General features: G+C 44.7%; 2 protein-coding genes and 1 long non-coding RNA gene across 5 annotated transcripts; 1 reads left to right on the forward strand and 2 right to left on the reverse strand.

Moving 5' to 3' along the window:
- Positions 1 to 22,266: 22,266 nt before the first annotated feature.
- EIF1B (eukaryotic translation initiation factor 1B) lies at positions 22,267 to 25,875 on the reverse strand. The gene is made up of 4 exons (XM_070391049.1): positions 25,618 to 25,875; positions 24,345 to 24,508; positions 23,834 to 23,935; positions 22,267 to 23,569 (listed from the first exon to the last, which is right to left on the reverse strand). The coding sequence occupies exons 1-4, from the start codon at positions 25,646 to 25,648 to the stop codon at positions 23,525 to 23,527; spliced, it is 342 nt and encodes a 113-aa protein (XP_070247150.1). The 5' UTR covers positions 25,649 to 25,875; the 3' UTR covers positions 22,267 to 23,524.
- A 168-nt stretch (positions 25,876 to 26,043) lies between these two features.
- LOC138992325 (uncharacterized) lies at positions 26,044 to 34,687 on the forward strand. 2 transcript variants are annotated; one of them, XR_011468091.1, is made up of 3 exons: positions 26,044 to 26,157; positions 33,085 to 33,217; positions 33,551 to 34,687. It is a non-coding gene; the product is annotated as an uncharacterized lncRNA (long non-coding RNA). The 2 variants fall into 2 exon arrangements; XR_011468090.1 differs by lacking the exon at positions 26,044 to 26,157 and adding an exon at positions 32,380 to 32,528.
- A 1,145-nt stretch (positions 34,688 to 35,832) lies between these two features.
- On the reverse strand, positions 35,833 to 197,876 carry MYRIP (myosin VIIA and Rab interacting protein). Of its 2 annotated transcripts, XM_070391555.1 has the most exons (18): positions 197,693 to 197,876; positions 184,165 to 184,308; positions 172,421 to 172,564; positions 135,550 to 135,771; positions 93,100 to 93,236; positions 89,663 to 89,743; positions 89,034 to 89,131; positions 88,790 to 88,870; positions 84,542 to 84,664; positions 75,924 to 76,077; positions 71,615 to 72,255; positions 67,029 to 67,268; positions 52,450 to 52,644; positions 46,659 to 46,820; positions 43,645 to 43,749; positions 43,491 to 43,551; positions 41,837 to 41,943; positions 35,833 to 37,948 (listed from the first exon to the last, which is right to left on the reverse strand). In XM_070391555.1, the coding sequence occupies exons 3-18, from the start codon at positions 172,528 to 172,530 to the stop codon at positions 37,916 to 37,918; spliced, it is 2,550 nt and encodes an 849-aa protein (XP_070247656.1). In that variant the 5' UTR covers positions 172,531 to 172,564; positions 184,165 to 184,308; positions 197,693 to 197,876; the 3' UTR covers positions 35,833 to 37,915. The 2 variants fall into 2 exon arrangements, with proteins under 2 accessions (XP_070247656.1, XP_070247658.1); XM_070391557.1 differs by lacking the exon at positions 184,165 to 184,308.
- Between the last annotated feature and the right edge of the window lie 68,458 nt (positions 197,877 to 266,334).

Raw genomic sequence — 266,334 nt, forward strand, 5'->3', positions numbered from 1 at the left:
TGCCTGCCTCCCCGGTCCCTCTGTCAAGGCCAAGAACCGTTTTGTTTCTCTTCTAGTTTCCTCCACCTTCCCCCCAAGCCTAAGTGAGGGGGCAGCGGGGGCAGAGCAGAGCAGAGACGGGACACTCCGTGGGCGCGCCCAGGTGGGCCCTGTGCTCCAACCTGCCGTGGAGTGGAGGCCAGCCAACACCTGCGAAGTTGGGGAGGCGGAGAGGAGGCAGACAGGTTTCTAGGTCACCTGGGCCGAAAGCACCAATGAATGCAGAGACATATTTCTCAAATACAGGAGTGGGCAAAAGTACTTCAAATTACCAGCCATCGTTACCTAAAAACACGAATCATAAGTAAGGATATGGAATAATAAGAAGAAGACAAATAATACAAATAAGCAATTAATGAATAAATAAGACAAGAATAAACTTCCAGCCCTGACCGGTTTGGCTCAGTGGATAGAGCGTCGGCCTGCGGACTGAGGGGTCCCGGGTTCGATTCCGGTCAAGGGCATGTACCTTGGTTGCGGGCACATCCCCAGTGGGGGCTGTGCAGGAGACAGCTGATTGATGTTTCTCTCTCATCGATGTTTCAAACTCTCTATCCCTCTCCCTTCCTCTCTGTAAAAAAATCAATAAAATATATTAAAAAAAAAACAAAACTTCCATGTACCCACAAGTGTCAACCTACTTTTGCCCACCCCGTACCTTAGCAGATCTGCCCCGGCCGGCCGTGCCCAGGGACCTTCTCACTGGTCACTGAGCAATGCTCTCCCCTCCCCCGTTTTATATGGGTGTCATTAGGCCAACAGTTAAGACAAGCACTGCCTGGGAGAGGCCAAGGGGGAAATGACAGAAGTGCAGCATGGGGGCTGCAGAGACTCCAGTCCCCAGAGTCTGTGGTTCAGGCAGCAGCAGGCAGCCTCCTGACCCCTGAGTGACCCCAGGGCTCCTTGCAATGATCCCAGCAAGAGGCCCCTCCTGTGGCTCCTGATTGTCTGGAGGAAAGAGCCGAGGCCTCTGCTATATCCTGGGCTGCCTGCCCTCTGCTAGAGTGTGTGTGTGTGTGTGTGTGTGTGCATTTTAAAAATGTTTTAAAAATCAAATCTGTGGTGTAATATATATGTGCGTCTTTATGAAGCCATTAAGTGATGAGATCCAGCAGCAGATCGTATGCTATGATGAGTGTAGGGATATTTTAAAACATTTACCATAACTGTAAGGTGATATGAAATATCTGTGATTACTATCGGTGACAGTCACAGCTCCTGCCAATACCATTGAGCTTTGTTGACTCCATTCATAAGGGAAATGTTCCATTTCCTGAAAATAAAGGTAAATTTTTCCCCATGCAAGGATACAAGCCCCCTGCACTGTGTGTGTGGACCCAAGGTAAGGACCGCTAGACGGATCTTCATAGCAGAGGTGTGGGGTTCCTGCTCAAAATCTTTTGACGACTCATTCAATGAGCTGCCTACTGAAATAGGCCCAAATTTAGCCTTGCATCAAAGACCCACTTTACCAATTAGTATCTTCTGCCTTAAAAATGGACATGAATGGTATTTTATTTTCTATCCTTTTGCCACTTGCCTTTTTCATTCAAAGGGGTTCTTCCCCCGCCCCCAAATTTGTTGTTAACATGTAGTTATCTGCCCTAGCCGGTTTGGCTAGGTGGATAGAGCATCAACCTGCGGACTGAAGGGTCCCAAGTTCGATTCCGGTCAAGGGCACATGCCCGGGTTGTGTTGCGGGCTTGATCCCCAGTGGGGGGTGTGCAGGAGGCAGCCAATCAATGATTCTCTCTCATCATTGATGTTTCTATCTCTCTCTCCCTCTTCCTACCTCTCTGAAATCCAATAAAAATATATTACAAGAAAACAAAAACCAACATGTAGTTATCTATAGATTCAGTAAAAAATAAGCTGCATCATATTTTATTGTATAAATAAACCAAGTACACTGGGCTTTTCGATATTTGTGGATATTTGGATTGTTCTCATTTTTTGGTAAACAATGTATTGGATTTATTCTTGTTATTTTTAAATAACTACAGTATTTTTTAAATTTTAGTTTTAATTTTTAATGCATTCATTATTGAGAGCTACAACCCATGAAAATAAAAGCTCTCTGGGATCCTCAGAACTTCTGATCTAGGCCAATTCTACCTGAGTCACATGGTAAGCCTTTTCTTAGAATTGGGCCCTGTCTATGCCAGGGGCCGGGCAGCCACCGGCTCGCCCAACCCAATCCTTTTGCAAGTGCCTCACATGTTCCCTGGGCACCAATTTCGATTGTAATCTCTTTCCATCTTTTATCACCTGATTTGGGGAAATGAAATTCTGCACTCTTAGCTGGAATATGCCTAATTTCCTTCTCCACTTGGCTGGCTTCAATTTATCTTTTTCTTCCCTGCCTGATTGGTTTCTGCATTCTTTTCATAGTTTTCTTGTCTGTCAGCCACAATTCTGTTGTCATTTTATGAACCGTCCTCTCTCCACAGTGTGCCTTTGTTGGCCATTACAGCTAATTTTGTTCTTACTTTTATTTCCTTCTTCCACTTTTTATATGCTCACTGTTCTTTTTCTAACTTCTTGAGCAAAATCGTTAGCTTATGACCTCATTTAACCTTAACTGCCTCCCTACAAGCCCTATCTCAAATACAGTCACATTGAGGGTCAGAGCTTCAGTTTTGGGGGATACAATGTAGTCCATAACCTCTACACGTGTATCTCCTTCTCTGAGTCCTTCCGTCTCTGTCTCTGCCTTTCTTTCGTGGGCACTTTAAAAAAATCACTCTGCAGCCCTAGCCACTTTGGCTCAGGGGACAGAGCGTGGGCCTGCAGACTGAGAGGTCCCGGGTTTGATTTTCGGCAAAGGGCACATTCCCAGGCTGTGGGCTCAATCCCCAGTAGGGGGCGTGCAAGAGGCAGCCAATCAATGATTCTCTCTCATCATTGATGTTTCTCTTTCTCTCTCCTTCTCCCTTCCTCTCTGAAATCAATAAAAATATATTTTAAAAAAACAACCTGCCTGCACTCAGGTTTATTCATTAATATATTATATAGTAAAATGATAATAAAGTGTCTTTTCATCTTAAAAAAATTATGCCTGATACCCACCCCAGTGGTTTTGATTTAAGTCAGTATTGCTATTACTTTATAACTTTGTGTTTTTTACTTCTTCAGAAGTTATTAATATTTTTAGTAAACTTTTTACTTTAGAAGTTTTAGTTTTACAGGAAAGTTGCCACCATATCAGAGTTTCTGCAAACTTCTTACCTAATTTTCCCTTGCAACGTTACTCTTCTTTCCTCCTTCTCCATTCTGTACTTTTAAGAAGGAAGTCCCTCTTAGCACCGTACACTTAAGGGGTGGGGAGTTATGTTCCATCTCCTTGAGGGCAGAGGAGCTACATAAATTATTTAGGAATTTTCTGTACATGAGATTTAGTGATTCCTTTTTACATTCAATTATTACATTTACCAATTTCCTTGCTTTCCATTCATTGCTTCTTTTAAAAAAATTTTATTATGGCCGTGGCCATTGTGGCTCAGTTGGTTGGAACATTGCCCTAGGCACTGAAGGGTTGTGGGTTTGATTCCTGGTCAGGGCACATACCCAGGTTATGGGTTCAATCTCTGGTCAGGGTGGATGCAGGAGGCAACAAATCAATGTTTCACTCTCACATCGATGTTTCTCTCTCCCTTTCTCTCTCTAAACTCAATAAAGAAATTAAAAAATAAATACATACATAAAATAATTTTTATTATGTAAACTTCATTAATATATAAAATAAAGAAAATAGTGTAGTGAACTCTAGTTTCAATAATTAACACTTTGTCAATCTTGATTCTTCTACATTCTCCCAGTCAACATTTTTTTCCTGCAGTATTTTGAAGCAAATATCAGATATGTCAATTCCCTGGCAAACTGGCAGAAACATAAAAAAAACTCCCATTCCTTTCCACATAACTGAGTTAACAGTAACAATATCATCTAACAGGTGCCTTTTATGGGTTATTTGAATCAGGATCTAAATAATGTCCATACATTGGATTTAATTGCTTTATCTCCCAAGTCTTATCATTATATTATTGTCCACACTCCCTGCCTCCCTCCCTCTCCCCCCCCCCCCCGCCACCCCCCCCCCCCCCCCGCCATGTCATTGATTTACTGGACAAACTGGGCCATTGGACAAGACTTTCCCATATTTTGGATTTGGCTGATTGGTTTCGTGTAGTGTCATTTATCGGTAAACCGATAGTTAGATGTAGAAGCTTTATTGGGTTCAGATTCAATTTATTTTGACAAGAATAGGTGGTTAGATGCACTAACTACTTATTAGACCATATCATGCGGTGTATAATGTCTCTTTTGATGGTGTTAAAGGTTGGGCATGGGCTCAAGGTCTCAGCAATATGTTTCTTTGCTTTTGTTCTCAGGCTGGTGGGTGTAATGTTTCAAGGGCCTTTATCAAGTACATGGCAGTTCTCAGAGGATCTGAGTTTTGTGCAGGGGGCTCATCCAGCTAGTTTGTCATCACATTTTTTTTTGGAATTTTAGCCTCCAGCCTCTGAGGTCTATATTTGGGTCTGACATTCTCTTGGTCTAGAGTAATTTTTAGCTGATACAGATTCCTCTGGCCTCAGATTCTCTCTTTGTTTATGGCAGCATTTCCTTACTTGTTTTGACTTCATCTATGTATTAAAAATTCATTTGTATCATAGTTGTGCTAGATATCAAAGCTCCCAATCAGCCAGTTAGAGGTTTATCAGTATGAACAGTAACACTACTGCTATCAGCAGATATGATGGGTGGGGCCACTAACATGGCTCAGCTCAAAGGTTCCCACCTCCCCAAGTACAATCGCAGGGTCTCACACCTTCCCCATTGGAACTAAGTTTTCCTGGGACATTCCCGGGTGGAATTGATTGGAGCAGGGCACTCAGACAGGGATGGAACCAAGTCCCACTGTGGTGGGTTTTGCTCCTGTGAGAAATCACCAGGTGGAGGGCTGATGCAGCCAAGGTGAGATTCTGCCCTGAGAGGTTCTCCTGGAGCTGGTGGGACCTTCAGCAGATGAGACCTCAGCCTTCCGATGGTGTCCCTCACAGTGGTCCTGCAAACACAGCTTCAGGGGCGCCATTCCCGTGGACCACCGCCCTGGAGTTGAGCAGCGTGCAATCCACACAGCCGAACACAGTGGCCTGAGCCTGGCTCGGTGCACAGGCCTCCCAGAGCTGCAGGGTTCTCCTCACTCCCCACTTCTTGCCTTTTTGTCTCGGTAACTTCTACAGGATCCACTTCCAAGCTTGGAGTTTCAGGTGTGCACCTCCTGAGCCCCTCCTCACGCATCTCTGGGACCGTGTCAAGATGAGGTTCTTCCTTTAGGGACTGTGAACCAGTTGTTGGATGCAATTGATTCTGTCTCCAGTACTGATGGGCCATCAAGGTTATTCAGATAGATAGATATAGATATAGATATATAGATATAGATATAGATATAGATATAGATATAGATATAGATGATATAGATACAGGTATAGGCACAGGCATAGGTATAGATATAGAGATATAGATATATAGAGAGATATAGAGAGAAATAGATATATAGAGAGATAGAGATATATGAATTCATAAATATAACATAGCTTTTTGTGTCTGGGGTTAGGGGTGTGTGGGTAGGAACGTCTAAAGGTAGGCACAGTGATTAGCTCCTTTTTAAGGATGTGGAAGTTGGAGCTTAGAGAGAGTAGGTGATTTAGCCAAGATCACCAGCTAATGTGTGTAAAGGCGACTCCTGGCTTGCTGACCCCCCTATGGCGGAATGGTGTACTATCTGGTTAGTGATTTCTAGTGAGGGAGTACAGTACATTTATGAGGTAAACTTTATACATAAAGTGCACAAATCTTAGGTACTTAGGTTGGTGAATTTTAATGTGGAAACACCACCTAATTCAGGATAGAGAACATTTCCTTCACTCTGGAATGTTCCCTGGTACCTCTTCCCAGGATTAATCATTAGTCTGACGTCTGTTACCATAAATATGCTTGCCTGTTCTTGAACTTGATATAAATGGAATGGCTCAGGCCGGCTCTCGGGGGGTGCCTTCTTACTCTAGGGAATGAGTGTGTGCGTGCTCATGCATGCCGTGTCCAGCCGAGTCTTGTTTATCCTCGGTGACACACCGAGAGAAACCCAGACATAAAGGACACGCACCGTGAAAGCGTGTGCTGAGTCATGGGTGTCTTCTAGACCTCTAATGGCCAGGTGTGGGATAAGGCCCCATCTCAAGTGAACTGGCTGCATTTATATTTGCTTTGGGCATGATAATGAGAATCATTACCTTGGTGAACTTTCTCTGTTTAATCGCTTCCATTCCTTAATCGCATTAGATGTGCAAGTGGAAACAAAATGAACTCCACTGGGACAGCCCTAGCGAGTCAGGATTTCATCCCATTGGATCGGAAGGCAGGCCACGGTGGGTACTGAAATGCTAAGCTTTTGAAGGATGAGGGCACCGCCTGTTTCTCCTGTCTCTTTATAGCATTGTGCTGGGTGGAAGCACACCCATAGGAAAACAAGAACTGCTTGCCACTGGTCTTGAATTGGGCAGGAGGAGTCCTGCTTTTCCCCTTTCTTTTCTCTCCTCTTTCATTATTGTTACCGTAAGTGTTGGTTCAGGCATAAAAGAGAAGTACTGCATGTTTCCCGGGCTGCCTTATCCCTCGTGTTTTAAAGGCAGTGTAACTAGGAGATACAAACCAGGCACTGCCAGTCACTGGTTGTGTGACTCGCCCTTTCTGTGCCTCCACTTCCTCAGCTGCAGGATGGGGACAGGAATCATAGCTCTGTTACAGGGTTGCTGTGAAGGAGCTGCACATTTAGGTACACATATAGAAGTTCCTATAAGGTGCTTGGCTTTTAACATGCTATCAGTAGATATAAATATTAAATAAGTTTTGTGGAAGGGACATTTACAGCTCATGAACAGCCCTGGGCTCGCTGCATTTCCTTACTCCCTTGCAGGTAGGTGGGGCCTTGCGGTTGGATTGGGCCATTGGGGATGACTGGGAGTGGCCTCTGTCCCTTCTAATATGGGGCATTTTAGAGCCAGTGTGTGACTCTCCAACTTACTCCTTCCCAGTTTTGGAGACTGACCAAGTCATGTGTTCTCACTGGTGCAACTTCAAGGTGGCGATGCTTTCTGAAGTCTTGGTTCCCACATGACCACGTAGAGCATAGCGCCTCCAACCTCACTGGACAGGTAGTGAGTCAGAAATAAACTTGTGTTATGTTAAGCCACTGAGATTTTAGAGATTGTTATCTCAGCAGAGTCTAACCCAACCTGACTAATACAAGTGCCTACTTAATGTAACATGCCAACCATTCAATTGTACTCAACCTAACCTGACTCTTCTTTAGTTGTATATAAATTATATTGAACTAAGTCTCCACAATAGAGACCTTAATTTTGTTCACTAATGTATGCCAAGTTTCTAGGACAACGTAAATATTCAATAAATGATTATGATACAGATTTATTATAAAGGATTTGATAAGACTATAGGTGGGGCTTTCAATAGTGTGACTGGTCAGGACATACCAAGGTCTTCAAATAGCTCAGATGGGTTGGATACAATCAGGAATGCTGGTTATGATACATGTTGATGAGACAGAACTCTGATAGACTCAGAAGTCCAGCTCATGCCATGAAGGAGAGAAAATTCAGAGGTGGATGAACCACATTTCATCCTCCAGGCCTTTCTCATGTGCTTCCATTTTTAAGTTCCTCTGTCTCCTCTTGTTCTTTGTAGAGAAGAGGAGATAACTGCAGTGCCTTGAGTAATATAATTTAAAAATTATTCCAGAGCTAAGTCAGAAGATGCGATGTGTAGCCTTCTGGCCTACCCTTTTAACTTTTAAAATTTTAATTTTAACTGTGAGGGATTATGTTGTTTTTAAATATAGAAATGTCAAGCTCTAAAACCTTCACAGTTAATATGACTTTGGTAATTATACTGACAGCACAGATATTAGCAAGAACTCAGTACCAAAATAAATCAAACCATGGATAATGGGAATCAAAGAAGACAGTCAGTAAGACTAAAGAACTGAATATATTTGGGCTCTTCTTTCTTTGAGCTCATTTTTATTTTGAAATTGTAAACCTAACTTGTTCATCTGATCTACGAAAAAATTATGATGGGCCAAAGGAAATACATTAGTGGGCTCTAGAAAAACCAATGAAAATATGAAATCTGGGGAAATTAAAAATTTTCCATCCTTTATTCTTACAACAAATAGAATGATGTAACCATATCCAAACATTGAAAGTAATTTTTACTGTGTTTTTATGTTTTATTGCCAGTTGCTGTTTTTTGTTTGTTTGGTGAACTGGGAGTACATATCATTTACTCATGTTTTTCTATTGGGTTGCTCATCTTTTAAATATATTTCTTTGAAAGATAAAATATTAAAATTAAATTTTGTATCCCCCTCTACCTACTGGGGTCTTTAGAGGACTTGACAATCCTATGTTATTTGTTGCAGGATTCAGGGATAGAGCACAGAAAATGGAGAGGGAGAGATTAAGAAGTAATATAAGAAAAATCCCCAGATTTGGAGCAAAGTAATGTCCAGATCGAAAGTGCTAAGTTGAGTACACAGCACAAGGGATGAAAAAGGAGGCAAACGAGACACTTCATTGTGAATTTTCAAAATATTGATATTGGAGAGAGAGGGAGAGAAAGAGTGAACAGTTCACTTACAAAGGCATGGAAATCAGATTGGTATCAGACTTGTTGATAGTAACATTGAATACTAGAAGATGGTGAAATTGTGCATTAAGGTTCTCTTCCACGACCAAATAAAATGGTGATGATGGTAAAAAATAATCATCCCAATACACAAACAATAGCTAATATTTATTGACTGCTTACCATGTGTCAGGAAGTAGGCTAAATTCTTCCCATTGATCTTACTTAATGCTCACAACAAATTTAATAGAAAACTTTTATTATTATTTCCATTTTACAAATGAAGAAACTGAAGCATAACAAGACTAACAAACTTGTTAATGGTTATGCAGATAGAAAACTGTGGAAGCACAATGAGTTTTCCCCCAAAATTACAAAAATACCTGGATTAGTAAAATGTTAATGTTTTATCTGGCACAGAATAAAGAGACAGAAGAAAAGAACAAAAAGAAGAATATTGAACAAAGTCTATTACACTCAAGGAGTGAAAAAATGTCAGTCAGAGGTGGAAAGGGGAAAACAGTCCTGTTCTCCCTACGCTGGACCAGCCTGATTGAGGAGTCCTTGATGTCAGGGAATGTGTCTGATACTTTGCATCCACCGTGATCCTAGGCACATAAACCAATCCCTGTCTGCGGATCAGGCAGACAGTGCTGGTTACGTTGCAATGTGTTCTGGTATGAGTGAAATGTACAGACACCTCGAGCCTCACTTACCTAAGAAGCTGGAGAGGGAGTCTCAGGTAGGAACATTCAGGATGTGTTGGCAGCCTCTGGAGAGGTGGGCATGTCCCTTGAGGAAACAGAATTTCATTTACCTTTTTCCAAGTAGGACTGTGTTGGTAACAGAGTCTCGGTGAAAAGTGAGTGTGAACAAAAAAGGCTCTGAGGAAGGGAGTGGATCCCCTTGGATGCCATGGCTGATAGCCAGCACTGGTCATCTCAGGAGAGACAGAAGAAAACACCGATATGGGGGAACACCGATGTTTTGGGTCATTTGGAAAAATTGCCCTTAGGCATGTGACAGATCTATTGGATCACTTGAAAAAATATGACAGAAAATTAAGTAAATAAAAACTTAATCATAAGTTTTCATAGGAAAAATAGAAAATCGTAAGAGGAAGAAGCAAATCATAGAACTACTTGGCTCACCAGTGAATAATACTTACATTGGCTATTTTTTAAGCCAAACAAAACAAAACAAAACACAACTATGATATAACCCATATTGTGAGGTTGAAGAAGGGGAAGCAGATGGTAATGGGATGTAAGAGAACTACAATCTCACGAATACCATAATTAAAAATCAACAGACACTCTCTAAAACAGATAAATCTAGAAGTAGCAATAAGAACACTCCACTTAAAAAAAGTGAGAATAAGTACAAGAAAAAGCAGCCCAAAGAGTTGAAAGTGATGCTTCTGAAGGACAAGGTGGGGAGAAGGGCAGAGACTGTCTCTTATTACTATTAATTTTAAAATGATGTGCCTGTGTTATCTTCTTATTCATTTTTATAACAGAAAGTATTTTCATATGCTTCAAAATTCAAATAATACAGTAAAAAGTCTGCCTTCTTTTCTGCCCTTTCCTATCTACTTCTCCTCTGCCAAGGCAACCAACATTTTTTTTCTTGCATAGTGTTCCAAAGATCATTTGTTTCTATTTTTTTTTATTAAGATGAATATTAGTGTAAAAGAAGGTAAGGCAAAAAGGAAGTCTGAAGAGGTATGCCGTTCTCATGGTCCAATAAAATAAACTAATCTCAATGCAATAGAATCTATATATATAAAAGCCAAAGTGTCTGTCTGACCATCCAACCAGTAGTTATGATGTGCACTGACCACCAGGGGGCAGATGCTCAACACAGGAGCTTCCATGACCTGCATTGGCCCTTTAAAAATAAACAGCACCGTGGACCTGGCACCGACAAACCAACACTCCCCCAAGTGGGATACAGGCCCTGCCACCACCCTGGAGCGACACCCCACCAAATTGCAGCCAATGCTGCCAAGACCCCATGGTACAAAATAGGACCCACAACCCAGTCCAGCCCGGAAATGGTGACTGTGGGCGCCGGATAATGATGTCACATAGCAATGCCCAGCTTCCTCTCCCTAGCAACTAGCCTCCTTGGAGTTTCTTCAACCCAGGAACCCAACTTGCTTTATAGCCAGGAGCAAACATTTTACAGTTTAACCAAATGTTTGTTAAGCTTTTCCTGTGCCTCATCTCATTTGATCCTCACAGAAGTCCTGGAGTAGGTAGGTAGGAGACTCGGTAGAATCCTATTTTCTTTTCATTAGCAAGATGAGAATAGCGATATTAAAATATTTCTTCTAATTAATTTCCTTTCAATGTGCATGAATCCATGCACTGGGACACTAGTTAATTTAATTCCTTGACATCATCAATAGTACTTTAATAACAGTTTTTCTGGGAGGAAATATTCATGCTGTTAAATGAAAACCCAACACATTTACAATAACTACCACTTTTGATCCCTTGTCACTGCCATGGGCCTTAGATTTTAACTTTCTTACATTTGCTGCCACTTTGAGAATTGGAGGAATGCTGACTTCAAGCTAAATGTTCTGTCCTTAAACTTGACAATAGATCTCTCTCCCGGAGCTAATGATAAGTTTGGCTGCTGGTTTACCGAAAAGTCAATTACAGATATTGGTAAAGACAAGATGCAATTTGGGAGCAGCATAACTTGTTATTAAGCACAGTGTTTCATCTAGGGCTGGTTAAGCACTTTCCCCCAGGGCTCTAAGGGCTCGTTCCCAGGCATGATATCCAGCAGGTGGTGGGGACTGAGGTGGGGGAAGGGCAGGGAACAGGAGTAAGTTCTCAAAGGCTGTCCTGTTTAACTGTAGAAGAGGTGAGAGAAGCTAGTCCTTACAACTCTGCGACCGGCTTGTCATTTGCCACATCCAGGACCAAAGAGGTTCCAGGTAGTCTGTTAAAATTCTCAATGAATTCATTCATTCATTCATTCATTCAAACATTTTTGACTGCCTGTCATATTCAATGCCAGGCTACGTTCAGAAACTATAGAAAGGAGGAGCGAGGCTGGCAGGATGCATTGGCAAGATGCTCTCTATGCTTTGTGATGCCAACTAAGCAGAGGACTTGGTGGAATGATCAATTCTGGAGCTGGAGACTCCCTTAGAAGTTATCTTTGCAGCTGGGGCCCAGTGACATGAAGCATCTGGCCTAGGCTCTCACTGGTATTTACAGAACTGAGGTGAAAACCAGTTTCCAATCTGGCCGGGTCCATGCAATGAATTACTAGAAGTGTAAAAGAGCTGTTGAAGACGAGGTTCTGCAACGCTTTTCATAGGAAGTTTCTGGAAATGTGCTCCTGGACTTTTCACAGGCTGAACAACTCATTGAGCAGCTCTGACAAGGAGAAGGGAACTGTCCCCAAGGGTCAGGAGCCTCCCTGACTCTCCAGGCCAACCACGTGGTTTGTGGGAGTGGGCATGCTGGGGGGACCATGGCAGTAAGAGCCTCAAGAGAGGTGAGGGATGGACAGCAGAAACCGTGGGGGGAGAACTCAGGAAGTCATTTTAGGGAGTCATTCCCGGGCAGGAGGCTCCCGGCATGGCAGTTATACAACCAGGACAATGCAACAGTGAAGTCCTGCTAACAACGCAGCCGGTGAGCTCTGCACGTGTGGAAGGGAGCATGGCGTGTGTTCATTTCAGTTCCTCAACACGAAGCCCAGCTGTGCCATTCCTCATTTCACTGGGGGCAGGCCTCCGACCCCAGCCCTGACTGCAGGGTGACCCTGGGCTCCCAAGGCTTCCTGTTTTAAAGTTCAACATCTCCTTAATGCCGGCAACGGTTCTGCAGCCAGTGAAGCTGCCATTCCTAAGGAGCAGTCATTGTAAATGGAAGAAGGCAGAAGATACTGCTCACTGTTTATCTGCAATGGATGTCTCTATAGATAGAATGTTTTGTCCATTACTGACAAATTAGATTTGGGGTTTTCAACTCCCATTACAAGCATTCAGTTACAAATGAGTCGTGGCTGTAACTGTCCTGGCTTTATCAGGCAGCGCTTCCATTTTTAGGAAGCAAAGATTTCCTGGTAGACATGGCACTCTCCGGCTGCCAAGCAGACTTCACATCATTCAACCTCAAGCCCTTAAATTCCCTCAACACCCTGGGCATTGCTGACAAAGACTCAGCTTACAATGTGGCCTTAATTGTATGACTGTATTTTTTTTCCTAAGAGAATCACCAAGGTCCTAGGAAAGGCTTAAAGAGAGTTTTATTTCATCTCCTTTTATTATTATTTCTATTATTCTGCTCACTGGTCATATCATTTAAGTAATTGAATAACCAACTGAAGAAAAGCTGCTGTCCACCTCCCTCATTTCTTAGAAAAATAATTAGGGCGCAGAGAAAACTATTCAATACTTTTAACTGGGGCTGATAAACTGGCTTTTCCATCCACTGCCAAGCTGACTCAATGACTCAGAGAAGTCACTGGAAGATCAGAAAAGCACCTGCCGTGGCCTCATCACACACTGGCTGGGCAAGGCCAGGGCACCTCTAGCCAGTCTCCTCGCCTGTGAAATGGGGGTTAGTCTCCTGCCCCACCTCCCCTGGTGGCTCAAGTGAGGTAATGCTGCCCTGAAGTGGAATTCTAGGAAAGTCTGATATTAAGTCTTGATATGACAGCGATAAAGTGTCTGGCACAATAACATGATATCTCGTGATCCTACTGACTCCTCCCTTACCTCCCCCACTCCCCCTGAAGTAGCAGCCCCAGGCAAGGATAGGTGTGCGGGGTCAAGCAGGAAGGCCTAGGCCCTGCCTTTCGGAAGCCCACAGGCCCCTTGGATGGAATCCTGGAGGCCTGGCCCAGCCTGGCCCCGTCCCTCCAAGGCAAGAGGCGTGTGGGGCTGTCTGGTGACTGGCACCCCCACTTTCTTCCTCCTCCCTCCTTCACTAGAGGGTTGGGCTGTCTCTCCAGGCTGCCTTTGACCCCATCTTTATGAAAGCTAACGGGGAAATGCTGCCGTTTCAAGCAGATGGAGGGCCCTTTCCCCGCATTTCCAGAATGGAGGCAGGTCCTTCCATATTTTTATATTCTGTACGCCAGTGTTTCACACTGGCTTGGTCTCAAGAATCCAGCTGAGCGCTTATTAAAAACATAAGCCCCACCCTTCCAGAGATTCTAGATTCGGGGATATGATGGGTCTCAAGAGTTGGTGAATTTTCACTGTGTTCCAGGTGATTCTACGGATCAGGTGGGTTTGAAAGTGGTTCCATATGTTGTCTCCATGACAAACTAGAAGAGTTTCAGGGCTCAGGGTATACCAGTGTTCACATTGCCAGCTAGCCTCACATTTCTTAAAAGCTCAACAGCTCCTTCATGGCAAAGTATTGAGTTCAAAGTCATACTCCCATCACTTCATTTCACCCTGACAGTGGACACTGTGTCACTAAGCAAAATATCCCAAGTTGCTGCTGAGGAAACCGAGGCTCTGAGAGTTAGCTGGCTTGACCTGGTCACACAGCTGGGAAATGGCGGAGCCTGGATTCGAATGCAGGACTTCTCTGAAGCCACCACACGGACTCCTGTTATTATGCCCCGCACTATGAACCTTTGCAACTCACCCGCATCACATCACCAGCACCCAAGCAAATAGCAATTAGATTACAGGTGGAAAGGTTAAGGACCAGCGGTAACTAGGTCAACAGCATCACCTATTGGTCATATGTGGGACCTGCATCTACTATTTTTTTTTAATTTAGTAAAATAACAAAATACACCTGGGGATTTGTGGTTAGAGCAAAGATATCCCTGCCACATTGTAAGCAAGAGAAACAACCAAGATAATGATATCTCCAAATACAATATTTGAAGACAGCTAGCCACAAGCCGTGAAAATGAACTGAATTAGGAGGAAGCTGAGAGCAGGTGTGTAGCTCCTGCAGATTTGAGCAGAGTGGGTAGCCCACAGAGGTCCCCAAGGAGTGGAGAACACCAAATGTGACGGGAACTAAAGCATGTTTCTCAGCGAATGATAATGAAAATACCACCGAAACCCGAGTGTGAGCGGCACAGGGGAAATTTACATCCTTGAATGCTGACAGCGGAAACAAGGAGAAGTTAGTAAGCTAAGTGTCTTACCTTAGAAGCTATAACAAGGATAGAACAGAGAAAGTGGAAGGAGGACAGTGTTGAAGATAAGGGCAGGAATTAATAAGACAGAAAATAAACATATAATTGGGAGGGTCAAGAAAGCCAAAGAAGTTTTTTTTAAATGAAAAACTGATAAGCCTCTGGCAACACTGATCAAGAAAAAAAGAGAAAAAGATACAAATAAGAATAAAAGAGGAGCCATGACTACAGTGCTCCAGAGATTAAGCAGCTCAAGGTCAAAGCTCACTCTTTTGTTCTCTGAAGGCTGCTGTGCCCTGCCACCAACTTAGAATGTTTATTTAGTCCCCAGGATTCTGCAGGCCTGGCTTGTAAAGAGATGATTAAAATTCCACTTAAGCTCTTACTCTTATATGTTCACAACATGTACTTACTCCACTGACTTCCATAAAGTTACCATGACCAATGTTCTCTCCTTTGATAGGTAATAATAACATGTATTGCATGCTTATTACATGCCAAGTACTGTGCAAGTAATCCCCACAATGAGTCTCTGAGGTTATCATCATCTCCACTTTATGGATAAGGAAACTGAGGTTTGGGACCTCAGCTACCATGCCTCCCACCACACAGTCAGAATGAGGTTGTGCACAGATTCTGCCAAGCAGTTGGGGTTTGGAGCTTCTCTCGATCACAGAGCAGGCTGACAGCAGAATCCAGGCCCTTTGACAAAAAGTCCCAGTGACACAGCACTGTCTGTGCCAAAAAGGCAACTCTGATCGCTGGTTTTGTCCCTCCCTCTCCAAACTGAGTGGGATGTGCTTTGTGACTCCAGATGAACCCATGGATGCAACTTTGGCCTTGGATGTAGGTCCTAGCATGGCCCCGACTACCTGTGGGCAGGTCCCTAAGGCCTTGGAGGCCAAGTGGCCTGTCCCTCAGGTCCCCCTCCCCGCCTGTCTTGGAAATGCCTCTTTGCTTAGGCTTTCATCTACTGTTGCTGGGCGACCACGGTTTACATTTAGGGGCTTCGGGTAAAAACCCGCAGCAACTGTGGTTCTGCAAATACCATTTTAGTGGGAATGAGCTGCTAACCAGTTTCTCAGTTCAACGTGTGACTTATTTAAGCACCACGATTCCCATGTCGCATTAAATTAGCATCTGTGAACTATGGATCTTGGGCCAAATCTGGCCTGTCACTTGATTTTCTATGGCCAGTTAGCTAAAAAGAATGGATTTTCTATTTTTGAACAGTTGAGGATAACATCAAAAGAATGGCATGTTGTGACATGAGAAAATCTATCTTATAAAAAAAGAAAAGTGGAAGGACTCACACTGTCTGATTTCAGAGCTCACTACAAAGCTACAGTAATTAAGACAATGTGGGTTTGGCATAAGAATACACAGATCAATGGAAGCGTTGAGAGACTAGAAATACACTCTCATTTGTGGCCAACTGACTTTCAACAAGGGTGCCAAGACCATTCAATGGGGGAGACTAATCTTTTCAACAAATGATGCTGGGACAACTGGATATCCACATGAAAAGGAATGAATTTATATCCCTAATTTACACCGATACACAGAACTTAATTAAAAATGGACCAAAGACTTAAATGTAAGAGCCAAAACGATACACGCCCACAGGAGAACATACGCATGGGGAGTGACTGACTGCTAATGGGCATGAGGTTTCTTTTGTGGGCAAGGAGATGTTCTGAACTTGTGGTGATGGTCGCACAAGTTTGTGATTATAGTATAACACAGAGGACTCTATACTTTAAATGGTTGAATTTTATGGTATGTGAATTCTATCTCAGTAAAACTTAAAGAAGACAATGTGACAAGGGCCTGGGTGAAGGTGGGTTTGACGGGCCAGGAGCAGCCTGTGAGGCATGGCAGCTGGGGGAGGAGTTTCTGTAGGGTAGGAATCTGGGGTCTGGGTTGGAATCCTGGAACCCTGGTCTTTCCAAGTCCCTGGTAGAATATGTCTTTGCCAGGCATTCTGCCAACTTTCTTTCTCCTGGAACTGCATTCCTATCCTCTTCCCCCACTCCAGGGAGTTCACATGGAAGGAGGGAGTGAGGAGATGGCGTGCCAGAAATGATTTTGTTCGAAGAATCCTATGACAATAATCTTAGCCATTTCCAACTTCAGGGACACACAGGATCCAAATGCCTTCAAAGCTGAGACTGATCCACAGCTATGCTATAGGATAATCAGACCGGAATTTCCCAAGGGGTGCGTGGAAGTCAGAGGACGGGAGATTTAGTCATTGGTTCAACAAATATTGAGCACCTACTGTGTTCCAGACCCTGTTCTAAGCACTAGGGGTGAGACATAGAGGTGCCTTAGAGGGTTCCATACTTCTACCAATTTGGGAGGTGATCTCTGAAAGCACTGGTAGAAGTATGGAGAAACGAGACGGGAAAGGGTGTTTTATGGAAGGTCACCATGGTGGATAGCTGAGGCCCGGTCTTGCTGGAGAATTTTGGAGCCAGGATAGAAGATGCTTCCAAGTTTTCCCACCAGAGTCTGAGGGAGCTGGGATACTTCTATAGGAACTCCCATCAGTCCTTGATGGAGGGCTGCTCAAGCAGGGGTGGGGGCAGGTGTCAACCCCTGGTCTTCCATCCTACCTGTGTAGGCCCAGGTGCTCCTGGGGCCAGAGAAACCCTTGAGCGAAGGTCACAGATGCCTGCGGTTGAGCACCTGGTGTACAGCAAGGGAATGGTGAGCACCAAGGGGACATGAGTGAGGTACCGACAGCACCTCCTACAGGCGTCTCTGTGTACCTTACATATTAGTGGGGTTGGGAGAGATGGAAAGTCAACTAGCAAAAACAAGATAGGCTCATTTGTTAGCCATGGATGGGGCGGGGTAATTACGATGGAAAGCCAGGGAATGAAAGTCTGGGTCACGAAGTCTGAGAATCACACAGGCTGACACAGGCAGAGCACTCAGTGCTCCAGGTTACAAGTGTTCAAAAGAGGTTAGCCATTTTCACCTCATTGCAAGGGAGTGAGAAATGAGGGGCAGTGATGGGGAGAAATGTGGACAGGGTCGAAGAATCTGTTGTTAGAGAGCAAATTTTCTGAAGAAACGCCTCTCAGTTGATCTTAGCCATTTCCCACTTCAGGGATGCACAGGGTCCAAATGTGACCATCTCGGGATGCTAACATTGACTCAGGTGGAATCAAATCCCTCAAGGACAATTTCTGGGTTACCCTGGACTCTCAGGAGGCCTCCCCTGCTTATAAAGGTGAGATCTGCTGGAGGCTCTCCAGATGAGTGTGTTATAATGAACCAGCCTTCTGAGCCCCATTCTGGGTTCCTTAGAACTAACGGAAAGGCTTCATGTACAGACACGCCTGTGCTTCGCAGACATTGTGTTTTTTATAAATTGAAGGCAAGACTTTTCACTAGCAAAAAGATCGTGACTTGCTCTAGCCGATTTGGCTCAGTGGATAGTGTTGGCCTGCAGACTGAAAAGTCCCAGGTTCAATTCCGGTAGAGGGCACATGCTTGGGTTGCGGGCTCGATCCCTCATGGGGGTTGTGCAGGAGGCAGCCAGCCGATCAGTGATTCTCTCTCATCATTGATGTTTCAATCTCTCTCTCTCTCTCTCTCTCTCTACCTCTCCCTTCCTCTCTGAAATCTATCTATCTATATATATAAAAGCCTAAGCGATGGCTTGACCATTCAACTGATAACTATGACACGCACTGACCACCAGGGGGCACATGTTCAACACACAGGCTTGGAAACATGGAACAGACTGATGAATCTCAGAGGAAAGGGGGAAGTGGGAGGGCAGGAAGAGATTAACCAAAGATCTTATATGCATACTAGAGGCCTAGTGCATGGATTTGTGCATGGGTGGGGTCCCTTGGCCTGGCCTGTGGGGATTCGGCTGAAACTGGCAGTCCAACATCCCCCAAGGGGTCCCAGATTGCGAAAGGGTGCAGGCCAGGCCAAGGGACCCCACCGGTGCATGAATCCGTGCACTGGGCCTCTAGTAAAGATATCTATATCTATATCTATATAAATATATAGATATAGATATAGACATATACCATTACTCGCTTCACTGTGCTAGTCTAGAAACAATATCTCTGAGGTGTGCCTGGACTGTAGACATTGGATCTTTAAAGGAGTTTAGTTACTACTTTTCCCAAAGAGAAGCTGCTAATCTTCAAGTGACCCTCTCAGTGGGTGTGTCCCCAGCAGGCAAAAAGGCTCGCTGTTTACTGGTCTAAGACGGAGGTTTAGATTGAGAACATCACACCATATACTTAGTAATTCCAGATTGTGTTCCTCAACTTGTGACAATTTAGGAGGAGCCCTGATTGTTTCCTAGCTTAATCACCTAGTCTCTGGAGGCCATAAACAGATGCCTGTGTTTACATTTCGATTAAATTCCTCCTAACAACATTGTGGTAGATAGCAGGGGAAGTGGTGTTATACATCCCCAGGGTAAGACTCTTAAAGCATTTTTTGGTCTCTCTCAGGTAAAAGAAATTGAGATAGATTTTTATGGATTTCAAGAATAAAGGCTTGGCTTGATCAATTTCTGCATAACATGTGAGGGATAACAAAATTAAACCTGTCAGCAGGTGCTTTAATTGCCTGTAACAATTTAAACCTCCCATAATTCACCCTGAACTGCCAGGAGCTAGCTAGTTTTTCAAATGGCCACAAGAGGGGGTGAAAGGACTACATACTTGCCTAAGCACCCACTGCCCCCTTTTAACTCCCTACTTAATATATCATTTCTTGGGTACCCGATGCTGTTTCATTTCAACAAACTTGGTGTATCAAGTAAGTTGCGAGTAGTTCCCATGGTCTAATCTAACAAGTCCGTGGCAATAAGCACTCAGAGTGGACTTGTGGATGTCTCCCCCACAGAACTTGTCATGGCTGACATGGGTTAAAGTACTGTCTGATTCTCTCTCTGCTCTCCAGACTGCACGCTGTTCCTTGCTCAACGGACCGAGGAATGGGGTCTTGGGGTCCTGATAAGAGTGGGTGAGGGACACATGGAGCCGAACCCCAGGTTTACAGCCAGCCTTTGTAGGCCCAGAGGCCCTTTGAGACCTTCCAGGCTGCAGCAGAGGGCAGCAGCGGCAGCAGGTGGGGGCCTAGGTCACTTAGATTCCCTGTAGGGGAGTTTGGCTTTGAACCTTGTGCCTTGAATGAATGGGGCCTATCTCTTAGCAATTGCTGTTTGCATGAGAAAAAGTCTGTAGGTTGTGCATGAAGTTTGAGATGAAGGTACCACGGAGATTCAGATAAGGCCCTCAGTTTTTTGGGAAAACAGCCATAGACACAGCAGATGCACTGTTCCTCCTGCTCTGTTCAAAACCAGACTGAAGAGCTAACAGGTGAGACACCAGACCCACACTGACACCACATGGCCAATGCAGAGGTTAAGTTGCCACTTAACTCCTCCATACAGGTCAGAGAATCCCCACGGGCCACGTCACCCAGCACAGCAATGCCCAGTTTGGCATCCCCTCCTCTACTGGCACTAACTCCACTCTGAATGGTGTTCCAGGAGTGAAGAAATACAACCATTCCTCCAATATATGACTTCTTTTTCCGAGCTTCCGTTATCCAGATAAAAAGGGAGTTAAAAGCTGGCATGGCTGTGTGAAAGGAGCTGTCAGTGTGGAGGGCCCGACATGGTTTTGCTCCTGAATTCTGATTCACTTGGTCCCAGACAAGCACAATGTGGCCTGGCTAGCGCCTGCATGTCAGGTGAGGGCAGCCGGGTGCAGTCCACTGCAAGTGAGGAGTCCCTTGGTTTTAGCCACAGCAGAGCCACGCCTCCCTCATTCCTTCCCACAAGGAAGCCTGGTTTGGCACAGGAAATCCTCCCAGGACCAATGAAACAGGTCTGTGTGGGCGACCTAATGAGGTTGGGTTTTCCTGAGGTGTAACTACCCATTTCTTTATCTGGAGCCCAGCTGGTGACAGGCGGCAGAGATGTGTTACCATTCTGCTTTTCTCCCAGTCATTTTGGTTAACTCCCCTCCTGATGGGGACTAGAACTATTCCTGCCACATGATCACATCCAGCCCATTTCTAGGACGGTTGAGAACAGCATCTCCTGAGTAGAGCAGGCTGCTGCCCCAGGCTTTCCTGGGCAGAAGGGGGCAGGGGAGGGAGAGGGGCAGGATTGAGGAGCACAGGACATCCTTGCTAGTAGCACTTTATACTAGGCTGTGCCTCAATCAAACACCAATTTCCTAATGGCTTTGCCAAGACTTCTGCCAAGACTATAATTTCAGGGACAAGTCTTCTTGTCCTCCACGTGGCATTTTTCGTTTTGCACCTGAATGTACAGATCCCTAAAGGAACTGCAGATCAAAAGCTCCCCACCCTGCAGGCACAGGGAGATACCCAATCTGGGTAGTTATTTTTGCTGCATTGGTTAAGTCTGTTTCCCCTCCCATTGCACAATGCTGCCTAGCCCTTTGCCCCTGGAGCCAAGAACAGTCAGCCCTGCTGCCATGCTTAGGTACCTCTGACGCTCCCAGTCAGCTTTCCCACACAAGGGGAACATTCCAACTTTATCCTTTGACTTGTTTCAGTGGAAATGCAGAAACCTGTATTCTTAACTACATCCTGTTTTCACTGCACTGCATAAAGTCAGGAAAGGAAAGGGCACATACCCAGTTCTTGCTCTAAGGACTGGGACTGCCCTACAGGTGATAAGTCCAATTGGGTGTCTGGGCTCACAGGCTGGAAGATCAGGAGTGGCACTCCTCACAAAACCCAGCTTTGCGCAGGCTCGGATCCATCCAAGGTGGTGGGCTGGCATAGGAAGACCAAGAACTTACGTATGGGGGCCAAGATGAAGGGTCCTATCCTTCCCACCCGCTTTGTTCAACACTCATCTTAGCAGACAATTCAGTGTGGGTTAAAGTTCTCTCCAGACTGCACGCTGTTCCTTGCACAGCACTCTAATTTCATGTTAGTGTACGTTTCTGCCATATCATTTTCATAAACTATTTCTATAGCACCTCTATAACTGAAATCATTACAAAATGGTGCAGGCAGCAAAGTGAGGATTTCTCAATCATTCTCCCAAATCTCTTGATCTTTTTAGTCAAATTATATTGATGTTTATCAGAAAGGAACTTATCAAATTCAGCACTCTACTTTGGTGTACTCAATAGTCTGTCTCTCTTGATTGGAGGTAAGATGGGATAGAAAATAACAAGACCTACTTCCTTAAGTGTCTGTAAAACAACCCCCCCCCCCCCCCCCCCCCGCCAAAGCAGAATCATCAAATTAGGGGCAAGGGTTCAGCTGGTAGAGAATGTGATAGGCATTCTTTCCACCATCATCATTCCACTGCATAAAGCTAAAAAGTATACACTTGTGGATGCATTTGTCTTCACTAAGTGGTTTTAATGACTGAGCAAATAATTACTACTCAACGAGAAGAAGTTTGAAATTCACAATAAGCTGCAGAAATCTCACAATCAAGAACTGCAAATCATATTATTTCTTGCACCACACCAGCTCCCAGGTAATCACATGTGGCTTTCACTTCCTTTGGTGAAACACACCAAAACCATGATGCAGTGAAATACGGCTTTTCTGGCTGGAAGCCCTGGGCTGGCATCCCAACGCTGGCCCTTAAGGGAAGTTAACCTGAACTCAGTGTCTTCCAGCTCTAAGGTGGTGTCACTATCACCCACTTGCAGGGCAGTGCCTATGACTACATTTACTTATGTCATAAGCCTACTATATTACCTGGCACTTGGGGATACTTACAGTGGCAGTGCGGTAACAGAACCATAAAAAACATCTCAAGAATTCCATGTGCTAATACCTTCATCTAAATTAGACTTCACATATTGTTTTTCTTATTCCTCACCCAAGGATATGTTTTTACAGAGAGGAGAGAGAAAAACATCAATGGGTTGCCTCCGGTACATAACCTAGGTATGTGCCCTAACCTCCAACCCACAACTTTTTGGGACGATGCTTCAATCAACTGAGCCACCCGGCCCAGGGCTACTTCACATTAGTTTTCAAGATTTAACACTATATTGTGGCAGATTCTTTCCCCTGGCTGAGTTTATTCCTTGTTTCTATTCTTATTTTTAAGTCAGCAAATGAAGAACACAAGGTACATGTAACAAATGTTATCTTCTCGCTTGGGTTTTAACAGAAGCTGAAGCTAATTAGAAAGAATACTTACAGAATGAGAACACCAATTATGAAAGACAAAATATATGTGCATCTCGTTTAGATTTGAGACCCTAACTGCTCACAGAAGAATTCATAGATTTTATTGTTAAGCTGCAACATACATGGTTTAATACAACAAAAAACATTTAATCAAGTGAAAAGTAATAAACTGAACAATAAACAAATAAACACTCAAAACAAAATATTTTCCATTGGAAACATGTTAAGATGAATACGGGGTTTCGTTACCATCTTACTGCAATTTTCTTATGTGTTACTAGCCTACATACCCCATGTTTTCTGTAATCATGCAGATGATGTGAATGGAAGTTTGAATGATTAAATAAATGAAAAGTCCGTTTACTGCAGAGAATCATTTCACAAGGCAGCCAAACTGGATTTAGAGAATAAAATTATTCAAGAAATTCTCCATGTATTTAGGTTCATTTTAGAATCCATGAACCTTAAGCTGTTCCTCCTTGACAATGCCAACCTGCAAAATAAAACTTAATTTAGCAGAATCACGCTAAGGACTATATAAATTCACCCCTAAGAAAACATGGAGCAGCCATTAAGAAGCAGCATTGCTAAAAGCTTATCACATTTTTTTTTTTGGTGGCACCAACTGTTAACAACAAACAGTTCCAGTCACATATGAGTACCCTGACATGCCACAAAACACCGTGGAGAAGCAGGGATGATGCAGCCATTCCAATGACAAAGCCATCGCAAGGGTGTACACAAAGCACCCACTCACCTCCAAGAGGAACTGGCAAATGTTTTTCCTCTGGTCCCCTTGAAGCTGAATAACCTCTCCGTACTCGGGGTGCTCAATCACAGTACCATTGCAGGCAAATTTCTGGAGAAGAATATACATGTCCAACAGAACTGAGTCAAACTCTGAGGTTTTACTTTCGCTGTAAGACTAAAATCAGCTACTCCGTAACATTGACTATGTTCATGAAACAAGTTTGTCTCCTCTAACCCCCAACCCCCAACACTCCCAAGGTAATCTGAAATGAACCAGCAGGTCACATAATAAAGGCAATGATGTTACTTGGACCATCAAGAACTACATTATGTCGCCTGTTGCTAGAAGGCCACGTCAATCTTAGGTTAAGACGGGAGACCAGACATAAACACCTGAGTGTTAAGTGGGAGAATGAACACCGCTCTCCTGGACCCGCACTGCTAAGCTGTGACCATCATCCAATGCAGAGGTGCGCATCCGTGACCCCACTTTAACCTCTCCTCCCTAACACCTGTACCTTTTTGAAAGCTTTCACAAGTTTCTTTTTGTCATAATCATCTGCAATGCCCTGGACAGTGGTCAGCGTCTTCCTGCCGTTCCGTTGCTGGATTCTTATATGAATGTAATCCTCAGTCCCTGCCGGGAGTAAGTCGTCACCCTTAGTTGCATCAGCAAAGGGGTCTGCAAAAGAGAAACAACAGTCAAAAGCAGGAAATACCGTTCAGTCGTTAGTTTTCCAGGTCTAGGGTAGGCTGCAGTCTAGACAGCCAGCAGAGAAGGTTCTAGTGTCCCCCCTCTTTCCGCGGATGGGAATGGGGGTGTGGGGGGCGGGGCATAAATAAAACCTCCCAGGTGCTCCCGCAAAAGGAGAACGCTTTGCATGGGCACGGCCATGGCTATCCCGGCAGAAAGATGTTCTAGGGAGACAGCGTCACCGCTGAGCACGGCCCGCTAACGAGACAAGAAATGTTAAGCCCTTATTTTATAGCCGCCATAAATAATGTGCTTTGCCCTGACCACCTTGGCTCAGAGGATGGAGCATCGGCCCGCGGACTCAAGGGTCCCAGGTTCGATTCCGGTCAAGGGCATGTACCTGGGTTGCGGGCACATCCCCAGTAGGGGGCGCGCAGGAGGCAGCTGATCCATGTTTCTCTCCCATGGATGTTTCTAACTCTATCCCTCTCCCTTCCTCTCTGTAAAAAAAATAAATAAAAATAAATCAATAAAACATTTTTTTAAAAAAATGTGCGTCACGCGATGACATTCTGCTGACAACAGAAACATTCAAGTCCCCCAATCATGTCACCGTGAAGGTGCCGTGCAAAAAGGAACAACAAAAAAACGTACCCATATACACACGTGTGTGTGTGTGTGTGTGTGTGTGTGCGCAGAGATCGAGGGGCGTCATCTGACAAACGACTCTCCCAGCGGAGGAAAGGGGGGCCCCTCGGAGGCCCGTCTCCGCATCTTTCACTAAGTGTCCCCGACACCTGCTCCCCGGCAGCTCCGCCCGCGAAGGGACGCCGACCCCCGAGCCCGGCATCGCCCCAGCGAGCGGCTGGGCAGGCGAGGGGCCGCGGGGATGGCAGGGGCCGCGCCGGGAGCCGGGGAGCGGGGCCGGGGGCCGGTCGGCTCGGGGAGGGGTCGTGGGGGACCAGTCGCCATTTTCTGGGCGCCGAGACAAAGCCCCACTCGGGGTCCCGGAGGGCGGGGAGGGGGCCCGGGCAGGGGCGGCGGGGCGGCCGAGGGCGCGCGGGGGCCAGCAGGGGACGGCGGCCAGCGGGTCTTACCGAAAGATTGGAGGTTCTGGATAGTGGACATGCGATACTAATGTGAGGCCGGTGAGGGGATAAAATTCCTGCGGGGCCCGCCCGGATCACCGTGTCAAGAGGCTGCAGGGGCGAGAAAACGGAAATCAAGAGATGCTTCGCCCCGGGGCTGGGATTCGGCGGGAGCGGCAGCGGCGGCGGCGGCGGCGGAAGCCGGGAGGAGGCGGAGGAAGAGGCGGCGGCGAGGGAGGCGAGGACGCGACAGAAGAGGCGGCGCTGCGGCTTCCCCGACAAAATGGCCGGTGGAGACTATTTAGCCGAGCCCGCCGCCCCGCCCACGTGCTCGCCCGCGCCAGGAATTATGGGACTTGTAGTTTCCCAGAGGCAGCAGCGCTCGGAAAGCCTGGGGCCGGTGGGCTTCCGGAACCGCAATTCCCAGCAGGGAGTTCGCGGCCCAGCGCTGGCCCGCAGGACAAGGACGGTCCGGGTGGGTGCAGCGGTCCCCGCGAGAGCCCGCAGGTCGGGGCCGTCCTCTCCGCGCGCTCGCAGGCTCTCCTCACGGTACAGCGGCGGCACCGGGGGGTCAGAACTGGGGGATAACCTCCATCGGTCACCCTGGAGGCCGGGGTAATGTAATGGCACCTCCTTTGGACTCGATGGCCGCCCCTCAGCATCTCCCGCATCGAAATTCCAGCCTCTCCTCCCCCCGCGTTGCTGAGGTTCGAGGTGGGAGCTGCCCTCCCTCCCTCCCCGCGGGGTTGGGCCGCCTCCCGGTTCCCTCGCGCGGTGGTTTTCAGACTCCTGCGTGCACCTCCTGGAAGGATGGATAAAACACAGTGAGAGACCCAGAGTTCGGGTTTCAGGAGGTCCGGGGTGTGACCCGAGAACTGGCGAATCTAGCGAGCTCCTGGGGTCAGGACGGGCCGGGCGCACACACCGGAAAGCCAGCCCGTGGGTGTGAACACAGAGCCGTGAACCGGACAGGTGCCTGATCGGGACTGAAGGGCGCTCCCCCGAGAGGCTCCCTGGTGCAGAGTCAGGTCCCAGAGGCTGTCAAGTTGCGCACAGAAAACACACCCGGGACGTCGGGAATGGGCTCACCCCAGCGGGCCTCCCTGGGGCTCAGTGGTTGGCTTTCTGGAAGCGAGGAGATAGACTACAAATTAGGGGTCCTTAACCATTTTTTTAAAAATCCCATGACAGTCTTGTGAAGCCTCTGCACCCCCTTCTCAGAATATGCTTTCAGTGCATGAAATAAAACATCTATTCTAGGGTTACAAAGGAAACCAATTATAGTGAACTTAAAAGCGATACATGGCTAACATAATGTTTCTTTATCATTGCATTAACAAGATCTAGCAGTAGGTCTGACTACTAGAATTTCAAAAGGTGATAACAGATATTTTGAGATATCTGCAACAGCAGAAATAGGAATATACCTGTGACCTCTATTGGGGCACAGTGACAGGTCCTTCTAATATTACTGTGATGTCCCCAGCATTCCTAATGAAGGAAATACTACACTTTGCTTAGAAGTTAGTGAAAATGGAGGTGTAATCCCTTTTTTCCTGTCCAGTTTTAGGAATTCTCCCCCTTTTCCCCGACCCCCACAATTTATCCATGGACAAGTATCTGCAGACCCCAGGTTTAGACTATCTGGATTTAATAATATTTTGTAATTAAAGCTGGTGATAGGTACCATCTAGTGCTTACTACATGCCTGTTGTAAGGTTTATATACAATATTATTAATCCAGAGCCATTCTATGATGTAGTTATTACTCTCTTTAACAGATGCAGAAATGGGGGCTTTTGTAGGTTACATAATTTGCCTTAAAAAAATCAAATTCTTAACTCTGAGGAATCCAACTACATTTTTGGTCCTCTAGGCCTGATTTAAAATGAATAACACATTTATATCCAAACTACAGTGTGAAGTTTTAGAGCTGGTTCCAAAACAAGGGGAATTAGAAGACTTAAAACCTCGTATTTTTAGTTCTGAATGGTACCAGTCTAGTTTAAGGTGATGATATTCGGCCTTATTCCAGAAGAAAGTTTAGATCACTAGCAGAGCACAGTGGTATGGACTAAAGGAATCAGGGAAGATTTTTTTAAAAAGTAGAATAGTTGAAAAATAAAAGCTCCCAATGCTAGAGATAGACCCCCCCAAACTGGCTTTTACCATCTTAAAGGCTAAGAGAGAGAGACACAGAGAGAAATGAGCTAGAAAGTCCCTGTGTCTGCAGGGTGAGAACATACCAGTTGTGCAGGAGGAGTGACTCTGCCCGGCCCTGAGCCACAGGAGATATTTTTCTGGGGCCCTCATAAAGGGGACACTGTGATGTATTGCACAGCATCCCAGCAGTTTGCCTACATGAGGACAATGGTGGGTTTTGTGTAGCTGTTTCTGGTACCTGCTAGTCATGAGGACATGCTATCCGGTGAGGGCCTTGGGTTCTCCTTCATCCATAGTTTGCCGTCTTTCCCCCCTACCCCAGACATACTAAATGGGAAGAGGCTCTAGGGCAGCGGTTCTCAACCTGTGGGTCCTGACCCCTTTGGGGGTCGAACGACCCTTTCACAGGGGTCGCCTAAGACCATCGGAAAAACACATATATAATTACATACTGTTTTTGTGATGAATCACTATGCTTTAATTATGTTCAATTTGTAGCAATGAAATTGGGGGTCACCACAACATGAGGAACTGTATTAAAGGATCTCGGCATTAGGAAGGTGGAGAACCACTGCTCTAGGGTCTTTTTACTGCCTCAGTGAGATTCACAGAGCTTATTAGTTACATTGATTTGTTACGTTTTCAAATAATATACTGTAGTGGTATTTTTTTCAGCCTCCAGAAAACTTTTCAGGTGAAATACCTGTAAATTGAAAGCAATAGGTCCAATCTGTTTTTATTCTGAAAAAGTACAATAAGTACACTATATTTCTAGACCTTTTAGACACTCTGTAGTGTTCAGGTCCGTTAGAAGTCAGTGAAAATCTTGAATTATCATGCTTGGTTGTTATATTAGCAATGTGTAACATAAATGCTTGAAACATTACGTATATGATAAGAAGGGTTTAATTCCTTTTCTTATCATTGAACGTAGAATTCTGTTAGAGCAAAACTCATTATCTATATTCACATAGGTCAAAAGTAAAATCATGTCCCTGGAAACCTCCGTAACTACAGAGAATTGTTCACCAGCCAGGAACTGAGGAACCCTCCACACCCAAGGTCCTTAACACATCAAAGTAACAGGCCTTTAAAACAGAAATATAAGCAAGACCGCGCCTGGGAGTTGCCTTTTAGTCGGCAAGGTCAAAAGGGAAATGGAGACTTGGTGATCTTGAGTAGAGGAGGCGGAGACCTGGCATCTCTCAGATGGAGGCGATGAGCCCCCTGGACAGCATGGGAAAGAAGGGAATCAAGAGTCATGAGCCAGCTAACTTCCAGAAAGCTCTTCGAAAAGGCATACGTATTGTGTATACCTTTGGGAAGCCATATATAGTATTATTTTATTGAGGTTTTGCCGGGAGCCGGTCCATCCTTGCTGCTTGACACAGTCGCTGCAGGAAAGAAACATCTGCACAGCATATGTTTCAAGGGACCTGGCATATATAGCATATTGTTCTTAATATGTTTGCTCTCTTTAGCGCCATGTGTTTTAACCAAGGTCACCTCTCCGAGAAAGGTTGTTTCCCCAGGTGGGGATCTTTCCCTGAGGTTAGGGAGGGGATACAACCCCTTAATTAAGTGCCAGGCGGGTAGTTAAGCTACATAATCTTTACTCCCTGGAATGGAGATAAGAAACGCCCTAACCTTTGTAATAGAAATTGACAGGATTAAAATCGACTGGTATAAATATGGATGTAACAAGACAATAAACATCAGATCCTCATCAGTTCCTAACCAGAACTCCAACCAGAACTTTGGCTGGAGATCCTGGCTATAGGTCCTGACTAGGCTGCTGATCAACTGAAGGCTGTCTTCGTGTCATTCCTTCATCGCCGACTCCGTCCACACCTTTGGGGACCCCTGGACCTGCTGGGGTTGGACCCCAACAAGGTTTAACTTCTAGTTACAGACAGGATACTCTACCACATTGTGAAGAGATGGTCCCCCCTTCCCTAATATATCGACACATTAAAGGACATAAGCTCTATGGTCATCTCAATAAGATGAAAAAAAAATTGATTTTGATCACCTGATTCTATGCTCCAAGAATACCCCTCCCCCCTTTTTTCCCAGTGAGGGAAGGGCAGAAGACCACAGTGTGGGGGTGAAAGCTGCGTGTTATTTGATTTCCTAGAACTTTCTGGAAGGTGGGGTGATACAGGAGAGTGTTGCTTCTTATTTCAAGGGTAGACCATTGACCTTTCCGAGTCTCAAATTTTTATGCTGATATTTTCAATGTAATAATAGCTTCCCTGAATTCTTTTCTTAGCTCACTTTAATATAAAAGCTACTTAATCGATTCTATTACTCTTTGAAATGAGCCACCAGCTATTGTATAGGTTGAGTATAACCGTGTCACAGTCCACCCACCACTGTACATCATCCCAAGCCAACCAACGCATGACCTTACATTACAGGGCTGCCCAGAGCTCTGGGAACAGCCACATCCAGATGCAGATCAATGGCACCGCATCTTCATAAAATCCCACTAATTGCTATCCTCCTCTTCGTGTTCTGTCAGTTTCTTAGGCCACAGGCTCTACATTTTCACGACTTAAGTTTCATCGTACTTTATTGTAAACATGGTCTGTATTGAATGGATTTATAACGTTCGTAAAACAACCTCACCCAAGATCTTGTGTCTTGTTTGACAGGAGTGTATCTCATATAAGCAAACAATGGAGAAATATTCACGGGGGAGAAGAGTAACAGCTCGTACAGAGAGCATGCCGAGTACCGGGTCAGGGCTCCGTTTCCATGCACTGACCCTGTGTTCTTCAGCCAGCCTCGTCCTAAACTCGGGAACACGGATCTCAGACGAGCAGTCAGCTCCGTACTGCCCTGCCTCCGGGGTTGTTCTCTCTACGCTGGTGATTTCATACATTTCCTCTCTTCTCAAATCCCAGTTCCTTCCCCTGTGTTCATCCTCAGCTGATGACCTTGCTCACACTGAATGAGAACATTGAAGTGATCAGGTGGGACAGACCTCACCCAGACACCAAATTCCAGACCTCCCTCCATTTGTGTCACTGTCCTTTGCCTTGTTGTTAAAATAGATGAATTATCCCAGTTTTCTTCTGCTGCTCTCTCAAGGAAGTTGCATTTATAATCTCTCTCTCTCTCTCTCTCTCTCTCTCTCGGCATTAAATCCACCAGGATGCAACTATTTTCTAGAATCTTCCATCTTAAAAGGACAAAAACCAAAGCTTCCCTTGGTCTTATATCCTTTCCTTGCTAGGACCCATTCCTCCCCAGCCCTCCAAGCAAGCCTCTGTCTCCCTGCTATGCCGAGGCCATTCATGTCAAGTTTCCTTGACCTCTCTCTTGCCAATCCAGTGCCACTCACTGTTCTTATCTTACTAGACCCCCTACGCAGCACCTCACGAAGTGAACTACTCCCTTCTTCTCTTGGCTTCGATGACATCACACTCTCTTGGCCTTTTTCCATGTCATTGATCACACTATTTCCAATTCTTTTGCTGGCTCTTTGTCTACTCACACTGTGCCAATGCAATGTTTTAAATAGGAGGAAAATCGGGGGACAGTGGTGGCCTGGAAGCCAAGGGAAGGAAGTAGGCACTCCAGGGGCTGGGTTAGCAGTGGTTGGTAGATAGCAGCAGGGGATAGTTCTGTTCAGAGTTGCACTCAGTGGCATCATGGTATCAGCATGAGGGGACAGAGCTGAAACAGAGGGGACAGTTTTCAAACATTCATGAGATCAGGGAGGGTCTCAGCTCATTTCTACTGGGGTTACATGGTTGCAATAAGCTATGAGCAAAAGGAAATGCATTAGAATTTCTCCTTAAGCTAAAACAAACAAAAAACAGAGGAAGTTATTCTTCACCAAAAGCATCTTTGAGATATGGGTAGGACAAAGAGACTGTAAGAAAACCAATTTAAAATATGTTTTCAATTACAGTTGACATACAATATTAGTGTTCTAGGTGTACAACACAGTAATAAAACATTAAATAAAATTCTAAAAAGTCTACTCTTGAATTCAGCTCACCTTAATTCCCTTTGAGGACTAGGCCTCTTTAATAATAATAATGCTCCTTAATCAAAACATCTGAGAATTTGCAGAGCTGTCAGTAACAGAACAGAATTTGGAGGGCCATGTCGTTGCTTCTTGGAGTAAAATTCCACAATTAAAAATAAAGGACCCCATGCGATACAACAGGCAATATCCACAATAGCATTTTTCATGGTAACTTCAGAAAGGGATTTCATGTGGTGTGTTGTTGTTTTTTAAAAAAAATAGATGATAAAGAGTGAAGACCTTCCCCCTCTTAGAAACAGTTGTGTATTTGTTAAAACATCCCAGTCACAAAAACCAAATCTGGCTTTTCAGAGTAAACACATTATTTTCGATGTAATTGCTGTAATTAGCCTGTGGGAACATCACTGGCCATTAGCAGAAAAAACAGATGGAATGAGGTTTGTCTTCATGCATGAGCTAGGATGTCATGCAAACACCAATTGTTAGCTATAACGCAGTCACCCTGTTGTTCGGCTGGGATGCTGAGTTACAAATAATGGTGGAAATGTACAGCCAGACCCTGAATGACCTCTTTTCGTTACTCAGAATGAACATTTTCGGTGTCGTCCAGGGTAGCTCATTAAAACGTGTGGAGATTGCAAAACCAGTTCAAACAAAAATCTGAGCCAACTTCAGAGCAAAAACAAGAACTACTATTTCCCATATTGATCCCACTGTTTCAGCTAATGGAGCTGCCACTGCCCCAGCAGCCCTGGTGAGAAACCTGGGGGTCTTTTCACCCTCTCCTTCCCCCCTTCCCTTTCTGCTTGGCCTCAGTCTGCCGCCTACTGATGAGCACCTACCTGCAGCCTCACTATTGCCTTGGGCCTGGGTCGGGTTCTGGTTAGGAAGCAGGATAGTGTGAACTCTTAGGGGTTGGGAAGGGGAACGGGGCTGACGTGCGTTCTTAAAAAGCACCCGGGGGGTTCTGATGTCCCCTCCCTCCCATATGGTATAATAGAGCCTCAAGGTATAATACAGATTCTCAAGATCGAAGGGAATACAGTAACTTTCATAGCAGGGAGATTTTTCAAACCCCAAGTGAATCATCCCAGCAACATAAAGGAACAAAAAGGCACTTGAAGGAGACATGAGACAACATGAAAGGCAGCAGGACAAGCCAGAGATGTGGATTTGAGATCTTCAATACAGACCTTTGACCGCCACCTCCGCCTGTCTCTGGGCAATACGACTCTGCCCAGGTCTGACCGTGTATCCTTCTCTGAAGGTGATGCCAACATGATTAATTCTGTGTCTTGTCTCCCTCCTAGACTGGCTTGACATAACCACAGCCTAGAGCCTGACCGCCATGGCCTTCCAGGTGAACCAACTTCGTTTTAAGCACCTGCTCAGTTCCAGGCTCTGTGTGGGACATATGGAACTCTGTCTTCAGGGAGCTTTCAGGTCAGTGTGGGAGGACATGCGACACGCGAGTGCACAGCAGGGGACGGCTCAGCAGGGGTCTCCCCAGAGCAGACTGTGGGTTTGCACTGTGGGTAACCGGGGCTCAGTCCTGCAGGGGACTGTCAGAGGGACCGCACTGAACCTCTCTGCTCACAGTGTGGCCAGCAGCACTGGCATCAGCCGGGAGCTTGTCAGAAATGCTGCATCCTGGGCCCCATCCCAGCCCTGCTGAATCAGAATTTGCCCATTAAAGTTTGAGAGGCATGACCTTAAATCTTTCATCTTGATCAAACGTGATAGCTTTGATACAAAACAAATTTTTCTATATTTTAGGACTTGATTCCAACAAACTGGTTCCATCTGGATAACTTCTTTGAGGTTTCCAGTGTTTGAAGTGGGCGTTAAAGTCTTCCAGTCCTTAGAAAGCTCTTTAAAATGCAACTCTACTTACCTGCATTTTATCATCATTATAACTCGGTTGCAGAGACAGAAGGCTCACGCAACCAACTGTTCTGTCAAATGCAAATTTTGTATGGGAAATACTTCTGGGAGAAAATAGAGCGGCCGTCATGCGAGAAGTTATTTTTAAAGGACTATACCAAATGGCTCCTGTGCTTGAAAGTTTTATCAAAAATTTCAATGAATAGAGGAACCTTTGTGGAAGATCAACACAAGCACACATTGAAATAGATAGATGCCCTCCTCAAAATGTAACCAAAGTTTCATATGTAAATTATGAAACATCAAAAATAAGTAGCTCAATGTTTGTTTATATGCACCCTTGATACTGACACGTGGGTTTACTTTGGATACTCATCTGCACTTCATCTCTAACACAAGAACTAAACTAAGGCGGTGAAACTAACTTTTCAGGTAGTATTGCTGCATAACAAACCATCCCAAATTTGGATGGTTTCATAAAGCAGTGATTTATTCTCGCTCGTGTCTACAGGTTGGCCGAGGTGGCTCTGCCATCTCAGCTGGGCTCTCTGAGCTTGACTGCAAGCTGCATCTTGAGCCTGGGTCTGCTCCTTGGACCCGTGGGCTCCCTATGGCATGTTCTCATGGTGAAGGGCAACATGTAAGTGGACAAACCCAACTCCATCAACGTATTTCAAGCCCCTTATGTCCCTCTTCTAACATCTCATTAGCTAAAGCAAGTCACATGGCCAAGTCCAAACCAAGGGTTGGAGAATACTATGGTCTGAAGGTTTGTGTCCCTCCATAATTCATATGTTGAAACCTAATCCCTAAGGTGATGATACTGGGAGGTGAGGCCTTTGGGGGGTACTAGGTCGTGAGGGCTCCTCCCTCGTGCTTGGGGTAAGTGTCCTATTAAAAGAGGCCCCAGAGGGATCCCTTGAGGTCTTCCACCATGTGAGGAAACGGGGTAGGTCCGAAGTCTGCGACAGGTTTTACCGGATTCCAACCAGCACCCTAATCTTGGACTTAAGAACTGGGAGAAATAAATTTCTGTTGTTTATAAACTGCCCAGTCTCTGGTATTTGTTACAGCAGCCTGAACGGACTAAGACAAAGAAGTATGCTCTACCAAGCATAAAGGCAAGTGGCACGGTCAAGCCCAACTTTCGTGGGGCGGGGTAGTGCACTCCTCCCAGAATTAGGGGATTAGAGGGAGTGAATATTGGAAGAACAATAATCTTGTCTACTAACAATAGAAAAATTGAGGCACAGCAATTTGCATCATAAGTCCTGGTGCTGACACTTCAGTGATTTTCTTATCCTAAGAGAAAAGGAGGACACAAGCGTCGAGTATCTGTAGTTACCAAACATTCTGCTGGGGGTTTCTCATGTGCTATTTCATTCAACCTTTCACAACACCGTGAGGAAGGGATCTGTGACCCCACTGAGCCAAATCGGTCAGGGCTCTGTGGCCTGCTTTAACCCCCAGGCAGAGAAGGCTCTTGGCTTTTATAGTGTTTTCATTCACATGTTCATTTCAGGTTAGTGGAGGGTTCCTATTCCTACGTGGGAATGGCAGGGGACAGTGTCTGGCTTCAGCGTTCGGGACGGGCCAGACACAGAGGAGCAACAACTGCCCTGAGCCTGTGCAGGACTCCAGGGGAGTTCCTGACCTGCTTCCCGCTCAGCTTCAGAGTCCCTGCAGAGACTGGCAGGGGCTTCTCCACGGATGCCCAGGCTTACCGCCAGGGTCTAACCCAAGTTCTCAGCCTTAGTACTCCTGACATTTTGAGTTGGATGATCTTTGTTGTGGGGGACTGTCCTGTGCGTTGTAGGATGTTTAGGAGCCTCCCTGGCCACTAGCCACTGTATGACCACTCCATGATATGGCGATCAAAAATGTCCCCTAAGAGGCAAAATCACACTACCACGCCTATCCTCTCACTCCGATCCCCTGCTTGGAGAATTGCTGGTCTTACCTGGGTGTCACTCAGTAGAGGTGATTGCTGGGAATTCTGTTCTCAGGAGAACAAGCATGGAGAGGTGACTGGCAGGACTGGGGTACCAGGCAACCGTGACTTGGAATGTTGGCCCCTCTGGTGACTGACCACTGACTTCTGTCCCTAGCCCCTCTTCTCTCCCAGCCTTTCCTAACCAAAAAACAAACCAACAAAAATCACATTCCTACCAACATTATTTTCATAAATGACTTTTACTTCTTTATCATTTCTCCTGACAGTAATTCTCAGCAATGTGCATATAACATGAAGGCAAGCATAACTTTCAGAGGCCATCACAGAAATGGTCCTGTCTTCATTTTCTCAAACCATTAAAATATTTTCATTTATAAAAATTAATCTAAATATAAATATTGACACTGAAGATCAAAATCACTTGATGACAAAATAATTCTTCTGGAACTATAACATATACTTATGGTTTTTAATAGTAAATTAAATCTTTGCACTTTTTTTGGCACAAGGAAACCTTTATAAAAATTCAAATGCCATAGAGCAGGCTTCTTCTTCTTCTTTTTTTTTTTTTTTTTTTTGCAAGGCTCACACAGTACACATTTTCGTCAAGGAAAACGGAATATTTTAACACTGTAACACAACAATAGCTGCTTTTCATGCCTCCTGAAGAAAATGTTCTATTTGGAACCAGATCCTTTCTGTTGTGTTTTTCAAATTTGAATTTGTTTGCTTTGAACCATACCAACAGAGCAAAAGACCAAAGATTGACTTTATTTCCAAGGCATTATTTCTGTCGGAGAAGACATACACAGCATCAGCAAGAATAATTATTGGAAGATAGATAGACCCCCATCAGGAATGCACCACAGCACACATTTCAGCAGTAAGTCAGGTCTGGGAATGTGCCGACCAGCAAAAGAGCGTAGCCGTTGGAAACAACACAGAGACGGAGGGAGGCTCTTTGGGCGCGAGGCATTCTAACTATACTTAGCTTCCAGGTGTGACGTTGCAAATTAATGTCTATGGCCCTCAGTCTCCGGATATAAAAAAAATGGCCATACCTTTTGAATAGGGTTGCTCTAAGGATTAAAACGAGAAGGATAATAAACATCAGTCATACTATTCCCTTGCCTCCCATCTTTGCCTTCTTCCTTAGATTCAGAATATGTTAGCAGAATGATCGATTGAGTGAAATTCCAGTTCCATTTGCTTTTATAAACACAGTCTACATAGTCATGCATTTGAGACCTGAAACAGAGTTAGTTAGTATCAACTCTGTGTCCATTAAATTCACAGTTTGTCCTGAAAGTTTTCTGGCTATTCCTTAACTATTTTTGTCTTTATGGTCATTTTACTACTTTGGCTGAATATTTATTGGGAAGTAAATTTTGGAGGACAACATTTTCTCATGTGGCTATAGTCTGCGACAATGCATTGAGTGACACCTCATTTAGAGGCGGTCATCGCTGACCCACGTCACGTTGGTTCTGGACAGTGCCCTAAAGTTAAGCCAGTGATGGGCTTTCTCAAGCCCCTCTCCACTCCAGAGTGGGGAAAGTCTCAGGAAGTCCAAGGAAGAACCTAAATTCCCAATGAGCCATAGTTTCAAATGGGCCTGGGCGTGGCAATGGGTGAGGCAGAGCTTTCTATTCTGTGGCTGATGATCGCAAAGCAATGAGAATGACGGGTGGTGCGGTGGGCTGGGGGCCTAGCAGGAAGGAAGTGGCTAAAGGAAGACCTGCATCCTTGATGGGTGAGCACTCTCCAACTGTGACAGTCCCTAGTGCTCACACGGGCATTTTCATCTTTTCCCTTAGCATTTGCAAGATAAGATGCTTGTGAGAGATTAGTAAGAACTGATGATGAATTAAATGAAAATACCCATCTCCCTTCCCTCCACCCCCACCCCCACCCCCACCCAACCACTCTTCTTTGGACAAATTGTTGATATGTCATTTTAGTTGAAGCAAAAGGATTTAAAAAAAAAGATCACAAAGACAACATACAGTAGCAAAGCAGACAGGGACACGATGCATTTTGGACGTGGAACTCTACTGTTGGAAGCCAGCATCTCGGTTTTCTGTTCTGGCTTCTCCTGGGAGCCTAAGGCAGAAAGCGGGCGAGACCGCCATGCCGATGCCTGGGGCCGCTCTCTGGGTGAGGTATCAGGACAGCCCTGTGCACCGTGACTCCCCAGGCCCTCTCCTCAGGTGGAGATCCATATAGTATTCAATGGCTGTTGGGTCAAGGCACTGTCGTGTACGCCGGAGGCAGTGGGTCACTGGCAGTGGAGCTCCGTGGGGCTAATACATCACAGCGGATTCCAGGGTGGGCTCCTGAGGCGAGACAGTGAGCACACGGTCAGCCACGTGGCAGAAGGGAGGAGAGGCCTGGGAAACGGCTGCTGCTTTTTTATGTCATAGAAGGTATTCACGCTCATTGACCAGTTACATTGTTCATAATATTTAAAAAGTGATGCATGTTTACCACGTGCATTTTAATCCACCTGAAATTTATTTGGGTATATGGACTACTAAGGCAAGTTGGTGCCCTTCGCACTACCACCCCCTTGGCCAATCTCCCAAGCACATTAAAAAAAGAAAATCTATACTTTCCCTCCTAGTTCCTAATGCTTTAAAAAATTCACATAACATATTTTCTATGTGCCTGCACTGTATCTGAGCTTTCTCATTTATTCCATTCATCACTAATTCCTCTATAGAAGCAATTTTCTACCATTATGCAGCAAGGATTTTTAAAACATGCAATGCCTGAATATTTAGTCAGGGGCACTGACCTCCCTTCCCTTAGATTGTCAAATAAAAAAAATGATAACAGCCAACATAACAATAGCCATCCAGTGTGAATGAATCAAAATTATACCTATTTTTTGGTCTGATTGGCAAAAAATATGTAATTTTGGTGTGCCGCAGAATTTGAGTAATTAGTGTATGTGTGCCCAGAGATGAAAAAGGTTGAAAATCGCTGCTTTACAGCTTTTAATTTGTTTGAAAATCTGGCAGGAAAATCACTTTAACTTTGCAAAATGCTTTTGTCTATTTTTTCTGATTTATTCCTACATAAACCTTAAAAAAGTCCCACTGAGATTTTTATGAGAACTGGGTTAAACTATAAATTAATAGGAGAAATGACTTTTCTTATTGAATTATTGATGTGACTTAGCAGTATCTCAATATTTAAGGTATCCTTGCATTCCTGTAAAATTATCTGGTAATTTATTATTTAATGTTCTTCTGTGTCTAATTTGTTAATATTTACTTAGTATGCATCATTTCTCTGAAGAAATACAATTAGTGTGTGGTTTGTGTATATCTCTGTATAAAAGTCTATGTGAATGTGTGTGTGTGTGTGTGTGTATGTGAACATGGAGCATGTGTACACACTTACCAGCCATGTTAGGCTTTGGTACTCGAGGTTATAGTAGCTTCACAACATATCTTTTAGTTTCTAATTTTTTTTGCTTTGAAACATTTTATATTGCATGGGAATTAACTGTTCCTTCAAAATTTATCAGCTAAATCACTTAGCCAAAGAATCTCTTTCTGAAGGTTTAATCAATTAAAAAATTTTATTTCTTTAATTATTTTTCATGAATATTCTGATATTATTAGAATTATGACTTTAAAACTTATTAGCATCAATTTATATCACATTTATATATTTAAATTTAAAAATTTACATCTCTTTTATAGTCTTATATTTTTATTTTATTTATTTTTTTCTTGATTTAGTTTACAAAGAAATTCTATTTTATATTTTTCTAAAGCACAAACTCTTCAATTATCATAAATTTCTATAGTTCTCTGGTTTTAATTAATTGGTTTTTGCATTTATCGCATTTATCTTTGATGTCTAGAATTCAATGTCTATTTCATTAGTTTTGCTTCTTTAATAACAAAAAAACATTTAATATTATAAATATGACTAGTATAGTTTTATACAGACCCCATTTGTTTCAATATATGTAATGTTTTCATATTCTAAGTGCTCTGTGGATTTACTTTTCTCTTTAGTTCATAGTTCCTTGGAAATGTGTGTGTCAGAGTGTGCACATGTGCATGTTTGTATAAATGTACAGTTGTGTATGCTGTATAAATCAGAATAGGGTTTTTGTTTACTTTTACTTTTGTTCTAATTTTCTAGATTTGCTCTGTCCAATATGGTAGCCACTAGCTACTTGTGGCTGTTTACATTTAGGTTAAAATTAAATGAAAATGTAAAGATCAGTCCTTCCAAGGCAGTGGCCATATTTTAAGTGCTCAGTAGCCACATGTGGCTACCACATGTGGCCTTTCCATTATTTTAGAAAGTTCTATTCAACAGTGTACTGTTCTAGGTTATTTTTATCATCAGTGTCACAGAAGGTAGTTTTATACTGTCTACTTTTTGGAATTTATTGAGATTTTCTTTGTAGCTGGTATAAAATCAGTTTTTATAAATGGCCCATCGATGGTTGGAAAGAAAGTGAACCTTCTGTAAAGTACACAGTTAAATAAATATCTTAATTACGGGAATTTTAAAGTCACCAACCATGGCATAATTAATTGTTTTGCTCTATTGTTTGCCAAAGCAAGGAAGGCTCATGAGTTATCGACTTTATTTCACCAAAATTAAAACACCTTCCCTCTTTGTTTTTTCTCTGCAGATGCTTCTTGTCTTGAATTCTACTTTGCTTGAAAGTAGTATTTCCATTTTTGTTTGCATTTCTTTAGTAAATATTGTCCATGTTTTCATTTTAATCTCTCTGTTATTTAAAGGTAATTTATTTAAAAAAAATAATTTATTGCCTTGACCGGTTTGGCTCAGTGGATAGAGCGTCGGCCTGCGGACTCAAGGGTCCCAGGTTCAATTCCGGTCAAGGGCATATACCTTGGTTGCGGGCACATCCCCAGTAGTGCGGGAGGCAGCTAATCGGTGTTTTACTCTCTCATTGATGTTTCTAACCCTCTATCCCTGTCCCTTCCTCTCTGTAAAAAAATCAATAAAATATATTTTAAATAAATAAATAAATAAATAAATTATTAAGGTGAAATTCACATAAAATTAACCCTTTGGGAATGAACAAATCAGTGGCGTTTAGTATGTTCACAGTGTGTGCCGCCACCACCTCTGTGTGGTTTCAAAAGCTTCCCCTCGCTGTAAAGTAAAACCTCTCACCTCCTGAGCAATTGCTTCCTATTCCCTGTCCCCGCAGCCCCTGGCAACCACCGATCTATGTTCTAGCTCCACGAAAGGTAATTTATTTTTAACCACCTGATTTATAACAGGTTCCTTCCCCAGCCCTAGTGGTCTGCCCTTTCAGTGTAATAATGAATCTTTTAGCTCTTCGAAGAAATGGCCAGGAGCAAGGTAATTGGACTTTGAAAGGTCAGGGGTAATGGCTGGCCACGGAAGGAAAGGCAATGAATGGCCTGCCCCGGCCACGTGGTGCCTCATAGGTGCAGTGGTTGTAATTCTAAACAGCACGGCCAGCATCGCGCTGTTACCGTTACCAGTGCACTCAGGAGACAGGAGATGAGGAAGAGGACGGGGAAGGGCGTGACTGGTGATGCATAAAAGGCCAAAGGTTATACTTGTCCTTGCTTTGGTCTTGTCACTCCAGACAATGTCTGCCCGCAGCATAATGGTACCACTGAGGCAGTCTAGCTGGGTCGTCACATCCCTTATAAGTAGCATCGAGCATTTGCCAAAATTCCGAAGCAAATGTGGGTGTTTAGGCAAATAATCTATGATTCCCCGACCTCTATATGACCTCCAGGGTTTGTGCAAATTATCTTCTGTCCCTTTCTTTGCCTCATTTAGGGACAGTTGCTGCCTTTTTTCAGGACCACAGGTGGCTAATGGGAAATTTAAGGAAGAGTGAGTATGGTTCAAAAACAGCATAAAAACTCCTGCACTGCACCTCAACCCGACCTTACATTCATGTGTCCACATTTTCATTTCTCTTCTATCAAAATTGGTTCCTACAAGGAGGTGGTTATGCAGTTGAGGGGCTGTGTCCATATATCAAAGAGGTTGGCAATGCCCGGCAGGGTGTTCGTCGCCTCTCTTAGCTCCCCATCACCCCCACCGACAGGCCAGGAGACCATGCAGCAAGGAGGGGTCTTGGGGCTCAAGCAGGGAAGCCACAGACAGAAGGGCTACAGAATGGAGGTGCCACCTCCAGTGAGAGAGACGGGCGTTAGGACAGAGACAACATTTACCATCAGGTCCTTGGCGGTGCTTTTCCTGTTTGTCGAGGAGCCTTGGAGAATGAAGTTGCGGTTGAATGTTTTTGTGTTGGTCACTGAAGATACCGCCATTTTTTCAGCTGAAAGGAAACAAATGGGAATGTCACCCAGAGCTGGACCGACTGTTAAGGAAGAAAGACCAGGTGTCTGGATTGCCCAGGCTTGTGTTCTGGACCTGGAATCTCATTCTGGTCCTCGGGTCTGACTGTGGCTTTACCAAATAGGGTACCATTAGTAGCTTTCTGGGAAAAGGTAGCTTAGAGATCATCTAATATAGTTCATAAATTCTTATTTGCCATTTGGAAATATAAAATGCTCTAAAAAGTGCATGTATTTATAACTTTGGAGCCAAAGTTGTCTGATGGCAAAATGTAACTTGAATGGCCATGTGCCCTTTAGAGTCCTTGTCCACCCCATTGAGTGTGAACATTCTCACGCCTTCTTGCCAGGATATTAATGACACCATGGCTGGGGTGTGGGGGTGGGAAGGCTGTTATAAATTATACAGTATATATATCATATTACCTTTTTTCCAATTACAGTTTACACTCAATATTATTCTGTATTAGTTTCAGATGTACAGCATGGTAGATAGAAATTCATGTACTTTATAGAGTTCCCCCAATGCTGCAAGTACCCTCCTGGCCCCACACATAGTTATCACGATATTATTGACTATATTCCCTAGGCTGTGGTCTATATCTCTGTGACCACTCTGTACCTATTAATTTGAATTGCTTAATGCCTTTACCTTCTCCATCCTGCCTTCCAAACCCCTCTCCCCTAATGTCCAAGAAATTCTGAAACACATATTGACCTAAGGCTTTCAAACAAGGTGTCATGGATCTATAATAAATTTTAATTGTAGAAGTTTTGGTGGACCATAAAGTAGGCATTCAATAACCATCTAACAATGAATGGTGGAACCAAGACTTCAACATATATCTGCTGACTTCCTGCTGTTCTAATTTGTAGAACTAGGATTTCTGCTTTGGCATCATCATGGTCATGTGGCTCCTGAATCCAGAGAACTTGTTGAAAATGTCCAGGATAAGGGTGATACACCTGGCATCGCTAGATTCCCTTCCAGGTTAGATGCTTTGGGTGCCCTGCCCACGTCTCCCTGACAGTCATATTCCAGCACCTTCTGACACATCCTATGCAAGCGCTGCCACTCTCCATTGCCCATGCACGAGGCAGGTCAGAAGTACCAGAAAGCTATTGACCTGCAGGAGTACCCTTCAGCCAGTGATAGGTGGGAGTTGAAATACCTCGTCTTCATACCCTTTGGGCAAGAAACTCTGAGGTGCAGTCAGCACCATCCCCCAGAAGTTCCCAGCAGTATTTAGTGCCTTGTGTGGGCTTTCTTCTCCGAGTCATTTCTCTCTTCCCCTACTAGTGCGTACTGCAGTCACCTCCCAGATAAACCACTTGCACTCATATCCTTGTCCCAGGGTCTGCTTCTTAGGGATCCAAGCTGAGAAAGCCCCTCCACAAGAGCAACTCCAGGTGAGAACCTGCCGTTGGATCGTTGGAGTTGGATCCGTTGGATCCGTTGGATCCGCTCCTCAAAGTGAGAGAGTCGCGCTTAACCCTTCGGTTGCTTTGTGGTTCTCATTGAGCTCACCTCTCACTGGTGGGGCAGGCAGTTTCCTCCTCTGCTGTCTTGATGTGTCTATTGTTTGCACCTACAAAGAGAACACAGCAGTCAACACACCTTCTCAAAGCCCGAAAACGTTATCTTCCACGTTTTCCACAGAACGAGTGCGGGACAAACGCACCTGGTTCCTTTGCTTCTGCTCCCGCTTCCTGGTGAGGTGCACACACGGCGCTATGTTGAGTCCGGCGATGGTCAGGGCTGAGATACGGCTCTCGATATCAGAAATCTGAATGTGGCAGAAAGACAGAATCAGTAGGAAGAAAGCACAGGTGGGGAGACTCTTCGTTAAAAGTGTTATACATCGATAAAGAATAAATCGGCTTTGCTCTGGCCGGTGTGGCTCAGTTGATTGAGCGTCAGCCCATGCACCGAGAGGTCGCCAGTTCAATCCCCAGTCAGGGCACATGTCCGGGCTGCAGGTTTGATCCCCAGTAGGGGGTGTGCAGGAGGCAGCCAATTGTTGTTTCTCTCCATCTCACCCCCCTTTCTCTCTCTACATAAAAACATTTGATATATGCTCATTTATTCATTCAACTTCTACATCTGCTATAGTGAGAAAATAAAACACAGGCTATTCTTTGTAAGTTTAAAGTTCTAGTTGGTGGCTCGAGAGCAGGGGTCCTCAAACTACGGCCCGCGGGCCACATGCAAATACAAATATTGTATTTGTTCCCGTTTTGTTTTTTTACTTCAAAATAAGATCTGTGCAGTGTGCATAGGAATTTGTTCATAGTTTTTTTTTAAACTATAGTCCGGCCCTCCAACGGTCTGAGGGACAGTGAACTGGCCCCCTGTTTAAAAAGTTTGAGGACCCCTGATCTAGAGCATGTCAGCCATGTCAGAGTACCCCTAGGGATAAATGGAAGCCCATGGCACTTGGGGACGCCTGGCCCAGGGCCATCTGGGGTGGGTGGTCAGGGGAGGCTTCCGTGGGAGGTAACACTTGATGTGGGCTTTGAAAGTCCGGCTTCATTTTTCCATGGCATCACGAATCCAAAACCACAGCTCTGAGCTCTAGAAGGGGTCCCCAGCAACTCCCGGCTCAAGTCCACCTTTCCTATTGAGAAACTCCGTCCTCTCTCTGGGCATCCGTTTCCTTGACTATAACATCGAAGGTAGGAAGGAGCTCGGATTTCCTCCCAACAGTGTCTTAAGGCAAAGAGAGAGCATGAGCCCACTCAGTGCCAGAAAGAACCTGGCCCATCCCTGTCCCCGGGATAAAGAAGACACAGTCCCTACTCTTAGAAAATGGCATTATTATGTGCTGTCACATCATTATACTAAGTGTGCCTCATTCATGAACTCATTCATAATCCGGTGACATGGGAAACCGTTCCTTGGTTGTACAGATGAGGAAACCGTGGTTCAGAGGGATAAGTAATACACCCACCACCTCACAGCTGGTCTGGGGCAGACACTGGAATTGATGCCAGTGTTCCTGCTCTTGCCACATGCTCAGAGGCCTTGCCAAGGCTGGCATGGGAGGCAGTGGGAGGGGCAGGAGAAGACTGGCAGAGTTGAGGGAGGAGGTGGGGATCACGGTTGACCTGCTGACATGGCGCAGACTGAGTGGTGCTGGGGCATGAAATAAGTAACCTGAACGTAGGCCCAGCAGCCATGTGTGTGCTCCACCTCGAGGTCCCCATTGCCTTCCCCATCCCTCAACTTGTTTGTGCTGCTCAAGACAAACTCTAATTCTACTGTCATTTCCTGAGGGCTTCTTTGGACAAAGCCTCCTGGGACAAGTGCTATAAGAAGTGCAGAGAGAAGGACTGAAAAGTCAGCAAATTCGGGAGATGCTTCCTCTAGCCCCGAGGAGGGCCTGCCTTGGTCAGAAAAAGAAGAGGAGGCAGGTGAAGGCCAAGCCTGTGGCAGCTGGTGAAAGAATGCAAGTATAGCTGTCCTGCAGCCCCCACCAGAGGGGCCGCGGTGCAGCCCCTGCCCCTCTCGGGCTCCCAGAGGCCTTCCTGTCTGACTCCTCAAGTTTCAGTGAGAGCTGCATTGCTTTGGTTTATAGCCCAATAAGTTGCACAAGCCTCTGAGAAAGGTTGCAGGCTAAACCTTTATCAGTCATTTGCAACTGGTGTGGATTAGATGCCCACCATCTTGTCTGGAAGTTGTGATAGAGGGCCTTGCTCAGACGGCCCTGGGAGACAGCTCAATGGGAGAGCAAACTGCTGGCCTCCTGTTTGCTCACTACCAGGTTCTGGATAAGAAGGGGTTAATTTTTCAAGTTTTAGTCCATAGGGCAAGTGACAAAGAGAGAGGAGACTACTGAGGGTTGATTTTTGCCTATGTCTTGTCTATCTGTCTATCTATCCATCCATCCACTATCCATCTATCCTCCTATCCATCCATCCATCCATCCATCCATCCATCCATCCACTCATCCATTCATCCATCCATCTAGTTATAGTCTACTTTATGCCCAAGACTGCATGCCCAATAACCCTTAAACTTGGTAGAAGAGGAGTTTCCTGCTCTGAGTTTCCTGGGAGCCAAAGCAAAGAGATCAGTGTAGGCGTCTATGTCCACAAGATAAAGACCAAGCACTCAGGAGAATCGCTTTTCCTGACACTAAGAGTTAAGAGAGACTTTCCCCAGGAACGCCCACATGGTGACCCTGTATAATGCAGTGGACAGCATCCTTAATACAACCCTTGGCACAGAGTAAGGCAGACTGGACATTAGCTATTAATAACAACATTGTAAAATTCAGACATGAATAACAAATTAATAGGCACTTTCAAACATAGGATATTTTGGATTCCAGGATTTCCTGCCATAAAATTTGGCCCCAATAATTTAAGCCTAGGAAAATTTGGAAGCAGGAGTAACTAATTATTACAACAAAACCTTCCCAAACATCCATAAATAATATTTCTTCCTGCTAGACCCTAACCCTAAGTGGCATAGGTTTTAAAGAGAAGTCTGATATATTATCAAGGCTAGAATTTGGGCAAAGGAAGGCTGAACTTTAAAAGGAATCCACCCTGAAGGATCATATCCATGCAACTGAGCTGGAAATGCAGGAACTGAGAGATAAAAGGACTTGGAAATGATTCTTGTGGAAGATAGGGTGCTCTCTCGTTTTGCTCGGCGATCTCCCATCTGGGCAGAGAGGAGCGTCCTTACCTGGAGCTCAGCATGGTGGACCTGGGCTGCAGCCGTGGCCACCTGGTCCTCCAGATCTGCCAGCTCGGTCTCATCAGTGCCACTGTGGATGCAGCGGGCGGCATCCTCCAGCTCGTTCAGCTGGCCTTCCAGTCCGTACACAGTGCCTGCCGCCAGGTACACCTGTGGAGGAGGCACAGCCTTGAGCTCAGCTCTGCAGACCCAAGACAAAGCAAAAGGCCAGAAGGTTCATCTTTTGCTCTGTGTCCCTGCTCTCCTGGCACCAGGAGAGATTCTGTGGGTTGGCACAGACACCGGCTAGACAGGCACTCACCGCTAAGGTGGTGGTGCCGGCAGGACAATGATAGTGATGATGTCAACGACACATGCTTATTGAGCCAAGTGCCGAACCAAGGGCTTTGTGTGACTTATTTAATGCTCATGGCATAAACCCTTGAGGGAGGTACCAGTACCATCATTGTATTAGAGGTGAGAACATTGTGTCCTAGAAGTTCAGGGACTTCTCCAGGTCTCCTAGCTGTGAAGTGGTGGAGCCTGGTTTTGAGCTCTGGCGGGCTGATGCCAGACCCCATGCCTTAATCCACCCTGCCCTGTGAGGCTACGGTAATCTTGTTTGGAATGTTATGACTTTTACATGTCAAACTTTGACATACAGGTACTAGAATTAATGTGGTGCAGCGGTTCTCAACCTGTGGGTCCTGACCCCTTTGGGGGTCGAACGACCCTTTCACAGGGGTCGCCTAAGACCATCAGAAAACACATATATAATTACATATTGTTTTTGTGATTAATCACTATGCTTTAATTATGTTCAATTTGTAGCAATGAAATTGGGGGTCACCACAACATGAGGAACTGTATTAAAGGGTCGTGGCATTAGGAAGGTTGAGAACCACTGGGTTAGAGGATGACATGACATTGGTTCTGAAATGCAGGGCTGAAATAACAACATTTAGCACGTTATATAATGAAAATGTTATTCTAACCTTAAAAAATAACCCACTGAAAAACATTAACCCGGAATTGCTTGCTTAATACAGGCCCATTTTTGGTGAAAACTATGGTTACCATGTCTGAGTAGTCTGTCCTCTCCATACCCTAGTCACTGATGAGAATGACCCCACTGACTGGTCCTGGTTCAGCAAGTCTTTCTCAAAATGGTTCAAGGGAGGAGAACAGATGTTTCATTAAAAAAGGACTTTGTGGTCATAAAGAGAATTAAGCAGATTTCTTTCCTGTAGGATGTCTCGGTCTTTCATGTACTAACATATAGGTTTCTCAAACTTATTTGATCTTAGAGCATATTATTGGGTTTGGCTTCCAGGAAACCCACTTTAGGGGACAGTCTTTCTTTCCTTGCTCTCGGAGGTCAGAGAACCATCTGAGAAGCACAGTTCTAGTGCCGCATGCTCTCCTGTGCTGTGGGGTTTACGAGAGCCTTGAGGAAGAGGAGGACCAACATCTTTGTCTGGTCCTGGATTCTGGGGCAGAGCTGGGTCCTGGTGGGGCAGCTGCCACTGGTTGCAGAATACATGGCTAACATATTTGGTGTTGCTGAGAGTTACAGAATAGAGCTAAGAGAGAAGTTTGGATGGTCCCTCCATGGCCTCTGTGGCTGGGAATTAGGGGTACCTCAGGCTGTCTCTGTCATTTAGCAAAGATAAGAATAAGAACGGTGCTCAGATGGGGATGGGAGGGTGAGGGAGCCGACTGGTCCTTCCCACTCACAAGATGGCCCTTGTTGGTCCCTAGTGTTTACACCACAGGCCCAAGAATGGTCATGCTAAGTGGTTCCCTATTGATCCCTAGATACATTTTCCATCCTTCTCTGCCCTGCTTTGTTTTATATAGGGCTGGTCTACATGAACTTCATCACCAAGGCTCCCTTGCTGACTGGGATGGGTTTGGTCAAGAGGAGACACCAGCAAAATATCAAAGGCAGGAGAAGACAGAAGTTAGAGCCTTCCTGGGCTCTCTCCTTGCCTGAGCCCCAGGCTGACAGCTTCCACTAGGGGGCGCTCTTCCAGAATCCAGTTCTCCCTGGGCTACACTGCTTAGGGCTGGTGTCGGCTTCCTCCTATGGCTGCTCTCTGGATGCTACAGCAACCCTTAACCCTGAGCACACCCCAGTTACTCATCCTTTCCTGAAACTCTCCTCTTCCAGCCAGACCCCAACCGGCACAATAGAGCCCTATACTTCCCAGCTCTCAGCAAGAGCACTGAGAGACCCAGGCATTCAGCCCAAGAAACCGAAGCCCCACTGTGTGTGCAGGGGAGGCTGGGGTTGGCCCAGGTTCCTGCTGCCTTTTGGGAAGAAAGAGCCGATTTCACAGGGCTGGCTCCAACAGCCGGTGAGACGTGTCAAAGCCGAGAGACGAAGGGGATTCTGAAATCCCCATGCCTCCCTCTCATTAAATGGATGAACGAGGCAGTTTATGAAAACAGGAGATTCGGCATCAGAATGTGACATTTTTATCTTAGGCAGCTCTGAAGCCTTCAGAGGTATTTTTAAAGGCGAAACATTCTTAAGCCAACGATCTCTTTCATCTAGGAGTCCTGGTCTGTGGTAGCCGACGTTCAGAAGGCGAGAGTAAGTGTCACCGTTTCTATTTCTGATGGTCCCCCGGGTTTCTCGCACAAAGGGGAAGGCTCGGAGGACCGAGGGGTGCTCTTTAGAAGAGCCAGACAAAAGCTCGGCTTAATGCAATCGGCTGCACCCAGAGGCCAGCCTGAGAAGCAGCCCTGCCCTCTCCCGCCGCCGCTCGCTCGATGAATTCCATCTGGAACCCGCAGAGCCAAGCAGCCTGTTCTGGCGCTGTGATCAGTGAACTAAAGAGGTAAAGAAAAGCCATCCCTTCTTGGACTCAAACCCCCTCAAATTCAAAGGAACTAGACAGAGTTCCTTCTGAGGTGAAACTGGCAGCTGGAGGGGGAAAGGGGAGGAGGAGGAGGAGGAAGGCAGTTAACTCTTTGGGGACAGGAGAGGCAGCTGGGGCGGGGGAGGGACTGGGCAGGGGAGCGGTACTTTACAAACCCTGGCCTGTGAGCTTCCGTCCTGTCCCTGCGGGGATCGTCCTGTCCCTGCGGGGATCGGTGACATCCTGGATCGGGGGTAAGAGGATGCCTTTCACACCGAAAGTGTTAACAAACCCAAGGAGAGAAACATAAGGCACCATGAGAAGATCTTACAAAAAGTCCGACAAGGACATTCTTCAACATGCTCCTTGCGGAAGAGAAAGGCGTGCTGAGCTCTCTTTGCATTAAGTGTGCCACGGGACTGACCATTATCATTTAAATCCCGATTACTTCACACGTTGTGTTTTTTATACCATACTTTGTAAAAAAAAAAAAAAAAAAAAGCAACCCTTTCCCAGGGAAACATAGCTTCACTTTAACCCAGGGGTTCTCAACCTGTCGGTCGCGACCCCTTTGGTGGTCGAACGACCCTTTCACAGGGGTCGCCTAAGACCATCCTGCATAGCAGATATTTACATGACGATTCGTAACAGTAGCGCCATTACAGTTATGAAGTAGCAACGAAAATAATTTTATGGTTGGGTCACAACATGAGGAACTGTATTTAAAGGGCCAGAAGGTTGAGAACCACTGCTTTAACCTTTTCAGTGCAGTGTGTCCGGGGTCAGGGCCATTTTGGGACGGTCAGCACTGAAAGAACTGAATGACAGACACAGTGAAGGAATGGAGGCCTTGCAAGTTAGGCATAATCATTTCTTCACAAAGGACTCCATTCATCAGATGAAATCCTACTTCAGATGAGCATTCTCTGGGCCCCTCCAGTGTGAGCCAGGCTGTGGCCGAGGGCTAGAGCTACAGATGGAGCCAGCAGGCCCCGTGTACAGGAATGCACAAGTCTGGTTCCCAACCTGCGGGTGATTGTGCTCCCCGCCTCCCCACATGGCCCCTTCTAACATTTGACAATGTCTGGAGACATTTTTTTAAAAACATTTTTTTATTGATTTCAGAGAGGAAGGGAGAGGGAGCGAGAGACAGAAACATCAATGATGAGAGAGAATCATTAATCAGCTGCCTTCTGCATGCCCCCTATTGGGGATCGAGCTCACAACCTGGGCATGTGCCCTGACCAGGAACCAAATAGTGACCTCCTGGTTCATAGGTCAATGCTCCACCACTGAGCAATAGCAGCTGGGCTGGAGACATTTTTGATTGTCAGAACTAGTAGGGTACTATGCTGGTTTGGCTCAGTGGGTACAGTGTCAGCCTGTGGACTGAAGGGTCCCACGTTCAATTCTGGTCATGGCCACATGCCCAGGTTGCAGGCTCGATCCCCAGTAGGGACCATGCAGGAGGCAGCTGATCAGAAATTCTCTCTCAGCATTGATGTTTCTCTCTCTCCCCCTCTCCCTTCCTCTTTGAAATCAATGAAAACATATTAAAAAAAAACAAAACTAGGAGGGGCCTGGCAGGAGGCAGCTGATTGATGATGTTCCTCTCATCGATGTTTCCATTTCTCTATCCCTCCCCATTTCCCTCTCTCTCTAAAAATCAATAAAAAAACCAAAAACAACTAGGAGGGTGCTGCTCCTGGCATCTAACGGAGAGGGACTAGGGATGCTACTAAATATCCTACAATGTGTAGGACAGCCCCTTCTGACAAAGAATTACTAACCAAAAAGTGTCAATGATGCCGATCGAAGGGAAGACAAATGGGTGACAAAAAGTCCAGCAGAGTGAGGCAAGCGCTTTGATCGATACACGCTTTGGTTTCAGGGGAATCCAAAGGGAGAAAATCTTCAATTTTTAAAGTGAAACAAAGATTGGCTTTTTTTTGGGGGGGGTAAAACTTTGAGGTATTTTGATTTGTTGTTTCAACTTTTAGCAAAAATTCCCTCTAAGAACAGTTTCTGATTTCTGTGCACAGCACTCATTAGCGCACCCCCACACCAGGGTTCAGTCGGCTGGGTCTGCAAAGATGGAATCAGCTGACTTGGTTTGATACCCGTTTCGTGGGCAGGACTATGCCAGCTGGTGATGGGGACTCTGTGTCGCCCCTGGTCTGTGTTGCTGGAAAATTCTCATTGGACCTTTATGGAAATGCTCAGCAATGATTGTGGATATTTACACGTAAGAATCTATGACATTCTTTCTGTCCTCACAAGTTGGAAGGATAGAAAACTCTATTCCCAGCAGACTTATCTGGTAGCAGGGCAGACCAGTTGTCGTAACCTGAATTCTGAGGGCAACTACTCTCATCTCCTACAATGGCGCTGGCCACGCTCTACCTGGATCCCCACACATCCCTTTTATAGTCTCTGCATAGCCCCATCCATGCCCACTCCTCACCCCCAAGCTTCAGTGTGCTTTTGTTCCCAATAGCTCAAATCTACACACAAGACTGTCCTTGGCTACTGTAGACACCTTGCTGCATATACAAAGAGAATGGAGAGCCTGCTGGCTGTAGGAAGGGCCCGTTCCTTTGTCGTAGGTCAGACAACTCTGAGAGGCAACTTAAATCCCCGAGCTCCCTGCAGGAGCAGATTGAAGCTACTCTTTGTCTAAGATCATACCTTCACCTGGCTTCTTCCCTCTCCCTTTCTTTCCTCCCTCCCTTCCTAGCCTATCCTGGGAGCACTTCCCTAACAAATCACTTGTAGGCAGGACCCCAGCCCAAGACCCTTCCTGAGAATGTATTTGCTCTGGTGGTGGGGGTGTGTATGTGTGTGTCCTTGCACTCTTTGTGACGAGCTATAACTCCATCAGCTGCTGCTTCACATGTGCTTGCCCCAGACAAGGCACATCCACACCATCTTACGTTTTCTTCCAGGGAGGTCAGCTGCTCATCCAGTCTCACTTGGTCTGTCCCAAGAGGAAATGTCCCCTTCTCTCTGTCAGGAGGGCCAGGTGGGAACTCCCAGGGCCCTGTCGACTCTGCTATCAACTCCTCCGTGGCATTGATGACTTTCAGGACTTCTGTGGAGATGTTGCAGAGAGAAACAGCAGAATACTTCTGTTTGGTCCAATAACAGAAGGAGACAGAAGACAAGAACAGCACATTAACAACGATGTGGAAATTCTACATTATCATGGCGCTCGTCATGAGATTGCTTCCATTATAACAGACACAAACGTTAATGTGCCAAAGGAACGAGAAGCTAAGCAATCTACACAGCAGCGGGGGACTCAGGAGGCCTGATTTGACTTGGCCTGGCTTTTGGGACTCACGCTGAATTATCTCAGCATCTTCGGGAGGGAGGAAGGAAAGCTCAAGAGGAAGCTACCATGTCTTCTGCCCACTGCTGAGAGCTTTATATCCATCACCTCACTTTCTGGATGACATCCTACTTCCTCCACAGAGCTTCAGTCACAGACTCTGTCAAATGCAACCACAGCGTGGTCCAGTGGGCAGCTTTCTGGACAGGAAGTTAGGAGACCTGGGCTCTACATCTGGCTCTAACTTCATCTTGTTACAGGATCTTGGGCAAGTTATATCCCATTTCTGAAACTCAGTTTGGTCATCTGTACAATGAGCGTATAGGAAAAGAGTTCCTCTGCAGGGTCTTGCTAGCCACTGTGTGTTAACTTGCACACACCTGGCCCATTCGCTGGCCCATTCTTCCTGGCTCTCCTCCAGCATAGAGGCTGAACAGAAAAATACTCCATTTCTCAGCCTCCCTTGCAGCTAGGGGCAGTCATGTGACATAGTTTTGACCAATGGGCCTGAAGGGAAAGCCTACAGAGGAGGTTTCTAGAAAAGCTGCTTTTTTCTAACAGGTGAATAGATGCAGCTGATGCTCCTCTTCCCTACTTCTTTCTACTTGATCACAGATGTACAGTTATGAGAAAGGTGAGGATAAATACGAAAATGCTGAGTAAGGTGGATCAGAAAGGCTGAAGCCCAGGTAGCATTATCCTCTACTACCTGCTCCTGAACATCTTTGTTATAGGAAAAAAATAATTTCCTATCTGTTGAAGTCACTCTTGGCCAAATTTTCTGTTATTTATGGCTGAACATATTCCTAACAAACACAGTTGCTTCTAGCTTTTACATTCATTCATGGCTCCAGATCTGGACCAAGGTCATGAATGGAGCAGAAGTACTTCAACCCCAAAGAATTGTCTGCATCTTTGAGTTCATCTGAATATATGACATCAAGCAATAAGCTGGATTTCAATGTTGTTTGGCAGTAATGAATTCCATCTATAATCAATTTTTAACCCCATCACAGGGCTTATAAATTGGAAGTTGAATATTGCCCATAGGCATTTTGTTGTTGTTTTGCTTTTTGACCAGTAAAATGTTTCAAGAAAACCTGGAATTTTAATGCCTTTGGTACTTTCTAAGGCAGTGATGGTGAACGTATGACACGCGTGTCAGAGGTGACATGCGAACTCATTTTTTTGGTTGATTTTTCTTTGTTAAATAGCATTTAAATATATAAAATAAATATCAAAAATATAAGTCTTTGTTTTACTATGGTTGCAAACATCAAAAAATTTCTATTCGTGACACAGCACCAGAGTTAACTTAGGGTTTTTCAAAATGCTGACACGCCGAGCTCAAAAGGTTCGCCATCACTGTTCTAAGGTAACTACCCCATTTATCCTGGCTGAAATATTAATGATGGTTATGGCTTGATTTTGTAAACTTTTTCCTTAAAGTAGATTATACTACAGGTTTTGTCTAAGGAATCAAAGTGTCTAAGGGACAGGTTCGTGGCCAAATCCACAGTTTAGAAGCTGGCTCTGGGGTACTTGCTGGGGCACATGGTCTCTTACCTGACACGTCATCCTAAGGAGAGGGCATATTCGCTCAGTGGGCCCCTTCCCAGCCTGTCTGTGCTGCTGGACTGACTCAACAGCCAAACTTCAAGGAACTTTGTTACAAACAAACAAACAAAGTCTTGGGCGTCAGGAGAAGGGGATGAAGGGAGGGTGACCCAGAACCATCAGAATAAAGGCAGTACCCACGGGAGCAGCCAGGGCCAACTCTTCACGTTAGGACAAACCAGGGCCCTGTATCTTGATGCGGCAGAACTTGGAGATGAATTGGGCTCAAAAGGATTTTGGCATGAAACAGTTGCTGCTGTTTGCTCAAGTCCATTTTAGAAAAGGCAACGTTGCAGGTGTGCAAGAAGATTTGATACCCTTCTCTTAATAAATAAAGCAGGAATTTAGAAAACGTGCCCCTTAGGTGGTAGAAGAGGTGCCCTTGCACATCCTTCGAAAAGAAAGACATGTGACTAAGAGATGCAGGGAGGAAGCAAGCGAGACCACAGCATGATGGAAGGAAAAGAGTGGACATGTAAACCAGTCTCCAATGAGTCCAGGGTCATTAACAACCAAGGTTATTAACGGGAAGGACTTAAAAGGTGCTTAAACCAAAAGAGTGATCTCCCTCCTTATTCCAGTGGAACATATGATATCAAAGCAGTAAGTTGGTCATCAGTGTTGCCTGAGAGGCATGGTTCCATTCCATCCATAAACAGCCTTGTTTATTCAATCCTAAACGTGGCCCAGAGGCATGTGTTTCTGATAAGGATGCCATCTGCGAGTTACACACTTGCAGTTTGTCTGCAGTCCCCGCTGTTCATCCTACATGCTTTCTTGGGGGCTCACTGGGATGCAGGCTCTGTTCTAGGTGCCGGGACAAGCAGTGGACACTGGATAGAGTCCCTGCCCTCATGACATGCCCTTAGCCTTACCCTAGCCACTTGACCAGATGACATCCTTTCGCTATTGACTCGAGTGAGGACTGGAAGGCCTGTGGTCTGGTTAAAGGGGAAGTGACTGAAAAATAAGTCACTGGAAACTGGACAAGATCGATCTGTGCGGCGAGTGTGCCAGTCTTGCTCTCTACTGGGAAACACAACCTGGAATCCACAAGCGCTTGTGGGGAATCACGTGCTTCTGTCTGTTGCCCAGGAGCGGGCTGCTTGCTGGGATGTGGGGTGGGCCCGGAAGCATAGATCACTGGGACTCTGTTAGCTCCCTGACAGGAGCAGGGCGCCCAACCCCCTGTTCCTTAGCAGACTCTGGCCCCGTAACAAAGATGGGAAGATCCACTACAGGGCTGACGCTGACTTGTTATGTCAATGTCCTGCCCCCTGCCCAGGCCCGAGTTAAAAGGAGACAGCACCATCCACAGTTCTGTTAAGTAAAGCTGCATGAGGCACTGGACAGCATTTGTTCAGATAAAATGCTGGTGGGGACTCAGGGTGCCGGCAGGGAGCCCTGTGTGGGGGAGAAGGAAACACTAAGGACCCTTTCTTCCCTGTTGCTCACAGCCCCGAGACACGGAGGGAATGGCAAAAACAAGCACAGTCTGAGAGCGAGAGTGAGCTTTCTATCACAGCAGCTGACATTCCTTCAGATATTAATTATCGGAGGGGTCTGATGTGAGTGTCATGGCACCTAATAAGGCAGAGGGGGGAGTGTGGGGAAACCAGCGAAGGAAAAGGGGCTACCGCAGACCAGGAAAGTTGGCCAAAGGCCTCTGTGGCCAAGGGCCCCACAGACAGTGGAATGAGACTAGCCGTGAACCCTGGCAGTAACCAGATTCAAGTGATCAAAGAAATGCAAATTAAACAACCAATCTTATTAAGGGCTGGACACACGTGCAGTTCCCTCTGAAAAGGCCTGGGCTCTGGGATCCCTTCTTTATTTGCCTGGCCGCAGATACAGGTACTAGGCTCACTCAGTCTTACAGATGAGGAACTGAGGCTTAGAGCAGTGATGGCGTTTGTCGGGGGAAGGAGCCAGGATTTGCACCCAGGCCCGCCTGATTTCAAAGCCCAGGTCTCAACACGCCGGCCTGAGGAGCCTGCCCCTTAGAAAGCTGGTTCTGACTGTCAGAGAAAAGCACAGAAAATGATTACGGCAGCTTGAGTCAAAGGTCAGAAGGGCGCAGGTGGGGCGGCCGCAGTGGGGATGGAAGGATGAGAGCACGCTATTCTGGAAAGGGAACAACGGTGCTGGGGCTGCAGGGGGAAGAGCGACCTGGAAGAAAGGAAGAAAGGAGGCTTAAATGCCAGGAGAGAAAGAACGGTCATTAGGCTTTTGAAATAAGGAAAAATGTAATATTTCAAAGTTCCTTTCTTACAACCCAAGAGACAGAACGGTGACCAAATGCCAAAACGGGGCAGTCTCTAGTCATCTGTGTAGTCTCTCCCTTGCATCCATTATTTCTGATGTCAAGTTTCCCGAGTGGGTTCAGGGGGCACAATCTTCATAGTTGGCTTTAGTAAAAACAAGGAAATGTGGGGCCCTCCGGTCTTCCTTTCAGCCTGGTGATGCATGGATGTTCCTTCGGGGGCGAGTAGGGGGCGGTGGGCATCCCAAGCTGGCCCTTTGGGGGGAACTCCATGCAGAGGGGAAAAGCCCTTTAGCCATTAAAGTTACATAAATACATTCGGGGCCACGTCCTCTCCCTGCAGAAGGCTGCTCCTGCGACCCTTGGAGGGGAAGAGGAGAGGAGAGAAGGAAGCCAGCTTGGAGTTAATGCGGCTCCCTCCTGCGCCCAGTGTGACAGGCTCCTCATCATTTCATTTAACCCTCACAACAGCCTCACGCGGTGGGTGCTTTCATCCTCTCTTCGGAGGTGGAGAGACCCTGGCTCAGTGAGGAAGATACCGTGCTGGGGTTTGAGCCCAGAGACGTTGGTCTCTGAAATCCACACTCCTCCCCACCTGTCATATCCCGCCTCCACGTGCCTAATTCCCGGGGCCCGATGTACTGTAGAAAGTGATGATGGAATAGAACTGAACTGAGTAATCGGACCAGAGAACAGCAGGTCAGCAAGAGAAGGGCCCTCGGGTGGTTCTGCAGCCTCCACCACGGGACATGGCTCAGAATGAGCTCGATGGTCTGGCAATGACCAACCGCACCACGGAGCCTGAGGTCTACCCATGACAGGCTCCTGCGCCGAGCCCTTCGGAGCCCATCCGGGCCTGGGCCGCCAAGGACACGCAGAGTGAAGACGGATGAGGTCTCTGAGAAATTCCGCTCTGAGTGTGACACCATCACTTTCTGCCCCAGCCCACAGGCGCTGTCCCGGCTCTAGCAAAGGCTGCTACCAGACGTCAGAGCAGGCAAGGACACGTGTCCAAATGCCCTGATCTCGTGTATTTTCTCCCTTTTTCAAGGGTGAGAAAAGAAACCCCGTATGTCCTCCTAAATAGCTGACAGAAATCTGCTAGAAAAATTCAATGCAAATATGTTGCAATATTCTCATGAAACAGAAGGCGCTCCGGCGACGCCTCTACAGCCCGTCAAAACACGCTCTCCAGCAACAGACTCCTGTCCCGAAGAGGGACTTGACGGAGAGAGGGGATGAAAGTGGAGCACGAACCTACTAAGTTAGCATGTGTAATTAACCGAAACAAAGCGTAAGGGAGGTTAGACAGCAGGCCCCTCGGGTGGCTTCTTAACTCATCCTCATTTTGATGGTCAAGCCACTTATGAAAGAAATAAACCATTTTAAGACGGTAATTCTAGAAATGCATTTTCTAAAACGTGCCATCTGCAGTCTAGCTCTAGAAGGAAAGCCACTGGTCTGTGCATGGCCCTGCCCTTCCTGGGTAGACTCCCTGTTGTTGATGTGGGCCACCCGAGCAAGGCCACTGCAGGACTTGGTGCAGATGAGAGAGGAGGGGCCTCTGGGGCCATGACCTTCGACCAGACCTTGCCTGGCAGGTGTAGAGCAGGTGGGGCTTCCTGTCCTGGCTGAGGAGGTGACTGTGGACATCAATGTATTTTGCTTTTGTATGTTGGCTATTCCTCAGAAAAAAATGGTTCCCGATACCGACTGGAAACATTTTCCCACTGCTGGCGGTAACCAGGGTGCCCCCGGGGCACGCACGCAGCTCTGAAGAAGCCCAACAAGACATGAAACCACTTTCCATGATCACCGGGAAAGGAGGTGGCACATGGCAGCCAGGGTGACTTGATATGTGTAAGGTCCCCCTTGTCACTCCTCCACTGAAACCTTTCCAGGTGCTTCCCCAGAAGAGAGCGAAATTCTTTGCGTGGCCCTGCCTGCTCTGGCCCCTGCCCACTCTCACGTCCCCATCACTCTCCTCTTGGCCCCCTCGCTCCAGCCACCCTGGTCTTTAACCTGTTCCTTGAAGGTGTCAAGGTCATTTTCACGTCAAGGCCTTGCATGTGTTCCTCCCCCTAATAAGCCTGTCCTTTAGGTCTTCGCTTGATTTTTTCCTCCTTGTCCTCCAGGTCTCGGTCTCAGAGACACCTGGTCACACCATCCAGGACTCAGCCTCCTTCCAACTCACCGCCGTCATGGCCTCTGGTTAGTCTTCTTCTTAGCCCTTGTCATCACCTGACATCTTCCCCCGGATGTATGTCCATGTTCCTCTGCTGTTTCCTCCAATGGGAGGTAAACTCCATGAGAGCGGGGAACTTTCCTCCCTTATTCTTGCTATAGTGCAGCTCTTCCTTCAACAAAATTATTTGTTGACTAAATAGTGAATGAACAAGGATTCAAATTCCATTCTCTCCTCCCCAAAGGAAGAAGTGAGCCTTTTACTAAGAAGTGATTTTTTCACAATCAGAGGGGAGAGGTGGGTGCAAATCATAAAACGAATAGTTTAATTTTAATATATTCTAGGATATACTCTGGACTATTTCATTGTATCTTGTATCAATATTCACAAATTTAATTACTGTGCCTTTAAGACATAATGTAATATCTTAACAGATAGGCCCTCTTCATTCCTCTTATTTTTTTCTAAACATTCTGAAATTATTCTTTTTTTAAAAAATATATTTTATTGATTTTTTACAGAGAGGAAGGGAGAGAGATAGTTAGAAACATCGATGAGAGAGAAACATCGATCAGCTGCCTCCTGCACATCTCCCAGTGGGGATGTGCCCGCAACCCAGGTACATGCCCCTGACCGGAACCGAACCCGGGACCCCTCAGTCCGCAGGCCGATGCTCCATCCACTGAGCCAAACCGGTTTCGGCATGTGAAATTATTCTTGATTTTATTTTATCAGATGATTTTAAAAATCCTTTATGGCCCTGACTGGTTTGGCTCAGTGGATAGAGCGTCGGCCTGCAGACTGAAGGGTCCCAGGTTTAATTCCGGTCAAAGGCATGTACCTTGGTTGCAGGTACATCCCCAGTAGGGAGTGTGCAGGAAGCAGCTGAATTGACGTTTCTCTCTCATCGATGTTTCTAACTCTCTATCCCTCTCCTCCCTTCCTCTCTGTAAAAAATGAATCAAATATATATTTAAAAATCATTTATGAAAGTTAATAAGTACCCAGTTTGGATTTTTATTTGAATTACATTAAATTTCTACCTTAACTCTGGAGGAATTCATCTTTACACTATCTTTCCTACTAGCAAACTGCTAGATCTCTTGGAGATCTGTAGTTTCTTGCTAAGTCTTCATTTCACATTCTTTGCTTCTATTATGGGTATTAATTTCCATTTTATCCCTCCACCTCCCCCCATCAGGTTTGAGATTCATCTGCAAATTTAGTTTATGGCAAATTAATGGCTAAACTAAAAACTCCTGACATAGGGAGTTCTAGCGTGAATCCCAGAACCATTTGAGCTGTATTGTGTAATTATGCTGAGTGATGTGGATCTATGAGCAGAGCGGCTACTAACCAACCTTCTCTTAGAATAGAATGGATTTTAATTTTGCATTTATTTGCAAGATTGCTGAATTCTCTTACAAATTCTATGTCTCAGGTAAATGTTCGTGATCTCTGACTTTACCCAGGTCTCTAATGCTGCCTGCGGATCCTTTCTATTCACATTCTTTTCTCTTCCATTCTATGCGATAGCTATTTCAAACCCTCTCCACAATCCTGAAACTCCAATGCCCTTATCCCCTCACTTCCAGAAGAAAAACCTGCCTTCTAGTCAGAGAGCTAGAGAGAGGAGGGGGGAAAAACCCCACACAGACTATAAAAGAAAACCTCTTCAACTTCTTGACATCAAATCTACCCACTTGCTGGTATGTGGACCAATCTGTCTTTGCTATTCCAATGTTTCTGGACCTCATCCCCTCCTTTTCTGCAAGATCCCCTTATTGCTGGACCATTAGGGTGTGTCAATCTTTTCCTACAGTACAAATACAATGCTTGATGAACTGCACTTCGATACCTGGGCTGCTTATCCATGGTTCTCCTTTAGGATAAATGAACGAAAGTACGATTGCTGGACCAAAGGGTATGTAGACTTTGATGGCTTTGAGTTACCAAGCTACCAAAGATTTCTTCTTTGACCCATTGTTTGTTCAGGAATGTGCTGTTTAACTTCCACATATTTGTGACTATCCCAGTTTTCCTCCTGTTATTAATTTCTCCTTTCATAACATAATGTGTGGAAAAGATATTTGGTATGACATCAATCTTCTTAAATTTGGTAAGAACTGTTTTGTAACCTAACAGACGATCTCTCTTGAAGAATGTTTGGTGTGTGCTGGAGAAGGAAGTATACTCTGCTGCTGTTGCATGGAATGTTCTGTATGTGCCTGTTTGATTCATTTGATATATACTTTAAGTCCAACATTTCCTTAGTGCTTTCCTGTCTGGATGATCTACTGAAAGTACTGAAGTCCTCTACTATTATTGTATTGTTGTCTATTTCTCCCTTTAGATCATTTAGTGTTTGCTTAGTATCTTTAGGTGCTCTGACGTTGGGTATACTAGTATATATATTTATGATTGTTATGATTGATGAACTGACTCCCTTTATCATTATATAATCACATTTCTAGTAAGCTTTTGAGCTAAAATCTATTTTGTCTGATGTTAAGTATAGCTACCCATGTTCTCTTTTGATTTTCACTTGCATGGAATATCTTTTTCCATCCCTTCACTTTGAGCCTATGTGTGTCCTTAAAGCTGAAATGAATCTCTTGTAGGCATATAATTGGGTCTTCTTCTTTTTTTAATATCCATTCAACTACTCAGTATCTTTTGATTGGAGAATTTAATCCATTTACTTTTAGAGTGATTATTGATAGGTAAGGACTTTATAAAGCCATCTTATTGTTTTCTGGATGTTTTGTTGTTCTCTTGTTCTTTTCTTCCTCTCTTGTTGTCTTTGTGAACTGCTGATTTTCCATCATCAATGCTATTCTGGAACTTCTCCACTGGACTCCTGGACTCCCACAAAAGCTCTCTTGTCCATTGGTAATTATTTAATTTCATGTTCTCCAGGGGTTACTGGGCCATGGCCAAGAGGAACTAGAGTTGGTTCACAGGCCACTCCAAGGTCCACAGCCATGACCAAGGTCTGTATGCCTCCTATCTGGTGCAGGAGTGGGTGAGACTCCTCCTGGGAGTATATATGGGTCATTGTCATTCTTTGCATGTTTATGGAGAGAGGAGTCATAGCTTTTATGAAATACCTAAAGAGATCTGCAATCCTCAAAAAGTTAAAAGCCATTGCTGTTGAGTTTTTAATCTTTCTATTTTATCAGAAATGGTTGCTTAACTTTATCAGCTATTGCTTAGAATTCATTCTTCATTCAACATTTATGAATTTTCTACTTTATGTCCAACAGCAATCAAGGAATTTAACAACATAATCATGTTTTCCCCCTTTTTCTTATAAATATAATGGAAAATATTAATGTTTCATAAAATTGATATTATTGCTATTCCTAGACTAAATCCTACATGGCCATTGTAAATTATTATTTTATTATGTAGTTGAAAACCATTTGCTAACATATTGAGGGTTTTTGAATCTTTATTAACCAGTGAGTTAGTATGTAAATTTTTGGTGGCATCTGACTTTTGGGTCAGATTCAGACCAAGATTTTAAATAAATAAAATGAACTTGATACTTTCAATTTTTTAATGCTAAAGAACAGTTTAAATAGTATGGAAGTGACTAGTACTATGAACATTTGATGAGTTTTATCGGCAGAGACTTTTGGCCCCAGCTTCTTCCTGAGGAATAACTCTTTGACAACTTTCCCAATTTCTTCCATGGTCTGTTCAGATTTTATGATACTCAGAGCCAGTTTTGCTTATTTACTTCTTGGAAACAATCACTATTTAAAGAAGTTACTACAAATATCAAATCATTCACCTATAATTTTAAAAAATCTTAAAGCCATGTATACTTATTATTTTTCAAACATATGTATATACTATTTTGATGGACAAAATACACATTTATGTAAAAGTGTTTACATTCATAACTTTGTCAGGTATTTATTTGATCAATAGTAAAATATGATGTTCAAGATGTTCTTGATATTTACAACGAGTTCTCATTCAGGAAAAACTCTAGGGTTTCACTGTATTGCTTTGAGATGGATATTCTTAATCATAATTATCTGTTTCATTGACAGTTTTTTAATGGAATATGTGTTAAATGTTTCCAAGGACCATTTTGGCATCAGTTGAGATTATGATGTGCTTTCAAAAAACAGCACTTACTAAATGATTTCTTATAACAATGAGGTTTCCTGCCATTAACTTCATTTTTGCATGTTCAGAATAAATATATTAGCGGTGGCTTGTGATTCTCTTAATATTGCAAAATTTAGTTTGCTAGTATTGTATTTGAAATTTTGGTATTTGTGTTTGTAGGTAAGGCTCCTCCTCCCCTCCCCTCCCCTCCCCTCCTCTTGTTTTTATATTCTCTCTATTCAGAATGTTTTCCAAGAGCACAGTCCTGTTTATTCTGCAGAGCTTCAGACCCTTTTGCCTTCTCTCCCCTCTTACCTCCCATGATCCCATCTCCCCAGGGCATCTTACTTTTGGGCTTTAGTGGGGCCAGAGCTTTGTTTTTGAGACCTTTCTACTTCTAGAGCTACTCTGCCTTTCCCCCTTCAAACCACATCTGTCCAAAGTCCCACTCTACCGCTGTGGCTGAGGTAAGCTAGGTTTTTGCCTGACCCTTCAGGTGACACCTGCACGTTACAGAGGCTTTAAGGGCTCTTTGCATTGGAGTTCTGGCCAGTCAGTTCACCCTTTGCCCAGAGAGGAAGGTGTTCCGCCGAAGTCCCGTCATCCAGGGGAGACCCTGGAGCTCTGTTTTCCCAGCCAGGCAGGCCCTCCCCACTGTCTCCGCACAAGGACAGGCTGTGGGAAGGGGTGAACCAGTGACAGACAACATGGGCAAATGAAGCCTCCTCACCTGTTTAAGCACTGTGGACAAGAGCTGTAGTTCTCTTTTAAAAAAATTTAAATATATTTTTATTGATTTTAGAGAGGAAGGGAGAGGGAGAGAGAGATAGAAACATCAGTGATGAAGGAGAATTATTGATAGAGCCTGCAAACAGGGCACGTACCCTTGACAGGAATTAAACCTGGGACCCTTCAGTCCACAGGCCAAAGCTCTATTCACTAAGCCAAACCAGTTAGGATATCTAAGTGGATAGCTAATGCCTCTGTTTCCCTAGGGCCGTGGTCGGCAAACTGTGGCTCCCGAGCCACATGCGGCTCTTTGGCCCCTTGAGTGTGGCTCTTCCTAAGCCTTAGGAGTACCCTAATTAAGTTAATAACAATGTACCTACCTATATAGTTTAAGTTTAAAAAATCTGGCTCTCAAAAGAAATTTCAATCGTTGTACTGTTGATATTTGGCTGTGTTGACTAATGAGTTTGCCGACCACGGCCCTAGGGGGCACACACGTACAGTGCGATTGAAACTTCATGGCCCATGCGCAGAAGTCGGTATTTTGTGGAAGAGCCAGTATTTTGTGGAAGAGCCACGCTCAAGGGGCCAAAGAGCCGCATGTGGCTCGCGAGCCGCAGTTTGCCAACCACTGTCCTAGGGCAACAGTTAAATAGAGAGTTAGAAAAGAGACGTGACTTCCTCCACAGGCACACGGCCTGCGGAGGTCAGCGGAGTCTGTAGGCTACAAGTTAGTATCTAACACCATATTCACTTCAGCACCAACTAAAGATCAAGACGCTCTTCTGAAATGAAAAGCTACCCGAGAGGAAGGACAGCCAGTCCGCCTGTGGATGGCGAGTTATTTCACAAGGGTGAGCTACACGCGGACAGTACTTGGTTTTATGTCAACACTGTGATGTCGACAAAACTGGTCACAAGCACACGAAGCTTCAGAAGCCCAAGGCTCTGCGTTTTCTCAGCATCAATAAGCCTGTCTCCCTGACCACTGCACTGTGTTTCTATGGGACTTGATGTTAGTAAGTGGGGAGCAGCCATGAGAAGGTGCACAGTGACATTGGTTAGTTCAGAGAAGTCTCAGTACCTTGGTGAGAATTACTCCCTGAAACTATAAACATGGGAGACGTTAGCTAGTCTGTGACTCCCTTGTGAAAATAAAGCACAGTGGCTCAGCCAGCTGTGATAAGAACTGGCAAACAAAGACACCTTCAATAGAAATGTTTTCAGGACACTGGATGTAAAAAGTTGACGATAATGCAAAAATTTAGTAATGTGAACCCTCAACAAACATTCATGTTCTAAAGATTTGACACACAGGACGTCATCTGCCATAAACAGTGTCACTAATGATACTTACGTCAGAAAACAGAAACCTACTTAACCCACTACATGGGATTTTGAAGCCAGAAGGGCACCTGGGGATCGCTGTTCCAAGCCTAGGAAGACTGGGGGGTTTGTGGGAGATTCAGCCCCTGAATGTGGTCTCCGAGCTCAGGCGGGGAGTACTTGGCCCACCTCTGCGCCCCTCTTTCAGGAACACAGCACCTGCATACTTAGAGGCAAATGGTTCTAAGAACCAATGCAGCCAGGACTCGGTTACAGAACCACTGGCAGGGCCACCTGCCTGGCAGTAGAGGAGAAGCAAGAGCTTACTTCTGGGCTCCGAGGACCCGCTGGTTTGGAAGGCTGACTCCTGAGGCTCCGTGGAACCAAGCTAGCTTCAAGAAAGAACATGATCCCTTGGGAACCCAGTTCTCAGGAGGCTCCTGGACGGGCCCCAAGCCCCAGAAGCTCCTTCTTCAGCTACTTAAAATGCAGACATCAGGGACCATCCTTGAATCATCACTGGGCTCCCCAACAGCCAGCCAGAGGGGGCTGACTCCAGGGCCCAGTCTGCTCACAGCCAAGGGCTGAGTCCAATCAAGAGAAAATGCGTTTATGAAATGGCTCTGCTGCTGCTGGACAGGAACCTGAAGCCCTAATTCCTAGGCGGGTTTTCACCAAGAACCCTGAACTGTCAACTGTGTCTGTGGGAATGTGCATATCCCTCTGCTTAGCTTTCAGAGAGCAGGTCAGGGTGGAGGCAGAGGAACAGTGGCATCTGGATAAAGCTCTCTCTACAGAAGCTTGGCCTGGCTTCTCCCTGGTACCTCAACTTGACTGCTGAGCAGGCGAAGGGGGCTCACTCACGCATGCACGTGGGTGACCAGTAACTTGTTGGTGTAGATGGCATATTCTCAAAACAGGAAAAGACTGATCATACATGCAAGGAAATCTAAAAGTTTCCAGACAAGAGCTTCTCTCGAGTTACAGACGAGGCAGCTTGCTGTGAAGGAAGGAGCCGGTTATTTGAGGCCAAGCAGGTGCGTGGTGCAGTCCCAGCTCTGAAACCTGCTAGATGTGGGTGGGGGGATGTTCCTTCCTGAGTATCTACTTCGTAGGGTTTTTACTAAAGGAAGTAAACAGAGGACACAGTCAAGTGTCAGCCTCTTCCCCTCCACTGGAGGTATCAGGGGTTTTCCTGACGCTGACGTGGCCAAGTTCAGCCTGAAAGTACATGGAGAAACTGCCGAGGGAACCCAGGCACACCGAGGAGGAGGGGGCAGAGCACTGGCCAGAGGCAGGGCGTCTGGGATCCCTTTCTTCAAGGGTTGGGTCTACCTCTTGTGGTTATCAAACAATGTTGCTTGGACCTCTGGCTGACAGGTGGGGGTGGGGGAGTGGGAGGAGGTGTTTGGGGCTCTGGGAGCCCTGGGAGTGGAAGGGTTTTTAACCTGTTTAAAACTCCGGAATTTCACATACGGATTCTGAGGCTAAGGCAAACACACACAGATCTGAAAAGTGCAGGGATAAACGGTCCAGCAGGCCACCTCCACACGAAGACCACGCATGGAGCGTCATCACTGCCTGAAGGAGGGATGGGTACATGATCCCAACCCGCAGGCAGAACCCCCCGGGGCGAGGTGGGATAGCCCTGCTCCTCACCAATGAGAGAGATCAGAGCACGAAACTACAGACGTGAGCCCGAAGGGCTGTGTCGACGAAGGAGAGTTCGTGAGAGCCGAGAGGTCTTGGAAGCCTTCCATACAACACAACGCCAGGTCCCGAATGTGCCACTCAGAGCTCATCACGAAGGGCTCCCCGGGGTTCTCCCAAGCGCATGGGGAGGGCCATTTTAGAGGGAGCTCTTTGGGGATCCCATCCATCTCTGTGCAAATACAGAACCTTTCCCCAGACCCGGCTGCAGAAAGAGGGCCCTTACCTTCTTCAGCTCTTCCTGGATGCTCTGGCTGTTGTCTTCAGAGGACAGACTTTCTTTCTGATTCTCGGACTCTGTCTTGGGCTCGGACTCCTGATCCTCCCCCGAAGACGTCTCCTTCTCACTCATCTTCATCGCCAACTCGAACAACTTGTTTCTCACTTTCTCCTCCGTGGTGTCGACACGGGTCCGGGGGTGCCGAGTCTCATTGCCGCGGTCGGTCTCTGGTAAGTCACCCAACACCTGAGTGAAAACCAGAATGGTGAGCTGAGGACGCCTCTCCTACAGTCATGTGGTTCGTCCCCAGTGGCACCCAGGGAGGATCGTCCAGGAAAGTGACAGCTCTCTGACCTGGTCTGGAGAAACACAGATGGGCTTTTACTTTTCACTTTTATTTCCTCAAACACATGCATCTTAACACTTTGTTAAAGGGTTCGGACAGGTGAGCATCTGCACTCAGAGACACGTTGGAATTCATCAGGAGTTTTTAGTCACAAAATACTTGCTGAGCGCCCAGCCTGAGCGGCACCGTGCTGGTGCTGATAAGGCAAGGCTGAGCAAATCCGGCCCAGCCTAGAGGAGGCACAGTAAAACCTTCCATACTAGCCGCCATGATGGCGCGTGCAGAGAAGGGGGTGGGGTGGGAGGGATGCTCTGATAGCCACTAAGGGGCACTTGCTGGGAGACGCTGGGGATTAGGCAAAAGCCTTCCTTGTGGAATCAATGTCTGAGTTGAGCATCAAAGTATAGCAGCTACTCAGCTCAAAGGCAGAGAGGGAAGAACAGGATTCCAGGCAAAGGTTTTGAGACGCAGCAAGGTCCTTGCACATCTGTAGGGAATACTGTGGTATTCCCTTGGTAATTATGGTTCTAGCTTAGTGATGACACTGACAGCTCCTACTCTCCACTTGGTGAACATCTCCTAAGCTCCCCCTGTGAGCAAGTCCCTGACCAGGCCTGGGGAACTCCAGGAGCACCTGGAGGCTGTGACTCTCACTTATTCTTGGCCTTGACGTGGACAGATGTATATGGAATGTTAAGATAACCTCAGCATACCATCAGGGTCTACTAGACCCAATTTTAGTGTTTGAGTTTCCTCATTGAGTTAGTTGTTCAATCTATTTATAAGGCTTGATATCTCATAACTTTTATTACTTTGTGAATGGCTTCCAAAGAATAGAAAATGTACTTATATTTTAAATAAAATAAAACATTCTATCTTGCATTTACCACAGGGGTTCACTGGGCCCTTTTGTAACTCTAAGGTACACGATGGGATCTTCGTGATCTAATTCTTCCCATCTTTTGAAATATTTTGCTGTTTCATCACCCTGGGAGATATTTTTCATGATTACTCATCAGTTATTCCCAATTATGCTAGGAGACTAAGATAATAATACGGAAGAAAAGAATTGCCTAGAAGAATGATTCAATAGTGAAATAAATCATCACCGTTTTGAGTCTGCTTTTAGCTCACTGCATACAGTTGAGAATTCAAAATTTCATAATGACAAAGAGAAGAAATGGACAGAGAACAATGCTTCACAATTATTAGGTGACTCAGAAGATGAATTGGCAGAGGAGCACAGCTCTCCAGACTCTAACAATGATGGTGAAGTTGACTGTATGAGTAAAATCTCAGACCAAGACTCTTCAGGTGATAACATCCTAGGTGACTTATCTTAAACTCAAGAATCCATGAGCACACAATGTATTCCTAAGGACAAGAAAGTATGATATTTTCATTTAGTTAGTCACTCGACAGGAAGAGCTTCATCACGCACATTTGCAACCAGAATCTGGACCATCCTGTTTTGCTAAAAAGATGTGTGACAGTTCTGGCCCGGTGGCTCAGTTGGTTAGAACAAAAGGTTAAGGGTTCGCCCGGTTGGTGTGGCTCAATGGTTGAGAGTTGACCTATGAACCAGGAGATCACAGTTCGATTTCCAGTCAGAGCACAATCCTGGGGTTGTGGGCTCTATCTTCTGTGGTAGGTGTGCAGGAGGCAGCTAATGGAAGATTCTCTCTCATCATTGATGTTTCTATCTCTCTCTTCCTCTCTCTGAAAATCAATAAAAACATTTAAAAAAGAGAGAGAGACAACTTTGACAACCTGCTATTTAAAATAATAATAATAATTTTTAAAAAGGTTGCAGGTTGGATTCTCAGCCAGGGCGCATACCTAGATTGCGGGTTTGGTCCCCAGTCAGGATGCATATGGGAGGCAACTGATTCATGGTTCTTTCTCACATTGATATTTCTCTTTCTCTCAAATCAATGAAAACATACCCCTGGGTGAGGATGAATAAATAAATAAAGTGTCTTTTAAAAAGCTTTCTTAAACAAGGTACAAAATAAAAAAATAAAGGAAATAACTGATAAATTATTATTAAGAAAAACGAATGACAAATTATTAGCAACAAAAACTTTTGCATGTAAAATGAAGTTAAGGCAAAAGTGATAAACAAGGGGAGAATATTTTCAATGTGTAACCATCAAAAAATTAAAATCTACAACATAATTACAAAATAAAACTGATTCGGAAAAACCAATAAGAAAAAGGCAAGTGGTCCAATAAAATAATAGAAGGCGATAAATGTGTCTTACACAGAAGAAAAAAATGCAAATAGCTTTAAATATCGGGAAAAATGCGCAACCTCAGTTGTAACTATGAAAATGTTAACTGGAAAGAAATGCATTTCTCCCCTCACTTAAGGTGGTGACAGTTTCACAGGCTGAGGGCACTTGGTACTGTGGACAACAGGGGAAACACTCAAACAGTGCTTGGCCGCGTGAACTGCTATGAGGCTTTGGGAGCTTGATCTGGCCAGTACTCATTAGAATGAAAGATCCACGTACCTCGAGTCAGCAATTCTACTTCCTGTACTTGTGTAAAGAGACCTGCACAGCGATATTCTCCGCAGTGTTGTTTATAACCTCAGCCTCTGGAAAGTCTTTAATGTCCATCTTTCTGGGAACTGTGGGTGGTGGTCCCTCCCCACCATGGAGAGTGGAAAGCCCAGGGGGCTGGGTGGACGCTGGCAGCAGCCTGCCCCCGTGGGGAAGTCTTCCATCACTAGCATCACTTAGACTTTTCCGTGCATGGTTCAGAGTGATAAGAAAGAGACTGACTTCTGTTAGATTTAGTTTTGTTTAAGAACTCCCTACAGGCAAGGCACCCTCACTGCTTGCACCCCGGATGGATTGCTCCCGCTCCCACTCTCGGGGACCACGCGATGCAGGTACGATGAGCAGTTCTGTGTGTGCTGACATCCCTATGACTTATTGTTAAGAGAAAGAGGAAGAAGAATATGGATAGAAAGACGCTGGTTTTGCTAAAACACAGATACATTTACAGAACTATATTTCTAAATGTACTATATGCGTATAAATGCACAAATACAACTGTGGTCATTTGGGGGAAGATAACAGGGATTTAGGGTTGTGGTCAAGGGGGATGATATCTGTGTTTTGAAATTTATAATTTAAAAGCATACAGGTAAACTATAATATATATTTTTTTCTTTTTGAGAAGAGAACTGCTCTAGTAAACTAAAGAGAAGGGAGGATCGGGAGGCCAGAGTTTCGAAGTCCCTGGAAGTGCAACGCCATCGCCACCTAGTGGAGAGGAGAGGACACTGCCAGGGGAGGTGGACACAACACTGGTCCAAGCCATCATCACCTTTCTCTCGGCGCTTGCCTTCTCTTTATTGACGCCTTGCAAAGATGAATACCAAAAGATAACTTGCAAGCCACTTCAGAATAAACAGAAAGCTTCAGGCACCTACTTATGCTGCATATATGGCATTTTATACCTGCAAGTGTGCAGACGACCCTCAAGAATATTCCGGAGGGAAGTTACTCACGGTTTCGGGAAAGCAGACTGCACCTGAGCTAGGTGATAATGATTCCCAGTTGCACAGAACTTTATATTTTCTCTATCGCCACAACAATCCTGAGATCACTTTTAATGATCTTGTTTTACAGAGAAAATGAGAGCTTAGCCCAAATGAGGGCCTTTTCTAGGCACGATATGCACAGGTCAGGTAGGACTGACGCCAAATTCTGTGACATTCACTCCCCTCAACCCTTCTTCGAAGTGGGTTCCACGAGTATCTCCATTTACAGACGAGGAAGCTGAGACCTAGAGAGATGCTTTGCCCAGGTCACATAGCTGGACTTGAACCAGGAAGGCTGACTCTAGGCCCCAGGCCCTTCCCCTGGTGCCAGTGGCCCTCACACTTGCATGCACAGGATTATCAGGAGAGTTCACTACCACAGAGATGGCTGGATCCAGCAGGACTGGGGTGGGGCCTGCGAATCTGCATTTCCAGCATGTTCCCTGATGCTGCTGGTCCGGGGCCACACCTTGCAAAGCTACTTTGAACCCTAAGCTCTCATTTCTGAGGGGCCGTGGAACGCCAGAGTTGATGTGACCTGTCTGTGTCGCTCAGCTACCTAGCAGCAAACATCATGATGAGAATCTGGGTCTGAAGTCTTAACCCCGGACTCTCTATGCCAACCGTGTTTGAAGGAGTGCACATCCTCCCGGAAAGTGTGCGCGCGCTTGCACGCACCTATTTTATTACCTGGTGGGTGTTCAGCTCCTGGGAATGGGCATTGGGGGAAGATAGCTCCTTGCTTGGATCCTCTGAGCCCACGCGGGCCCTTCTCCACCTCCGGGCCCGCCGGTCTGGCACGTGGGGGGCCTCCTCAGGCTCGCTGCTGTCCGAGGTCTCCCTGCTGGCTGCCTGGGGATTGAAGTTCACGTCCAGCTCCCCCTGGAGGTGCATCTTTTCGGCAACAGGGGTCCTAGGAGCCTTCCTCTGCAGCCAGGACAGTCTGGCCCGATGGTGCCCTGTTTCCCGGGAGGAGCCCGTGGAGGACGTCTCTGAGTCAGAGCACGTGGCCTCGAGGTGGGGGGAAAGCCTGGAGGGAGCAGAGGTGGCGGAGGGGACTTGGTCCAAGCCTTGGGCCTGCGTGGGCTGAGGCTGGGGGTTCCTGGGCAGATCCTGGGGCCGTGGGCATAGCGTGCTCAAGGCCTCACTCCAGTCAAAGTCCTCCTCGCTGTCGGAGCCCATCTCGTCGTAGGCGGAGGCCACGCTGGAGGCAGCCTCCAGGGCCTGGAATGCGCCACTCTTAGGTTTGGCCAGCATGCGGGCGGGGGGCAGAGCGCCATCCTTCAGCGCCACCCAGTTCCCATCGGGGCTCTGCAAAACGGGGGCCCGGTCTGTAGGTGGGAGGGAGAGAGAAACCAGATGGCCGTTATCAGCTTAGAGCAGGTGGGGTTGCCACCTGCCACTGCCCCATGACTGGCTCCTGGGGTCTTGGGGAGCAGCTGCTCTAGGAAGTCCATAGGGGCACACCTAACTGGGGACAAGTTTAAAGGTCCCCAGGAAGTCCCTCGAGGCCTCCGAGGGCCCCAGTGCTGCACAGATGAAGAGAAACTCAGAGATCTGACTCCTATCTAATGCCACCCAGGTAGATGGTCCCCTCCATCTCCGAGAGTCGCCCCACTCCTGTCCTCGGCTGGCCTGGCCTGGGCAGCGAAGGGGAGAGGGGAAGCCTGCTGCTGGCAGCCTCAGGTCCTGGCCCTTTGACTTTGGCCATGGTTTTGTCTCTTAGATCCTCCTTTTCCTCACTGGATGGGAGAAGACCCCATCACCTGATTCCATCACCTGCCTGGCCCACCTCACAGGTTAGCACACCCTGCCCTCAGCAACTGTACAGACCTCACTCACAACAGCCTTGACAGATGGCGTGGGAGTCGGCCCGGTGCCGCCTCCTCTCCTCCCCTGCCTTTGGCAATCCCAGGTTGCCATGTTCCCCTGGGGAAGCTAGAAGTTGGCCAACTTCTTTCTCGGCAAGAGCACAGACGTCTCCACGAACACTCAGCCCTATGAAAACCTTGGTTGTCGAGCTGCATCATGGGAACTGCTCAACGTCGCATCTGGGCTCCAAGACCACATTCTCTTTGTCCACTGGGGGCATCCTCTGGGACCCTGCTCCTCTCCATCCCCTCCCCTGTCCAAATTCTCACCCTTTCCTGGTTGTGCAGACAGTAGTCAGCGAGCAACTGGGGGCAGGGACCGTCCCCTGATCTTCACGTCCCAGCTGTGCGCACAGGAGATGTTCGGTCAAGGTCTCTAAGTGAGTGTGTGTTTGGGGGGACCCGCGAGCTGCTGTGAGCGCTGTCAGGACTGAGGCAGAGTTGCTACGGCTCACTCAGCCCGCAGTGCCCCCGGCGCTGACCCCAGCTGTGGACCGACAGGCTCCAGAACCAACCCTCCCCCTGATGCAGAAACAGAACTGCTGACAACAGCCCAGTGGACATTAACCTTCTACGGTGACCTCCATCTCCAGGCCTCCTCTGTTCTGCATCTCTGCTCCGCTAAGGCTGGGCCATGCCCCCGGGAGTGATCTGCCTCCTGCTGTACATATCGGACAGCGGTCAGGACCTCTGGGGTTGGCCTGGATATTTCAGCACGTCAGGGGCCCAGCATTCCTCAGGAAAACCAGCGGTTTCCTACACAAGCGCTTTATTTATTATTTATTTTTCATTCTCCATCTTCCTCCTGAGGGATGCATGGATGTTTGGACCGAGTGTGAAATGTGTGTGTGTGTGATGTTGTTGAACTAAGTTTTCTGCGTACACAGAACTGATGAATTACACGCGGGTGCCTTGTTTTACGGAATATTATGCACGCAATTGTGTTTTGAAAAGCAGAGCCCTCTGCAAATGTATGCGGAGTGCTCGTAATTCAGCGGGGAACTGTTTTGTGGAGTGGAGTGTCTTTTAGAAGGTTTATCATAGCCTTTAAGTGTACCAGTGTGTACGTTTGAATTCTGAAATGCTGTTCTTGTCACTGCTGCCTGTTTGTTTTTCAGGTGGGGGGACTCTCACTGTCAATTTGAAAAAGCTGTGATCGGAGCCACGGTGTGTGCGTGTGAGGGCCAGGGTGCTCCCAGCTGTGGGGTCCCGGGCAAGCCACTCACGCTCACTGTCCCTCAAGGCTTTCACCTGGCACGCAGGATAATGGCAGTGCTTGGGAACGCCGTGGGAGGAATAAACAAAATAGGGCCCGCAGGCGGCCGCTGTCCCTTGTAAAGCAAGTCTTAAAAGCTAGTTATTTATTATTCTTTAGTGAAGATCTATTATGCGATGTTCTCAGAGGTCCTGTGGAATCTAAGAGTTCCTTCTCTGTGATAATTTTCCATCCAGGTGAGAGAGAAAGAAAAAAAAACATGAATGAACGAATGAATGAATGTGGGTCTGTCGGGCAACAGCAGGGGGAAGAAAACATCTAGAAAGGGAAAATGCACTTAAGGAAACCCAAAACCATACGCATACATAAGGAAAACTTCATGTGCTCACAGAATCTCCACAATTTCTACTGACAGGTCCTAAAAGGTTCACATGGAAAGATTTCTTCTGGAAGGTCTTTAGAATAACTGTTAAAAAATACTTCATGTTTTTTATTCTTTGCACTGTGATAACAACAGGATTGGCTTATATGGCTGTTAGTTAAGTCTTTGCCCTGACAGAGCAGAAGTGATAGCACAATCCTTGAAAGCATTGTGGGTATTTTGCTGCTAATTTATTGTTACGGTTGCTGAGGAAAGGGGTCGAGATTTGGGGGGATACTATGGGTGGAAGTGCTCTCTATGGCTCCCTCTTGTGGGGACAACATTCCTAGCTTCCATCACAGGTATACGTATTTAGGTGAGGAAGGAACCGACCTGTGTGGGGTGGGGTGAGCATCTTTATCCCAGTTATGGGGCCCAGGAGACCTCCCTGGCCTGGGCACAGGGGCTTCCCGGCCCTCGGCTGCTCCCCAGGTGATTCCAAGCATCTGGCAGCCTTCTGATGTGTGTGTGACTCTGGGAAAGGGACTCAGCTAGTTTGGGCCCCTTAGGTTGGGAGGGATCACATGACTTGACAGCTTAATAAAGGCCTGTGTGTGATAGATGTTGAGGAGTTTCTGCAGAGGGAAGTCCAATTGCCCTGTACAGAGGTGAGGCATTCCAGAAGGAGGAGCAGGAAGAGGGAACAGCAATGCCCTCCTCCTGTGTGGCAGAGGAAAAAAAAATCATGTGTCATCCACCCCCACTTCCACAGCAGAGCCAGGCTCCTGGGATGCATTTTCCCAGCCAGGACTACATTTCCCAGGATCCCCTGCTTCAAGGTGGGGCCATGTGACTAGTTCTTGCTCCTGGGATGGGAGTGAAGGTGGTGCAGGTGTCATTTCCCTGCTGAGGTGGTTAGACAGCAGGTGCACCGACTTCTCCATTCTCTCTTCCTCCACCTGCTGGCCGGACGAGAATGACCAGCAGAACACTCGGAGGCCCTAGGGGCCGGCAGAGCCACAGGGTCGAGGAGCCTCTGAAAGCCTCCTGCAGCCAGGACACGGCACTGCACGGCTGCCTGATGAGAACTAAAACTATGGCATTAACCCACCTAAAGGTGTGGTTCACTTGGCATAGCAAGTGTCACCCTAACAAACATGTCGGGCTTCAGAAGGGACACTCTTATAACCAGACACTGGGACCCAAATCCCTTTGAACGCTGACCTGTCTGCTGGGTTGGATTAGCGTTCCCGGCCTGTATGAGACATCCTCCCCCGTCCACGGACCAGGGGATAGTCCTCGTCTCCACCCACTCTACAGGCAGCTGCCGTGGGCTGTGCAGCCATGTGAGTTGCACACACACGTCCAGGAGTCCTCCCCCCCCTCCCCCCACTGTCCCACGGGTCTCACAGGAACACTGCCCAGGCTGCCCACAATGGGCACACGCTGCTCAGATGACAGGAGAAGAGCTGAGCGGCCACGTGGCAGCCAGAAGCCTCCAAACAGCACAGTTAACCCACAGGCCAACCAGATGCTGCTTAAAACACTCACCTGTCTGGTCCGGACTGTCCAGGCTCCTCCAGCTGGGCCACGCCGACTCCTCCCTGGGCTGCTGGGCCAGGCTCCCCGGCTGCCTCGACGCAGCCTCCAGCAAACAGGTCTGCAGGGCATCTTCTCCGATGGGTGAGAACTCGGACGGGGACCGCTGTGGGCAGAAAGGAGGGGAAAGGGCGAACTCAGGGGTGCAGGCCCCGGGAGGAAGGCCTTCAGCTTTGTGGCCGACACTGCACAGCTTGGAGGAGACTGACAGTGTGGCCTTTTCTCGTGTTCTGGTTAAAAGCTGCAAATCAGTACAGAGGGCCATACAATGGCAGAAACGGTTCCTGCTCATTCCACCGCCAGCAGGCCAGCCTGCACTAATGGAACAGACAGAGCCAGTTCTCACGGGGCTCCGTATCCAGCCAACCCCCAGCTAGTACTTCTCAGGGCCGATTACATGTAATAAAAGTAAAAGCATCGTTTCCTCGAAGACTCCGAACCTGAGTTTCAGCAGGGTGGACAGTAAGCCACAACGTAAGTGCTGCAACAGATAGACAAGTGAGCCAGAGTGGTCAGTCCACAACCCAGAACTCTCGCAACACAGTCCGACGTGGCGCCTGAATGAAAGAAAGGGAAATACACTCCGATCCAAGGAGAAGTGGGAGAAGTGGGATTTCCAATGACTGACAGGAACCTTGTTTAAACTGTATCATAAATATGTTATAAATATTATCTATAGAGAATCTGAAGCTCAAATGTTATAAATAAGGAATTTCATCCAACAGAGACCCATGTTCCCCTTGTCACTTAATGAAGGAATCCTCTTTTACTGGTGACCTAGTTTTCTCTTTTTATATCGACAAACCCAGGAGGGAAAGGGCAGGGAAGAGGCAAGGCCCCCCCCCCCCCCCGCTCCCCCCCCCCCCCCCCCCGCAGCCCGCCCCCCGCAGCGTCTAGGACAGCAACGTGAAACCAAGGACTGTCTCTAATGCTCATCCAACCAAGCAGTCTGTCTCCACCTGCTGGCATGTGATAGAAGTGAAAGCACCTTTTCCTCGAAGACTCCAAACTTAAGTGTCAGCAGGGCTGCCATAGACAAGTGAGCCAAGAATGGTCAGTCCACAAGCCCTGGGCCTGGTCAATGCAACAGCCCAACGCCTCCTCTCCCACCACAGGTGCTAAGAAGATAAAAGGAGGTGCAAGGAGACAAAGGAGAGTGCTTCTGGGGAGCTGTAGGCAGGCCCTGGGTGGTTGGGGGTGGACCCAGGAGGGGAGGTGATGGCAGGGCCTGGGTGGTTGGGGTGGACCCAGGAGGGGAGCTGTGGGCAGGCCCTGGGTGGTTGGGGTGGACCCAGGAGGGCAGCTGTGGGCAGGCCCTGGGTGGTTGGGCGTGGACTCAGGAGGGCAGCTGTGGGCAGGCCCTGGGTGGTTGGGGTGGACCCAGGAGGGCAGCTGTGGGCAGGGCCTGGATGGTTGGGATGGACCCAGGAGGGCACTGTGGGCAGGGCCTGGGTGGGTGGGACGGACCCAGGAGGGGAGCTGTGGACAGGGCCTGGGTGGGTGGGACGGACCCAGGAGGGCAGCTGTGGGCAGGGCCTGGGTGGGTGGGATGGATCCAGGAGGGGAGCTGTGGGCAGGGCCTGGGTGGTTGGGGTGGACCCAGGAGGGGAGCTGTGGGCAGGGCCTGGGTGGGTGGGATGGACCCAGGAGGGCAGCTGTGGGCAGGGCCTGGGTGGTTGGGGGTGGACCCAGGGGGGCAGCTGTGGGCAGGCCCTGGGTGGCTGGGGTTGGACTCAGGAGTCAACTGGACCTGGGCCTTTGCTGTAATACCTTGGCCAACTGACTGAATTACTTTTCAAAAAATATTTTTTTCCCATCACAATTGACATTCAATTATATTAGGCTCATGTGCACAACATAGTGATTAGACATTTATGTAACGTATGAAGTGGTCCCCCTGATAAATCCAGTACCCATGCAACACCATGCAACTGCTCTTCCACAGACTGTGAGCTCCCTGAAGGCCAGGAGAGACTTTTTAGGGGGGGTCCTCAGTCCCATGTTTGTGACTGAATGTGTGGGACTCAGGTCTGGCCTGGAGGAGCTGACAGCCTATTGCCAGGTGCCGTGTTACTGTAAGCTCACAGGAGATACTTCCTATTCCCCTCTCCAAGCTCCTCACTGTAAATCACGCAGAGCATATGTTCAAAAAAGGGGAAAGTAGCCAGGCCAGCATGGCTCAGTGCTTGAGCATCGACCTATGAACCGGGAGGTCACGGTTCGATCCTGGTCAGGGCACATGCCCGGGTTGCAGGCTCAATCTCCGGCAGAGGTCATGCAGGAGGCAGACAATCAATGATTCTCTCTCATCACTGATGTTTCTCTCTCTCTCTCTCCCTTTCTCTCTGAAATCAATAAAAATGTATATTTAAAAAAAGGGGGGGAATAATATTTAATGTTTCATTTTATAGTGGCTCAAATAGTAATTGATGCATCTACATGTGTGTCTGCAGGAGGCGGGTGGGATCATTTTTATGAGACAAAAATGTCCCCCAAGATACAAAAGCCAAGGCCAAAAAATAGAAAGTCCCTCGCTGGTCCCAACAGGGGAGATGGGATATATGTTCTTCATGAGAAAGCTGGGGGTGCCAGGCTTTTATAATCTACGTCAGACAAGCATTGTTTCCCACTAGAAAATGCTCTTTCCTGATATTCACAAAAGGCTCCAAAGAACTGTCTGTAACCAGTCACAGGACACTGCTGGCCCGGCCTCCAGCCAGGGCAGAAAAGCCCACTCAGAGACCCAGACCTGGTTTCACCACAAATGTGTTGCAATAAACACATTGAGCAGTAGATGGCGCCACAACAATGCTTTTATGGACCAGTTAGTTCAAGCTCTGTGGCTCCTGGGAAGTGATGGGATTACCTGAGTAATTTATTTGCTCATAACCTTGGGCCGGGCCGCTTGTGCCCTTGCTTTCCCACCCACAGACTCTACCTTTCTCCCCTTCCTCTAACCTACCCGAAGGCTCGTGGAAGAAGCAGGGCTGGTGATGTCTGGGAGGGTGGTCTGAGTTAGAGTCTGCACTTGTACGCAGGGAGGGCTGGGAACGCTGGTGGAGCCCGTGGTCCAGGAATGCCAGCATGGCATGCCAGCAGAGCCTTGCAACGAGGGACTTGAGAATTCGAGCTTTCAAACAGGCTGCGCCTCTTAACTCTGCAGGCACTGACTATGGGTGGTGTGTTAGGTCAAGTCCAGCTTCTCCTCTTGCTATGTGGGCTCTTGGGGGAAACTTCAACCACGCTAAGCCTCAGTTTCCTCATGCAAAGGGATCAGTGTCAGGTCAGGCACATGGAACACACTCAATAAACAGCAGCTAAAATAAGAGCAGTTATTAAGGCCTATCACTGAGCCAGGCACCTTATCCATCCTCTCACTCAGTCTGATTGGGTGTGCATGAGTAAACTGAGGCAGGCATTGAGCTCAGGTCTGCTTGGCTCCAAGCCCATGCTCTTCCATGCCCTCTGGAAGCTGTGCCTGAGCCTTTGCTGGAAGCCTGGGAGCAAAGCACTCCTGGTTACCGTGCAGAACCTGCCACGGAGCTCTCCGGCCCTGCAGCTCTGGGTGAGACACCCAGTGTGATCATCAGTTACCTCTGGGATCAGTAACCCTTGAACAATGTGGGGTTTAGGGACGCTGACCCCCATGAAGTGGAAAATCCACGTATAACTTTTGACCCCCCCTCAAAACTTTACCAATAGCCTATAGTTGACCGGAAGCCTTACTGATAATACAAACAGTTGATTAACATATTTTGTATTATATCCATACTAGTGGCCTGGTGCACGAACTTGTGCACATTGAAAGGAAATTAATTAGAAGAAATTTTTTAATATTGCTATTCACCCTTTCTCTATAATAGAAGTATCAACCAAATTCACGATCAACAATGACAGATGGAAACATACGCATGCAATTGGTGTAGCGAGAGCTTTATATGTATTGCGCATGCGGGAGTCAACTTAGCCTTTTATAGACATAGAATAAACTTGCTTAATTAGACCTGCTTTCTGATTTAGCTAAACTTTTTCCAGCCCAGTGAAGCATCCCAACTTCTCTCTCAGGTAATTGTCAGCAACACAGCAGTAAATATCTACATGAAGCAGATTATTATTGTAGATCATGCAGGGAGAACAAAGGGTAAAATATTTAACTGCAGCAGTGTTTGACTATATTCTGCACAGTGAAAAAACCTGAAGTCACTTTCAAGGTCCACCATTCCTTACTTCTTTTCGATTGGGTCAAGTTTCTAAGCTTTCTAAATCTCTGTTTTCTGGCTAATGAAAAGAAAATAGGATTCCAACAAGTCTCCTATCTACCTACTCCAGGACTTCTGTAAGGATCAAATGAGATGAGGCCCTGGAAAACACAGACATTCACAGACATTTGGTTACAGTGTAAAATGTTTCCACCTGGCTATAAAGCAAGTCATGTTCCTAGGCTAAAGAAACTCCAAGGAGGCTAGTTGCTAGGGAGAGGAAGCTGGGTGTTGCTATGTGACATCATTACCAGGATGGACACTTAGCATATTAGCCTTTATATAGAGAGATTATATACTGTCTTCCATTTTTTAAACAAATTAAAGAAACTGATTTCAGAGAGAGGAAGGGAGAGGGAGAAAGAGATAGAAACATCAATGATGAGAGAAAATCATTGATTGGTTGCCTCCTGCATGCCCCACTGGGGACCAAGCCCATAACCCAGGCATGTGCCTTGACCAGGAATCCAAGCAGGACCTCCTGGTTCATGGGCTGATGTTCAACCACTGAACCACACTGGCCAGGCTGTATATTGTTTTCTTATAATAAAGTAAGCTAGAGAAAAGAAAATATTAAGAAAATCATAAGGAAGAGAAAATACAGTATTTGTTGGAAAAAAGTCCACACAGAAGTGGACCTGTGCAGTTCAAGCCCCGTTTTTCAAGGGCCAACTGCCCCTTCCTTTACAGTCGCTGTGTCCTGAGTGGGCAGCAGCAGAGCATTCTACCTACACCTTTCGGAAGGGCGCTATGATTGCTCTAATTGTCGTCATGGCCAACAGGGCAGGATCCCCGAGGCACTAATCACTATCAGAACAGTCTTCGTGGTCAAGGAGCTCACAGCATAAAACAGGGACAGAACGTTTTTAGCATCGAGGGCTGGGGAGCAAAGGGACCGGTAATAATGGTCAGATGACTCAACAATTGAGACAGCTTTGCTTTGTATTGGTAGGGTCAGTCGTAGCCATTGAATTCAATCCAATAATTATAACAATAATAAAAAATGACTTCAGGTCTGTGCGACAGCCAGTCAAAGGACAGAGCAACTATGAGGGAGAAAATAGCAGTGATTCAGTGAAACGGGGGAGGGAAATAGAAAAGAAAAGAGCAGAGACAGAGAGTCAGGGCCGGGCTTAGTCACTGGCATATCCCGAGTGCCTGGCCCCTGCTGCCATCATCATGATATCAAGAGGATCATCGTATTATTATTACAGAGACACATTTTTATATACAGGCACCCAAAGGCACAGGCACAGAATGGAATGAATTATAACCCTGGGCTAGACCTTTTAGGATATTGCATCATAAGGCTTTGAAAGGCGGGTGGTGCTGATCCCCTACAGGCAGAGAGCCACACAATAACGGAGGAAATTAAAAAGAGAACAATCATGCTGAACTTTTTTTCGTGAGAACAGATGAGAAATCCTGGCTGAATGGGAATGAATTAGGTTTGGGATTTGCAGTTAAGTCCAGGGAGCCTGCAGCGCTCCGAACTCAGCACAGTTACTCCCCGAGCCGTACAGAGGAAGACGCTAGATCAGTGGTTCTCAACCTGTGGGTCTCGACCCCTTTGGGGGTTGAACGACCCTTTCACAGGGGTCGCCTAAAACCATCGGAAAACACATATATAATTACATGTTGTTTTTGTGATTAATCACTATGCTTTAATTATGTTCAATTTGTAACAATGAAAATACATCCTGCATATCAGATATTTACATTACGATTCATAACAGTAGCAAAATTACAGTTATGAAGTAGCAACGAAAATAATTTGATGGTTGGGGGTCACCACAACATGAAGGTCGAGGCATGAAGGTTGAGAACCACTTCGCTAGATCAAGGGCATTGGAGCAGGAAAAGGGTATTCAATGCCTGGCCCCACCAACCAGCACATGGGTGACCTTAAGTAAGTTGTGTGAAAGCTTTAGCTTCCATTTCCCCACCTGTAAAATGGGTCTAATGATACCTGCATCCCCATCTTGTGATGGGCAGACAGAGTGCCTGCTCCTTACCCAGCGATGGTTCCTGTCCCCTCCCACTGGGGCCTCATCAGCATCTGTGGCCATTGTGCTGGGGCTGCCACTCATATTGTATTCCAGATGAATGGGGCTCCCACAGTCAGGCAATGTGGTGGCCTTGACCAGGCTCAGTCCCTCTCAGGTCCCAATTCCCAAATGTGGTCCCAGCACAGGCTCCTTCATCACAGGGGGTCTAGGGCCTGGAGTGGGCCAGGCGGGGCAGGGGTGCGGGGGGGGGGGGGGGCTGCTGGGGGGGTGGGGAGGGGGGACGGGGAGGAGAAAGAGGGGCAGCATTGGCTCCGCCCATGCGGGTGGGCAGTGTGCCCAGATGCACTGCATGGAACCCGTGAGGAAGCTGACCCTTGTCCACTGGATGTGCCCCCACCTCGAGGACGCCAGGCTGGCCCTGCTATGGTGCTGGTTAGAGGGGAAGGGCTAGGGGTCCTGGCCAAGGGAAGTTAGGCCTGTGACCACTGGCAATCAGGCTGCTCAGAGGGGCCAACTGTGCCCGGGGCCGAGCTGGATGCGGGATTTTTCTTTATTCCCCGAGTCAGGCGGCTCTGTGTGGGGCGGTTCCCCTGAGCACAGTGCGGCTCCTGATTAGCGCTTAGGTGAAAACACGCTGTTTCCGTGTACAAATCACGGCGCAGGGAGAACTCAGAGGAGGGGCCAGGAGGAGACTCCTTGATGAAACATCCAAGTTCAGGATGAAGGTTGCAGTGATCTCGTCCCTGTGGTACAGTGCCCACACCCCTGCCAGGCCACACAACCTGGGGTTAAAGTGTTAACCAGAAGGAGTGCTTACCCAAGGGGGTGCACCAATGTCCTTTATGGGCTTTTATTTCAAACCACAAATTTGAGGTTCTATCTCCCGATACCCCCTGTGACGCCCTGCCCGCTCCCCACCCCCGACCCCAAAAGTGGACTGATCCTGGGGAGTGGACATAACTTACAAAGAGATTCAAAAGATGCTTTAGAGTCAGAGAGGGACTTCCACTGGGCCCTATTCTATCCCAGCATCGGGAAATAAACCATATTCTGCTCTTTGCCCAGGAAAAAAGGAAGAAATGAGTCAGCTCTGTCTACCTCGGTGTCGAAGCCAGAGTGAAGACCGCGCTGCGTGGGAGGCAGGCGTCTGGCAAGACAGGTCTCCTGACAAGAAGAGAAAACCCCGGAGGTATTAGTGTAGAACCCAAGTGGGAACCCTGTGCTAAAAGGCTCCCTTAGTGAAGGCGGCAGCGAAATACGCCGACAGCATGTTGACAAAGGAAGGTCCTGCCAATCAGCCAATGAAGTTCAATCTCTGATAAAGCCATAAGGATGCTTCCTGTCAGCCCCATGCACCTGGCGGCTGGTGAATCCTGGGCAGAGTCTATGCAGGCGAGGCTGCTGACCATCCCTTCTGGGATGGCGTGTCTGCCATGTGGCTGCTCTGCACACCCTTCTTTCACTCTGTTCAGAAAGGGGGTGCTTGCCCCTAACCCCCAGGAGGAATGGGGTAAGCACTAGGCATTGCTCCCCCACTCATGTGACTTTCCGGTTTTAAGCTGTACCTGTGTGTTGCCCTGGCCTCATGCTCTGCCTGCTGGCACCTGGAGCTGTGGAACCCACGCCCAAAGAGCCAGTCCTCCTCCTGCTGAGCCTCCCCAGGCTCAGCCTCTGCTTCTCCCACGCTCTGCGTGTCCTCCGCTGGGGCCCCTTACACAGAGAGCCTGGATTTCACAGGCCGGGTGCCGCTACTGCAGACATGAGCAGGCCCAGACCTGGGTCACAGGAAGGGCACTGTGCTTCGAGATTGTGCCCCTGGCTTAGTCTCAGGGTGACAGACAGGAAGGCTGAGCCACACCACGACTTCCCGATTATGTCTCCATGTGGCCATTTTGGTGACTCAGATGGCAGTGGCCATTCTCTTGCTGTCCCTTTCCGGTTTTGGAAAAGCAAGTGGTCTTCCTGATACAGCTTTTTATTTTCCTCAAGGGACTTAGTACAGCTCTTTCCGGGATGAATGAAAAAGTGCCTACTGACATCTTGATTTTCCCTGGATTGGTCTCTGTGGAGAAACCTACCTCTGTGTTCTTCACAGTCCCTTTGTATCTATTCTTTCTTTCTCCTCCCTCACCCCTCCTACCCGGACTCTCACACACACTTTCTCAGTTTCTCCCCCTGCCCACCACCCTATTCCTTTATGCCAGCCGGTGGGCACACGAGTTAATTCCAGATGGTTCCGTGTGCTGACCCCGTTTCCCGGGGAGAGCGTGTAGGACGCCTGCGTTACTGCCTGGAGACTCACCCAGCGGATGCTGGCGGCTGCGGTCCCCTCATCGGCCGCCTTCGCACTGCAGCTCTGGGGCTGTGACCACTCTGGCTCTTCTTCCATTTGCTGCTCACCTTTGCTCTTCTGTTTTCTTATGATCTGGGGAGGAGGTGGGGTGACAAAGGGGGAGAGTTATGGAGAGGCCTCGGAGTCTAGGTGGCGTGACCGGGACCATCTTTGGGATTTTTCTTTCAGCCACGCGAGAGCTTGGTTTCAACAGAAGGCCAGCCTCCTTCAGATCTGTCTTATGACAAAACAGTACAACTATGGCCTTGAACATTCCACAGCACTTTACAGTTTACAAATAATCGTTTTATGATGGCAACGACTTCTTCTCTTTACCAAGTGCCTATCATGTGCCAGACGCTGGGCCAGGCACCAGAGATCCTTTATCTCATTTAATCCTCAAAACACTGCTAAGAGCTACAGACTGTAACTACACCTGCTGTACAGATGAGGAAACAGGCTCAGAGAGGTTAAGTTACCAGTTAAGGATGCACAGCTCACAAAGAGTGGAGCTGGATCTCAAACCAGAGTCTCCGGCTGTAGATCTTGATTTTAGGAAGCATCGGGAAGGCCTGTGCAGGGGGCAGACAGCAGGAGTCATCAGGGTTGGCTTTGGCTTGCTCGCTCTGCTTGCTGTGTTGGGCACAGCCATGGGGACTGAATGAGTCCATTCATACAATGGTCTCTGGGCTCCCAACTTCCTACAGGCAGGAAGTAGCTGAGAAAATGGCTGAGCCACCAAGATGAACATATCCTCCAATGCCTTTTTGGACCAGACAAGATGATGAAGAGGAAGGCTGAGAGCCAAGGAAAGCAATGAACTACAGGGCATTCCCAGGGACAGACCTGGCCTAATCAAGGCCCACCCCTGACCTTCAGAGTGGGGACCTGGCACGTGCACCTAGCAGGATTTCAGAATTGCTATGGACTGGTCACCTCTCACCTTTGCAGGTGGGTGGGGTAGTGTTGCTGTCCTATTCCGGCATTGTGTGTTGGTAGGTGGGGACAGGTGACTTGTTTGCTTAGTTCATAGGTCTCCATCTTAAAAGGAACTGACTCTGAATCACATGTACAATGGCTTTGATCTGTTATTGACTGAGGCATTTGGGGGTCGTTAGGTGGGAAGAGTGTCATGTGGAAGAGACATGACTTACTGTGACTAAAAGGAAGACTGAATTTCTCCAATGCTCCCTTTGTTGTGTGAGTCTGTGCTTCTCCCAGGACAGGGAGAATATACAGGTGACCGTTTAATAACACAGGTATGAACTCCATGGGTCTACTTAAATGCAGATTTTTAAAAATCCACATATATGTGAATCCATGCAGTTCTAACCTGTGTGGTTCAAGGGTCAACTGTATTTTTCTTTTTTAAAAATATATTTTTATTGCCGAAACCGGTTTGGCTCAGTGGATAGAGCGTCGGCCTGTGGACTGAAAGGTCCCAGGTTCGATTCCGGTCAAGGGCATGTACCTGGGTTGCGGGCACATCCCCAGTAGGGGGTGTGCAGGAGGCAGCTGATTGATGTTTCTCTCTCATCGATGTTTCTAACTCTCTATCTCTCTCCCTTCATCTCTGTATAAAAAAGCAATAAAATATTTTTAAAAATATATATTTTTATTGATTTCAGAGAGGAAGGGAGAGGGAGAGATAGAAACATCAATGATGAGAGAGAACTATTGATCGACTGCCTCTTGCATGCCCCCTATTGGGGACCCAGCCTGCAACTTGGGCAAGTGCCCTGACCAGGAATTGAATAAACTGTGACCTTCTGGTTCATGGGTCGACACTCAACCACTGAGCCACACCAGCCGGGCTTACCTGTATTTTTCTTACTGCAGTTGAGAATCTGCATAAGCAGAAAGCTGACTTACTTTATACATGGATTTTCAACTGCACAGGTGGTTGCACCCCTAACCCCCACATTCTTCAAGGATCAAGTGTACCTCCCACCTTTGGCTTTGTGTTGACTGTGTGCTTGGCTTTGGCCAATGACATGTGAGGAGGGAGTGGGCTACAGGGAATTATGGCTGAGCCTAGGCCTTGATAGACATCACTGGCTTCCTCTGGCTGCCTTGTGCTTGGTCATGGTCATGAGTAGCTGATGTGCCCTTATTAGGGCCCCAGAGTGAACACATTTGATCCCAACCCACTGCTTTAGATGGAGCCAGTGCAGATGCATGAGCGAGAAGGAAACTGTGGTACAATAAAAAATATATTTGCTGTTAGACTGATTCCAGGTACAGAGCTTCAAAAATCCTTGGAATATTCTGAGTGACAAGAGTGTCTTTGTTGCCGAAGCCGGTTTGGCTCAGTGGATAGAGCATCGGCCTGCGGATTGAAGGGTCCCGGTTCGATTCCGGTCAAGGGCATGTGCCTGGGTTGCGGGCACATCCCCAGTGGGAGGTGTGCAGGAGGCAGCTGATCGATGTTTCTCTCTCATCGATGTTTCTGGCTCTCTATCTCTCTCCCTTCCTCTCTGTAATAAATCAATAAAATATATTTTTAAAAAAAAGAGTGTCTTTGTTATGCTAATGAGGCGACTCATGGCCAGGGCCACTAGATAGGAGGAGGCTGGTGGCTAAAAAAACAACCAACCAGAGAAAGACAAATACCATACTATTTCACTTACATGTAGAATCTTAAAAACAAAATAAAGGACAAACCAAACAGAAACATATTCATAGATATAGAGAGCAAATGGATAGTTGCCAGATTGGACAGGATTGGCTGATGGGTGAAAAAGGTGAGGGATGAAGAAGTACAAATTGGTAGTCACAGAATAGTCATGGGATGTAAAGTACAGCATAGGGAATATACTCAGTAATTCTGTAATAACTATGTATGGTATCAGGTGGGTATTAAACTTATCAGGGTGACCATTTCATAAATGTCTAACCATTAAGTTATAACCTGAAACTAATATAATATTGTATGTCAACTGTAATTGAAAAGCAATTAAAACCCCAATTCTGTAAACCAAGGAACTTTAAGCTCTACCCCAACCTCTGGGGAGGGGACAGGGACTAAAGATTGAGTTCATGCAGGTGGTCAATGACTTAAGCCAGCGGTGCTCAACCTGTGGGTCGAGACCCCTTTGGCGGTCGAACGACCCTTTCACAGGGGTTGCCTAAGACCATCCTGCGTATCAGGTATTTACATTATGATTCATAACAGTAGCAACATTACAGTTATGAAGTAGCAATGAAAATAATTTTATGGTTGGGTCACAACATGAGGAACTGTATTTAAAGGGCCAGAAGGTTGAGAACCACTGACTTAAGCAATTATGCTTACTTAATGAAGCCTCTATTAAAAACTCTGAAACACTGAGGCTTGGGGAGTTTCCTAGCTGGTACAGGCACAGAGAGGGCATGGACAGTTTGTACACCCATTCCACTGATCTTGTGGTCCCATCATCTCTTCCACTGGCTGTTCATTTGTATCTTTTATAATAATAAAGAGGTCATTGTAACTATAGCACTTTCCTGCATTCTATCGGTTGTTCTAGCAAATTATCCAAATTGAGGGAGGGTTATCGGAAGCCGTGAATTTGTAGAGGGCTGGGCAGATGTGGGTGACGCGGGGATTCCTGAGACTTGCACTGGCATCTTGTGGGACTGAGCCCTTCATGTGTGGAGTCTGTGCTAACTGCCTCGTGTCAGAACTGAATGGAATTCTCGGGGTTGGCGTACTGGCTGTGAAACACAGAAATAAGCCTGTTTAAAGCCACAGAGTTTTTGGGGTGGGTGGTTTCTAAGTTGTCATTACTGATAGACCTGGCAAAGGACAGTTTAGGCAACGTAGGTTGCAGGGGGTGACTGCAAGCTTTTTCTGCAAAAGACTGTTTGAGAAGTGTAAGAAGAGGATACCCACACATGCACACACGCACACACATGTACACAGGCATGCACACACACACACACACAGAGCTCAGGAAACAGGAAGCCAGTGAGTAACCTGCTCAGTGCTGAATTCCTGGCTCCCCACCCACCAGCTCCATCCCTAAAGGCAAACACACTCCATCCTTTGTCTTAGATTTTGCAGTGCAATCCCTCTGCATTAGCCTCCAGAGCACAGAGGACAAAACGACAAGGCACAGAAATGGTGCCCAAGACAACAACCACACCAGTGGTTGCTCTACAGCTCTCAGGGGGCCCTGCTCTGGGCCAGGGTGCTAAGTTGCCGTCATCGGATGGCCGGATGGCCGGGCCACCTACCTTCTGCAAGATAGTCGTGGCCAGCTCCTCAGTCAGCTCCTCCTTGTGGTCCCGCAAGTAACTGGCCTCATTCTGCTTGTCCTGCAGAGGGAGGGAAGAGAATGGCCGATTGCTGGGCAGGTTTGGGGTACAATCACTTTCGTGGGAGTGAGAGGTTGACACTGGTTTCCTGACAACCAGCACTTTTCTCTGGCAGCCAGGATCCCAACCCACACCGCCCCAGAGAGGAGAAGGGGTTCCATACCAGGCTGTCCCCATAGGCTTCTGCTTTGGAAATTGCCTCCTCGATGGCCTCTTCGGCCACACGTAAGGCAACGGCCAATGTGTCCATCATGCTGTGTCCTAGGAAACAGAACAGAGGTCACTTTCTGAAAGGGAATGACAGGTAAAATGACGGCTCCACTGGAAGCTCTTCTGCTCAGACCTCTGGGGAAGGAGCTGAAGTGTCAGAAAAGGCTTTATTTCAAACTAGAAATTTGTTTTTGCTTTTAACCTCTGCTCTGAGGGGACTATTACATTGGTATAAAAAAGTAGAAGTAATTTAGTAAGTGGTACATTCTTTATAAGAATACTTTAATATGAAGTGCCCAGGTATGTTGATTTTTATATTCCAACTCCAAACACTCACTAGTTGATCACCAAGTATCTGGCAGTTGGGTAGCAAATGCACTTCTCTAGGCCACACCTTGGATTTACTCATCTATTTTGATGACAGATCCATACAAATGGCAACCCCTAGAGACTCCCACACAGCAATACATAGTTGTATTAAGTGTTCACAATGCAACTGGGAGATCTGGACATAATCTCCCAGGAGAAGGTGCTTCTATTCTTCCAACCTTCCATTAGCTGTAAATTCTTAAGCAAGTTTACCTTCTGATTGCCTATAAAATGTTGAATCACTGCCTGAAACACTTCCTTCATTCTCCAGGTTTGTCTCAAAAAAGTTTCCTCCTGGGAGAGGGGGAAGAAAGGAGAGAGAAATCATGACTATTAAAGGTCTTCAGGGAGCACAGATGCACCAAATTGGCAAACCACCATTACCCACTTGAAGTTAGCCCTGCTGACAGGTTAGCGAATCACTGGGTTACACAACCATGCTACACTTTGGGATCAATCACATTTTTCTTCTCACATTGATGATTCCTGGTGTAGCATTGCTACCACCCCGACTTTCTTTTAGTATCTTCTTTGGAGGCAATGTGGAATCCAAGACAGGAAAATGGATTGAATTCAGAGAAATGTGAGGTCAACTCCTGGACCTGCAAGTTATTAGTCATGTGACCTTGAGCAAGCACCCTTAGATGAATTGAAGATGGAACCATTTATTCAGAATTCTCCTGAACAAATTATAGAGAAATTGGCTGTGCCTGAGGACTACCCAGAGAGCTTTAAACAATATCTGTACGGAGTCCCCTCCAGAGATTCAGAAGTAATTGACTGGGCATTGGAAGATGATCTAGGCATTGGGTTGTTGTTTTTTTTTAAACACCCTAGGTCCCAGTACCAATATTGCATCCTCTAGCCCATGGTCGGCAAACTGCGGCTCGAGAGCCACATGTGGCTCTTTGGCCCCTTGAGCGTGGCTCTTCCACAAAATACCACGTCCGGGCGCACACGTACAGTGCGATTGAAACTTCGTGGCTCATGCGCAGAAGTCGGTATTTTGTGGAAGAGCCACACTCAAGGGGCCAAAGAGCCGCATGTGGCTCGCAAGCCGCGGTTTGCCGAGCTGCAGTTTGCCGAGCACTGCCCTAGGTGATTCTAATGGGTAGTCAGGATTGAGGATGGCAGATGACAACCATACAAGGGTGTTGGGTTGTAGCTAGAAGACAATGGTAATGACTCCCCACTCATCTCACATAACCAGGAGGGCATGTAAGCACTTGAGGTGGGGCTAAATTTTCTAGGTGGCGTGCAGAATAAATCTCATAGTTTTGTGATCATGGCTTTACAGGCTTGAGTACCATCTCATAAAGTGTCTCTCGTCAGCTTGTTTTCATGTGTATCAAGAGCAAATCGTAATTAAAATGGAGATACCAATCATATTAAAGCAACCAATTCTAGTATGTCTATGAAGTGTCTTGGTACCTACAAAATGCTTTAAGACTGAACTAGCTAGTGCAATATGGAGATCATAATATATGCTGGGCATTGAGCCTTGCTTTGAGAAAAGAGACAAAGGAGCTGTTGTCTCCACATGGCCCAGCAGGAGCGAAGCTTAGTCAACCATCACCAGATGCAATGTGCTAAGTGCTGTGACTGAGCGCCAGGTGAGAGAAGTGGTGAATCGCAGAGGGCCCGGGACCTACATCTGTTCCAATCACGGCAGACAGTTATTCCCAGCAAACGATCATCCTTTGACAATGACACTGGAGGATTTCAAAGCCCTGAGCTGGCCCACTTGGGATTCGTGTCAGCCTGCTCCACCGGTGGGGCCACTGGGAGAAATGGAATGAGATCAGAATTGTGTTCTGTGCTCTGAGAGTCTCTACACAGGTTTGTTTCCTTTCCATTTGCATTAAGCCCTAGAGAACGCCGATGAGATTCGAATTTGGGGACACGTGAAGGGGTCCCTAAAGCAGACCGGAGGATGTACAAGAGGAAAGAAAAGACGGCATGCAAACGAGTGAGTCCATTCTATTCTGAAACTTTCTTGAGAAATATTTTTGGGTTGAAAAACTACTGTGACCACCTTTACTTTAAATTTCTCTTTTCTGCCTCCATTTCTAGAAACATATTTTTAGAAAACCCTACAAAGAGAAGATTAAAAATAATAGGTGGCAACCTTGGGCACTGCTCTCTTCGCCATAGGCAGAAAGACAGAGATTCTAACAACTACCACAAAAGGCGCTAATGACTCCACGATTAATGCTTCCATCATGTTTTGGAGAATACAACACAATGATGGTGAAAACGCTCTAAATGAGATGGAGGAGATTCGCCCTCACCTCTTTCTTGTGCATAAAAAGCATTCACCCGTGTCAGCAAAGTAATAGGGGGAAAAACCTCCCTCTAGACAGGAAAAAACCGCCTTTCTTTGGAAGAGGTGCTTTTTATATTCTGAAAATAATTTCTCTGTACTGGCTGGTCTACTAGAACTATAGCATATACCAGTGATGGCGAACCTTTTGAGCTCCGAGTGTCAGCATTTTGAAAAACCCTAACTTAACTCTGGTGCCGTGTCACATATAGAAATTATTTGATATTTGCAACCATAGTAAAACAAAGACTTATATTTTTGATATTTATTTTATATATTTAAATGCCATTTAACAAAGAAAAATCAACCAAAAAATGAGTTCGCGTGTCATAGGTTCGCCATCACTGGCATATACACTGAGTGGCCAGATTATTATGACCACCTGACCTTTGTAGGCAAATTAGCTATAATTTCTCGCTAAAGTTGCTAGAGGGCCAGAGCATTATAAATAGGGAAGCGGGTTGTTTACCATGACAGTAGAAGTGATTTTTTTCTGAAGATATGGGTAAACAACGCGATTTAACAGCCTTTGAACGTGGGAGATATATATACTACTTCCTCATTCTGGTTTACCTACATTGGCTGTTTGAACTGAATAAAACAGCGCATGCAGGCGTCACCCTTCAAGCTTTCTGGAGGAAGCTGACATTTTTCTCACTCTCCCTTCCCCTCACATCTGGGGCCTGGTATAGAGGCCATTTTGGAGTAGGAGGAAAGGGAAGTGGAGGCCATATTCTCCGAGTGCGCACCGAGTCTACACAATCGACCCAAGATGACTTCCTGATGCTGTAATCATTAGGGAAAGATGATTAAGAATCTTTTATTTCTAAGGATCCAGAATTAGAATGTCCACAATTTGCAGCAATACTTCGGTCCTCCTAGCTCAGCCGTGGGCAAACTACGGCCCACGGGCCAGATCCGGCCCGTTTGAAATGAATAAAACTAAAAAAAAAAAGACCGTACCCTTTTATGTGATGTTTACTTGGAATTTATATTAGTTCACACAAACACTCCATCCATGCTTTTGTTCCGGCCCTCCAGTCCAGTTTAAGAACCCATTGTGGCCCTTGAGTCAAAAAGTTTGCCCACCCCTGTCCTAGCTCCTAATATACCCAGCCCACTGGGGCTGCTGGAACCAAAAGACTCAGAACTTAACAGAAGCTTTGATTTATGTCCTGTTTTGGCTCCTCACTAGAAGGGGGATATTTAAGGAGCTTGTTCTGTCCAGGTGAATGTGCCTCAGCATACGGGGCCTCCAGGCAAGGCCTTCTCCTACCTCCACCCCCCGCCCCCCAAGGACTCCCAGAGCAAGAGGCGGCCAGCATACCCAGGATGTCGAAGCCTGCTCCGCTCTCCAGCCGGTGTTTCCTGTACAGGTTTTTCAGGACCTTGGCGCTCCCAAAGCGCTTGAAGCGGCTCTTCACATTATTGTAGAACCATTCCAGAGACTGGGTTCGCAGGAGCCTGAGGGAAACACAGAATCACAGGAGAGAACATCTGAATTACAAGATAAGATGGCTGAATGGTGGATGGCAAAGGTTGCCGCCTGGAGGGTTGGGGAGAGTCCATGGATTCCACAGATCAGTTGTCGAGACTTGTGCCCTAGCGACTCCATGGGGGTGAGATGGGAGAAGAGCTTTGAAGGAGGCTGGAGTGTAAGGGCTAAAAACCAACGGAAACACCATTGCCCAAGAAAGGTCTATGTAGGAATCCATTTTTGAAGCGGCCTGGTGGTGGATGTCAGGATACCCTCTGTTCCTTCTAGAACTTTCCCAGGTGTCACTCACAGGGCTTGGGCCCAGCAGCCATTCTGGCCTTGGCAGGACCTGCCCTGCTGTCCCCATCTGGCCCTCAAGGAGCCTTCTCCAGACTTGAGGCCACTGGCACTGGCCTCCCTGAACTTTCCCATCTCTCAGGCGGTCTCCGTGGCTCTCGGCTCCACTCTCGAGCTTGATTCATTCCTCTTTGTACGGTTCGGAGAGTTTGACGCATACACAACCAGGCAGTTGTCAACCAGGGGATAGGGAGCGGGGAGGGGGAATGAAATGATTTCTTTTAGCCTCAGCTGTCTGGAGGCAGGAATAAAGGTTATTTGAATATGGCTTTGCTTTTGCCTCCTTATTTAAAAAGCTGATCGGGACTTCCTTCTTTTACTTGTCAGAATCAACTTGAAGTAAGAGAATTCAACAGAGTTCATTTGAAAGAGCTGCAGTTCTTGCTCCAGCTGCAGAAATTTGCACTCCAAGCTACGCTGGCCCAGAAGGGCCAGCTTGCATCTTCCGGTGCTGATTAGCATGACGGAGACAGCAAAGAACAGCCAACACTTATGGATTCTTTCCCCACCTCATCACTCAGTGTGTGGCCTGGAAGATGTCAGTTTATCTCCCTGCATCTCATCTCCCTCTTCCTCAGAATACAAATGATCACAGCTTTTTGCAACTGAATTTCCAGCACCACACGGTTGCATCCGATACTGCCTCACCGCTCAGGTCCTGACACATCGATGTGCCAGTTCTGCTCTGATAACATCTTCACGCTCGTATTAAGAAATGTGCCCAGTTCCTACATTTTTGGTTTAGTCACCTGTTTCATTAGTGGTAACATCATGCTCTATACCACTGGTTCTCAACCTTCTGGCCCTTTAAATACAGTTCCTCAACTGTGACCCAACCCTAAAATTATTTTCGTTGCTACTTCATAACTGTAATGTTGCTAATGTTATGAATCGTTATGTAAATATCTGATATGCAGGATGGTCTTAGGCAACCCCTGGGAAAGGGTCATTCGACCGCCAAAGGGGTCGCTACCCACAGGTTGAGAACCGCTGCTCTATACTATAGAATCTATAGCAGTGATGGCGAACCTTTTGAGCTCGGCGTGTCAGCATTTTGAAAAACCCTAACTTAACTCTGGTGCCGTGTCACATATAGAAATTTTTTGATATTTGCAACCATAGTAAAACAAAGACTTATATTTTTGAAATTTATTTTATATATTTAAATGCATTTAACAAAGAAAAATCAACCAAAAAAATGAGTTCGCGTGTCACCTCTGACACGTGTGTCATAGGTTCGCCATCACTGGTGTATAGTGAGGTGTTTCCCCTTCCAGTTAAGGCCCAAGCTGGTTGTTGGAGTCTCTATGGCTCACAAGCAGTGTTAACGTCCTCACTCCCATCCCCTCCTCAAACAATTCCATGTATAGTCCACCGGCACTGCCCTCCAAGGTCCCAAACCTTCCTGTGAAGTCAAGGGGCCGTGCCATCGACCTTCGCTCAGGTGCCATTTCAGCCCATAATGGATGTGTTCGCCCCCTGCACTGTTTCCGAAATGCTGTTTCTCCTGTGGCTCCCATGATACTCTGACTTTCAGAATGCTTGCTTCCCTTCTCAATCCCTGCCCTTTGTAATGACTTGTATGTGTTGGGAGTCTGGAGGAACAACAGAATAAAACCTTTTCATATTAAGGAATAAAGAGATAAACCAAGCCATTTAGGAGTCTGAAGATAAATACCAAAAGAAAGCTGAAGTTGAAAATGATTGCATTTAGCAAGCAGGACTAGGGGGGAGGTGGGGGGAAAGGGACTACTGTGGTTTTATTTGTTGTTGTTTTTTTGTACCATAAATCAAGAGAACTAGCTGATATCTTATGTAGGTACATCTATGACTTTGATGACCATAACATTAAATACAGATCCAAGGATTTAGCTCTTGGCTTAAGGACCCTGAGAAGTCCCTGAATGTCCCTTCTGGGTGGTAGACACTTAGCATTCTGCAGGAGCTCTGTGAAAATCCAGGCTGAAACAATGAAATCCCCGAGCACACACATGTCCCCTCCGTTGCTGCCCATAAAGCCCGAGTGTAGAATGAGCCTGGAACAGGTCAGCACCCTCCCATTCAGACCGGACTCTCCTACTCCCGGCTGGAATACAGAAGGCGTCCAGCCGCAGACTCAGACGTCTGCAGGGAAGACAGCCACACCTGCAGCACTCGCCCCATCAGGGTTGTTTTAGCAGCAGCAGAATACATTCTTCCTGTGTTTGCCATGCAGTCAATCGAGAGAGGAGAAATACAGTTTTCTATCTTTTAAATAAAACCAGTAGTACAAAATGTCCCTTTAAAGTCATCGCTTAAATGTTTGCACAGATACTCATATGCAAAACGCTGAAAACATATGCACCAAATAGGACCAATACAACCCAGTCCTGTAGAAAACATCAATGACAACAACCAGGCAGGCTACAGGAAAGGATTATAGTACATAATCAATAAGAGGAAGCTATGAAATAAAGGCCAAGTCAATATGGTTTAATTACGAAAATTACCGGAAGTAGTGGGTTTCTCTCTGTCAAGTTCTTCTACCCAGATCTAGTTCAGGTGTCTTGAGATTGAATTAAATGCCAGGTCACAGATAACGGGGGTCCCCAAATCTTCACTCCATGTCCTCCTGGCCAGAAATACCCAAAGACAGAGCATGAACCAAGAATCCTTCTGAGGAAGACACAGGGCTCCCGGCAGAGAGCTACCCCCGAGCGAAGGCGCAGCACACTGCCACCATCTGTTTCTATTACCGGCTTCAGAAGGGAGGTGACGGGGAGCTGTGAAACCGCAGACAACCAAGCTGAGAAAAACCCATCAACGTGTGCGAGGCGGGAGGGAGAGGGACCAAAACTCATTTAAAGCTGCCCAATTGAATAGAACTTTGTGGAGGAAATGTCATGTGAATTTTTGCTTGTATCTATTTTTTTTAAAAAATATTTTATTGATTTCAGAGAGGAAGGGAGAGGGAGAGAGAGATAAAAATATCAATGATGAGAGAGAGAATCATTGATCGGCTGCCTCCTGCATGCCCTACACTGGGGATTGAGCCTGCAACCTGGGCATGTGCCCTGACTGGGAAATGAACCGTGACCTCCTGGTTCAAAGGCCGATGCTTTTTTTATTTTTACTTTCTTGCTTTGCAGATTCAAGATCCTGTGATATAGAAACACCCAGGACGTGGTTTCATCACGTACTTTCTCATCAGTCAGACCATGGGGTCTGCTTTGCTAAATGTTCTCAACATAGACATGCCTCCCATGGCAGCAAGAGCCAGAGTAGGGGGTGGGGGAGGAAGGAGTGGAAGAGAACCCCGGGGTCTGTCTGGGCAGGGCGAGCGGGCACGCTTCCCTGGGGAGCACAGGAGGGTGTGCACACGTTTTGCCCCGTTCATACTGACTCCGGTGTGTGCAAATGTAGCTACAGCGTGAGGTATGGATGTGACCACTCACTGGCTGTGCCCACAGGCAGTTTATTTTGCTCTTCGGAGCTTCAGCAGCCTCATTTGTACAATAGGCATCATTCCCACCGCCACCTTGTTGAAAGGATCAAACAGACCATCATGCGTGTGGCGCTTTATAATACTGAGTATATTTTAGACCACAAATATTAGTACCACCTCATCTGCAGAGCAGTTAGTAATAAGCACAGGTAACGTGTTGCTTTGACCACACAAATGATGGAGATTATCACAGAACATTTTTGTGACCCCAGGCACTTGCTTGAAATGTGCCTCCTGTTCTGCCGCGAGACTCCCTCCCGTGTATGTAGGGAGGAAGAATTCAGGAGGCCACCAACCAGCACAGAAGGTTCTACAGGAACAGTTGCCTAACTGCCTAGTGCCATCCCCAGTGCCCGGTGGGCCAGTCTGCTCTCTGCCCAAGAACTGGGTTGATTTTTCAGGTAAGATTTCATCCTGGGGCTAAATAAAACAGAGGTTTTGATTCAAAATTTCTGCTCACACACACACACACACACACACACACACACACGCACACACACACACACACGCATGCACAAAGGGAGCAGAACATTTGATAGGAAAAAGCCGGAAGCTTCTCTCTACAGGGTCTAGGCACGGTTTTGAAGAATGCTTTCCCCTTGATTATGAAGCGGCAAGTAGAATATTCTGCAAGTCATCATATGAGCTCCCATCCCTGTGTGAGTGCGTGTGCATGACTCAGGTACCCACTGGGGACCCAGGGCTTGTGCGTACAGCCCACAACAGTTACACAGACAGCGCTTGCTGAGAAAGGACCTCAGATAAACCAAGAGCATTCAGGAGGAGAGGAGGAAATTGGTTCTTTCCTGCCCGTTGCCAACTAACCGCATCCTCAGCCGGTGGGTCCCTTTCTTCCAGACAAGTGCACGTGTGCAAAATTCTGTCTACACTTTGCTGGAATGTATTGCATTAGGAATGGGTTCTATTGACTTATACAGGATATAAACACAAACTCTGGAAAGGCACAGGCCTCCCCCACTCATTTTCATGCAAAAATTCAGTAATGGCCACTTCTTACCAAAACAGGAACACGAACTTTATGTACTTCTGGTCAAAGGTAAATCTCCCAAAAGAGGCTACTGCTGTTGGTTGATTTGAAAAACAAACTGAAATCGTGGCGTAACCTCTGATGGGGCCTGACGGGAGTCATCTGACCTGCCAATCTATCCAGACTCGTCATTGGCGGTGAAGGTGCTGGCGGGCCTGACTCACAGGAAGTGCCGTAACCAACCCGAATGGAGGTTTCCAGGGTTGGACAGGTGAGAGCAGATGGAGAACACTGGAATTCTCTAATATTCTTCCAGCTGGATCCCTCCAGCAACATTTCTGTTCTCATAAGTCATGGAGCTCATCTTCATCGAGGTCCACACCGCCCCTTTGTACCTGTTGTCAACGGAGGATCACAAATCCCCTTCCCAGTGTCCAAGCTATTGGAGCAGAAGGGACCTTCCAGTAGGTTCTGTGGCGACGCCAAGCCTCTCTGCTGTTGGCTGCCTCCTGAGGGACTCAGGAAGCCTGAGCTCGGGGCCGGGCTGGGGACACTCTCCTCAGGGCTGGAAATCGTGCTCATTTCTTACACTCCCACCTCCGGAGTGGGCGCCTGGCCAAAGACACCAAGTGTGGAGGAGGTGGTGGTGGGCTGCTTTCTATTTTGTTAGCAGTATCCACCACGGTGGACTTCAAGGCTTTGAATAGCAAGATCTGGTACATCTGTCTACAGCCAAAAATATCTCTCGAGAAAAGCCTTGAATAACTTGCTTGTAGAGGGGCCTTTTGGCTGTTCTCACCCAAACTGAAACCACTGCCCAGAATTTCAGTAAGAACCTCAGAGTCTATCCTTTGGAAAGTCTTCAGATTTCTGAATTCCTGAGAGCACCACATGCAGAGGGTAAGCGTGTCAACTAGAGAGCCAGCCTACCCTGAGCAAACCCTGACCACTTCCTGCCCGTGAGACCTCGGGCAAGTTCCTTGGCCTCCCTTTCCTTAGTTGCAGCATCTGTCAAATGGGTGCACGACTACTATTACTACTACTACTACTGCTACTGCCTTATGGAGTTGCTATGAGGGCAACCGAGTGCTTAGAACAGTGATCCGGCACAGAGTAAGCGCTCGGTAATGTTAGCTGTTACACACAAAAGCAGTTTCCCATTTCCACAAGCCTTTTCGGTTGTAGTTGGCCGTGGGCTCTGAGATCCAAGGCCCAGCCTCTGAAGACATTGAAAGCTTCCATGGCAACAGCTGAGCCTTTTCTGCGGGTGCTGGCAGGGCTGCTGGTCCCCGGCACACGGATGCAGACAGCAAGGAGTTAGGACGATGGGTGGAGCGTGTTGCCTCACCCAAACATTAAACCAGGGGCTTTGCCAAGCGGCACAGCTGCTGTACTCGGAGCGCCCAGATTTTCCTTACAGTTGTCACTGTGCCTCGCAAAGAACGTTTTCCTCATTTCAAAGATGCTGATGCCTTTGCCCAGTGCTCCATCCTTGCCTGTGCTCTCAGCCTGCTGCTCCGACATGGGGGGCTCTGGGCAGATCTGCTGGGATGAGCCCCATATCCCCGGCTGCTCTCACAGCGGCTCACCTAGGGCTGATCCAGACACACTTCTGTATGCAGTTCTGGCCTGAAATCACACAGGAGTTCTGGCCTGGATGGCCACGCTGTCATCATAGACCGTTGAAAACAATCCTCGATTTCTTTGGTCACTGAGAGGTGGGTTTTGTTGGAGGAGAGTTGAAATCAGGGGCTGGGGATCATTTGCAGAGATCTCCCCACGGGATTCGCATGCCACCTTTGTCATGTGCTAAACCTGACTCCATCTCCTATTGCAGTGAGGGTCAGGGCACAGGAGAGGCACCTTCAGTCCGAAGAGAAAAGTGGAAACAATCCCAGCCTAGGTTCGGAGAGCTGGTCCCAGCCACCTCTGTCGCCCGGCGGCTATGTGGCCACGCTCAGGTCACTTCCCTTGCTGAGCCTAGTTTTCTTATCTCGGGCACTCCACAACCGCATGCAGTGGGAATTATAGTTTAAGTTGGAACATAAATTTTAAAAATATTAAATCCTCATCCAAGGATATGTTTCTATTAATTTTATAGAGAAAAGAAGGAAGAGAAAGAGATAGATAAGATAGGTAGAGATAGAGAGAGAGAGAGAGAGAGAGAGAAACATTGTCGATGTGAGAGAGAAACATCGATCGGTTGCCTCCTGCACGTGCCCAGACTGGGGAATGGTGCTGCAACCTTTCTGGTGTGTGGGACAATGCTCCAACTGCCTGAGCGATCCACCCAGGGCAAGTTCAGGATCTGACTGCCATTTGGGGTATATCCAGGTGTGGTGCAGCCTGAGAAAACAAAACCAGGGGGGCCAACCTTTGAAGGGTTAGAAGTCACCGGTACAGTCTGAGGGCTTGGGGTTGGTGTGTGTGTTGGGGGCTGGGGAGGAGGGACAGAGGGGTGAGGTGCTATGCTGTACAGCCTAAATGTATCTGAGAGGAAAGGGGGAGGGTGTGTATGTGAGAGAATGAGAAAGAGACCAATATTATGCCTATCATGTATACAGGTTCCAGAGCAGGTCGGATGAGGAGAGAGGCAGGAGGGGGAAGGGAAGGAGAAGAGGAGAACTGGGAGGGGAGGACGGGAAAAGGAGGAGGAAGAGGGACTGTGGAGTGTGTGAGATAGATGTTGCGTGAGAGCATATTGTGAGTGTGTCAGAGAAAAGGAGATGGGGGGGGGGGGGGGGAGACGGGGACAGCAGGCGGGCAGGAAGAGCCAGAGAAGGAAGGGAGGGAGGGAGGCAGAGAGGGTATTGGTGGTCTGTGTGTGTCTGCCTGTGAGTGTGTGGTGTGTGTCAGCCGTGACCAGGGGCTGTGTGCACACTCCTACACATTCCTCAGAAAGCTTCCAGCTCCTGGAGCAGCTCAGGCAGGGCTCTGGGGACTCCTCTCCTCCGACTGCCTCCAAAGCACAGCTGTTCTCCAAGCGTGAAGGCGGAGGACCAGGAGGCGCCCAGGGTCCTGCCCCACTTGTCAGGGCCTGATTTCGCTCTGGGTGTCGGAAGGTTGGCTCTGCGCTGGATGGAGGGGTCCGCCCTCGGGACCGTGGGGCCCACGTTAGCTGGGTTTTCTCAGAGCAGCACCACCTGTGTAGGCAGCAGCTAGAAGCTGACTCACCCTCTCGGCTCAGGGAGGGAGGATGCTGGGATCTGGGTACCGCTCTGGGCCCATGAGGTCTTCCTGGAAGTGATGCATATTGTTGTTGCTGGTTTTGCGTTCAAGTGTAATGGTGTTTTGACCAGGTTGAGAAGAGCGATAGGAGAGAAGCAAAAGGAAAGCTCGGTGCATCTCACCTCTGTGGCTGAGCAATGCTGAGACAGGGCGGCTGCGTGCCGACGGTGGCCTGCTATTCCAGTGCTGGGCAGGAGCTGCTAGCGGACAATGGAAGACTTGCTTCTAGAGCCCGGCCAAGGGCCAGAGAGAGCAGGCGAGGGCCTCAGCTTCCTGGAGGGGAGTGGTCACCTACTACAAAGCTGTGACGTACCAAGGGACCTGGACCTCCCGGAACATGAAGCCCCTTAGCCAACTAAACACTTCCTGGGTGGGAGCCCCTGAGATGGACTTGCCTCTGGAGGCCAGTGGTGGCAGCCTCATGCCCACAGGTAAGCAAAATGAGACAGTGGAAAGATTCTGGGTTTCAGAGTCAAATGGACGATTCCAGATCCAAGCTCAGTATCTAATCAGCTGTGTGACGTTAGCAGGTTACTAACCTCCCTGCGCCCATCTCCTACCCTGTGAATCAGGGGTAGAACTTACTGGCAGGCTTCCAAGGACGTGGTGCGCTAATCTATACAGCATGCCTGGCCCTCAGGAAGGGGGCCACGGCTTTCTGCTCTCCTCCCCCTCCTTTCTCAGGGTTCTGGGTGACCAACTGGAGCCCCATGTGATAAGACAGCCCGTGACAGCCCCAGGCACAGCCCAAAGCAGCCCAGGGCAAAGCCCCAGATACTTCTAGAATACCTCAAGTCAGCAGAAGAACTTGCCTTGGAAATCAGATTCACCTGGGAGAGTGATGTGGGGAGACGTGCCCATTCCTTATGGTGGGGGGTGGGTGCCGCCCACAGCCTTTCCTGACAGCTGGCTGTGATCAAGGGGAAAGGAGAGAGAGCCTGGGAAGGGTGCAAATAATCGGGGTGGGGGGCATCTTTGGGGTTTTCAGATGGTGACGATGAACAGGCTGCAAAGACCTCAGGGTCTGTGAATTGAGAGTTAGTGGCAGTTTCAAAACCTGGAGGAAAAGAGACCTGCAGCCCCAGGAGCACCCTCTTTGCCGTCACGGGTGCAGTGGCCCTTGTCCGTCGAACGAGCAGGAACGAGCAGGCCAGGGAAGGGAAGGCAAAATCGCACTGCAAAGGCTCAACCAGAGCAGAGTCCACCTCCAGGCCTACAGAGCCTCGGCCCAGCAAGTCACCGCTTCTGAAATGCATCCTAACGTGCATCTGCACGCCATCTCCTCCCAGGCAATTCCAATCCTGGGACCGTCACCGGGTGAGAGTGGGCGGTGAAGACTTACCCGGGCAATGATCACCTTCCTTTGGGGGGTTCTGGGAAGAGGAGGAGACCATCCAAACAGATCCCTTTTCTTGTTTGAATTCTCCCTACTCCACCCAGCCCTTGATGCAGCCTGGACACGAATCCTACAGTCTAACTGGCAGGTCAAGCGTGCTATTAAATGTGAGAATTGGAAGTGACAAGGAAAATGCCCCGTGCCATGATGCTAATACTCATTAAATCACTCTCGCCTGTTATTTCGGATAAAATATAAGCTCACTAAGAATGTACTTAGCAACTGTCTGCTCATATGTGTGCCTAGTGATTTAAATCAAACACGGAGAGGCCTTTACAGAATAGCCATGGGATGTAAAGTATAGTCAATAATGTTGTAATAACTATGTATGGTGCCAGGTAGGTACTAACCACTATGCTGTACACCTGGTACTAATACAAAATGACACTGAATGTAAACTGTTATTGAAAAATAAAATTTTAAATGGGAAAAGAAAACATGGAAAGGTCTGTGTTGTCTTTGATTTGTCACATGGCCATTCAAACTACTGTTGCAGAGAAATACCACACTCTTTAATTAAGAATAAAGCATCTGGCGCCAGAAGAATGACACATGTGGGTCAGGAAACACCCTACCAGCCGGACCCTCCACCACCCCGGCCTCTCCGTTAGGGGCTGACCCCCTTCAGCTGGGACGATGCCCAGGAGACCGGGCCAGAAGCCTCACCAAGACCTGGATGAGGGCTGCGGGGCTGCAGGGACCTCTGGCCGGATCAGCTCTCGGATGCGCACTGCACCCACGCGGCCTTCCTGAAGCCCACCCCTGAGAAACCAGGACGGAACACCCAGCTCTGCTCCACGGGAGTGTCTGAGGACAGAGCCTTTCCGTGGCGTCTACTTAGCTCCACAGCCCATCACACTAGAATACAACTCAACGCTGTGTGCCCTCCATAGAGATCCAGCCAGGGACACTCCCCCCAAAGGGACGTGGGACACCATTTCCGAGGAGAGCAAGGCACAGAGGCATGTGCCCCCGAAGGCGTCCCGTGTGGCTGTTTATTGCTGAGATGGCGCTGGGCAGAGAAGTGCATGAGGCAGCCGGTTTGATAGGCAACGAGTGAAAAACGAATGAAGCTGGCCAGCGGAGGTGTGTTTTCCCTTCCTCAAAGAGAAACCCTACCCTGCAATACCGAGAGTTGACCTGGAGACCAGAAACCATCCTTCAGCAGAAATGGCGTCGGGAGAAAGTCTGGCTGGTCAGCAAGGAGAGAGGGCTCTCTCCACAGACTTCAGCCTCACCCCAGCGGGCACGTGGCATAGCGGAGGGCACATCCCTCTGCTGTCCCTCCTCTTCCTCTTTCCCCAACTGTCATGGGGGGTTACGCTGCCCTCTAAGTCCCAGTGCACAGGGCCATCTGAACACAGCCACCGCCCTTCACATAGCGCAGTGGTTCTCAACCTTCCTCATGCCGCGACCCTTTAATACAGTTCCTCATGTTGTGGTGACCCCCAACCATCAAATTATTTTTGTTGCTACTTCATAACTGTAATTTTGCTACTGTTATGAATCGTCATGTAAATATCTGATATGCAGGATGCATTTTCATTGTTACAAATTGAACATAATTAAAGCATAGTGATTAATCACAAAAACAACATGTAATTACATGTGTGTTTTCCGATGGTCTTAGGCGACCCCGTGAAAGGGTCATTCGATCCCCAAAGGGGTCGCGACCCACAGGTTGAGAACCTCTGACATAGTGGCTCTTCCCAACACTGGCAGCTTTCAGCAGAGAACATCAGCCCAGCTCCTCACCGGCCAGCCCCGGGCACTCTGAGGACATGTGACGCCTGTCCCCCAGCACTGTCAGCCCCCTAGGGGAGTCCAGAACAGTTAGGGGTTTTGTACAAGGTATCACAGCTTACCAAGCAAGAAGAAAGTCTGACTAGAAACAAAACCGGGGATGTTGACTTTTCTTGATGGAATTTTGAATGCGACCAGTGTCTGTGGAGTGTTTTTCAGCATCCAGTAGCACCATACAAGGTACTTGTCGCTAAGCTCCGGGGAGAGATTGTCCCAAGGTCAGAAATACAAGGATGGAGAGAAGGGCTTTTATGTTATTATTAGAGATGCACACAGCATAGGAGGTGACTTTCCTTGACCTTGTCCCAGCGAAATAGATTCACAGGCTCTCACACATCCACACACACCTTGGCCTGAAAAATCCTGTACATAATTTTAGAGAAGAAAATAGAAAATGACAGAGTGCGGTTTTAGGGAAGCAAATACAATTCTGTGTAACAAACTGCTTACTGCCCGGAAACATCCAGCAAAGAGGCATTTGCCTCAGAACTTAATGTATAAAAGCTTTATGAGAATGATTTCACTCCTGAGAGCCTAGGAAAAAATTCTGTTAAGCCTCATGTCCTCTTTTGGTTTGGGGTTTTGCGGTATGTTTTTGGGTCTTGTCAGTTATTAATTTTTTTTGGGGGGGGGACTCCTGTTGGCGTTACGACATATTATTTTTTGAGCCACAGACAAGTCCTCCAGCGTTTTGGCACACTCCAGCTACATCTAGGATCAACATTTTCCTTCTGTGTGAATACACCCCGTTCCCCACCCCGAGGCAGCACCTCTGAATCTTAAGACCCGGCATGGAAAGCTGCGAAGCTCCAAGATGGCTTCTGAGGGCTATAAATGAACAGGACGATGTGCTAACAACCTCTGCAAGCATCCATTTCATCAGCTACAAAGTGGGAATATTGGTTCCAGATATCTCATGAGTGGCTGAGGGATTAAACAAAACGATGCAAGCAAAAAACATCTGCTAACAAATAAGCTACAGCTGCCTTCTTCTTAATGCCCTAGACCGGCAAACTCATGAGTCGGCAAACTCATGAGTCAACAGAGCCAGATATCAACAGTGCAACGACTGAAATTTCTTTTGAGAGCCAAATTTTTTCAACTTAAACTATATAGGTAGGTACATTGTTATTCACTTAATTAGGGTACTCCTAAGGCTTAGGAAGACCCACACTCAAGGGGCCAACGAGCCGCAGTTTGCCGACCACGGACCTAGAGTGTTTTGGGGTCAAGGATGAAGATGCGGATGGCCAGGGTGGTAAAGGCCTAGGGTGGGGGGCGGGAGAGGCTAGAAAGGATCAATGGGGAAAAAAGGGGGACGTATGTAATACTTTCAACAATAAAGATTTTTTTAAAAAGATGCTGATGGCTACATTTGTTCCATACTCCTTGGCCGGTCCTCTCTCTTCTGGTCCTACTGGGGGGACCACAGGCTCTCACACTCACACATCACCCTCCCTGTGAGCACTGCTCTTGATTTCCCCTTCATTCCTAAGGACAGTTTCCCCAGCCACACCCCTTTCTGTTGACATTGAAAAAAGACATTCTTTCACCACCGACCCTGCAACCTGCTTTACTGCTCCTCTGCCCGGCTCCCTCCCACTTTCAAATCCGAGCTTAAACGATGCCTTCCCCTTTCTTTTTCACAAGCTGACACAAATGCTAAATAAATAAAACACACAAACATGATTTATATGAGAATATAAAACAAATTTTGGGTCCCTAAAGGGTATTTTCAAGCACAAAGAACACAATCTAATACACAGGAAATTTCTGAAAGTTGAGGAAGAAAATCATTTCTTTTGGCTAATACATAATGTCCAAGACATAGCCTACCTACTGAATGGTCTATTATCTTCCCCAAAGTTAGAGATAGAAGCTAAATTGATTAGAAGCAATGAAAACATTTAGTGCTTTATGACTGTATCTGAGAGGCACAGCTGCCACCCAGACTTTTTAGTTACTTAGCTTATTTGAAATCTGTTACACCTCCCGAGTCTACAAGGCCACTTCTACGAGTCTCCTGAGAAATCTCATTTTGAGGCTGGAGTGAGACTCGCACTTCTCAGCTTGCACAAATCCCCGGAGAGACACACAGCTTTGGAAGAGGCAGATGTCTGTGTGTGGTTTCATTTCGAGCTAGCTGCCTGACTGGAGTCCCTGGCACGATTCTTCAGAATAAATTAAATCCCCTTTTCTTAATTATCTCACATCCTCACTCCTACTGTTATAAACTACAAGCCTCTTCAGTTCTTTCCTTATCAACGAATTCCCAAATACTCCCCTGCTAATGCCGCCTTTGAATTACAGACAGTGTAATATTCTAGGGCCTTTATGAGGATTCTGAGAGCAATTCACACCTCAGGCAGGATTCCTAGGGACCCTGCAGGCAACGGAGCTCACCCAGCCCAGGCTGAAGCAGCCCACTTCCCTGGCAAACGTGTTGGTCCTCCCAACAGTCGATGTTGAATTAAAGTTTGCCTCCTTCAGGCCATTTGCTCCCGCTCCCACGTGAGAATCCTAGACATTGAAAAGCATTCTGCAGCAGCTTTGAATCTTGACTTTAAGAGATGCTTATGGTTCTAAGAATAAATACAGCATCATCTTCTGCATTTGTCCCGGCTGAATTGAACTGTCTTCATGCCGAATGCTGTCTTGTCCAAATGAGGCTTTATTTCTCTAGGACCTTTCTATGCATTTACATTTTTTCAGGTTTTTATAAAGCGAAATGGGCATTGTCTATTCGCTAGCCCCCTCTTAATGCTGGGGTAACAAACCCTTCTTTTCGTTTCTTAGCTTGATGTTCTGTGGGCTCTTTTGAGAAAACTTGAATTTTTAATATATATTTTAGAGAGGAAGGGAGAGGGAGAGAGAAACAGAAACATCAATGATGAGAGAGAACCATTGATTGGCTGCCTCCTGCATGCACCCTACTGGGGATCGAGCCCGCAGCCCTGGGCATGTGCCCCGATTGGGAATCAAACTGTGACCTCCTGGTTCAGAGGTCAACACTCAACCATTGAGCCACACTGGCTGGACAGAAACTTGAATTTTTAACACCAGGCTCATCCTAGGCACTCTTCTCCCTCACTCTACAATTCGTCTTTGGTGTGCTCCTTCCTTCTAGTCCTCGCTACCATCCAGGCACTTCTGAGCTCTGAGCTCTGGCCAGCTCCCCATCTGACATGCCACTTCAAAGCCCAACATGTGAAAACCAAATCCGTCACCTTCATCTGTCCTGCTCATGGCACTTTACTACTGCCTTCCAACTCCATCAATGGGACCATGCTTCCTCCCAGAGGTAAGCAGGAATAATTTGATTCCCAGATTAAATATGGTTGATTTTCTTTTAGATAAGACACTTAGAGGTGTGATACACTGGAACCTGCAAAAGGAGGTTTGCTAAGATTGTCTGAGTATTGCCCACTGGGCCTGGAATGGCCAATGTTTAGGCTTGGGCCCTGTGCTGGCAGGAGGAAGGATGCTTAGCTGAACTTGAGTATGTAACTCACTGAGAAGCAAAGTCACAGCTAGAATTGTCACGGTGGAAACCCAGAGAGTTAGGGCATGGGCACTTTCAAGGAGCCAAGTGGAGTCATAACCAGGAGAAAGAAGCAAGAAGAGATGAGAGAAAAAGAGCAGACTCTGGACGATGGTTCTAGAACCTGTGTCTCTAAAGCAGGCCTGCTGGGGGTAGCTCTTTGTGAGGGTCCCTGCAGGAGGTGGTACCTCTCTCTGCTGCAGACCCCTGAGGTCTCACTGAGGTCTGCTTCTAAGGAGCCCCAAATGCAGGAACTCTTCTGATAATTTAATACCCTTCATCCATTTGCCGTTAGTACCACTACAATATTTTATTACTGAGGATGGAAACTGAAATGAAGACGAGAGAAAAATGAAAAAGAGAGAAATGAAGCAGCAAGCCATCCTGGGCACATCTGGCCTTCCCTGGAATGTGCGTCTCCTCCTCCTGCCTCCCACACTGTGCAACCATCTGCCTTCGTCTGACCAGCTCCCGCCACCTAAGGGGAACGGAAACGTCACTTTCCTGGTCCCCACGGTCTAAATGAGGACCTGCTCCCAGCACTGTATCTTTCCTTCTCAGTACTTACCCCAAAGAGAATCACACAGTGATTCATTTACTCCCTTTCTAGGCTGTGAGCTCCATGAACACTGATTCTGTGTCTGGGTTTCTGAATCTCTAATGCTGGACCTCAGTGCCCTGACATAGTGGCCACTCATTGAACAGGTGTTGAGTGAATGACTAAATCCCTGTCACCTCCCAAATAAGCTATCGAGAGGTTTTGTTTTCTCATCATGGCAAAACTCAAAGGTCTATTCAATGTCGGGTAATGCTCAGTTTCTGTAAATTGGGTTACTCACTCAACATGATCCAGTATTCTTCTGGACTATTTCATGGGCAGACACATTGATTTTAAACTTATTAAGTGTTTTATTATAGAATGAGTTATGGAACCAATTCCCCAAAAGTATCTGCTTAAAGAAACGCAGCTGATTTACCGAGAGTCAAGATGAAGAATGCATCGATTACCGATGTTTATGTCATTTCCTTTCTGATGAGGTGGCCACACGGAGAAGAGCTAGGTGATAATATGCAGGGTGAAAATTCATTGTTTTTGTGTTTCCTCAGCCACTGTGGTCACAGTAAGATTTATACTTGAAATAAGCCGGTACCTACGCTCTAATGAGAATTACAGTGCTCCCCAGCCCCATGAAGCCGGAGGGTCGCAGGAAAAGCACGCGGAGTGCTAAATGCTAAAGAGATGAATTGTTGATTTCTGGCCCAGGATATAAATAAGCTTGACGTTATCCCACTGGGGTAATTAAATATAAATGGACTGAGCCATTAATGAAAACCACACACAGGAGCCAGGTGTCTGACGTTTTGAGAGAGCTCAGAGCTGCTGGGATGGGTTAAATGCAGGTTTCTCAGACGGAGAAGGGAGGCTCCGAGAAGCTGGGCTGGATCTGAGAGAGCCGTCCAATAGAGTACTGCTGACTTTTAGGCTCATCATAACCTAAACATTTTATAGGCTGACTTCCGTTTCTAGCAGCATGGTGGATTTCATACCCTAAATTACAACCCCCTGAAAACAACTAAAGACAATGAGGCATCTTCAAAGCTAAAAACTCTGCAAAAATGAGAATTCAAGGAAGCAAGCCAACATGGAGGTGTTTTATGGCCAGAAGGTTTCAGATGAATCCAGACAGCCTGAAGCTTCTCTTTTGACAGCTTGGTGGGGACAAGGCATAAGAAAAAAACGTTAGGGCTCCCACCAACGTGGAGAAATCTAAGAAGAGACCCTTCATATAAGGCTTGGACCCCATCAGGTTATACTTTTAATGTAAGAATCACCTAGAAACAAACCCATCATGCAGAAAGGGGCAGCAAAAAATATTTGGTGATGAGTGGAATAAACATGATTTGAAAATGGTGCATTAAAAAAATCTCCTCTGAAAATTTATCGCCTCAAGTCATAACCACAAACCTTTCTTGGGAGTTTTAGCCTGAATTCTCATTATCTCTGTTGATAATAAAAACAAAACTAAGACTGAGCCTATCTCCTAAATGTGGATAATCTTGAATAAGAGTCAGGAGAAACAACAGCTAGAAGAAACAGACCAGCTAACACCTCAGATATTAGAATTACCAGGTAAAAATAAAATAACTACATTTAATAAGTATAAAGAAAGAAAAGCCTAACTAAGAGGAATTCATCCTTCAGTTTCGCCCACGTCCTGCCCATGTCCCGCAGGACATATTGGTTTGCAAAGGCTCTTGGGATGCAAGGTTCTAGAATCCCACAGGAGAGTGTGCCTCACAGATGCATGGGACCTGGGCACCCGTTGCTCTATCTTCCATACAACCAGAATGAATCCTGTTTTAGCACAAGTATGTGATCTGAAAGCTAAGTGCTTTAAGGTTAGGATCTGGGCTGTCTCTGACAGAGGTGTGAGCTACCAAAAGGACTCTTCGGCGGGTTTTGTGGCAACTGTCTCCTGATGAAGTTGAATTTCCCTGACTCTGTACAATTGTGTGAGGCTACCCAGATTTAGGGTTAGCTGAACTTGAGTATGTAACTCACGGACACTGAAAAGTTAAATACATACCAAAAAAAGGCTTTCTGTGAATGAAGGGGGAGGGGCAGGCACCATGTAATTTGCTCAGAATAGTTCTCATTTATATCTATGGGTCCTAGTGTAATTAAGAGCATTCCCTTTTACACTCAAAAGTCTCCCAGAAGGCTTAAGTGATAAGTTATGTAATCTTATATATAACTGAATTCTACGTACAACATTTTAAATCCCTTTATCTCTACTGACAAATATCAATGGAGCAAGGTCTCCTGACAAGGTCTACCTCCTCTTCTTGGGTTTTCACCACTAAATTAGAAAATCTCCTCAGGCCCTTTCACATTGTTTGTCCTCATCCTGGGGCTTAAAGAGTTCCAAGTGAGGTGGAAATGAAGTAAAACTGAAGAACCAAGAGGTGATGGAGGGAGGAGGGGTCTGAGGTCTCTGAGCAAGGACTTTCCAAAGGAACTCCACATCCTGTTCAGACAGGTGGATGTCCTAGCACCACCCCCTCCATCTCCTTCAGCAGAACTGAAGGCCTATAGTATCTTTTAAAACAGGCTTCTTTCTCTAGAGCACAGCCAATTCTTGGCAGAACAGCCTGCCTGCTGAGGCATAAGAAGCAATGTCACAGATGCAAATCTGGGAGGTTTGAGGGGCGAGGAAGGGCGAGAAGCCCAGTGAGTGCTGGCCCACCAGCCGCGAGGTGCCTCTGGGAGGCTTGTCCCTATACAAACTTCGAGAGGAAGAGGAAGGTCCTGAGTTCAGCAGCGTTTTTGGATACATACCATTTAAATTTTGAAAATGCACTTGAAAATGTCGTACGAAAATCACTATACAAAATGCTCATGGTTTTGTTCTACCCTCTAATTGAAATGAGAAAGTCATACAACTACATGGTGAACTGTGACATGCCATGGGAAAGGGACCATCAATATTAATACAGTCACCCTCATGGTGGCTGCTGTATTTCTTCACTGGGTTAGCTGATGAGATACCATCTCCATATCTGTACTTTGGCATTTTTTGGGTAAACTGTTTGAGTGCATATTTTTCAGTCAGAAAGTATGCGTAAACTGCCCTCTAAAAGTTTGTACTGGATTATATTTCCACTAATTGTGCAATAGAATGCTTGTTTCCCATATACACACCAGGCCTGGATATTGTTAAACTTTAATATGTTTTGCTCAGCCAGTGTGGCTCAGTGGTTGAGTGTTGACCTATGAACCAGGAGGTCATGGTTTGATTCCCGGTCAGGGCACATGCCCTGGTTGCAGGCTCAATCCCCAGTGTGGGCGTGCATGAAGCAGCCAATCAATGATTCTCTCTCATCATTGACCTTTCTATCTCTTCCACTTCCTTCCTCTCTGAAATCAATAAAACACACACACACACACACACACACACACACACTAATAAAAGAGAAACATGCAAATTGGTGTCACTCTGCTACGCCCACCAGCCAATCAGGATGATTATGCAAATTAACCCAACAAAGATGGCAGTTAATTTGCATATGCAGGTGCGGAGCCAAGACTAAAGACGACTGAAGATTGAAGATGACTGAAGACTGAAGAGGCTTCGCTTCTCCACTATAGCCAGAGCGGAGAAGCCAAGCCTCGCTGTGGCCAGAGCAGAGAAGCCTAGCCTCGCTGCTGCGGCTGCTGTGGCCGGACCAAAGGCCTGGGTCCCAGGTGCCGGAGGAAAACTGGTGCCAGCAGCCAGGGGAAGGAAGGCCTATTGCGTGAATCTTCGTGCAACGGGCTTCTAGTATATATATAACAAAACTTTAATATGTTTTGCTAAGTTTTAAAAAAATTATCTTTATTGTTAAAAGTATTACAGATGTCCAATTTTGCTAATTTGATAGGTAAAACATTACTTGTCATTTTAATTTGCATTGTTTCAATTATAACTGATACTATCTTTGGCCATGAGTCAAAGCTCTTCCTTTTTCTGTAAGCTGCCTGTTCATATACCTTTTTGTCTATTTCAGTATCTTTTTTGTCTTATATTACTTTTATAATTTGAGAACATTAGCCCTTTGAATTTATGTTAGAGATATTTTTCCCAGTGTGTTATTTCTTGATAGTTAACTGTCTACAGTAATTCTCATCATACAAAAACTTCTAATCTTTAATGTCATCAAACTAAGATGTATTTTATGCTAGAATTTCTGGGTTTGGGGCTCAATTTCTCTGAGATTATATTTTCTTATGTTTTTATCTACTTCTCACAAGGTTCAGTTCTAATATTTAAATATTTGATTGATCTAGAATTCTAGAATTTATTTTGATGCAAGAAACAACTTAAGGATACAGCCCTCCACCCCCTTCCAAGTTGGCCAGTTAGTTAAATCAAATACCATTATTGAACCTTGCTCCACGGAGTTGAAATGCCATAGGATTCACAAACTGAATTCATCTATCTCAACCCTCTCTATGTGGCTTATAACTTGGCTCTCGGTTTGTTCCACATAGCTACCTATTCAGTGCCTGTATGAAACTGTTATACTTATTGCATGTTTAATAACTAGGATAAGAATGGTCTTTAATTTTCTTCTACTTTCCCCCTGAGGTTTCATAGTTTTTCTTGCATTATTTTTCCATGTGAACTTCTACATTTAGCTCATATAACTTTAAGGAACATCCTGTTGAAAATTATATTGGGATCAAAATAAAGTTACAGATTGATTTAGAGAACCAAGCTCTTTGCAACATTTTTATTTTTCCCATATGGAGTCTATGGATTTCCTGTAAAGTTATTTTGAGGTGTCTTATCCTTTTTGCTGTTACAGATGGGATGTTCTTTTCTATGATATTTTTAACTGTTTCTGTGTAAGAAAGCTTTTGGTTTTTGTATCTTAACATGGTAGCCATATACCTACTTTGAATGATTATAATTGGTTTTTAGGGGTCCCACCCTCCAGTTTCACAATGACATCATCTGAAATAATGAGGATTTTGCCTTCTCTTTTTACATTTTTAGATACATTTATTTCTTTTTACTTCATGTTAAATAGCAGTGGTGATTGTGAACATCTTGACTTGAATACCCACGCTCCTCATACTTAACGTTGAGTGCGGCGCTGCCTTTTGGCTTGAGGAGAGAGGGGGTGAGAGTGGGTAAGCACGCACACATATTTATCAGTAAGAAAACAGGCACTTCTTTTTCCAGAATGGATTTTCAAATTAAAAAGGGTAATGGATTTTGTCAAATGCATATTTTAGCATCTATTCAGAGACTCGTATGGCTGATTTCCTTTGGCTTATTCTTATGTGATGTTATATGAATAGCTTGATTTCTGAATTCCCTGTGTTTCTGAGGTGAATACTATTTTGTTATGATGTGTTGTTCTTTTAAATGCACTCCTGGATTCTATTAGCGAATCCTTTACTTAAGAGTTTTACATTAACATTCATAAATTAGGTTGATCTAAAAAGTTCGTGTTTTTTAGTTTTTTTTTTTTTTGGGTGCTATCTTAACACTGTATACAATTTCTTCTCTGGGCTCTGAAGCCCTTTTAATGACTTGGAATTCTCAGTTAAGATCCAGATATAGAGAAAGCAGTAGTGGTAATGAATTCTAGGAAGTAGGGCTGTAGTAGAGAGATGCTGTCTTAGCCAACCTCCACTCAGTCAATACTCTTTGTCTCCCCATTTTTTTTCTATAAAACATGATGATCCTCAAGGTACACGGAATGATCACAGGTAGTTGCCTACTCTCTGGGACACTAAGATTTCTGCCTCTGCCAGTTGAGTTGTATCAAGAATCTGCATCTAATTATGTTTGTGCCAGTTATACTTATATAACTTATATTTATATTTCACTTATATAACTTAGTTAAATATTATGGAAAGTAATGAAAGGTATGTGAAATGAAAGAGAATTGCTCTATTAAAATGAAATTGAAAGTCTGGGGAAGACTGGGTAGATTAAATTAAATATGGGCAAGAAAACTGTAAAGGATTGAAAAAGCTAGATACATTAGAATTCTGCTTTTAGTATGCTTTGCTCTAAACTAAAGAAGCAGCTATTGGAATTTATATATAATTCCACTAAATCCCCAATAGTCCTCTATTAAAGTATTACTGAATACATGTATATTTATACGTTTTAAGTTTTAAAAGGTTTAAGACACACATACTTCAATAGGATCATTCCCCTGGGAATTACGAACCTGTGAGACCTGATCACATTATATAAGAGGGCTTATATTATAACTAGCCACCAGCATTTACCACCCTGGATATTCCAAAATATTCTTTGATGTCTTTCCCAGTATACAGTTGCTGTTAGTGGCTGACCTGGGAAAAGTGACTAATTTCCCAGAACTAATGAAAGACATCCCAATATACTGATTTAAGAAGTCCAATGATGCATAAGAAACATTTTAAAACTCATGCGTAGATACATTCTAGTAAAATTAAAGAAAATAAAGAATAATGGGAAAATCTTAAAATCATTTAGAGTAAAAAAGGGCAGCCCGGCAGGCATGGCTCAGTGGTTGAGCGCCGCCCTATGAACCAGGAGGTCATAGTACAATTCCTGGTCAGGACACATGCCCGGGTTGTGGGCTTGATCCCCAGTGTGGGGCGTGCAGGAGGCAGCTGATCAATGATTCTCTCTCTTCACTGATGTTTCTATCTCTCTCCCTCCTCCTTCCTCTCTGAAATTAATTATATATTTTTATTTTTTTAATATATTTTATTGATATTTTACAGAGAGGAAGGGAGAAGGATAGAGAGTTAGAAACATCGATGAGAGAGAAACATCAATCAGCTCTCCTGCACACCCCCCACTGGGGATGTGCCCGAAACCAAGGTACATGCCCTTGACCAGAATCGAACCTGGGACCTTTCAGTCTGCAGGCCGATGCCCTATCCACTGAGCCATATCAGTCAGGGCCAATCATATATTTTTAAAGGCAGATTACCTGAAAGCAATGACAGACACAGTATGAATGTACTTAATGCCACAGAACTATATAGTTCTAAATAGTTAAAATGGCAAGATTTATGTTACATATATTTTACCACAATTTTAAAAAGTAAAATGATATATACCTTGTGAGATTTGGTCTGGAGGTAGGTTAAACTAAATGTGTAATTAATTTTTTCTTTGATGAAATGAGCAAATGAGAAGTACCTGAAGGGTAACACATGTGATGGCAGTAAAGATAAAAAGTGGGTGGTGTGTGTGGCATCTGTGCAGCCATTGCCAGAATATGGGGGAGAAGAGATATCCAGGTGCACCCCTAAAATGAGTGACAACTTTTGCTCTTACAAAGGAGCTGTGTTACTCAATCCACCTGTCCTCTTTAATCATTTGTCCTATGAGTATCAACTACCAATATACTCATTTTACTTAGAAAAGCAGGACTATATTACTATATATTTAGATACACAGGACAAGGCAGGATTTGCTTCTCAATTATTTTTTTTAAATAACAAGGGGGTGAAATGGACCATGCCTGGGTTTTGCAGGCGGTAACGCCAAATGCAGTGTTTTCAAATAGAGCATCTGCAAAGGCTTGATGCATTTGCAGCCTTCCTGGCAGTGTCCAGCGGAAATGAACACGCCACCCTTCCATGGTCAATACAAGTCTAAGTGGTAACCTGCGCATGAAAGTGTAACCATCACATGCTAAAACACTAATAAAAAAAACAACAGCAGCCAAGGGTTTGGAACTAAAGCCAGAGAAAATGTATATTTTCCTTTTGTTTATCACTCGGCTCAGTGAATCGCTGCCAACCATGGCAGCTTTGTCTTATGCATAACTTGAATCCCTTGTCCTTGATCGATCTGTACTTGATTCCATTTCATAGCTCCCCACGGGGGTGAAAAGATGAATGAATTATGGTGTTTTGTGCTGAGTTATTGTTTGGCTTTCAAGGCTAAATAAACTTGCAGGGAGAAAACTCTATACAATGCTCAGTAGCAACCCAGGTTTTAGCGTCACGAATCTGACACTACGTCCTCAGTCATCTCAAGAGGTTAATAGACTCTTTTAAAGAAGCCGGAGGAAAACATTCAAAATCACTGATATATTTTTACTCTCCTACAGCAAAACAGTTTTATTCTCAGCAACACAGTGAACATTTTAAAAAATGAGAGAACCTGACACTGGGGTGTGTGCTGAGCTGGGTGTTTACTGCTGATGCGGAATGAGTTTGTGCACTTCTGTGAGAAAACAATGCGGAACTCTTCCAGAAGAGTCAAAAATACAAACACAGACCCTGAGTCAAGAATTCTACTCCTGGAGATTTTCTTAGGAAAACAACCAGAAGTAGAAGGACATCTGCATAAAGATGTTCGTGGGAGCATTGTCTGCAGTTGCAAAATAAAATTAGGAAAAGAAATATGAATGATTAAAATCACAAGAATGGATTGATAAATCATGGCACAATATCAAACACTGCATTTGGTGTCACCGCCTGTAAAACCCAGGCATGGTCCATTTCACCCCATTGTTATTTAAAAAATAATAATTGAGAAGCAAATCCTGCCTTGTCCTGTGTATCTAAATATATAGTAATATAGTCCTGCTTTTCTAAGTAAGGTTCTCTCATTTTTTAAAATGTTCACTGTGTTGCTGAGAATAAAACTGTTTTGCTGTAGGAGAGTAAAAATATATCAGTGATTTTGAATGTTTTCCTCCAGCTTCTTTAAAAGAGTCTATTAACCTCTTGAGATGACTGAGGATGTAGTGTCAGATTTGTGACGCTAAAACCTGGGTTGCTACTGAGCATTGTATAGAGTTTTCTCCCTGCAAGTTTATTTAGCCTTGAAAGCCAAACAATAACTCAGCACAAAACACCATAATTCATTCATCTTTTCACCCCCGTGGGGAGCTATGAAATGGAATCAAGACTATTAGACAGGCATTCATTGATGAATATTGTATAGAAGTGTGGGTAAGAATGGATAGATTTAAGTAAAATCCTGTATAATAAAAGGCTAACATGCAAATCGACCGAATGGTGGAACGACCGGTCGCTTTGATGCGCACTGACCACCGGGGGGGCAGACACTCAACGCAGGAGCTGCCCACTGGTGGTCAGTGTGCTTCCACAGGGGTAGTGCCACTCGGCCAGAAGCCGGGTTCATAGTTGGCGAGCGCAGTGGCCGAGGCAGAAGCCCCTCCCGCCTCCCTGACAGTGAGATATCCCCTGAGGGCTCCCAGACTGCGAGAGAGCACAGGCTGGGCTGAGGGACCCCCGCCTCCTGAATGCATGAATTTCGTGCACTGGGCCTCTAGTCGTATATATAAAGTAGGTATTACCATGATGATCACTTTGTAAAATATGGGTTTATATGGATGATAACATGTAGACATGAAGATAACTCCATTCAGGTGAGAGGGTCACAGGTGACTTATTCACCATGCCTGGCTTCTGATGAGCTCTCTATAAATGTCAATGTTGATGCTCTTATCACTGTCTCTTAGGCCACATTTCAGGGTGTCTAAAGTGTATCAGGAAGAGAAAAGAAAAGTTGGGTTTCATGTGGACTAGCTCCCTTCACAACAGAGGCGGAGCTAACTGGGTCTCTCTAAAGAGAAGCAGGCCTGTCATTCATTCTGAGTACAATATCCAGCCTGACTCCCTCACCCTCCCTCTCTTCTGACTTAGGGGAAACCCACTCAGTACAGTTGACTGCTGCTGTTCATAAGGACCCTCCCGGTATTTTAGAGGGAGCAGCTCGTCTTGGCCTGTAACTGTCCCATATACTGAATGATGGCTGGCTCCCAGGCACTAGAGGGCAGTAGGACTCCCAGCAAAGCCGAGGTACTTGTGGGATATGAGAGCTTCCCAACATGCTTTACAGCATGATTGGCAGGATAGGGGCAGCTGAATAAGGTAACGCACAGGGAGCCACACTGGAAAGAAGCGAACAGTCACTATAGCAGGATCAGGAGAAAGTGTAGGCAAGCTTCCCTGGAGACTCTGCTCTTAGACAGCTAGAGAAGTAAACGTTGACAACTCATGTACACACACACACACACACACACACACACACACACGCACACACACACAGTGGGTGCAGGGCCCGCTATAAGTGTATGCAAGTTGTTGTGAGTCCTTGAGCAAGTGTTCTGTGTAGCAGACCAAAATTTCAGGTTAACTGCTGTTCTATTTGGACTTTTTTTTTAAGGCTCCTTTGCCACATAAATATTCCATATAGGGTGGGTCCAGGAAGAATGCGCTCCATTCAAAAAAGTGAAATCCTTCCAAGAAACCATCACATAATTTCTGTAAAGACACTTCAAGACAGACGAGAAGAAAAAAACAAGAACATTATACACAACAGCCAGACAAAAAATTCAGACCAGGAAGAAAAAAAGTTCCAAAGAAGAGAATATGAAACAACAGAAAGAGTTAAAGAGGGAGACTGCAGAATTCAGGAAAGAAATGAAACCGAAAGCACAATGAGAGAAAGTCACAGACGTGGTGGCAGAGAGGAGAAGGGACATTGATGAAAACCCTGCCAGGGATGTCAGCGTAAGAATCACTCAAACCTGTGAAGAATTTCTGTGAGTTTTTTGAGCCAAACTGTTGACAAATGCTGGGAAGCACCATCTTAATGGATTGAGATAATGCTCCAGGGAATGGCAGATTTGCACCTTATTTTAGACATTACAATCAAAGGAGAGGCAAGTGGGTTACATGAAATTCACTAATGATAGATTAGGGAGGCGGGAGAAAGCAAAACGGAAAACCTCTGGGATTGGATAAAAAGTAAAATAATAGACACACACTTCTTTTACTTAGGTGGGTGCTGGATAGTTCACAGTCAACGATGAACTCAGTAACAATGAGGAGACCTGTGGTCTCCGCAGAGCGGTGCTTGTGCTCTGAGGGGTCTGGAAAGAGAAAAACTACTTTGACTTTCCAACGATATGGTATCGTAGATGCAAAAAGACCACAGACAGGCTCGACTTTTGTCAGGGAAAATACTGGCTTAGGACATGACTACCCACCACAAACTGCTTTCAGTTAAAAAGTTCTAATTTCAGACCATCCTTTGTGGTTACTTTAGGTCTCTGAGTTTGCAACGCCACACAGGCCTTCCCTGAGCTCGTCAGGTGAGCATGTGGCCCCTGTGTGTCCACAAGGACATAAAGGATGGGCTGGAGAAAATAAAGCAAAGTGAAGAGGAGCTAGAGGGGACTAGAGAGAACATGATGGGGGTGGAAATATGTACCCTACTATTCATAAAGCTGGTGTCCCTGAAAAAGAAGAACATCACAGCAAGAGAAAACCAACGTGTGACAATATTTTAGAGCAGTGGTTCTCATTCTCCCAGTGGACGCTCGGCCTAACATCATCACCTGGGAGTTTATACAAATTTTAGAGGCCCTTCCGAGACCTACTACAGTCAGATACTCTGGGGTAAGGCCTGGCAATCTGTTTTAACACGCTCTCTAGGTGACTCTGGTGCACACTCGAGTTGGAGATTCACTATAATAGAAAAAGGTTTTCCCCAAATAAAGGAAGATCTAATTCTAGATGAAAGGATACGGTAAGTTTAAGGAAATCAAGTACTGAGTAGTCAATATAACACATATCGACTGGCATTCAGGCTTGTGACAAATCAAGACAAAAATAAAAATGAATTCTCTGATAGTGGGAGAAGAGAAAAAAATATGAACTGTATAATGTGATAGAGTACAAATATTTTTACCTGACATCTGTACTGAAGTTAGTCTACTGTACACATTTTTTAATGCAGATGAGCTTATGAGCACTAAAATTTGAAGTAACATAAACTTAGGGTTATTAAATGATTATTTGCATCCTAATATCCTCACACATCCACTGAGCGATTCGGGGAAATCTTTCAGAAGATGCACAAGTCTCATTTGCTGATTCCCAAGGGGCAATATCTTTAACTGCCTTGGGCCAATGCTGGGAAAGAAACTATAGAATTAATTATCAAAATTAAATTATTCCTGCTGTGCTATAAAAAAAGAGGCATTACAAATTGAGAAAATGCTTTCATGCTCATCGGCAATAACACTGTGCTGAATATTTCATAAAGGAAAGGAAAAAGCTATTTAACCACCTCACGAGGAAAACAACATAATACTCGCTACCAGCTATTGGGTCTAGGCATTGCTAAATGATTCCACCGTCTTTTTTTTTTTTTTTTCAGACTGATGTCATTTTATTTTTTTAAATTTTATTTTATTGTTTAAAGTATTACAAATAGTAGTACATATGTCTCCTTTTTTTCCCCATTGACCTCCCCCTGGCCTCCCCAGTGTCTTGTGCCCATTGGTTATGCTTATAAGCATGCATACAAGTCCTTCGCTGATCTCTTACCCCCACACCCCCAACACTCCCCAGCTTTCCCACTGTAATTTGACAGTCTGTTCGATGCTGCTCTGCCTCTGTATCTATCTTTTTGTTCTTCAGGTTATAATGTTCTTTATTATCCATAAGTGAGTGAGGTCATGTGGTATTTTTCATTCACTGCCTGGCTTATTTCACTTAGCGTAATGCTCTCCAGTTCCATCCATGCTCCTGCAAATGGTAAAAATTCCTTCTTTTTTATAGCAGCATAGTATTCCATTGTGTAGATGTACCATAGTTTTCTAATCCACTCATCTGCTGATGGGCATTTAGGCTGCCATCTTCTCTTTTTCTTTACAATAACCTTTTGGAGGATAGTCTTGTTTCTCCAAGACTCGAAAAGGTTAAATAACTTGGCCCAGAATCACTTGGCAAATAAGTGCCAATCCAGGATTCAAACTGAGGTCTGATGTAGGCGACATGGAGGTAGCGAACGAATGTCAGGTGGAAAAGGCCCTTAAGAGGTCACCAAACCTAACCCCTTTCTCTGGGAGATGCCGCCAACAGGCAATTCCAGGCTTCCCATTAACACAAGGCTCCAGGGTAGGGGATCATCCCCTTTTTGATAACACACTTTAGGCACCATCACTCCATGTGCGCACCGCCGTGCTAGGGGAGGTATGGGTTATGGGGTAGAGATGGCTGAGAGGAGCCCTTGTGGTCCCTGAGCAGGGCTTGCTGGGAGATCCTGAGGCACTTGGTACCACTGGTCATTGGTCAATTGGTCTTTCTCCTTGCTAATGAGCAGATGACACACGGAATCTGCCCAGATTAACATGTGCAGCTGTTCATGGCCATTTCATTCCACTCAAAGGCTCTGCCGTGTTATACTTTCCAGTTATTTTTTTCTGTAAACTCCAGCCCCTTTGAAAGATCAAGTTGCCTTAGCCCCAAAATGCAATCCCAGTAACAAGCCTGTTTGGATGAGTCAGGCTGAAGGAAAACTTGAAGATTACTGGCTCGAGGCAGCATGTGCTATAGGACTTCGCCTAGGCTTTTCTGAAATCTTTAATTGAGGCTCTTTCGGTGCACGCCGAGCTTGCCAGAATCCAGTAGATAAGGAGGCAGGCATGGCGGTGGGGAGGAGAGAAGATGAGGGGTGGGAGTGGCTCTGGGAGGTCAATACGAGTGTGTTCCACAAGCGAAGGGCACTGCTCTTTAGGATCCCTAGAGAGTCAGCAATGCTGTGATCATGACATCAACAACAGTTACAGTTTTAACAGTAACTGCTATTCACTAAACACGTGACTATCAGGCACTGAAGCAGGTTCCCTCAATTTATTCTCAAAACAACTCCAAGAGGTGGGCATTTTTGTCCCTAACCTTTGCACAGCGAGTGGTGGATTTGAACTCAATCAAGTAATTCCAGAGTCTGCTATTTCCAACATACCACGCGGACGGACTGGTTTCAGTAAGGTACCCTACCTCTTAGTAGATGATGTGCTGTAACCACTTTCTTTGCTCTCTGTCCTCCCGGTCTTCCCCACCCCAGGTTCTCAGCTCATGTTCTCCTTTCCTGGATGGATATGGCCATTGTTCCAGCTGTCATAGCAGCAAGCTTTCCAACCCAATCCCATCGATTGAACCAAAAATGTTTCATGAAAACGAATCCATTTAGCCCAAGTTATTGACCGTCTTCATGCTTAAGTTTCCCTATAGGTAAACTGGGGATATTAACAGTATCTACTTCCTAGTATCATTGTGAATATTAAAGAGTTAATATTTATAAGACTCCTCGAGCATTGCCTAGCACATAGTGTTATGTAAGCGGTTGTTATATAAAATTCTCTCTAAATACAGCTTGCCACTACGACAGCTGGGACAATGGCCATATTCATCCAGGAAAGGAGAACGCGAGCTCAGAGAATCTGGGATGGGGAAGATGGGAGGACGGACAACAAAGAAAGTTCTGGCTGTGCTTCAGGGTGTCAAAAAGGGCAAGTGTAGGCCTCCCATGTGTGGCCAAAGGTCAACAGGCAATGAACTGAAAGTGAGTCCATCTTCTCTACCAGGAAAACTGACAGTGACCTGAGAAAAAGGAGCATAAACACTGACAGGAGGGAACTGAGTTACAAGATTTGTCCGGGCCGGGGGGGGTGGGGGGGTGGTAGGGAAGCTCCCCACTGGCCTAACTAGATTCATGTTGACTTACATCCCAGGGAAGAGAGAGAATGCCCAGGCAGGTTCTGGAGGCGCTGCTGCTGATCTCCAAATGCCACATGCCCTCCAAGGTGCCAGAGGCCACTCCCTGCCCTGGCCTCCTGTTTCCTGCCCGGACATCCCGGTAGCACCCTGCACCCTGGTTATGCCGAACCATCTGTGGTTTCCTCAACTTTGCAAGGGGTTTTGAGCCCTGGTCCACCCCACCCAGAGCACCAATGCGCAACTACAGTCTTACTGGCTTCTGGGGAACATCTGTGACCTAGTTTAAGACCCAAGAAAACAAATCGGTTGGGTCACACTTGGTCACATGGGCACCTACTCCAAGCAAACCCTTCCCAGCAGCGACTCCCCCCAGCTCCAAGGCTGGGCTGTTCCACTGCCCCTGCTCTGCACAAAGACAAGGCTGCAGAGCTCATCACACACAACGTGGGCAGGGGCAGGAAGATGAAAGGGCTCTGCCCCAGACCCCACACCCGTCTCTGGACAAGCAGTGCCCAAGAAAATATCCCCACACCTTTGCCCCAGTCACCAGGACTACAAGTGGAGCAGGGGGCACTTGGCGCAGTATTTAGCATCGTGACCTTGCTACACATCATTCTTCACCCCCCGGGTCCCCAATGCATTGCCACCTTCTCCACCCCCCACTTCAGATACTCTGCATCCAAGCTTTCTGTCTGCTCTTCTGGCTGGAGCAGAGCTCTGGTGCCAACGTGCCATGCTCAGCATGCACCCAGCACCAAATCCTCCCAGTTGCCAGTCATGCCTGCACAGCTGTCTCTCAAACGTTAACCACAGCCCCAACCCCTTGCCCAGAAAAATGAAGGGGGGAAAAGGACAAACCTTGTGTGAGAGGACGGTAACAAAAGAATGCTCAATACAGTTACAGAGAATGCTTTTCTTGACTGAAACCAGAATTAGCAAATAGTGACCTGTAGATATGTTTGCTGTTTGTTCAAAGCCTTCTCCAATACCTAGAGGTAAGTCTCATTCCTAGAGACAGGATGATTCCGAAGAACACGGACCTCTGACTCATGGCTAGTTCTCATTGCACAGCCTGGCCGAGGACTGGCTGAGGGGTTCCGGGGCTCAGGTTTCTGTTCTTTCATGCTTTCAGCCATGGATCACCGGGAGCCGAAGTGCCCAAAGCCGACCCTTCTGCTGGATCCTGATGTTTGGGAACTCATAATGGCTGGTAAGCCCTTCTCTACCATCCGGCAAGTGTGTGGATAAGGTGAATCTCTCAAGCCTCTTTCTCCGCGTTTATAAGATGGGAAACAAGACTGTCCTGTGTGTATTGTCCAGGACTAATTAAGATAAGATAATGCCCTAGAAACTCTTTAAAAATATATATATATTTTTATTGATTTCAGAGAGAAAGGGAGAGGGAGGGAGAGAGAGAAACATCAATGATGAGAGAGAACCACTGATTGGCTGCCTCCTACATGACCCCCAATGGAGACCGAGCCTGCAACCTGGGCATGTGCCCTGACCGGGAATCAAACCATGACCTTCTGGCTCATAGGTCGATGCTCAACCACTGAGCCGCGTCGGTCAGGCCCTAGAAACTTTTCACTTTCGTAAATAAAGCCCGAGCTAGAAGTTCTGGTGCAAAAACCCCAAGGCACTCATGGACAGCACACAGAGAGCAAGAAGGCATTTCCAGGACCTGAACTAGCTCGTGTGGCAGGGAATGCCAGGTGAGCTCGGGGATTCATGGACCGGAGCAGGTACCAGTGAGGAGCAGGGGTGCCTGGACCCTTAGAATCATCCCTGTCAAAGACACTGTCTCCCATCTCTAAAATCCGAGCAACTTGGGAAGGACTGCATTGTCATAATTGTTATGAAGACCCCGGATTAAGGAAACACTCATTCTTGTGCCGGTTGGGAAGGATGAAAGAGAAAGTGTGGCCAGACCAAGAATCAAGAAGATGAATGATGATGCAGATGGGGACTGGGACAGGGACACCCCTCCTAATGCCTAGCTTAGCTTTTACCACTTCCTTGGTGGGGAGGGAATAGACCAGGGGTGGGCAAACTTTTTGACTCGAGGGCCACAATGGGTTCTTAAACTGGACCGGAGGGCTGGAACAAAAGCATGGATGGAGTGTTTGTGTGAACTAATATAAATTCAAAGTAAACATCATTACATAAAAGGGTACGGTCTTTTTTTTTTAGTTTTATTCATTTCAAACGGGCCGTAGTTTGCCCACGGCTGGAATAGACGTTAGCATCAGAACCCAGTGCACTGTGTTTGAATGAGATTTATGTGAATGTTAGTGGACGTGTATGGTTTAGTCCAGGGCATGGCTTCAGTCACCCTCCATTCTCTTATTTCTGTATTATCCGGTTTAAGACAACCTATCCCAGGGCTTCCAGGTGATTCATGCTGCCTAGACATCGGTCCAAGACTGGCCTGAATCGAGGAGCTGTATCTCTTAGGAAAAGGTATTTTTACAGGTTCTTTAGCTCTGGATGTGACTCCTCAACAAAGATGGTTGAACACAGTGGAGAGGAGCAGCATGATTCTGACGGGTATTTTCTTTGTGAGGCTTCTTCATGTCCTTGGGAGGCAAACCAGGCCCGGCTCCGCCTCCAGGAAGTCACCAAACCTCCGAGGTTCGGGTGCTTTTTACACTTGGGACTTTTTTTGTCTTTATTTTTCCTCAAATGATGACAAGCTGTTGGACTGCTGGGTCCATTTTAAAGAACATTTTCTATTGATTTTCTCTCTTAATGTGAACATAGCATCAATTAGGGGCTAAATGAAAACCATTCACTATGAGAGCAGTTTGTTTTCTATTTCACGGCCTCCTGTATTTCAGTGTTTGCCCAAAATATAAAATTAACCTCTTCATTTCTTTCCCTAAAACCTTAAAGCTATTGGTGACATATCTAGCCCAGAAGCTGATTATATTTCCACGAGTTTTTTTCATCTTCATATCACTGACACATGTCAAGCACTGATATAGTTGGTGGCTATGTACCAGGTTAATTATATGCTAAAAAAGTGATGCCAGGAGATACCTAACGGCCTTAAGATTGAGTACAAACATTTTAATACCAGTCTAAACTGGTAAAAACTTTGGCATTTTTTCCCACCATGTCAATGAGTAAAGTTGATGATGATGACGTCTTTAAACTGGTCCCTGTTAAAAGAAAACGATGCTAAAGATTCCATTATTTTTTAAGCTCACTCGTTATTTCAAGGCCACGAAGCATGGCCCTCTGGGGTGGCGGGGTGGGGGGGGTGGGGAGGAGTGGGTGGGGCGGGTCCCTCGGTCCACACTGCAGTCAATTAACAGGAAAGGTGCTAGCAGCTTGTGTGATGTCTTGTCAGCTATAAAAATCCCCAGATATTCCACACTGTGCGTGTGGCAGACATTCATGGTTGCCATCACATCCAAGTTAACATCTTAAATAAAGTGTCCCACTGTGTTCAGGATGGAAACGTGCTGAAATCTAGGTGAAGGGCCTTGATGGTCTAAGCTGGGGGTCGGCAAACTTCTTGTAAATGGCCAGATAGTAAATATTTTCTAGTGTCTCTGTTGTAATTATTCAAATCTGCTGTTGTAATTGAATGCAGATATAGACAATACACAAATGCATGAACATGGCGGTGTGCCAATCAAACTCTGTTATACTAGTAAAACAGGGGACAGGCCAGATTTGGTCTGTGGGCCCTAGCTTGCTGACTCCTTTAACAGTTGAAAAAAATTACACTTATTTATTTATATTTATTTATTTATTGCAATAATCTTCACCCGAGGATATTCTCCATTGATTTTTAGGGAGAGTAGAAGAGAAAGGGAAAGACAGAGAAACACTGATATGAGAGAAACACATCGCTTTGAGCCTGCAACCAAGGTACGTGCCCCTGACCAGAATCGAACCCAGTTCCCTCTGGTCCACAGGCTGACGCTCTATTTTAACATTTTTTAGTTTTCTCCTTGAACAGACATTTCTTGCCTATTCTACTGCCCTTATAGAATTTTATTTTAATGTCATATATTTTTATGTTTAGTTTTTAAATTTATCACCATGTTGTCCTTCTTTGTTAGACAAAGATGTGTAATAAATTGAATTTAATAATTTTTTGAGCCATGAAGTTCAAAGTGTCAAAATATTTATCTTGGTTTGAGTTATCGATTTGGACTAAGACACAGTTGATGAAAAAACAGAATATATTAAATTCTGATAAACACTAAGAGAACATATACATTTATTGGAAATATATTTTGCAATGAGATGGCTTTTTTATTAATTTCTTTTCTGAACAGAGGAATATTATTTATTACGTGTGATAGCGCTCAGCACTAGTTTGATCCCTTTTTTAAAAAATAAGTAAGCCCTGAGGAAATTTGTTCCTATAGATGGGAATAGAAACAGTTTTAATAGCAATATCCTTCAACTTTGAACTCCATCTGAGTCACATGCCAAAAATCATATAGCAATCTATGATCCAACATTATTATTTTTTAAAAGATGTTTTGCTGATTTTTAGAGAGAGAGGGAGAGAGAGAGAAACATTGATATGAAAGCATAACATCAACTGGCTGCCAGAGGATTGAGCCTACAACTTTGGCATATGCCCTGACAGGGAATCAAACTGGCACAACCTTTTTGTGCCTGGGATGATGCCCAACCAACTGAGCCACACCAGCCAGGGCGATCCCACATTATTTATAGTGGCCATTTAGGTCCTCTTTCTATTTGGCTGAACATAAATAAGCAGAGATCACCTGAGCTACAGAAAGAGTCATTTCCCAGTTGGGAGAGTACCATGATGTGTTTGTACTACTCCTGACCTTTACACAGGCATCGCTCACATCCTCCTCACCCCTTGGATAACTCAAGAGGCCAATGGTTTACCAAATTATCTCAAAATTAAATTCATGCTCCTGATGTAACACAAAGTCTGTACTTTCCCTAAAACTTCAGAATTGTAGGGATTCGATCTTTCAGTCAATACAGCACCCACTCGTCCCCATGGTCCCGACAAGATAAATGTTAGATCTAAAGGCCTCAAGTTAGATGGACTGCGAGGAACCCAGAGTGCTAAGGGGAGAGGAGTGCCAATGTTTGACATGGTGGCATGGACTGTGATGCCACCATAGCCGTCCTCCTCCCAGGACATTCTCTCCTGGGTCTCAGTCAGTTCTCACTGCTATGGCTGCACAGGGAATACAAGTGTGTAGTTAACTGCCTGTGAATGCACAGTGTTTTCAAAAGGAATAGAAACCTCTACTATCCTTTGACCCCGTTTAGGAACATAGGCTGTCCACTGCTCTACAGACTTAAAAATGAGGTCCAGGTAGCTGGCTGAGCGAGGAGGCCAGAGGGACAGCTGAAGCCCGGAGGCCTAGGAGCCCAGGCTGTATTCCTGATGGTAAGAAGACTCCTGAACTTGGGACTTACAAGATGACCTTGACTAGCCACATAGCCAATTGGCATTTCAGAGTTTCATAGCTCAAAAATGGAGCTAATCTCTTACCCCTGACAGAGTTCTTATGAGGATTAGAGGAAATAACTCATCTGAAAAGGCAAGTTCAATCCCACGTCCATAGCATAGTTGATATATTCATTTGTTATTTAATCTAGTGATAGTAAAGAATTAGTGAACAGAAAATAGATGCTTAGCTTTCACTGGGGGCAATTTCAATTTTAAAGAATTCCCAGCTGCCTCGTGACTCAGGTCACTCTGACAATGATTAGATTGAGTACTACAGTCACAGTCTCCATGGAGATCTGTTATAGACAGATCAATAATGGAAACTGCCCATTAACTGTCTCTTCAAAATACAAGTCCCCTTCAATGGTTCAATTTTTCCTAGGAAGCTGGGTGATTTCAACCCTGGTGTAAAGCGGGGTTGCTGGGGAACAGCAACAATGGGTGATGCAGGAGGGGATTTTGGAATGAGGAGGAAAGGAACAAATCCTAGATTTTTAAAAAATATATATTTTATTGATTTTTTTACAGAGAGGAAGGGAGAGGGATAGAGAGTTAGAAACATTGAGAGAGGAACATCGATCAGCTGCCTCCTGCATACTCCCTACTGGGTATGTGCCCGCAACCAAGGTTCATGCCCTTGGCCGGAATCGAACCTGGGACCCTTGAGTCCACAGGCCGACACTCTATCCACTGAGCCAAATGGATTAGGGCAATCCTCGATGTTTTTATTTTTATTTTATTTATAACAGGTTATAAAAACACATGTCCAAAATGTGAAAAACTTGAAAACAAAATGGAAAATAGAGCGGTAAGAAAAATAGTATCCATAAGCCTACCTTCCCAATTGCTGTAAACAACATTGATTGTTAATTTCCTTTCAGTACTTTTCCTGTATTTTCTTGATTACAGTGATTACATTACATGTGCGTCTTGCATTGCAGTTTTAAACCTAACAGTTTAGTGTAAGGATTCACCCACGTTAATCCAATACACACATTATTTTAAAGGTCTCATCATATTCTGTCGAGTTGAATGTACCCTACTTTACATCCACTGTTCCATTGTTGGGCATTTAGATTATTTCTCTCTTTTTAAAATATTTATCTTTATTATCCAGCCGGTGTGGCTCGGTGGTTGAGCATTGACCTAGGAACCAGCAGGTTAAGGTTCAATTCCCGGTCAGGGCACATGCCTGGGTTGCAGGCTCAATCCTCAGTGTGGGGTGTGCAGGAGGCAGCCTATCAATGATTCTCTCTCATCATGATGTTTCTATCTCTCTCTCCCTCTCCCTTCCTACGTGAAATCAATAAAAATATACTTTAAAAAATATGTCTTTATTGGATTTTTAAAATTTTTATTGTTTAAAGTATTATGGATGTCCCCTTACCCCCCCCCCCCCCCCACTGATCCCCTCCACCTCATTCCCACCCTCTCTCAGGCCTTCACCACACTATTGTCTGTGTCCATGGGTTATGCATATCCCTTATAATAAAAGGGTAATATGCAAATTGACCAAATGGTGCAACAACTATGATGCACACTGACCACCAGGGGGCAGACTTTCAACACAGGAGCTGTCCCCTAGTAGTCAGTGCTCTCCCACAGGGGAAGCACTGCTCAGCCACAAGCTGGGCTGATGGCTGGCGAGCACAGCCATGGTGGCGGGAGCCTCTCCCACCTCCGCAGCAGTGCTAAGGATGTCTGACTGTGGCTTAGGCCTGTCCTCTTGGGGAGCAGGCCTAAGCCATCAGTCAGACACCCCCTCAGGGCTCCTGGACTGCTAAAGGGTGCAGGCCAGGCTGAGGGGAACCTCCACCCCTCCCCACCAGTGCACGAATGTTGTGTACCAGGCCTCTAGTATGCATATTAAGTTCTTTGGTTAATCTCTCTTCCCACCCCTACCCCTGCTTTCCCTCTGAGATTCATCAGTCTTTTTTATATTACAAATAATTCACCCATTTTTGTACAGCATTTTAAAAAATAATTTGTTTCCTATTAAGTATAGGTTTTCAAAAATGAAATTATGGAGTAAAAGGGTTTGGACATGCTACAGGCTCTTGATAGATGTTGGTTAAAAGGTTATGCCCACTTAGACTTCACCAGCAATGAGAAGGCCTTTTTCAATCTGTGTGATGAGTAAAGAAAAAAAATTACTAATGAGGAAAATCTACTACATGAAGCACAAACTCGATTCCCTTGCTTTTTAGGGAGGTTCAATATTTCCCTATATATTTGTTAACCTGTAAATATCCTTACCCAATAGTGATCATTTTTAAATGTTATATCTTTTTAGAGATATTGTACACCCTTTGGGTATCTCTAAAACATACTGTGGAGTTTATACCAAAAGGGCAGTATGCAAATTTATGAATCACATGGGCTGTGTGAATACCAAGAGATAAGTGATCAGATATCCAAGATTACAACTCCAAGAGGAAAGAAATGAAGCCTTAAGTTGTCTTGGAAAAACCAAAGCAAATGACACAGGCATAATGAGGAGATGTGTTTTGATTTCAGTTCCAAGAATATTTTTTTTTCTCTCGTTCCCTGAAAACAATCTCCCAAATTGGTCTGTGTTAAAGGTAATAGCACAAAATGATAAAAATCAGAGAGAACCATTTTTATAATAAAGCAAAAAACTAGAAAGACAGTTTGTTCCCAAGGAAAGTAGAGACATTGTTCTTGAATCAATTTGACCCGAAATAATAATGGTTGAGATGTATGGGCTGGACTCACTCTGAAAGTTTCATTTCCTGCAGAAGACCTCAAAATGCAACTGCCATCTGTCCTTATTTATATATATATATATTTTTTTTTTTTTAAGTTTTTGTTTATTGATTTTAGACAGAGAGAGAGAGAGGGAGTGGGGAGAGAGAGAGAGAGAGAGATCAATTTGTTGGTTCCACTTATTTATACATTCATTGATTGCTTCTTGTATGTTCCCTGACCAGGAATCGAGCCTCCAACCTTGGAGTATGGGGACAATGCTCTAACCAACTGAGCTACCCAGCCAGGGCCCTATCTGTCCTTATTTATAATGTTTGAATGAATATGTGTAATAAGTGGTCAAGAACATAAATTGATGTATAACAAAAAAAAATGACAAAGGGAATGATTCAGTAATATCCCATTGATTCTATAACTTCCAAAATAAGTCATCCAGCCCTAGCTGGTTTGGTTCAGTGGATAGAGTGTTGGCCTGCAGACTGAAGGGTCCCGGGTTCAATTCCGGTCAAGGGCACATGCTCAGGTTGGGGGCTTGATCCCCAGTAACGGGCATGCAGGAGGAAGCCGATCAATGATTCTCTCTCATCTTTGATGTTTCTATCTCTCTCTTCCTCTCTGAAATCAATAAAAATATGCTTAAACACACACACACACACACACACACACACACACACACACAGCCTGGCTGGTGTGGCTTGGCAATTGAGCATCAACCCGGGAACCAAGAGGTCGCCGGTTCGATTCCCAGTCAAGGCACATGCCCGAGTTGTGGGCTCAATCCCTGGTGACGGCCGTGCAGGAGGCAGCCAATTGATGACTTCCTCTCTCATTGATGTTTCTCTCTACCCCTCTCCTTTCCTCTCTAAAAATCAATAAAAATATATTTTAAAAAAATGAGTAATCCATCATTCATTCCATAATAAATTCGTCTGTTTGTTAATCCCTCAAAGTTAAAAATTGTAAACTGACACTAACAACAGAAACACATTTTAATGCAAAACATATAGAGCAAAAGAACTGATCATAATTATAGCAACGACCGTGAAAAGGGAATTTCCATTTAAAATAAAAATGCTTTACTCTAATAAATAACCACACAGAACACTAAGACACACAAGCTCTTTTTCATGGAGATGCAAAGGAAGAAAGCTGCGGGTAGAGACACCACCATTTTTACAGTGACTAGGCCCAGGGTCCTCCCTGATGAACCCTGCATTTCTAACGCAAGTCTCTCGCTTAGAGCTACCCCAGAGGCAGGGCCAAGGGCCTCACACAGTTATTTACCTCTGATGCAACTTGTTAATATTTTCCCAGGAACATCTACCCTCAACTCCTAGCTCCTTAATCATCTGTGGACAAACATTTTTATAATTATTCATGGCCCCACGGTATCTCAAAAACCATGCATATGGTAGCCAGGGGATAAACCGCTAGGAATGAAACCAATGCAGCAAACGTGAGACTGATTTTCATAGGAAAGCAGAAGTACATCGCGGGCTGTGGGGAGTGAAACATGGTTCTGAAAGTGACCTCACAAAAGTGGTCATCTCTGCATCTTCTCAGCGCCGCTCTCCACGGTTTCACGGAGATTGCACACATACACACACACACACACACACGCACCCACACATGCACACAGTGGGTTCTTCGTGGGATCTGACTTATACAATGTTTTAAATCCAATTGCTTGAATATGAATATGCTGAGAGAATGTCCTGAGGACTAACACCTGAAGTAAATCACTTCTAAACCAAGAGGCGAGTTTCAGGTTGCAGGAGGGGCAGAGAGGCTGACGGACACAGTGGATGGGATATGGAGTGCCCCATAGCACTATCCCCCAGCATGACACCAGCTTTTACTACATAAGATCAGTATTTAAAGTCTAAACAGTCTGACTGGTTTGGCTCAGTGGCTAGAGCGTCCGCCTGCGGAGTGAGGGCTCCCAGGTTCGATTCTGGTCAGGGACATGTGCCTTGGTTGCGGGCACATCCCCGGTAAGGGGTGGTGTGCGGGACGCAGCTGATCGATGTCTCTCATTGATGTTTCTAACTCTCTATTCCTCTCCCTTCCTCTCTGTAAAAAATCAATAAAAAATATTTTTAAAAAATAAATAAAGTCTAAACAATCTTGTAAACTGTGTTGTTGTTGTTGTTTTCCCGTTTCAAAAAACTGTGCAAGTTTTTAGAGTTATTTATCTGAAAATTTCCATACTTGATTCAAGTCAAAATATGCCTTAAATGCTTGTGTAGTGCTGGGGGTTGGACAGCTTGTTACTACACACATGAAACAGACTTCTCTGAGACATCCTGCAAAATGCAAAAAGACTGCGAGACTGAGGTACTCTGACCTGGACGTTCTTCTCTATCAGTTTCAAGAGAAATGTCAAGAAGCAAACACCTGCCACATGTGTCCTTGGGATTTCTTTCCTGGACAGGTTCTGATGATGAACTTGAATAACATAGAAAAACCAGAAACGAGCTCAACTTTTCCGTCCCCTTGGATTTCAGACAATAATAATCCCAAGACTTCTGAGATGCCCCCACAAGACAGCATTCAGGATCAAAACAGCAAAATTCCCAACTTCTCCTCAGAAACTTCTGCCAATTCTGATGAAGCCACTTCGGGTGTGTTCTAACTACGCCAGACGCGCCGAATGTGGAAAACTCCTCAATGACCCTCCCTTTTCTTAGAATAACTGGAACAAATGTACATTTTTTGGATGTCTTTCCAGGTCTCCTCCGATGTGTGGTCCATTATTTTCCAATGTCCAACCTCTGAGCCTCGGGGAACTGCCATGGAATGTTTACACGGAAACAATGCAGGACTATTATATAGGATTAGCTAAGCCTCCTGCCTCCTCTTTAAGTGGTGGAAATGTGAAATGGACATTTAAAATGTAGCCTGAGGAGCCATGCGCTGCCCTTTCACAACGTATTCTTCAATATTCGGCTCCTCCTTGAGACGGCCTTGTAGAAATAAAGTAGCACAGGCCTGGCATCAGAGGGCTGGCTTCTGGGGCAATGTTCTCCCGTTTGTAAGTGATGTGCCCCCGAGGCCGTGCACTCGTCACTGAGCAATTCTGCTGTTTCATGACAGCAATGTGTCATTTAATTGTAACTGATAATAAACTCATGCAGCTCAGGGCAGATGTGGGGTGGAGAGGATGTGACTGTATTGCTCCACGGCTATTGACTGCTTAGGAAATTTGGAGATTTTTCTGAACCACAGAGAAGAGGAACAGAGAAAAAACAAAAGAAACAAAATTATGTAGGTGCTAATATGTCCTTGTGTGTGTGTGTGGGGGGGGGGGGGCGATATATAGAAGGACAGTAAAGAACAACGTATTTTAAAAACTGCTATTCCAATGATTTTCAACTGCTATTTTCAAGGATTTCATAACCCCTTGAGGAACAAACCCAAATTCTTCACAACTCTACCTGCCTCTGCAAGAGTCTGTTCCAGGCCTGCCACACACCTCGGGGAGCTGTCCTCTGTGCGCATGTCACCCCTTGTCCAACAATGCCCTGTGAGTCCTCCTATCGAGTTCCACCCAGGGGCCCCTCCTCTTCCATGAAACCTCTTTACGACACTCCAGCACTCTCTAGACCCTTTTTCCTTTAAAATTCCTGAAACCCCCTTCATACCATGTATTTTTCTGCTATTGAACACTGCCCTGGTCTATTACTCAGCCCCTAAGATGTGTGTGCCTTTTACATGCCAGGCTATGTATGGTGCTACACATGGAGTTGCATAAAACAGGGACAGTTTCTGTCCTGGAGGCATCCACCATGGATTGGGCAGCACAGTGGTGCCATGATAGACCTTTGAGCCAAGTGCTGCGTACAATGAATGCACCCAACCAGCTGGGTGCAGTACTGTAACATTCTAGCATTTCATCCGTCCACCCTCCCCTCCCCCCGCCCCAAAGCCATCTGCCTCATTCACCATCATGGATCCTGCGTCTAGCATCACTCCTAAGACTCCCACATGCACTTGTGGAATGAAAGAAAGGAAGGAAGGAAGGAAGGAAGGAAGGAAGGAAGGAAGGAAGGAAGGAAGAAAGAAGGAAAGAAAGAAAAAAAGTTGAGAAATGTGGTCCCCTCTGCGAGGCTCACGCAGTATCCTTAACAGCTCCTCACCTGGGTAATCTACTGCGCTCAGTACTGTGTGCTGATCCATCGCTGCTCATCCTACCTGGTTGAAGGAAGATGGGTGGTGCCAGACGAGGCCCCGGGGGTCCACCCGGCCACTCACCTGGCTTGTTGGCAGACGCAGCAGATCCAGACCTTCTCGTGCTTCTGGTAGGAGCAGCAGCTCTTGCAGACGTTGAACGCGCAGTCCCCGCAGCGGCGCTTGGTGTTGACGAGGAAGGTGAAGGGCGAGCAGCAGCGCATGCAGCAGTGCTCCACGAACTTCTGGTGCTTGGAGAGGATGCTGCACTTGCTGCCCTCCTCGTCCAGCTTCTGCTTCATCTCGCTGGAATGAGCAGACAAGGAAGGAGAGGACCAGGTCAGGGGGCTCTCTCCCCAGAGCATCCTTACCCCGGCCCGGCCCGGCCACAGACCGAGCCACATGGAGCCCTTCCCGCACCACAATAAAACTCACACTTGCTTCCCATGATAGCCAGAGGGGAACCCCAACCATGGATTAGCGTGGGGTGCTTCTGTCCGTCACATTTTCTGTTACCTTTCAGACACTAGACTGAGATACGTATTATCACCATAAAACTAAGTACAACCTCAAAAAAGGAAACCTGGAACTTAATTAACACCTTTTTAAAGGAGCAGGAGATCGTGTTGTTATGTTACTGTATTAAAACATTAATCCTCCCAACAGCCCTGCTGGGAATATGATCGATGCGGTGCTGGCCCTATTTAGCAACCCTGGAAACGGAAGCACCCAGGGATCTTAAAAGCTTTCAAATCAACGTGAGTGAACAAATCCTAAGCAGTGGTGATTCAGAGTCGCCTACAAGACAACCCTCTTCTTCAGGGCCTCTGACCAAAAGAAAACTCTCGAAATCCATGGCCTAAATGGTAAACAGAGGCTGTGTACGTAGGAGTTACCCTTGCCTGACATATTAGGCATGGGGCAGGTAAGCAAAAGGGGAAATGTTAGAATTACCTGTATTCTACTACTCTGAACTATTTATGTATCTCCTCTCTCCCTCTCTCCCCACCCCTTTCTCCTCTGCCCTCATAGGAGATGATATTATACATACTGTTTTAATTTTGAAGCCTAGAAAATTGTCTTTTTTTGTTTAGATTTTCAAGTGTGTTGGCATAAAGTGGTTCACATGTTTCTTTTGACTTTAAGACCTCGGCTATATTAGTAATTATTTGTATTTTTGTCCCCCTTTTCTTTCTAAATGTTGCTTATTTGAGCCTACGTGTTTTATTCCAAACTTTATGCAGTATCTCACTTTCAGCTGCTTCTCCCCCGAAGGCTCCAGGCCACCTCTCTTGCCCCATGCCGAAATGAATGCCGCAGCTGCTAGTCCGCAGAGCCCGCGGCCCTGGCGTCCCCATCTGACCAGACTGATCCCTCTGGTTTTAAATTCATGCAAGCTGGCGTGGCTCAGAGGTTGAGCGTCAATCTATGAACCAGGAGGTCATGGTTCGATTCCCGGTCAGGGCACATGCCCAGGTTGTGGGCTACCGATCAATGATTCACATCACTGATGTTTCTATCTCTCCCTCTCTCTTCCTCTCTGAGATCAATAAAAATATACTTTTTAAAAGTTCCCTCTTCACTTCTACCCCTGGGGAATTTCCCTTTCTTACCTTTCCTGCCAACTTTAAAAAAATTGAAATATGATCCACATACCATAAAATTCACCCTTTCAATTGTACAGTTCAGTGGGTTTTAGTATATTCACAAAGTTGTGCTAGGCACCACCCCTTCCTGATTCCAGAACATTTTCATCAACCCCAAAAGAAATCCCACATTATGCAGTCACTCCCCATTGCCCGCCCCCTCAGTCCCTGCCAACCACCAACTCCTTTCTGGTCCTATGACTTTGCTTATTCTGGACATGTACTATATAAATGGAACCATACCCCATGTGGCCTGCTGTGTCTGGCTTCTTTCTTTGCATGTGTTCAAAGCTCATCCATGCAGTAGCATGTATCAGCACTTCATTCCTTTTTCCTGCCAAATAATATTCCACTAACATACCCTATGTCATCTGTCCATTCATCAGCTGATAGACATCTGGGTTGTTCCTTTTCTTTGGCTATTACAAATAATGCTGCTATGAACACTCATGTATAAGTTTTTGTGTGGATATAGCTTTTAAATTCCAGGGGTAAAGTCACTGGGTCATGTGGTAACGCTATGTTTAAATTTTTAAAAAACTGCCAGACTGTTTTCCAAATGGCTGTACCATTTTTACATCCCCATCAGCGATATCTGAGGGTTCCAATTTCTCCACCTCCTCACCAATACTTGCTATTGTCTGCCTTTTCTACAACAGCCATCCCAGGGAGGACGAGGTGTTATCTCATTGTGGGACTGATTTGCATTTCCCTAATGACGAATAATGCTGAGCATCTTTTCATATCCTTATTGGACATTTGCACATCTTCTCTGAAGAAAAATCTATTCACATCTTTTGCCCATTTTAAAAGTAGCTTATTCATCTTTTTATTGTTGTGTTGGAGGAGTACTTTAAATGTATTCTGGACACAAGTCCCTTATCAGTTTTATGACTTGCAAATATTTTCTCTTTCTTATATTAAACCTTATATTTTGTTAGTATTTTTATGTGTTTCTAGTACAAAGAAGGGTCGCATTAGTTCATCCCACCCTCCTATTAGAACTGGAAATCTACATATGGTTTTATAACCTCATTTTTCACTTAACAACAACATATCATAAACATCTTTCCACAACAATTCAGGGAGCGTTTGCAGCTTTAACCTCGGTGACTTGGGCTGGCTTACACATCTGCCAGTACGTGAGCAGGCTGACTGCCCTGCACAGCAGTCTTCAGTACAGATCTGTGGCTTGATGGGTAGTAGAGAAAGGCTGAATCAGTATTAAAAGGGGAGACTACATCAGGCCAACTAATAATTCTATGAGGTAAACTATTATATGCATACACTTTGAACAAATGAACAAAACATTTACAGGGAAATAGGACAGGGTTTTTGTCCTAAGGCATGAAGATGTCGATATCCGGTCCCTCGGATTGAGAACTGAAGAGCTAAGTCATCAGCGGCTCTGACATCTGTAAACAATACAAGGACAGCATCGGCCACAGACCAGCTTCTATTGATATTTCACAGACACTAAATTAAATGGGATAGAACATCCAGGAAGGAAAGTCTTTGGGGATCAAAAAAGCTCTATGAACGCAATCTACAGAATCCCTCGAGCTTTATGAGTTCTGTTTCCTGATACACAGGACTGCAAACACCATATTTGATCAGTCTCTGCAAAACTGCTCCTCCCTAAGCTTCTGGGCTCAGTGAATGGACCCTCCATCCACCCCCTGCTAAAGCCAGACCCGGGACCTTTTCTTGGTCTTGTCTCTCCTTGCACATCATGGTCAATCCATGTTCTATACGTTATATCTTCCAAATACAAAGTACCTGGCATTCATTCACTTGTCTCCATCTTTGCTTTGCCCTCACCCACCCCCAGTCCAACCTGGCCTCCTCTCTCCTGAGACCAGGGAAACAGCCTCTTTCTAAACTTCTTCCTCTTCCCCAATCTCTCCTTCCAACTACAGCAGGAAAGTCCTTTCGAGTATGAAAATCTAATTGATCTGATTGGATCACCCACCTGCTTAACATGCTTTACAGATTCCAGTTTCCCCCGCCAAGATATAACAGGAGCCCACATAGCCCGTGTGCCTCCAAACGCACCCCGTCCTCTTAGGATGCGTGAACCACACAGCCTGTCCCATTTCTTACTGATCTTTGAAAATGCCATGTCTTCTTTTCTTTGAGGTTTTCCTACATGCTCTCTCTTCTTGAAAGCTCAGCCTAAGTCCATTCACCCTCCTCCGTTTATCCACAAAAGGCCTTCCCGTGTGGCCGGTCATCCGCACAGACAGCCGTGGGCAGCCCACCACTGTGATAACCGGTCTCCTGAGAGGTTTCACAGGTAGAAATCATATACCCTTGTTCATTTTTCCTGACGATGCAATCAAATAATGGGCAAAGGATCTAAATAGACACCTTTCAAAAGAGGACATTCAGAAAGCTTTTAGGTTAGAAACATGGCAGCTTACCTTCTCCTTCCTCCTACCCTGGATCTGAATACCTGGGACACATGGGAAGCGTCTGCATTTCCGTTTCAGTTTTCATAAATTCCTTTGGTGGTGTTTCCCAGGGTGTGGCATGTGGGCCACTGCTGATGGACCAGACGAATGTGGGTGGTACAGGACTACGCATTTTTTTATATTAAGTTATGTTTTGGTTTTAATACGTATTAGGAAAAAAATTTAATAAACATAGTTAGCCTGATATTTCATAGATGTAAATGCTTAGAGTTAGTCGAAGTGCTATTTAATATCTTTAAGTGAGATGTTTAAGAGGAAAATATTAAGTAAATAGCAACAAAGTTGATATATGCGTCTGGCAAAATTTTTGAAAGTGGTTGCCTATAAACTCACAACGGGAGAGGGATGAGCTCAATAGGCAGACCCATCAGACAGTTTCTTAAATGGCCAAGGATGTAGAACCTTCTGGAGACAGTTCCATGAAACAAGAGACAGCTCGGCATAATCCCATGTGGAGAGATTTCCTTCTCGGGCACTAAGGTCTCCCCCACTGGAAAGTACAGCTGCCAGTGGTACTAGAGGCTGCTAGACGCTTCCTAAGACTAAAGCTTAGACAGACTAATCATACAGTTCACTATGTAGCTAGAGGAGTTCTATGCCATAGCCTATTATCCTCAATTAACATTCATTCAGATTCCACTAGAGGGCAGCCCTGCGCATAGAAATGGGGGGAAAAGGCTGATCACTTAGCAATAGACTGTGTCATCTATTGGGTTATGATGACTAGAACCATCAGAATGAATAACAAGACACTCTGAACTCTTTCAGTAAGGTTTCAGTTTCTCAGCATTTCTTTAGTCGTGGGATGTGGACTTAACTCATAACAACAGTTAATACTAGTTCTTGAATGCTTGTTCTTAAGTCTTTTTTTCACTTTACAGGTAAGAAAGCCTGTTGTGCTGGAGAACCAGTTAGTGGACAGGTAACTGGGAAAAAGTGAGCAAGGGTGAGAGAGCAGAGCCCAAAGAACAGGGAATCTTGTGTGTATGACTTACTGTAGGCGTGCTCTTAAACAAAGGGAAGAAAAGGAAACAGAATAGAAAAGAAGAAGGAGGTGAGCAGAGATGTGGTCTGGTCCCTAGGGGAGCTCTGGAGCATGGGTTGTACTGCAGAGCAGGTCCCACTCTGAGGAGAGAAGATGGCCTTTGTACCCCCGTATTATTAGTCGGTCCTGTAGTGGGAAGCCACTCCACCCTGACCCAAAGAGGGTGTAATCCAGTGGTTCTCAACCTTCTGGCCCTTTAAATACAGTTCCTCATGTTGTGACCCAACCATAAAATTATTTTCGTTGCTACTTCATAACTGTAATGTTGGTACTGTTAGGAATTGTAACGTAAATATCTGATATGCAGGATAGTCTTAGGTGACCCCTTGTGAAAGGGTTGTTCGACCGCCAAAGGGGTGCGACCCACAGGTTGAGAACCGCTGGTGTAATCTCTTGGGAGAAAAACTGTCCTGAACTGGGAGCAGCTGGGAGCCATCGGCAGCCCAGACTCGGACACCCTGGGCTATGGGTGTCCTGGACAAGTAAAGGTGACCTGGGCAGGACCCTGCAGTGCCCACTGCTAAGCATCTTGCCCATGGGTGTTGCTGGTAGGTACCAGAGCAAAGGCTTTCATTTGAAATACGTTTTTATGATTGCCTTAGGTTTGTTTGTAGTTATCACCAATGTTCTTATTTATAAAATATGTAGATACAATAAAATCAACAAACTAGGAAAAGAAAAGAGATTTGAAAAAAAAATCAGGAACCAAATATAACCAGAAGGAGGCATGTGCTCTAACTCTACGGCCAGTTCCAGGCCAGCCTCAACACGTGGATGCATCTCCAAACCACAAATCCAATTCCTAGCAAACACCAGAGAGGAATGTCGATTTTATTGAGAGCTTTGTGCGGAAGTGGAGGTGTGAGCGATGTGGCACATCACGCTGAAAAACGTCCTTTTATAAACTCCCCTTCAAACATCTCTGCTCTGGCCTGAACACTCGTGTCCCCGGTCTGTCTAGGCTGGCCCCGGACTGCCCCAGAACCACCTACCATTTTACAAGCACATCCTTGGGATGGGGGTGCAGGAGCCAGGGGGTGTTTCAGCTCATCTGCTGCACAAATATACTGACCAGAAGAGATACTTTATTTTTTTTATTTTAAAAGATTTTCAAGTCAATCTTTAGAGGGAAAGAGAGAAAAACATTGATGTGAGAGAAAACGTTGATCGGTTGCCTCCTGCACACCCCCTACTGGGGATCAATCCCGCAACCCGAGCATGTGCCCTGACTCGAACTGGCAGCTCTTCAGTGCACCGGACAACGCCCCACCAACTGAGCCACCCCAGCCAGGGCCAGATAAGATACTTTAATGCTTTCACTGGGCATCGAAGTTCTCTCCAAGCTTCCTGAAAACCACAGCAAAAAAGGAAAAAGGGTTTATGGAATTTTCAGTTTCACAAAGAAGGCAGTTCACCATTTTCTCACAACAGGTAACACTTCCCAGAACCCAATTCTACATTAAATTTCTCATGTGGAGCTTATATTGGGTAATCAAGGGACAGAGAGGCTCATGTTTTCAAATGCTCTGTAGAGAACGCATCCCTATACATAACGCCTCTCTTGGAGCTCTAGTTCTTTCTGTCCCTGGCCTTATCACAACATGTAATTAATGACGTTACATATCTATCCATTTGTTTACTTGTGCATTGTCTCCATCAGAGCTCCAGGAGGGCAGGGGCTGGTGTGGGTGACTCACCACTGCCTGCCCAGCCCTCCCGCAGGGCCCAGTGGCAGGCTGTCGGCTAGTTTTGAATACATAAGTAGAATAGGTCAAGCATTAGGTGATGTGGTGCAGCAGGGGAGTTTTAGGAACTAAAATCAGCAGGGCCAAACAGTCTAGCATAACAATCGAAACCGAATAATTTGTGATGGAGAACATTTATAATCAGTAACCCTCATTACTCAAAATTTAGGGTTAAAAATTACGTTATACGGCAACGAGGTATAAACAGGCACACATACGCCTGATATCCCAAGGAGATAGTTTTGACCCAGGAAACTACGGCTACCCTTCATTTTGTTTTAGATTTTCTTTCTTCTACTGCAGCACTATTTCACCTTTTCCCGAAGATGTCTAATGCAGGGGTTAAAAGCAAATGAATCACAGATAGGCTGAAAGAGAGCCAGGCCCACCTTTTCAAATATCAGAAACCTGTATTTCAGGTTTATATTCAGCAGTGGTATTTGGTTATGGATTAAGCCTGGTCAAAAGTAAAATTTCAAAAAGATTTCTGAAGAAATAAGTTTTTATGATTGCCTTAGGTTTTAAATATTTCTAAAATTTGGTGAAACACTTAATACCCATTTATCCCCCAAATAAAATTTAAAAGCCTCGGATGGCACCTAGAGAAAAAAAAACATTCATCATCATAATAGATGCTTTTCTATATTATTCTAGACAACCCCAGCTTATGGAAAATGAAGTTGACATATCTTCTTATCTATGAGCTTGACAATACTGGGGAAATAATGTTGAGGAGTTTTTGCCGACTCACCCTAATATATTTTCGTCTCAGAAACCAGATTCTATTTTCAGGAGAAACAAAGCCTAGTAATTAGGATCATGATTCAGGCAACAATAAGAGAAAAAAAAAAATGAATACTAAAAAGACACCCATCCTTTAAAATATGTTTAAGAGGAATAATATTTACTGGTTAGTTTTTCCTAGTAGATATTTTATAATGCTGAAATAGCTAAAGTTGTTACCAAAATATTTTGTAGCAGCCCCAAGAGACTTGGCAGGCTTCTGGAACACAATGCTTAGCAATTATTGTTGTTTTGCACAATCAAGACCATTGAGTATTTGTAAATAATGTTTAACCGAAGTTGTAAGTGGTTCCTTAGGTAATTTCCTTTGGCAATGAAACTGGCAATTCCATTAACAAAAAGGGTAGGGGCTCAAACCTGTCTACAGGAGCCCAATTTCTTATCCCACATAAACATATATGGTGCCACCAACAGACATGGGTGTTGCTGCCAACACAGATCATGAGTGGATGGTAGACCCGTGAACTCTTTCTTTTAAAAATATATTTTATTGATTTTTCACAGAGAGGAAGGGAGAGGGATAGAGAGTTAGAAACATCGATGAGAGAGAAACATCGATCAGCTGCCTCCTACACACCCCCAACTGGGGATGTGCCCTCAACTAAGGTACATGCCCTTGATCGGAATCGTACCTGGGACCCCTCAGTCCGCAGGCCAACGCTCTATCCACTGAGCCAAACCGGTAAGGGCGACCCACAAACTCTTGTTCAACTCTCAGGCACCGAGTCTATTGGGTTTTCTTCGATAAGTGTATCCACCCCCTACTCTCTACAGAATCCATGACTTCCTCCCTGATCTGTATACATCTCTACTAAACAGTGCTCTAACATTACGTCTGTCGTTATTTATTTATTTATTTATTAAATATACTTTTATTGATTTCAGAGAGGAAGGGAGAGGGAAAGTGAGATAGAAACATCAATGAGAGAGAACCATTGATAAGCTGCCTCCTGCACGTCCCCTGCTGGGGATCGAGCCTGCAACAGGGGCATGTGCCCCCTGCAACCCGGGCATGTGCCCTTGACCGGAATCAAACCTGGGACCCTTCAGTCCGCAGTCTGATACTCTATCCACTGAGCCAAATCAGCTGGGGCACGTCTGTCATTCAGTTGAGCACTTTACATGCACCGTTTAACGCTCTTGGAAGACAGATCTTGACCCTGATTTAAGATGAGGAAATTAAGGCATACTACACCATATCATAACCATGTGTTTGCAGGTCCACTTCTCCTTCTAGTACTTTGAGTTTTTTGAAACCATGTTTCGTTGATCTTTGCACTCTCCAGCCCAACTGGTTCCGTTTTATTCAACTTCCACTGATTTCCTGAGCTCCTCCTGTGTCAGAAGCCCCCGACCCTGGCCCATGGCTACCACACAACGGGCCCTCCATGTGCTAGTACATGTGCTATTGTGTTCTAACCTCCAATGTGAAATCAGTCCTTAGGTGTATTTTTTTTTTAATATATTTTATTGATTTTTTTACAGAGAGGAAGAGAGAGGGATAGAGAGTTAGAAACATTGATGAGAGAGAAACATCAACCAGCTGCCTCCTGCACATCTCCTACTGGGGGTGTGCCCACAACCAACGTACATGCCCTTGACCGGAATCGAACCCGGGACCTTTCAGTCTGCAGGCCGATGCTCTATCCACTGAGCCAAACCGGTTTTGGCTGGTGTATTTCTTTAAGTAACGTATGTCCCGAGATTAGAAGACATTTGTCAAATAAAACTGTCACTTCGGGAACTTGGCCGTGTTTCTGATCTAGCAGCCAGGCTGATGATGCAAATGTCTCAAAACATCTCAAAGAAGGACCACAGTGCCATCCCCAGAGGGCCTCTCTGCACCAAGACCCCAACCACATGGACAGTGAGTAAGGCCGGAGGCTATGTAACAGAACTGAGTGCTAAACTAGAACTCGGAAAGGTGAAGAGTGCAAGGAGGAATAAAGCAATAGGTTCCAACAATAAAGAGAAGGCTTAAGATGGAAAACAGTTGTGAAAAGAGCCCAGCCAGCAGAGTTCTAAGAGACAAACCTGCACGGGGCAGGAAGGCCAGATGTTACAGGTAAGGAGGCGGCCCAGATAAGGAAGCCTACTGTATCTAGCAGCCCTTTGGGGTGAAATTTAAAAAAAAAAAAGATTTTGATCTCAAAGACTCTTTTTTCTATCTTCAACCATGAGCCAATTTCAAACGGAGACAGTAATTCTGATCATGTTTGGTGAAGGAAGAAAGATTTCTTCAGAGCCCAGAAAAGCCATACCATATGTCAAGTGTTAATGTAAAGCCAAATTCTAGAGTGCTTATAGATCTTTGGAATAAACACACAAGGCAACAGAACTGGGTGGCTCAACACATGCGGATGAAATGTGAAATAATGTCCCAAATAGACATTGCTGTGGAAACAGAAAAGCTAACGGAAAGTCCAGCCAAGACAAGGTGAACTAGAATAATAAGGGTCACATGAACCACTGAGCATCGACCCACAGACATCCATGAGAGAAGGTCAGAGTGAACCCCAGGTCCCACAGGCCTTGGCAGTCCTTTTCAGAGAACCGGCTCTTCTTCTGAGTCACATGAGAGGCCGGAGGGTTGGAACAAAGAACATTGTAGTATATGCTCTGTCGTGGATGCGAATGGTGCTGCACCCAGGGCCCCTCCCAGCTCCATGCACTCCTTCTCTCAATTGTTGCCCACCTTCCCTGGGAAATTGGCCTTACAAAAGCCCCCCACCCCCCACATCCATGGCCATGCACACCCTCACCCCCAGGTCAGACTCAGGTCAATGAGTGTCTTGCACAGGGTTGGGGAGACTACAAAAGGCCAGCCCCTGGCCTTAAGGTGGGACAACTCTGGTGCAACTCATGATCCAGAGCTCCCGATGGGATCAGACTGAAATTTGGTCCAGTGGAGACCTCACCCTTCCCTGCCTCAGCCTCACTTGGACACATCACTTCTCCCAAGAGCACTCCCCCACCAAACCATCGGCATCTGAATCCCTGCCTCACGCTCTGCTGCTAGAAAACTCATCCTAGCCTGACCAGCGTGGCTCAGTGGTTGAGCATCGACCTGTGAACCAGGAGGTCACCGTTCGATTCCTGGTTAGGGCACAGGCCCAGGTTGTGAGCTCAGTCCCTGGTGGGGGGTGAGCAGGAGGCAGCTGATCCATGATTCTCTCTCATCATTGATGTTTCTCTCTCCCCCTCTCCCTTCCTCTCTAAAATACACACACACACACACACACACACACACACACATATACACACACACACGATTGTAATTGCACACTTCCTTCTGTGAGTCTCTAATTTCTGACTCCCCACTGGAGTGTAAACTCTCTGGGCTCACCTTTGTTTCCCCAGCGCCAACCACAGCAACCCGCTTCCCCTGAATACTTGAAACAGATCTTGTAAAAATCTTTTCACCACTGATGTTACTTTTCATGACAAAAGTATCATGTGGACACTCATTACAGATGACAAGGTATTTCTGTGGGGGCTGTGTTCATTTGAAAATCTAACCAATTGCCAATATACTTGCCACTTAAGTCACCTATTAAACACCATGAAATCCTCCTCCGGCAGAATGTATGACAAAAGGTTGTCCACCTGAGCATATTGGGCAAGCGAGCTGCTTAGTTTTAATAACACTGCAAATCCCAAGAGGGACGAACGCATTAAAAATCTGGGTTGCGTGCTCCATAAAACTCTCGTGTATGAAAAACTTTAGGCCTTGAGCGTTCCCTAGTTAATGAGTTTGTTTTCAGTCAGCAGTCAACACGCGTGTACGATGAAGCCACGGGCCGTCTCTACAGCGGGCCTCCCCCTCTCCCGGTGTAATTTCTGGGTGATCTCTGAGAAGTCCTGCTCCCAGTCAGCATGTGGCCAGGCTTAGGCCCAATTTCTGGGAAGACTGTTTATGTCCACACAAACATATGGCCTTGAGAAATCATCATCCTGGGTGGGGCATCGTGTCCACAGGTATTTTTACAGCGTAAGCCAGACAAGATGCATTTAACCAGGGAGAGGCTGCAAACTCATTTTGCACAGCCTCAAGGCCACCTAGTGACAGGCAGATAAAACAGACTTCAGTGGAAGACATCAGCCAAACGCCGCAGTGCCGATGCCCCAGTATTTACAGGGCTTACCACTCACTTTTTAAAAAACGTTTTCATTGATTTTTACAGAGGGAGGAAGGGAGCGGGAGAGATAGAAACATCGATGTGAGAGGAAAAGGGATTTGGTACTTTTAAAAGTATATTTATTACCTTATTTTTTCCTGCATGATGAGGAAGTCCCAAACGCTAACATTTATGACTTTTTTCTTTCTTTTTTAAAAAAAAATAACATTTATGACTTTTGAAAGCAACTCCGAATCCTATCAGTTGAAGTTTAACTCCACGTGAAAGTCATTTTGTGTCAGTAATACTTCAAAAGCACATCCCTCTGCTGGTGTGGTGCTATTTTCACCCAATAAAAAAGAAGATCATATGGGAATCGTTCATTACATGCTGGGAAAGAGAGCAGTACCAAGAATAATCACATCCCCAGTACATTCTGAATAAGAACTACACTGCCAAAAATTACCACCTCAGCGAAGAAACCAGTGTTGTTCATAATTACTGCCATCAAAAGAGAAAATTCCAGGGTGAATATCCCTATTTATTCCAAATTGTCTTTGTGAGTCACCAAGTCTTGCTCGTATGAATATAAGATATTATAAGAACTAATTGACGTTTAGCATGTTGCCAACAATTTGTTGCTAACAGTCCTAGAAAGGAAGATACTTGGTCCTGTGCTTTGAGGTGATCAGTGCTTAGAAACAGCAGTTGACCTACGGCTGTCAGTTACATTTTCCCTGGCACTTGATTGCTCAGGAGGGTTGTAAATGCCAGTGCTGCTCCACCCTACGCAGTGGAAATCATGCATTTGTTAAAATTTCTTAACTAACTTTATGGTCAAAGATGGCTCATGAGTTATTTATAGGTATAATATGATAAACTGTAGCAAAACGTTTGACCCTGTTTTATTCCCAACCAGGAGCCCATCCATGCAGACAGCACAGGGTGCTTGTCGTAAGGAGTAAGAACTTCTTTCAAAATCAGCATGCTTTTTGGCCCATGTCCCTGAAGGTGCAGCTTTCTTTCTTGCAAAGACAACAGATTCCATGTGAACCTTCTCCGAGATGAATTTTAGAGATGTTTCCATTGGTTTTCTGTTTGACTTAGAATCTGAATCATACTTATAAAATAAAGTGTAACAATCAATTCTATCTTCATACACTATTATCTATAGACTATATTATCTGTAAATCCTCCTTGGTAATCCTAAATATTATAGAGAAATTACAGATGTGGGCACATTTATTATATCACAATGCTATTACCTGCCTACTACTCACAGTTGTTACAAAATCGCATCAAATTATAGTAAAAGTGAAGTCAGGCAATGCGCATTAGTCTCAATTTCTCGCCTCTGATCCTAAATCTTTTGGCCATTTTCTCTGCTCTTTACATTTACCATCATAGCGTAAGTAGGAGGAATATGGAATTCAAATTGGGGTAGTTTACTAGTTTTCTTATTTCTCTCTGGCAAGTAGGTAGGAAAATGTGAAAATATAGGTACATGCCCTGGACTGGGAATCGAACCATCAACCCTTCAGTGTGCGGGCTGACACTCTAACCACTGATCCACACTGGCCAGGGCATGCCTTTCAGTCTTTTTAATCCCAACTGCCACAGTCTTTTGCAGCAAGGGTTCAGGGTCTGGAGAAGGGGCTGCGACATAAACGGATACATTAGACAAGAAATATAAATTTGGAAGGCATGGGGGAATCAGGCGGATCACTTCCCTCTAGTGGAGAAGCTCCCTGAATCTCTGGACCCATGGCTCTTTATTTACTACAATACACATTTGCCCTTTAGCAAAGCAAACAGACCTCAATGGTAAGGTTTGGTAAACAATAAAGGATTATCAGGTTAGGGGAATTGCCTTCAGCTGTTCAACCAGCAGCAGGTAATAATATGCAGATTTTTAGCCCTGCTGAATATCAAAGTCCATCAGGCTTCTGAGGGACTTCTTGCATAATTATGACCTGCTGGTCTTAGCCTCTAGCACCAACTAATGGTGGCCCACAGCTATGATGAGAAGTACCTATCTCATAGCAGAATAGGAAAAAGGTGCCTTGCTGAAGGAGCTAGTTACAAACCTAGACATGATGCAATTGAACTAAAAGATGCTGTTTGGTGGCCCTCTGACATTAGGCACCTCAACTAGCAATGGAAGGGTGACTTCAAAATCCCAATCTGGAAACATCCAGAGGGTCAGGCCAGGAAATGAGAGTGTGGTGGCTGATCTTGTTCTGCAAAGCCCGTGCCTCAACCATCCAGATCAAGTATCCAGATTCAACACTTTCCCTTCTTGCTTGAATTCCCAGAACACGGGAGGAAAATGGGCTTTCAATGATGGGAATCTCCAATGATTCTCTCCAGAGTAATTAATACCAGTAGATCTCGTTTCTCCACTATTTCGCTTTGCCTAGCTCAGTCATGGCAAACCTATGACACACGTGTCAGAGGTGACACGCGAACTCATTTTTTGGGTTGATTTTTCTTTGTTAAATGGCATTTAGATATATAAAATAAATATCAAAAATATAAGTCTTTGTTTTACTATGGTTGCAAATGTCAAAAAATTCCTATATGTGACACGGCACCAGAGTTAAGTTAGGGTTTTTCAAAATGCTGACATGCTGAGCTCAAAAGGTTCGCCATCACTGGCCTAGCTCTTCTAGTTGAAATGCAGTAACATCATTAAGCCACTTCAAATCCTTTCTGAAGTAAGATTGAGATAAAATAAATATCATCAGGGAAATGGGAAGGGGGGCGGGGCTGGGATCCCTAAGTCTCCTGCTACCATTCCTTTCCACAAACATGCACCAGTCTAACCTCTTCCACACACAAAAAATTCAAGAAAAACTGCCTGGAAAACAAAATATGTGGGAAACATGAGAATTGATTTCCTTGATTGCAAGCCTGGACACAATGTTCTAAGGTGTTTTTTAGAAGCTAGATTTCCTTCCAGAATTCAGCATGCACAGGTCTGCCAGATAAACATTTTGGATTCAAAGGGTCGTTAGGGAAACGTTTGTATGCTTAGATTTGAATGAGAAGAGGAAACTGCTGTGGCTGAGAGATTGCAAAGTGCTGCTCCATTTAGCATGACATTAAAAGCACAGCAACAATCAAAGGGACACTTCTCCCCACCATGAGGTTCCTGCCTGTACAGCATACCCCTCGTGAGGGGGACAACACTGCTTTTCAGAAGGAAGACCCAGTGTACAACTTGCTTCCTAAGAAATGCAGTTGTGTAGAGCCAGCACTGACGAAGGTGGCTTATGTAAGCTCCTATTTAAGGCAGTGTCTGCCTGTGTCTTGATTCCCTCATTAGCAACCTGTTATGGCTAACCCACCACATGGTGCCGTGGAATACTCAATTTCAGTAAATTGTAACTTTGCCAAAAGAAACACACAACCCATGTACAGGGTGGGCAGAAGTAGGCTTATAGTTGTGAGTATGTGGGACACAGAGTTTACTCTTTTGAGTTAATAGAGTTACTATAATAATCATTACCTGTATGTCTTTTTCCATATAACTAATTATAAAACTACTTTTGCCCACACCTAGATGTGGTGCCAATTGCATTAAATGGATATATGAGCTAGTCACGCTAGTTGAACTGCAGGTGCACTGCTGTCTTTATACACACACACACACACACACACACACACACACACACATATATACATACTAGAGGCCCGGTGCACACAATTCATGCACATCCGGGACCCCTCGGGGGATGTCCGACTGCCGGTTTAGGCCCGATCCCTGGGACATCCCTCTCACAATCTGGGACTGCAGTCAGACATCCCTCTCACAATCTGGGACCGCTGGCTCCTAACTGCTCACCTGCCTGCCTGCCTGCCCTGATCACCCCTAACTGCCCCCCCCGTCGGCCTGATCACCCCTAATTGCCTCTGCCTGCCGGCCTGATTGCCCCTAACTGCCCACCCAGCTGACCTGGTCGCCCCTAACTGCCCCCCCCCCCCCCCGCCGGCCTGGTCACCCCTCACTGCCCCCTTGCCAGCCTGGTTGCCCCCAACTGCCTCTCCCCCGCCAGCCTGGTCACCCCAACTGCACCCCCTGCTGGCCTGGTCACCCCACGCAGCCTACTGTTCAGTCATTTGGTCGTCCCTCACTAACCCCCCTGCCGGACTGGTCGTCCCACGCAGCCTGCTGTTCACTCATTTGGTCATCCCTCACTAACCCCCCTGGCAGCCTGCTGGTCATTACTGTTACTGTGATGGCGTCCCAGACAATTTGCATATTCCTCCATTATTAGTGTAGATTGTTCCTCTGCAAAGCTGTATGAATTTCTAAAAGTTTTGTTTGGTGGATGCGGAAAGGAGAGCAAGTCAACCTGTTAATGAACTACAAATGCTATAATTAGGAAAATAAAGGGGAAAAAAACAATCATATTGTTGTAAGCAAAAAACAGTTTACTGCATGCTATTGTTAAACTTTGCCTCCTCAATTAAAATTAAATACTTGCGCCCTAACCGGTTTGGCTCAGTGGATAGAGCATCGGCCTGCGGACTCAAGGGTCCCAGGTTCGATTCCGGTCAAGGGCATGTACCTTGGTTGCGGGCACATCCCCAGTGGGGAGTGTGCAGGAGGCAGCTGATCGATGTTTCTCTCTCATCGATGTTTCTAACTCTCTATTCCTCTCTGTAAAAAATCAATAAAATATATATATTTTTAAAAATAATAAAATTAAATACTTGCTTTATTAACCAGGCTCCTGCTTTTTACAAGAGGGTCTCAGGAATGAATGCTCAATGAGAACTGACTCCCACTTTTGATGTGATGGCTGACTGGGAAGATAGGAAGATAAGGGAGGTGCAGGAAAGAATGGGGGGCAGGAGAGACTGAACTGTGATCATGATGTGGGATTAGTGGGTTTCACTTTTCACTTACTTCTAAGACCTAAACCCACTGACTCTCAGATGTCCCCTGGGCCAATGCTGGGGACTGGAACAGCAAGTCACTGTCACATCTATTGCTAGTCCCATTTTTGCCACAAACAATGCCAAGACCAAAAGAATAGTCTGCCTGGGAATGGGAGATATGTGGAGGCACAGGAAACTGACACCTGTTCCTGTTTGGTCCCCTGGACCCAATAGTCTTTTTTCCTATCTTTTTTATACCTGGTATCAGGAATGCTCAGGTCAGCCTGCTCACATTGGTAGACCAAGGAGGACAAAGACAAAACTCAAAAAAAAAATTGTCAAAAACACTTGTTTTTGGACTCTGGAAATGGAGCAAAGGCATATAGCAAATTGGAAGCATTTATTCAAATGAAACTATTGAAGCCCAGGTAAGAACAGTGGGAGTGTGTGTTTTAGCTTGGGGCTACTTACCCTGCCCTCCACTGCATCACACTCCCCTCTCACAACTGCCAGTTGGTAGTTCTACCAGGGTGAGGCAAGCCATGAAAACCTGCAGTTTTGTTTTGTTTATTTGTTTGTCTTTAATATATATTTTTATTGATTGGAGAGAGGAAGGGAGAGGAAGACAGAAACATCAATGATGAGAGAGAATCAATCAGTGATCGGCTGCCTCCTGCATGCCCCCTACTGGGGATCAAACATGCAACCCAGGCATGTGCCTTGACCTGGAATGGAACCCATGACCTCCTGGTTCATATATCGACACTCAACCACTGAGCCACGCCAGCCAGGCAAAACCTGCACATTTGCTGTCAAAGGAAGAGCATTAGATTTGGAGCAGGACACAGCAAAACTTTATGCTTCTGGGCACTGTCAGAAAGAGCAACAATTCCAGAAGCAAAAGAATGGGGAATGACAGAGAGGCTGACATGCTGTTTGGGACAAACAGATCAGCTGACAAGGCAGAAATTACCAGGGGGATCTGGGAAGTGATACAGCCAGAGTGGGTTGTAATCAGCTCCAATATATCCCTGGGGTCTGGAAGACTGTGCTTTGTGCAAGGCTGCATGCACACTCAGGAGAGATTGGAATGGTCCCCAGCTCTTCCCATATTCTTGTCAACCAAGAATTCAATTTCCAGCAAAACTATCCCTTCAAAATTGAAGGCAAAATAAAGACATCCTCAGAAATAAATATTGAGAGAATTCATTGCTACCAATTATTCCAAAACTCATTAAAAAAACAGAGGAGGAAGGAATGGTTCCCAGCTCATTCTACGAGGTCAGTATTACCCTGATACCAACACTACCCAAAGAAATAATGATTAAAGAAAACTACTGACCAATATCCCTCAGGAATATAGACACAAAGATCCTTAATGAATATTACAAACCAAGTCCAGGCACACGTAGAAAGGATTATATACCATGATTAAGTGTGATTTATAACTTCTGAAAATCAACTAATGCATTATGTAGAAAAAAGACAAAAAAGTGTGATCATATTAATAGATGCAGAAAAAAGATTTCACCAAATCCAATATTCTTTCATGATAAAAAATCTCAATAAACTAGGAATGGGGGAGAATTTCCTCACAGCATTAGTCATAATAGCCCCATAATCCATGAGTGAATGGATAAACAACATGAGGTATATCCCTCCAGTAGAATGTTATGTAGCAATAAAAGGGAATAAATTAGTTATGCATGATATAACATGGATTAACTAAAAAATAGTATGCTGAATGAAAGGAGACAAGTGCAAAAGACTACATATTGTATGATTCTAGGTATATGACATGTCCAGACAAGGCAAATCTATAGGAACAATAAGCAGATTATTAGTTGCCCAGGGGCTGAGGTGGGAAAAGACAATGAATGCAAATGGTCACAAGGATCTTTGGGGCGTTATGAAAATGTTTTAAAACTGGATTGGAGTGATGAATGCACAAATCTATAAATTTACTAGAAATCATCAAATGGCACAACTAAAGTGGGTTAGTTTATGGCATATAAATTATATCACAATAGAGATGTTTAAAAGGAAAAGTATTACAATGACTGAAAAATGATGAGTTTTTTAAAAACAAGATGATGAAAACCTTCTCCAAGACCATGAAAGAAGTGTTTCCAGTGGAGGAAGGAAGTTTTGTCTCTACCTTCTAGATCACTCAGAGATGGTCTACAGCAGGGTCCGCAAACTCTGACAGGGGGGCCAAATGAGGCCTACCAACTGTTTTTGTATGGCCCACGAGTAAAGAATGGATTTTACATATGTTAATGGCTGAAAAAAAAACACACCCAAGAATTGTTATGCCCAGATTTTAAGATCCCCAAAGACCACCAGGGAGCCGAGTCCGATGCAAAAGCAAAGAGCCTTTATTCAAGCTCGAGCCCAGTCTCTCTGCCCCTACCGATGCAGCGGCAGCATGCGAAGAGCCCCGAGTCTCAAGAGAACAAACATTTTATAGGGCTTGGGGTAGGGAGGTGGGGGCATACTCCTAATTGGTTGGGTGAGGGCTGGGGGCTAGTGATGCAAAGGCAGGGTGTGGCTAGGGTCTGGTTACACAAAGACAGGGGGTGGTCAGCATACTTTTGGCCTTGGGTTAGTTCCCCTTGCATTCCCATTGGCTGATTTAAGGGCGGGCTGGGTAACTGATATATTCTGTGGTTTTTTCTTGGAAGAGGGGTCAGGGACACAGCTATCAGTCCCGTTCTGTCCTTTCAGAATATTTCATGACATGTGAAAACTAATGAGATTCTAAGTTGAACGCCCATAAATGAAGTGTGCTGGAACACAGCCACGCTCATTTGTTTACATGTTATCTATGGCTATTTTTGTGCCAAGAGGCCGAGGTGAGTAGTTGTAACTGAGAACTCAAGGCCTGCAAAGCCTAAAATATTTACTATAGTGCCCTTTAAAGAAAGAGTTTGCTGACCCCTGTTTTAAGTACAGCTCTATTCTGAATACACACTAGATTTACACGGGAGCTTTAAAAAAATATTTTCAACTGAATTCCACCACCCCGCTCCTGCCTCCCAAATAATTACATGGCAATCTTTGGAGAATCTAGCTTTTAAAAAGCTCTCTAAGTGATTCCAGTGTTCCATCAGGACTAAGGATCACTGTTCTAGATCATCCATGGAGCTAAGACCAGGAGATGGAGTTTTATTTTAACATACTGACATCACATCAAGTTTTGAAAATGTAGTAAACAAAACAGCTTCAGATCAAGGATCTAACTCTAAGTCACTGGCGGATTCAACGGGCCTATCTGTGACAAAACTAGCTTGTTCTACTGCCTCCCAAAGAGAAGGGACCATATGGCCATTAAATATGGCCACTAGTTCTTTGCCGCTCCTCTCATCAAGGCTCCTTTCCATTGAATCCGCCGGGCCTATCTGTGACAAAACTAGCTTGTTCTACTGCCTCCCAAAGAGAAGGGACCATATGGCCACTGTCTCTCGGTCAGTGTTTCCCACATACATTAATTGAGTGGATCATAATAACCGGTCTCTCTATGCCAAAGCATTTCCAGAAGGAGGGTTTCTGGTAAGAGCATAAACCTGAAAACAAAAAGGTATAATTGGAAATAACAGAATGCCAAGGTTTTTGATGATTCCACTACTTTTACTTATTTTAGATTTATGTATTATGTAGCCCGATGTACACAATAACTGTTGGGAAAATAAGTAAGAGTGGATGACAAACAGCATACATGGTAGATTAAACATGGCCGCTAGTTCTTTGCTGCTCCTCTCATCAAGAGTTGGCATCTACTAGCCTGACCCTGATCCTTGATTTCAACAGTCCTTGCAACTTGTACTCATACTTCCCTTAAAATCCTCAGACTACAACACTGCAAAGAAAGACCAAATGCAAAGAGAGACCCAGTCACCTCAGCTGTCCCAGCTGCAACCAGATACTAAAAATGTAAAAGTCACTGTGATGCTAAAGTGACAGAAACCTTGAAGGTGGTCATGCCATCTTGGAATACATAACAGTGAAGAAAGGGAAAACTGGGGATAATCAAATGCAGAAAAGAACCTCAAATAAGTACATTTTTCTAAAACATGTGAAGAATACACGTATTATTAAAAGATCAAGCCTGTGATGAAACACAATTCAAAAAAGAATAGAACACACAAGTGAAAATTGTGAATATAATTGAGTGCCCTTGGTAAGGAAGCAAAGGGAAGAAATCTTAATAATCAATGTGGTTATATGGAAAATTATCTAATTCATCCGTTCATGAATTCACACAAACATGGAATATCAACCATGTGCAAAGACAGTGCTATGCTATAGTCATACCTTTAAGGTCATACTTTCAAAAGCACAAACTAAAGATGGAAAAACTCAGTTTTTGAAAAATACATACTAAAGATAAAAGAACATAAAAAATAAATGGCAGAACCCTAGCCGGTTTGGCTCAGTGCATAGAGCATCGGTCTGCAGACGGAAGGGTCCCAGGTTTAATTCCAGTCAAAGGCACATACCTGGATTGTGGGCTCAATCCCCAGTAGGGGCGTGCAGGAGGCAGCCAATCACTGATTCTCTCTCATCACTGATATTTCTATCTCTCTCCCTCTCCCTTCCTCTCTGATATCAATAAAAAATATTTTTTAAAAATAAATAAATGGCAGAGATCTATAAGAATATTTACAGAAAAGCTTAGGATGAGCTAAGACATTCAAAATAACTTGGGTCTGAAATTATGTTCCGGGGCAATAGAAATAAGAAACAAAGTGATACTGCTAGGGCAGATGGTGTAATGCTAGTTAACAGATGCTAGTGGGAAATTCAGAACTCTTCAACATATTTTTTTCTGCCACCTTCTCCACTGAAGAGACTTATTTTCCAGTTAAAATAAGAAACTGGAATCCAAGACAAGAGGTAAAATTAGTTAAAACAAAAAAGCACACAGGTAGCCCGATACTGATGTCAAATTGCCCACCTGAGCCAAATCACATCCGGGGGTCCAGAAAGAACATGGAAATGTGATTACAAACCACTATCAATGGTCTCTGAGGATAGGCAATGAGCTCTGATTCAGATCAATAGCATTCCAATTTTCAAAAGAGAGAAGGAGGTAGATTCTGTTTAATATAAAACTTGAAATCAATGCCTGATAAAACTCTAGACAGGCAGTTAATAAAACAGGTGGCTAATAAGCACTTGGAAAAGAAACTGATTCTGAGGAGTTAGGAATCATTAAAATGTGTGGCATTTTGTATAGCAAAGGGTTTTCAGATATAACATATCTTTTTTTTCCAGGTATAACATCTCTTTTAGACCTCACAACACCTCAGTGAGTCATATGCTATTTTTGCCATGATACAGATGAAGAAATTGAGGTTCCTAAACATTGAATTGTGTCCCACATCATGAAGTGGTTGGCCTACAACTCAAAATCAATTAATAGCAAACTGATTTCATTTTTGATAGCATGAAAGATCACCCTAGATCAGCGGTTCTCAACCTGTGGGTCGTGACCATCGGAAAGCACATATAGCATATCAGATATTTACATTATGATTCATAACAGTAGCAAAATTACAGTTATGAAGTAGCAATGAAAATAATTCTATGGTTGGGGGTCACCACAACATGAGGAACTATATTAAAGGGTTGTGGCATTAAGAAGGTTGAGAACCACTGCCCTAGATATACAGGGGTGGGCAAAAGTAGGTTTTACAGTTGTAATACAAAAAAATAATAGACAATAAATAATACAAGTATAAACTCTGCATTTCATGTATTCACAACTGTAAACCTACTTTGCCCTCCCCTGTATTGTAAGTCAATTTCATCAAGACATCTGACCAAGTTCCTTGTAATATATTTTTAGACAGGATAAAATCTGTGAGCTAGATAATGGGATGGAAAAGGAACTTCATCTTTTGAGTTTCTCAAAGAATCTCAAATTTAATTTGTCCAAAACAAATACATGAACTTCTCCTTCAAACCTGGCTCTTTAAGTACTCCTCATCTCAGTGAAGGTATCTTGTGCATTCCAGAAACTAGACAGATACTCTTCAAATGCTTCCTCTATGATCCCATATTCAATCCACCACCAAAGTCTACCAATTTTATTCTGAAATAGCTCTCGGCACATTTAACGTACAGTTCCTCTACTGTTGACAATCAGGTGTCATTCTGGTTGTTACTCTTTTGAAATATATCTCTTATCTCTGGCTGCTCTTGAGATCTTCCATTTGTCTTTGGTGTTCTACCACTTCACTAAGGTGAATCCACATGTGGATTTATTTACCCTGCTTGGAAATTGTGGGCTTCATGAAAATCTTGATTGGAGTTTTTCATCAGTTGTTGGAAATTTCCAGCCAAAAACCTCTTCAAATATTGTCTCCATCCTATTCGTTCTCTCTTTTGCCTCTGGAACTCTGGTGAGACCTCCTCACTCCCTCCTCCCTTTGACTCTTAAGCTCTTCTTTATTTTCTCATCTGTTTCTCTCTATTGCATTCTAGGCTTTAAGAATTCATCTAATTCTCTCTCAAGCTATGTTTAATTTGCTATGTAACACACTGATTAGGGTTTTAGTATAAATCAATATGTATTTCATCCTACTGAATCCTTTTCATCTTTAAGTTTTTGTTCTTTATTCATTTTGATATTTGCCTGATTCCTTTAGCATAGTATGCATTATTTTATACTGTTCTAGGTGTTAGGTATAAAACAGTGAGCAAAGCCAGTCTTTGCACCACGGAGTTAATATTCCAGAGCTGCGCTGACCAATACCATAGCCACCAGCCAGATGTGGCTACTGAGCACTGTACTGTGGCAATTCTGAACTGAGATGCACTGTAAGTGTAACAGACTTAAAAAATTTAGTACAAAATTGTAAAATATCTCACTGATAACTTTTATATTGGTTACATTTTGAAATGCCAATACTTTGGATATACGAGGTTAAAGAAAAACATTAAAATTAATTTTTTCTATTTCTTTTTACTCGTGCTTTAGTATGGCTATTAGAAAATGTAAGTTGAGAATTTTTGAGCTCAGGAGTGACTCAATCTGACATCCATTTTTACAGGATCACCCTGGCTGCTCTGTGGGGAAGTAATTCTGGAAAGCCAAGAGAAGCCGTGGAGAAACAACTTAGGGGACAATTTCTGAAATCCGGGTGAAAGTCCTGCTGTGGGAACCTTGTAAGTCTGTATTGAGACACTGCAAATGAGGGAGCCTGGTCCCTAAGACACTGGATGGAGGAGAGTTTCTGAGGACCAGCAAGGGATGCTGTGTGAGGAAGCAAGAAACTTTTGTTGGGTTAAGCCACTCAGTCCTTGGGGGTTTACTTATTATAGCAACATAGCCTGGTATTACTTGGACTAATATGGTTTGTGAGACCTAAGAGGGGCCTGAGCATTCATGCCTCCACCTTGACTTGGCAGCTGAAGAAGTAGGCTCATGGGCACACAGGCAGTTACAGGTAAAGTCTGGAAGGGAGGTTGCTGGTGCCTGGTTCCTGGTCTTCTCCTGCCATCTGGCCGCTCAGGTAGTAGAAGACACTTGTGGGAAGATCTTCAGACTTAACCCAACCAGCATGACTCAGTGGTTGAGTGTTGACATGAACCAGGAGGTCACGGTTCCATTCCCGGTCAGGGCACATGCCCAAGTTGCAGGCTCAATCCCCAGTGGGGGGCATGCAGGAGGCAGCCAATTAATGATTCTCTCTCATCATTGTTTCTCTCTCTCCCCCTCTCCCTTCCTCTCTGAGATCAATAAAAATATATTTTTTTTTAAAAAGGAAAGATCTTCAGACTTACACTGGAATCATAATTTACACCCTATGATGTTACACATTTACAAAAGTGCTTTTTAAAATGACTGTTAATTGCACGGTCCTCTGGTGTTCAAATTGAGTCTTGGGGACATTTAATGAGATAGCCACAGGCTTTAAAAATCTCTCATTTATCATCTGCTTGCAAGAAGAGAGTTAGCATCTGGATAACTTCCAAAGATTCGCTGATGCTCTAATGGACTTGGTCTGTGAGGGAGCAGGGGTTAGATTTGATGGACTTGTTTCCCGTAACTGCGACTGGCCATTAATTGTCAGGGTTTGCTGAACCGGCAGTGTACTCACGCCTGCCAAGGCCTGCTGGGCCCAGGCGAGGCCAGGCCCAGGGAAGGAAGGGAGGGCCAGGGCAGGAGAATGAGACCGTGGCAGCGAACTTCCTGCCTAGTCCTTTCCTGAGAGTCTTGGCTGCTGCAGTCCTAGCTGTAGCGTGTACACGCCTTTCCCCTGTTCAGAAAGGGAACAAGATGCACTTGCTGCCCTAATGGTTCCAATTCCTCACTTGCTGGCATGGCCTGTGGGGGAGGGGAGGGCAATCTCCCATCCCCCAAGAGTCAAGTCTTAATGTTGTAAGGAAATGAGGAAGACCTGCCAGGGGTGTGGAAGAGCCACTGCAGGGGAAGCAAAGCCTCTCTGAAAACCAGAAAAGATTTGTGTGTCTAGTCTGTTATACAGAAACTCCTTTGAGGAAATCACCATTTATCAAAAAGGGAAGGACCCATTTCCTTTTACACAAATTAAAATTGTATTATAATAACTGAATTTTTCAAGAAGTTTCTTTTGCCCTAGCCGGTTTGGCTCAGTGGATGGAGTGTCGGCCTGCGGACTGAAAGGTCCTGGGTTCGATTCCGGTCAGGGGCATGTACCTTGGTTGCGGGCTCATCCCCAGGAGGGGGTGTGCAGGAGGCAGCTGATCGATGTTTCTCTCTCATCGATGTTTCTAACTCTCTATCCCTCTCCCTCTCTGTAAAAAATCAATAAAACATATTTTTTTAAAAAAGAAAAAGAAGTTTCTTTTTCAGAAAGTAAAATGCCTCTGTCCTCCGTGATCCTTGGACAATCAAAACTGCTCTAATGAGTTAACAAGCACTCCTGGTGACATCCTTCCTGAAATTGGATTGCCTCGTCTTTCCTCAGTAGGAATAAACATGCCCTACGGCTTATGAAATAACTGCATGCACAGAATGCACCTGACCAGCATCTCCTCCCTGGCCCCTTGGGGCTCTGAGATGTCACACTGACACGGTGGCTTTAACCTACCCGGTTCCTGCACCTATGGAGAGTGAGACATAAAAGCATTAAGGCAGATCTGCAGGAATACTTCCAGCTCAGAGGTGGCAGGTAGGAACAGGCATACTTCCTGGAGGAGGGTGCATGCCATCTGATCCTTGAAAGACAGACTGGATTGTGTAAGTGGATTGATACAAAGTTCTGGGCAGCAGGCAGCATCCCGGGCAACAGAATAAGAAAAGAGGACATGTTTTCTCAAGCTCCAACAGGACCCGTGGGGGCAGGGAAGGCAGGGGAGGAAGTGAATACTTTGCCACACTGCTAATCACATTGAGTAAAGTGTGAAATTCCAGGAATACCACCTCTTCACATTCCCAGCAACCCCGGGAAAAACTCTGTTGTCTATTTCCAAAATGGTAAACGAAGGCTCTGAAAAGATATGAATAACTTGCTCTGACTGCACATAGTGAGGGATAAATCCAAACCCAGGCACTGGTGCCTCATAGCTGGGCCAATAGCCAGGGCAGCACCCTGCCCCTGGCACTGAAAACGGGGCACCCAGACGTCATGTGACAGAGTGGGTGAAATCAGGGCCACCTTAGAAACTCTGGTACCCATCCTTGCAAAGACTTGGGGTATGTGCAGGGATGGGGACGTAGCAGGGTTTAAGTCAGGATATGGGGAGGGGACAGTTGGGACACTGCAGTAGTCATTAGCCACATGTGCCATTCAGCACTTCATATATGGCTTGTCCAAACTGAGATGGAGTCTAAGAGTATAATACCCTCCGGATTTCAAAGACCTATTTGGAAAAAGAACGTCACACATCCTATGAATACATTTTTTCTATTGAAAACGCATTGAAGTGTATCTAAATCACATTTTACATAAAGTGTACAATTACAATTAATTTTGTCTGGTTTTTTATTTTTGAAAATGCGACTGCTAAGAAAACTTGATAGATACGGCTCACATTCTATTTTTATTGGACAGCAGTGGCTTGGAATGCTAGGCGAGGCAGTTTGGAATTTATAGTTCCAACAAGTAAGCTTGCTTGTTCACTTTTGTCTGGGGCTAGTCCTTTTCTCTCAGAGGTTTTTAGGTATCTGAAGCATCCAGCCAAAGTCTTAGTTACCTAATCTGTATCGGCCTTTGCTGTCGGATTGTCATCTCTGTCGTGTGAAGGTGGTCCCAGGATAATACGCTGGTATTGGCTTTAACGTAGTTTAGAAAGGAAAGCACAAGGAGTCGTGTCGACATCACTGTTAGGTTGGGTGGCTCAGGACGCGGCGTAGGAAATAAAGAGTCGAGTGAATCAAAAAAGAAAGAAAAGGAAAGGTCTATTGCGTCCCGGGAGACCCACGTACCCCAAAGACAGGGCGTGGATTCACGTCAACAGGGAGGGGGGCACTTTTTTTATACTGCAATTGGATGAGGGGCGGGGACATGAGCTGAGGTATTCAGCTGAGGAAGTTTCCACTGCAGGGGGTCAGCAAGGTATTCAGGAAGGAGTCAGTATCTGTGTGCCGGTCGTGTTGATTCAGGGAGAAGCCAGTATCTGCGTCTGGCACGCTGATCTGTTAGAAAGGCCAGGGAGAGTCCATTATCTCATCACACATCTGCATGTGTCCGATCCTGGGCTCTCTCCGACCTAACAGTCACCATGGAGATTTTGTGCATCTGAGGACAGAACCATCCCTTCGATGTTCCTCTGAAGTTAATGGTTGATCAAGTATGTCATGGCCTTTGAAATAATATGTGAGTTTAGAATGACCTCATATTTATACCTTTTATACTGTCTCTGGCACCATAAAATTGGAAGCTATCACCTACTTGCCTGTAGGGATCTGTCTTTACACATGGCCAGGAGGGTTTGATGCTGCCAGTTTGCCGTGATGTAGAAAAAAGGGATTGGTGCTAATTCTCTTTAAGTCTGCACTCATGTGCAGATTCTGAATTCTGGATACTTTCTCCCCAGAACCCCAAATTCTTTAGTAACAATTTTCTACTAGGTTGCCTTCGTGGTTCGACGTTCCTGATCTTATTTACTTTTCCGCTGCCAGCGTCAGAGGTTCAACCCTGCTGGGCTCTGATAAAACTTCTGTGGCACCAGTTCTTGGCATGACCTCCATGTCTCGGACCTCTGGCTGCAGAAGGCATTTCTTTGGCAAAAAAACTCAGGACTTGAAAGAGAAGGAAGAGAAAAGTGTTGTTTGTTTTTACAGCAGGTATGAAAGCACCTTTCTTCAGCCACAGTAATCCAGGCACGTACAGTATCGTGGAGCCAGAAGTGATCTGAAACACAGTGTGATAAGCACAGATGGGCAGTGTGGGAATCTGAGTTTCGCTTTCTTCCTTGCCCTGCTGTTGGAGTTCCGGCTTCCTCGCTCCCATGAACTTCAGTTCTCGCAAACAGGCCCTGTCTTCGTGGCCAGAAGCCAACAGGCCCTTCTCCTGGTCCAGTCTCCGAGCGGATACCTTCATGTGGAAATTCCTCAACAACCACTCTGATTCTCGAGGTGACTTATAACAAGCTCCTTCTCCCAGATGGGAGATTCTTGCTCCAGCTAAGAGGGCCCTTTTTTTAGGAAACCACACTGCGGGCTTGAGTCCCCAGAAAAGCTGGGCCCCTCGTGTGCGCCGGGTCCCTGCCCAACGCAGGGGCTCCCATTCTGCATCAACCAATCGTGTGTGATCCCAGGTCCGCTTCCCTGGCTGATTCTTGTCCCCATGCCGAGTGCCCAGCTCCTGCCTGTCTAGCTGGATTGTAGGTTTTTCCTTGTAGTGACCTGCCTCGTAGGTTGGCAGGGCCTTTGGCTCCTACCGCCTCTGGAACTAGCACTGGAATGGCGTACCTCCTTGTCCTCCGCTCAGTCAGCTCTCTGTGGGCCCCCCGTGTCAAATATCTTAACAAAATCTCATATATCAGCCATTCAATTGTGGAGCCCATTTTAAAATGTAATTTCTGGACCTAAGAGAGCTGCAGGTTGCCCCCAAATCTCACTTTGGCTTCAGATTTCAAATTTGAAATCCCCATAAATAAATGTCCTAATGAGCCACAAAATCCGCTCACTCTGGGCTCATCGCTCTGTCTTATCTTGCCAACCTCTGAGGGAAGAGGCCAGTTCCGTCAGATGGGATGCAAAAGAGCAGCCAGCGCACAGCAGAGCCTTCCGGCAGGAAAACTGCCAGAGTGGGTACCAATCCAGCACTACCCGGCCCTTCCTGCAGATGCTTGGGGGGTATGGAGCTACACAGGGAAATGGGCAAGGAGTAGTTAAAAAATAAAGCAATATATAAAATGTAATGGTTGCTGCAACTGCATCTAATAACGCACACGCATGTATCTGAACATGTGTGTGTAAAGTAGAAAGAATAAGCAATAGGTTCAGGGGTTCCCTTTTCTCCACATTCTCGCCAACACATGTTATTTGTTCACTTTTTTATGATAGCCATTCTGACTGGTGTGAGGTTGTATCTCACTGTGGTTTTGATGTGCATTTCTCTGATGATGAGTGATGTTGAACATATTTTCATATGTCAAAGGGCAGGAGGATGAAAATGGATTTAAAAAAAAGGGAAGGGGAATACAGTCAATAATATTGTGATAACTTGCATGGTGACAGACGGTAACCAGAATTAGTGGGGCTGTCATATTGTAAGGTATAAAAATGTCAAATCACTATATCATACACCTGACACTAATATGACTAATACTAGAGGCCCACTGCACGACATTTGTGCACTCGGGCGGGGGGCGGGGGGTGTCCCTCAGCCTGGCCTGTACCCTTTCGCAGTCTGGGAGCCCTTGGGAGATGTCCGACTGACAGCTTAGGCCCGCTCCCTATAAGCCATCAGTCAGACCTCCTCAGCACTGCCACGGAGGAGGGCAGCTGCGCTCCCTCTGTGGGAACACACTGACCACCAGGGGGGAGGGAGCTCCTGCGTTGAGCGTCTGCTCCCTGGTAGTCAGTGCGTGTCATAGCAACGAGTTGTTTTGCCATTCAGTCGATTTACATATTACCCTTTTATTATATAGGATAATATTTTGTACAAATTATACTTAAATTTTTTAAAAAGAATAAGAAAAGGGCTAACAGCAATTTCTTAGATTGTAGGATATTGCATGAGTTTACAGTTTTTATATTGTAAATTACTTATATTAGTTTTGTAAAGAAAAACTCATTTATAATTTCTAAAATATATACTTTTTTCATGTTTTTGCTGCCTATATTTGGGAAAAATAATGATTAATGGCAGGCTAATATGATGAAATGAATAACAGTTACAACCCATATTGCAATGAGGTTATAAGTCCTTATGATTAAAATAAGACCTATTCTGGAAGTAGAATTAAGGAAAAGATCATCTCTTTGAGTGTATAACATATATTAATAGGTATGTATATGTGCATAAATATACGCATATATACACAAACTGACTATGCACACGTATAGATGCATATGTTATTTATCAGTTTATTTACCCTAATTCTATTAGTCCCATCCCTTTGTAAAATAGGTAGAAGTGCTAAAGAGCTGGGGAGTAATATATGTATAATAACAGATATTAGTCATTAAAATATATATGATAAAGTACACATTTTTTTAAAATTTGGGGTTGATTAAACCTCACACAAGGATATTTTTCCATTGATTTTTAGGGAAAGTGGAAGAGAGAGGGAAAGACAGAGAGAAACATCAATGTGTTGCACATTGATTGGTTGCCTCCTGCATGCGCCCAGACCAGGGCCCTGGGTTGGGGAGGAGCTTGCAACCAAGGTACATGCCCTTGATTGGAATCAAACCTAGGACCCTTTGGTCTGCAGGCCGACACTCTATCCACTCAGCCAGACTGGCTAGGGCAAAGTACACATTTTGTATGTGTATATATTTTAATACAATTGAATCACATATTTATAAATCTTCATGGAAGTACACAGAATAATGTCATTGATTATTTTTTAGTAATGATATTATGAATAGTTTTCCTTTACTGTATCTCAAAAATTTTATGATGAACATATGCTAGTGTCTAAATAAAACAGTCAAAAGGTCCTAGGTAAAATTTGAAACTTTCTAGTCCCCTGGGTAAGATGGGTAAGGATATGAAGAAGGAAAAGGCAGGGTTATAGAAACATACTACTGACCTCCATTTTCCAAAGGGTTACTGAATTGTGTTTTTAAGTAGATACTATAGTAAAAGAATTTGAATGTGGCACTAGACCTTTTGCTAACAAGTTCTTGGCTTTGTTCTCTTTTCAATAGTGTGTCTTATTTTCTAGCGGGTTTATAGATTACTAGCCCCCACTTCTTTACTTGTCTTGACAGAAATTGATCATTTCCTTTTTTAGTGGCACATGCTTTCTTCTTAGCGCTCAAATGTTCCACTCTACTTGGATGGACACTGAGACATCCTTAACTGTGTACACTTACATATTTATCAAACTGAACAATGGAAGAAGAATGTACCCATTCTTATTGGGTATTAAATGGGTATTATTTCACTTATTAAAATTCATTTCTTTAAAAAATGCTGATTATAAACATGCAACTATATAGGAAACAATGAAAAGCACACAGAAATTTAAAGAGAACAAAAACTATACATAATTACACTCCTTAGAAATAACCACTGTACAAACAGTGGTAAGTTGCCTTAGATACTTAACCTTTATTATCAGTTACTACCTTGAAGGGTAGTTATTGAGCTGCTGGTATGCAGTGCTGTGCGCTGGGAAAAGGACAAGATTCTGTCCACATATAACTTACTATCTGGCCATGGACCATTGTGTGTGTGTGTGTGCATGTGTGTGCATGTGTGTATGTGTGTGCGTGAGCACATTTGTCTATGTTGAGGATTGTACAGGAGGCAGTGGAAAGCAAAACAGATGTGAGAAGTGCCATTATGGAGGAAATGTCTCTTTAAAAAAATGTGTGAATGTGTATGTACAGTAGACAGATTTTTATTTTTTAACAATATTTTTTATTGATTTTAGAGAGAGAAAGAGAGAGGGAGGGAGAGGAGAGAGAGAGAGAAACATCAAGATGAGAGAGAATCATTGACTGGCTGCCTCCTGCCCGCCCTCTACTGCAGATCGAGCCCGCAACCCGGGCATGTGCCCTGACCTCCTGGTTCATGGATCAATGCTCAACTACAGAGCCACACCAGCTGGCTAGATAGACAGATTTTTAAAAAGAAAATCAGCATTCTATATAGTTTCCCCCCACTTAATATTATATTTAACAGTGTCCAATGTTACTAGAGATGGCTGTTATATTATGTTTATTGTAATGTCATATCATATCATTGCATCACATGATATCACATGAACGCATCTTAATCTAACCATCCCTTGATTACTGGATATTTGGGTTGTTCATGATGTTTATAGCATAAAGAATGCTGCAGCGAACGTCTTTGTATATCACGAAATGTTGTCGTCTTCTCCCATCATCCTCCTTAAAATTCATCCTGAAAACTGGAGTGATGGCTTCACTGTGTGGGATGAAACTTTTCCAGGCTAAGGAGACACTGCTGCGTTGGTTTTCCAGAGGGTCCCGCCAGCCACCCATCCAGTGTTTGCTCCCTGATGCAATGTTTGCTCCTTCCGAAGCCTGTGGGCAGCAGCCAAGTGAACACGCCCTGTGTTGAGTTCTTTATGGCAAGTGCTGCTGGCAAGGGCTCTGTTTGTCACCGAGTAAGCAAACAGAGCTGAGTTCCACGTGCCGCGTAACCATGCTAGCAGCCCTGTGGACTTATACCTCTCTGTCTGTTCAGAATAGGAAATGTGTGTTAAGAGCAGGTCAGGATGACAAGAGAGCCACATCACTGGATTTTAAAAAATATATATTTTTTAATTACAGTTGATGTACAATATTCTATTTGCTTCAGGTGTATAACCCAGTGGTTAAACATTTATATACTAAGTGGTCACCTGGTCATCATGTGTCAGGCATGGAAGGCACCAAGGACCACCACTAACCAGAAACAGTAAGTGCTGGACGCTGCGCTGGAATAAACATTTGTTCTACGAACCCCGCTGAAACCCTGCGTTTTACCTGCCTCCTAGGAATTAGGATTGATCATTTAGGCCTGACTTTTCAGATTTGTGGATTTTATAGAAACAGGAAGTAGCAAGTTTCCCCTGTATTTGAGATATGCTAGTAACTTCATCAACAGGGGTCAGTGGGGTTTTGAAAATTAAACAAGATACTAGTTTGCTCTGGAACAGCTCTGTGAGCATGATGTTGACATGCTCACCTGAGCAGACTTTCAGTTCTGATGACTTGGACTCTTGTGCTCTATAGACCCGTTTAGGGCACCGTGACTGAGACCATGTCTTCATGCTCTAGAAATTTTCTCTCGAAAATTCTGATGAGCTGTATCTCATTAAATTTTTGGCATAAATTGCTCTGATGGCCGACCCTAATCTGTGACAACATTCTCATTTGTTTTACATTTTTATAAGCCCTACCCTTTAGTTTAATATTATTAAAGCTTGACGGTGGCCCCATCCAATGAGGAAAGACAAGTGGCAGCCACCTCACCATTGTTTCAAGTCCTTTTTGCCACGCAGAGGTCCTGTTTTTAGAGCTGATCCTGAGACTCAAGTGGAAGTAAGAGCCCCTCCTGTGCTGGGAGGAAGCTCCCGGTGACGGCAGCTGACCTGGGCTGGGCTGGGGCAGCACAGCTCTGCTGGTTGCGGGGCCTCTGCCTAGTGCTTGGGGTTTGATAACTCCGCCTTTGTTGAGTTATCCAGTAGAAGACCACTGTCCTATGAGATCAGTACATTCCCCTGGAATTACCTCTTAATTAACTTTTCTGGTACTTAATCATCATAAGCCTTATTTAATATCTAGGCAGTGTGGGAAAGTGCCGATGGGATTTCTTGTATGAGCAATAAGATAAGGTCCTTGGAAACTGTTGAATCAATTCTCATTAATGTTGATTTATAGGACTGAGGGTTTACCAGCTGTCTGCTAGCTGGCAGGTTAGCAAGTAGATGGGCTTTGTAGAGACCCTCAAATGTAATGGACTCTAGACCCTGACTGTTTCAGTGTCCTGAATTTGTGAAGCTTTATAGCAACAGTGTGTGTTTTGTGTTTTAGGGAAAATACAGAGGCACCAGGATGGGTTAGGACATAAACCAGGGCCCATCCGACTATTCACACTCCCATCCTAAACAGTCCAGCAAGACCACACAAAAAAATTGGGGATAGGAACTTGAAAGGACCATGTAGTGTGCTTTGGAACTATTGAAAATTATGCTGTAGTTACATGACTGGGTGGGAATATAAATTATTTCCTTTATGGAGAGCCATGCGGCTATAGCTATCAAAATTACAGATGTGTACAGCCTATTGCTTAGCGATTTCATTATCTCTAATAATTATCTGACAAATAAACTTCATTTGAAATGAAATGTGTTTGAGGTTATAACTGTAACAGTGTTTAAATTATACACCAATAAGTTATTGGGAACATATAGTCCACCTGGGCAACGGAATGCTATGTGGTTATGAAAAAGAATAAGGAAGCACTCAATACTGCTGTGCAAAGACCTCCAAGATGTGTTACAAATAAGGTTCAGGACAATGAGATGATACCATTTTATTAAAAAGGGACGAAAATTAAATTTATACACACACACACACACACACACACACACACAAAGAGAGAGGGGGAGGAGGAGCAAGGGAGAAGGAGGAGGGAGGGAGAGAGATTCTGTATATGTATGAAGTATCTCTGGAAGGATACATACATGTGAACCATGTAGCTTAGACTGTGGGGAGGAAATGAGTAACTAAAAGACAGAATTAAGGGGGAGACCTTTCGTTGTCAATTGAACCATGTCATTATAAAACCTAAGAGAATCATTTGTAAATGGAGCCTAAAAAAACATTCCTAAGTGTCTTAATCGCTTGTGTGTTATTGTTGGGTGAATACTAAGGGTTCAGCAAAAGTTTATATCCTTTTCCCTAGACTTTACCGTAAAATAATGCGGTTGTACATACACTTGGAAGACGTATTGTTTGGTCGAGTATCTATTTTTTCTTTTAAACAGGAAGAGAGAGATGCTCATTTTTATATGGGCTGTCCGTCACTGTGTGACCCTGAACTTTTAATGTGTTGTTGCTGCTTCTCACAACCCCAGGTCGCCACGGAAGGGTTATCAGGCAATCTTGCCCTCCTACAGCTCCTCACAGAATGTGGGAACTACACAGAGCAGAGGCCAGCAGGCCCTGAGCACCTGCTCAGGCTTAACTGATGTCTGTGACCCCACAAATAAGACATAATGGAAATAAATGGCACTGTGTGATCTACGGAGGATATATTCCCTCTTGGCCCCTTCTCTCCCCCCCCCCCCCACCCGCCCAAATTTCATGAAACACTTAAGAATTTAGTCATATTAGGCCAACATAGCTCTTAAAACTTATTAAGCTATCTAAATGGTAACTTTACTTTCTTGGATCACAAAGAACTAAAACTTAATCACAAAAGTGTAAACAAAAGAAGTTCTCCCCCGAATAACTCTGCAGTTACACACTCACTGTTTAGAAAGTGTTGTTAGAGGCAGTGTTCTGTGACATGCAGCCAGGCCTATAGAAGGAAGAGTCTTGCATTTCATTTTTTTCATCATTAAACAAGTAAGCATAGATAGAATTAAACTAGCAATTCAAAAGCCGGGGGGGAAATGAGTAAGAAAAGTAAACAGTGTAATAAGAGGAAGGGATGATAAAAATAAACGCAGAAATTAATGGTTCAGAAAGCAGAAAGGGTAAAATTAGCAAATTAAAGTAAAATCTAGCTAGCCTGTTTGCTTTAAAAAAAAAGAATAAAATACCCCCCAAAATATTTGACAAAAATATTCAAAGAAAGAAAAAGAACAACTGTACTAGTAGACCATCAGCAATGAGAAGGGGGATGTAAGCCCAGGTGCAAAGGAGATAAACGTACAAGAGAAACTCCTCTAAATCTCGGGGATTTTTCGGACTTGCCCAGGTGACACTAATGTGAAGCCAGAGTTGAGAATCACTGCTCTAAATTATTCTATGCAAATAAATGTTAAACATCTCAATATAGCCCTAGCCGATTTGGCTCAGTAGATAGAGCATCGGCCTGCGGACTGAAGGATCCCGGGTTTGATTCCGGTCAAGGGCACATGCCCAGGTTGCAGGCTCGATCCCCAGTTGGGGGCACAGAGGAGACAGCCGATCAATGATTCTCTCTCATCATTGATGTTTCTATTTCTCTCTCCCTCTCCCTTCCTCTCTGAAATCAGTAAAAACATATTTGAAAAAAGACTGAGGTTTGTGATCACTTCATAACTTATCACTGTGTTGTTTACCTGAAACTAATATAATATGGTATGTTAATTGTAATTGAAAAAAATTTTTTTTAAAGACTGAGGTTTGGAGCTCAGTGCCTCAGGAAGAAGATGGTGCCATGACCAAACCATGGGCTCTCATGGGAGGACAGATTTACGGAGGAGGGGAGCTGATGCGGACTTGCCATCTGGTTCTAATACGCGAGGCCCAACACGTGGCCTCATTTCTATCACTCGGACCTTTTCACTCCACCCAACTGAGCGGCAACACTTTTTCCACAAAGACATACCAACTACAGGAGTCAGAAGACCCCCACCCCTCTGGCCCTCAGTTCCCCCCTCAATGTCATAAGGAGGAGGATGCGGGGCCAGATGATCCCACCCCCAACCGGACGGTCACTTTTGCACCAGGTCTCCCACGGGAGGGGAGCTTTCTCACAGAAGACTGCAGAGGGATGACTGTTGTTCTCCCAAGAACTGTTCACAGTCCCCTGGTTATGTTCCAATAGTACCAGCCGACAGGAAAACTACAGCCAGGAGCAAGCTCAACAGCCACTGTCATCACAACCCCACCCCTTCTACAGCTAATGATTGACAGGGCGAGTAGCCCAAACCAAACCTTGCTTGAGAGTATGAACAGTCACATGTCTTAACTGACACTGCGATGCTCAGCAAAGAAGCTGGCAAGCCTTTCGACAAAGGGAAGGGTATTCTTCTTGAACACACGTGAGCGTGTGTGGACGTGACATAGAGACTTCTGGGCTCAGAGCTGGCAGCAAGGAAAATTCTCGGGAAACCTGTTTTCACTTGTCCACATACAGCTCATGGCACCCAAGAGGCTGTAGAAGCATCTCACCTAAGCCGTTCTTCTTCTTTTTTCCGAAGATTGAAGTCTCGCTGGACCACCTGGAGGACATGCTCGGTTTCATCATCAGTCAGACTGGACAGGTCCAGCTTCCTCCCCATGATTCAATGCCAAACGCGGCCGAGAACACAAGACCTGAAAAAACCAAGGAGAGACCACAAATTGAGGGGAAGATAAAAACGATCGATGGGTAAAGTCTACCAAGTTTGTGATTAAACAAAATTAAATGCAGTGTTTATATAAGGTAGTATCTTGCTGTGCTCTCATACTCAGCAAACATTTACAGATGACTTCAGCGAGCCTGCAGAGAAAAGGAAATGATCATCTGCTGGTTTCACTCATCCTGACTTAATTAGAAATAAACAAGTTATTCTCCTCAACAAAGTGAAGATACATGAGACCTGGTGTGGATTTCTATGAAGGTAATATCCCCAAAATCTAAATTTTATGGTTTGAAGTTTTACACTCTAAGTACCATATGCGATTGCAAAATAAAATAAACTATAATACTTAAAAAATGTCCTATTTACACTGTATATCCTTGAACTTTTCATCACATGACTATAAAATATAAACTAGAAATCAATAAACTCAGTTCTGCAAAAGGAAAAATACATATATAGTAAAATCTTATTTAGCCATTTTCCAGCAGGAGAAAAGACAGTATTTCAAAGAAACACCTACCAGCAGTGCATAGCTAATAATTACGAAAACTACATATCTAATGAATGGCTGCATCCAGGGATGAAATCAAATAAGTAATTCTAGCAAATAGCCCAGAACTGAAGACCAGCATAAACAGAAATGCAAACATCTTCAGCAAAATATTAGTGGACCAATTCAGCAAGATTTCAAAAGAATTATTATATACCATGACCAAGTGGGCTTTATCTAAGAGATGCAAGGTTGGTTCAACATGTAAAAATCAATTGTATCATTCAGCACACTGACAGAATAAAAGGGGAAACTAATATAATCATTTCAAGAGATGCAGAAAAAGCATTTGACAAAATTCAATACCCATTCATGATAGAAATCCTATGCAAACATAAACTAAAGGAAACTTCCTCAATCATATAAAGGTCATTAAAAAAATAAAAACAATAAAAAACTACAATGGACATCATACTCAATGATAAAAGACTGAACGCTTTCCCCTGAGATCAGGAAAAAGGAGAGAATGTCTACTCTCATGACCTCTACTCAATACTGGATGTTTTTACTTTAAAGCTACATTAATCAAGACCGAGTGGTACTGGCATGTAGGTAGGTGTATGGGTTTGCTAGGGTTGTTATAACAGAGTACCACAGACTAGGTGGCTGGAACAAGAGAAATTTATTTTCTCACAGTTCCGAAGGCTAGACGTGTTAGATCAAGATGTTGGCAGAATTCATTTCTTGTGAGGCTTCTCTCCTTGGCTTATAGATATCTGTCTCCTCCCTGTGTCCTCATTGGGTCTTCTCTCTATACATGTCTGTGTCTAAATATCTCTTTTTAGGGGTCTCAGTCATATTGGATTAGTGTCAACCCTAACAACCTCATTTTAACTGAATTGTCTCTTAAATATCCTATCTCCAAATACAGTCTCAATCTGAAGTAGGGTTAGGACTTCAACATACGGATTTTGGGGTGATCTAACCCGGCCCATAGCATCCATGTTTTGCCCCCCCCCCCTCCAAATCCATGTCCTTCTCACATGCAAAATATATTCACCCCGTCCCAAGAGCCACCAAAGTCTTAACCTATTCCAGCATCAATTCAAAGTCCAAGATCTCATCTAAATATCATCTAAATTAAGTATATGTGAGACTTGAGCTATGATTCATTCAAGGAAAATTCTTTTCCAGTGATAAGCTACATTTCTAATGAAACAAGATAAGAAGTCATCTGCTTCTAAAATGACAATAGGTGCGACAGCCAATGGACAGGTACTCCCGTTCTAGATGGGAGACATTGGAAAGAAGAAAGAGGTACTGGGTCTCAAGCAAGTCTGAAAGCAGCGCAAATCCTCTTTGGCTCCATGCTCTATCTTTGTGCCCACCAGGTGGCCCTGCCTTCTGAGCCCATGAGGGTGGCTGCCCCACCCTTGACCCTGGGTGCAGCCACAGTGCTTGGCCTGCTGAAATCTAGGAGATGGCCCCACCCTCTATAACTGAGGAGGAGAGAGCTCCACCCACCCAGACCATGGGGACAGTGGCAGCCCTGCAGACCTCTGAATTGCCTGTTGGGTCATTCTTCTCCTTTCTTGAAAAAAGAACACGTTTGTAGCTAGATGGCTCTATGGGCTCATCTTGTAGAATCTCAGAAGTCCAACAGCCTGCCTTCACTTCATCCTGTGTCTGTTGAGTCTAAGCTGGCAGTGTTTCTGTTCATACCAGTTCTCAAAAGCTTTGTTGGCATCCAATGCAATTCACGGGGGCCAAGCCACCAGGCCAGAGGGTCCTCTGAGCATCTTTCCTGGATACTGAATCTCCATCCCTGGTGTTTGCTGAAATAGTTGACTGGATCCCTCAGTCATCCGTGTCATCCCTTTAGCAAGGTGGCTGTCCAGCCACACCCTTGATGTTCTCATTTTTGCAACATGGACAGACTAAGAATTTTCCAAATCTGCATGTTCTGGTTGCTTTTGCTGAACAACTGCTTCTTCAATTTATCTCTCTGCTCTCACATTTAATTATTAAGTGGCAAAGAGAAACCAGACCATGTCTTCAACACTTTACTTAGAAATCTCTTCAGCCAAATACCCAATTTCATCTCTCACAAGTTCTACCGTCCACGAAACACTACACACAATTCAGCCAAGCTCTCTGCCACTTTATTCAAGGGCTGGCTTTCCTCCAGATTCCAATAACATGTTCCTCATTTCTGAGATCTCACCAGACCCAGCTTTGACATTCACATTTCTACCAACATTCTGTGCGTGACGATGTATGTTTTCTCTAAGTTGATAGACCCTTTCTCTACAGCTCTCCTTTTCTTCCTCAGCCTCAGCACAATCACCTTTAACATCCATATTTCTACTTATAGGCCCTTCAAGGGTGTGTAGGCTTTTTCTGGCATGTACCTCAAAGCTATCCAGCCTCTACCCGTTACCCAGGTCCAAAGTCACTTTCACATTGTTGTACAGAGGAAAGAAAAATGGCCAGCACCCAATGTGTAATTTCATTCGTAGTTACACAACTGCAAATTAAAACCTCATTTCACACCCACCAAAAGAAAAAGTCTTCATCAAGTGTTGACAGGGGGCAGGACAATGGCAGTTTTCAGATAGTGGGCACAAATTGGTACAATCTATAATAATAAAAGTGTAATATGCTAATTAGACCAGACATCCATCTGGACATCCTTCCAGACGACCTTCCAGACAAAGCCAGGGCTGTGAGGGAATCCTGGGTCCCAGATGCCTACCAGCGGCTGGAGGGAAGCCAGTGCCAGCAGCTGGGGGAAGAAAGGCCTACTCTTGCATGAATTTCGTGCATCGTGCCTCTAGTGTCTTCATAACACAATTAGGTCTCATTTTCAAAGTTGAAGATGCATGTGCCCTATGAACTAGCATTTCTGCCACATCTAGGTATATTCTTCAGATATACTCTTGCAAAAAATATGCACCAATTGGGTTGAATCATATGAAATTTCTAAGTTTGTACTATTTTCACCTGTAAAAATGGCTATTTTACACTGTTCAACCTAACACAAGAGTATTAATAGCAGTCACATTCAAAACAGCACAAAATAAATTAAAACATCATAAGTAAAACCTAGAAATGACCTCAAACATCCATAAACAGGCAAAAGGATAAACAAATAGTGTATATTTGTCTCATACAATGGAATACTCTAATGCTGTGAAAAAGAACATATTGTAAGTTTATTCATCATCAGGAATGAGTCTTAAAAACTTAATGTTGAGTCAGAGAAGCACATCACATGTGCCTGCATGTACAGTATGCATACAGTATGATTCCTTTTATAGGAAGCTCAAAAGCATACAAAGACAAAAATATATATTTTTAAAGAATAAAGGTGGTAACTAAAAAGAACAAAATGGGACCTCAGAGAGGAGAGGATTTGGTTGGAGATAATCATGTAGGGGTTTCAGAGCTATCAGTGAAGTTCTACCTCGTTAGCGAGACAGTGGTACGGCAGCTGCTACTTACTATTATTAATATCATTATTAAAAGTTTCAAGTTACATGCACTTTTGTCTGTATCTTTCACAAGCATATAAAGTAAAATAAACCTAACACTAAACGAAAGTCATCTAATTTCATTATAATTAAAGCAAATATTTGACATCAGGTATCCTAAAGGAGACATGATAACTAAAGCAAAAACTTGAAATGTTGTTCAAGGAATATCTGATTATAATAAAAATGGTGATAATGATTTTAACCATTATTTGTTGAACACCTGCTATGTTCCAGATGCTTTAGCTTTTCATATATATACTAGAGGCCCGGTGCACGAAATTCATGCACTCAAGGGGTGCCCCTCAGCCCGGACTGCACCCTCTCGCAGTCCGGGAGCCCTCAGGGTAAGTCTGACCGACGGCTTAAACCTGCTCCCCTCGCCCGTCCCCCCACCCCCCCACCCCCGCCCCCGGCAGTCAGACATCCTTAGCGCTGCCACGGAGGCGGGAGAGGCTCCTGCCACTGCCGTTGCACTTGCCAGTCGTGAGCCCAGTTTCTGGCTGAGCAGCACTGCCCCTGTGGGAGTGCACTGACCACCAGGGGGCAGCTCCTGCATTGAGCATCTGCCCCCTGGTGGTCAGTGCACGTCATAGTGACCGGTCATTCCGCCATCAGGCCGAAACCAGCTCTCTGACATCCCTGAAATGGTCCCAGATTGCGAGAGGGTGCAGGCCAGGCTGAGGGACCCCACCAGTTCACAATCGGGGCTGGGGAAGGAAGGACGTGGGAGGTTGGCCAGCTGGGTACCTCGGGAGGGCTCGACGGCGTGTCTGGCCCATCTCACTCAGTTCTGATTGGCCAGACTCCAGCAGCAAGCTAACCTACTGGTCAGAGTGTCTGCTCCCAGTGATCAGTGCACACCATAGCAACTGATTGACCGATCGACTGCCCCCAGGTGGTCAGTGCACGTCATAGTGAGCGGTTGAGCGGCCTTAGCATATCATTAGCATATTACACTTTGATTGGTTGAACACCAGACTAAGAGACACTTAGTATATTAAGCTTTTATTATATAGGATAACATTTAATATTCTTAACTCCCACAAAATCCTATAGGCAATCACTACCTGTGCCACCTCTTACATATGAGAAAATGCAGGCTCCTAGTTATGTTTTTGACTAAAACAAATGACAAACGACAGGCAGGGTCTGACAGTGCCTCGGTCTGGCTCCGGGGCCACACATTCACTCCAAGATTGTCAAATTTGAGGTCCACAGTTCCCTGCCCTCTCTTTCTAGCGTGTGACAGCTAAGAACAGGAGATCCCAGTATTTGGCTGCTAATCGGACGAAGGTGATCTGCCATTATAATCTCTAAATAATGGCAATAGTCATAGAGGACAGAACAGTCTCAGTCCTTAAAAGTCTTTTGTTAAGTAATTAAAAACCTCATGACTGTATGATGCAAACTAATCTCAAGATTTAACCAACAAATCACAACAAAAATTTCAGCTATTAAAAATGTTTAATTAATGCTATTTGTCAAAAGCAAATCTTTGGTCCACTTTGCCCAAGTGATGTGGGGGGTGGGGGAGGGGGGGTGGGGACAGGGAGAGAACCTAGGGCACCTGCTGGTCCTTAGAAGTCAGACTCCACCATGGGCTGCAAAGGTAAGAGGGAAGCTTCATAAATTACGATCCTGTAGTCTCGGAAGGTTAGGAAGAAACAGGTGAGAGGGCACCATGAAAATGCAGGCTGAGTTCTTCCTTTAAAACACTCTGTTAACGGTAATAATGGCACTTTGGAGTTTCTCAGAAGGTGGCACGTCTGTCTCCTTCACTTTACTTCACTGGTGTTTGGCTTCTGAGAACTCTAAATGAGATTCTGAGATTCCCAGTTAGTAAGACTGAAGTGGCAGCTTTGATCATATCAAATCTAAGAAGAAGAATCTGAGCCCAAGAGAGAGAAACGGTTTCTGTAAAAAAATACATACAGTGGCTCTAAATGGACAAGTCAGAGAGCAACGAGGAAATCTTTTTGGGGAGAAATGGTGAAAGCTTCTTCCCTTTTCTGAAATAAACACAATCAGATTCCCTGAGCAACAAGAGAAATAGCATCTTGAGAGCTGGAGGAGCCTTAATGCCCGTGAGTCAGAGGTCACTTGGGTGTGATTTTTTTTCATTGAAAGAGGACAGACTGCAAGCCCAGGAGGAGGAGTGATTTTCCAGACAAACACACAGGCTCAGATGCCCCTGACTTCCACACCAGTGCGCCTACCTCCGGATGGCTCCGACGTGTACCCAATGAACATGGCAGCAGAGAGAATGCATTTTAAAAGCAACTAATGAGAAAATTAATACAACGTCAAGATTTAATTATATCCCCATGTCCCCAATGTGTGCTTCTCAGGTTAGTGTTCCCACAAGCGGTCTGAGAAAGGGGAGCTCCGCATTGAATCAATTTGGGGAATGATGCCAACTGGGTTGCTCTCTTGGGGACGCACAATATGCATAGAAGCTTATCAGAGCCTTTGAGACGTCTGTCACTGAAGAACCAGTTTGATTTTGTTGAACCCTGCATTTCCCAAATGAATTTCTCTTCAGATACCTCTTTCCTTGATAACAGCTACCTCTTCACATAAAAAAAAATGACTATATCTGGGAAATACTGCAGTAAGTCCATCCCATGATGACAAACCCCAGCAGTTACTCTAATATGATTACTGAACTGATTTAGTTGTGTTTTTTAAAAATATATTTGATTGATTTTTTACAGAGAGGAAGGGAAAGGGAAAGAGAGTTAGAAACATCGATGAGAGAGAAACATCGATCAGCTGCCTCCTGCACACCTCCTACTGGGGATGTGCCCGCAACCAAGGTAAATGCCCTTGACCGGAATCGAACCTGGAACCTTTCAGTCCGCAGGCCGACGCTCTATCCACTGAGCCAAACAGGTTAGGGCGATTTAGTTGTGTTTTAATGTGATTATCATAAGAAGCTACCGAGTTAGATGACATTTGGAAGATGATGACTTCAAAAAAGAAACCAAATGTATACAACTTTAAAGTTAGAAGACCAAAACAAAGGTAGAACGGTCCACACTATTGCTGACTAGAATAACTAACATGAGGAAGGAGATGGACACTTTTTCCGGACACTGGTTAGCACAAACCTTGCAAATGAACAAAAGCCAGAATTCCAAGAATATTAAATCCATATATGAAGGTTCATCATGAAAGGTCAATGTCTACACAAGAGACTTTCTGGAAAGGTACCTAGAACAGAAAGATCAAGGACAAAAGACTGAATGGGATATTTACAGATCCAGTGTGTGTGTGTGTGTGTGTGTGTGTGTGTGTGTGTGTGTTGATGATGGTGATGGTGATGGTGATGATGATGCACCTAATGTAGAGAGAAGAGTAAAAAGATTAGCTTGGAACATCCGAAATACTAAAAGTGATAAAGGGTAAATACTTCTGAGGCTTCCCTCTTTGGCCATGGCGAGATCTGAAGAGAAATGTCTTATTCCTACAAAGGAATCTGAATATTGGGACTCTCCTACTTAAGGCACTTGGTATGGGGTTGTGGGAGGCGGGTGGAAGGCACTTGGCCTGGGAAGAAAAAACACACACATATGAAATATGCTTTCACTGTGACTTTTCTTTGGAGCAAGGGGTGCTCACTAACCTTCATCCCTTCACCTTCAAGGGTGTTTCACAGGAATGGCCCAGAGCAGATGTGGTTACACCACTGGGCACAGCTGACTGGACCAATACTAAATGTCAGAGTCACTCTCCCGGGAATGCTATTAACATTCAGCTTGCTGATCTTGGTGGCCTGCTGCAACACTGCCTGAGAATGGCACCAAATACCCTTTTATCGCTGCCATAAATTTTCCACTTTGCTTTTCGCTCTTTTTATCACTTCCGTTTCTTTAACTCACTAGCAAATGGTCCTTGACTCCCGAATCTATGTTCCTAACCTGTTCACCATCCTACCCTGCTGCTCAGAGGGTCACTAGAAGAAGCAATCGCACTGACCAAATCTTTCCCCCCATGTTTATGAAACACTTTTTAAAGAATAGTCCAAAGTCCATGCTGTTTTCAAATTTGAACTCGAATCACAAACCCACATTTAAAAAAAAATTAAAGTGACTGACATTCCAACTTGCAAACAGTTTTATACACTTGAAGCCTTTGGCTAACCCACAGGATCTAACATAATTGGCACATATTCAAGCATACGCCCTAGAATTTCCCTCCGTGGGGCTTCTCAGCGTACATTCTGCCTTCCCCAAAGTTATCGGCTTCTTGGATTAGATGAACTCCCGCTGGCTTCCAGCGCAGTTGGTAGCTACAGAGCACTTGGAGGTCCCCAGGGCATGTGTCTTAAATCCCAGTAAACCTCCAGCAGGTCTGACAGCCCACCTACACAAGAAAGGAGGCTGGAGAGAATAAAATCCTCAGCTAGAATATCAGCGTTATCATTTCTTTGGCAGGAATCAAGGTCAGAAAAACCCGAAGACATGACATTGTGCATTTCACACTAAAAGACCTATCCGTCAGTATATCACCCAATTATCGTATCAGCTTCTGCTGATACCCACAGAAACGCCTGTTATCGCATTCCCCTATTGCTCAAGGAGCTCACACAGGTTTCTGTGGAAGGTAAGCTTATAAATAAAAGCTGGAATTTGGAATTTTCAGTGGAAAATATGCATGTTAACTAGGAGTAAGGCAGATGAAAAACACTGGTTTTTTTCAACTACTTAGAATTTGCATTGGAGTTTATGTTTTAGTTTCTTTTGTCTTCCTTCATTTATAGGATTTAGAAAAAAGACATGAATACTGGTTAGAATACCCTTTTAAATTAGTATTTCTAAAAATGGAGAGGAAATTAAAAACTATAACAAAAAGCTTTACCAACCTTACAGCAGTCCTACAGCCAGGAGGAAACAGCTCTTGTGAAACTCGGGCTTAGCCCGGGCTAAATGAAAACATCAGCCTACCCGCATCATTTGAGAATTCTGTGCCATGTCAGCTATTAACTTAGAAAGGAATTATGATGCCTGATGCAACCTGATCCAACCCTTCCTGGCATCCATATCCCTGCACATTATTCAGTCTGTGCCAGGTGTCCCCTTCCTCCCTCTTTCAGGACAAAGTAAAGGTAGCAGGAAGAACTGAACTTTGCTAAAGAGGATTTCTGGGAACAGGAAAAGACAATACTTCCTGGCTTGAGATCCTAAACCAGTGATGGCGAACCTTTTGAGCTCGGCATGTCAGCATTTTGAAAAACCCTTACTTAACTCTGGTGCCGTGTCACATATAGAAATTTTTTGATATTTGCAGCCATAGTAAAACAAAGACATATTTTTGATATTTATTTTATATATTTAAATGCCTTTTAACCAAGAAAAATCAACCAAAAAGATGAGTTCGTGTGTCACCTCTGACACGTGTGTCATAGGTTCGCCATCCCTGTCCTAAACCCTTCCTATCTGAGTGATAGGGGTTAGCTCTCCAGCAGTGCCCCCTGGCGTGGCGATACCCAGTTATGCAAAATCACCTGCAGTCCCTCCAAGAACTGTACGCTTTAGGTCTCCCTTCTAGTCATGTCACTTACACAGTTTCCCCAAATCAGGATCCATCTCTACTCTAGAAAGGCTTCCCTGACCAGTCTAGGCGGCCCCATTTTCTATTGCCCACCCCTCTGCTTTGGCACATCCCATGCTGCTAGTCTCCCAATCTACCTAAAAGGCTCACACATTATCCAACCCAGCGTTCACCAATCAGTGGTGCGTGGACCACTGGTGGTCTGTGAGGTCTGAATGGTTGGTGACCGCTGATTCTAACCCACATCTTAATTATATAAATATCACATTTACTTCTAAAAACAAATGTCAGTTTCATTTCATATCCACTTGGTGGGCTTATACTCAGGAATGTGAAGCAGATTTGTTTAATGTCCCAATAAACAAGTCTTTACTTCCCAGTAAATGATTTTCAAGCTTTTTAGTAACAGATATAGCTTGGTTTGAAAAGGTCAGCTCCACTGAACTCAGAGCCAGCAGCTTTGTCAAACCAGCATCAAGACTAGAGGATACTCAGCACATGTCAAGAATATAAATAACTCCTACACATCAAATGCAAGCCTGATAGGTGGAAGCTGCAAAGAAAGGTTCATCCAAAAAGAAATACTATCCTAAGTGCCAAATGAGAACCTTAAATGCAACATAGTAAATTCCACACATCATATAAACGAGGAATTTTCCTTATGTTGCAGAGTCCATAAATATTCATTTGTTTTACAAACATCTGGAAGTGTATTACGCATCTTCATCTATAAAAGGAAAAAAATATCGACCACCGTTCTCCATGAGCATCATAATTTAGAAAGGGAGACTTGCAAGTCAATAAATGATCTCATATAGAGAGTGAGCCATGAGCCATGTCAATCTGGGAAGTGCACAGGGCTCAACAAGTTGGGAGTGCAAAGAACAGAATGGGGCCCAGAAAAGGCAACAGAAAGAATTACTAGATGGAGATAATAAGATGTTGATCAAAAGATTTCAAAGGAAATCCTGGGGAATAAGATGTCCATAGGAAGCTTTAAAAAGCTCCAATATATTCTTGGGAACCTACAAGGCCACATGCATGTACAGGGCTGTGTGCCTAGACAGAGCTGTGCATACTGGTATGCTCAGGAAAGAGCTAAAAAGACTCTAATCTCTTGTGTGTAGATGAACCTCCAGGCACTGAGCAAACAAGAAGGAAAGGCTAAGACAGACGTGTAAATTGACTGCCAGAGCATTGCAAACATACTCCAACACAAACACAGGGTCCCTTTGGCAAAGGCTGGGAGACTTACTGATTCGGGGGATTAAAGAAATATATGTCCAATCAGCTGACTACTAAGCTAACCAAGCAGAACTTCAGTGGCCACACATGACAAAGAATAATGAGCTTACATAATTAATCCAGAAAAGTCAATAAACAAACAGAAACAACCCAGGAGAAGGTGAGATCTGACTTTCAGAGTTACCACGTTATATTATTTGAAATGTCGTTTTCAATAACAAAAAAACAACAACTATGATATGTAAAGAAACTGAAAAAATGACTCACACCTGGGAATAAAAGTGGTCAATAGAAACTGTCCCTGAGAGAGACCATGTAGTAGACTTACCGAACAAAGACTTTAAACTGGCTATTTATAAATATGGTCAAAATACTAAAGGAAACCATGTCTAAAGAATTAAGGGAAAGTATAAGAATGGTTTTATTAAGGAATATCAATAATGAAACAGAAATTATAAAAAAAGAACCAAGTAGAAATACTAGAGTTTAATAGTGCAATAACTAAAATGAGAAATCACTAGAAAGACTCAACAGAATATCTGTATTGGCATAAGAAAGAATCGGGTAACTTGAAGATACATAATGGAGGCTACAAGCTCGTGCTACTTTAGGCCAAACTTCCTCCCCCATTAAACAGGAGTCACATTATGATTTTATCTCTGGTAAATGAGAACAGTTCTGGAAGTTGAAAATTGGCTGAGAGACCTTATTATTGCCTTCCGTATAAGATTTGATTGCATTTCCTACCTATTAACTAGACCATGGTGTAAACTTCCTCAGAAGGATGGTAAAGGTGGAGGAGATGCTCTGGTGGTCTCTGCTGGCAGGGTCTGGTGGCAGCAGGTCTTGGGAGATGATTTCAAATGGTAGTAGATGGCACCCAAACACACCCTAAGCGCAAAGTAATAAAGGGAGTTAGGAGATGGCCCAGAGTCTGGTTCTCAACCAAGAGCTATACTGCCTCCCAGGGGGGACATGCAGCGATGTCTGGAAAAGTTTATAGTTGTCACAACTAGGTACATGCTACTGGCATCTAGTGGGTAGAGGTCAGGGGTTGCTGCTAAATGTCCTGTGATGCACAACAAAGAATTATCTGACCCAAAATGTCAATAGTGCAAAGGTTAAGAAGCTATGGTCTAAACAGAAAGCTATGAAGCATGCCAGACTTTCTCTTCACCCCCAACACACCCAGGCTTGCCTAGGAATTCACAGAGGGCCTTCACTACTGTCGCTGTGCACGGAGCATGAGGAACTGCAATCACTACAGAGACTCTGGACTGTGCGATCACTCACAGACACTGTGATGGATAACATTATGTATCAACCTGACTGTGCCAACGGGTGCCCAGATATTTGGCCAAACATTATTCTGTGTGTGTCTGTGAGGGTTTCTGGATGAGATGACTCTATGAATTGGTAGACTGAATAAAGCAGATTGCTCTCCTTATTGGGGGTGAGCCTCATCCAACCAGTTGAAGGCCTGAAGACAACAAAAAGGTTGACCCTCCCCCAAATAAGAGAGAATTCTTTCTGTCTAACGTGGTCTCATTGGACAAGGACCATCCCCCGTCTCTTGGCTCAAACGGAAACATCAGCTCTTCCTGGTTCTCCAGCTGCATGTCTTGGGATCTGTCAGCCTACATAATCATGTAAGTCAAGTCCTTATAATAAATATCTTTATTTTATACACATATATGTATACACCACACACATCCTATTGGTCCTGTATTTCTGGAGAACTCTAATGAATACAGACATATACACACATTACACATTATTGGCAAATAAATGACCTGCTTTATAAACCTTGATTACATTTTCTGGCTTTCTCTGCAATGACGGTACTTATAAGAAACAAAAGCCCAGTATCTGTACTAGAGCTCAGTGCATTTCTCTGCCATCTTGAATTAGAACCATGCCTTCAATCCCCTACGTCTACATCCGGTTTCTGAGGCTCTGAATACAGTGGAAAGCCTGTGATGTCTCCCTGTCTGCTTCCCGTCCTTTGGGTAATTTCACGTTGCTCTCCAGCACAGAGGACAGCCTAATGAACACCCGATAAAAATAATTCTTCAGCCTACTGGGAATGTGCTCTTCAGTTTCACCTGGATAATGATGCTTTTTGCCCCCTTCACTGTATAAAAGTCTGGTACATTTCTTCTGTCTGTAATAAAAGTGCATCAAGATAAGAGTTGGCAGCTGGCTGTATTTGAAACTAGACCACATAATTACAGTGGAGCTCATAAGACTATGAAAAAAATATACATTAAAACTCACTAATTCAGACTTCATCAATTCTGAATTTGTGATCAAACACGGTAGGCTAACATTTACTGTTGCATTTGTCCTCAAAATAAAGGAACTAAGAAAACTAAGAGTAGGTGAAAAAGGTGAATATTACCTTTCAAAAAGAGCAAATCATTATCAGGTCCTCACTTAGAAGTATCAATTTATATGTAAACACCACAATGACAGCGTAAGCAAATAACAGCTGCGGAGCCTGGGTTTCTAGTCCACAAACCTCTCCTTGTCCTGCATACCTTCACTGAGTAGAGGCTGGGACAGCTGGCAATAAAGGACAGTCAGGCAGGGTGGTGAGGGCTACCTGAGAAATGCGCTGTGAGTCACTGCACCGAGGAGAGATGGGGAGCTTCCCAGGAGTGGTGATGCCCGGGCCAGGGCCCTAACGAGGGGCAAGATCGGCTAGGTGTCCAGGCTGAGGGAAGACTGCAGGCAGAGGCATCCCTCAGAGATGTACTTATCACTCTGTACATCTGCTGCAGGGTTGTGGAGGGAGGTTAGGAAGCCAAGTTCCAGAACTTGGACTTCAGCTGAGGGCCCTGGGAGCCACTGCAGGGTCCTACACAAGTGAGCAACGGAGGCCCAGCATGTGTGCTTTCCTGGGGTCACTCAGGTAGTGGTGGGGAAGATGGCGAGGTGAGCAAGGACAGAGGCAGGTGAGTGGGAGCCATTATATGGTTCATGTGAGAGTTCTAAGAAGAGAAGAAAGCAGAGAAAAGGGACTCAACCCTGCCTATTTACTCTCTGATTAAAACTCCTTCCTCCTGGAAAATGGTCAGAAAGTTCAAAGTTCAACTCTCCAACGGGGCTGCTCCTTCCCTCTCCCTCCTCCTTCCCAAGATGGCATCTGGCACCACAGGCAGGCTTTACTGCTCTCGTGGCAAAGAATGCAAGCATGACCAGTATACACGGAGCCCTTCTAGGCTGGGCTCTGCCACCAGAGGCTGGTCTGGTGCCTGGACCATATCTATCCTCTTTCTTTATCGTTTGTCAGGAATGGCACACATGGCTGTTGACCGTGACCCCACTGAGAACTCTCGTCACCACGGCCCTTGTTCTTGTCGGCCTCCCCTCCTGGACCCCAGGCTTCAGCAGCTCCAGCTGTCCGCCCAGCTGTCCACCATTCTCTCACCAGGACACATGGGGATCCCCAGCTCCCTGCCTTCCATGCACAGGCTGTGGGGCCCAACTTGATTGACAGCTCCCCCAACCAGTGCCCCACAGTCATTCCTGGGTCACAGTGGATGCGGCTACACAGGGTTTCCTAGACAAGACTGCAGCTTCCTCCCCGCCATGTCCCGAGGCCCCCTGTCCCTTCTGCTGAATGTTCTACCCTGCACTGTGAGGCGCACACTCACACCACTTGCTATCCTACTCCAAGAAGAGAGCGAGGCCACAAACTCCTGCCCTCTTTGCCTGCTCCCTGTCTCTGCTATTGGAAAGATAGGCACCCCCCTCCCCCACTTGTAATAGAGTAGGCCTGCAGAGAGGAAGTCTGTGAGGTTGGGCCCTGCTGCCATGGCCATTCTGGTCAAGAGGTCAGTGAATAAGCACCAGGGAACAGGCTGCCTGACCCACCACCCCCACTCCAGGCGCCATCTTGTTTACCTGATTATTGAGAACGGCCACATAGATATGCACATATCAGCCGTGCTACTCTGAGCGGTCCATCATCCGCAATCCTCTTTCCCAGACCTTCTCGTCACTGACCTCCCAATCCTGCTCTTTCCCACCCTGCCATCCTTTCAGCTACTGCCCATGAATGGATGAAGGTCCATTCCTCCAGACTCCTCTCAGTCCAGACAACATGGAACTCATATACTGCTTGAATCCTGCTACCAGAAGGCTTACCCCTCACTACTATCCTTCAGCCAGCCCTGAGTGGGGCTGCAATGCTACAGTTGTCTACTTCCGGATGGCATTAATGATATCTCAGAGAATCATCCACAAATCAGGACTGTGATTTTTTCCCTCTTACGTTGTTTGATCATCAGGAACTTCCTATGAGGACATAGGTGTGGACTGACGGGGAGGAGACAAAGCAACAGACACAGGAGACAGAGCAGTGTGCGTCATCTGCCCGTGCTGCGTGAGCCTGACTTCTTCTATGACATTTCCGCTTGACAGCAGGTGCCTAGTGGATTGGCGGGGAGGAAACCAGTGCAGCACCTGGTGGCAGAGTGATTATACTAGACCCTTTTGTCATGGAGGGGGTGATGATTCCTCCCTGGAATAGACACATGTAGATTTGCCTGGTGCCTGTAAGCTCCTGCCTGCACCTTTATCCATCACTTACAGAATCGTTGATTCCCTGTCATGGTCTCGCCTACTCTGTTGTGACTGACCAAGGCACTAATTTCATAGCAAAAAAAGTTTTGCCAGGGACTCATGTTCATGGAGTCCACTAGTCTCACCAGTGTTCCAAGTCACCTGATGAGATGATCAGTTTTCTACCGCTGGACCAGATGATTTTCAAAACACCTCTCTGATCTGACCCTTTTTCATGCTGTGGTTTCTTCAATGACTCAAGGTCCAAATGCAATAAATAGGTCTTTCTTTTCTTTTCTTTTCTTTTCTTTCTTTTATTTATTTATTTCTTTCTTTCCTTCCTTCCTTCCTCCCTCCCTCCCTCCCTCCCTTCCTTCCTTCCTTCTTTCCTTCCTTTCGAAGCCTCAATATAGTTAAAGTTGAAATAAATGTTTGAACTAGACTGGAGTATACATTCTCAAAAGGAAAATCATTTCAAATAGAAGAGCTTACAATAAGATACTGTGCCCAGCTAGGCCTTTCAAACTGTGGCTATATTCAAAGATATATAAGCAACAACATTTTAGAGATCTGATCCTAGATAATATCTTACTGAATAGATAAAAAAAGAGGAGAGTGAAGTTGTGCTAGGCAATAAAAAAGAAATCTCCAATTCAGTACCATGGCAGGAGGGAAATGGCTTAATGATTTTTCACAGTAGCCTGATCCATGGCAGGCTCACCAATACATCTCCCATCAGCGGGAGGTGCAGAAACACATACTTTAATTAACGTCAGCTACTTCCAGGATAGTTAAAGGTGTGCTACAGAATTCTACAGATAAGATTACAGAACTCTTAAGGTATCGAACTGTGACTTCCTGGTTTATAGGTCAATGCTCAACCACTGAGCTATGCTGGCCGGGCAGCAAAGCAGATTTTAAAAGAGCCCATACAATTAATTGCTATTCTTATTGTGTTCATGCAAACCATCAGATTGAAACTAGACTTAATGCAGTAAATAAATTGGTCTTAATTTGGCTCTTTAATAACAATGATGGTGATTGGGGGGGGGGGGCGTGTTGTTTCAATAGACTATAACCTAATGTTCTTAAATATTTTGTTACAAATCTCCAAAGTAATGTTTCATTTTTCTCTCGTCCTTTTACTTAAAATTATGAGAATTAAAATGTTCTTTTCCTTCCACTAGACCATCTGTCATAATTCTTGTTGTTCTGGCTTTTGCAAAACCCTTCTATCTATGCAACCCCTTTACTCCTGGACACATTAGCTCTATTTTTACTTTCCTGCTCCTTTGTCCTGGTCAAGCGACTTGCCTGCTCCCAGATTCCCAGGCATATCCCACCTCAACCAGGTCTGTGGAGGCACCCATCACCCAGTAAGGTTTCACTCCCCCTCCTCTGAGATTACGGTCAGACCACATTGTACCCTCCCGTCTTAGCCCCGCTAGATGGCTGAGACGTCAGATGCTAGTCCTTGAGCGCTGGGACCCCAGGCTCCAGAAGTGACCCCAGGATGCCGGGCTCTCTAATTCCTAACCCCGTGGTCGGCAAACCACGGCTCTCGAGCCACATTTGGCTCTTTAGCCCCTTTAGTGTGGCTCTTCCACAAAATACCACGTGCGGGCACGCACGTACAGTGCGACTGAAACTTCGTGGCCCATGCGCAGAAGTCGGTATTTTCTGAAAGAGCCACAATGAGGGGGCCAAAGAGCCGCATGTGGCTCGCGAGCTGCGGTTTGCCGAGCCGCAGTTTGCCGACCCTTTTCTTCCTTCCAGATGGGGAATCAACAAACTGTACCTGATGGAAATCCCTTGGGCTGTATCTTGGCTAACTGGGTGCCCTTTGACCTACAGACATTAAAATAAAAGATTAATTCTGTTGCAATTCAGTCTGGCCACAATGTAAGTTCTTTGATAGGGAGTCATGGCCTCTGAACAGGAGCATTAATCACAACACCATCCTTCAATTGGGTCTTTTCTGCAAGTGACCGATTGCAAACGGTCAGAAATCCCTTATGCCCAGGCATTTTTTCTACTACTCCCCAATAATACTAAGATTATAACACAGTTTGTCTCCACCAGGTTACAAGCCCCACGCGTAGTCAGGGAATACCACCTCAGGACACCATCGCCACCTCCTTCTGTGCCCAGGCCTCATGTCCCTCTGACAGAGAGTAAGATCCTCTTGGCTCTGAAGAAAAGCAGTGCCACCTTTCAGCAGGATGCAGCTGCAGAAGAGACCCTGCACCCCTTTTCTCTGAAATATTTCAGAGCCAAAATCATTGAGGGGGGAACGCTGAAGACAGCCATGAGCACAGCAAGAGCAATGGGCCAGGTACAGAAGTCACCAGGGCAGAAAGCCCCAGGTGCCTAGCCATAGGCAATCAGCTGTAGGGTGGGACTCACCCCCAGGGTGACTTTTCCTCCCCTAGCGTATGGCTGGTCAGGAGGTTTGGACCCCCTGACCTTTCCTCCCTAGAGATAACATCTAGGCCGCAGTTATATTCCAGCTCCAGGCCCAGAAAAGTAGCAAAACCAGCCATGGCTGACCTCAGGACCAGCTGCATTGAATAATGCCCCTGTGCCCTGGTGCCGGCCAATCAATCAGTGGAGACCACAGCCCTGAATGGACACATTGGAAAACTGCTGAATATGCTATTAAGATCTTTCCCTGGGGCCTCCCCTTAAATCTCAGCCCTTAAAACCCTTAACAGTGGTTCTCAACCTTCCTAATGCCGCGACCCTTTAGTACAGTTCCTCATGCTGTGGTGACCCCCAATTTCATTGTTACAAACTGAACATAATTAAAGCATAGTGATTAATCACAAAAACAACATGTAATTATATATGTGTTTTCCGATGGTCTTAGGCGACCCCTGTGAAAGGGTCGCTCGACCCTCAAAGGGGTCACGACCCACAGGTTGAGAACCGCTGCCTTAGGAGGGAGGATCCAGCGTGCTCTCCTTCCCGGGGTCATGCCCAGCCTTTCCCTTTCCCCATGTGCTTCCCCCACTCCTTTACCTCCATAACTTGTTTCCTAAACCCCTTTCTTCTAGGAATTCCTTTTTATACCTCTGTAATTTACCCAATAAATGTTCTCTTACAAAAAAAAAAAAAAAAGGTGTGTGTGGTGTTTTGTTTCTCATTCGCTGCGTTGCTTTTGGATTATGTACAGAAGAGAAGGGAAAAATTCAACATGACGTCGCCATCCACCAGCAGCAGCAGTCTGAGGGCAGGGGAACTGAGGCAGAAAGTAAAGCTGGTGGGAGTGGGAAGAGCAAGCAGCAGGCACCTGAGAGCCTGGATTCGGAGGAAGGAAGGATTCAGAGCTGGGACCGCAATGGGCTGGTGGGGGCATCTCTGGCCTTCAGGCACCAGGCGGCAAGACCCGCAGTCCTGGGAGAGGCACCTGACATTCCCTGGATGGAGGAGCTGGAAAACCGACTGGCGAGTTCCTAAGAGGCTTTAAACAAGCGTGCAGTTAAAACAACATAAATTATGGCCCTGCAATTCCACTCTGGGCATATGTCCTCAAGAATTTCTTTTGCATGTGCCTAAATGTAGTTCAAAGGTGTTTGCTGCACACATCCATATAAGAGCTAAAAAAAAAAAGGCCGAAACCGGTTTGGCTCAGTGCATAGAGCGTCGGCCTGTGGACTGTAAGGTCCCAGGTTCGATTCCGGTCAAGGGCATGTACCTGGGTTTCGGGCACATCCCCAGTAGGAGATGTGCAGGAGGCAGCTGATCGATGTTTCTAACTCTCTATCTCTCTCCCTTCCTCTCTGTAAAAAGTCAATAAAATATATATTTTTTAAAAATAGAGAAGCCATCAAATGTCCATCATGGTGGAACAGATTAATAAAATACGGTATTTTCACATGATGGGATGATATTTAACAGTTAACATCTGAACATAATCTGTGTAAAACAATCTGATAGTTCTCTCAAAACCAAGTGATGATGTACAGAAGGTGAAAGAAACAACCCTCAAGGAAAACTCTATATTGGAAAACTCTATACTGGAGCCCACAGTAAACATGAAGCTATGTTCTGCCTCACTAGAGGGAAAAAAGCAAAGTGAAAAACAAGATTCTGGGTTTTTTCCTTGGCCTGTGAAATTGGCAATGTTGCTGGATTATACTTATTGTTGGCAAGGCATGGAGATCTGGCACATTCAGACACTACCAACAGCGAAGTAAATGTATAAACTCTTGGGGAAGATTATTCCGCAAGATGGATCAAAGATTTTTAAAAAGTAAACAAATTTTGACAAAGTAATTCATCCTAAGAAAATAAAGATGAGTACAAAGATGGAGTTACAATAAAGAGTAACCACTTAATGTTGTAAAAGAATGATTTTGTTGCCCAGCTGATGTGGCTCAGTGGTTGAGTGTTGACCCATGAACCAGGAGTTCACAGTTCCATTCCCTGTCAGGCCACATGTGCGGGCTCCATCCCCAGTGTTGGGCATGCAGGAGGCAGCCAATCAATGATTCTCTCTCATTATTGATGTTTCTATCTCTCTCTCTCCCTCTTCTTTCCTCTCTGAAATCAATAAAAAAAAATTTTAAAACAATGATTTTGTTGACTAAATTATGGTACATAAACGAAATGCATTATTAGGAAGATAAAAATAATGACAAAGAATAATTACTGACATTAATACTACTATGTTTTTTTAATAAAAAACAATCTTAATTGTGCTTTAAAAAATTATATTCATGTGGTCCTTATTATTCAAGGGTATCTGGTACCAGAGAAGAGTCACTTAAAGTGAATCCATGTAAAATGGAGACCAAATTTCACAGTAAAGAATGGGAAGTGAAAATGTTTGATTAGCACTATATTTGAAGAAAAAGAAAATGATTTTACTTGATATTTTATCAAATTTTGGTAACAGTATTTTTCATGAAAAGGATATTTAGGCTAGATCCTAAAATTCATGTCAAAGTCTAAATGGTCAAGAACAGCCAAGACAATTTTGAAGAAAAAGGCTAAAAGGGGAAGATTTATGACAACACTTTAATAATTAAATGAAAATGGTATTAGTTCAGGAGTCACAAAAAGAACAGAGTGAAGAAACAAATCCAAAAATATAACAGAAATGACATATGACAGAAATAGCAACAACAAAATAAGAAATAGTTAACTATTCATTAAATAATAATGGGATAGTTTTCAATATGAAAAACAATTAGATCCCTGCCTCACACTATACAGAAATATAAATTTCAGATGAGTTTAAAGATCTAAAAGTATTACCGAGTATAAAATAGCAATGCATAGAAAACAAAACTTGAAAACCCAGATATGTATACTTTAAGAACTCTAAGGGAAATGGAAAGTAAAAGAGCAGTGAAATACATTTCTGATTAACAAATTAACCAAAATTAGACCATCTGGTTAATTTTGGATTAACTCAAGGATATGAGGATCCAAGGAACTCCAACAGAGAGCTAGTGGGAGTGGTAAGTGGCACACAACTCAGAGGGCAATTTGCGAAACCTAGCAGGGTTGAAATAACAGACAGATGTTGATGCAAGAGTATCCTACTACCCAGATATTCAGCTTCTGGAGGCATACACCCTAGATACCCTCATGTGTGTTTCTACAAGATCTTATCAAGAATACCCCTGCAATCCTGTTTACAATAGCAAAAGGTAAAAACATCGTTTTGTCCGTCAGTGGGGACTAAACTCTGGGATATCCAAGAAATATTACATCTACAATTATCAACATACATAATCAACACATGTCAAAACAATACTGAGTGAAAAAAGGCAAATCACAAAAATGACAGGCCTCTATGTACCTAAAACTTTAAACATGAAAGAAAACTACACATGATGGGCGTACACACAGTCCCAGTGTTACAGGCTGTGTGGACTCAACCCCAAATTCCCAACCTTCAGTGTCTGAATTTCCCTCTTGCTCAGCGGAGAATTTTCTCTGTGTGGCAACCTCATACTTAGTCTAAGTAGCTACTAAATGTAAAGTACTGTGCTAGGTGCCAGGGAGGACTAAACAAATATGCAAGACTCCCTTTTCACCCTACAATTCAGCTAGGGGGAATTGCCTCAGTTCTGAGAGAACAGCCTCAATCCTCGCTCTAGATCCCATAGAGTATACACTTAGAAAGAATGCTTTCTTTTCTTTCTTTTTTAAAATATATTTTTATTGATTTCAGAGAGGAAGGGAGAGAGAGAGAGAGAGAGAAAGAGAGAGAGAAAGAGAAACATCAATGATGAGAGAGAATCATTGATCGGCTGCCTTCTGCATGCCTTCGGCTGCCTTCTTGATCCCCAGCCCACAACCCGGGCATAAGTCCTGACTGGGAATCAAACCATAACCTCCTGGTTCATAGGCTGATGCTCAACCACTGAGCCACGGTGGCCAGGCAAGAGTACTTTATTTTCAAGGCCCAGTTACTTCATCTATAAAATGGGAAATCCACCTTCCTCCTACTGTGAAGATTTAATTAATATTTACACAGTGTCTAGCATATGGCAAATACCCAACACTAAGCAAACAGAGGCATGGCAGCCATGACATGAATACAATCATCTAACCCAGTGGTTCTCAACCTTCCTAATGCCACGACCCTTTAGTACAGTTCCTCATGTTGTGGTGACCCCCAATTTCATTGCTACAAATCGAACATAATTAAAGCATAGTGATTAATCACAAAAACAACATGTAATTATATATGTGTTTTCCGATGGTCTTAGGCGCCCCTGTGAAAGGGTCGTTCGACCCGCAAAGGGTCTCGACCCACAGGTTGAGAACCGCTGATCTAAACAGCATCTGAGCCACACTGACAGGAAAATGGAAAGCGATGCACAGGAGAAGGCCACTGGCTGGGTTCTCTTGGCTTTCCACAGCCTGGTACAGCATCCTCACCCCCCTGAGGGTTCCCCTGGCAACGTGGCCCCCATGCTGAGGACGCCATAGGGCATTTCTTCCAGCAGCAGTTTGGCTGCAACCCAGGCCTATTTATTCTGCAAGTTCACCATGGACAGTGCTCTGTGAAAAGAGCAACCAGCTCCAGGAAAGAGAGCGCCTTCTCTGATGCCTGTGGGGGATTCTGGGGTGAAATGACAGCAAAAGGACCATAACTACACCTAAGTCAACTTCTCAGCTGACCCTCCTTAAAGTTCCAAGGACATACTGCAGCTCCTCATTGCTAAAGAGAAGGCAATAGTGTCTCGGCTCCACCGGCCCCAACCCACAGGCCACCCTCCTGACGCTGGGATAGCGTTCTGTCCATGAACTCAGCAGGCACCAGAGGGGAGGCCTGCCTGCCAGGCACTGGGAACACGACAGTGTTTGGAGATTCTTTCAGAGGGCTTGGGAAAGGATGGTGGGCATTTCAGTTCTCCTGCCAAGGTGGCGCCACCATGTGGCAACAGCACAAACAGCTCTCAAGTCACAGCCTTGAAATTCTGCGATTTTCATCAATTTCCAACCTTGAGGAACTCAAATCATTTCCATTTTTATGTTTCAAGTGAGAACTCGTTCACATATTTTATTCATTCATCTTTTATTATCACATGCTTTCAGATCTTCATTTTTCAAATGCACTCTATGAATAAACCAGCCTCCATTTCTCAATGTTGGCACTGTGATATCCGGGACCCAGCTGGTTGCACCACCCAAGAACCAATGACCTGAGTGTTGCTGGGACACTCATTTCAGAGTCTGAACTGGCTTAGGTATATCTACCTTTGGTTTGTAAACATTTAAAAAAGGAGGTAGAAAATCATCTAGCAGTTTCATTTTTGCTTTGAAACTCTGATAAAATAAAAATAATAGTCATGAAAATAAAACTCGCCTGACAAAACTAAGCGGGGTGGTGGTTACCCGTGGGTGATAGTGCCTATAGGGGTAACGGGAAGACTGGGAACATTCTAGCTCTTAATCTGGTCGCTGGTCCCACAGGTGTGCTCAGTTTGTGACACTCCATTGACCTAATGTTAAAACGAACGCACCCAGGTCTGGCCAGTCTTCTGTCCGTAAATGGCCTTTGTGACTAAAGTCTGAGTAAACACAATAATAACCAGGAAGGCTAAACCGGAGGGGGCAGGGGGAGATGCTCCGTTCTCCATGAGGTATTTCAGTCTGTGAATCAACTGCACGAAAGGCCAAGGCCACAGATGAAAGCTCCTCGGTCCCTCTGGGCAGGGAGAAAGGAGAGCCGGCAAAGTCTAGGCCACTGTTAGTTTAAATTGCCATGGCCAGGAAAGGAGTAACCGGAAGATGGAAAGTCCTATTTCCAAAGTCTTACCAAACCGAATTTCCCTGGAAAGAAAGACTTTTAGATCTGTAAATCGGGTCCTAGAGGCTGTTGTAAAATTCCTTTAAATTGCCTCCACTTCCACCCATAGTTCAGTTCCTCCTGGACCATCTTCCTTCCACTTTAACATCTATTGTGTCCCCTGACCCCCAACTGCCTTGGGGAGACTAAAAGGCAGGAATTGTTCCATTTTACAGATTAAAAAGTTGCGGCTCAAAGATGTTTGTCAGACTTCACAAAACTAAGTAGTCATCTCATCGCTCACTGAGTTGGGGCAAGGCAGACTGAGTTGGAGAAACGGGGTGATAACCTCCAAAGAGGAGGGGCAACCCTCTCCCCTGCCCAGTTCTGAGAACCACCCCCAGCCCCACAGGAGCTGCCTCAAGGATCGGGAGTAAAAGACCACACCTGACACCACTGACCCATCCTGAGGCCGGACACCACCATCCCCTGTGAAAGGTGAAGCATCCAGATCAGGGTGGGGAGAGGGAGCAGAAATGAACCGAAACTCAAGGCATTTCCTAAAAGCTGGTGGGAGCCAGGAGCTTTTCTTAGGAAGTCACTGGGCCCAGACTGGTTTGTGCGGTTCGAGTCCCTTGGATACCGTATCCCCAGGGCACAGGGCTCATCCGGCAGGAGAAGGAGCAGACACCTAGCAAATTCTCCTAACCCTGCCAAGACGTTAGCAAATTGACTGGTAATGGAGACGATGCTGCAGATACCGCAGGTCCAGGGGTTCCCATCCCGAAGGTCCCCCGCGGGGTGCCTGGGGATCAGCTCCTGACCTCTCCAAATAAGGCGGAGTTGGGGGGAGGGAGTATGAGGAAGAGACTGGGGTGAAGCTGAGGTGACACCCCCCCCCCCCCCACCTTCTTCCCTGCAACAGCGCGCCCCTCTCCAGGCAGTCCGGGGACCCGACCAGAGGCAATCGAGTCAGATTCCTACTCCGTGCACCAGCCGTGACCTTGAACGAGTCCCTGGTTATCCCATTTTACTGAAATTAAGAGTCCGAAAGAGTCAAGTCAGCTGCGTGGGGCTGATTCGGACGCTCACCCGACGGTTTAAGGCGCCCCGCCGGCGCGCCCGCAGCGTAGTAGGTGCGCGGTGAACCGCAGCCCGAGAGCTACGTGGCCGGCGGGGATAGAAAGCCGCCGGGGAGACGCAGAGGCGAGCTCCAGCCCCGGCAGCGGGCTAGAGGCGAGGTCCCCACTCTGCAGCGACGCCCTAGCAAGTTCACTCCCGCCGCCCAAGCCCCTCCGCAGAGGCGCAATGGCCTGGCAGGGACCCTGGGTCCGGACCCGCACGCGGTGTGCCACACACCCACCCTCGAAGTTGCCGCAACCTAAGAGGGGCAATGGCGCAAAGCCGCGGGAGGGGAGGGGAGGGGTGGGCAGGGCAGGGGCCGGTACTCACGCGGGGTAGCCAGGCTGGAGCAGGTCCGTGACCCGGGTCATCGGCGGCGGCCAGCTCCGGCCACCGCGCCTCTGGGTTCCTGGGGCACCTGCCGCCGCAGCGCGGCGCGCGGAGTAGGAGGCTGCGAGCTGCGAGGCAGGGGCGCGGCGGGTGGGTCGGCGCGCGGACCTGAGCTGCAACGCCGCGGGGCTCGGCCGCCAGAACCGCAGCCGCAGCGGGAATCCGGGAGCAGCCTGGAGGCGGGAGCGCGGGGCCGCGGCTGCGAGGGAGGCGCCCGCGCCGCCGGCTGCCAGGGCCCGCTTGGCCGCAGCCGCCGCTGACACCCGCTGGCCCAGCTGCGGGCCAATCAGAGGCGCCCGGGGCGGGAGCGCGTGCGGGGGCGGGGCGGGGCGCGTGCGGGGCGCGAGGGGCGGGGCGCGAGGACGCTGCGCCGGGGCAGGGGTTGCCAGCCGGCCGGTACCTCTGAGCTCCCCCGGGGCGCGGGCTGCCCGCGCGGGGAGGGCGGGGCGCCTGGGGAGGAGGCGGGGCTGCGCGCGCCGGGGCTGGGGACCCGCGCCCCCTCCCGAGCGCTCCCTGGCGGCGCAGTGCGGTGTCGCGGCCTTGGCCCGGGATCCCCCAAGCGAGACCTCCGGTCATTCCTCGCTTGAAGTAAGGTTTTTTCCCGTCCCCTGCCCCTGAGCACGGGGTCCGGCCCCTGCCTGACCGCGGAGTGACGGGTCACGGGTCCGGGGCTGGCCTGGCCCTCCCAAGGGCGCCCTCCCGCCCGCGCTTCACCAGACGCGGCGTGGCCCTTCTCCGGGGACGACTCTCGCTCCATCCACAGCCTGTCCTGGCTATGAAGTCACCGGGCCGACCCATCCCCGGTCCGGACTCCTTTCATTCTCTCGAATTCACTGTGCTAGCGACGCTCTGGGCTTGGAGAGCTGTCCCGGGCCGCGGCGCGCCCCAACTCCCCGAAGTCCCATCGCTGTCGCACCGCCGGTTAGGGAGCCCGCGTTGGCAGAAGGACGCCCCAAGATTGCTGCAGATGAGGGGCGCGCCCGGGCCCTGGACGGAGGGGAGCTCAGGTCCTGGAAGAGCCGCTGGGAGTTGGAAGGTTCCGCTCCAGGCCAGGACTTCAGGGCGCGTTTGCCTCCATCAGGCACAAGGCCTAGAATCTTCCTAAAACGGAGTGCCTCAGGGCCAACTCTGGGCTCTGCAAACACATTGTCAGAATTTTAACTGCAGGATGGGAGTTACGCCATCAGAATAAAACGTTTGTGGAGCTACATTGTTGATTCCTAAAACCCTGGAATCTTCAACATGACGGTGGATGGAGGCTGTTCTCTGTGTAAATTTGCGCCACAGAAATGGATGGCTTGCCCGTTTGTTGATCTGTCCACAACAGAAACAAACAAAAAACAACTTTTAAGACGGGAACTTGGAAGGTAAAGAAGTTGATTTCTCTAAAGATCTGGTTTCCTCTCTCAAAGGGATTTTATTATCTACAAACTGGTTAAAGTGGAAGAAAGTTTGTGTTTTGTTTCTATATTATTTATGCAATATTATTTATCTATGCTTGATTAGCATTTGCGTGGTACGAAATTTAAAACGTGTGAGTGGGTACACAGTCCCCACCCTTGTCTCCCAGCCTCTCAATTCCTCTCCCTGGAGGCAACCATTACTAGTCTCCTAGAGAAAGGAGGAAATGTATTTGTCTAATGTCCTTATTTTTACCTTTTGTTATACAAAATGCTAGGTCTAACTTCAGACACATGTGGATCAGGGGTTCAAGTGAGGTCCCAAGTATAACTCGAATCTCCACCTCCCTACTCCCACCTGCTTTCTCCCTCGTCCTCCTCTCTTCTCTGCTGTCTCTACTCGAGGGACGTCATTGTTAAGCTGATTTACACCAGGCAACGCCAGGTTTATCTTCCCTTCAGGGGTCAGGATCCAAGACTGAGGCGAGTTTTCTCTTTCCCAGAGTGCATATTAAACGGCCCAGAAAAACTCATTTGCCTTGCTTCAGTCGTGCTCTACCCCTTGAGCAGTCTAGGACCTGGGTCTTCTGGTTGTCTGTGGGTGAACAAGGACCATGAGGAGAACTCAGCAGTGGGAATACATCTACACCAATGTCTGCAGGTAGTTCATGAATGCTCTCCTGCAGGTGCCTCCTGCTGGTCAACAGGAAGCCACAGGTAAGCACTCGTAGTCACTGCAGACATTGTGAAGACCTGTGCTTCTGCAGCTCGATTCCAGGCCATCAGGGTACAAGTTTGAATGTAGAATGTGAAAGGATCACTCCACGTGTGGCCCAGCAGTGTCTGCATCATGACAAGAATGAGGGCTGGGTTCAAAGGTTATTTGACATCATGCAGGAGTTTGTAAAACGGACCTAATATATAAATTCGCCTCTTTACAAGGTCCTAACGTTTTGCCTAAGTTATAAACATTTTAAAAGAAAGACAAATACAGAATAGTTCAGTGATGTGGGCAAGGTCATAAATAATACAGAAAGAAAGTATAGATGGAAACCCAGACATATTATGAATGGGAAAGAGCCCCAGTTCCCTATTTGTAGTCCTTTAGGCCAGAAACAAATACAACTTCAATTCTTCACCAGAGCTATTAGTGATGCTTTAAAAATCATTCCCCATGAAAGATTTGGCATTGGAAGATGACTTGGGTCACAGTGAGCCAGCAAGAAAAGGACCTAAAATGCTATTTCCTTGATTACTCCATCCTGAGCTGTCACCCAGCAAAATTTTACTGAATTCCAGCAATATCCATCCCTTCTTTTTTAAAAAATATATTTTACTGATTTTTTTTACAGAGAGTAAGGGAGAGGAATAGAGAGGTAGAAACATCGATGAGAGAGAAACATCGATCAGCTGCCTCCTGCACACCCCCTATTGGGGATGTGCCCGCAACCAAGGTACATGCCCTTGACCGGAATCGAACCTGGAACCCTTCAGTCCGCAGGCCGATACTCTATCCACTGAGCCAAACCGGTCAGGGCCATCCCTTCTTTTGTCCCTTGTGACTCACAGGCAGTGCTCATTTTCTGTTTGTTGCATGGTCTTGACCACTATAAGAGTTTTAATGGATTCTTCCTTTATCAAGAAGAGCTCATTGGCTTTTGTACACCTAAGAAATGTATGGTGTATTCTTTTAAAATGTGAATCAGGCAGTCCATTTCTTATCCAGAAGATTGATGAGTTTATACTGGCAGGAAAAGGACATGTCTCAGGAGGATTCTGGGTAGAATTAAAAGAACATTAATCACAAGACCGGAGGGCTGGTGTGACCTTACTACTTCCTATGTGTATGACCTTGGGCAAGTTCCTTAACTTCATTGAGTCCTAGATACCCTAAATGAAATATATGGTGCAGTCCTCTCTACTAACCTGCAAGATTGTTATTAATTGATACAATGTCTGTGGCATTGCTTTGCACAGAATAAGATTTAATGTTAGCTATCTAAAAATTATCATTTGAACCTGGAAAAAAAATGTGTTTACAAAGAAAGTTTCTATACCATTTTGTGGCATTCTCTGGCATAGAAGTGGTGAAACCACCTACTGCTTCCCTATCATCCAAAATCGATTTTCTTTTTATAAAATGTATCTCTACCTCTTCCATGGCACTTAGCACTTGTTATGTAATATTAGTTACTTGGCTATATCTCCAGTATCCCCAACTAGATTGGAAGTGCCTTGATGTTGGCATCATCTCAGTAGACATTTTAAAAGGAAGACAAATAAATACAGAATAGTTCAGTGATTTGGGCAAGGTCACAGCTTTGATTCCTGTGGGTGCCTAGAACATTATCTTTATAAATTGTAGACAAACAATAATTATTTGTTGAATGAAAAAGTAAGTAGATGAAAGGAAAAATTTATAAATGGGACCTCATCAAAATTTTTAAAGATTATTCTATAAAAAACCTATTAGGAGGGTGAAAAACCAAGCGATATACTGGGGGAAATATTATCAAATAACCTATCTAACAAAGGATTCGTATTTAGAAAAAAAGAACTCTCAACACTCAACAGTAAAAACCAAACAATCCTACCAGAAAATGGGCCAAAGGCATGAAGAGATATTTCACTGAAAAGCATATACAACTGGCAAATGAACACATGGAAAGACACTCAACATCATTAGCCATTAGGGAAATGTAAATTAGAAGTATAATGAGATGTCACTCTACACCTATCAAAATGGTTAAGGTAAAAAATGGTGACAACACCAAATGCTGGTGAGGAGACGGAAACGATGTCACTTACTCATTACTGGTGGGAATGAAAATGGTGAAATCACTCTGGAAAATAATTTGGCTCTTTCTTCTAAAACTAAAAGCAGACCTGTTTATCCAACCCAGCAATAGCACCCTGGGCATTTATTCTAGAGAAATGAAAACTTATATTCACATAAAAGCTTGTACAAATAAAGCCACACACGGCCAGTCCACAGCAACCCCACCATGAGACAGCGGGAGGTAGAGGACCACATGGCACATCCACTTTGCTTCCCGTATAAGGATACAGGGTGGACCTCATTGGACCAAGAACATTCTCATCCTTCTGGACGACTCAAGGTGAGTGGGAGGCTTAAAAATGGAAATGCTGGATTTTTCTGCACTTGGGCAGTGATTAATTTAAAAAGCAAAACAAAGCAACCAAAACCAAGATCTCTGCCCTCATGCAGACTTCATTCTAGTGTGACCATATGTGTGTCTTGAGTTGATGAAACAGACCATTCTGGCCCAAATAGAATTAGAAATGCAGAGAAAATAACTTATTGTTTCCGGTAAATACAGTATTTTTCTCCAAGATATCCTTTAGGAGAATTACTATTTTATCATACAGCTCTAAGTTCCCTGTTCAATATTGGTTTTTAAAAAGCTTTGCTGCTTTCTTTAGTGAAGTCGATTCTACCTTGGAAGGGCAATGTAGAAGCAATAATAGAATCCTGTCATTCACCGATGAGGGTATCCAATAAAGGATCCTGATGCTTGTGAGAGACGCTGATAATAACAATATCATTTGCCAAAACCGGTTTGGCTCAGTGGATGGAGCGTCAGCCTGCGGACTGAAGGGTCCCGGGTTCGATTCCGGTCGGGGGCATGTGCCTTGGTTGCGGGCACATCCCCAGTGGGGGGGTGTGCAGGAGGCGGCTGATCGATGTTTCTCTCTCATCGATGTTTCTGGCTCTCTGTCTCTCTCCCTTCCTCTCTGTAAAAAATCAATAAAATATATTTAAAAAAAAAAAAGAATAACAATATCATTTTACAGAAGTATATGTGATTACTGACTTACAGACTGTTGATTTGTAACTCTTACCATTTTTTCCAAAAAATTTTTTCTGAGAATCATGTCCCTACAGTAAAGCCCAGATTTGGTTAATAACCTCTATAGCCAAATCAGATACGGTGCTTCTCTAAATCCGGAACCAGTTGAGATGTGTGGCAGCTGACTCAGCCTGCAGCTGTACTGAGGATTAATAAAATTAGCAGTAATACTCAGAAACTTAGCCAAAGGCCTGTGTGTGCGTGTGCATCTCCTTCATAACAATCCTCAAACCCCGAGGGAAGGTTTAATTGCATTGGTCTCATTCACTGAGGCTTAGCAAGAAGGTTGCTATTGAAATCAGGCATCATCAAAGACAAGGAGACACATGAACCTGCCCTTTTCCCTGGGCGCCTGATCCTCCCTGCCCTGCTCTGCGTTTTCTTTCTTCCATAGCACTCGTCACCCTTTAACACACGATTCACTTTCTTATTCTGCTTAGTGCTTATTGCTTATCTTCCCCCACTAGCATGACATCTGCGTGAGGGCAGAGATCTTTGTTTTGTTCACTGGTATCTCTAAGTGCCTTGGACAGAGCCTAGCACAAAGGAAGTGCTGGACAAATATCGAATGGAGGAAGATGCCAGAGAAAATGCTCATCCACCAACATCTACAATTCACAGATGTTCAGAAGCTCTCACACATGCTGAATATTCACATGGATATTTGTTCCATCAGGTGACCTGAGTTTTCCTAAATTTTAACGTTCCTTTGAGAGCTGAAGATTCTCTATGCTGGTTGCAATGATATTGACAGTTCACTGAGGATATTTCTCCTCCCAGCAATCCGTGACCACCACTACCTTTAAGACAGAGCCAAGAGGCTCATGGCTCCAGAAGACAGAAAAGTGGACCCCACTGGAAGATAGAAATCTAAAGCTGGGGAAGAAAGGAAATATAATGTGGAGGAAGCTTCTGCTCTGTAGGAAGAAAAAAAGACGCACTCTGTCTCCCAGAAGAGCAAGAGAATCATTTGGAATAAATGCGAGTAGCTGATAAAACACTATGTTAGTGCTCCCAAAGATCCAGGACTGAATCATTCTTGGTCCCTTGGGGAGGATGGTAAGAAGATGGAAACAATATGCCATTTGTGGTAGACCCTGAATACAGAGGGAGCTAGAGAGCTGAAACCCTGAGAGGCCCCGAAGTTAGTTCACTAAAAGCCACATCCAAAACATTTCCAATAAAATTGGATGAGACTGTAATTCAATCAGGCACACAGAGAAAAGATGAAATGATAGAAGATTATGGCCACACAGTCCACTCCCTCAAGGACACATCACTTATCCCCCTATCATCTGGTAACTGGAAGACCTGTGCATTTAGGGGTCTCACCTCTGACATTCTGCCCTGTTACATGCAGAGATGGCAAAATATTGCAAGGGACTCATGTACTCAGTCCTATCATCAACAGGTTAAGGCTGCCTTCCCACATCTTAAACAGCCTCAGCCTCCTGATCTTAAACCAGATTTCATCTACTGGACAAGACAGCTACTCTTGAACGTCATTGGAAAGGAGCTTATCAGGTACTGTTAACAACAAATACGGTAGTGAAAACTCCAGGGAGTTAATCCTTGGCTTCATGTTTCACAACTGAAGAAGTAATTCAGAATTCCACACAGTTGTCAGGCTGCTCCAATACGAGACCTCAAATATAGGATTCTCAGAGATCGGCTAGTAGCAGCTACTCTTTGCAAGTAGATAGCTGAACCAAGATCTTTGGGAAACGCAGCTAATTTAGGAGAGTGGACAGCCGCTACCCAAGCACGGGACCAAGATCCCGACTGATTCCTGCTTTGTTATTCATCTACTTGCTTATAACCATTCCTGCCCCCAGACCCCTGGTTATTGTCCACCCATAATGGCCCCTTTTCTCTTTGCCTTCCTTTTTATTCTGATTGTTAGGTCAGAACATACTCATTCTAAAACAATTCTTAGATTATCCCTAACATCCATCAGATCATCATGATAAAAACTTGTGGACAATTCCAGTCTTATCAAACAAGATCATAGGAAATTGCAACTGATGGCATTTCTATCTACATAGACAAATGACCTTAAATAAACAAACATGAATTTGGTAGTAGTGCCCTTCTCTCCCAGAAAAAGAACCAATTACAACTGGTTCTACCTTTGAATTCAACAACCTTCGTGGAGTGATAGGCCAATTACTTGCTACCTGGAAGAGACTAATAACCATCCAAATACGTAACTAAGCTAATGTAAGGCCTTTCTTCTGACCTCTCATTGTCAATAATTCCTTTTCTTCTGAATCTCCATGTGCCCCCTACTGGATATTATTTCTTTTGCATCTAGATCCTAGATTCTAGGATGACTAGTCTCGTTTGCCTCAGATTAATACCTCCTGCATTTTAGTGTGTGTGTGGGGGGCGGGGAGGGGGGGGAGGGAAGCAGGTAGGGAGGTATGTCCTGTGCATTATGGGATATTTAGCAGCACCCTGGCCTCTATCTTGTGACAAAATTACTCTCCAGAAATTGCCAGCTATCCCCTGGGCACCAAATTATGCCTGCCTGAGAACATCTGCCTGAAGGACAATCACTATTATGACTTCTAATTGCATAGATTAATTTAGCCTGTTTTGTTCTTTATATAAATGAACTTATATACTGTACTCACAATCCGGTTTTATTCTCCGAACATTATATTTATGAGATTCACTCATATTTTGTGTGTAATTGTAGCCTGTTCATTATTGTTGCTGAATCATACTCTACTGCATAAATATACCACAATTTATTTATCCATTTAACTATTGAAGAATATCTTGGAAACTGCCAATTTTTTACTAATATGTATAGTCTAACTCATTTTTTTTTGCTGTCATACCTTATATCCCAAATTACATCTTACTTCTTTAAAAACAATTTTTAAGTTAAGGAATCTAAATTTTGAAAATTTTGTTAATCTGGAACAAATCACACGTTAGGCATTACAAGTACAATATTTTATGATAGCTTCATAAGAAACCCACAATGGAGTCACTGATTCTGAGGATGAAGTTGGGAGAGGGGAGAGAAGTGCAAGTTCAGTGCAACCAATATTTATTGGATACCTGTGACTGCGAGGCACTGTGGGCAGCTCTGCAAATGTGAATATGAATAAGACAAGTTCTGTGTCTTTGAGAAGTTTGCTGGTTCATTTCTCCTATTGCTGACTGATTTATTTTTCTCCGGGGGTTGGTATGATCTAATGGTACCTCCTGCTTGGAAGGTTGCCACTGAGGATAAGATATGGGCAGTCCAGGAGGAGGGGGCGTGGATGGGCGGTGGAGCTCTACCTTCTTTAGGTGTTTGTCCAGACGATAAAAGTAGAGGTCCTAGAACGACAGCCCCACTCACCAGGATTAGGAAACAGGGAAGGGTTTAGAGCAGAACCTTAGCTGAGAACAGGCAGGGTGCAAGCTGCAGGGGGAGACTGTGCCCTGTTCCCCAGAGACCTTAGTGGCAGGGATGACTGGATGGGGCATGGGACACAGAGCCCAGGACATTCGGCTACCAGAGAGGACAGCAATGCTTAGTGATGCTCCATGAATCACTTCATAACTAAGTCTGAAAAGTTCATTCACATTCATACCACACATCCTGCTAGAGACAAAGGGAGTGTGAGCGTAGGGAAAGAATGACTCCGCAGGGCTTCTGTTTTTTAAAAAGATAGACTAATTTAGTCTTTAACAGGCATCAACCAAGTTGAGCAGCTGCCCTTTTACAAGAGTTTCGTCAGCAGTATTTTATAAAGCATCTTTGTCTCTTATCTTTGCTACTCAAATGTGTCATTAACTATCGACAACTGGAGTACAATGAAAACAAAGGCCAATGTAACTGATATCACTCTTCCTACTTATTCATCATTATCAAGCTTCTCAGACTTTCACTCTCCTCAGTTTATGTGTTCATTATTACTACACAGTCTTTAACTCAGTACTAGTTAATTAAATTAACCAATTGTGTTGTGAGTTTATTTTGGATTAATTTCCTATTATGGTCACATTATAGTTATCAAATGATACAAAAAAATTTCAATCCAATTAGGAAGGTTTCCAAATTTTATTTTAATTACTAGAGGCCCAGTGCACAGATTCATGCACATGGAAAGGAAATTAATTAGAAGTTGGCCAGTGGGGCAGGACTGGGTTAGACGGGCTAGACACATCTTGGAGCCAACCTCCCGTGGCCCCTCCCTGGCTGGCAGCACTTAGGGCAGCGCCAGGGCTCGAAGGGCATCTGCGGAGTGAGCGGGGTCCCTCTGGCAGGTGGGGGTCCCTCGGCCTGGCCTGCAGGGATTGGGCCAAAACCGGCAGTCCAACATCCCCCAAAGGGTCCCGGAGTGCAAGAGGGCACTCTGCAAAGTTGCTGTCACTCAGCAGCTCCTGTGTTGAGCATCTGCCCCCTGGTGGTCAGTGCACGTCATACCTACCAGCCGGTTGGTTGGTCGGCCGGTCGCTTAGCCTTTTATATACATAGATTACCATGTATATTTTTCGCTAATTGACTAATTGGCGGTAAGGGATTAGGGGAGCAGATTGGGAGAATGGCAGGATCCTGCCTGCACTTGAACAGGTCCATTAAGACACGAGTGTGGTGAAGGCCTGAGGTGGGGCAGAAGCTGGGTGGAACCATTGCAATAAACCCAGACATTATTTCCAATAAAATTTTAAGTCAAATTTTTAAAATAATATTTCAACTACTTTACACACCTTGCCGAGTTCAATTTAAAAAAGCAACAAGCAAACCAATCAAACCAAACCAAAACTCACACAAGCTTTTTTTTTAATCAGTGTAAATTGTGTATTTATTTACCTATTTATTGATTGTTGACAGTATTATAGATATCCCCCATCTAGTTCCCTCCCTTCCCCCCCTCCATCCAGACCCCACCCCATTCCAGGCCTTCACCGTTATTTACAATAGCTAAGATCTAGAAACAGCCACAAGCTTTTTTTAGTTTATTTTTTATTGTTGACATTATTATAGATGTCCCCTGTTCCCCCCCCCTTCCCCCCTCCACCCAGCTTCTGCCCCACCTCAGGCCTTCACCACACTCTGGTCTTAATGGACCTGATAAAGTGCAGGCTGGATCCTGCCATCCCCCCAATCCACTCCCCAACTCCCTTACCGCCAATTAGCCAATTAGAGGACAAGGAGACATTGAGTCACTAACAGATCTTTAATGTTTAAAAGTCAGCCTTTGATGTTTGTTTCTTGTTTAGTGGGAAAATCCTGGAAAGAATGCATTTTTCACCGAATTTATCCATCACATGATAAAGTAACCCAGAACAAATGCACAAGACTTTCCATTCGACTGCTTGTGACTTCCCTTTCATCTGTCTCAAAAAACTTTCACTGCAAAGGATTTGTAACGGGTTGTCACATGATAACTGAAGTATTTTTCTCTTTAAAATGTTTGCTTACTCATTTGTGAGTCCCAATATTATAAATTACCATTTAAATAACTATGCTTATTATTTAAAGGAAACTGTGCATCTTTTTATAAAGCAAAATGTGTATATATGTTCTTTAAAACATTACCTACACATCTATAGGAATATCTGTATGTGTGCTCACACATAGCAGTCCATATCTACCTGTGTAGTATGTAGATTTGCATATATCTAGACAGATATACCTATATTCGCGTACAGCATTATAACAAATATATGTATGCACGTACATACATAACTCACATATGTACATATGTATATACATATGGTACAAAGCAATGGTTAAGACCAGGGACTCTGCAACCAGTCTTCTTGATTTAAATTTCAGATCCATAAAATAACTAAGCGAAGTTACTTAATCTGTGAGTGCCTCAGATTCCTTATCCTAAAAGAATAATATTTGTATCTGTCTTGTAGGATTTTTATAAGGACTTTGTGAATGAATGTATGCACAGCTCTGCACAGAGCTTAGAATGACATCCCATGCATGATAACCACTATGTAAACATCTGCCTGTAATTAATGTGTGTGTGTGTGTGTGTGTGTGTGTGTGTGTATAAACAGTGTAGGTGTAAGTAATTACCTTCTCCTGTGTCTGTTCCACACATTTGGAATTTTTTTCTTCATGGGGGGATATATGTATATACTTAAGGATGGTTGTAAAATTAACTTTGTTCCTACTAACTCTTTTTCTCCTAACTCTACTTCTCCAGGCTAAACAAATCTAACTTTTGACTTTTGCCTCATATGTTTCATATTTCAGACTCCTAAATCTTTTCTTTCATTTTTTTCCTGGATCTTCCTAAGGGTCCCACACCTCTAGCGCTGTCAGACCCCAGCGTGTACACCTGTTCTACCCGGGACGTGCTCCTGCAGCTGTGATGCTCTCGCAGGGCTGTGAGTTTTCTGGGGGATGGCACTAGCTCCAGTTCCCAGGTCTCAGCCCCGATGCCTGGGACCCGGCTCTCTCCAGAACGGGCACTCCTGCAGTGTTGCTCAAGGATTACAGACCTGTGGTTGGCCCCTGGTTGCACATTCAAATCACCAAGGGAGCTTTTAAGGAATACCACCTCTTAGACTCACCTAACGCAATTAAATCAGCATCTCTGGAGGGTGTGGCTGTATGTTGCTATTTCTTAAAAGCTCAGGTGTGGCCCTAACCAGTTTGGCTCAGTGAACAGAGCGTCGGCCTGCAGACTGAAAGGTCCCAGGTTCGATTCCGGTCAAGGGCATGTACCTTGGTTGTGGGCACATCCCCAGTAGGAGGTGTGCAGGAGGCAGCTGATCGATGTTTCTCTCTCATCCATGTTTCTAACTCTCTATCCCTCTCCCTTTCTCTCTGTAAAAAATCAATAAAATATATTAAAAAAAAAAAAAAAAAAGCTCAGGTGTGACTCTTCAATGCAGTCAGGGTGAACAACCAGTGCCATTATAGAAGGGACCTCACCCTCCAACGTTGAAGACTATCTCTGATCCAAAGCCCCAGTGCAGACACCCGATCTCTAGGTATACACATAAGAGGAGATGCCAGTGTGTGCTTCCTCATTGAGTGTGGGCAGCAACATCATTCCAACTCCTCCCCAAAGGTCAGTGGACAGCCTCTTGAAGCCATGCTCTCTGCCTTGTCACCAAATGCCCCAGGAAAAAAAAAAGATCTGCACAATGAGGCTAGAAATTGTGCTTTAGAGCCACTGCTCTCTGTTCAGAGCAACTTTTCTTCTGTTGTCACCCATTCGATGGACCATATGCAAGTGCAAGACACTGTCCTGCTGTGATACCTGGGCAAGACTCAGTTCCCAGCTGTAATTCTATGTTAGGAAGCATTTTAAAATGTAAGTTAGTGAGAGCTGCATAATTACAGGGACAGTTTGGGTTGTTATTAAACAAAGTTAATAATGTGCATGCAATACTCTAGCTACTGCTCATTTGTTCAATAAGTATTTATTGAATGTCTCCCTCTTCAGATACTGGTCTAGGTGCTAGGCATACAATAATTTAAAACAAAAAAAGACAAATTTCTTACTATCTGTAGAAATTACATTTTAGGGCAATTACATTTTAGTGAAGAGACAGGCAATAAACAAATAGACAACAAACAAATGTGTTTCTGTGAAGTGGGGGGATTACTGGTAAATGAAGAAAAGGAAATGGGTGAGAGAGTGTTTTGTTCAGTAGAGTAATCAGGAAGTACCTCCCAGAGGAGGTGGTATTTGAGTAGAAAGAGATCCGAAGGAAGTGAGAAGGCAAGTCTTCTGGGTGTTGGGGGAAGAGGAGTCTGAGCAATTGCAAAGGTCCTGGAGAGGGAGCCTGCAGTATGGTTTCAAGAACATCAGATGGGGAGAAACCAAGATGGAGGCATAGGTAAACACGGGAGTTTGCTGCCTCGAACAACCACTTCAAAAATACAACTAAAAGACGGAACGGACATCATCCAAAACCACAGGAAAGCTGGCTGAGTGGATGTTCTACAACTAGGAGGAAAGAGAAAAGCATACCGAGGCTCAGAGGAGGCGCAGTGCTGAAGTAAAATACTAAGGTTCGGAGTGCATGTGGAGCGGGCTGGAGGCTGAGGGCGCGGTTGTTTTCAATCGGGAGGGAGTCTCAGGCTCTGAGCTCCAGTTCCGGGCGAGTCTCTAAGGACCCAGACTCATACGGGAGAAGCGGGACTGTCTGGCATCGCTCAGAACCCTAGGGCAGCTTTCTCTCCGTGGGGCTTGCAGCAACTACTGGGACACTGAGAAGCAGAGCCTCTGAGGGCAAGACTGAGAGCAGCCATAATTGCTAACCCCGCCCTATTGATCCCGTGGGACCCGCCCCGCCCAAGCCCTGCAGGGAGGCTTTTGCTGGATAGCCTCAGGCAAAGGCTAGATTAGCACCTCCCTAGAGATCCAGGAGCCAGGAAGCCCAGAGGTCAGAGTGGGACCATCCAGCTTTAAGCTCCGTGGAACCATAAAAGACACACTCAGGAGGCAGACTCAGTGAGCACCAAAGCCCCATCGAAGCAAGTCTAGCCCCAGAGGGGTGTCTCCAGCACAGAAGTTCTCCCACCGCAGACACAGCTGATTCTCACAGCCAATTGACCTGGAGGTCAATTCCTCACAGTGATAACTACAACAATCAAGGCTTAACCACAACAAGACTGTGCACAAAGCCCACAAGGGGGTGCACCAAGAGTGTCTACCTTAGGTAATTGGGACACTTAGCACAGAAAGGCACTCTATCGACACAGCGAAGCATAAAAAAATGCCGAGACAAAGAAACAGGACACAAACGACAGAATTGGAGGAAAGCAAACTGTTGGATATAGAGTTCAAAACCACACTTTTAAGGTCTCTAAAGAACTGTTTAGAAGCCCTCGAAAAGACTGGTAAGACCGCCGATAAATGTAGTGAGATCCTCAAGAAATCTAATGAGACCCTCGATGTTGTGATAAAGGACCAACTAGAAATTAAGCATACACTGACTGAAATAAAGAATATTATACAGACCCCCAACAGCAGACCAGAAGGTCGCAAGGATCAAGTCAAAGATTTGAAATACGAAGAAGCAAAAAACACCCAACCGGAAAAGCAAAATGAAAAAAGAATCCGAAAATATGAAGATAGTGTAAGGAGCCTCTGGGACAGCTTCAAGCGTACCAACATCCGAATTATAGGGGTGCCAGAAGATGAGAGAGAGCAAGATATTGAAAACCTATTTGAAGAAATAATGACAGAAAACTTCCCCTACCTGGTGAAAGGAATAGACTTCCAAGTCCAGGAAGCGCAGAGAACCCCAAACAAAAGGAATCCAAAGAGGACCACACCAAGACACATCATAATTAAAATGCCAAGAGCAAAAGACAAAGAGAGAATCCTAAAAGCAGCAAGAGAAAGAAAATCAGTTACCTACAAGGGAGTACCCATACGACTGTCAGCTGATTTCTCAACAGAAACTTTGCAGGCCAGAAGGGAATGGCAAGAAATATTCAAAGTGATGAATACCAAGAACCTACAACCAAGACTACTTTATCCAGCAAAGCTATCATTCAGAAGTGAAGGCCAGATAAAGAGCTTCACAGATAAGAAAAAGCTAAAGGAGTTCATCACCACCAAACCAGTATTATATGAAATGCTGAAAGGTATCCTGTAAGAAGAGGAAGAAGAAGAAAAAGGTAAAGATACAAATTATGAACAACAAATACACATCTATCAACAAGTGAATCTAAAAATCAAGTGAATAAATAATCTGATGAACTGGTGATTGTAATAGAATCAGGGACATAGAAAGGAAATGGACTGACTATTCTTGGGGGGGGGGGGAGAAAGGGGTGTGGGGGTGAGTGAAGAGATTAGACAACAATCGTGCACCTATGGATGAGGACAGTGGGTGGGGAGTGAGGGCAGAGGGTGGGGTTGGAACTGGGTGGAGGGGAGTTATGGTGGGAAAAAAGAGTAACTAATGTAATAATCTGAACAATAAAGATTTAATTTAAAAAAAAAAAAAAAAAAAAGAACATCAGATGGACCAAAGTGGCTGGGGTGGGAAAGCAATGTGGACAGTGGTGGGAGATAAAGTCAGAGTGATAGAAGGAGTCGGATCTGTAGGGTCTGCGGATTTCATTCTTCATGCAGGGGAAGCCACTGGAGGGTTTCCAGCTAGGGAGTACTCAGATTTACCCCAGGAACGAGTCACTGCTCAGGTTCCTGTATCGAGTACATACGGTAGTAGAGGGATGCAGGTGGAATCAGGAGACCTGCCGGGGGCTATGATAATAGTCCAAAGGCGCTGGTGCTGGCCTGGTCAGAGTGGGAGCAGAGGAGTGGAGTGAAGGGCAGAGTTATCAGGATTTGCTGATGGGGTAGAAGTGGGATGTGAGAGAAAGACAGGATTGTGGGGATGGGGATGCTATTTACTGAGATGGAGGACAGTGGGAAAAGAGAGTGTTCTGCTCAATGCCTTGGTGATCAGAGGATTCAAGGGAGAGAAGAAATGTCAGCCTTGGATCTTCATATCAGCTCCAACGAACCTTTTCATAATGTTGCCACTGAGTTCCTTTGTCTGATGATGCAAACTAGAATGAGATTATTTTCTAAGCGCTAATCCTCCCAGAGATCCTGGACAACCCATCGCTGCTAATACCACTCCTGTAGATCGCCCCCACGGTGTCTGTGCTCGTGCTGGTCATGGTTTAAAGCACTCCCATTTGCAGAAGAGACTTGCTAGTTCCACTTCGTCTTGGACGGACAATGGCAGCAGAAGGGGCAGTCACTCTCAGGTCTCCTAGCAGCTATAACACTAACAGAAACGTTCATATCCTGGCACATCAGAGTTAGATCAAAGGCAGCATGGAGCTGCATGTCTTGGCTATCATCTCCGCCCAGGAGGCTGTGAGCATGGAGATCTAATAAAACACAGGCAGTTCTTGGCCCAGCAGATCACGTACACCCCTGACACAAACAGAGGTGATTTGTTAGGTACCAGGCTTGAAACCCGAGAGTGATTGTGGGAGATGGGAGAACGGAAAGACCTGTGCACCCTTCTCAATCTGCCCTTCCTGGAATCTTCTCCCTGGGCTCTCAGGTTAGACCTCATGCACCAGCTACACCGAGGCCTCTTGCAGTCTCGGCACATGCAGACTTCCTTCCTGCTCTACCTCAACGTCCCGTCCTCTCGGAGAGCCCCCTGACTCTATTTCTGGCAAGGTTGGCCAAATGAGTCAACTCTCTGAGCTTCCACAATACTTGGGACTACACTCTATAAGAGCTGCTCTCTGTGCACGATCATTCTTGGTTCATTAACAGAGGTGTGTGTATAAAGGAATGGTCTCCTATTATTGGGTAACTTTTCTTTTACTGTATGTTTGATTCATTATGCCTTCAAGATATTGTTAGATTTTTCTGATGATCTAAAGGTTAAGAAAACTTTGGGTGAAGAGATCCTAGGTGTACAGCAGAGAGTCATGAAGGTGTCATGTTTATGACCCCCAACCCTTCCACCCCATTCCCACCTTTCGGTAACCTATCTCATTAGTGTAAAATAAATAGATACCTACATAGTGTCTTATTTCATTGTTTCTCTCACACAAAAGTAGCAGGGTGTAGCAAAAGTGAGGTTATAGTTGTTTATATGGAAAACAATACAATAGTTAACAAATAATGCAAGAATAAATTCTGTGTTTCCTGTACTTGCAACTGTAAACCTACTTTTGCCATGCCCTGTATGTATATACCCTTTGCTTCATTTGCTTTATTCACTTTAACAATATTCTATCACTACATTATTGGTAATAATTCTATTATAAAATGCAAAAACATGAGCTCAGAGAAGTTAAGTAGCTTTTCTAGGCTCACAAAGCCAATAGGTGGAGAAACTAGGAAAATACACTTGCACCCTGATCCTTTCTGTTTTTCTTATAATCCTTCTATTTTGTTTGTAATTGGTTTGTAATTCTCAATATTGGAGTTAACAGGGAAAAAGACTGTTGACATCTTTATATACGGAAAATATTACCACTTCCCAGTAAGTGATCCTAGCTTTGTTCAGCCAGGTGGGTGATGTTTAATGAGCTTGTGGAATGGCTCTAATATTTCCTATTGTGTCCAAGTTCACTTTCAAATGGATTTTTTTTTTGAGAGTTGAAAATACTCTGCAAGATTATTTGCTTCCTTATCATCCCACATGCCCCGTTTATTCCTACTTGAGGCTTCTCAGCTGAAATGCACATTGCCTTCCAAATCTTTACAATTTAATGTATTAGAGAGTTGACTTAGCACCAAAATCATAGCAACTGTGTTATTATACAGTTTTTCCTTCTTTTTTCTTTTAACACTTAGGGGGAAAGTATATTTTGGCTCTATTTGGAGAAAGGGACACATGTGTAAACACTATATTTTACTAATATGCACATTCATATAAACTATCCATCAATCACAGAAGTAGTTTGAAAAGAGGGGAGTGGCCCAGGTAACTCCAGACTTCGGGGGCCCACCTCTCAGACAGCGAGCAGTTAGCTTGCTATGCAGCTCTTTAGCTGAGATCTCACTGCTTTCGTCACTGCTTAACCCAAAAAGACCTCATATAGCAACCTAAAGCCACAGTAAATGTAAAGGTAAAATCAAGGGAAATCTAGATTAGAAAATGCTTTCAAGAAAAAATATCATCATTGAATTGTAAAATATAATGGATCGTTTATATTCTCAGGTATAAAATGTTATTATCTAAGTATAGTAATATTTTTTCCTGTGCCTTTCTTATATGTTAATACTTGTATCTCTTGTTCTTTCTCTTGTCTAATTGTATTGGATATTACATATATTTTTTATATAATTGCAGTGACAATAAGGAATCTTAAATTTTTCCTGCCTGTAGTATTTTGTTACTCTTATAAGTGAGTTCAGTCTACTGTGTCCTTTCTTCCTTCCTTCCTTCCCTCACTCCCTTCCTCCTCCCTCCCTCCCTCCCTGCCTGAGGTATTATGCTCTTTCCATCAGTGGCTTACAGCCAATCACTGGCTGATAGAGGCCACCAAAGGAAGGAACACTGTGATACAACTCATGCTCCAGCACTGTCCAGGGGATCAGGCTGAGGCTAGACTTCAGCTGAACTTGCATCATAGCCCAGGTTCTTTCCCTGTCCTGCCTCATTTCCTTACCCTCAGGGGAATTGAAAGCACTCCCTCAATAATTTGCACAATTCATCTCAGGCTCTGTTTTTAGAGAATCTACACAAAACCTTTTTTTTTCTTTTCTGTTTCTTATCAGCCTGTTAGTTGAATGGCTCTGGAAAAAAAAATTATAATCAGGGAGAAGATGGAAGGGAGACAGCAGAGTCAGGGAATAACCTTATCATGGCATGCCTCCACTCCATACCCCTCTTCTATATGAAAGAAGCACTTTCCCAAGGAGAAAGCCTGAGTAGACGGAGGATTTGGGAGGGAGAGAACACAAACAGAAGGCTGGCCTCCTTCAAGAACCTTGAAGATTTTAGCCTATCTTAGAAGTTGAATAGAAAATTAAAGTTGAAAGTGCAATCACTTGGGTTCTTAAGGTCTTGAAATTCACCTCTCTACCAATAAAAATAAAAAATAAAATGCTGGAAGAGACTGAATTTGTAATCAGTTTGCTCATGGTGCTCTTTGGCTTTAGTTCCTGACATTTACAAAAGATCTAAATCGACCTGGGAGACCATCCCTGAATTCCACATAAGCCAAAGCCCTCCGTCATTGGGGCACCTGAGACTTGCCCCAAGGATTATGGAACAGGAGCTGTGCTTCCTAAGGGACATCCTAGCTACCTAGGCAGGCAGCACAGAGAGCGGAGTCCATTCAATAGATAACATTTATTCAGAAGATCTTTCAGGCCTGGAGGAGGCACTTGGAAGTGTGTTGGATGAAGTGTTTTTGTATGCATTAGCAGTCCTTCATTAAGAAGATTGGAGCAATTAATGTTATCTTGATTAATGAAGCTAAATTAGCTTGTTATCTCTAATGCTTCTTCCTTCTTGCTGGCAGGCAAGAATTTGGAAGTGACTTAGTGCAGCCCACCGGCAGACTTTTACACAGCGTTGGGATTCAGCTATAGCCGCTTTTCAGTGAAGCATTTGGCAAAGTCAGGCCTGATCACTTCTGTACAAGAGAAGGCAAATAGAGGATAGATTTTTAAGGGCATAGATCACAGATCTGAGTGCAAGTCCTGGCTTGGTCATCACCAAACCTAAGCTGATGAATATGTAAAATAGGAATGGTTTACCACCATCCTCAAAGTTGTCCTAAACGGAGGGCCCCCGACCAGCAGCATCAGTGTCACTTGGAGACTTGTTAGAAAGACAAAATTGTGATTCCCCAACCCAGATCTACTGAATCATAAATTCTGAGATAAAGTCCAAAAATCATTTATCAACCCTCCAAGGCAAATGCTAAAGTCTGGGAACCACTCTTCTTCACCCAGGTTGTTCATTACATAGTCTGAGTTTTTTAAATATATTGATGCTATGTTCCACTCCTAAGAGAATCTATATATATAAAAGCCTAAGTGACCGTTCAACCGGTAGCTATGATACGCACTGACCACCGGAGGCAGACACTCAACGCATAGGCATGGAAACATGGAACAGACTGATGAATCCCAGAGAGAAGGGGGAAGGCGGGAGGGCAGGAAGAGATTAACCAAAGATCTTATATGCAAACTAGGGGCCCGGTACATGGATTCATGCACCGGCGGGGTCCCTTGGCCTGGCGTGCAGGGATTGGGCCGAAACCAGCAGTCTGACATCCCCCAAGGGGTCCTGGATCGGGAGAGGGCACAGGCCAAGCTGAGGGACCCCACTGGTGCATGAATCCATGCACCAGGCCTCTAGTTTAATGTAACTGATCTAGGGTGAGGTCACTGGGAGTTCATATGCTTAAAAGCTCCTGAGTAATTCTAATGTGCAATGGGGTTGTTCTGAAGATTAAGTGGCATGCATAGTGTATAGCATGTAGTAATTTCTCAAGTGTTATTTATTACTCAATTATCATTAATAATGTGAATGAATTGGTAGTGAGTGGCAGTTGGGTACTTGCATTTATTGGGCTCTCCTCACCTCTGCAGGGAGCTGCACCAAACCCAGCTGCCTGCCAAATATAATGCTTGTGTTGGGTTGCAAGGTTGAACACATTTTGGAGTAAGTCAGACTGGGTTTGAATCTGGGTTTTGCCACTGACTAAGCCATCTGAGGAAAGTCACTTAACCTCTCTGAACTTTAAGGACATCATCTCAAAATGAAGATGACACCATTCCACAGGCTGGGCAACAGGAAGCACTCTAATCCAACTCTCCCTTCTTTCTCCCTCTTTTTCTTCCTCTTCTTTCTTCCCCATTTTTCTTTCTCTCTCTCTCTCTTCCTTGAGTTTCATGACAAGTGGAACTCCAGTCATAGAGGCATTTCATTCTTAGTTTGGTCCTTTCCCTGGATTCCTTTATATATCCCTATGCTCGAGTCTAGAGTAACCTGGACCACATAGGGACTCCAAGACTCTTAACTCTCCTCCTTCAGAGGCTTCATCTGAGCTGGCCCTCAGGAGTCAGAGTGAACTATCAGCTCCCCGGAGCCCTGCCCTGGTCCATCTCATCCCTTTACCATGAACAACCCTCATAGGCTAAAGGCACTTCCTGCAGGAGTGAAGTGTGCAGTGATATTCCTATAATCTGTCTCCTTATCCTTTCTACCAAAAGGCCAACTCACGATATGGAGAATGAAATTAAGGGGCCATTTCTCTATGGTGTTCTCTTATGTCCATGATATAAAATCGAGGCAGGCCCTCTTATAGAGCAAAAGGATGTAGGCTCAGTTTTCCCAATAAGAAAAAAATCTACACTCAAAGAGTGCTGCTGATCAAATTTCACCTTGTGACGTTTCCAATAACAAGCTCCTGCTTCTTTCTCTGTTGGGTCCAATGGAGCCAATAGAAGAGGAAAAGAAGGAATGACCATCAAGTCTAAAGATGATGTAAGGCCAAGGGGGAAAAAAAGGAAATAAACTGAGCAGACAGATGTAACATATTCCACAGTGCTCTAAACTGGCCAGAGGAGTATGAGTAGGGACGATTCCAGTTGGCAGGACTTCAGATTCAAAGACAGGGGTGCCAGCACTTCCTGAGATTAGAGGCAAGACACAGGACAGATCCTTTTTATATTTTTATGTGCTTCATTTCAGAGATCTGGTTTTTGTATGAGTACCGAGTCTTGGGCACAAAGCCTGGTGTTGCAGAGAGTAATAAATGCTGCCAGTGCTCTCTGCACATTCCCCTGGGCCTTGCCATTTTAGTGCACGCTGGCCCGTGTCCAGCTGCCAGCATCTGCAGATGTGGCAGCTGGGGTCTTCTGTGTGCAGAGCAGGTCATACGTGTACATCAAGAATGAACACAATATCCTTCCTTCCCCAAAGTCATCAAGCCCAGATGGAATAACTCAGTGCATTCTACACTGGTTTCCAGAGCTCTCCGATGGAATTGACTCGTTACCCACGCAGTCACTAGCTTGATAACAAACCCCTTATTGGCTGCCTGCCCTGCCTCACTTCTCCATGCCTCTCTCATCATCTGTTAAGCGAACACTTGCTTCGAATCCTCGTCTCTCAGTCTGCTTCTGGGGAACCTGAACTAAGACAGGGAATCCCAAGATTGCACTGTGGTCACCACTTTCAGTCGGGATGTGGTGGGTCCTGCTGAACTTATCACCACAGTTTAAATCCTAAACCTGGGACTGCTTGTGGGAAAGCCTTCCTATTTCAACCTTCAAAGAGTTAATTTTCTTCTTGTCTACAATCTTCCACTGCAGACAAAACAAATTGAGCTCTTGGAACAGGCACAGTAGAGAGAAATGTATTCGTGCCCATTGAATTAGGAAGGAAGTGACGGCCTGCCCTGCCTCTCTCAGCCTCTGCTCTGGGTGATGATTCATGCCCTAAGCTTCCTCCCTTGGGATGGATGTAATAATAGTGGTTTAAATAGCAGTGGCTTTTGCAGTTCTAGTTCTGAGGAAGGCTAAGGGATAGAGAGATATAATCAAAGGTCAACCACTAAAATGCTGAGTGTTACGGAATAAGAGTCGGATTTATTCTAGAATTTGGACATCTTCCAGTTGTAGGAGGAGCTAGGGAAGTTAAGTTCTGGAAAGGGGACCAGGAGATCAGAGAAATAGCCCTAATTTGACCCTCTGAAGCACAAGCCAGGTGGACAAGTCAGAGCTTGCAGGGACCTCTGAGAAGCTAAGTGTGTCCAGTTACCCAAGCAGGAAAGCAGGACTAGGGGGTGAGGAGAAGCCAGGGAGGCTGCTAAACACTCTACAATGCACAGGACAGGCCCCCACGACAAAGCATTATCCCACTAAAATGTCAGTAGTGCCACCGTGAGAACCCTGTACCAGAAGTAAGAGCCTGCTTCTAACTTAGTCAGTTCCTTTATTTTGCTTAATCAAGTACATTGGAAATACTAAGAAGATGAGAAAGCATGAATAGATAGCCACTTATCTGCCTCTTTGACCCAAAGCTATGCATTCCAATCTAAACTTTAATAGTCTCAAGATGCTCACTTTGTTTTTAATAACTAGATATAATAATGACATCATCTTCCATACATCTTCCCTAAGACATAAAGCCACCCCTGGTACCCTTGACCAACGCAGATCGCCATTTGCCAGTCATGGTACCCTGAATATTTCCCATCCATCACAACACAACCAAACACTAGTTTGATCACTGTTTCCTGTCTTCCTGGCCCACTAAAATGTAAACATTCTCTCACACAGTCCTCACAACAATCCTATGAGAAACAACATATTCTTACCCCATTTTACAGATGAGGAAACTGAGGTTTAGAAAGGCCGAATGCTTTGTCTAAGATCACCCAGATGGCATGTGGAGGAATCTAATATTTGCTATACCAAACAGTCCTGAGAAGAGAAGCTATTACTGACACAAAAGTGAGATGGAGTATCTGCTTTTTAAGTGTTTTCCCTTAAGTATTTAAATGATAGCTTTGATAAATCCCTTCTGCCTGCAGGTCTGTGGATAGAAGCAGACCCAGTTCCCATCGTCATTAGCTAGCATCTCTAACACTCTTCTCTAAATAGCTGTTGGTAAGAAAAATTCAAATGAGAATGTCTAATTGCAAATTGTTCCAGCTCCACTTTGAGACCTGTGGTGACTGAGCCAAATTTCCTCCCAAGCAAACAGATGTGCTGGCTCCTCTGTTGTGGAGTGTTGCTGCTCTCTTGGCCAGAAACCAAGCCTGTGGTGGAATGACATTGCCATGCCCAAATCAGAGCATCTGAAGATTGTGGTTCCTGCTAGAATCCACCCACTGAGGACCCAGCTGTGAACAGGAACCCCTCTGTGTCTGCTGAGAGTGCAAGACCAAGGGCCTTGGCTTCATTTTTAATGATAAACTATTATGTTCCCGTGTTAAAGGGTAGTCAGTAAAAATAACAAGCAGGCATCAAGGCGTATGTGTTTATACACACACACAGTCACACGTATACCTGAGTATACACACTATACAGCATGTATGGGACTCCATGCCCTCCAAAAATGAGGGCACCGCTTAGAAGAGAACCTTCCTTTCAAAGTTCACCCAGTTACAACTCAACAATGTCTGGTGTCTTGGTGTTCATGTAGGACTTCCCTGTATTAAGTTAAACCAAATGGAAATGAGATTTTTTATAGGTACAACATATGGGTGATATAGATTGACCTAATATGTAATCAACAGCCTTCAGAGTGGAATTGAGAAGCAGGAACCCTTCCCCAGGTAGCCCAGCAAGTGAGGGTCCCAGGTTCGGAGGAAATGGGGAAGCTGGCCGACTATCGAGGCAGGATCTCACGAGTAAGGTAAGAGGACAGGACCCCACAACTACAAATCGGGGAATAAATATAAAATAAAATGCTGTTTGGTCGGAAAAGCTGGGCTGAGAACAGGGCAAGCAGGCAGTGCATGTAGCTGCTTTGTTTCTAAGCTCCTGACATAGGCCGCTTGGCCAGAACCTAGCTTGAGCTTTATTTAATTACAGCTGAAAGAGAGCATCCATCCTGCAAGATCAGCATCAAACAAAGGGACTACTTGCAGTGATGTCAGATAAAAGTGCTATTCAGAGGGCTGGGCCTGCCCATGGAGCTGGTGGAACAGTGACCCTCGGGATATAGGCTGAAGTCTGGAGAAATGTCAGCTGAGGATGGGGAAAGGACTACAAGGCAAGGTGAGCCAGATGCTGCATTCTCCTAGGGAGCAAGTGGTGATGGTGTGGCTGGAGAGGGCCTGGGTGAGATGGGAGGGTGCAGTGACTTCTGCACTATGAAGAGGAGCCAGGACAGACTCTCCTCTTCAGTAGGAGGCATCTCAGGAATTGCTATAAGAGGACCAGGAAGCCTGGACTCTTGTTTCAGTCTTGCTTTCAACTAGCCATGAGCCTTGGCAGATAGTTCAAGTTCTCTGAGACTCAGCTTCTTCATCTATAAAATGGGAGTGCAGTTTAGTTTCTGGGTCAAGGTCACCTGTTAGAGGGCCAATTGCTTGTCAGAAATCGGTGTACTGGGGAAAAGAAAGTGACATTCCAGAGCATTTTCACTTATTCCACCGAAGGACAGAATTTTAGGGGATGATCCCAGAAACCTGAGCCCTAGCACCCAGGTGTATTTTAATCTAAGTAGAGTTCTTAGTGTCCTATTTTTTTTTTTTTTTTATCTAACAGCCATTGCATTTGCTGGGATTGCTTTTGTTCATTGCTAGCTGGCATGAAGCACAGGCCCATGACTTAAGGAACATGTTTAGGATTTTCTCTCTCTTTAAAAAAGACATCTGCATGACCATGGATGAAAGTAGAAATTCCATTTTCAGAAAGCAGCAGGAAAGGAGCCCCTTTTCCCAGGGGAAAGCTGCCACGACCCTCAATTTGGATTGAGAGCCATGCTCACAATAGCATTCTGCAGATGCTGTCCTTGGTGCTGAACGTCTATTAAAGAGCCATTTACTAGTATGCAACCTTGGACTTCTTTGTACTAATAAATTAAAGCCTAAAGTGATAGGTGGGACAACTAAATGCACTCTTATTTATACAAAAACCCCTCTTAACTTAGGAATTAAATTGATCATAAATTTCAAAATATTTGAGCATTAAGTATAGTTATATATGCTCATAATCTTCCAATTTATTAAAGTACAAATTTAATGCAGAAAACTTGGGGAAACACAAAGAAAAATGAAGCGCCTGGTCCCACCATCAAAAGTTAACCATTATTTAAATTTTTGTATCTAAATTTCCAGTCTTCCACAAGTATTTATTGAGTGACGACTACATGCCAGGCATGGTGCTGTGTGCTAAGGAGAAGGAAATGATATTAAGGATTCAATTTGTCATTTTCTGCCCATTTCACACTACTCTTTCCTATGTGAGTTTGTAATGGAATAAGGGGCAATATAGCATAATGGGAAAAGATGGATGTTGGTCTCATGCCAGCCTTAGAGATTTGTTGCTGGGATTATGATGAATAAATGTGAAGAACCTGGCACTACGCCTCACACTTAGCAGGTGCTCAACCAACAACAGACACTGTTACTTTTATTACTGTTGTTTTATGTAATGATTCTTATTACCAATTGCAGCTAATTTTAGTTCTGCTCCTACAATAGATGCATTTGTAAGCATGAATCCCCCTCCCTGCTCTTCCTAAGGAGCATTCTGTCCTTCAATGCTGTCTTCAAAGTTCTTGCTGCCAGTTATTTAGTTCCCCCAGAAATGTATTTTCTTGCCATTTTTAGTTTCTTTTTGGTTTTTAGCTTTTAGAGTTTATGCCTCCTGCTCAGCCAGTGGCTTGCCTTCTCTTGTTGTAGAGGTGGGAGTGGGTGTAGATGTTACATTTCACTCCTTGGGCAGAAAAATAACCCCAGGTGGGACATTCCGTTAAACTGTGAAGGATGGCCTCTGGGAAAGAAACGTCTTTTTTATCTTTCCTGTATCCTTCTGGTCAGGTTTCTCTAGTTTCAACAACTCAGTAGTTTAATCACTTATCAGTCGTGGGGGTGAGAGAGGACACAATCTCCCAGGCATTTCCAGAGTGAGGCCCCCTTGGCCAAAAACAATTCTTCTCCGAAGAGGAGACAGCTGAGAGCCATGAGCAGCCAACATCTACAGTGGCTAGGGGATGGGTTCACTGGCTCCATAAAGGGGTTCCAGGACAGGCCACCCCAACATTGACCACACCAGCCTAAAGCATGGCTTATTTCCCCTAAGAATTAACATAAAGGAGAACTCTGAATATTCCTACATTTTACTTGTTGAAAGTTATATAACTCAACTGAACATCCAATAATTATAACTGGTTATTTCTAGAATTCCACTTAGGGAACCGGATCTGCCTCAGGGAGAGAGGGGAGACTTGGGGACTTGGAATGTGTGGGCAGAATTATGCTGTATTAAAAAGTGAATAGATAGTGCCCTCAGCGATCCCAAATCTGTCTCTTGCTTCAACAGTGTTTGGACGGAATAGACCCAGGGACTACCTTTAAGACCAGTCAACACACCATCACACCATTTTTTTCTACCTTAACCCCTTATTGCTGAACAACCATGAGCTCCCAAATTTGTCAGAATTATTCCACTGAGGTGGAGTCTGCCGTCAACCGCCTGGCCAACCTGCATCTGCTGGCCTCCCACGCCTACCTCTCTCTGGGCTTTTCTTTTGACCTCCACATGTGGCTCTCGAGGGCGTGGGCCACTTCTTCCATGAGTTGGTGGAGGAGTGCAAGGGCACTGAGCATCTCTTAAAGTTGCAAAACCAGCTCGGTGGCTGCATTCTCTTCCAGGACGTGCTGAAGCCTTCCCAAGATGAGTGGGCAAAACTCAGGACGCCGTGGAAGCCGCTATGGCCTTGGAGAGGAACCTGAACCAGACCATTTTGGAGCTGCAGGCCCTAGGTTCTACCCGTGCAGACCCCCATCTCTGTGACTTCCTGGAGAACCACTTTCTGAATGAGGAGATGAAACTCATCAAGAAGACGGGCTCCACCTGACTCATCTCTGCAGGTTGGGCAAGTATCTCTTCAAAAGGCTCACCCTCAAGCAAGTCTAGGAGTCTTTGTAGCCCAGAGGCCTTTGAGGAGCCCCTCTGCATTCCCCTGGTGTCTGATTTTTGCCTGAGCCTCTCCCTGAAACACTAGCCATTCTTTTAGCCACCCTGAAGCCTTCTCCCATCCATCAGACCAAATGGAAACAATAAAGCTTTTTGCAGAAAAAAAAAAGTGAATACCTTTGATGTTAACTCTAGAAAAGGAGGGAATGAGAGAGAAAACAGTCAATTTTTATAGACTATTACCAGGTACCACACAGACACACCCTTTCCTAACAGAAGAGTAATTGAAACATTGGGCAAGCATTATTTAAATAACTGAAAATACTACATTTTGTGTAATTTATATATTATATATATATATCACACATTATTTTATGCACACATTAAGCATGTAGTTTTGAAATAGCCACTGGGAATTTCTGGGTGATAAAAACTTGCAAAACACACTTACCTATCTGGGACTCTATTCAGCTCCTTACCTGATATGGCACGGAATTCTACCATATCACTCAGTTTGTTCCTTCCTATGATCCGATGCCTTTTGTCACCATCTTTTCTCCCTGTCTGTCTCATTCTTATCCATAATTTCTAGTTTTTCCAATTCTCTGAGTCCAGGTATTATGCAAGCTTTTTATGGTTTTTCTTCCATTTGTGGTCCCATGCCAACAGTCCTTCCTGATTTCTCAAGAAGGCTGAAGAGTGACTTAATTCATTTCCCAGCCCCTTTACTTTTTTGTTGGTGAGTAGACTGCCTTGGCCACAGGAAATACTCATCATGCCTGATTTCTCAAAGAAGAAAAAAAGACTCTTCTATACATTTTAACTAAGACAACCTGATTTTGAGATTTCCTGGAGGCATTCCAATTTTAAATTATAAATCATTGTCACCAAATTACTTGCCAAACCATATGTCTTCGTGTTTAACTTAGAATTCTGTTATTGCAGTTTGGGCTGATCTCCAATAGAGTCCCATTAATTCTTGGATTCTCACTTGATTAGATATTGCTGTCCCCTTTCTAAATGTCTTAGGACATCAAAATAGTTTTTGCTGTGCTTGGCAACCAATTAATTAAACAAACCATTAGGCTTGGGGCGAAATGGTCAACATTATTAATTTTCTTATCATTGTCACACTGTAGCTAGACACAGTAATTGTCTAATAACTGAAAAATGGATGCTACAGATGTGTGGCTAAGCTTCCAGTGCGAAGACAGACTGCATATTCCAATCTTGTTACCCAAACTTTAGGATGCTGCTTCAAATGGCAAACAATGGGAAGAAAACAGATGGGCACAAACATAATCCTATATTTAGTAGCTGAGGCGATGATTTGTATTACACTCACTACTTGGATACCCTTTGCTGATTGTTATCACTGAGCCAAGCACACAGTAGGAGACTGTGGAGAGCGGCTACAGTGTTTGGACAGGTTCAAGCCTCAGACTAATGAGAGGGCACAGTCCTCTCATGGCCACGTGCAAGTCCCAGCTTGGAGGGCAAAGTCCTATGGTCCGAACCCGTGGTCCCACGTGGCTAAGTGATATGGCTGCAGGAGGTGCAGCAACTAAACAAAGCTTGATGAGGTGCATGTAATTGAGTAGATTGGAAACCCACGAGAATGTTGTAACCACACCCTTACTTTGCCTCGTGGAATCTGGCTATAAAATAAAGACACGGCTTTCAGGCTGTGGCGCTGTCACTAGCTCTCCATCAGAGAGGACAGCGTCCCACCCAGACCCAGCTTTTATTCTATTCTTGTCTGTCTTTTCTCAATCCTTCACCACCACCTCTCAGGCTCACTGAACCTGGCTGAGCTGGCTTGGCACATATGGCACCCAATGTGGGGCTGAGTATGCCATGGCCGTGCCAGCTTGCCACAGGAGACCACTAAAATAAAAAAAATTTATGAACTGTTTTTCATTACATGAGCTTTGATGAGGAAATGGTCGGGAAAAGTACAGAAAAGTAAATTTACTGGAAAACTGTTGCCGAACTGTTGTTATTCTAAGGCCATCTGATCACATGTGGTAGCAGCCCGTGGTGATGATGATGGAAGGAACAGGTAGCAAAGCTGCTTGAGTCTCTAACACTCCAATCCATCTTCACTTTCAAAACCATGCCTTCTTCTTTCAGGCTACAATAATTTTATTAGCATTCTAGTAATGTATGTGATTTTACTAGGTGTGCTATGCTGTTAAAAGTTAAGTATAGTAACATATTTTGAAGGGGCTTAAAACTGGAGTATCAAGTATTGAGTCCAGAAGGATAGTGGTAGTCCATTCAACATTGACTCAAATGGATTGTTAAAAATAAATTCAGTGATCACCCCAATAAATCTAGTACCCATTTGACACCATAGATAGTTATTAAAATAGTATTGACTATATTCCCTATGCTGTACTTTACATCCCCATGACTTATTCTGTAACTACCAATTTGTACTTAATTCCTTTACTTTTTCACCCATCCCCTACCTATAAGGATTTATTGAGCACTTATGTGGTAGGAATTATTTGAGTATTGGACACACAATGGTATATAAAACAAATATTGCTCCTGTCTACATGGAATTTACAACCTAGTGGGATAAAGAGGCCAAGAAAAAGGTCACAAATGGATATAAAACAGCAAATCATGCTAAGTTTGATGAAGAAATAGTACAGGGCGATAGGAGAAAGTGTAGGGAAAACAATTCCTAGATGGGGTAGGGTGTGTTCAGAGCTGATATCTCTAATGTAGACCTTTAATATGAGAATTGAAGCATGAATAGGAGTTAACCGGTGGGAAGTAAGGGGAAGAACATCTAAAATAGAGGGAACAGCATGTCTGCAGGCATAACTTTTAGGAAGGCTTTATAAATTTGAGAAACTGAAGTTATGAATGGAGCTTAGAGGGCAGTCACAGGAAAAGAGTGTGGAGTTGGAGAGCCTTGTAGACCACAGTAAGAACGTTGGAGTTCATTGCAAGAAATGGGCAACAGAATAAGCTACCCTTATTATTATTAAAACAATCCACCATGAGCCCTGCTCCAGGTATTACTAGAAGACACTCCGCTGCTGTTGTCTCAAAGGCCGAAGTAAGAGGACATAGTCCTGAGATGATAGGGCAAAACATACCAAGGAAATGAGAAGGAATTTTACCAAGGAGAAATGTTTGGGACTCATCATTACCCTCTACGGTCTCATAACAGAAGAGGAAGTCTGAGAAAGCATTGTTCAATTTCTCAGCAGAGGGACTTTTATATAAATGAGATTCACAAATTCACAAAATAAGATTCACAAATCTCACTAAAATATAATTTTAAAAAGTTTAAAGGCCCCTTAGCTCTTTAATCTCCTCTCTTATTCATTTTTTCCAAACTCAGATCTTTATAAAATGCCGATGACAAAGACAGAAATGTTTTGTTCTATTCTCCCACGGGTCCCCTTCATCCATGATAGAAGCTTCAAAGAGCTTCATTTGCAAAGATTATTTTCCAGGTGATATCCTTATATCCACACAGCCCTTAGAACACATAAGCAAGCACTGCTCAGCTTGGCCATAAGTATTGACCTAATGAGAGGGTCTTTTGGGTCTGAGAGGTACATTGACCTAAAGTCGTTGCGAGGTAATATTGGGATGGCAGCATCACATTCTCTTTCTGCATTTATTGAAATGATCATATGACTTTTTTCTTTATTTTGTAAATATGGTGAATTATATTGATTCTTCTTAGAATGTTGAACCAACCTTGCAATCCCATGATAAACTTCACTTGATTGGGATGTATTACCTTTCTATATATAGCTAAATTTGATTTTGTAATATTGGGGGGTTGTTTCTATATTCATGAAGGATATTGGTCTGTAGTTCCAAAGAAATCTGAGCCCAGTCTATTTTCCATTCCTAATTTTTTTCTTTACTCAATTCTTATAGAAAACCCTCCCTTATTCCCTCTCGCAAGCATCTATCTTTCTAATCCAATCTACTTAACTACCTTTCATTCTTTAATTACAAAATTTACCTAGGAAGAGTTTGGTGTTTGAATGCATACACCAGTATTATTTTTTTTCTTAGTTTAGAAACATTTCAACTATTAAATTGACAAATATTTATTTAGTGAGTACTCTGTGGCAAATACCCTGTAGTCAACCCTTTCCATGATTATTGGTTTAATCCTCAGAAGAATACACTGTGGTTATATTCTTGGTTATAATAATAATACATCTGCATTTCAGTTACTAGTGCCATCATTGTCCTCACATTTCTCTGTGATTCATTAGCTTGTTAAGATTTCCCTTACAATGTCTTTCATGAATTCTGAGGGGTCAAGTGGAATAAGGTACCGTTCAAACAGTGCTTCATTTCAGTTTGCACAACCGTAGCCAGCCAAATTGAGGGTTAGATGTGTTCTAAGAATATAAGAAAAAAGGGTTCTTTGTATAGCCTTCAAAAATAGAACATCAAAGACAATGCTGGCAAATTCAATAATATTCCCCTCATCCTTTTCATTCTGTCTACATAATCAATTCTTGTTTTGTCAAACCTTGGAGCGGCTGCCTACTTCCAAAAAGGCACCTACTTCTGGGTTACAAGAGTCTTGGAAGTTCCAACTAACATGCCTGACACAGTCTGACAGGTCTCCACTCACCATGGCAAGGTTAGCTTCTCTGGGGAACCTGCAGCCATGAGTATATTCCTTGCAGTATCAATAGAGTGTCTGGTGTGATTCTTCCGACCAGTGCTCCAAGGCTGTCCTTTGTAGTTACTTTCAGGAGACCTAGTTTCTGGCCTGCAGCTTACAGCAGGCCTTCAGGCTGAGTGAAAGGAGAGAAACCATTTGCTGGCGACAAAACAAAATGATTATATTTAATTTGCTACAGTGACAAACAAGATTTTGAAATGGAGGATGGTAGCCCTGGCTGATGTGGCTCAGTTGGTTGAACACTGTCCCATGCACCAAAAGGTTGCTGGCTCTACTCCCCCGTCAGGGCACGTGCCAGGTTACTGGCTCAATCCCCAGTGGGGAGCGTGCAGGAGGCAGCCGATGGACGTTTCTCTCTCATTGAGGTTTCTCTCTCTCTTCCCCTCCCTCTCCTTTCCTCTCTCAGATCAGTAAAAACATATTTTAAAAAAATAAAATGAAGGATGGCAGAATTCTTTAATGGAATAAATATATTCCCAGGGAAAAGGTCTCAGGATTTTAGGTGGGGGAGTCTCAGCAAACATTAGCAAAGCCAGGCAGAAGCACACTCAAGACATTAGTCCCCACTTCTGGCTATGGTTATGGAAGAGGTAAAGGCCAGCTGGAGTCCTGACTGTGGAGAGTGAGGGTGGAGAGGCTGACAGATGGGCAGGGAGGCTGTGAGGGCCTTGTGGAGGCCCCCTGAGACTTCGGACCAGCTGTAAAGACTACACACAGGTGCAGAATATAATTAGAAGGCCACAAGTGTGCAGCCTCTACTTAAATGAGGCCACCAGACTGCATCTGGAGACAAACGGACAGATGTTAATGCAAATGTCATCACTGCATCTCCCAAGGGGCTGTGAACTAGCTCATCTCAGCAGCTCTGGGTCCAGGGGGAAGAGGGTGACAGTGGGACAGTAATGGACCTGCTCTGTGGCCAGCCACGTGTACCTCAATCCAGAACTAAAGTTGAGGGGTGGGAGTAAGGGATAGGAAAGTGCCAGAGGAACCACCAAAAGTTGCTTATTAACTTTCTCAGTTCTTAAGAGGCATCTGAGACTGCCATCCCTGGCCCACACCTACCAACACTGTCTCCTCACCCTTCCCAATATATCTTCCTATGTTCGCTTCCATCCATAACCTTTCTCTGTATCAGAGTGGTTCTAAAATGTTAGTTGCGCCGAAACCGGTTTGGCTCAGTGGATAGAGCGTCGACCTGCGGACTGAAAGGTCCCAGGTTCGATTCCGGTCAAGGGCATGTACCTGGGTTGCGGGCACATCCCCAGTGGGAGATGTGCAGGAGGCAGCTGATTGATGTTTCTCTCCCATCGATGTTTCTAACTCTCTCTCTCTCTTCCTCTCTGTAAAAAATCAATAAAATATATTTAAAAAAAATAAATAAAATGTTAGTTGCAAAAAATAATAAATAATTAAAATTAAAAAATATTAATTGCACAAAAATCAGCTCCAGGAGTTTGTGAGTAATATAGATTCTCAGGTTCTTATCCTGGGCCAGAGGGAGGAAAGCTAATTCTTGCTTCTATCTCAACCTAAGGATCTTCAGTAGTTGGCAGAAGGAAATGGTCAACGTTGGGACATAGAATGCCTGGGAGCCAATACATTCCTCCACTGTAGTTGCTTCTCCATTACAAATCCTGGATCTGGAATCATCGCAGTCAGAAGACGTGGCCTCTTCTGTAATTCCCTCAGGCTAAAGAGAAAAGCGGATGAGGTACTGGGAGGCTAGGAGAGATCATGGAAGGAAACAGCAGGGGATTAGGAAGCTTACTGTACTTTTTAATTTTGTGCAAAGCCTCACAAAAGGTACCCTGTCAATTCTCCACATGGGCAGGGCATGAGACAGTGTTGATAAAGAGAAAAAGATGCAAAATATGTGCCTAAATGGATGGAGTTTTTTTTATTTTGGTCCATATTATCAAAGTTCTGCCATATATTATAGGTCCCTGCTGGACGTGAAGTCTTAACTTCATAAAAACTATATTGGGAGCAAATACAATATTGGCTTTTTACACCCAACGTTGGGCCCGGCGTGGCACCTCTCCTGAGGAGATCTCCGTGAATTCTAGCCCCATTGGTCCCTATGGTGGCCTGATGCAGATAAACGATTTGTCAAGGAAAATCTCCAGCTTCTGCCTTTTGCAGGTGAGGAAGCCTCTTCAGGAACAAATGAGAACAAGAGGCCTGTTCATTCTAAAGATTTTAGGAGTGGCTCTTTAAGAAGCCTAACCATCTCCCCTATCCTGAACAAGGTGGGTTTCCATTGGCCCTGATTAGCTTGCTTTCTTCTGCATTAAATATTTACACTATCCCGCTGTCTTTAAAACGGTTGGCTATTCACTGATGAATCATTTGCTTGCTCAGTTCAAGCAAAAATCTTTATACTCAGAAACAATAGCATTTTATCCACTCGACAATACTCTCAGTGGTTTTGTGGAAGTACATACACAAGGCTTTTTTCTCGGGCACCGCAGACAGTTTTGCTAGAAGACTGAAAGTATAATGAGGCCTAAGCGACTGCAGTCTAAAATATTTTGATGGCACCTCTTTGTCCAATCCAGAAATTTGGAACCTTCCCAAGTCCCTTTCAAGCAAACACACATAGGAATTAAATGAGCTGGTAAAAAAAAAGGGGGGGAGTAATTAAAGGGGAATGACAGACCTGAAGGGGGGCAGAGGAAGAAAGATGGCGGATCAGTGAGGCTGATGGGAGATGAGGTCTCATGGGTCCATCCTGGGCTCAGTGGCAGATGATGAGAAAAGACAGAGAGTTTTCAGCACCTACTGAAAACTTAGAGCAAGTGACCAGAAGACTGTATAAATGGCGTCATGTAGAATGAAGATCTCTGATGAATTAAGATTTTTTCCCCCAGATTTTCCATTGATGTGATGTGAGATTTAAATGAAATAATGCATGTTAAAGCACTTAGACTATGCCTGGCATATTGGAAAGCACTGCAAAAAAGGGGTTTCTATAACTACTACTGTTAATACTACTTGAGAGTTAAGTAATACATAGCAAATGCAAATCTCCTAAGTGGTACCCAGTGGATTCTGATTTTTCTTCCTGGACCACAATTCTGAGGCTCTGAGGGGGAGCCAAGGACAGGCGCTTTGATCTGAGTCCAGAAGGAACTCAGTGCATATGACAGGTATGTTCTCTGGCTCTACCTGTGCAAAAATTCCCAACTCTTTTGCAGCCATGACAAGTTCAAAAATTAATGGAAAGATGTGTGACAAAGTTAAAAGGATCTCTGGTGGCTTTTAATATTTCCCTTTTATTTTTGGACCATTCTAGAGAACTAGAATCATAAAAATTCGGAAAAAAATATCTAGTAATTGGTTTAATCATTTCAATATTATATAATAATGCTTCCCCTAAATGGTCAACTCCTTTTTCCAAACAATTCTTAGACAATTTAGCAATAGAATGATTTTTAAAAATATCTTCAGCCAAAACCGGTTTGGCTCAGTGGATAGAGCGTCAGCCTGCGGACTGAAAGGTCCCAGGTTCGATTCTGGTTTAAGGGTATGTACCTGGGTTGTGGGCACATCCCCAGTGGGAGATGTGCAGGAGGCAGCTGATCGATGTTTCTCTCTCATTGATGTTTCTAACTCTCTATCTCTCTCCCTTCCTCTCTGTAAAAAATCAATAAAATATATATATTTTTTAAAATATCTTCACATGCCCTGACTGGCTTGGCTCAGTGGACAGAGCGTCAGCCTGTGGACTGAAGGGTCCCAGGTTTGATTTCAGCCAAGGGCACATACCTGGGTTGCAGGCTCGATCCCCAGTAGGGGGCATGCAGGAGGCAGCTGATCAATGATTCTCTATCATCATTGATGTTTCTATCTCCTCTCCTTCCTTCCTCTCTGAAATCAATAAAGAAATATATTTTTTAAAAAATACCTTCACATATCAGAATTGCATAGCATAACATCAAGTAGCATTGACATTTTTAGATGAATAGGGTGATTAATCTCTTCCTTGAAACCTATTGACTTAAAGGTGTAATACTTTTTATAATTGTCAAATCAAAATCCTATGTGAGGGGAAGAAACTGTTTAACTTAGTCATGTGACAGAAATTTCACCTCATGTTTTCCTTCACTTTTTTAATAATGATTTTCATTTCTTTTTTAAAATTTGAGATATAATTAACACAACATTATATTAGTTTCAACATGATGATTCTATATATATGTATGTATATATATTGTGAAATGATCACAGTAAGTCTAGTTAACACTCACACCATACATAGTTACAAAACATTTTTTCTCATAATGAGGACTTTTAAAATCTACTCTTTTAGCAACATTCAAATATACAATATTATTAACTATAGTCACCATACTGTATACTACATTCTCACGACATTTATTTTATAACTGGAAGTCCTTTATTTTTTTATGTTATCTATAGGAAGATACTTCTTCCTATTGAGAATATTCCCATTGGGAGTATAAAGACATAGTCTCTCTTTTTTTTTTTTTCTTTTGGACAAATGGAGAGAAGCCTTTGCACTTTGGCATTTAACAATCAAGACTGTGCATTTTTTTTCTCTCTCATATTGTCTAGAAAATGTTTGTCTATATTTGTCATACATCTTTTAATTTAATGGAATTTATTTTTTTACAATTATATCCTGGCCCTTCTACGGGTCTGCTATTCATCTGGAAAATGGGGGTGAGTCATCAACCCTGGGGAATCTCAGGTTCAGAGAAGTTATATGCACCTCGTCCACTTGCTGTGAAGATTAATGACGATTTCAGAGTGGAAGTTACTACCTACATCTATGAGCAGGAGCAGCACTGTGTTGATTGAACATCAGTGTTGGGCCCTGTAGTGGGAAATAAGAAACACACCTGTGCTTTTCAACTGCACCATGCTCTCCTGCTCGCTACCCTCATTGTTCCAAGTCCTTCAGATCTCAGAGCCCTCACTGCCATGTAGGAAGAGAAAGGTGAGATTTTTTTTAAGAGTTTAAAAACATTCTTATGAAATGGGGAAAGAGCATTACAAGATGAATCAGGGCACTGTGGGGAGCAGACTGCTGCAGGCAGGCTGCATCTTGGGACCTCGGTTTGTAACCTAGCTTGTGCCGTTGGAAAAAATTGGGGGGGCTTCCTAAGAAGTTTAGTTTATTCTGTGGCTTCTGAGACAACTCGGGACACATTCACCAAGAAGATGGATGTCTGAATTACAAGCTTCAGACAAGCCTGTCCCTCGGTCCCTCTGTGCTTTGACCACTGGGAAGAAAAACTCATTTGTGAAACTCTCTCAAGTGTGAAGTCAAGCTTCAGGCCTTGCTCCCGCACAGCCCTCTTCCCTCCAGACTCCGACAGGGAGGCCTGCTTGGTGCAGTGAGTGAAATGAAGTCTGATGCCTCAAGTGTGAAGGAAGGTTGTGCAAATCCTGGAGAGATCAGTCAGCAGCTGGGATCCTGGCCTGGTAGCCTAAGGGGAGTTTGGACAGCAGGTGGGAAGAACTTCCTATTTGCTCCAGCTGTCACTCACCATCAGTGACTCAGAGCTGAGAGAATAGTTAGGAGGAGATGACAGCCCGGGGAAGGGAGACCTGGAGAGGTTAGTAACTCAGCCCCTCCACCCTCCCCTCAAGCCAGCTTCATACAGCCTTAAACTGATCAGGGAGTCTGGCTTCCACTGTGGCATATGTCGGCTCAATTCATTCCAATAATGGTGGCATATGCTGGCCAAATTCATTCCAATTCTGCCAAATTATCTGGAAAATTTTGCCCAATGCAGGCAAAAACCCGAAAGGGTAAAGACAGTAGAAGGCCATTTGTTTCTCTTAAGACATTTGCTCTTTCTCTGCCATCCTCCATCCCTGCAACAACTACAAAGGAACAAAAATCTGTCTTCCTCATTTTCATTCTGATCCTGATAGTGATTCTAATTTTTATATGACTTTGCAACTCTTATTTTTTTTAATATATTTTATTAATTTTTTTTACTGAGAGGAAGGGAGAGAGATAGAGAGTCAGAAACATCGATGAGAGAGAAACATCGACCAGCTGCCTCCTGCACACCTCCCACTGGGGATGTGCCCGCAACCAAGGCACATGCCCTTGACCGGAATCGAACCTGGGACCTTTCAGTCTGCAGGCCGACGCTCTATCCACTGAGCCAAACCGGTTTTGGCGACTTTGCAACTCTTATTATCGCTGCATGTGCATCACTCCCTGTTGTATTCCCCACTTACATTATCATGAGAGGCTGCAAGTAGGCGAGGATGTTATAGAGACCTGCTTGGCAGCAATGACACTATTCCATTATCTAGCATTCCACAGGCTGCCTGGCCTAGAGTTGGAAATTACCAGCAGAAATTCCAGTAGACACATACTTGAACATGCACCTGGTGCAGGAATAAATACTCTGAATGCCTATCTATTAATATATGTATCCTAGATTAGGTAGAGCTAGAGCTAGAGCTAGAGCTAGAGCTAGATAGAAACAGAGATAAACGTTGATATTCTGGTGGGCAGAATTTTAACACTTGGAGTGCGGGTGAATTTCCCGCCAAAATATAAGATGGCTCTGTCTTTTGGTTTTGTTCCATCCACCAAAAGGGTGGATTACAAACAAATATTTGGTAATACGCAGTTACAATCGGCCCGAGTTTACACGTTTCCCGCACTCCACCGCAAATCTATATGAACCGAGTTAAAGACGGCTCCCGCGGAGTACGCGCAATTCACACGAGCCGACTTAACTCGTTTCCCGCACTCCAAGTGTTTTAAGATGGCCCAAGCTTCCCCACCCCCAGGTGTCCATGACCTTTATAATCCCTAGGACTGTAAACACGACGGATTTCTCTCCACAATTAGGTTATGTTATATATTTAAAAGACATTTGTCTTTTAAAAGGGAAGATTTCCAGGTAAGCCCCTCATATCTGGGTCTAGAGCAGTGGTTCTCAACCTTCCTAATGCCGCGACCCTTTAATACAGTTCCTCATGTTTTGGTGACACCCAACCATAAAATTATTTTCGTTGCTACTTCATAACTGTAATTGTGCTACTGTTATGAATCGTAATGTAAATATCTGATATGCAGGATGTATTTTGTTACAAATTGAACATAATTAAAGCATAGTGATTAATCACAAAGACAATATGTAATTATATATGTGTTTTCCGATGATCTTAGGCGACCCCTCTGAAAGGGTCATTCGACCCCCAAAGGGGTCTCGACCCACAGGTTGAGAACCGCTGGTCTAGAAGTTAGCGCCTGAGAAGTCAGAAAGGTTCAAAGTATTACAGGTATTTAATCAATATTTTTATCAATCGGGGTGCAACCATGAGGAGGCTGGAACTCCCCTGGCCTGGGCTGAACGAAGCTCTTCCCCCCCTTACCCCCCAGGCAGAACTTTTTCCTCTCTCTCTAGCTCTCTCTCAGAAGAAACTTCAGCCCTGCTTTTAAGCACTTCCAGCTGATTAAGTCAGGCTGACCCGATTATCCAGGATAATCTTAGTTACTTACAGACACCCAATTGCAGACTTTAAATTATATCCTCAAAATCCATCAGCAGTAACACCTAGGTTAGTGTTTGGTTGAATAACTGGGCACTGTAGCCTCTAAAAGTTGGCACATCAAAAAGCCATCACACTTTCTCAGCTCAGTTATTAGCTCCAACCTCTTGGGTTTCATTTTTCTTTTCTTAAAGCATCTTTGTCTGATATTGTTCTAAGGGTAATGATAGCCTCAGAAATGAGTTGGGAAATATTCTCTCTTATTTTCATAACGAGCCCTGTAATATTGATATTATTTCTTCCTCAAATGTTTGATAGAAGTCACCGGTAAAGCCATCTGGGTCTGGAGTCCTTTTTAAATTTTGAATTCAACTTCCTTAATAGATACAAAGCTATTCAGACTTTTAATTTCTTTTAGTACCACTATTGGTAATTCCGTCTTTCAAGGATTATGCTTTTCATCTAAGTTGCCAAATTAATTGGCATAAAGTAATTCAGTGTTTCTTAACTTTTTAATATGTGTATGCTCTGGCAATAACCCCTTTTTTTTCCTGATACTGGTAAGTTGTGCTCTCCCTCCTTCTCTCAGCTACGGGTTGGTTTAAACCGAGTCTATCAATTTTATAGATCTTTTCAAATAACACATTTTTTGTTTTATTTTGTCTATTGTATGACTGTTTTCTACTTCAATAATTTCTCATTTCTTTCCTTTTGCTTTTTTTAAAGTTTAATTGGTCTTATTTTCTACCTATTTTTAAAGGTGAAACCCTATATCATTGATTTTGTAACACTCTTCTCTAATATAAGCATTTCAGTTATAAGTTCCTCTCTGAGAACATTAGCTGATATGTTGAGTTTTAATTGTCATTAGTTCAAATCTTTTGCAATTTCCTTTCAGATATTTTACTTTGACCTGTGGATCATATAGAAGTATGCTGTTCAATTTCTAAACACCAGGATATTTTCCAAGTATCATTTTATTGTTGATTTTTAATTTAATTTCATCATGGTCAGAAGACATATTCTATATTATTTCAGTCCCTTTACATTTATTGAGACTTCTCTTGGTCCCAGCGTATAGTGTGTCTTGGTGGATGGTCCCTGTGCACTTCAAGGACTGTGCATTCTTCAGTTATTGAGTGAATTTCTCTCTAAATATCAAATTGGTTAAATTATTTTGTAGTATTGCAAGTCCTCTATATATTTTTATTTCTGTGTTCTGACAATAACTAGATAGGGGTCATAAGATCACCAACTCTAATTATGGATTCATCTATTTCCTTTTTTAGTTCTGTCAGTTTTTGCTTCATGTATTTTGAATTGCTGTAATAGATGCATAACGATTTAGGATTGTTATGCCTTTTTAAACTGAAATATCCCTCTTGTTGTGAAATGTACTTTAATATTAAGACTTTCTCTTTCTTATGGCTGGTGTTTGCATATCTGTAACTACTCACAGTATACCTTGCTTTAATATTCTAACTCTTCACATCTAATCCAAGAATCTTACAACAAACTGTTTTCCTTTATCTCATCAGTCACCCATTTTCTTTCTACATAAGTTATACACCCTACAATACATTATCATTGTTTGTCTTTGAGATATTATAAATGAGAAAAATATTTTCTGCTTTTCCACAGAATTACCATTTCTAGAAATCTTCGTTTCTTTGTGTAATCCAATTTTTTTCTGATATTATTTCATTTTCCCCCTTCAGCCTGAAGGACTTCCTTTAGTGCAGATCTGCTGGCACTAAATTCCCTCAGCTTTTAGTGATATAAAAAGTCTGTATTTCATCTTTATTTTTAAAAGATACTTGTGCTAGATATGTAGTTCAAAGTTGACCATTTTATTCTTTCAGCACTTAGCCTAGCATCTAGCACAGGGCCTATTTACACAGGTATTTTAATAAATTTATTGGAATGACATTGGTTAATAAAATTATTCAGGTTTCAAGTGTAGAATTCTATACTACATCATCTTTATATTGCATTGTGTGTTCATCACCCAAAGTTAAGAAAATGATCTTTCAAAATACTAAGGATAGGGGGGCCAATGGGGGCAAAGGGAGAGCATCTGTAATACTTTCAACAATAAAGATACATTTTTTAAAAATACTTAGGATGACTTTGATTTTTGTTCAGTTCAAATCATCCTTTCATCCCACAGGCATTGCAGCATCACTGTGGGCCCCTACCAGGTTAAACAGGGAGAGTTAGAATGTTTTCCTTTGGGACTCAGAGGTGTCTGCGAGGTCTCTGTGAGAACATATAATAGACTACTTTGTAAGCCTGGTTACCACATAGCTTCCTGCTGGCTAGTGCTATGGAAACTGAAGCGGGCTGCTAGGTCTTCTTTTATTAGGAATATTGTCATAGATTTGATGAGCGAGAGAGTGTGGCTCATGTTGCTTAGTAATAGGGGAGCTTCCTGTTTTCACTGTATATGATTGAGAATATGAATTCAAGTCCAGATGTGAAAATCAATGCTCCTGTTTTTAGAATCTCCCCTTTCCCACCCACTCCGAGTCAGCTGCTATTTGTTTATTTGCCTTCAAGGTGAGACTAGCGAAAATATCGAACAGATTTCTCTCATTTTTCAGAATGAAAAGCCACAAAGAATAATGGCTTGTTTACAAAACAAACATCTTACTTAGACCAATACACTTATACTTTGAGCAAATTTTTGCATTTGGAAAGGATTATTCTGACTCCCATATATTCCTTTCCATAAATGTAATATATTTTCTTTATAGAATAATACGTATTTATTAAATATAACTTTAAAAATAAAAAAATGGGGGCGGGTTCCATGGTTCTTTCCATGCAGTTATAAATGACTACTCTTGACATTTTGGTTAATTTTTTCTATATTTCCTTCCCTAACATGTGAGAATTTTTAAATATAGTATTTGTATTAGTATTCTAAATATATAATATAATCGTTCAACGAGTGTGGCTCAGTGGTTGAGCGTCAACCTATGAACCAGGAGGTCATGGTTCAATTCTCGGTCAGGGCACATGCCCAGGTTGTGGGCTCGATCCCCAGTGAGGGCGTGCAGGAGGCAGCAATCTATGGTTCTCTCTCATCCTTGATGTTTCTCTCTCTCTCCCCCTCTTCCTTCCTCTCTGAAATCAATAAACAAAAATGTATATACATATATATTTTTAAAACTATGATGAAAGAGAATCATAAGTATTTCCTGTGTTTTTGTATATTTGGGAAGGACAGAAGAGGACACCTTGGGTCCTGGCTTAACACCCCCACTTCCTGATAGGACCTGAATCCAATGGGATCAGAGCGTGGAGACATGAATGGATAGTTGCTTCTGGAAATGGTGCTCTATGTGGCGTCCCAAAGACCACCCTGACACTGCTTTATCTCCTTTGTGTGGCTATTCTATAATTATCTAACACAGGGCAATTCCATTTCTATAAATCTTTTCCAAAAATACAGGGGCAAAATTTGAAATAACCTAGTAGTTGTGATATTGATAGAAAACTCTTTAAAGGGGGTTAATATTACCACCGAGTGTGTGCAAAGTTCCAGGCACATTCTAGGTACTCAAGAAAGAGCAGCTATTATTAGTCCTGGGCAAAATGTGAGAGCAGGGAAGTTCCAGAATTAAGCTATTTGGAAATGAAATAAGGATGAAAATCTGAAGCTTTAAAACTTCACAGAAATTCTTCCTCCTCCTTCCCTAAGGCCTTAACTGCCCTCCCTGGAATGCCCTTTGTGGCAGTGCGTTGCAGCCATTACATTTTAAACAGCCATATTGATTTTTCCTTCCCTTTGCCAGCAGCATCCTCCAAGCTCTGTTGACAGAGCCAAGCACAAGCTCTGCTTCTCTCAAGTGCTCCTCAGACCCCGTGCCCTGTGTCACCTCTTCATGCCTGGGTTTGGGGAGGCAGCAGCTCCAGGGGCTGCCAGACCTGTGCTGTGTACTGTTCATGCTCTTTTGTACCTTTTTTCATGCAACAACGTATTCCAAATATTCTTTCGCCACCTCATTAAGTTTTCTTTTACAAAACCCATTTAAATGATTGAATAGCATCTACACTAATAAAAGAGAAACATGCAAATTGGTGTCACTCCGCTACACCCACCAGCCAATCAGATGAGTATGCAAATTAACCCAACAAAGATGACAGTTAATTTGCATACCCAGGCGTGAACGAAGACTGAAAACAATGTAGAAGGAAGCCAAGCCCTGCAGAAGGGAGCGAAGCTGTGGAGAAGCAAGCTGGGCGGCAGAGGTGGGAGCAAAGCCCACCTCAGCGGGTTTCGCTCCCTTCTCTGCTTCGCTCCAGCCGCAGGAAGCCCTATTCTTGCAGGAATCTTCCTGCAACAGGCCTCTAGTTTCATTATATTCATTATACTTTCTGGACTTTATTTACCTAATCTTTTGTTATATAACTAAGTCATCCCTATGTTTTCTTTCTTTTTTTAAAAATTTTTTTATTAATTTCAGAGAGGAGAGAGGGAAAGAGAGATAGAAACATCAATGATGAGAGAGAATCATTGATTGGCTGCCTCCTGCCCACCCCATACTGGGGATCAACCACACAACCCGGGCATGTGTCCTGACTGGGAATCACCATGAACTCCTGGTTCATAGGTTGTCACTCCACCACTGAGCCAGCCGGCTGGGCTCTATGTTTTCTATGTGATTAACATCATAAAGGACTTCTTTGTTGCTATATTTTGTGCATAACCACATTCTGTAAACACCAAAGGCAAGTTTGCATATTGCTGGATTTTGCTCCAAGAAAACTGGGCCCATTTTCACTCCTACTAGCTGTGTATGGGAGATGACAAAAAGGATTCCTTCCTACTCGGAAGTGGGAACCATGTTTGCACGGTAATATGGCACTATGCTGAGCACCATCATTAAATAGGGCAGTATCACATCCTGCCCAACACATATCCTTCACCTTAATCCTCAAGAGTGTTGAAGATTAAATAGAATGATATATGCAGTACTCCACACAGTAGGTGCTTACTAAATATTTCTTGTCCCTCTAAGTTTCTTGAACTCAGTTGTGTTTCTCAACTTTCAGTCCCTTAGGAATGGGTCTTCCCATTTTTACTAAGTACGTTGATGTGTTTTTGTTGTTGTTAATCCTCATCTGAGGATATTTTTCCATTGATTTTTTTTTTTTTTTTTTTTTTTTTTTTTTTTTTTTTTTTTTTTTTTTTTTTTTAGGGAGACTGGAAGAGAGAGGGAAAGACAGAGAAAAACATCCATGTGAGAGAAACACATTGACTGGTTTCCTCCTGCACTCGCCCTGACCAGGGCCCGGGCCAGGGAGGAACCTGAAACCAAGGTACGTGCCCTTGACCAGAATTGAAGCCGGGACCCTTTGGTCCGCAGGCCAGCGCTCTATCCATTGAGCCAAACTGGCTAGGGCTCTAAGCACCTTGTTGAAAAGAACTGTCTTGTTAGACCATTGCAACCTTTTCCCAGGATGAGAGTTGCTTAGATTCCCAGACTTCACAGACAAGGCCACACATGACTGAATCATGGCTTTTCTATCTCTGAAATGTTACATGCATCCTCCTTAGCCTTTTGGTCTTCCCTATGGAAGCCCTCTTGCCCTCATTGGCTGTTCTCTGGAAGTTCAACTGCCTCCTTAACCACCAGAGCCTCCTGTCTCTGGTCCCATGCATAGACCTGCTCCCTTGTTCCATGCTGGCATTTCAAGAAGCAAAACTCTACCTGGATCCCTTGTCATACTGACCATCTCCAGTCAGGGCCCAGCTGACTCATTGTCCTTATAACTAAATGAAACATAAGCTACTGGTGACTCAGCCTTGTCCCTTTGTTATTAAAATGAGGAAGTCTCTTCATAGGGGCATGGCATTCATTTTCAGAAAGAAAATTCACGGAGATTAGTTGATGAACACATTTTTATTCATTATAGGGAAAGGTCACATTAAGATGAAAATAGAAAATCAGAAATTATTTTGTAGGTGATATTGAAGGGAGTAAAATAGACCAACGTGCCCTCCTTGAGTGAAGCAGAATTTTCAAGTGAGATGTAATGACTTCAGTGCTGGGTGAATTATTGACCTGAAAATGTGGCTGCCTGGTGTCATAACAAATAGCTGTTAAATGTGATGTTAATCTCTGGCACACGAAGAGGAATGGTGCAGAAAAGAATATCTAATAGTTTCACATTTTTATAAAGTATTCAACGTCTGAGACTTAAATTGTTTTTGAACAAACTCTTCTCTTTTTAATTTCAGGCATTGATAATCTGTCATGAAACAGTTTAGAAGTTTAATATGTGAACACAGCATTGTATTAAACATGGTAAGACAAGATTTTGCATCTGTTTTTTAAAAGCTCACAATTGGTTGGGCCCCAAATTCATATATACATTTATTCATTCAATATTTCTTCGGTGTCTATAATGCAGCAGATATGCTAGAGGTAAATTAAGATGATGAGAACACATCCTATGTCCACTGGTCTCACAGTGAAATGGCCCCCCATTTCGAAGGCACATTAAGGAGATGTTGGCATGATCCACCGTCTTTTAGGCATTCTTTTGTTTTATCTCATTTATTTTTTAAAGGATGGTGAAGAAAGTACCGTCATTCTTTGAATGCCCAGAGATTTGCGTTGGCCTAATTAATTGCTTTAGGACATCAATATTTGCCTTTATTAGCCTTGCACAGCTCTGAACCATTCTTCTAGTTTCTAAAATTTAGGCCAAAAAAGAAAAAAAAATGGGGTCGTCAAACATGAGCTCTATCCTTAGCTCTGGAAGGTCGGAACTGAGAAAACTGAAATGAAAATAGATGGGGAAGAAGCCCTGGAGTTTGCCATCTTTTCTGTTTGGCTGATATTTATTTGTACTTTAAGATTTTATCTTGACTGTCGGCGTGGTTCTGTGATTGAGCATCAACCTATGAACCAGGAGATCAAGGTTCAATTCCCGGTCAGGCTTGATCCCCAGTGCAGCAGGCTGCAGATCAATGATTCTCTCTCATCATTGATGTTATCTCTCTCCCTTTCCCATCCTCTCTGAAATCAATAAAAATACTAGTGTATATATATCTTTTTATTTTTTTAAAGTGTACACACCTCCTCAAGTCCTGACCCCAAGTCAATTCCAACTGTCCCTGACCTGCACGACCGATTTGCCCACACTGGCCAGGAATGGGCAGGTAATCTGCACAGGCCCTGCAGCCCCTGGAGTTGCTTTCTCGGCGAACCCAAGCATGAAGAGCCGACGCAGTGCTCTGCACTTAAGGAGCACTTGAGAAGCAGAGCCTGTGCTTGGCTCTTCAGCAGAGCCTGGAGGATGCTGCGGGTAAAGGGAAGGAAAATCAATGTGGCTGTTTAAAATGTAATGGTGGCTGCCAGAGGGGCTTTCCAAGATGGACAGTGACAGCCTGGACGGGTGTCAGGCCCCAGCCTTTGGAGGAGCAGAAATGTTCAAGAGAGCAATTTTCTAGAAAAGATTTGAGCTTCTACATTCGTCTTTCCCTACTTCTGAATCACCTTCCCTGGAAGCGTTCCTACCACTCTCATCCTACACAGTGGCATCAGCAGGAGCTCCCAGCTCTCGAGTATTTACCTTGTCTCGGGTTTATTCAACACTTTCCCTGCCTTGGGAAATATACTAAGCTCTTTATGCACAAACATAGATGTAAATATCTCCAGTTTACACTTAAGGAAACTCAAGCTCAAAGAGGTTAGATAACTTGACCAGCTGGTGCATCTCAGTGGTTGACTGTCGACCTATGAACCAGGAGGTCATGGGTCAGTTCCCAGTCTGGGCACATGCCTGGGTTGCAGGTTCCCACCCCAGTGGGGGGCACGCAGGAGGCAGCTCATCAAATCTTAATTGGCAGCAGAAATGCAGCCTCTCCTCTGAGTCACAGGATGACTTGGGAGATATTTGGTGTGAGTGTTATTATTATGTCAAATTTTTAAAAGAATTGATGAGGAATCTGCAACAGACCCTTGGGAGCTCATAGCTGCCACTAATATAAAAGCAGATAGCCTAACCCTGTGTGCTGGGCTATCACAGGGACCGTCTCTATATCGGCTGCAGATTCCCAGCTTGCTCTTGCTTCGTTAGCAGAAACCCAAGCTCATGCGAGCTTGGCGCTAATTTATCTTGGTTGTTGTCATCCTGTGACTCAGACAAGAGACTGTGTTTCTCCTTCCAATTAAGGCTTGATGAGCTCCTCAGCGAGACACCTAGGTGAAAAGATGGTGATAGAGGGGGGGGGGCGGGGGGTGACACCTGGTGGGGCATAACAAAGCATTTAGCAAACCCAGGCCATCCTTCCTCTGAGCTTGCCCTCTGCCTGTGGCTCTGCCTCAGAGTGGCAATAAGGGGGAAAAAATGCAAATGTAAGCTTTCCAGGTCTCTGGGAGCACTCTGCATCCTCTTCAGTCCTCCCCAGCTCACAAACCCTTTATAAATGCCCGGGCTATGACCTGGAGGTGAGACATGCTCAGAGACAACACTGTACAGGGGAACGAACACAGATTTGGAATGTGGGCTCTTTCGCTCACTCACTGAGTTACCTTGAACTCGTCATCTACCTTCATGGAGACTGTTTCTTCACCCACAGAAAGGCAGCAACATCAGGCCTCACCCAGACATGGCACCAGTTGACATGAGCTGAGTCTCAGCCTGGGCTCTCCAGGTGGCCTCACTCATCTGCACTGGCCACCTGGCACTTCTAGAATTTGCATTTGCAAGCCCCAAGCACCAAGTCACTTACTGTTTCTGTGGGGAAACTGAGACCCTCATGAGTACGGGAGCTGGCTGTAGCCCAGTTTCCCAAGTTCTATTTGAAATATCCTGCCCTGGCCGGTTTGGCTCAGTGGATAGAGTGTGTCAGCCTGCGGACTCAGGGGTCCCAGGTTCGATTCCGGTCAAGGGCATGTACCTTGGTTGCGGGCACATCCCCAGTAGGGGGTGTGCAGGAGGCAGCTGATCGATGTTTCTCTCTCATCAATGTTTCTAACTATCCCTCTCCCTTCCCCTCTGTAAAAAATCAATAAAATATATTTTTTAAAAGAAATATCCTGAGCCAAAACCGGTTTGGCTCAGTGGATAGAGCGTCGGCCTGCGGACTGAAGGGTCCCAGGTTCGATTCCGGTCAGGAGCATGTACCTGGGATGCGGGCACATCCCCAGTGGGGGGTGTGCAGGAGGCAGCTGATCGATGTTTCTCTCCCATCGATGTTTCTGACTATCTCTCTCCCTTCCTCTCTGTGAAAAATCAATAAAATATATTTAAAAAAAAAAAAAGAAGAAATATCCTGAAATATCCCCATCGTCTGTGTCCTCTGTATGTCCACAAGGGCAGAAACTGGTATTGGGTAGAGGATAAAGTAATCCTGAAGGGCGGACCCCAGACCATCACCATCACTGTGAGCTTGTCAGAAATGCAGAGTCCCAGGCCCATTCTGGGCCCTCCTGAACCAGAAGCACTGGGTAGAGCCCAGCTTAGCCAGCTCCCTGGGTTACTCTAGTGCTTGCTGAAGTTTGGATACCACTGGTGTAAGCAAAGGCTGTCGACAACACAGACCCAACGTGATAGTCTGCTGTCTGGGAAGTGGAGACAGCAAGGGGACTCTGTGCGCTCACTGAGGTCATGGGCAGCGGCTCAGGAGGAGGCCCATTGGGGAGCAGACACACAACTTCCTCCTGTAAGTCCAGTCCCTTAGCCTGATGTTCGAGGCTGCCCAGATGGCATCTTCCTCCTCTCTGAACTTACCCTCTCCAGCTCCGCTTCTCCTCTTGTGTGCACACTCCCCGCTTGCTCATCTCTCTACTGAGCTCTTGTGTGCTGCCATCTTTCCCAGAAATGCCATGGCTGTGACAGGCCTGCCAAAGTATAAAGGTCCAGATCAGCGCTCCCCAAATGTGTTCCTCTTCATGTCAGTGGGCGTTACTGAAAATACGCTCTGTGGCGATGATGGCGAATTTATGACACGCATGTCAGAGGTGACACGCGAACTCATTTTTTTGGTTGATTTTTCTTTGTTAAATGGCATTTAAATATATAAAATAAGTATCAAAAATATAAGTCTTTGTTTTACTATGGTTGCAAATATCAAAAAAGTTCTATATACGACACGTCACCAGAGTTAAGTTAGGGTTATTCAAAATGCTGACACGCTGCGCTCAAAAGGTTTGCCATCACTGCTCTGTGGCCAAGTCCGTGTGGGAATCGTGGCTCACGTGGACTCCCTGCTGCAGGAGCCAGCAACAATCTTAATAAATTCCTATCCATCGAAAATCCCCAAGGAAAGGGATATAAGAGAGAATTTTCTGAGCTGATTTAAACACAAAACTCCTTACAGACGTGTTTTGAGGAGCCTCTTCTATGGCCCACGCACAAGAAAGGCAGCCCTGGCCACGCGTATGCTCACGCACTTCCTCACAGTTACTTAGGGTTCGTTCATCAGTCCCATCTCCCCACTGAGGGAGTGTCTGTGTCCTTCTCACCAAGGAGAGACACGAATGCTGTGATAGGCAATTTCCCCAAAGTCACTGGGGACATCGCACTGTGCTCTGGTGTTGCCCATCAGCCTTCACATTTTCCCCACGGTCATTTCCTTTGCTCTGCGACTCTTTTTTATTCTTTCAAAAAATTTTTTGGTAGTCTTTCGTGTTGACTGTATTTCTCCAACTGCTCCCACATCTCCTGTGAACAAGAGGAGGTGTGAAGTAGGAATGAGTGAGGGGCCTTCACACGCCTCACAGTGTCCTCTGAGCCCGCACCTCCCGTCTCTCCAGAGGAAGCTCCTGCAGTCGGACAGGCCAGGCCCTGGCAGTCTCCGCCGCTAGAAGGACAAGCTGGTGACGAATGCAGACATTTGCTTCCTTTCCTGAAGGCAGCCACAGGCGGCTCAGGAAACTGTTCCCCGTGGCCCACAAGTAGGGACTCCAGAAACTCGGGGCCGCGGTGTTGGAGGTCCTACTTGTGGTTGACTGTCTCTGGAGTCTGATCAAGCTGTCCCGGCTGGTGAACGCCTGAGAGCTGAACTGAATTTGGTGCTTCTCCGAGTGAGCATCTGCAGGAAACACGTGGCTGTCTGTTCGGTCTGTTGGCCCAAAGAGAGCCTGCTTGGTTTCTTCTGCCTCTGCCAGCAACAAAATGTACCGTCGCTATAAAACAGTCTTTGGGAAGGGAACGCATTGGACACTTGAGGCAGAAATCCTATAACGGGCAGGGCTTTCAGCCAAGACACATTGGAATCGCGTTGATAATCGTGCAAGCACCTTCTTTTCCCCGACGCAGCGCTCTTTGTACGCAGGGATCCTGCCAACTGGGCGAGAGCCACAGTCCCCCGGCAGGCATTGTATGGAGAGGGTGTTAGAAGAGGAAGAATGGACACATCCAGGACACTAACTAAGGTCATACCCTTGGTTGGTGACAGAGTTGATTTTCTTTTCTAAGACTGGTGTCCTACTTACTCTATGGGGACATCTGCCTTCAGGCGATACCAGTGCTGAGTGGAAGCTGCATTTGGCCTGTGAAAGGACTCACCGTGAAAATGTGCTTAAAGAAAACCCTGTGATAAATTCTTAAGAGAAGTCTTCTGCTGAAGTACCTCCCCTCACACATCCATCTGATTCTGACTTTGCCACTTTCATCACTTTTGAGATCACAGAATTCTGAATGGAGGCTCTGACCGATAGGATAGGGTGCAAATTTAGATGCCTTTCTGGTTCCTAAGAAAAGCAGCCCATGCTTGATAGGTTTATGTAGAGCTATAGCAAACAAAAATGCAGCAGCATCAAAACCAGGAACAAAATCAGACCCATGTCCTGTCTGCTCTTCCTTTGTCATAACTGGCCAGCCAGACATGGTCTGGTCACCGCAGTTAGGCTCCAATGAAAGTTGGGTTTTTCCTTGAGATTCATTAACAAAATGTTGATCCAGGTCCATGCAGCATCTTTCGGGGGTTCTAAGGAGGATAAAAGCTGCAGTACTCCTGTATTGGGTAGGCCAGTTGTTACTTCTCTGCCCACATCATTGGGGTAAGGGGGGGGAGTAATCCCTTCCTGAGTTCCTGCTGCTGGGATAGACTGGAGTTGGCCATAGTTGACTAAAGATGGTCATCTGATTCTGGCTTAACCCCTAGAGTGCCAGACATTTCGCGCTCCTCCTGCAGTTTTTTTTTCTACTAGTATTTTATAATACAATCAGCAGACAATATATGTCAAAGATGAAAACAAATATAGTAAAGGTTTCCTTAAGTTTTTGAATATGTAACTTCATTTACTTGCGATTCATCATTTTTTTCCTAAACTGCTGTAAAATCAGCAAAAATGCCTTGGCAATTTTAGCATAGCTCCTAGGATACTGGTTGGCACTCAAAGGGTTAAGTAGGATGGGGTGAAGAGCAAATCCATGGGCTGGGCTGAGTCTAACAGGTTGCTCTACCAAGAATGTGAATTAGAAAACCCAGACCCTGTGACTAGACCCTGGGTCATGTAGAGTCAAGCCTGGGGAGCTGACATGGTGAGCCAGAGCCACAGCCACCCAAATAGTTACTATCGATTATGTGGAGGGCTCCAATGAAACAGAAATGAGAGAAGCCTATGGCCCAAGAGTTAGAGACTTCAGGTTCTGACTTAGCAGGCGCTGTCCCATGAGCCTGGCCGAATTTATTTTCAGCCCTTGGAAACCTGTGCAATGACCTGTTGGGGGCCTCAGAATAATCCCCCTTTTCTTACACCTCCACAAGGGGGATTCTGTTTCCTTCTGCTCTGTGTGCTCTAAACACAACAGCTCCTATCCCCACGGTGAAGGTAACTGTGGATGTGTGATCAGGGCAGCGATGCTGTCATGCCCAAGCAACCACTGTGCCCTGAACCAGTGTTGTGTCCCATAGGTGCTGGGACACACTGCCAGGTGAGAGAGCTGTTTGTGGGAGGCAGAACTGCTGTAGAAAGTGCTCATGAAGGAAAAGCAAAATGTTCACATGAAACAGGCTTCATGTACAGTGGGTCCACTTATGTGCGGATTTCTTTCAATATGTATATAGGAAATATTTTTTAGAGCTTTCCTTACTACCATGAAACAATCATGTTGTGACACTAGGCTACTATAATTCAATCACATATCTGCTTGCTTCTTCATCACCAATGCATGAATCATTACACCTGTAAATAAATATGACTCTTTCCACATTTTTTATGTCTAGTGTTAGTAATACATATAGCACCTAAAATGTTTTATGTCATATAAGACAATATTGATGTAGGTACTGACAGATATATGACTCATCTTATTAAGAAATGATGTGAACTTATAGTATCCGTAAGTACAGTTCAGTACTATAAATAAATTTTATCTTCCTTATGATTTTCTTAATAGCACTGTCTTTCTACCTTACTTTATTGTAATAATACATATAATGCATATAACATGCAAAATATGTTAACAACGTAGGTAACTACTGTTGACTATGTCATCGGTAAGGTTTCTAGTCAATAGGAGTTAACTTTTGGGGGAGTCAAAAGTTACACGCAGTCTTTCCATAGTACAGGGGGTCTGTGCACCTAACCTCTGCATTGTTTAGGGATCAACTGTATTTTCTTCATCCTAAAACATACCTTTTTTTCTTCATGGTTTAACATTTGTGAAATCAGGATTATCTCACAATCACTGTGCCAGATGGAACCACTGCAATTTCATGAATAAACTTGGCCCCTGCTGCTCACAATATTGTCACTTCACCTGAATTATAGGTGCTGTCAGAGCTTCGAATGTTGAGCTCACTGTTAAAAATAACTTTCAGAAGTATTTCACTATGATTTGGCAATTAAACAAAGAAGTCATTGTGTTTTCAGGAAGGCATGAACATGGAGGAGTGGAGTATATATTTTATATTAATGAAGCAAAATATTTGTTGTTGAAGGAATGATTGCAATCTCATATTTCTTTCAAAGCAATAACCAAGTGCTTAGAAAACCCACAGGTGGAAGAAATTGCCTACATTTGTTACTGAGATAAATTCACAAGAATGGCTTATCACCCACCAACACAACGCAACTGAAGGCAGGAGAAGCTGCCAAATCCCTCAGAACAGATGAAAGGCATTTCAAAGAACTGAAAAGCTAGTGTGCCCAATCAACGCATTGGGCAGAGACATTATTAAGACTGTGTCCCACTGTAATTGGCAATGTTTCTGTTTTTGTTTTTAGTTGCACAGAAAGTAATAGGCTTGACTTACAATTGATGGAATCTTATTAGATAAGATACCATAATAATAACCATCAAACTGTACTGAACAGAATTGCCCCCAACCAAGAAGAAAGCCATAGGTGGCTTATATTTTAGCCACCTGTCTGTCTACAAAGGCTAATGATTGCGGAAAGCAAAGGATTTCACAAAACTCTGCAGAACTCCAACGTCAAAGGCTTTGTGACTATTTGAGTTTAATACATGAAACACACCATCTGCAGTACAAGCTCAGTACAGGAACCAGATGCTCAGGAATTTCCACTTCGTCATGGTTGTCTTGTCAGATTTAATGAACATATGGAGTCAAGACGGAGGGAGCACTGGCTTTAAATTCTTTACCATTTATTATGATGATTGCCATTGATTTTCCATGATTAGATGATACTCTCATGTTTTACTTTTGTTTATAATTTTTCCTTTTTTCAGATTAAGTTCATACACAGTAAAATGCTCAGAGTATAAATATATACTCCCATGAGTTTTGCTACATGTTTTACTAAGAATTTTTGCATGTATGATGAGATATTGGTCTATATAGTTTTTTAATATTTTTTCTGCTTTTGGTTCCAGAGTAATGCTGCATCTCATAGAACAAGTCAGAAATTGTTTTCTCCTGTTGGGTGAGTTTTGACAATCCGTGGCTTTTAAGTAAGGGTTCATTTTCATCTAGGTTGTCAAATTTATGTGCATAAAGTTTTTCATAATATTTACTTACCATTATTTTCATGGCTCTTGAATCTTTAATAAAACCTTGTCTTTCAGTTTTCCTAGAGGTTTATCAATTTTATTGATTTTTTCAAAGAACCAGCTTTTGATTGCATTAATTTTTCTGTGTGTGTTTTTTTAAATTGTTTACCTGTTTCCAATGTCATTAACTTGAGCTTTTATCTTTATTATTTTCCTCATTCATTTTATTTTATTTCATTCAATATTGCCTTATGAATCTTAGATTGATGCTTTCAGATTTTTCTTCTTTTATAATATAAACATTTTAATGCTGTAAATTTTCCTCTAAGCACTGCATTAGTTATTTCTCACAAATTTTGGCATGTTGTGTTTTCACTCAGTTCAAGGAACAGTCTAAATATGCCAGTTGAAAGGCAGAGATTATCAGGTTGAATAAAAAACAAGACTCAACTGTATGCTGTCTATAAGAAAACCCATTTTAAATGTAAAAATGACATTATGTTAGGCACAAATAGATTAAAAGTAAAAGGGCGAAGAAAGCTACACCTTTTTTGTACTAACAAAAGAAAGCTGGAGTAATTTTTATTGATTTCAGACAAAGTAGATTTTAAAACAAGAAAGATTATCAGCAATAATCTATATATATAAAAAGCCAGCAACTGGAATGCCACAACAACCATAACAACCAGAGACCAGAACACCAGGCCCCTCACCCAGGCTGCCCGCCCCCGCCCCCGCCCCCCAGGGAGCGGTTAGGGGTGCCCCTAGGCAACACGATAGGCTGTGAGTTTGATGGGGGAAGGTCTTAAGGGTCTGCGGGGTTGGGGTGGTGGGCGGGAGTAGGTGTGGGGTGTGCTGGGGAAGGAAGGGGAAGATCTGATTGGAAGACGGCTCAGCACAGTACCTTTCTCATTGCGAACCTGGACGGCACCAGCAGTGGACTGAATAGGCGGTTGTTCCACGCGTGCGCTTTGGCCCGAATGTTCATGGCAGCGGCAGTAACTCCCGAAACTTCACTGATTCCAAATAGTAAACAGCTATCAGCGCCAAACAACAGAAAAACCCCCTCCAACAAGAGGCCCTGCACGATGCAAGGCGACTGAAGGAAACACCACTTAAGGAGGAGCTAGAAAAACCTGACGTATGAGACCAGAGGACTGTGGGATTGTGGAGGACGCCTGGGCGCCTAGAGGATTGTGGGATTGTGGAGGACGCCTGGGCGCCTAAAGGACTCTGGGATTGTGGAGGACGCCTGGGCGCCTAGAGGACTGTGGGATTGTGGAGGACGCCTGGGCGACCAGAGGACTCTGGGATTGTGGAGAACGCCAGGCGCCTAGAGGACTGTGGGATTGTGGAGGACGCCTGGGCGCCTAGAAGACTGTGGGATTGTGGAGGACGCCTGGGCGCCTAGAGGACTGTGGGATTGTGGAGGATGCCTGGGCGCCTAGAGGATTGTGGGATTGTGGAGGACGCCTGGGCGCCTAGAGGATTGTGGGATTGTGGAGGATGCCTGGGCGCCTAGAAGACTGTGGGATTGTGGAGGACGCCTGGGCGACCAGAGGACTCTGGGATTGTGGAGAACGCCAGGCGCCTAGAGGATTGTGGGATTGTGGAGGACACCTGGGCGCCTAGAGGATTGTGGGATTGTGGAGGACGCCTGGGCGCCTAAAGGACTCTGGGATTGTGGAGGACGCCAGGCGCCTAGAGGACTGTGGGATTGTGGAGGATGCCTGGGCGCCTAGAAGACTGTGGGATTGTGGAGGACGCCTGGGCGACCAGAGGACTCTGGGATTGTGGAGAACGCCAGGCGCCTAGAGGACTGTGGGATTGTGGAGGACGCCTGGGCGCCTAGAGGACTGTGGGATTGTGGAGAACGCCAGGCGCCTAGAGGATTGTGGGATTGTGGAGGACACCTGGGCGCCTAGAGGATTGTGGGATTGTGGAGGACGCCTGGGCGCCTAGAGGACTGTGGGATTGTGGAGGACGCCTGGGCGCCTAGAGGACTGTGGGATTGTGGAGGACGCCTGGGCGCCTAGAGGACTGTGGGATTGTGGAGAACGCCAGGCGCCTAGAGGATTGTGGGATTGTGGAGGACACCTGGGCGCCTAGAGGATTGTGGGATTGTGGAGGACACCTGGGCGACCAGAGGATTGTGGGATTGTGGAGGACGCCTGGGCGACCAGAGGATTGTGGGATTGTGGAGGACGCCTGGGCGCCTAGAGGATTGTGGGATTGTGGAGGACACCTGGGCGACCAGAGGATTGTGGGATTGTGGAGGACGCCTGGGCGACCAGAGGATTGTGGGATTGTGGAGGACGCCTGGGCGCCTAGAGGATTGTGGGATTGTAGAGGACGCCTGGGCGCCTAAGGCTAGAACGTGAGCCTGTTACTGCGCATGTACATAGTCAGCCCTTCCGTCCTCAGTCTCCAGTATTTGGACGTGACTTCTGGAGGGAAATTGTTTCGATGGAGGTTTGCTGTTCCCTTGCAGCGAGGAAGATCGAAATTAAAGGTTTCGTTTGTTACCTTTGTTTGAAGCGGGGGGGGGGGATGGGATAGTGACGAATAAGTAACTTTGGAGATAGTGAAGGGCAGTTTGTCCAACTGTTAAGAGCTCAGAATTAGAGTTTAATTGGGATAGAAATCCTGCTAATAGCACCTGATGCCTGAAATCTGAGCACTCTACTTTTAGGTTTTCCAGTTTAAGCTTTTGGAGACTTGCCTATTAAAACATTCCTGGTTGGAAAGTGTTTGTATAGAAGCCCATAAGTACATATGAAGTATTTGCTGTGTTTACCATGCTTAGCTCTCTGTAAGGAATATGGAATAATGCTAAACGCCTCATGTTCTCAAGAAGCTTGAATTTTAAAATAAAAAATAAAGGAGAAATATAAATATTAAAAATATAAAAAGAAGCTTGAGTTTTAGGGGCAATCAGACAGGCAGGCAGAGTGGTTGGGGGCAATCAGGTGAGCGGTTAGGAGCCAGCAGTCCCCGATTGTGAGAGGGTGCAGGCTGGGCTGAGAGGAGTCCCCCACTCTCCACCCCCGCCCCATGCAGGAATTTCATGTACCGGGCCTCTAGAATGAAATAAAAGAATTAATTTAAAGCCCAATTTTAGAATGCATTACAATCTCACAGGTGAAAAGAAAAACATTAGCTTGAGGAAATCTTAATGTTCAACTGAACTTTAATTTCATATATGCTTTTACTTAGATTTTCTGACTGTGTGCATACATTTATTAAATAAAGACAGGTTGTCATCTAGAAATATTGGCCAAAGTCACATGTCTTTCTGATTCCCACAAATAATTTGTTGCTTTGCAGAAAGATTTTGTCTTTTTAGACAGATTGGTAGGGAAACAGCAGTGTTGCTTTGAAAATGTTTTAGGCTGTAGGCATTGACTGTGCTCTCTTCTCAGTTGTTGACAGAAGCACAAGTGGAGATCCAAGTACAACTGAACAAAATCACATTCTTGGGCTATTGGGAATACTTTTCATGCTTGTCTGAAAGTAGATAAAAGAAAAATCTATACGTTTGTTTCCTACTCTTGTCCTGTTATTTTTTTTTTCCCATGGGAGATATTAATATTGGTGCAAGAGCATTTGTGTATATCTGTCAGTAGAACTCAAATTGCTTCATCTTTGAGTTAGAGGGTAATATTCCCTCATGAATGTATGCAGTGTCAATTGACTGGTAATCCTTGACTTAAAGGTTGGATTAATTATATCTTTATTCTTTATTGCTAATATATAGTAATATTCAGAGGGCTTATGAATACTAAACATATGTTTGCAACCTAGGGCTATTACGATGCCCCAGCAACTGCTTTTAACAAATCGATTCAAATGATATTTTGTTAGGAGTTTTGACGTTCTTAAAAAAGGGTCAAGAATAAAGGATTCTTAAGGATGATAACTACCGGGAGTAATGATTTGAATATGCTCACTAATCCATTTATAATGAAATAGTTATTGACTAGATCTTATGAATGATTAAAGTGCCTAAAAGAAAGTGATGCATATGGGCAGACTGTTACCTTGAAGCACCTTAAAATAGATCCGTGGTGTTGATAACATTAATATTCATGAGATTCATACAGGGTTGTATCAAATACTTACTGCAAATGGCACCGCATATAAAATGGGCTTCAGCTCCTCTGGGAGAAAAGCGCCTCAGTGGTGCTGGGGAGCCTTGAATTCTGGTTTTACTACTATCACCTGGTACAGCTGCAGGCAAGGTATTAAACTGTGCGTGTGGGCATGCGTGCCTCCTTTTCCTTGACGATACAAGGATATCAAACGATTTCCCAAAGCGGTCTGGAGGGTCAAATGAAAGGAGATGGCAGATCAAAGAGTAACATTACACATGTGGACAGATGCTAGTTCCATTTCTTCTACTGCCTGCCGAGGCAACCTGGCTGTTTTGATGTCAGGGTTTTTTGTTGTTGTTGTTAATCCTCACCCAAGGATATCTTTTCTATCGATTTTTAAAGAGAGTGGAAGGGAGGAGGAAAGATAGAGAGAAAATTGATGTGAGAGAAACACATCAATTGGTTGCCTCCTTCATGCACCCCAACCAGCATCAGGAATTGAGCCTGTAATCAAGGTACATGCCCTTGATCAAAATCAAACCTGGGACCCTACATCCATGGGCTGACGTTCTAACCACTGAGAAAACTGGCTAGGGCTTGATGTCAGCTTTTTAATAACCAATTGTCTTTTTACCAAACCAGGAAATACTTGATAAATATCAATATGTGATAATGATAAACTATTTATGGTAAACTATCCTCAACATAAAGTAACTTCTCTTCTTATTTTTGGGGTTATGAGTAGACTATAAATTAATCCAAAGTGCACTATTTGAGAAAGAGGAGTTGAGATGACACTGAAAAATCAAAGAATTAAAGTGATTATTTCATTTTTAAATGTTTTAATATATTTGTATTGATTTCAGAGAGGAAGGGGGAGGTAGAGAGAGATAGAAACATCAATGATGAGAGAGAATCATTGGTTGCCTCTTGCACGCCCCCTACTGGGGATCAAGCCCGTAACCAGGGCATGTGCCCTTGGCCGGAATCGAACCCGGGACCCTTCAGTCTGCAGCCTGATGCGCTATCCACTGACCCAAACCAGCTAGGGCTATTTCACTTTATAAATGTATGTTATTTTAAACATAAAAGAAGATAAAGATGCTGCAAAGGTAAGAAATTAACATTTGCTGATCATGTTGTGCATGTTATGCCATTGTCACATTTTTACCGTTAAGTGAAGTACACTTCAAAGAAAAGGAAAAATCCATTTGTCTAAACTCCCTTGATTGGCCCTCCTCCTTGTTTTGACCAGCTCCAAGCGCATTCTCTCTCCAACACATCACAATCTGCGAAGGAACCTACAACAAAGGCCAAGAACACAATTGAATTCCTGCGGAAACCATCCCTTGGGCTTCATACTTCCTCTTCCTGGCCAAGATTTCTCATTGAAAATCTGATTTGGGGCTTTGACTGGGGCTTGGCTTTCAGTATTTCTGCTCCATGGGATGGGTGTGCTACTGATTTGGACTTTAAATATTTTGTTTCTTGAGACGATTCTTGTCAGCTATTAACCTCATCTGTCTACTTTATACTTCAGTCCCATTCATGAGTTTTATTCACGTGAAACTTGCCTGAGAGATAGATCCATTCTCAAGGTGCTGATAACATAAGCACACAAGAAAGGCTAAGGACCTGTGAAGGGGGAGAATGCCACCAAGTGAGGCCTCTTTGGGGAGGGCTTTGTGTCCCCCTGACACAACCTGCCATCAGCACAGGCCTAGGAGTGTGTCCACCACCAGAGGTACCCCCTGTGGAGGCGGGGACAGAGAGAGAAAGAGCGCAGGGAGCAGCACAGCTACGATTATCATTCCCTCTCACCTTCGTCAGCTCAGATCCTCAGAGAGCCAGGCATTGGGATGGAAGAAGCTTCCAATTCACAGAGCCGTGATGTCGGGAAGGCTCCAAGCTTAGAGAAGCCTCGAGGCTCCAGCACAGGTGTGCAGCGGCTGATAAAAATATTCCACCGTGAGAATGCAGAACGTCTGCTCAGAGTGAGTTATGGTTTTATAGAAAAGCAAAAAGCAACAGCCCATAACTGGTAAAAGGACACATGTAGTTCAACAGAGGAAAAGGAAAAGGATAGGCATGTGTTCAATACAGATGTGAGGAAAAAGGAAAAGCACCATCAATACAGATGTGAGCCTCCAGTAGATGGGAGAAGAACTGAAGAAAAGGGGAAGGTATGGAGGGAAGGCGGGGAGGCAACACCAGCCTTGACCTGGATGGATTCAGGGACAGGGACACACCCCTCTCCAAACACAGGGGGTCCCATGATCCAGCCTCCCAGAGCCTCGCAACCCTTGTCCGCCTACCATAGCTGCTGGGGTGACCCTTCTCAAGTCACCATAAAAAAAGGAAACTGGATTTGTCTGGTTGAATAGTCCTGGTGGAATTTCCTGTAAATCTCCAGTAGGCATTCCCTCTATCAAAAGAGTCTCCAATATAGTTTGGTGTAGAAAATGCATATTGGTGAGTTCCTCTGAGATGGGGCAATGGTGGCCTCTTCCCCATGGTTCGGAGGGCTTGGCCAGGCAAAGGCATAGAGGAGAGACAGTAGGTCCATGGGCATCTGGGGGGCTGGGGTTACCTCTGAGTGGGGAGAAAATGATTCAGAGAAAAAGGGGGGGGGAGAGGGTAACGTCCCACCCAGGACCTATGATGAGACACTCCATGGTGAGCTGTGTGGGTCCTACGGCTGGAAGGGAGTCTGTTCTGCTTTCCACCCTGGACTTAACTATGTGCCAGGCAGGGAAGTGAATGTTTTCACCAAACACCCTCAGGACTGTTCAGCCGAGTGTTTCCACATGCCTGAGGAAAAGAGTGAAGTTGGAAACACAGTCTCTAAATACCCTCATACAATAAAATCAGACACTGGGGAGCCCAGGAGGCAAAGGAGCCTCAGGAGCAGACTCTGTACATGGGGGAGGGTGGAGGAACTCCCCATCTGACAGCCAAGCGGAGGGACTTGAGATGGAAGAAATGTTTGATGGGAATTTTTTAGGGGAATTCCAAAAGCTAGAGCAGGAGTTGGACACACTTCATCGAATCAGAAGAAAAGACTCAATGGCCTGGAGCCTCAGGGTCCCCAATGCTGAGCTATGAGGAGCCTTTAGCCCTGGCTCTTCTTGCCTTCGTACATGCGACTCTTCCCGTCAGGAATGTTCTCATTCTCTGTTTACCCGAATCCCTGCACCTTGGGCTCAGCCCTGTTGAAACGCCTCCACCGCCATGAAGCAAATCCTTGTTCCCCCAGCTCGGGATGCCCCGGGACCTGGTCACAATCTCTTCTGGGAAACATATGACTCTGTATTTTGCATTGTGCTATTTATGTCCATGTCTCATCTGCCTGGCTAGATTAAGCTCCTCGGGGCCGGGAGCTGTGCTGTGTCAGCTCCATGCCCAGCGCCTGGCACAGGGCCTTGAGCACAATGGTACTGGCTCAGCACCAGCTGAGAGTCACCTGAGCAGAGACTTCCTGCTCCCATCAGCACTGACACCTGGTTGAGCTGGGAGTCTGGGAGCCCCCTCCAGAGCTCAGGCCACCACCGTGCCACTGGGACACCCTCCGTTCTCTTCATCCAACATCCTGCCCATCGACAGCCCATCTCCTGGCAGCACGCTGACTGTAGCAGTTCCTCCTGCTTCCTGTGATTACTCCTAATTCTGGGTTTTCTTCCCTGACCAAGTAAATTTCATCATCTGCATTTCGACATTTCTAGCAATTTTGTTTTCCAGAAAGCAAACTAAGGACAGAGCAGGAAAGTGCTTCATGTCCCTGCTTCCCCCAGCAGCGATCAGGGAGGGGCAGCCTCGTTATTGTTGATGATTGTTGACAGAGTGAGGTGAGGGAGAGCCTCCCCCCTCAAGTTCCAGGCTCGCCTTCACTCTCCCCTTTCCCAGGCTCCCTAGGCTGTGAGCACGAGGTGTCAGGCCTCTGGTCAGCAGAGGTCCCCCTGGCCCTCAGAGCCACTCTCTGAGGGGCGAGCATTCCACTGAGCAAGGGAGCCAAACCTGTCCCACTGCGCATTGAGGTCAACTTGAGCCGAACCGGGCTGAGTGGACTTTGGAGTCCACAGACTGCTGCCTGCACCTCCCTTTGCTCCTGACCACCTTCTGGGGGGATGTGAGGCTCAGCTGACATAATAGTATGCTGAAAGCTACTGGTGCTGCCATGTTAAGAAAGTTATTCCAGTCTTGAATTCTAAGAGAAATAGCCCTGGAGTCATTTCCTGGATCCTTGAACCAGGATGGTGGGAGATGGGGCGGCAGAGAGGAGGAGAAAGGAAGGGAAATACTCAAACAGATGACTTTCCTCTTCACACTGCTGAGTTGCACACTCATTCACCTGTGTACAGTCATTGATTCTCTCACTCAGTCTAAAGTTATTGAGTGCTTGCTGCATGCCAGACACTCTCTTGGTACCAGGGACCAATCTGAAGGTAGAAAGACTCCAGAGGATGTGATTTCTATAATTCAGGCCAGACATGATGACGCCCTGGGCCTGGCAGCAGGAATGAAGAGAAATAGGCAGATTCCATTGATACATGGGAAGTTGAAGTAACAATGGCATCTTTTGATACAAGAGGGGGATGTTGATAAGAGAGGAGATGATGTCAAGGATAACTCTCATTTTCTAACTCTCATTTTGAGCAAAGGGGTAGGTGATAGTGCCAAACACAGAAGTAAGGGCCCTGAAAGAAGAGCCGTTTGGGTAGGGGACCTGGCAAGTTCAGGTTGGGTCACATTGAGTTTGAAGCCCCTCTGAGACATCAGATGAAAGACACTCATTAAATACTAAGTCTAAAAATTGGGAAAGAAAGCTGGGTTCAGCAGATAGACAGGGAACGTCAACATTTGTGTTCCAAAGAGTTTTGATCTCACATGAATACCCTCAGAGTCCAGAAGATGGAGCATGGCTCTCTTGAAAGTTTTCTTCTGGCCACATTCAGTTCATCCAGAGCCTCTTCTCCCTTGGTTTCCTCCGACCTTGTTTTAACTGCCCAGCTGCTCCTTCCAAGGGGACTCGGTTCCATCTTACCACAGTTCTTGGTGAGGGCTGGGAAGACCTAATCTCAACTCTTTCCATGAGAGGTAGAGTCCAGATTCAACGAAACAAACAAACAAAAATTCTCGATAAGACCGATTGCCTCTCTTATTAAAAGTTGAGTATAAGAGTTTGCAACAGGATAAGAATGGGAAAGAGTAAAGGCAGTGAAAGACAGAAAGTCTCCCTTCTCCGAAAATGTCAATGACACTGCACATGGAGGTCCCAGCAAACTGTGGCCTCTGCCCCTGTCTCCTCCCTTTTAGTCCCAAACTATTAACACACTTAAGAATGTGGTATGCAAAACTCCCCTTTAGTTCCAAAGTTTGCTTAACACCTTCCTGAATATCCTCTTCCAGGCATCTATTTTTGTGAGTCAAGGCGTGGTTGAGTTAGGGCCAAGCTAGCAAAAGGAGCTCAGTGCTGTATGTGCCAGCAAATCCCGGTCAGCTGTCACCTATGGAATCCAGTGCTTCAGCAGGAAATACCAGAATGCCGACTTAGCATAACACAATCCATTCCCACTTTGCCGCAATTTCCTGCTGAGCCCAGTACCTCCCCTTTTCCTTCCATCTAGCCAGGTTCTAGGATTTGCAGGAACAGGAAGAGTGCTAAGACCATAGAGCAGAGACTCCCAGAGGCCACATTTTGTGAACTCTTGATGGGCAACACGGAGATTTTATATGTAAAAAAAATATGAAAGTAAAGAAAGACCTGCCCTAGCCGGTTTGGCTCAGTGGATAGAGCGTCAGCCTGTGGACTGAAGGGTTCCAGGTTTGATTCCGGTCAAGGGCACTTAGCTCTGTTGCCGCCTCTATCCCCAGCCCTGGCCCAGGCGCATGCGGGAGGCAACCCATCGATGTGTCTCTCTTATCATTGATATTATAAAAAAAGAAAGAAAGACCTGATTCACACTCTCCTTTTGACATGACACATTTTCTCGATCCTAGTCCAGAAGCAAAACTACAGAACTGCTTTCATTCAAATTAACATGTTTAATGTAATGGATGGTGCTGTTTTGCTAAACAAAAAACATTTATGTTGGCTTAATAATAGAAAAATGTATTTAGAGGTTATTTGAGTATTTTTAAATTTGTTGGTCTACTTTATTTTTCTTTTCAAGCATGCTGAGTCATTGCTATCTTTTCATTTAACATGACCCTTTATTATAATGAACCAATCAATCAAACTGTGCAGTCCAATAATGAGAATGTATTGAAAATCTTTACAGCTACTACTACTAAACCATTTTGAGTTGGTAACACAGAAACGAAATCTGCATGAGGCATTACTTTAAAAAATATATTATTTTTATTGATTTCAGAGAGGAAGAGAGAGAGAGAGATAGAAGCAGCAATGATGAGAGAGAATCATCAATCGACTGCCTCCTGCATGCCCCCTACTGGGGATTGAGCCCAAAACCCAGGCATATGCCCTGACTGGGAATTGAACCATGGCCTCCAGGTTCTTGGGTTGATGCTCAACCACTGAGCCACACCAGCCAGGCAAGAGGCATTTACTTTCATGAGTCTACTTCTGCCTGCTGTGACCTAGGTCTTTTTACTTCAGCTTGTCTATCATATAGGTGTTGAGTGAGGACTCAATTCTCCTACCTCTTGTCTCTCTTCAAACTACCATACAACACTTCTCTGTGTGGGTTATTCGGCCCAATATATTTTCATGCAGCTTTCATTTGCATGGTTGCATCGGTTATGTAATATTGCTCTGTGCTCATTTGCATAAGAAGTAAAAGAAATGAAATGGAAGTAGTAAGCACATTCCTGTTTTGCAATAATTTTTAGGATGTCAAATTAGAATCTCAGTTTGCAAAATGACTTACAACTCTAAAGCCTTTTCCTATGGCAATGCTCTCAAGTGCATAATACCACTGCTGAAGAGAAACTCTCTTTATAACATGAGTACAATGGTGATTATGAGTCAACTGTTGTCATTTCAACACCATCACCCTAATGTCATCCAGAGAGGCTTAGCCTCACGGTAAAAGTTCAATGCTGTCACTTCAAGACGGGGATCGCTCAGTACCCACATCATTGTTAACACAGCTCAGAAACGACACAGCAGAAGCTGATTTCAGTGTATTTCACCCACATGACTGAGGATACAGTTAAAATAATCCTTGTAAGACCATCCACTTTTGAGAACATAACACTTTTGGGAAGGTTGTCTATTGAGAAAAGAAAAATATTAAATTCTAGAATTCTCCCAGCCAGAGACACCGGTGCGGGATGCACACCAATCTCTGTCATCTTCTTCATTGTGCGGAAGAGGAACCAGGCCGGGAGAGAGGGAGGCACACAGCTGCTCCAAGACGGGCCTGGACTCAAACTCAGCGCCCTCCCGTTCCACCCGGCCTTGTCTCTGTATCGCCTTGGCTCTTGCACCCCATGGGGCAAGTTGGGTCTCACTAAGTTCAGAAATACAAAATGGTGATGCTAAAGGATACTTATTTTTTACTTTAGTTTTTTAAATGTGTGTGTGTGTGTGTGTAATTTTTGGTTTTTTGTGTGTTTGTTTTTTCCTGTGTCTCCCTTAAAACTTAGAAACTTGGCGTTCCGAGTTCACACTGTCAGTTCATGCAGAATAATTTTGTTTCCCAACTGCAACAAGAGCTCCCTCTAATGGCTGTTTATTTGGACAATAAATTCTTGGGGAAATGAAATACCCCTGATCTTTTAGAAGGGAGGGCTTTAGATCATTTGTAACCCATTCGGTCTAAAGGTTATAGAAATCCATGCTATTCCTACCTCTGAAATCATATCAATATAAATAAAGCTACATTTACTTGATGTAAACATTGTGTTGTACACCTGAAACTAATACAAAATAATATTGAATGTAAACTGTAATTGAAAAATAAAATGTAAAGTTCTTTAAAAAAACACACAAAAACTTACTTGATGTAATGGTTAATTTTATGTCAGCTTGACTAAGTCACAAAATGCCCACATAGCCTGGCCAGTGGCTCAGTGGCTGAGCATTGACCCATGAACCAGGACGTCACGGTTCGATTCCAGGTCAGAGCATATGCCTGGATTGCGGGCTCGATCCCCAGTGTGGAGTGTGCAGGAGGCAGCCAATCGATGATTCTCTCTGATTGCTGATGTTCCTATCTCTCTCTCTCTCCCTCTCTGAGATCAATAAAAATATGTTTAAAAACAAACAAACAAAAAAACCATGTAAGTGTAGGCCTCTTACAACTTGTGTTAGACCAGTGGTTCTCACCCTTCCTAATGCCGTGACCCTTTAATACAGCTCCTCATGTTGTGGTGACCCCCAACCATAAAATTATTTTCGTTGCTACTTCATAACTGTAATTTTGCTACTGTGATGAATCCTAATGTAAATATCTGATATGCAGGATGTATTTTCATTGTTACAAATTGAACATAATTAAAGCATAGTGATTAATCACAAAAACGGTATGTAATTATATCTGTGTTTTCCGATGGTTTTAGGCGACCCCTGTGAAAGGGTCGTTCGACCCCCAAAGGGGTCGCGACCCACAGGTTGGCAACCCACAGGTTGAGAACCGTTGTGTTAGACAATGTAGTCTTTTCAGTAAACACATCAGAAACCAGGCGTGTTTTCAGTCAATTCTGTTTTATCTTCTCTTTTACATCATTTTGGATTTATGATTCTGATAATACAGCCCTGTTTCAACATCTAGAATTCATCAACTAGTCCCGAGCTTGGAAATATGGAATCAACTGTCCTCCACGGCGATTTGTTCCTTTCACTGGAGAGTAGTTTCAGAGGCACAGGTACTCCTTCTATGAATAAGCTTGTTCCACATTTTGACTGGAATTTGGCAGGATGGCAAGCAAAACTCTCCAACAGTATAAATCACGGTGGGACAGAACAGATAAAGCCTCCTTTTAAAAATGTCCATGGATTCTTATTGCTATTTCCAGTTCACATCTATTTAAACAACTTCTTTTTTACTTACTCTAATAGAAAAGTATAGTCATCCCTTTTTTTCACTTTTTGAATGACTGCTTTTTCTTTTATAAATTAATGTTAATTTTTAAAAGCTCTAAATGATCATACCAAACCAGGGCTCTACACTTCAGTGTTGACTCCCAAACCAGAAGGCTTCCTATCTTATTTTTTTCCTGGACCCTCAGACCAGCCATCCTGCAACTGGCTTCACGGTGTGCAAGTCCCATTGATTCTTTGGTCAGCATGGCCTTAGCACCAAAATCTGTAAAGAAAAAAGCCTTGCCTTCTTCCAAGAAAACACCAAAGAAACTATGAGCTCAGTGCACTCAGTGTGATGGCATGTTTGCTTAAGAGAAGATAATAGTGAAATGTAGATTGTAGACAAATACCACTTCTCAAAGTTCCCAAAAAATCTGTCACTTTTCTCCATGTGAACTCCCTGATTTGAATTTGTTTTGCTTTCCCTTCATATTTTTTCTTCCACTGGTGCCTTTGTATATTTTGGGACAGAACTTTAAGTAGAAAACTGTAGTTTCAGAGAGCCCATGGGTACATACAGTGGCCTGTACCAACTCAAGAGTCGACTGTGCACATCTTTTCCCAATTCTGCATTCAGAGACACCATGCTCATAGCTTGCAGTCACCCACAGAAGTATTTACACCATGGGAATGAGCAAATGCTATAAATCAGGACTTTTTACCCAGAGAGCCCATTGTTAAGCATTTACAGAATAACTCTGGGCACACACCTCAGTTTTCCCCAAATCGGTCAAAATGTCGGAACATGCTATCGATTAACATCTAGAATTATCCGAGTAATATGCCAAACATTATGGTTGAAAATTCCCACTCAAGAGGTCTATATAGAATAGCTTTGGGAGCTTTATATAATTCCTGCAATTGTCACTGCATAACATTCTCCAGAACCAACTCTTAAAATATAAAAAATACAGCCTGGCGGCATAGGTCAGTAATTGAGCATTGACCTAAGAACCAGGACTGATTCCTGGTCAGGGCACATCCCCGGGTTGCAGGCTCGATCCCCAGTGTGGGGCATGCAGGAGGCAGT

This window comes from Myotis yumanensis, unplaced genomic scaffold (assembly GCF_028538775.1).
Source record: "Myotis yumanensis isolate MYYU_CA2020_CCGP unplaced genomic scaffold, mMyoYum1.0.hap1 SCAF_14, whole genome shotgun sequence".
Lineage (NCBI taxonomy): Eukaryota > Metazoa > Chordata > Mammalia > Chiroptera > Vespertilionidae > Myotis > Myotis yumanensis.

Bases quoted from the DNA above. Each gene is read 5' to 3' on its own strand.
- EIF1B (XM_070391049.1), bottom strand. From the start codon at position 25,648: ATGTCCACTATCCAGAACCTCCAATCTTTCG. The intron at 24,509-25,617 runs GTAAGACCCGCT...TCTCTTTTGCAG, and splicing joins CCAGAACCTCCAATCTTTCG to ACCCCTTTGCTGATGCAACT. The intron at 23,570-23,833 runs GTGAGTGGGTGC...TTTATTTTGCAG, and splicing joins TTTGCCAGTTCCTCTTGGAG to GTTGGCATTGTCAAGGAGGA.
- MYRIP (XM_070391557.1), bottom strand. From the start codon at position 172,530: ATGGGGAGGAAGCTGGACCTGTCCAGTCTGACTGATGATGAAACCGAG. The intron at 84,665-88,789 runs GTAGGTGGCCCG...CCTCCTCCCCAG, and splicing joins CCACGACTATCTTGCAGAAG to ATCATAAGAAAACAGAAGAG. The intron at 43,552-43,644 runs GTGCGTTTGTCC...TTCTCTTTGTAG, and splicing joins AGCAGAAGCAAAGGAACCAG to GTGCAAACAATAGACACATC.